This window comes from Lingula anatina, chromosome 6 (assembly GCF_051362555.1).
Source record: "Lingula anatina isolate TDL-2025a chromosome 6, LinAna3.0, whole genome shotgun sequence".
Lineage (NCBI taxonomy): Eukaryota > Metazoa > Brachiopoda > Lingulata > Lingulida > Lingulidae > Lingula > Lingula anatina.
The window spans coordinates 10,376,362-10,632,500 of NC_141772.1; the positions used below are offsets into that span (position 1 = coordinate 10,376,362).

Sequence of the window (256,139 nt, forward strand, 5' to 3'; positions counted from 1 at the left end):
GGTCAGCTAATACAAGGATGATAATAAGCCCAGCTGTAAATGTGATTGAGTAAGGTTAAAGATGTTGATAGTTAACAGTCCTCTAATCCTGTGAAGATGACCGTCACTTATATATACAAACCCTACATATATTTAGCCATTAAACGCATCAAACTGCTAAACACATTAGGCTAAACGCGTGTAACATGCTTAGAAGCTTAACGTGCTCAGCAACTGAACGCTTTGACAGAATGAGACAAAGACAGGCGTTTAGAAATGTGTTAAGCAGCTGAACACTGTTTTAACAGTCTAGCTGAAGCCATTCCATGACCGACGCACATTGGTCCTAAGGAACAAATAGCTGCATTCAGTAAAATTCAGTAAAATGTGCCTCAAGAAATCGGATATTGGTAGACGGCCTGATTATTTGAATACTCCATAGGAGAGCTGCCAGAAATGGTGTAGTTACACCCGCCAGTGATACATGTATGAATAACTTTATACTAGATTGAGAAATGTGATTTAAATTTGAAAATTTATTGCAACTTTCCTTTGAAAGTAGAATTAAAAGCTAGTTTGTTTTAATAGAGTCTGTAATACGAAAAGCCTCCTTACATGGATCATATTGAAAACCCGATTTAATCCTCAGGAGGTTTGCGATTTACCCGCTCTTTTTGTATTATTTTTATGTCAAGTGATTAAACATTTTGTACCTTGTATCTGCAATAGTACAACTGTACACTTGCCATTTGTAATAAAATGCATAAATTTCATTTGGTGTGACAACTTATATGAGCAACAGTGTATGTATGACGAATAATTCACCTCTACCTCCTAGATTCGACGGGTCATCATTGAGTATTTAGTAAGTTCATAGAGGCCCGTTCCCCGTTTTTGTGCACATATGACCCCTAATTATTATCTATCATAATGTACACACACTGGTATGGGAATACGCCTTTTAGAAGCATAGGTCATAAGATAAAAGTATTTGAAGTGATTTGGATGAAAATTTAAACTGTGAACGTAAACAGGGGCGTATCCAAGCAAGTTGAAAATTAAACTATCACAGTTACCGATTGACTTGACAAACAGAATAGAAAAATGGTTTGGTTGAAGTCTTGTGAAAGTTGGTGCTAATTATACAATGTAACCATCGTTATGAGCAAAACAGGATGTCGGTTGGAAATGTAGCGAGCAAGGGGTGTCGATTTCTTGCAATATCATCGGCCGTTATGAGAAAGAGAAAGTGTGTGTGTGTGTGTGTGTGTGTGAGCAGAAGCGGATTCAGAGATATTTTCTGACAGTATTCCATTTTTGATGGTCTTCCAACAGAAAAAATTAGATACCCGTCAATGTAAACATTAAAATCTGACCGTCTTCCAGAAGACCGAGAAGACGGTCTCAATCCGCCCCTGGTGTGTGTGTGTGTGTGTGTGTGTGTGTGTGTGAGTGTGTGAGAGAGAGAGAGAGAGAGAGAGAGAGAGAGTAAATCAGTCTGTCGGTTTACCAATCATTTAGACGGATTTATACAAATACAACATCGATCATTAGGTACATTATGTGGAACTTTTTATGACATCTAATGGAATATTATATATGTACAAAACAGGTTGGTCGTGACTGTACCGTCGTATATTTGAAAACAAAACTACTGGCTCACGTATTGCTATGTAACAGTGGCCCGTTACAAAGTTTCTAGCTACTACATGTAGTCACGTAGTCCCATGCGTAATCAAAAAGAAAAAAAGTGATCCATGTTCTTTGAAAATATTTACTTTTCATAATGTGAACTGATGATTCATTGGATGTTTCACTATGAAATACTAGTAAATGATCATATCAAGTTCTACGTATAATCATACTGGGTGCATAGATAAATAAATAAATAAATAAATAAATAAATAAATAAAGTTTAAGTCCAGCAATTTTGAAAATGATGGACCTTTGAAGGGTTCAACAAATTTTTCATGTTTTGTGGAGGGGATAGGGGTTGACCCATTGTATGAGTACACGACACTTAATGGCAGCTAAAGTAAATTAAGGGTGAACGCGTGGGGTATGCGGATAGATGTTGGTAGCTTAACAATAAAAGGGATGTTTTTGCTCTGATGGCAGGACCAACTAACATATTGGTCTTAGAGAAGAGATATTCAGTGATTTGGATAAAAATTAACAGTAGTAGTAAACAGGGGCGGATCCAAGCAAGTTAATTTTTAAACTAACATAAATAATCTTGACAAACATGGCAAAAATTGTATGGGTGAAGTCTTCCGAAAGCTGATGCCATTTATGCAATAATTGTCATCGTTTTGAGCACAAAAATGTCGGTTGGAAATGTAACGATCCAAGAGTGTCGATTATCGGCATTGTGATTAGCTGTTGCGTGTGTGTGTGTGTGTGTGTGTGTGTGTGTGTGTGAGAGAGAGAGAGAGAGAGAGAGAGAGAGGAAGAGAGAGTCAATCACTGTGTTGGTTTACCAATCGTTTCGAAGGATATATATGAAGACAGCATCGAATATCACGTGCATTTGTGTTGTACTTTTAATAAAATCTTAGCATTTCACATATCACATGAAGCAAGTTCGTTGACCCGTTGGACCTGTACCGTCGTAATCTCCTTCAGGACCACTGATTGATTTTTCACTAGATATTCACAGATATGTTCATTTCTGGTTAAACGGCGGGTCTTTTCTGCACTGTGACAATAGTGCACATAATAAAATCTGCACCCATGGATGATATCCATGTTATTGGAAAATTATTCTTTTTGAAATGTGATGATAAATGAAAAATATGATCACATCAAGTTCTATTTACAATCATGCTGGGTGGCCCTAGGATGATTATACATTGAACTTTCCTTTTTTTAATCTGCCGCTTATATCTTGTCATGACTGATCTCCTATTGGTGAAGAGCGCCACAGATAATCATTGTTCACACGCTTTGGGAGATGGAACAATTTGCCCTCTTGCGACGCAAGATTAAACTAAGCTTATAGATATATTTAGTCTATAAACAACCGTTTCACCCTCTATATCCTGTCATTTGAAACAGATGGATTCGATGTAGATGTATCAGCATCTGAATAAATTTTATAAGTTTCTTCATGCTTCGTAAAAATATCACTAATACTAGGGTGTAGTAATTGGATTAGGAATGTTACAATATCTCAATATGTTTTACACTAGTAAAAATGTGTCGCACCAAACACAATACATGTATGTAAAGTGATGCAGAACATCACATCGAGACTTACAGTGTACCTCCACAAATGAATGGGAAGCGGAGTCTCTATCATGAGGGACGTACTCTCTGTCACGTTACACAGCGGTTGACAGGGGACGATGATTATGATTATTTTTTTGAGGTGTTGATTCAGGCCATTTAAATGCCATTTTATGTTTTTTAAAAATATTGCAATTGTCTCCAGATAAGTTTTACAAGAAGCAACTCATGCGCTCAGAATGCGTTTTTAATCCCATTTTTTGTCACTTTAAGGTGGGGCTGTAGGTTGGAGATTTTAACTGAAAATAAAGGTTTACAGGTGGTAGTCTACATGTAGCTTTTGGAAAAAAACACCAACATGGTTGCTGTCCCATAGTTTGTGAAACTGAGGGTAGAAAATTCATCCACCATGTTGTGGCTGGCACAAATTGTTTGTTCTTATATTTATTAATGCATCTTCATATATGATAATGTAAGTACAAAATGTACTAAAATGTATATCATTTTAAATCGTCTACCTAAATATCTGTGCACTAACATGGTATGACTGTCGTACTTAACGGGTATACCCACTTTACTATAACACCCATCACATATAACCCTTTTCGTTGTACAAGTTATTTTTAACATTTGAATTTTTCTCAGCCGTTTATGTTATCTACACTTAACGATTTCCTGAAAGGCCTAATTAAAATGAAAGTCTATTCCGCAACATAATGCATATTGCAATGAAGAGTTTGTGCTTTTATGTATGATTCCCTCCTGTTATTGGTTATCATTTTTTATGAAACAGATCTTCATGATGAAATAAATAAATATAGACCAATAAACGATGAGAAAAAAACCTTTGGCGGTTTGTGTTGTTTAATTATCATCTTTTTAATGCAATAAGATACGACAACAATGATAGTAGGTAAGAAGTGCTTGTGATGATTATATTGGCACGCATGGACATTGTTCCTAGCCACTTAAAGGTATTACCTTGTCGCCAAAACAAACAAGTTTCTTTATGCATTGTCAGTGAGAAGCGACAACAATGATTATATTCAAGTAGGTCTTGTGCTGATTATGATTATAGGGGCACGCGTACTGTAGACATTGTCCCTAGACACTTAAGGTTTTACCTTGTCGCCAGAACAAACAAATTTTAATGCACATGCAGTCAGTAAGATACGACAACAATAATAATATAATGTGCTGATTAGAGTGACACACACAGGCACTGTTCTTAACCACTTATATGTATTATCCTGTCGCCGCAGCTAACAATAATGATCTTCTTACTGATGTCCTGTTGATGCACCAGCCTACGCCAATTTTATTGCAGTCGCTTGCAAACTTACGGCGACATGTTTTCGAATGCCTGTGACCGGTTGCCAGAATGAATATGAAAAACGACACTAACTTCTGGTTGCCGGTGTAACGTACAGCAATGGAAGTTCACTAGGAACCTTAGTCCGCTTCCATTACTTTGTACAGGACACATTCTTCCCATACACCAACCACAATACCCCAACTAACCCTAACCTGTACTAATCATATGGGAGCCCGGACTTCCGGTGAGTTTCAAAACACGGATAAGTTTTACATCCCGGTTTCTACAGAAATGAGTAGAAATGATGATGAAAAAATACAATCTTTTGCGTTACAATTATACTCTGATTCAAATTTGGTCGAAAGCGGGCAAAATTCATGGTCTCAGATTGTGAGTTGGGCACTCCCGGTGAGTATCAAAACGCGGATTAATCTTAATTTTTTTTACACATTTGAGCAGTGTCGGGAAACTCACATCAAGATCCGCCTAATACATCCGTTTAGCGTTATGGAGATTACCGAGCTTTTGGAGATCATAGAAAAGATTTTTTTTTTTCAACTTCGAAGCTCCGATAAATCAGTATGGAGATTGGAAGTAGGTCAACCGAAAAAACAAACCGCGTTGTAAAAAAAGATGAAAAATGACAAATACAAAAGCTAACAAATGGTTAAAGTTTGAATTTAGTCTTATTTTTTTTCAAATGAGATAGGCTTGTGTTTGCAGATATTAATTTATACCTTAAATTCTATGACATAAGAACTTAAATAATCAAAATAAAAAATGTGAGGGAAAAAAGTAGATTTTCATTTTCTTTTCGGTTAAAATGATCTTTGAAACAATTTCTTATAAATACCATATTCCGAAAATTAAAATGTACATCCAAGCGTTCCAATATTCAAAATAATTGCAATACCAGTGGTATAAAAAGCAAAAACAATGTGTTCCATGCCATTGTAATGGAGAAACCAGTCTATTCAGCTATGAGAATAAAGCTAAAAGCACACCGCAATTTAAATAATTACCTTCGTAACATATCGCATCATTGAATTTTGTTGTGACTGTTTGATTTAGCCTCAAAAGCATAAAAATCTGTCCCAAACCATTGTTCTGGAGAAACAAAATCGATTCAACTTAAGGTCTATGTAGAATGCATACTGCAATTTGAAAATAACCTTCAAAGAAAAAAATTATATTAAACCAGTTTGCATTTTATTTATAATTTGAAAAATAAACCTGGCTCTATCAAATTAAAGGCCAACATCTCAGGGAATACCGTAGAACATGGAAAGAAGGGTTGAAAAGAACACGTGCGTCCATATTACTGGTAATAAGAAGAGAGTGTTAGCGTTGGAGATGGTCTGGCAGCACCCACATCTTGGTAAATCACCAGGCTTACATCCCAGGGGGTCGATGATAGTTTCATTAGTGGTTTGATTGGTCACGACTAGGACAGTCTTGTCAATAGTATCCTGGCAATCATAGACGTCAACTTGCATCGTAGCCTTCTCGTGGTCAGTCATGACGACAGACACTTTGTAACCACATTCTTGACGTATGTCATACTGAATGGTGTCGTCTGCTTTCAAGGGATAAAAGTCGTCTACGGTCTTCATACTGCTGTGTAGGTTTACCTTGACGTCCGAGTATTTGGCTTCAAATCTGAATATTCTGGCGTTGTAGGTGTTTGGTGGTACCACGTGGTATAATATAGTTACATAAAGGTCCGTTCCCTCGATATTGTATACCAGTGATCCTTCAGGCTTTCCATCTTCACTGGCTTGATCAAACTCGAGGACAGTGGCTTCCCCTGGGCCGATTCTCTCTGGTGGAACTGCTTTCATTTTTGATTCTTTAGTATACACTACCGGATTCACCAAGGCTTTTGTGTCCAGGAAATTACGTATGGCCACAATACTAGTGCAAGTAGCGGCCTCCTGACAACATGAAATTTGAAGAAAAAACTCAATGTAACAGAATCGAAGTTAACGAGCACGTGCGAATTCAGGACTCTGCCTATGAAAGGGAGGGGGGTTGTGTGCACAAAGATAAAAAATATTGCATTTCATGATCGCAAAGACAAGAAGAAGAGGGAAATAATTTTGTCACGTGTCCTCCGCTTATGTTTGTTAGATGGGGGGGGGGGGTTGCCTGGTGGAGTGACGGGGAAAGATGGTATGTGTCTGCTGTGCCTTTTTGATCCGCCATTGACAAAAAAATAACTGTATAAAATTGACAGCGATATACATGTTTATTGTATCTCATTTTCAAAAGGGAAGGTAATCTTCACTCCAGCACAACCATCTTAATGTTTCTTTATTTTATGAAATTGTTAAACAATTATTGAAAAGTAAATGAAATTAATGACGATATTGTCGATGGATGATATAAATATCTGGCAATAAATGGTATAAAAATAGACTTTCGTAAATGATTTTTAAATGAGACTACTATATTTTGTGTCCAGGAAATTACGTATGGTCATAATACTAGTGCGAGTATATATATTGAAAGTAAAAGTGTTTTTCCTGTATACACACACAAACACACACACACATACACACACACACACACACACACACACACATATATATATAGAGAGAGAGAGAGACAGAGAGAGAGAGAGAGAGACAGAGAGAGAGACTCAAACAAACACTTACGGGTAAAAGACTACGTATGTCGTTATAAAAATCATACGCTTGCTTTCCATATTCAAAGACCACGCCAAGAACCGTTGCGTCCCTCCTAGCTTGTAAATTGGTGTCGCCTTTTGGCAGAGTGTCTTCCGATTTTTTCTCTATTGTAAAGAGATCGGGAGAATTTATGTCCACCGCATCACCAGATAAAATATCGTCAGCAGTGGCTACGCTGTACTGGATGAAAAGCAAAACAGAAATGACCTTGGATATCATCCTGAAACCCATGCTGGACAAATTTAAACTGACCGCACCTTTCTTTCCGTTTGTCTCGGTAAGTATATGCAGCTTGTCTGGAGAGACTTGATGAAGTGACTCCCAATTGATCCGCTTCCTGCTTTTGTGCAAAATAAGGATTATCACTAAAGATATAATTTTATCTACGTTTTGTGATATCTATACTCTTTGTGGTGATAATCTTCTTGCTACTCATCCTCGGACCCGAATTTTGGTACACTCGATTCTCACACATATGATACGTACGCCTTATCTATGGCAAGCCAAAGGGGAAATAATTGCAGAACATGTTTATCACAGCCCAGAACCAATAAATAGTATTCAGAAATATGATTTCAATGCCAAAAATGAGAAAAATTATCATGAACAATGCTCTCAGTGACATGGGGTCCCTTAATTATTTTTTGTGTTTTATATGCCGCGTGATAATTTATTGGTGCGTTTTCTACGTACCATGTACACTGTAAAAGGTGTCAGTGAACGTATAACCACCTGTGTGGCTGTCAAATTACTACCATGGTAAAAGTAGGGAATCTCACAAACCAAGGTTTCGTTCCCAATGACGGGGTTTCTCGTTGAATGCAATCATGTCAACGGGTTAAAAAGCCTCCTCTAATTTCGAAAGTACGCATTATATCACCAGCTTTTCTGCATTCAGCGTCAGGGGGAATTATGTTTATTTCCCAAACAGTCTCGGACATCGGCCCACACCTGGCCAGCGCTGGCATAGATAGCAGTTATGCCCGGCCAAAACAAAAATGTGCTTATTTCATTAATTACAAAAAACAATCAAGAATGAACAGATATATAATATGTGCCAAGTATCTAAAAATTTATGCGATTTATGATTAACAATGCCTAACATTAGTGGGCTTTGTAAATGAAAAAAAATTAAAAGTAATAAGAAATAAATAAATAAAAGCATCTGCACTGATTACCAGTTAGGGCCACAATTTTATTTAAGGTTTTAGTTTTTACACATGCTGCTTTTTATAATCTAGCTCCACCATATATAACTGATCTAGTCAAACATTATAGCCCTCAAAGATCCCTGAGGTCTGGTGACAAACTTTTACTGAAAGTTCCAAAATCAAGGTTAAAATGGTATGGTGACATATCATTTTGTGTAGCTGCACCAGTAGAGTGGAATAAGTTGCCAATTTTTATTAGACAAATAGAATCACAAGAATCTTTTAAAAAGGAATTAAAAACTCATATCTTTAAGACATTTTATTCATGAATCTTAAATTTTACAATTTTAAAGAAACCTTGGATTTTTTTACTTTTAATTACTGTTTATTACAATTAAGTTAGTTTAGCTCTTATTTATATAAAATATATCTTAACCGTTTTTATCTATAAACTTCTTTGCATTTTATGTTGTACAGTCTGTTGAACATTTTATGGATTTTAGACTTGAAATAAATATATTATTATTATTATTTACGCTCGTGGTGCAGGTTTCCATGAATCAAACCCTGTTCACAAATTCTGTAGAAACTAATACACCCCTAGACCATCATTAATGTGAGTTGTCAGCCCCCCCTTTACTGCACATAATAATTTATGCGACCCTGGCAGAAGGTAAATAATATCCATATTATTGCAATGTGTTTGCTTTTATGTGTTGAACCCGGTTTCACTATGAATGTATGGTCACATCTGCATCTGAATTCATTAAGCTTCGCAAAAAATAACATAAATAAGTGGGTGTGGTAAGTGGATTACGAATAACACAAAATCCCAGTTAATTATTTGGAAAGCAAATTTCCGGATCTGCATAATTAGAAAATGGTGCCTTCGATTCGTGTACATATTATTTCTACAAATATAATCTTTCTATAATATTCCCAAAATGGCAAAAGAAAAAATGTTATCTCACTGGTTTGCTAGAAAAAACGTTTTTTTTTCTCTGAGCCCACGCCTTTATTCCCGTTCACCTCCAGCTAAAAACGACCACTCAGCTTTGCGTTTTATTCTACTTCCGGCACAATCCTTTCTCCTCCGGTACCCTCTATTGCGATCCCTAAACCCGCCTGTCAGTTATATTCTCCCTTCCAAAAGTGTCACCTCTAACGCAATGGGAAAACTGATACAGAAAATCATGTCATAAACCAATGTTCCTCTTTCAAATTCTTAAGGGATTTTTTTCGCAAAAACTTACCAATTGTACAACCAATGAATAAAAACTAACCAAATTTAATAGGGGAGTAAAAATTAGGTTCTCATTGATGCAGAGGGGCAGAATTTCCATAGTAGTAATGGTAATGAGAGGAATTAAGAACTCAAAAACCGGGTTCCCTGGTCGCGATAGCCAGTTGCCTCTTCCTCTGTCTTCTCCTGTTCCCCTCGGCAAAAATGATTCTAATTTCTCAGAGTCAGGATCGTCTTTAAAAATGGCACTAGTTTCTGGCTTCCAGAATCCTTTTTACAAACGGACTTAGTTTCTAATTGCCAGGTTCTCTTTTTCTAGAGCGACATTGGTATTTGAAAATCAGAATAGTTTTTGAAAAATTCAACTAAAATCAATAGTGAAACAGCAAAGTGAGACCTCAGATATCCCCGACGTAATGTAGACGACGTGCCTTAGTTCCTAATTACCTGTCCCCTCCCCCACTGTCTTCTCTTGTTTCCCTCGGCAAAAGCGATTCTAGTTTCTCAGTGTCAGAATCCTTTTAAAAATATTACACTAATTTCTCGTTGCCAGAATCGTTTTTTTAAACGATACTAGTTTCCTTTTGCCAGAAAGGTTATGAAAAACGGTACCTGTTTCGGTTGCCGGGTTCATTTTTGAAAACCAAATTGGAAACTAGACACACACACACCTCAGCGCCCTTTAAACCCATGGTCTCAGATTGTTGGACACTTCCGGTTAGTATCAAACTCCGGCAAATTTGTCCTTTCATTGTCAATTGTAACAGCTCAGTTTGAGCTAAGCGCTTGGCAACTCGAAGCACGATCCGCCCAATTTGTCCATTTGACGCTTTGTGTATGTTTTGGGGATTTTTAGAGATCATAGAAAACAACAAAAAAGTAAAGTTCTTTTCAACTTTGAAGTTTCCATAGATTAATGTGGACATTGGATAAAGTTTAGACCAAAAAAGAAAACCCGTTCGAAGAAAAAAAATCTAGAATAGTGACAAATAAAATAGACACAAACAGTTTAATTTTGCATTTAGTCTTATTTTTCAAAGAAGATAAGCTTGTGTTATCAAATACTGATTTACGTTTTAAATTCTGTAACATTTGATATTGAATGATCAAAATAACAAGTAAGAGGGAGAAACAGATCTAGAAGATTGTCAATCTCACTTTGGTTAAAATAATCTTTGAATCTATTTCTTTTAAATGTACATGTCATATTAAAATTTAAAATTTTCACCCAGGCGATCCAGTATTACGTGGTGTTTATAACACATCGTCAAAATGTGTTCCTACTTTTTGCAATACAAGCAGTCTAAAAAGCATAAACATGTGTTCCATGCCATTGTTATGGAAAAACAAGTCAATTATATTATATATATAGGAATGAAGCTAAAAAACATGCTGCAATTTGAAAATTACCTTCATAACGTATTGCATCGTTGAGATTAGTTTTGACTGTTTGCTAAAACATCTAAAGCGTAAAAAATTTGTTCCATGCCATTGTTCTGGAGAAGCAAATCAATTTAACTGTAGATCTATATGGAAAGCATTGTATATTTTGAAAATAACATTCAAAGAAAAAAATTACATTAAATCGTACTGCGTTTGTAAGCCTGTACCTGTATTTGTAAGTTTGAAAATCAACACGGATCTATCAAATTAAAAGTCAACATTTTGTGGAATACAGTAGAGCATCGCAAGAAGGGTTGTAAAAAACATATATAAAGCTGTTGCTGGAAAGGAAAAGAAGGCTCGAGAGCCAGATTTCGTGTAGGAGATGATCTTGCAGCATTGGCATGTTCGTACATCACGGTTACAGTTTAGGGTGTCCAAGAATTCTGTAGTAGTGGGTTGCTTGGCCACGACTAGGACAGCTTTGTCAATACTATCATGGCAGTCATAGACGTCAACTTGCATCGTAGCCCTCTCGAGGTCAGTCATGACGACAGACACTTTGTAACCGCATTCTGGACGTATGACGTATCGAATGGTGTCGTCTGCTACCAAGGGATATAAAGGGGATATGGACTTCATGCCGTCGTGTAGGGTTTCTTTTATGGCCGAGTACTTGGCTCTATAAGCAAATATTCTGGCGTTGTAGGTGGTTGGGGGTCCCACGTGGAATAATATAGTAACAAAAAAGACTGTTCCCTCGATATTGTACACAAATGATCCTTCAGGTTTTCCGTCTTTTTCGGCTTGATCAAACTCCAGGACAGTGGCTTGCCCTGGGCCTATTCTCCGCGGTAGAATCACTTTCAGCCTCGATGCCTTTGTATATACAACGGGATTCACCAAAGATTTTCTCTCCATGAAGTTACGTATGGTCACAATACAAGTGCGAGTAATGGAATTCTGAAAGTAAAAAAATAATAATAATAAGAAATACTAACAATGATAAAGAATATAAATAAACGGGCATGGGCTAATTTGGGATTTTGCTAAGGAATGGGGGCACAAAGATAAAAACAATGCCTCGCATGATCACACATGGAAGAAGATGGGGGGATTTCTGGTTTTAATTTGTCACGTTCCCTTCTCTTAGGTTTATTGGGGAAGGGGGGTGGAAGGCGGGTAAAGATGGCGGTAGTTATTACAGCTGTGCTGTCATTTTTCCGCCATTGATGGAATAATTGTGAAAGATGCTAAGTAAAATATTATATTACTTTTATGATATATTAAACTGGCTCAAAACGTTTGAAAATGGAAATTGCTTTTTTTTTTTCGTGAATTGCTTTTAAATGTGACTATATGACCAAATGGATTGCTATTGCAGTAGGCCTATATTTTCCTTTCTATGCTGAAATTACAAGATGGTTATTCAAGCCTGCTCTTTTAACCAGTTTAATTCATCCAAAGTGAAGTTGGAATATTTGATAACACGAAGAACTTTATTAATTCACATAAACAAATCGAGAGAGAGAGAGAGAGAGAGAGAGAGAGAGAGACTCAAACAAACACTTACGGGCAAACTATCAAGTATGTTGTTAATAACGTCCAGTCCTGCCGTTACGACAGAAGTGACCTTGCCGATGTCCTCCCATGCATCATTCTTAACAGGTGTTTCGACGTCGTCTTCCAGATCCTCTTCCATTGTAAAGAGGTGTGAAGAATTTTTTTCCACCGCATCATCAGATAAAAATTTGTCATCAGTAGCTTCGCTGTACTGGATGAAAAGCAAAACAGAAATGACCGTGGATATCATCCTGAAACCCATGTTGGACTAATTTAAACTGACCACACCTTGCTTTCAGTTTGTCGCAGTAAGTATACGCAGCTCGTCTGAAGAGACTTGCTGGAATGACTCGAATTGATCCGCTTCCTGCTTTTGTGCAAAAAATAATAATAATAAATTATTATCACCGAAGATAACTTTATCTACGTTTTTTCGTGATATCTTAACTCTCTGAGGTGAGAGTGGCAGCGAGTTGATGATCTCCATGCTAATCATCTGACCCGCTTTTTGGTACACAAATGCATTATCATTTATTTGGCATGCACCACATACAACTACAAGCCTGGTGGACCCATACATGAGTTTTGGCTCTTGTCTCCTTTTCTGACCGATCTTCTTGTCCTTAATACACATCTATAGAGATATTATGTTACTGTACAGCTGGGAACACTACATGTAACACCCTCCTACCTCAAAGAAACAATTTTTAGCCTTGTTGGACTGTGACACAATGTACATTGACATAATATACTGTGGCAATCTGACAGTCACATAGAAAACTCACCAATTTTTGTTAAGGGGCATATGAACCAATAAAAAAATAAAAATACTATAGGAACTCATGCCACCAAAAACATTGTTCATAATAATGGTGATATACGTTTGTCATTCCTAGTAGAAACTTATTAGTGAAACCCTTCTCTAGGAATGTTTGGATTCCCAAGCTTATGATAGTAAAATTTGTAGAACGGCACGCTGGATGTGTGAGTATCACGAGTACCAAAATTAGGGTCAGATGAGTAGCATGGAGATCATGAATTCGGTGCCACTCCGACCACAGATAGTTAAGATATCACAAAAACGTAATAAAATTATCTTCAGTGATACTGTTTGTTTTGCAAAAATGTGGGAGTCGAATCAATTGGGAGTCAATCCATCATGTTTCTCAATAAATGCTGCGTATACTTACTGCGGCAAACCGAAAGTAAGGTGTGGTCAGTTTTAATTTGCCCAGCATGGGTTTCACCATGATGTCATCGGTTATTTTCGTTTTGCTTTTCGCTCAGTGCCCCTCCCTCCAACAAACATAAGCGAAGGGAAAGTGGCAAAAGCAAGAATTCCCTTCCTCTTCTTGCCTATGCAATCATACAAGGCAATATCTTTTTGATAACCCCCCCCCCCCCCCCCGTTCTTTATCATAATCCATGATTTGCCAGAGCTCGTTAACTTAATTTCTTTTACATTTAATTTCTTCAATTTTTATATGTTTAGGAGGCATGTGATCATATGTAATTTCCTAAACACAAAAGCCTTGGTGAATTCAACTGTATACTAGCATCAAAAGTGAAAATGATTCCACCCCAGAGAATCGGCCCAGAGCAAGCCACTGTCCTGGAGTTTGATCAAGCTGAAACGATTCTGGCAACCAAAACCAATTGTCGTTTTTCAAAAACGATTCTGATGCTGAAAAAAAAACAGATCGTTTTTTGCTGTGGTAAACAGGAGTGGAGGGAGGAGGAGGCGACCGGGGGCTAGCGTCTACAACGACCACGTGACCTTTACCGCTGAAGCCGAGCAGGGTGTTACAGTCTCTACTCGCCGTGTGTTGAGACCGGTGTGACGTGACAGTGAGTCCCCTATGAGAGAGAGTGCGGTTCCCATTAATTTGTACAGGTAAGCCTCGCCCTAGATTTTGACCCACTTACGTCGGGCTCATCCTAACCAGTATAACTAAATGGAAGACGAATGCCCTATTGCACAGGCCTTCAGTTTCGTCACACCTTTTTTAGGTGCCAGAATTGTTTTTGAAAGAACGAATGTACTTTCTACCTTGTAGTTGCCAGGTTAGGTTTTGAAAAACGGTGTCTGGTTGACAGGTTCGTTTTTTAATAACGAAACTTAAAACTAAAAACTAGACACTAACTACAGCGCACTTTTATTGCACATAATAAAATATGCGGTACTGGTAGATGGTAGATAATATCCATATTATTGGAATATGTTTGCTTTTATGTGTTGATCCCGATTTCAATATGAAATGTGTGGTCACAATATAGTAAAAATAACATAAATACGTGAGTGTGGTAACACAACGTCCCAGTATATTATTTGGAAAGCTGACTTCTAGTACGTACAATGCATCTACTGAAATTCTAAATCATGCAGCATAATTAGGAATGGTGCCTTCAGCAAGTCCGTTTTCTTATAGACTTCGGTCAAAGTGAAAATGTCTCTTTATAGTGTCGCAAAATGAATAAAAGAGTTTGAATTGGTACTTTTGATCCTGACAGTAAACATACAGCAAAATCCTCGAATATTCTTAAACAAACGCGACCGTAATTAACCAAAGCACATAGCAGGACCTCCAGATTCCAGCCATGCTTTATATACTGCGTCAAACTTCTCGTTTTGGGTAACTGTAAACCAATTTTTCCAATCACCGACTTGACCTAAATTAAAAAGAAAAAATATTGAGAATTTCTATTCAATGCAATACAAATTTTCATTTATCTACTATCATTACTATTTGTCCATATACACAATACAAAGTAGTTAGAAAACTTTTTAATGCATTTCTGTGTTCAATAAATTATTATTATTATTATTATTATTATTATTATTATTATTATAACGCATTGTAGCTGGAAACATGACTCAGAACAATGGCTTTTATAAAAATATTTATAGGAGTCCTAAAAATACGCGAGTGCTTTTCGTTTCAGTGTAATTTCACAAATAATAGACTTTTTCACCGTATATATACATCCAGCTAGCGCATAATGATATTTGATGATATTTAAAGAGCCATTAACTTGAGAAATATATTAACTGAGTTACAAAATTTACTAGTAAGTCGCGAAAAGGGAGAGAATGGAGACAGATAGAGAAAGTCAATGTTACCTTTCCGATACATGATTTTGTTTTCCATCTCCGACATTTGTTTGCATTGTTTCATGGTACCAAAGGAACACCTGTCTGCCATCTCCAGGTACCTGCTCTCAGGGAGTGACACGCCCAGAAAGTGGGCAATGACTTTTATCTCAGAGACCAAATCCTGGGAATAGCATATTACAGATTTATTTTGGCCGACGCAAGAAGCATGTACTAAAATGTTGATGAAACATAACTATCACTAATGGAATTTAGCTGAATTGCTAGCTATTAGCTTTCAAAAGAAAGTGAAAGGAAAAAATCATGTGTTGTGAAATCTATAAAAAAGTGATTATTATAAAAGTAAGTGTTCTGGAAAAACTCCTTTAAGTTAAATATAGCAATAAACGGGGGTTTTATGATTTTCACGTGAATTCGGGGAATTACTTCCCGCGGTAAAATATGGAATACAAGGGTAACTGGCATTTTATTTATTTAGGATTACACCCATCTGTCTTGAGAGGGTCAGCACGTTTGGAAAAATAACCTTTTTCAAATCTTCATACATGAGAGTGAGGACATTTTCGTCCTTCCCTCCTTCTTTGGACCACTCCATCTCGTAGTCGAACCAACTTCCTCGTACTACTGAAAAATATAGTCTCATGGTGTACAGTTACAATCTATACAAACAGACAAAGAGAGGAGGGAGGGGAAGATTACTACTAAGACGATCACAGCTGTTCTCACCGACATACTGCACTGATGCACCTACAAAATGGCAATCCATCATTGTCTGCTAGTATTAAATCGTTATGATATACCACCTTGAGAAAATAAAATGTTTGTTAACCCATGCCAATTAAGAGATTTGTATAAAAAAAGCGCCTTTGCTAAGGTGATAATATGATGGAAAATATAGGGGAAAAGAATCGAAGCAGGCGCCTTTCTAACCTTTTCCCTCCGTGAAAAGCTGTACCCATCCCTCCCAGGACCCGGAATACTGGTAGACAGAGTGAAGCTCCTTGGTATGGAGGTAGTAAGACACAGCGACATCTTTCGGATTTCTCATACAGTGGAGGAATTTACTTTTCTTCTGGATGACGTCACGCGGAAGCTGGTGCCACCAGAGGGCGCAACTGAAATGTGATCGTTTCAATGACGACAGTACGTTATGTCAGTATTCGAACAAATTGCGACATGATGGGTTAAAATGCCACACATTATTTGAACTATAATTACAAATAGATCAGATTAAATGAGACAAGCAGCCACTTTTATGACTGAGCGCAAGTTGAAGTCACAATGTACAAGACAAAATAGAGAGCAACATACAAACACGTCCATGCAAGTACATAAGGCACATATCTAAGAAATAGTGAGGCTCATAATATTTGTATTTTAAATAAAAATTGCTTACTTGAACACCCTTGGTGATGGTAAGTTTGTGAAACTATCTGCGTCATGGAAGTCAAACTGGGTGGTTTCTTTCGGCTTACTGGTATAGTCTGTGGAGTTACCCAGTAACATATGTACGATTTCCCACAGCCAGTGAGTACCTTCAGAAGCAAGCATTACTGATGTGTAGTTACATCTGTTACCGTTTCATACTGGGGATTTTATTATGAATACTTATAGTACTAGAAAATAGTATAGGCAGTAGAGAGAGAGAGAGAAAGAGAGAGAGAGAGAGAGAGAGAGAGAGAGAAATGGGTTTTAAACGGAACGAAATTAAGAGAATATTTGCAGTTGCATGTATGATTATGAGATCAAGAACGAATATCAAATCACTGAACCTTTAAAAATATTTCCCCCGAAACAATAAACTAAATCAAATTTATTCACAATTTTCAAAAACACTGTCTTTGGTTAAGTGTAAGTGAACTGCTAATATTGGATATGGTATGTCCATGGTAACAACACTACCTGATTTTGCATAGCAACAAATCCAGATGTCGTCAGGCCTGCCGACAAACTCATCCCCTCTCTTAATGTTCTCCCGTATTCCCTTCACTGCTGGCAAATAATGCCCATTGTAGGGAATATAGGATAGCGTCTGTCCGTTGTGGTCAGTGATGACCGAAATGCTGTCTTGGTCTTTGCCAGAAGTCCACTTGTTTATAATCTTGTCCAGTGTTCCGTGGCCGTCTTGTGGCGTGCCCATGGCTGTGAACAAGCAACACATGTATAGTTGAAATAATGTACATGTAATAAGGCCCTTAGCCAGTATTTTCAAAGGGGCGGGGGAGTCTTTTTCTGAAAAAAAAAATGGATCTTTCACCATGCAACCTCCGTGTACCTACATAAATTTTACCCAGAGCAAACCTTTTTTCCAACAAAAAGGGCGGTTCGTGCGAACCTCGGACAGCCCCCTCCCAAAAAAAAGGATACAGTGATACAGAAAATCATGTATTAAACCTAATGTTCCTTTTTCAAATTCTTAAGGGAATTATTTTTCACAAAAATTTACTGATTGTACAACCAAAGAATAATTTTACCATTGTAAGAAATCAAACACATTTTAGTATTTTGTACAGTATCTTCTGGATTGGAGGACGCACCTGTCACGTCTGTGCGTGGGGTCAAAGTGTTCAGGAACGTTTCCACATACGGTGCAAAGATAGTATGAGGTCGTTGTGATATGGGACAATGTTAGTGTTGTGCATTACATCAGTTGAAGTATCTGTTGGGTTCAATTCTACTTCAACTATCAGCATTCACGTGACCATGAAATAATATGCCCACTGAAAACTTACAAAGATAAAACTCTGATCATCAATGGAATATGCGTACATGAACGGTACACGCACATGTATCAATTTTTAAAAGTAAAAGTATCGTGCAACTTACTAGTACGTTTCAGTGACCTTCCCTTGGTAATATGATATAACTATACATTTATACAGTACCATTTGACTGCTAGGCGCTTGGTCCACCATAAATTAGCTATTAATATTGATGAATATTCACGTAAATAACATCAGCTGTTCACTGTACGGTTGCCGGCGGCCATTACACCGTCCACTCAGCAGAAGCATCAATAATCATAGGTTATCAGTAGCACTGGTTTTAATTGGGGCAGATCTACTGTGTCTTGACCTGCTGGTTAGGGGCCACTGTGAGTACAGCCCAGGGCTGTGTGCCTTAGCCTAATAGCGTTGACATGACCCAGTTAAGGACCCTTTACACTGGACGGCGTCCTTTCTGCGATCAAAAATGTGGTCAGGACGCTCAACGGTCACCAAAGCGGTTAAATCGTGTTTCAGTGTAAATGCTTCTGCGTCCATTGTGCGTTCTTTGAATCTAGATTTTAACTGTAAATACCCCTTTACACTAGTTGGCATCCTTTCTGCGTCCCTTCCGCAAACAAAAATGTGGTCAGGACGCTCAACCGTCGACAAAGCAATTTTAATTGACGGAGACTTAATTTTAAGTGCCTTAGTCGTCTGCATCCCTTGCTCGTCCTTTGAACGACCGAATCTTGATTTTACCTGTAAAAATGCGAGCTACTGGCATGTGCGTCCACTGATCGACCTGTCTACCTCCACTATGCGTCCCCTGTGCAACCCACGGAGTCCACTGCCATGTTTGAGCGTCCGCTGAGCATCCTGGTTGTGTTCTCTGTACTGTACCTTCATCAACGATCAGTGGCTACCATTCTACGATCTTTTTGCCTCCTGCTAGTCCGATGAGCGTTGTTTGGGCGTCCTTCGATATATTGACTTTATTATATTTTTTCATCAGTATACTAACCTGGCCACCCAATGAAGAACATCTTCAGAAAACAAAACATTTAATTAGGAATAAATTAATTTTTTCAAACTACTGTACATGTGATGCAAGGTCTGAATGCTATACCCATGCAGTTCTTTCTATTGAACACGGTGGTACACATGTACTCTCATAATTATTGAATATGGAATATCACAAATCTACAATATATTTACTAGTAGTTCTGATATTTGATCTCAAATGAAACTTGCAAAAATAAAAAAAAATGATTATTTATAATTCCACTTTAATATAGATTTTCTTCGTCAGATAAAAATCTTTAAAAACTGGATAGAGCACTACATAACAGCCAATAATTCCATAACAACGCGTTGAAAGTCAGTCTAGAATTGCCACTACCTACATTATATTCGTAACCTTATACTAAGTAGGTCAAGGTTGATTATGACCGATGTACGACTAGGTCAGGAATGAGTTCCATAGCTTTATGGGTTCTAAACGGAAAACATATGCCGGCTATAAATCCATTATAATTACCATAGTACAGATACTAAACTGGTCGAACGACAAAAAGCTAAAGAAGGGGTTTAACAAAACGGAATCTTGACCAAGGTACGTAATATTACAAAGTTGTGGTAACAGTTCTTCTCTGTCAGTGTACATGTTTATCTTTATCCCTTGCAAATTAATAACATATTGGATTACCGATGAAGTGCTCAGCTTCGATGTATATGTATAAAAGATCAATTCTGGACCACTCTCAGTAACTTGCCGAATTTTTAGGACTGAGTTTAACGCAATTATTTGTCACAAGGAATATTTGCCAGAATATTCTTTTTAGCAATTTTGTAAGTTAGTTAGTCAGCTTAATCTCCACATATAATGACTTAAACAACACTACATGGTTAAAGACAGCTAGGTGTAATCGACCACATTAAATATATAAATATAGATAGATACTACAATAAAGGGACCTACGGACAATCCTAACGTTTTCAAATAATTTCAATTCCATTAATGATCTTGTATTTTACTTAGAAAGATATCACAATATACTAGTATGCTACAGAATCTGCCTACAAACAACGTTGGATTGCTAAAGGTAGCACACTACGTATTACTTTACCACCTGTTTAAGGGGGTAATTGCTGCACATACCATTCATAAACAAATATTAATCACTTTGGCAGCTTCAGTGCGACTGTACATATATTTGTAGCGTTTGAAGATACACGCGTGCATATGCAGCTTAATTAGATATAACCGTCAAGTTTAATGTATATTATTTCTTAGAATTACTAATAGTTTATGTAGAATTCAACAAAACAACGTAATGCGTGGCGCCAGTTACTAGTATTTCATTTTATGCATAACTTAGAGCGCATTCTCAACGAATTAAGCCAGGCTTTACAAAGCCGGTGACCTAAAAATGGCGGACGTACATGAAAGAAAAACCGCCTAATCTTTTAATAGTCTCTCCGCCTCCCCACACGTCGTCCCTGCGGGGTACAGTAATTAAATCTCGGCTCCGTTCGCCATGCGGAAGCTACCTGAGAAATATTAAGTGCGCATGCTCATCAGTTAAACTCGTGGTGAAGAAAGCATGGCGGCTGAAGGCGATCGAAGGAAAAAAGCTCTTCTGTTCTATTATCTTTGAAAACAGAGACGAAAAAGGAATAATTTGGCCCGTAGAGCAGCAATGAATCGACTATCTACGGAGATAATATCACCAGAGATATTCACGGAAATATTAATGTTCGGAGCCGAGATTTAATTACTGTACCCCGCAGGGACGACGTGTGGGGAGGCGTGTGAGAGGCGGAGAGACTATTAAAAGATTAGGCGGTTTTTCTTTCATGTACGTCCGCCATTTTTAGGTCACCGGCTTTGTAAAGCCTGGCTTAATTCGTTGAGAATGCGCTCTTAAAATGAAACAGTTCATACCAGCCAAAGTTAGCTGTACCTTTTTGGACGCCACTTGCATTTTGTCACCTACATTGGATGTTTTGGTTATAGAACCTTCACTGGTATTCTATTTCATGCACTGCCAAATGTCGAACGCTGTCTTGATGTTTTGTTGTTGTTTGTGGGAAAAGTTTGGTAAAATGTGGGCATTTCGTAACACATCCAACAACAAAATGAATTACATAAGTTGTCTTTTTTTCTATCTTTGTTCTTTTTTTAGCTGTTTTAGCAAGACATACCACGGTAATTGGTTTTCTAGGCACAGTATGATATGAAATTGCTGTCTTAAAGCTATTTTGACAATCGGCACAGTAAGGTATTATTCTTATTATTCTCAGTACGGAGATGGAAACAAGGGAAGAGCCAGAGCAATTGACGACCAGTGAAAGGAGAAAAGAAGAATCTAGGAGCGTGTTTGTGTACAGACTTATTCGACAGATCTTCTTTGTTCTAACTTGGTTTTCGCTGGTAAGACACCATCACATTTTGAGTACAGATAGACTTCATCAGTCATTGAAGATTATTATAGATCTACAGTTATTGAATTTGGCTGGGGTCGGTAGTTCCATATATATATATATATATATATATATATATATATATATATATATATATATATATATATATATATATGTTGTTTTGCGGAACTCAGTAAAGGACCGAGGCGTCCCTATATAGTTGAGTCTTCGGTAGTACAGCAACCCCCTCCCCAAATGCTCAGTAATTTCCAAACATTTTTGTTCAGAAACTTACCTTTTTATTTAATTAAAAAATCAATTTTGCAACATGTATATCTTTTACAGTGCAGAAAAGCCAATCCAATGTCATGTCATTTTTGCAGCATTTTCGAAATGTGCACGGCAATTCCAGATTTGACTGGACTCCCAACAGTTAATTGTTATCACCACGGACTTAAACATGGTTTACTTTTTTAAGGGACTGTATTCAGAGCTGTCCGGTCCTAGCCTGCCCGTCTTGAAGGCCAGGGTGGACAGCAGCTGGGAGGAGATATCACGTGCTCTCATCGGACGCAGCGTCGGGTTTTTCACGGGCTCTCTGGCAGGAGGTGTGATATGTGACAGGTTTCACAAACACGTGGACCTGGTGTTGATGCTAGTGTTACTCTTAGCGTCTGTGTCGACGGCGGCCATACCGTGGTGCCCTCTGATGGAATTGTTGGCCTTCGTCTTCTTCCTGCAAGGGTTCGCCGAGGGTATCATAAACGCTGGTAAAGAAGTGCTGTAATAATAATAATAATAATGATCAAATAATAAGTTCTTTTAAACCGATGTGAACAACAGTAAAACGTGCCATGCGGATTTATCATTTAGATACAATCAATTTTCTGGTTACATATATATATGAAGCGACGCGATATGAAATAAAGGGCCCTCTCACTTACTGTATCCTATGCCTCACTGTTCACGAGCTTCAACGGAGTCTCAGCTAAATTTGTTTTGTTATACCGATTTTCTACCAAGATGTGAAGGAAAGACACTTATTACTGTTCCCCATATTGGGATTTCTGTAAGGTTTATGTAGAAAAAAATTACTGCTGTTACATCTTACATTCATTTTGTTTATTCTAGGAGGTAATACGGCGATTTTCAAGCTATGGGGAGAGAGATCAGCGTCCCCCATGCATTCTCTCCATTTTGGGTACGGTGTGGGTGCCATATTGGCTCCACAACTGATACGACCTTTCCTAATACCAATCACCCGGAATGTCACAAGTGGGTACCTGGAAACGTATGGAAATCTGAGCAACCAATCAGATATTAGAGATCGTGAAATTGAGGGAGATTCCTCGATTCCCTCTGCAGATTCGCCCATTGAAGTCGCACACTTTATTGGTGCGGGCATTGCCCTTGTAATGGCTTTGACGTTTTTATTCTTTTACCTGAGGCCTCCACCTGCAGGATTTAAGCTGAAAAACCCAGTCAAAAACGCCTACCGGTCACTGTGTTCTCCTGCTTCGTGTGGTCAAGGAAGCGCGGTATACGGACTGACCATGTTAATCTTGCTCTTTGTCTTCTTCATGGATGTCGCCGGCGGGGAGCGGGTTTGGGGAAAGTTCGTGTTTTCGTTTGCCACTCAAGGCACGTTGCGCTTCACCATCGACGACGGGACATTTCTGAACTCCCTGTATTGGGCGTTCTTCACGGCGGGGCGGGGTCTAGGAAGTGTGGTGGCACACTGGGTGCCAGTGAGGTATATGATCGTGGCAGAAATAGCTGTCATAAACGTCACAGGAATAGTACTGTCGTCTGCTGGATACCGTATTTCTGAAGTCCTGTGGGCTTGCAACTGCGTGCTAGGACTGTTCCACGCCCCTCTCTTTCCCGGGGGTATGGCCTGGGCCAACTTATACCTTGAGATGACCAGCGTGGCCACGGCTGTTCTGTTGATCGGGTCGGCAACGGGTGGGTTCGTGTACCAGTGGATCACCGGCGCCCTCTTTGATGTCTACGGTCCAGACTCACTTGTGTACGTTGTTCTGGCCTTCGCTGTGTTGTTAGCTGTCAAGTTCCTAGTCATGAATCTCGTTGCAAGAATAAAAGGGACGCGCTTCGGGAATCAGGACTCGGCATCCGAGGAGGGAACTTCGTAATATACGCCCTGTGCTGGTGGTTATTTCCATGTGTGCGTCCAGTTTGTGTAGGGATATGTGAACGCTCTGTTGCCTAACACTTACCCAAAGATAAAACGATTGCATTTTAATACGATTTTAGTCGACAGACACATAATGTTCAGCGCAGAGTACAATGACATGATTATTCTTTCTGTTCCTCCTTTAAATTGTTTTGATAGCTGGTGTTGTTTACAATAAGGGTCTGGTTATCGGCGAATAAACAATAACGTCGAAAAGACGAAAAAAATGAATAAACGGTTATTAAGATGCTAGAATTAAGACTTTTCTGTTTTTCTCAAAGAGTATAAAGAGAGCAAAGGAGATATTAAACACAGTTTAACGTCACATTTAAGAGTTGCTTTATAAGATTATTTTCACCATTTTTACATTAACTGATATATATTCCTTATTCTCTCTATTTGGGGATTGGTACAATCATATTAATGCACAATATAGTAAACAATACAAATTATCAGACGTCCTATCCATCGTTTTACACTTTATGAAGACCTGTATTGCACTTATATGCAGTAGGTAAACACATGTAACATTCATTCTATATTATATGACTGATGGCTGGAAAACCATGATGTTAACAGTAGAAGTGGGTAAAAGATTAATTCCCTGTGTTTGCATGTGTACGTGTGCTAGTACAGTAGACGCACGTCTTTGAGAGCGCGCGCGCGCGTGTGTGTACTGAGTATGTGTGTGGAGGGGGTTGTTTTCATGTTGAGTTGTGGGCGGGTGAAGGCGGGGAAGTGCATGCACTCACATACGAGAGCTTGCGAACACACACGGCGCGCGCACACAAACACATGCCTTGTATAACGCACAACTTCCAATTAAAGTAGTGAATTCAGAAATGCGGAGTTAGGTAAGCCAAAGATATCATGATGTCACATGCCCCCCTTAACTGCATGTACGTAACGTACAAGTACACTGTAGGTCGCCCCATATCTCCTGCCCTAGACCATCGTTAAAGATAGCGAGGGAGAAGGGTAAATAAACGAACCTCGCATATCTCGAGTCACAGTCAGCTGACATTCACTCCCCCTTAAAGACTTGACCATTGAGCTACGTCTTCAATTTTCGCGTACAGAAAGCTCACGGACAACCTAAATCATGCATCTAATGCTAGTCGTCGTTCTCGCACTTGTTGGTGCCGCTGTCTCGCAGGCTCCAATACCTTGCAGTAAGTGGAATTTTCTTGCTTATAATTTTAAATTAGTAATATTCGATAAAGAACTACTCCTTATATTGGCAAGGTCATTGTGAATGTTATACAATATTGTAACTGTATATAATATGTGAAGTATATATAGAAGTGGCGTTCTTTTACTTGTTTTTATGTCAAAGTTTTGTTTTGTCATTTTTTCTCTCTTTTTTTTTCGTCAGAATCTCCAGCACAGTGGTCGGCTACCCGGGTTAGGGTAAGTAGACTATACGACGTTATCTATAAGTATAAGGAAACTTCCACCTCTACTATTGCTTCTTTCAACGCTTTCTTCGAACAGAAAATTTTATATAATGGTAAAATACACATTTTTGCCAGATTTGGCTACAAATTATGATGGATATTGGATATCACCGCCCTAGCTGTGTCAGTAGTCCAGTATATAGGAGATTAGCACAAAGAGAGGGTTCAAACGTGATAACAAAAGGGGGCGTTTCCGAGTCACACGTATTGATAATAATTTGCCCGGTCTGTATAAGTTTATAACTCAAGTCTAGACAAAAATGAAGTAAGACAGCGATCGTCTTGGTAAGACGTGTCTGATATATTTGATTACGATGTAAAGTTGCGCATGCATAACAGAAACAATAGTCCAATTTTACTACACATTAAAAGCTTAAAATGATAATCAGAAAAACTTACGTGAATCTCGTTGCAGAATGCTCAGTTCAGTTATTTTCAAGCATGTTAATGGATCGTTTTACCCATTTTTATCGCAGTACGATTTCAAGGAGAAAATCGTCCGCAAGGAGCGTTACCATCATGATGCCATTTACCAGAGGACGAAGAAAATTGAAGAAATCGAACAGGGAGAAAGCAAGGAGTTCTATGAAATCTACCGATTCTATCCACAGGTAGCTTAACCCCTCTGCACTTCATCTCTCTCTCTCTCCTTTCCTTTTCTTTTATACTCTCTCTCTCTCTTTCTCTCTCTCTCTCTCTCTCACACACACACACACACACACACACACATACACACACACACTCGCACACACCCAGAGCCACAATTACATGTAAACTTACCCAATCAAAGGGCTTTATAAAAACGACGTTGGTTTTACAAGACGACACAATATTAACAGCACAAAGAGCAAAATTGCTTTGAATAGGGCCTATCATAAACCTCAACGCCTTACATAATTTCAGAGAAAACAATACATCATCAACCTGAAGACCAAATACTGCAACACGACAGCCTTGACCCGCCCCTTCCCAGTGTACGAGATCTCGCCCAACGACCGGTTCCTGGGAGAATACGTGATCGGAACTACTGCCGTGCCGGGTGAGGGTGTCACCATACAGCAGTGGGGAGGCATGGGCCGAGAACCAGGAAGTACGTGCTAAATACATTTGTGTGTGTGTGTGCGCGTGCGCGCGCGACTGCATGTTTGTGTGACTGCGTGTGGGACTGTATGTGTGTGTGTGTGCGATTGTGCGTGTGCGCGACTGTATGTGTGTGTTTGCGACTTCATATGTGTGCGCGCGCGTGTGCGACAGCAAAGAATTCACATTTTCATAACATGTCTTACATATTGTTAATAACAGCAGACGAATTTCTAGTTTGACAGTGTATTTTAAAACATTTTCCTAGGTCTCCTTGTAGAACAAACATTGTCTGTGACATGGCCTCTTCTCATTTCAGCCATGTTTAGTGGCGCCTGGACGCTGTCTGACTGTTTGTTAACACGCTGGGGCTACTTCAGTAACACCACTGGACCTATTGAAGAGAGCAGGTACCGTAATCTTAAGGCCCATTTAATAATAACAATAATAGTAATTGCTATAAAAAAGTAATAATAATAACAATGGACCGCTTTACAACCCAAGATTTCGCTCATTTATTAATGCATAAATTCACTTAAATCATTTGAAAATATTCAGAAGCATCATTTCGGTATTCAGTTTTATTATTTTCACTTTTCTGTCTGATGTGCTATCTTTTGTCAAATTTTTATTTTTTTAAAACAGTAACTGGGAGATAAAACCCATCTAAGATTTATTGGTCCTTCCTTGACGCTTATCATTTTTTACCTTTATAAATTTAATTTTCATTTGTACGGCATGTCCGTAATTTATTTGTTTCTCACATTTTTAACCCGTGTCGTTTGCATAGAGCGCTTAGACGAACTTGCCTGCTTGTGAGAAAAAAATAATAATGACTACGTTTTCTGCTTTCAGTTACTACGACATCACTCTGGGAGTAAACCCCGAAGATTTCATCCAACCTTCCAGCTGCATGGGATAAATTATCACACACCGATAGATGGCGACAACAGTCCAATTACATTTATAGACTGAATTCAAGCATTACCATTTGTTGTGTTTACATTTGCACCACATAAAATACTGAACAAATACTTCACCGATATTTTAAGGACAAAGTTGACTGTTTCTAAAAGTACAATTTGGACTGAATAGAAAAAAAAACTTTTGTTAATATCAGTTGCAATCTATTATTGCAATATGCACACCACGTTTACTTTCAGCCACAAGTATCAAAATAAAAGTTATGTAATATACATTGTTTTTCTCTTTGTCTAAATTGTGTATATTGCGATTACTAGTAGTTTTAAATGAATAACGCTTAGATTACCTTTATTCATTTAAAACTACTGTACATGGTGGTCTGGGAAAGTACAGTACAAAGGGGTGGGGGGTAATTCAGTTACTTTTTTAGCAGTTAAATACTTGAATATATTGATAAAATACTGGAGCTCAACAAAATGTGCATTTTATTTTATAATCATATTACAATAATTGCAAACCTAAAGTATATACTTAAATAGTTAACAAACCATCTTAAGTTATAATAATATACTCGCGCATTTTCATATTCCGACTCCACCTCCCGTACCGTAAAGGTCTGCACTTGTCGGTTTATTTGAAATTCTGGCGAAGTTTTAGTTACATGTACTACTACATGTACCTGTCACCTCCACCTGTTAGAGTAAACTATTATGTAAATCAAACTCTACCCAGGAATCAATTCATTTTAAGCTGAATATCAATTGTGTACTGCTAAATTACGTATACTATGAACACAAATTATACACGTATACATGTAAAACGACACCGGTATTTTAATGAGATTGTAAAATTAATCACCACAAACTTGGAATTCAAAACGAAAGTGACAGTCATTTTGGCAATTTTAAAGATATACCAGTATATATATTATTTATACTGTTTATATGGAAAAGTGTTTTCTTAACAAAGAAGCTAGAAGAAGCTAGACGCAAAGACCACAATTTTCGCAAAGATACAGAAAATATTTGGTAGTTATTTGGTTTAAATCTAAGAATATACACATGCTAGTGCAGTCCTCCAATTATATTATATGGTTCAATTACATTAAAATGTAAAACCAGCAATCATAAATATAAGATGGAAGTTACATAAAAAGGAATGTTACACTGATTTGATTTAAACGGTAACATGATTGTAAACTACATGTACATACAAATTTTTCCATGATGTCAATAAAAACAACAAAAACTTTAAATAATTTTGTTTTGTAAATATTTTTCACAAAAATAAAGCAACTTTATGATTTGAATAACAGTGATTTTGCTCAAACAAAACATAAAATAATAATTGTGCTAGTACTACATGTACCTCTATTACCCATTGTGGTTCTGTTAAATCTTAAGAATAATTAAAATATAAATTCAATCATTATAAACTTAACAAAGAAGTTATAAAAATAATCTTAGTAAATGTAACGCCATTTGGCATTTTTAAAAGGTAACAATTGTGCATGACACTAAAATTACCCTGTTTTTAACAAGAAACATAAGTTGACTTTGAAATAAATGTCTTCAGTAAGTAAATTAAGCAGTTGTAGCCTAAGCTTTAAAAATACACAAAAAATGAAAAAATAATGTTAAATACTCTTAGGCTACAGTAATTTGGCAGAATCAACATAAATGCATTGTGGTATTCTTATTTTAACCATTATGTACAGAACTGTTAATAAACACAAAAGTTAAAGCAATCCTTAGATGCCCATCCACCACTTCTCCAAAGGATTTTTCTCCAAAGCTTTCCCAAAAAAGGCACAAAGTTTATGGGTGATGGGTAAGAACCCAAAATTATTTTTTCTCTAAATGATGGCCAACAGAATCAAGCTTCTTAAATTCAAAAATGCAAAATGCCATGAACTGCTTTTCATTTTTTATCAAAAAATTATCTCCACAGTACTAGTACATAAAAAGGGGTGTGTGGAGGGATAAATGTTGTTACCCAATCATACTGGACTTGTTTGTGATGATAACATAATATGTTAAAGACAACAAGACAGTCACCCTATTTATCTGGTCTGTTGTTTCATGAAGGACCTCAACACCTCCACAGCTTCAGGCATGTTCCTTCTTCCAAATCCAATTCTCACAAACTTATCCTCAAACTCAAAGATGCTCCCTGGCACCAGCAGCAGTTCCGCCTCATTCACCAGTCGCTCACACAGCCCTGCTGCACTACCGCCCCCTAGTGCCAACGCCTTGGGCTTCAGCCTGGCAAACATGGTGGTGCACGCTGATGGGCGGTGCCACTCAAAATATTCCTCATACTCGTGAAAGAAATCGCTCAAAACATCAAGATTGCCACGTATCACTCGAACAGTTCTGTCGATTAATTTCTGCTTGTTCCTCAACGCCATAATTGACAAAATCTCACTGGGCGCGGATGAGCAGATGGTGAGATAGTCTTTATATTCCGCCATCTTCTCCATTAGGGCTGCATCTCGCGTGCACAACCAGCCAATCCTCAGGCCAGGCAGTCCGAATGTCTTGGAAAGTCCCGACAACGTCACAGCATTCTCGTACATGGACACTGCAGAAGGTAATGGATCCGATCCATCATTGTCACTCAAGCGGTACATTTCGTCACAGAACAAGATGAGTTGTTTCTCTCTACAGAGGTCTATGATCTCCTGCCACTGGGAGAGACTGGGCACAAATGCTGTTGGGTTGTGGGGAAAGTTGACCACTAAGAAACGCGTCTTGGGCTGGATAAGCTTAGCGAGCTGCTTCAAGTCAAACTGCCAGCCACTGTCTTCTTTGTACTCTGCCTTCCAGTATGAAACCTGAAACAAGACATTTGGTTATAATTCTTATTTTTCTTACATCACTTATTGTAACATCTTTCCAACAATTAAATTAAAAACAAATTCAAAAAAAAGTCTATCAAAATATGATGAAATGATCAAAACATCTCAAAAAAATAAAGCTGTTAATCATTATGACTACGTAAATATGCATTATAAACATGTATAATAGTAAATAAACATTATTTCCAAAAGGCAAGTGTAACATAGTAATGTTGCATAAGATCCAGAAAATTATCACAGAACACCCCAGGATAATTTGGGTCATGTTTTCTTTTGTTTTCTGTTCCCTTCGTGACAGTGATACGTGTTGATTTTTTTTTTTTTTTCCATCTTAGACCCCATTCCCATAGATTTTAGATCGATCTATCCCTGTGGGGAGTCTAACTAAATTTCTGTCAGCTTAGCTGGCTTAAGCGTCTGTCCTGCCTACTAAAAGCTGTAAGGGGGTAATTAACTATGGTAACTGCAATTTAGCGTGAACCCCAGGGAGTTAGGTCGATCTAAAGCTAAATCTCTGGATCGATCTAAATCTCTGGGAATGCACGTTTATATACAATATTCCTGCAGAAAAGGGGAAACTGTCAGTAACACACAGGTTGCTGACAGGTCATGACTGCTGGAAATGCCACAGGACCTGCAGGATTTTTTATATCCCAGCTCCTTTAGACTGACAAGGTTAATTTGAAAATACAATACGTGAAAATAAATCACATGTATACACAGACAAAGGGAAATAAAACACTTCAGACCAGCAGAGAATTTGCAGGACCTTCAGATTTCTTGCAATGCAGGTATTTCAGACTTTTAACATCTCCAAAGTCTTCCCCATGTCTGCACTTGTTCAGTAAATCTGGTGCAAGTATGTATTTTACACTGAACATTCCATTAACATTTCATATACCTCAGTGTGCATATTCAACACTCCATACAAGCTCTGGTAAGCAGGGAATGTGACCACTGCATGGATATCATCCGGCCCATGCTTCTCTATCAGCAGCTGCACTATGGACTTCATGGCCAGGTAGATCCCTTCCTGGGGGGCAATGACCAGCACCTGGGGGTCACTGACCTCTGGGTACATGCTGGCTATCTCCTTACGGAGCAGTGGGTGACCCTGACTGTCTGTGTACCCCAGGGAGAGGTTCTTCCAAAGAGACTGGCACTCCTGGTCTGCCAGTGAGACCAGCTGGAATTGTGGTAATTTTGACTGATCATGTGTAAAACACAATGTTGATGGAGGTTTATCAAAAACTACAATTCAAATTTTATTTTGTAGCTGTTGACCGAGCTCCGTTTCTTAAGGCTGTAAAATTGGCAAATAAAAACAACAAGTAAATACAAGTGATATTGGTAATATATTCAATGTTTACTTTTTTATGGAGCACTTTAATTACTATTTAACCAAACGTCTTTTATTTTAGTACGTACTGTACAGGTAATTGCCAATTTTATACAAGATTACACTGGCGTAAACGATAATAAGAAAAAGCTAATGCGGAGAAGAATACTAAGTCTTGAAAAATAGGTTTTTTAATGCACGTGCATATAATCTGATGGGTGGCAGCCTCAACCTTGGACTTTGAGCGACTGATGTGAGAAAGACTTGACCAGAAACCTGAGGGTCTCTCTCAGCCAAAAACAATAATAAACAGTCTAACGCTTGTACCTCATTCATGCTCATTGACTCCGGGTCCGAACAGCAAAGAAGGTACTTGGTTTTGAATTCATATTTGGCAAAATATCTCTCTAACTTAAACGCAGCCGGCGCGCAGCGACGAATCATCTCTAAATACTACTTGGACTTTAAATTTCTGTAATCAACAAATGGATAATGGCTTGTTGCCGATACAATGTTTGAAGTCTGCTTTGCTACACCGGTTGAAATGTACAACAATGAGGAAATTTACATAATCTATAGGTAAAACCAGTTACAGCGTTAGATCAGTATCGTTAACCAGTTATAGCGTTAGATCAGTATGGTTAAAAGAAAAAGAAAAAATTTATTACAGTAAAAATGAGCTTGTCTTGATAATCATAACACCTGCCGGCAACTTCCTGCTTGACATCGTCATGCACCTTGTGTAGTGGCGTCAGAGGCGGCAATTTTTGTTGTTTGAACTTCTCGAAAGCTTGGTTCTCGGTAAGTTTCCGACTTGTGTGAGTGTTTGTATGTCTAGATCAAGGCGATAAGGCATCGGATATCTTTGACGCATAATAAAATTCGTTTAATTGTCAGTTTTTCGCACAGACGCCACAAAATGGATGATGTGAGAAAGCTTGGTGATGTCATACTGACGTCAATGCTGACCTATTTGCACATTGACGACACGCTATAATTATAGCAAGTACTGGGAAATACGGGCTGAGAGCAACGCCACAGACATTTCTATTTTTAAATCACAATGTGCGTCAGTTTTGGAAAATAATTTACATTTGTGCTTACTGGCGGTGAAAACGTGACTGTGACAGATACTGTGTTTTATAAATAGTGAAATGATCTGGTTGAACGCGTATGTCGGGAGGAAAGGGGGGGGGGGACGCTTTTTTTTCTTTGGAGAAACAATAGCCTATTCCGGTTACATGATTTATTTATTCTAAATGAATTAAAATTATTTTGTAATTGTTATACGCGATCATGGTAGTTTTGTGATGATTCAATCAACAAATGAGTCATTGAAAATATTTTTAAATGTAAATAAGTTTGGTATGCTAGGCCAGTAGGGCAACCTTTATATTTGTGTAGGTGTAAGTACAGTGCGTATGCTAGACAAATTTTAAAAAAGTGGAAAAAAACAGCATTATCAGTCACTTTTTGCCTAACTTTCACTTTAATTGTCTCGGCATTCCTCTTCTTTCTTTTCCTATAGCTGTAAACTAGAGATTTAATTCTTTTCTACTGGTGACTCATGCAGTAGAGTTAGGAATTAATAATGCCTTGGGGCTTGACTGACTTGACACAGGGCTTTGTTGGTTTTCATTCACAGCTGAATGTAGGCTTAACACTGTTGTCTGAAATATGCAATTTACGTTTGCTTTTATAAAAAAAACTAGGTACCAGTATTTAAAGCATTTAAAGTGAAAGGCTAAAAGTAAAGTCTTGGGTTATTTTATTTTCTTTATACTATGAAATTACACTAAATTGCCTAATTAAATTTTTGCTTCTTTAAAAATCTAGGATTAAAGTACCAGATGAATATTTCCTATTGTTTAACAGGACCATATAATATTGCTGTGCAAGTTTATCATTATTTTTGCCCTGTCAGGAAAGATCAATGTGTTAGGTGTGACACTGCACAATGTAACCACATGCAGATACAATTTTGCTTGACAACATCTTGGCAATTTATAATGAAAAATATGGTTTAATCACAGTTTACCAATATGCAAAATTAAAGTCTAAGGCATTTATTTATCAGCCCAAGCATCCTAATCAGCACTTGCTGCATTTCTGGATTTATTGTAAACACCAAAACATATTTTAACCAGGAGTGGGGGCTTGGGGGCTTATAACCAAACTTTCCCTTACCTTTTTTCAGCTGTACTTTTATGCCGAGGCTCCAGCAGTAACTTAACTTTTTATATTCAGTTAGCTCCCACTTAAAATATGTGCCTTTTCACATCAGCATCTGTATTTTGAAATGCAATTAGTTATATGCAATGTAATAAATAGATTAATCTATTTCACTGTCACTTATTTGGCCAAATATCTGTCAATAGACAGAAAAAAAAACACTTGTGATACACTATGTTTTCAACACAAGACAATATATTATACATTTACCTATGTGTTGTTATCCTTTCAGTCTCCAGAGGTCATTAATATGCCTAAAAGTGGCAAGGGCCTCCACTGCACTATCATAGATGGCGCTCCGCACGTCAACCTGTTCCACAGTCAGGAAATGTTTAACATTGGTCCGAACTATAACAAGTGGGTTCAGTCAGAATGGGACTCAGACCTTTCTTCACTCACTTCCTTCGGGTTGCAGGCACAAGATGTGTTCCCAGCAGATGACCCCAAGTGTTACATGTACTACTCACTAGAGGGATTCTTGATGCTCTTCTTCAAGAAAGTCTGCATTCATAGTCTCGATGCTCAGAGAAAAACGGATTATATAAAGTTTCTGAGGCACGTTTGTCGTGTTTATGCACAACAGGTAGGTAGTGATATCCAGACATCCCGTTCCTAGTTGTTTTTAGCAATAATAAAAGATCAACTTGATCTCTTTTGGAACAATAGTGACTTAACAACTGTATTACAGTTTTATGATTATTTAGAAAACAGCATCTTTTAGACTAGATTTGTGCCTTTGTCTGCTCAAGAGTCAATCTTTAATGTCATTATTATGTTTCATTTTAACTGTCATTTTCTTATCTTAAAACGTTCTGTTTTGTTTTTCTGATATTCAGCATAAGTGTTTGGAATTATTATTAATTTAAAAATCGTAATGATTTAATCTTTAAGTAATATAGTGGTATTACTTACCAAACTCTTTACAGATGCAGTGTTACAAATAAATATTGCTCCTTACCCCCCCACCTGACAATGAATTGTATTTTGAAACTTTGAAGGTGACCAAAGTATTATCAGACTCGGAGGGGAAGAAGACCACCCAGGTTGACCTGATGGAGGCTGCCAGTGGAGAGTGTGGAGAGGGGTGGTCAAATCACACGTCAATGAAAACACCTCAGTTACATGAGAAGTCTAGTCCAGTTAGCAGTATACTAAGTCCTAGTATAAAAGAGAGAGTCTCAGGTAGGTTGATATCAAACACCTAGCATAAAAGTCTCAAATATATTTTTATTAAGGGAAAAATTGCATGGTTGCTTTTAAGCAGTTTTGAACAAAAGTGTAAATGATTTTAGGGCAATTTTCTGAGTGTTTGTTTCCTTTTATATAGTTTACCAGTAGATTTCAAGCACCATCTATCAACCAAAACAAAGTCTCCTCATGGCAAAAGATTTCCAATTTGTTAAGACTAAGTGATTGTTGTTTATTTGCAGTCCCAGCAGTCAAAAAATCAAAGTTGAGCCAGAAAGTAGATGAACTACTTGAACGTAGGTCCCGCGAGAGCAGCCCCAATGTGGCAGATCACGGAATGAATGGCATGAGGGCAGCAACTGGTCACCAGGGGTCAGCACTAGAGCAGAGGAACGGGTCACATGAAAGGAGGTTTGTATTGAATCTGTGTACTTTGATATATTTAATATTGGTGTGTGTATGAACAGTTATGCATATTATGTATATTTGGTTTTGCTTTGAAGGAAAAAGCATTGACAACATGCTTATTTTTGCTGATGTTATTTTTGTTATTGGTGTAGGAGTATTGTATTTGGGAAACAAGCTGCAGATGTTTTCATGCAATTTAAAGTGCCATGATCTGATTAATTGATGACTATTTATGATGTTGTGTATCTTCCAAACAAAACAATTAGCAACACAGTTGATACAAAATTTATGCTGATTGATGTAGAAACTGATGCATATTTAATAGTGCATAATGAAAACTTTTACGAATCTACAATAAAATGGTATGGTATTGACAGAAATTATTGCATCAAAAAACACGCAGTGATAGTGTAGATATCAGTTCCAGAGTATGGATTTTTTTTGTTTTTTCCAGCATCAGGGAAAGCCCAACAGGTATAGGCAATTCCAGTCTCCAGTCTGGTGTCCCTTGCATTGCCTCTCCTCCAGTGGTCACGCCAGAACCCATCAAAATAAAGGTGGAGCCACCAGACGATACCATGGAGGAAAACAATCACAGAACTGACCAATCAAACACAAAAGAAATCTCAGGTGACACATTAGGAACCAGTCCCTATTCAACCATGTGGATGCCGAAAATAGGTCAAACGTCTTCTCTAGCACAAGGTCAAGGTCAGCCAGGTCAGGCACAGGGCCTGGCCGACCAAGGGGACAAACTGACCACTGGTGATCACCCAGTGGCCATGCACCTGAGAAGGAAGGGCTACTCGTGCTTAACTTGCAAACAGACTTTTGCCAACGGGAAACAGCATTGGATGCACAAACTGGAAACGGGGCACGGACAAATTTTCTGTGAAATCTGCCACACGCGGTTCTTGATCGAGGAAGACCTGGTCGACCACGTGTGTCACGGTCAGGACGATTCGCTGCAGTTACATTGCCTCAAGTGCAACAAAAAGTTCCCCAATTTTCAAAGCAAGAAGGCACATCAGCGTTACTGTGGTCGTAGTTATCGCTGCAATGACTGCAAGCAGAGGTTTCCCGACCCTGACAAGTTGCTGTCCCACAGGATCGTGTGTACGGGGCCCACAGCGAGCACCGACGGCGATATGGCGAAAATGCCAACTGAAAAATCGCGCACCAGAAAGGCGGCCGTGGCTGCCAAGCGCAAGCTAGAGGAGGCAGACATTGAAGAGGGGAGACCTTTACTAAACTGTGTGTACTGTGGGGCGTGGCTAGAGAACGCTGAGTATGGGAAGCATGTTCAGAGGTGTAAAAAACAGTTCAGAGGGCGGGATAAAGGATTCAAGTGCTCGGACTGTGAACTGCGGTTTAAAACGGCAGAGGAATTAGTCTCTCATCGTGTTATACATACCAATGCCAAATGATCCACACCCCATAATTTCACAGAACTGGTCCTTCTCTTAAATATGAACTCCTTTTTAATAATTAAAATGAAAGAAGCTGTAAACGGGATTAATTTTATTATTTTGAAAGAATGGGACAAGTCGCGGAATATTTGCTGATCTGTCGACAGAGTCAACCGTTTTAGAATTGTACTGCGCCAGCGTCACGTTAGATACGAAAGTTACGTACTCGTGTTTCGATGTCGTTCTGAAGGCGATTCTGCATACGCTTTTAATCTTTGTGTTAGATCGGCTAAAAACACTATAAGATGGCATTTATATTTCTGCAGATTTCAGCCGCCGTGAGCATATAGGCTATTTTGAAATGTGACAGTATTATGACAACCCGGCCTTTGTGACAGTCATTTTTCAACCAGAGAATTATGAAGAGAAGAGTAAAGTCCTTATTACCTGTAATGTCAAAAATCTGAAGCCCTTGGAGGATTATTTTTTTAGAAATTTGGTGCTTTATACATTGAGTCATTAGTACTTTAACTTACGGTATCTGGTTGAACCGCCACGAGATTTCAAGAAAATAGTTTTGAATTAATCATATGTACATGTATTTGCATTTGATAAAATCCTTGTAAAGAATCTGACTAATATTATTGTTTTTGTATTTTTGCATTCTGGGTGCTCCAGAAAAGAGTTGCTCATATGGAGCTCGAAAATATTCCTTTTACATGAGGCATATTGAATAACTAACAAATACTGAAGGGTTGCCAAGTTCATTTATAGACGGCGCTAAAAGTGTGTCTTGTAACTGTGCTAGAGATAACTGTTGTAAACAGTCCTTGTTGTACCTACTAAATTATGCAGCTAAACCGATGTTCCCAGCTTTAATTATATTGTCCTTGTTTAGTTATTCTCGTACCGTAGATGATTGAATAACAATATGCTCATTTACCATGTTTAAGCAACTGTGTTCTTTTTTTCCCGTTGCAGACTCAACAGGTGTTACAGGTATGGTAATACTATGTTTGTAGGCTGGGATACATTGGGAGGACTCGAATAAATGAAAATTGAATCTGCCTACTTGAATATTTTTCATTATTATTTTAACGAACCGGTTACAATTTTGCACAACCTCAACTGGAAAAAAAGGTCGGGGGTGGGGGGGGGGGGGGGGTGGGGGGGGGGGGTAAGGAAAAAAAGTATAAGCCTTTTACATTCTCACAGTTCAACAGAAGTTTCATAGGGTGCGCTCACAACGAAACTGTCGTGCTTTGTAGATCTTTCCGATTCCGCAGGGACTCGCTGAATGCAATCAGATTAACGGGCTTCCTCTTGTTTTTCTGTATTTTTATCAACGCCAGGTGGAGGCGTGTAAGTCTGTTAACCTGACTGCATTCAGCAAGAGTCCTCACGATAGTTTCACTGTGAACGCACTCTTACTTTTCCTTCAGCGCCTGGGTGAGTACCAGTGGCGGTACTGTTAACCTGCGTGAGTGTTGTAGGCCGTCAACGGCTGTGCCCTAGCCCACGGCCCTGAATAAGAGATCATTCCCAGACCCTATCGTACTAACTTTGGATCGAACTATCTCCGAGGGGATTCTCGTTTAATTGCAATTAACTTGGGCGGGTTAGATTTCTGTCACGCCTGCTGAAGCTGATATGGGGTAATTAACTATCGTTTAGCAGCTTTAGTGGGCGTCCCAGACATCTAAGCCACTTGGGCTGAAAGCAATTTAGCGAGGGACCCCGGGGAGATGAACCGATCCTGTTAGATCGATATAAGGATGGAAAACCAGTCTTAGACCTAAAAATAATACAGATAAAAGCCTAACGTTATTCCCGGAACCTACCTTGCAAGTAAGGCTTGACTGTGAATATAAAAATAAACGCATTCAACGCATTAAAAAGGATTAATATTGGTTATCCGCTGAATAAAAGATTATATCGACCGTCAACACATGGAATAAATGCACCTCAACAGGTTATAGTTTACTGTGTAATGAAAGAGCTTAAATCAATTTGAATTAATAACGTGAGAGGTTGGTTTGATATCTTGTGAACGCGTCCCTAAGCGCATTCGATCAACTTGAGAAGTATGAGCCTGGTTTCCCCACCCAAGCCAACACCCTGCGGATCCATGGGTGAATTTACCTACTGGTGTCTTAAGAGACGAACACGTGAACTGGGTTGTGCCCTTAAATACTTCAAGTTTTTTTTCTTGGCGATGATACGAACTCGTGTCTCACCCCTCACCCCAATTTCTTCAAAAAACTAGTACAAACGGTCTCTGAAAAGGAAAGTCTGCATTAACTTAAACCGAAAGTCAGGGCTAACTCCACTAGTACTTGCACGTTCGGTGTTAATATCTATTTTTAAATCACATACGGAGATTACGCTTTTAGTTTCCTCTCACAACGCGCATTCTCAGACCTCACCTGAGACCTCACGGTATTAACTACCGGGACAGCGTTAATAGAAAGCCTGGGGGACTTCACTAAGAGCCGTGTACGCCGTTAACGCACACCTGTGTCCGGAGAGCGTTCGAGTCTCTTCATATTAACGGTACATGATGAACATGTGGGGACATTTTGTCAGCCACGAGTTGCGTCTCTTGTATTTATACTCACGCAAAGCGGGCGTCACTGTCTTAAGGCAAATCTGAACGCAGGGTTTGCTTGAAAAAGCCACCGATTTCAGTCTTTTATTGCATAGAAAATAAATGAATATTGGTGTAAAAATTAACTGCCCTTACTGTTCTGCTGTAAACAACAGTGTAGTTTGTGGTACAGTATATCCGTGTGTGAAGAAATCGATTTTTTTGTTTCATTTTCATTTTAATAGTTGACTGGGATTTCAAAGGCCGTCTATGCAAAATATAAGGCTTACTGGATAATGCAATTAGAAAGTGAGACAAGTGTTTTCGAAGAAAATAAAGTGAAAGTAGCAAATTATTGGTGAGACTTTACAAAAAACCTCCTTTAATGTTCATCTAAAGTTTGGTTCAAATGACACTCAATGAAGACTTGGTTTCTTTTCAGTTATTTCCATATGCAGTTGTAAAGACAACATTGTAAAGAAATAAAATGTTGATCACAGAGAGAGAGAGAGAGAGAGAGAGAGAGAGAGAGAGAGAGAGCACATAAAAGTATGGAATGAGTGGGTATTAGCAGACTTTCAAGTATTTATTTTAAATAACATTAACATAATGCTTTTTTCATATTAAAAGTGCCACTGTCACTATTTCCCCGTGATGTAAGCCTGATTAAACAGGGATGTTCACGTCGAAACGAGCTTTGAAAAGCCCCTTATCAGGTCAAAGTTACCCTTTAAAAGACATCACACTGACATCGCATTCATTAATGATGTCTTGCTGATGAATAGCTGGCGGAGGTTTGCACTTCCGTTCCTATCACTCTCACGCGTCGTAAAACATGCTCGGGGATTACAATTAAAGTTGTCGCTCAAACTCTTGTAGATCTAGGGTTCTAAGGCGGGGATGGGAGAGGGGAGGGGGTGAGGTTGGCACGTGGGTGAAATTTCATCTGATTCTGCATATGTATACCCTAGTGTATATATTCTGATTTAATCCAGGCGCTAAGAGCTTTAAAGCCAACTCAACTGTGCCTTTTGTTTCACCGCAATCAAAAAGAGTTCAACCATAAGATCACTGTAATCTTTTATTGTTACTGTAATTTTATTCTGGCCTCAGTCTGCTTTATATCAAGAGTATTCGGGTACTGTGCTCAAAACAGCTATTAAATCGCCACCTCAAGGTAAAATATTTCACAGTACAGAAAAGCTACATACACATATTAATGAGAAAATATAAAACATAAATGTCCGCCGAGCCGCTTCTGCTGGCTCAGGCGCATTATTTTAACAGTTAATATATGACACCGTCACATGCGTGTAATCAGTCGGGAAAAAAGATATTCATATCAAGTTACTGTGGAGACCCCCTTTTTTGGTGATTATGGCTTGGTTAAAGCTGGACGTGTTTTAACCTTCTCTGAAAATTGCTGAAAGAATCTTAACTAAAAAGACAAGGGGTTGTTCAGAGAAACTCTACTGGAAAAGATAAAACACCGCTTTTCAAGCTTTGGTTATAAGACTGACTCTAATATGAACCCCCATTCAGTCACCTTCATATCCAAAATAATTATCGCGACGTCTGTAAGGTAGTGCACTGAAGAGAATGAGGTTATACGCTAGCGCCAAGACTATAAAAATCATATCCGTATTATGGTGAACATATTTTAATGCAAAATATTCACCTTGATGATGGGATTAAGTTGCGTCTTTTAAAATCCAAATGCTAGTACCCAGTACGATGATGAAATTATAATATGTGCTCGTCTTTTAATGCAAATCATTGCGTTATGACATAAGGATGGGAAGGCCTGTTGTATACCACAAATGAGACTACGTGAGAAGTGGAGAAAATCCAACGAGACGTGAGTGAATCGCCTCGTGCTGGTTGCCTTCGATGTCTGCGTGGCATCTGAAAGTTTGTAAGTATATCACATCAAGTAAAAAGTCTCTCTCGAAAAGAGAATCGATGGTTTTGTTTTGTTCATGCTGCCAAAAGAATTCTAATTGCTTTATGTACTATGTATATGGTCGTTAAATTTATACTTCTCTGTTAATGGCATGCCGTACCATATCATAATTCCGTACCATATCATAGTTCAAATAACTTGCGCGCGCGCGCGCGCGCGTGTGTGTGTGTGTGTGTGTGAGAGAGAGAGAGAGAGAGAGAACTTGTTTCTAATCTGTGTGCATGCGTGAGCGTATGACAGAGAGTGTGTGAGCCTATGTCTCTCTCTCCCTCTCTTTCGGTCTGTATTTTTGTTTGCGTGTGTGAGTGATTGTGTTTGTGAGTGTACGTGTCCGTATTTATGTGTTTGCGATTGGCATGAATTACGTGTGTGTGAGTGTGTGTGTGTGTGTGAGTGTGTGTGTGCGTGGAGGTGGGAGGGGTGCCGGGATTGCCTTGCATGGAGAGAAGACAATCGAGAGAGGCCAGATAGAGCCTTACAATGAGTCTGAAAAAAGAAAACAACTGGTCAAGTGGATAATTTTTGCACTTGTTTTCATATTTACACCCTCTGGTACGGCGATAATGTTAAAACAATACTGTGGATTTGTTATATTTACAAACGTGCATCTTTTAAGACGAACACGAACCCTCTATTTATTGTGCGCGGTAGCAGAATAGAACATGGAACGTTTATACGTATAACTGATAAAGCTAATTCTCTACCAAGTACAATAGCCAAAGAAGACTACTGGAAGAGAGTAAATAAATCCATATTTACAATGTTACAGACAGAGGGGTGTGAACGGAAACTGACTTTTATTACTGACCAGTAAAATAAAAAAGTAATACCCAAGATTCAACGTTAACGTTAATGTGTGAAGAAGGTAAGTGCAGGTAGGCTACGACTTAGCAAAACCTCACTGCTATGGCAATTAATATGGTGAGTCAGCATCGTGCATGGAAACTGCTGAAAAGCCACAGTTCAGCCACAAAATGTCAAATTTTCCCCGAGGGCTGTGTCATTTCTTTAGGAAACTGAAACGTGTAGGTCCCTATGTATTGTGTTTTTTCCTGCTATTGCGTACATACAAGTTGTTTTTGTATAGAAACCTACGATTTTTCGAAATAATTGAGTTTTACATAAAAAGCATAGATGTTATGAAGTAGTTATTCGTATACGGGCACACACCATTTAGGTATAGTTTCATCGTACGAAAATGCATTCTACCTAATAAGATGGATGAGGGACGTTTTATGGTTTGTAGGACCAATATTGTAAGGTATGAGTGTTTGTTTAGATTAAACTGCTTCAAGATGATGATAAAATGTTATGAACCGCTTATGTGTTGGACATCCTTTAACATTCAAATACGATAACCTATTTGAAAAACTGATCTCATTATTGCGTCAACCAATAAGCGACATTGCTCTCCTACACAATCTAGTGCCATCAATTATCATTTAATAATAATACCGGCAGCTCAATGATTCTGGCGCCCATTGAGCTTTTTAGCATGAAGGGCGGGTTATTTTGAGATAAGGTAAGCCTAATATTAAATTATGTATGGAATGGCTGGATAAGTAAGAGAGGGATATAATGCCTGTTGGTGCCGACGACGCTTTATACGGACACGAGAAATATGCAAGATACGCCAGCCATTATTTCAAACCACCATCAAATATAAAATCACGTACAAAACAGATGATGAGCAAATATGCGTATACCTAGCTTTACCTGAAGTCAAGACAAACCCCAGTGGATGGAGCCCCCGTAAGGTGTTGAAGCGGAGTTAGATGAATTCTTTATTGCTTCAGTCTTGAGGATATACCGCGTTAACGTCTAAAAACACACGCACGCGCACGCGCGCGCGCGCGCGCGCACACACACACACACACACACAAACACACCGTTTTTAATCTTTTAGTTCGCTTGGCGAACGTATTTTGGCCCACTCTCACAAATACGTACTAAAAAAAGTCTGCAATATTTGAAATTCATTTGCACTGGTGTGTATTTAATCTTGACTATCAAATATTGCAAACGCCCCGACTTTGAAGTGAGAGAGGGCAAAAAAATGTTCTCCAAGAATAGCACATCGGGTGTAACAGGTAGCTTTAGCAATATCAATGGCTGGCACCTTTAATCAAGTGGATTTTATTTTCAGATTTGACAACATGTTGAGTAAATGTGTAGGCCTACTCATATCATGTTGCATATTTAACATTTTATGAAACTCATTGTTGATAACATAGACATATTTTCCCTCATATTGCAGAAAATAAGATAGGAAATAATTTCCCCAGGGTTGCTGTTTTAGTGTGATGTGTATACAGGGATATCATATTTTAAGTGAACGACTGAAGTGGCAATGTGGCATCTGCATTTAAAGATCATTTGCAAGAATGGCTTGATTTTAAGCTTAAAGAGACAGAGAGCGAGTTTTTAGAGTTAAATACATGTACTACTCATGAAGCAAAGTTCGATCGCTGAACATTACGATACCTTTATCTTAATGACTATTGTGAGCGACAACACCATTATCAGTATTAATTCATTCAAAACAAAATACCCTTACATGTTTTCCTTAATACTTCGAATGTTTATTACTCTCTCTCTCTCTCCGATCTTTTTTTTTCAATGACTACGGCAGTGGATGCAGTTTGAATGCTTATGCTTTTTAACAACTGACGGGGTTTAAGTCACGTAATTCCGGTTATGCACCACACGCTGACTTTTTTTTTGATACAAAAATAGAAATCTTCACCTGCATCCTTGAAGTTTTAATTTCTCTTGCAGTGCGTGGGTCATATCGTACACAAAAAGCGAAGATGAAACGGAAATGTCGTCCAGTGATCTTCACTATAGTTTGGACTCTAATCGGATGTAGTTTCGTCAGCATCATCACTCAAAGCTTCCGACAGTGTAAGACGTGTTATCCTTCAACAAAAAACCTCAATTTGGAGACCAAAGTGGGTAGGTGAGGCTGCCTTAATACGCACGAAAAGAAGTTTACTGTGGTTATTTTCATTGTTAAGATTTCTTTTTTTCACTTTTGTCAGTATATATTCACAGAGCAAACCCTAAATGTCATAAGACCAGCTTAATTCTGTGAACTTGCAAAAAGTCAAGATTTTTCCTTTGACCGAAATACAGCTTAATCGAGATTCATGTAGCTATGCTGTCATAGGCCCCATTCAGAATAAGGGACCAACTAGTCCGAGGGTCAAATATGGCCGACCCACTTGAATACTTCCCCATGTGATATCTATTCAGTGTCTATGAGCTGATAAGACGGCAAGCTTTGTAGTGGGTTGCCATATTTGACCCGCGGACAAGTTAGTCCCCTATTCTAAATGGGGAACTTACGGGATTTAACAAAGATTCTGTTTTCCAGGCACTTTCCAAACACCATCGGCGAGTCCAACAGTCAGAGCAATGTCAAATGAAAAAGTGACTAGCAAGGTTGCATCGACAAGAGTTCCTGAAATTGCAACTGCTGTCTCCAAAGTCTCACATTATTTACAGAACGTGCCGTTCACTTTAGTTACAGGGGCAGACAGCTTCTATTTTGGAGGACTTGCTAATCTGGTTGGGTCCATTCATTTCTGGGAACCCAAGAGGAACATTGTTGTATACGATTTTGGACTAGAGCAAAAGCAAATTTCCAAAATAAAGACCTGGTGTAAAACGAAACTGGTAACTTTCGATTTTAAGAATAAACCAGAACATGTTTCAAATTTACTACTATACGCTTGGAAACCGCTTGTGATTAAAGAAGCCGTGGACAGATTTGGAAAAATATTTTGGCTTGACGCCGGATGTGACGTCAGAGGACCTCTAAACAAAGTTGACGAATACCTCCGCCAAGACGGTCATTTCTTCGTGCAGGGGCAAGACACAGATATGACCGGCTTCGTTCATCACAAGATGTTTGATTACTTCCAACAACCCCGGACCCAATTTAAAGGAAAATATTCATTTGCCGGTGGTATAAGCGGCTGGGTAAAGGACAGCCACGCCTACACGACTGTCTTACCAAGATGGACGTCCTGCGCTTTGGACGTGGCCTGTATCGCACCCAAGGGGTCCAGTATGGGCAATCACAGGTTTGACCAGGCAGCTCTCTCTATATTAATGTATAGTTCTGGGATAAAAGTTACCGCTCACACTGAACTCTTGGCTGCTGAGAGGAGGCAGTTAAAATCAAACCAGCACGATCCTAGCACCTACGTTATATACACGGCAAGAGGGCGCAGTTCCGATTACAAGGCAGATTTGTGTCGCAATACTTCAGTGTTTATTCCTACTACAACTGGCTTATGGAGTACTATATAACACGCTTTGAACACATGCTGGCTGTCTTTTTAAAAGTGCGGATTGGATGGTATATAAGTTTAATAGGTAGACCTCTTGGTCTGATCTTAACTACTTTGGTAAGCGTGCATCTTATTAATAAAACACCCTTTAAAGATTTCAGTTGTTTTAAATAAATTCTTTAACTTAATTTAAACGGACGGGGTTTTTCGGGAGGAAGGATGTCATAACTTTTTTTCTCGGGTGGCTGCAATCTTATGTAGTTCTCGAAAAAAAAGTTTACGCCTCTCCACGCGTCTGGTCGAATAGAGTCGAGATTTAATTACCGTGCTCCTGCAGGGACGAAGCGCGTGAGAGGCGGAGAGACCAATCAGGATTAAGCGGTCTTCATTTCATGTAGGTCCGCCATATTTAAGCTGTGGACCAGTTAGTACTCGAATCATCTATTCTGAATGGAGCCTTACGCACACTATTAACGCGACTGCATGCGTTCGGGCGTTTAAGGGTTATAGTATGTATATCAGCTACATTAAGAAAATCAAGTCAATATACCCAAACCAAAATTTATTAATTTCAAAAACAACAACTTGCAGCCTTCAACAAAGATACTTTCCATATCCCCTAATAACATCTTGGCTATCCCAATTATGTATAAATAGCCAAAAATTCCCGATCAAAACCACCCCCATTATCTTTGGAACCACAATTTTCACATGGCATACAAACAATTAAGGTAAGAACTTTACACACAACATACATGCTGTGCTTCAGGACTGTATATTCAAATACAGAAAAATATTATTTACTTATCAATTATTTAATAATAAACAAAAGAGATAACACAATATATTTGATATTAACCAAGTAAAGACGTCCTAACGGTTATCAAATGCTAATCAAAAAAGTAAGTTATAGTGGATCCCAAAGTATTTACATAAGACAAGTTGCACACCAAGAGCCAAATGAACACAATTACTTGAAATATAGGTGGCAGGTCGGTCGTTTCCAAGGTACAAGAGTGTGCCCCAACCAAAAGTTTATTTACGACTACATATATAACAACAAATCACAGAAAAGCACCATCATTTTTCCACTTGAACAAAAATTTGCCACCTTAAAATTACTATTTTAAAAAATGTCTTTTTTTATGGAATGCTATACCCCCCCTTGCTCACCTTGTGAAAATAACATTAAGTGAATCTTGCCATACCTCCCTATTTAATCTACCTGTTATTAACTAATCCTTGACACTTATTATAATAATCAAATGCCTCTAAAATGCTCCACCACCTTTAGAAAAGAAAAGAAAGAAAAACATTCTGCTTTGGATTTTGATTGTTGTGTGCTAATCATGCTCTTAGCTTTAATCATGGTGACATTTTTATGAAGTGCTCAGATATGTGAAAATTGTTGATTTCTCTTTGGTTAGTTTCAGATACAAAGTAACCATGTATTTTATTACTTGGGTAAATACATAACTAGAACATATGAACATTCACCAAAAATATTAAATTGCATTGCATTTATACATACACCCCCAAAACAACCACCTTCTAGAATATGTGAACCTGAGTACTGCGCATTAAGCTTTTACATTTTCACACATTACCCTAGAATATTGTCCTAAAAAAGTTTTTCACGGGAACTGTATTTAATTAATATAACAATAATCTTGAACAATCACACGCTTAATGTTAACACTAAAGTCATATCTGTGAAATGTAATAAACAGCACCTGTTTTCACTATTTATCTAAATATAAAACTGGTAGTGTTTAAGTATCTGGTGTCATAGCATTAGTCTCTTGTGTTTAACAAATTAGCAAGAGGCAGAACTACTGGATATCTGAATATATATGCACGAAGCAAATAGTCCACCCAGGTCCAATATAAAGGTGCCAAACAGTTGCTTCAAGTATAGAAGTCAGGTCTGTAGCTTCTGCTTTCCAAGGATAGATGTCAGGTCTGTAGCTTTCCCTTTCCAAGAATAGGTGTCAGGTCAGTAATTAAATTTTCTCTCATCTAAGGTGTATTCTGAGCATATACATGTGTCAATAAATAAGTCCAGAACCAGTTTCTCACAGTAACCCAAGCTCCATGATATAGGTGTCAGGTCTGTAGATCTCAATTTCCAAGTATAGATGTCAGGTAAGTCGCCCTCACTTTCTCCCATCTTGGAGAATTCTGAGGATGTAGAGGAAGAGATTGAGGATGTCCAGATACAGGTTGATAGAGGCCAGGATGTACTCCTCAGGAGACAGCTTGTGCATCAACATGTGTGTGTCAAACACGATGAACAGAGAGAAGAGGACAGCCCCTCCAATTGACATCATTCGCTCAAGCATCGGGCTTTGGAAAAAGAACTGAAAAGAAAATAGAATAATTTGTCATTTAAAATGAACATTAAACATTTAAATTTAAATTGCAAGAAAAACATTCTTAATTATCTGTAAATTCCACTTTTTTATTAAAAACTAGAAAATAAATGAAACAATAAATAAATAAATAAATAAATAAATAAGTGAAATTAATAAATGATTCAAATAACACAATCAGAAGATCAAAACTATGAAACAGACATAACTTTTATGCAAAAACACCACACTTTTCAATAACAAATAAAAAAATAATGTGTCTGGTAATTTTAAGCAAAAGAAAGTTCTTTTTTCTCATATTCCAATGGTAACATACCTGCAAAAAGCCAGCCAAGATCAGAATCCAGAGAACAGAGAACAGGCTGTAAAATAAACATCATCCATTATCTTACTATGACAGAAAATAAAGAGATTCTTGTATAGAAGAAATGATGGACACTCTGTAATCAGTAGTGGAAATCATAGTAAATCACACAATCTGGAGACAAATCTGTCATAATCCAAATACACTGATAATAATGTTCACTCCTTCATGTACTTAATGTGGGAAGAAATATATATATATATATTTCAGTAAAGAAAAATTGGTAGTGGAATGATCCAAAATTGTTGCAAAACTGTTTCAGTATCATTTCTAAACAAAGAGCATGCTAGATAATAATCAGCCATGAAGCTCCTCTGTCACAGAAATTTCCATTATTATCATTATTTTAAGATAGATAGGGGCATATAATAATCCTAATCACAGACTAAAAACATATCACTATGATAATAGCTGAAAAACTACGCGGAATACCAATTACAAATACTAGTCTAAGAAAAAATGGTTTGACCTGGGAGTAATTGCAAAAAAATTGAAGTATGGTTTTTTTTTTAGTCTTTGGGTAGCCTATGTGATCATAATAAAAATCTAGGAAAATTCAAGTAGTGGAACAGGTATTTTTTGGGGAACAGAACCAATAAGGCATTTGCCCTATAAAACATTCTAATCAAACTGATAATTTCTACACATGATATAATTTTACTCTATTACATCAATCACACTATTACAGTAATAAATTAAAGTTATAAAGACGACAGCCATCACTTACCCAGCACCCCAGGAACTGAAGTCCTTCTTGCTCTGCTTCTTATCAAACTAATAATTTCTACACATGATATCATTATGCTATATTAAATCAATCATATTATTGCAGTAATAAATCAAAGTTAGAAAAGACAGCAGCAATCACTTACCCAGCACCCCAGGAACTGAAGTCCTTCTTGCTCTGCAGAGTGTAGACAGTGAGAGCAATGACCACGGCACAGGTCAGTCCAAAGGCCTCCAATACCACTCTGACATCATAGAATGTAACTGGAAACAAGGCATTATGGAATACTTAGAGACAAATACAACTTCAGGATTATGAATATTATCATCATGCTTTGGGTATATCAACTGGAAAGCTGGGCTGTGGAACAAATAAATTATATACCATGTCTGTTGTCATATTCTTATTAAATTTTGATGGATTAAGAAATTTGGCCTTGCTTTCAGAAAATAATATAACTAAAGATGTCTTTATAACGAATGCACTCACCAATAACACCAACTGAGTATGCCTCTGCTAAGGTCTGTAAGAGAAAAGATGGTAACAATAAAAAGAACTGAATACCTTTCATTATAACAAGGCAACAATATCAAGCTGTGAGATATATTGCTAATAACAAAATATGACGTGGTGAGGTCTAGGGGGCCTGCTTAGGCCAATGCTATTTTTAGTTCCTAAAAAGTCAGAAACTGTCTGTTGTTGGAAAAATCTCGTTCCTTTACACATATACTGTCACGGACATAAATATATGCAGTTTACATCCACTTATGTCTGTGACAATACTAAAAAAGATATTCACAGAACCATGCAGTAAGAGAACAAACTGAAGCAGTTATCATTGTGGGTACTTACAAAGAGTCCCAGGAGTATATAATTAGCAGGTGTCTCTTGTCTTTTCCACATCAGAGCAAACAGTAAGACAAATGTGCTGATGATGGCCACCAAGACCATCCAGTTACTGAAATGTTTGGAATTCTAAATTATAATGTGAAAGGCAGTGTCATTTACTAGCTACATGTTCTCCTTTAAATCACAGCTTAATCTAAAATAAAAATAATTATCAGTAAAACTTATTATTAGAACTTTTTTCCTCCTGATATCTGATGATAATGAAAAATACAAAATTTTGCTAATAAAAAGACATAGAAAAAGAAGAAGGAAAATCTTTATGGATTGCAGTTTTAAATAAAGCAGATACAACAAAAACATATTTACTTCTCTCTGACAAATCCCTTCACACTGTCTACGCTGATGAAGAGGGCCCCTGTGAGTGTTGTCAAGACCAGTTGTGCGGCCAAAATACCATACACTTTACGTAGGAATCCTGAAAATACAAGATAGTGTGAGTTACTTAGCCTTTAATAATAACAGTAATAATAACATAAAATTTATAAAATAATTTCTTGAAATAAAAAACTAAGTATTTTTGAAATATAACCAATGAGATCAATCTTTATATAGTTGTGTGCTTACTATAATTTACACTTGCCAAAAGAAACTTTGGTATTGTTTTGTCCATTGTTTACTATAAGTACACTATAGCTAATAAGTCCCCGGTCACTTTAATAGCACACGCTGTCTACATCAGACGCGCTAATGCGCACGTCCCCGACAGTGTTAATGATAGGGGGATTACGATGGACAGCGCATGTTGCTCACAGCAGTAGGCACTGTCGCCGAAGTTAAACCGGTAATTAAGTCTTTAACTTGACTAAACATGTTTTGCTTTGTAACTTGCGTCCTTCAGTCTTGCTGTTGCGGAAGCGCCGGCGGGACATATCTCCACCTTGCCGATATTTATCCCGACTCTCGACTTTAAAAGTATTATTGGTTTTGATTTTATCAAAGTCTTATTATATCAGAAAACCTGCATATTTTCATACGTTAAGAGAATTATAGAAACTGTAGAAAAAGCTACTCGTACATCAGGGATAAAAAACAACACCTTGCAGCACTATTACCTATTATTCATCACCAGAAGTTACTGTTTCACTTTTTTCTCCCAAATTACAAAGTCTGATGACAACTGAAAGCCTTTAGCCATACCTCAGGGCAGTGGGAGATAGTCTGGATTTGATTAAATGTAATAAAAGTATATTTTGAAGAATTTTCCTAGCCTTCGGCAATTTCCGCAAAGCTTCGGCAACCTACCTGACGGGAGTTCGTGTCCCTGTCGGTACTTTTGAAGATTTTGAAATTGTCATTATTATAAATATCTATTATCACACACAACCAAAAGACAAATTAGACCACGTTCGTCCTCTTATTAAAACAAAGAATGTAAAAATGTGATGTCGGTCAAAGAAGAGGCCTAGGCTACGTGCTTCATGGTTTATTAGATAGGCCTATTAATCGGATTTTAGTTCATTATTATAGCTTCACCTCGCGAGACCCTTTTTTATATATTTAAAACACAGCACCCCACAGGTTTCGCGATCATGAAGAAAGGGAGTGTAGCAAAGAACCTCATTAATGGTCGTAATAATAGGTGGTTGCATTGTAGGCCTAACCTTGTTCATTTTAGTCGACAGACTAAGCTAGAAGAAAGAAAAGATCATTATCGCCTCTCTTTACTTAGGAACAATAAGGATGGCTAGTGGCAGCATTTATAAGTTCTTTTATTTAGAAACTTTCCGATCCTTTGTCTGGGACTGCGTCCGAGAAACGGCGATAACGACAGAGACGTCCTCGAACATTTTGGACTCAGTGCAAATAAAAAAAAATCCGTTAAGAAGTAGCCTTTAAATGTCCTGGCAAATAATTTTGCGATGGCTCAGAGAGTTCTAGAATGAATGACAAGCAACGACATTAGGGTTAATACTAATAATAGACTAAAAACTATCAGAGTGTAGGCCTGTCTTACTTCATTTCTAAGGCCATCTTGTGATACGAGTCATGCTACACTACAAAAGAGGGGGTAGCAGTGGATGATTTAATACAGGGATACCATCGATAGTATATCAATAGAAAATCGCAATCCCTAAATGTTTTTTAATTCATTAAATATAAACGGTCTTTTCTCGTACAATGGGTCTGGTATAGTTGTATTGGCCTATCAGTTGGAAACACGTGGTTCGTCTACAATTGCAAATGGCGGAGGTGCCGTGGTAGTTATTGTCGTAAAATTAGCTGGATACAGTGCACGTGAGAAAATTATTCATTAAATTAAGTTTTCGAGCGTCAGCTTAATCTGGTAAAATGCGAGACGAAAAAAATGATAGATAGAGCCTTATGACCCACTGTAGAATGATGCCGAATAATACATCAACGACGTAGTTTATCGGCAGATAAACGTGTTTCCATTCTCGGCTGACTGAGGAAAGGTTTGAGAGAGCATTTAAAGAAGAGGCGGTCGAACCAATAGTGAGTAGGAAGTGTGCTGCAATCAAGACGAACAATACCGATCATAGGTGGACAGCTAATAACCCCTAATTAACCCCGGGTTACGCGCTGCTGTGTTGACTCCTTGCTGGGAAGGGGTAGCGGCCTCCTACTGCTGTGTGTAATCAAACATTGTCTTCTAACATGCGGCTACACGACGGTTGCATTGTATTAATAAAGTAATACCTATTCATAAGGAAGGGGGCAGATGGTAATCTTAAGAGAATTAAATCAGTTATCGATCATACGCGTACCAATAGTCGTGTTTTTTTTAGCTATACGGTAGATCAATGTTTGGAACAAGAGGATGGGGATTATTTATGTATATATATTTAAGCAAAAAGTACTTGTGCAAGTCAAGACATAACAATACTTGTAGCCGGGCAAAGTGAGTAAATAAATCACATAAAATATTTTATTCTTATTACTTTTGTTATTCTAACTCATTTTCTTTTTACCTCATTATCATTTTAATGTCATAATTTATTCATCTTTTATTAATCAACACAATATTTTATTTTAACCTCCCATAAGCGTGTGCAGTAAACATGTTTTACCCTCTTTAAATAAAGTTTATTATTATTATTATTATCTTAAACCACCTGTCTAAAATTTAATAGGGGATTTCCATAATATCGTCAAAATTCCCCTACTAGTACTTTCACTTTCTACTGAACGGCTTTACTGAAGTTAATGCATAAACCACGGGAAATATTACATTACAGTTCTAAGTGAAATGCAAACCTTTAATTTTAATACTCACCCATTCGTATATAGACATGAGACTGGGCAACGTTAGAGCCGTACATGAAGTCATCTTCTATACTAGCATGCTTGCCTTGGCCCGACGAATTCAAGGTCGCCATTTTCTCACTTGTTTTTTTCTCCCTTTCTTAGTTTCTACAAAATATTTTTGCTGCGTCCAAAGGTAGCACGTGTATCTCTATTTCATGAGGAATAAACTGATAACAGGTGTTTGTCTTTTTGTCTCTGTGTCTTCAGTTTATCAGCTGTGAATCTCGGTATTCGACGCTCAATATGTTTACGTGCAACTTCTTCCCGGAAGCTAGTTGGAATGGGCAAGTAATATCAATCGATACTAACATGGTTCGAGTCATTATTTACTGTATTTTCATGGATGATAAAAGTCAAGTTTAGATGAACAGTCAAGTTTTTTTGTGTGAAGTCGCTCCAATAATTTGCTTTCATCTTTCTTCGAAAAAACTTTCTAATTGCATTATTCATTAAGCCTTATATTTTGCAAACAGTGTAGACGGTCTTAAGAATCCCAGTTGACTCATATAAAAATGAAAGAAAAAATCGATTTCTTCACTCATGGATATACTGTACCTTAAAATATCCTATTGTTCACAGCAGACCAGTCTTTTATATAAAACCGGACCCCACTTCAAATAATCCTGAATCCGCCCCTCTATTTTCACAAATTCCATGTTGCGTAGTTTTGGGTATTTTGTATAGGTTCAGAGGCCCTAGGTGACCCCCCCCCCCTGCCCCCCACTTTTATACATGACGGGGTTCAATTTACAGTTTTCTCGTGCAAATTGAAGGGATGAGGGGAAGAGTTCGGAAAACCATAACCCCTCCCAGTGTCGACGGCTGTCCTTAGTTCTTTTAAGGAATAATATGGCACGAAAATATATACTAGAACTCACATTTAATCACCATTATTAAGAAAAAAACAAAAAAACATTAAGTACCGCCTATATCTGTGTCTATGCCCCCTACTAGAGAAAACATGAGATGACAAATGAATAGTACGAGATTTGCGCACATGAGCTCACACGAGCATCAAATTTGTAGGCCCTATAGCCTATCTCTATTTATACTGTAGGCCTATCATGTAAACCACCGTTTATCAAACTTGCCAGCGAAATAGCAACGTATTTTCTATTTAGTAACACATGTAGAGTAGGGTGATTTAATATAGCTTCCAAAACTATTTTTGTAAAGATTATTATGATATCATTAAAATGCTAGCTACAGCCAATTTTTATCAGTTTTGACTGTGCAGTAGCCTAGATGTAGTACAAAGTTAAGCACCACAAATTTCTAAATATGCAAGTATACTACTCACAAACCAAAATCAAATAATAAATATATCAATACAATCGCTACTTCCGCCCTCTGTGTCATTTATAGGGAAAATCACCCTTTTCACCTGACAAGGGATGACACGTAGAAAGTGTGCGTTTAATCACATCATGTTAAAATGGCGAGTGGTGTGATTTAGATAAGAACTGACCAGAAACGTGTGCAGCTGATACAGAGGACGATATAAAATACCTCAGTTTAGCTTATTGTTTCAATTGGACTGGACTGTGGCGAAGTGTACATATTCCCAAGGTACTGTTTACGTTTACCTCATAACCTGGAACGCCTCTTGAAATGCTCTTGGTGTAGACAAGCAATTTTCGTTTCTCTTCATTGAATCAACTCAGGTTTATGGACGTTGCGCATGATTTAGATAAATTCTTTGTATGATTTAATTTCAGTATGAAAGAGACTTCTTTTCGTGCCTTTTGTTATATATGATTTACTTTTTGTGTTTTATGTAGCTAAGCGTCATTACTTTCGAATTCTATTGTTTTTAAAATTATGTAGGTATGCCTTTTTTTTTTACTCTGTAAGTTTGTTTGTTAGCACTTTACAGGTTGTAATTTTGATCACATCACTTCCATTTTTTTCTCCTGAAGAGATATCCGAACAAGGATTTTTTTTTTTTTTTGGGGGGGGGTCAATTATTGCAGTTAAGTAATGCATGGGGATTCATCTAAATATATCTGCATGACCACATTTGGATCCGCTTGTTTTTCCCCTCTTGTTTTTTTTTAGCTTTCATTCATTGTCTGTTTCCGAAAGTGTTCATTCGTTTGGTGAATTTTCATTTAGCTGTTAGTACACTCATGTTTTTTTCTCCCCAAGATGAGATACTTAGTTCTACTTGCCTGCGCGTCAGTCGCTCTGGCTTGCAAATGCAACCAGAAATTGGACGACGAATGGGAAGTGTACAAAAAATTCCACAACAAAGTTTACGATACCCGAGATGAAGACTGTTACAGAAGAAATATTTGGGAGGACTCGGTGAAATGGGTGGCCAAACACAACAGAGAATACGACATGGGAGTCCATACTTATTGGGTGGGAATTAACCAATTTTCTGACATGGTAAGTTAGAAACGTAATAATTGTTGGTGCAAGACGCTCTGTTCCACTTACAATTCAATAGGAGTTACTGACATCATGATTTATGATTTTATTTTTCATTATTGAGCTAATTGAAATTTACTTTTTTTCTTAATTTCTCCAAGATTTGAATCATTCTTTTTACTATGTTTATAAAGTTTACGTAAAGATCTATTTTTTTGTAGAGTTATCCTGAAAAATAAATTATTACTTTCCTGATGGACGGAGCAGTGTATCAAGTCCAGTGTATATCGAAACTGATTTGAAAGGCCAAACTAATACGTGGCACTAAAGATAATCTTTTTTGTTTCTATCATTCAGACACAACAGGAAAGAGTCAGCAAGATGAACGGTGCAGTTATGCCAGAGAACGTGACCTACGATGGTATTGAATGGTTTCAGGAGCCCCTGAACGTTCAGCTGCCTTCCACAGTGGACTGGAGACAAAAAGGTGCTGTCACCCCGGTAAAAAACCAGGTAATGGAACGAATATCTTTATATTCCGTATCACATGCTTATATGCACACGATCGTTAGATAAATAATTATAAGTATGTTTTTATTTCTTTTCAAACACGGTAGTTCCATTAATAGTGACAAGTCATTTAAATCGGGTAAGCGTATTTGAACCCAAACGTATTTCGTCACTAGTATAGATTCGGCAAAAAGAGTGGACGCCCTCCACGTGACTGTATCATGATACATTTCGTCTTCATGGCACTGCACAATAATCCAGTGTTTTCAAGCCAGCAAAAGCACTGCGTGAAAAACGAGCGCAGAAAGAATACACTTCTCGACTTTTCTGGCCGTGTGCTCCACACAGGATTTTACTTTAGGGGGGGGGGGGGGGGGGGGGGCACAAAGACCTATTTTGATTCCCTTTGCTCGACAAATTTAAAGCGACAGAGAAGGGTGATTTTACCATACCATGGAGGGCACAGGGATTCATAATTTGGTTGAGTTTCTCTGTTTTGCTCGTTATCCGTATTTTCCCCTGCGCCTGCATGGGCTTGCCAATCTACAGCCACCTTTCGTATAGGAGCACAGCGTATGCATATGTAGGTATGCATATGCTCTATTGACAAAATATTTACGTTTCGTAGCACCCTTTGTTGTTTTTATCTTCAGCGTGCGTGTGGGTCGTGCTGGGCATTCTCCGCCACTGGCACAATGGAGGGACAGTCGGTTCTAAGGAAACATAAAAAAGTCTCTCTCTCAGAACAGCAACTGGTGGACTGCGACAAGCGTGCGTATAATATTACACATTTTATTATATTGTATAAGCCTCGACGTTAATTGTCAAAATTACATATCTTAGCTATTTATGAATTACACTTTCTATAAATTTCTATAAATTATAATCGAGAGCCCCATAATGATTTCTGCTGATTTTTCTATAGATGATGGTGGTTGCAATGGCGGCAATCCGGACAGCGCTATCAAGTATGTGGCTCAGAACGGCGGCATTGACACAGAATCTGCCTACAGTTACACAGCAAAGGTATGGGTTGTTCACACCCTCATATTAAATACAATCGTCAGCCTTGAAAATTCGGCTTAATTTTTTATTTCTATATTTTGATGTGTTATTTGACACAAAATAAAAGTTGTCCTTACTCCTTCTAAAACTGTTTAGTTTGAACCCCAGTTTTTAATATATACGTTGTTAAATAGAATACTATACATAAGCAATGCTAACAAACAGCTGACATAAGATCCACGGTCATATTGCACTAGTAGCTCTGTTTCTAATTTAGAATGGCCATTGCCACTTTAGCAAAAGTGGCGTTGGCTACACGACTTCCGGTGTGGTGCACGTTCCAGCAAGCGAGTCCTCCCTTCAGTCTGCAGTAGCCACCGTGGGCCCAATCTCTGTCTGTATTGATGCATCACACCGCTCTTTCGGAGCATACAAGTGAGTAGAGATGTACGTTAATTTGAATTCAAGGCTATTTTCAGTGGGTCAGTAGATGATAATATATTATCATGAAAGCAAAAAAAATAGCAACAAAGATAAGTTTAACACCAATATTCAAAGAAATGCACAACAGTGGTTTCATATTCTATTTTTTAATTAAATTTTCAATAAGTGAAAATATTATAGACAATAAATCTGAAGCAAATAAAATATGTTTCTTTTTATTGCGTTATATGTTTTGAATTATGATAGGAACAAAATAATGAAGCAAGGCATAGAAAAGTTAGTTACGGTTATATCTTAAACCTGGATTTATCAGAAAGATTCCATCATTTTTTATTTCATTTTTAGGGGTGGAGTTTACAACGAACCAGCCTGCAGCCACCATACGGACCATTGCGTGTTGGCCGTTGGTTATGGAACCATGAGTGGAAAAGCCTACTGGCTGGTGAAAAACAGGTGCGTGTACATTTTGAAAATCTTGATTATAGAAATACAATTCGCGTTAACCTTTATACAGAGAAAAAACCCCTGGAAATTTCAATATTAATTACCGTTACGATTGGAATTCACAGGTCTCCATCTGTATCAAGGGAGTGGTTAAACATTGGAAACTTCAAAAATATGCAATTTGTCAACGGTCTGAATATTTCATTTCAGCTGGGGTACCAACTGGGGAGTCAAAGGATATATCTACATGTCCCGAAACAAGGGCAACCAGTGCGCTATTGCATCGTATGGAACGTATTCCAAATGAGAAGTCTTAAATGAAACGTTAGCAGAGACATGCTAAGTATATGCATCCCTGTATCCCTGAGCCAGATTATAACGTTGGAGGTTCTGTTGATTTATGGACAATGAAGAACATCAACCTGCTGATAATGAGATTATCAAATGTGAAGCACAAAAAGGAATGTCAGCGACAATTCGATAATACACATTGCTAACGTGAAGTTCGATATACGATGAGTTTTTATATAATAAATATTTAATTTTCAAAACCAAATCAAATATATTTAGTTTTATATTGTCGTATGCCTTTTTCGGCAGCGTAAAAATACAAATCAAGTTCCATATTTTGGTGCGTCCAGTTGTAGTTACATCAAGTAAAACGTCCTAAAGGCTGTAAAACCGATTAAAATATTTCAATAATAGGTCCCGCGTATCAAGACGGTTGCATGTAGACTGGAAGTTCAAATGCGTTTAATGTGTGAATGGAGTGTTATTATGCTACAGCTAGACACCTCTTAATTGTTCACCTGCGTGACTGTCCACAAACCTGTGTAAATATTAATTATTCATTCTACAATTTTGAGGCACGAGACATAAACAGAAGCGGCTCGTTGGTCTAGGGGTATGATTCTCGCTTTGGGTGCGAGAGGTCCCGGGTTCAAATCCCGGACGAGCCCAATACCTCTTGTTTGTTTTACTTAGTTACTAAATTATTTGGATAAAGACAACCGCGCTTCCAACCCACCGTGGCACTTGCGAAAGGGACCGCGGCGGCATAGCAAAGTATTTGGGTTAATGATCATTGTTAGCTCTTGATGGTTACTTATGCATTCCGAACATTTAACAACATTTTAAGTTTTTTAGGCCCGATTTTTTTAGCTTGACAAGACCGACAAGACTGTTGAATATCAATTTCATTAAGGCGGTAATTTTTCTTAATTGTAGACTTCATTCAGAAATCTCCATTTCCATCGGGCCAGTAGAATAAACTGTACAGGTACGTTTCAAATATTATAAAGGACAACATAAAACCATCCCACGAGATGATGAGTGTTAAAAAGTTTATTTAAAACAGAGCAAAAAGGTATCTTGTCCATAATATCAATTCTGAATGATGTAAACACGTTTGAAAGACAAAGTAATAAAATAAGATAAGAAATACAATATCTTGATTAAAACAGATCGATACATAGAGAGTTATAAAGTCCAATTAACAATTAAAATTATAATTGTTTAAAAAGAGTGCGTGCCTACACCACTTTTAGTCAGCATTAATGTCTAAAAAGCATGTGACATCAACCGCGTCTTTTATGTTTAGGCACCGACTTAAAAAGTTCCCTCATCAAGTGGTTAGAAAACCGCCTCCCCCGGGGATCCAGCTGGTCCCGAACCTTCAGGAACTCTCGTGTACACTGACGGTTATTGGGATCGTTCAGCTTCTGGCGAAGTTCGGGGAAGAGCCCCGCCATCTTGGCCCAATGTGGCATTCCAGAGAGTCCGATTTGGTCCAGCTGAGAGTAAATCTGTGAATGACATTCAATTATCACGAGAAATAAACACATTCACTCATGAAACCAATTATGTCGTTTACCCTCTAGGTCGAATTCATTCATCAACGGTCAATAATAAGGGGAGACAAAATTGATTAGTTGGCTGAAGAGAGTCAACTCTGTATGCAGGGTCTGTGGAGCATTTTTCTCTATAAAAATACATGTAAAAAAAAAACAACTTATTTTACTAATGAAACACGAATAGATAACGCATAGATTGTTCAACAATAAGTTATCTGATTTGTTTAAGATTCGTATCATATTATACACACCGACTGAACGAATTGTTTGAATCCTTCCAGAGCTTCCACTGGTTCACCAAGCCCGACTACCTCCAGTGCTAAGTAGCGGGAATCTCCTGGGACGCCGCAAGTGTCTGATCTACCGGGACAGAGAAAGCAGTCCGTCTCCTTAACCCAGCGCATTTCCACCAAACCTACAGGCAGGATACCCCTAGTAAAGGAAGCGCCCTCTATCGCCGACACCATTGCCTGCAACACCAAGGACAATATATTACAAATTAACGTTTATTTAATAAAATATATAGGTCTTCTTCGATGACTGTGCAACGTGGATACGTATCATACATATCTTTGGTCGAACGCTACTGTTAAAACTGCACGTAAAGTACCCGGGTGCATATAGCCTTATAAGTGCAATTTTTGTTTGTCTTCGTACATGTACGTTATTTAAACATCTAAGTCTGCTATTTTAATTTTTTTTATATTAAACGTTGGTTGTGAAGAATGGTTTACGCGGTAAAAGCGATAATATGAAGAATGGTATATAATATATATTGATCCATTTCCACAAACTTGAAGTGCCACTGTGTTGGTTGAGAATTCCTCGGTTTCTTTTATGAAGGATGCCATGGTAACCATGGGAGGGAGGGCATGGGCGTCGACACCATGGATTGCGAAAGGCTTTGGGATCACAACGGGTTCTGAGATGGAGAGGTTGGTCGCAAGAAATTCAAACATTTGCTGGAAATAACGAGTTATATTTGCAAAGTTGACTGAATTATTTGACCCTTTCCAAGTTAATAATAATAATAATAATAATAATAATAATTATTATTATTATTATTATTATTATTATTATTTTGTTATTGCTTCGTTGCCACAAGTTTTAATACTTTACCAAAAACAATAATTTCACTGTGTTGCACTTCGTTGACCATCTATATACTAGTATTTTGCTAAATTTTACAAGATTTATAGTGCAGGTTTGCAAAAACGAAAGTGTATTGCAACTGAACAGTTGAATAAATATGTAGCTTCAGATATTGCCACAGGAAGACTAATATTGAATAGAAATTGAGATAATAAACACACCTGTCCTGCTGATATAGGAGTCACACCGAGATTGGGAGTGACCTTGAAATCCAGGTCAAGGTCAGGCTCGGTTCCATTGACGTGGGCAATACTGAAAATATGAAAAGACAACACTGCAATCATAGCACAAACCATAGATAAACTATAGTGTTAGTAATTTATTTTTCCGGCCTTGATATGCACGGTGAAGTATGTATATCAACAAGAGAGTTGAAAACAGTGTGACTTCATCATTGCAACAACTTTTTTATAAGAATTAAAAATACCACTGTTACATATTGTCTAAGAACGTTTGAGTTGGTACCGTCAGATTGGGATAATATTTGATAAAAGTTCACAAGAAATGCGAAATTTTCACGGTGATTTTTATCAAGCACAATGCCGCAATATCATTTCACCATGCACCCCTTCAAAGGGGCACACTCGTTAAAAGGGAATTGAAAATAATCGAAAACTTAAGCAGTATTCAAATATTTTTTGACGAAGCATTCCATGTTAACAGTTATTCTAATACTGATAAATTGCAAAACTCGCAAAACCGCAAGTTTTATTATATGCATATTTTCGCCGAAGAAGAAATGACATCCATACATTTACTAATGCATAGGGTATTATGTATTTATATATACGGTACTCGCTAGTATCTTGTCAAATTTGAGGATATACAGCCTAGCACATACCTCAACCAAACGAGATCCTCTTCGATGTTCCAAGTGGTTGGCACGCTTCCATTGGTGATCGTCTCTTGAACTTCCTCTTCCGTTAGAGAATTATATACTGCCCAACGAGCCTCGACGTAGTAATTCCGGGTTACGAGCTCCTTAACAAACGTTGCATTTAGCATCTGGCTGAGCGGGACAAACGCCGTAAAAACTTTCATCATTTGAATTGGTTCCACCTAAACGTAGGATAGCCAGATGTTTTATGTTAACAAAGTGATAATTGTTTGTGTATAAGTAGCTTAAATGATACTCATTTAGTACTTTTTGATTCCAATATTAATGTAAAATTGTGTAATGATTTTTTTCGTTTACAAATTGGTTTGCTAGGTTAAATTCGTGTTTATTATCATTATTTTTTTTTTTTGAGATTACACAGAGATGCGATTTTTCGTCGTGTACAAATAATCGCCTCTAACCTTAATTTCTACTTCCACAATGACACCCAGTAACCCAAGATGGCATCTCAAGGCACGCAGAACGCTCGGGTTTTTAGAGGCCGAAAACTGCCGGAGTCTACCGTAGGCATCAAACAGTTTTGCCGATTTCAGGTGGCCACCAATGCTAGGTTCATCATAGCTTCCACCCTACGGATAAGGTAACAGAATATGAAAAAAAAATAAATAAAATTACGCTGTTTTGAAATTAAAACAAGACAAACTGATGAGTTTATGATTCCAACTTTAACCTAAAATGTAAACTTATTAGATTTGTGGTGCAGAATTACGATATTTCATATAATTGTTAGAAATATACGACATCACTGCTAATAAAGTCACATTTGGGTGGAGTTAGTTATGCAAATTTTGGTCGCTGCGTGTACCAATTTCTCAATAGCCTCATATAAAGTTGGAGATAAACTCACGTGAGCGGCCGTTCCAAGTCCTCCAGCCATCGTGACCTGTATAGGCCGCGGTCCCGTGACCAAAGTATGACCTACACTCAGGAGAAACGAGTCCAATTCACCCTGGCTGACTCCAGCTGCAACAGTCACAGTGGAGTATGGGGTATTCATGGTCTGAAACAAAACAGTTTGTTTGTATGCACCTTAATTTGTTTGGACGACTACGTTTCACCTTTTAACAAAACGGCTGAATGTATGATGTAAGTGTTGTACATTTACGACAAGATGAAATACATATATTTCACATTTAATTTCCTCAAAACACTCTAGATAAATAACCTGAACGGTCTGAGAAAGGTAATAAAGTTTGAACTACAAGACATTTTACAATGAAAAGTTAACGCACCAATGGGTTAAATACGGCCCTCTGTCCGTTCTCTAGCGTCAGATTAGCCAGGTCCAGAAGAATCTGGCCGTTGTCAGGGAAAAGGTCTGACCAGGACAGTGCAGATGCACCCGCTACACGTATCCTTAAGTTCATTTGCATGGCCGCTTTTATAACCTTCTTTACCTAAATTAAAATGAATTCAGTTCGTATTTTAACAGCACCATCAGCAATCTCGACCAACTGAAATGTGTGTAAGGAAAAATGTACATATACAGACGACTGCCTTTTATAGAAAGATGATATTGGAATAGGCGCTCTCCTTTGCGATAGGTGGATAGATATAATACTAGTAAATAGATAGATAGATAGATAGATAGATAAACACTTTGACATGTTCCTTTTCACCTCTTCGTTAGTAGTAGGTTTGATGACAAACACGTGGTCGCGTCTCACGATCTCCGCCCAGTTGACAAACGGTTCCAGTCGGACTTGTGGCGCCGGTCCGATGGCTTCCTGCAGACATGCGCGCACTTTTTCCATATCCTTCACTGTGTTATCTGGGATAAAGTATACAGAGAAATAAAGGTGTTTTTAAAGGGCTCTCGTTTATAGTATAATTCAAAAACGTACAGAAATTAACTTTTATATTTAGTATAATTCTGTTCGTTATAATTATTATTATAATTATTATTATTATTATTATCATTATGTCAATGACAAAAATGTTATCGAATACATATAATCATTAGGGCAAAATATAAGTTGTATAACTTACACGGTGTTTCAGATTAATTGCCAGCATAGTAGACAAGTTACCATTTTAATGAAGTGGGGGTTTAATTTGCAAGACAGCTGACAATGTTTAAAATATAGTGCCACATATACGGTACATATATCAGATTTGAGGAGAACGGTACCATACTTCTGATCGAAGATGAGGCCACATACGAAATTAGCGCATGCTGACATCTGTAACTACATATGGTGAAGAAAGGCAATTAATCTACTCACCGTTTTCTTGGTGCCGCGATAGCATGTCATACCAGCGTCTTCCAGGGCTATGGCGTGGTCTACACTTTCTCAAACGCCCTGGACCTCTGCGAGCCCCGCCTTTGGACCGTTTGCCATCAGCTACGAGAAGTTATTACCAATATTAGTTAGGTACAGTCGTACTAGCGGATCTTTAAAATAACTGCTAAACGGTGTAATATTTTTTTCAAATAACTGAGACAGTAAGAAAGCAACACTTTCGGCGGCTAACACACAGCTGTTACTGGGGGTACAGGTCATTTGATAATGTAAAGAACTCAGAACTGGCTGTTATATTTCATGTGCACTCGAAATTTGCCTCAGTTTTCGGCCTTACAAGCTCACGGTACCCTTACCGCTGGTAAGGCCTCATAGCAGTATGTACAAAAAACTTGAGACACTTAAGTACCTCGAAATGTCCACGTTCTGACAATCTCTGTGGGTCCTCCGTTGTACCTTGTAGTATGTAAATCCAATTAAAAGTGTTTTCGTGTACCATCAGGCACGAAGTTCATAAAGTTTTGGTCACTTTATTTCAGCTTCCTCCTGCACCGACACAACAGCACGCCATATTGTGGTACACTTGCGGAAAGGACGACCACCTTTTCAAGGTCGACCTCGAAATGGAGTTGACCTGTTTCACGTTTCCAATGTAAACTTTTAGCGCCCTCGGGTGACGAGTTGTGAAAAATGGTGTTTGATCCATGTAGGCAACCTAGCTCCAGTTTATGTTTTACAAGCATTTGGCCATCCATTTGCGCTTCTGACGAATTTGGCCTACCTTTGCCCTAAAACCTACTTGAATAAATATTTGAGAAATTTTATAATTATAGTATTTTATAGCAATAAAAATATATTTAAAAATCACGTATTGTTTTATTTTTTATTTTTAGTAGTATTATATTTTCGCCCTTAATCAAAATACATACATGAATTACATTAAAAGGAAAAAATGTTTTACTTATTTTTTTCTCAATTTATTTATTTTTATTTCTTTTGAGGAAGAGGTTAAGGTGTACAGAGGCCTTGAAGTCGTTTGTGTGATGCAAAAATGAAATAAATGACTGGTAACTGTTTGATGTTCCCAGAGTGAATGATGCCTATTCGTTTTGCGGTTCATTTTTCATTTCCAGTCTTGTATTTTTGACTTGAGCTGCAATTTATTAATTTATTTTTATTTTATCATTTTTGTCCTCTCCCAGGAGTGTTTGGAACACCAGAGCTCGAGCATGTCATCCATAAAATAATTAATAAACAAAACAAAGAAATAAAAATAAAAAAATAAAAAAATTGATAAAAAAAATAAGTAAAAATAATTTCCTTTTAATGTAATTCATGTATGTATTTTGATTAAGGGCGAAAATATAATACTACTAAAAATAAAAAATAAAACAATACGTGATTTTTAAATATATTTTTATTGCTATAAAATACTATAATTATAAAATTTCTCAAATATTTTTTCATGTAGGTTTTAAGGCAAAGGTAGGCCAAATTCGTCAGAAGCGCAAATGGATGGCCAAATGCTTGTAAAACATTATAAACTGGAGCTAGGTTGCCTACATGGATCAAACACCATTTTTCACAACTCGTCACCCGAGGGCGCTAAAAGTTTACATTGGAAACGTGAAACAGGTCAACTTCATTTCGAGGTCGACCTTGAAAAGGTGGTCGTCCTTTCCGCAAGTGTACCACAATATGGCGTGCTGTTGTGTCGGTGCAGGAGGAAGCTGAAATAAAGTGACCAAAACTTTATGAACTTCGTGCCTGAAGGTACACGAAAACACTTTTAATTGGATTTACATACTACAAGGTACAACGGAGGACCCACAGAGATTGTCAGAACGTGGACATTTCGAGGTACTTAAGTGTCTCAAGTTTTTTGTACATACTGCTATGAGGCCTTACCAGCGGTAAGGGTACCGTGAGCTTGTAAGGCCGAAAACTGAGGCAAACTCGAAATAGAAATATGCCAGTGTCAAAAACACCTAAAAGGCCCTTTTAGGTGAAATAAAAGAGCATAAGAACCATGGATGAGCTAATTTTAGCAACAGTTATGCAGTTTATTATTCTTTTGCAGACAACAAATAAAGATTACCGCCCCAATAATTACAATGTACTAGTTTTCCGTAGACGTCAATAATACAATAGTAAGGAATCGTAAAAAAGTATGTTCTTGCAATATGTTGAACATGACTGATATTTACAGAGCACAGAGCACGCACAATGCGCTGTATTCTTGTTAAAGAAAAGTATAATATAGAAAACTTGGACATCACCTATATCCGAGAGAGCAGCCAGCAAAATGCACAGTATCAAAAAGACGTATACGTTACAGCAAACTGCCATCGTCCAGGTTCGACGAGTAAATGACTACATGGGCGTACATGGGCGCTGGGATGGCATCAGTGACTTTATATGCCACTGTTGTGGACCATTTAGACAAGTGCTCTCGTACTTTACCGCTGGCACGCCTGTTATCTTTTGTCTTGAGTCAATAGCTATTCAAGATGACGATTGCGATATCGTTGCAGAGTCGATGACTTTTTAGATTATGAAGCTTGCCCCAAGGGCTGGTTTTCTAAACGAGGGTCCGATTTGAATCGTCATTTGCACTGGATCCTACGAGTTCATGTAGCTAACATATCTCACGAAATTCAGGCTTTGAAATATACTTTTATAAGTGTATGAGTAGTAGCGGACTTACTTACAAAACGCAGACCACTTCTGTGTTCAATTCATGTAACATATATGCGAGTCCTTTATAGAGACTGACGAATACAATTATCGTTGTGCATATGATTTATTTCTAAAACTCATGAATATAATCATACACGTACTTTATCTATTTTAAAAGTGATAAGAATTGTTTCCCATGACAAATTTATTTCGTTTATTGAAAGATGTTGCAGCAATTCCAGTAAAGAGCCAATAAACAATGCCAACTACAGTAAGTTAAATGAAATACTAGATATTTTGACAATTTAAAGGAATTATTCAAGGCAAAAGTCTTTAGGACTCTGTGTGCAAAATAACAATACTGTGCAGTCATCAATGACTTGTGAATAATATATTAAGCATCAGATTTCAGAAATGCGTGTGGTAGGCGTGGCAGTAGGGATTGTGGTAGATGTGCTATACTAAATGTGTTAGATGCGACAATCATTAATAAGGCAGGTAAAATAAAGAATCTGAAACTTCAGTACCCTCTTCATAACACGGGCACCATGAGAAGATTCGACTTCGACGATATAGCCAGAAAATTTCAGTCTATATATATCGTGACAAAAAGAAACGTCTCACAAAATTTGTATAAGGTTAAGGATAATTCCATTGGAATAGAAAATATGCAGAGGCTTCTGTATTTGGGTTGCAAAGGTTTTACAGAGGTGCAACAGGGTGAATTTGTTCCGTTTATATGTTATTATATATTCAGTTTAGTATGGGAGTTCTAAATAGTCTCATTAAAACTTCGCTCTACAACGTTGCAAATCTGACAGAGGTGACCGCAATAAGAATGATCTATTAACAATTGCGGTAGACGTGACTACAGTATGTCGAATGCTACGCTGAATGTGACAAACGGTGCACAATACACGAGCCAATGCTCAAATCAAGTACCAAAATGCCTCGTTAACCAAAAAATCCCGCAAATATATTTCCAGGTAAGATGCGTCGGAGGAAACGGTTAGAAAATCGCCATCCCAAAATGTCCATTTCAGCTCGTACTCGTAAGAATTCGCGTGTACACTGACGATTAGCGAGGTTATTTAGTTTGGATTTAAGCGAAGGAATTGATTCCGCCATCTTAGCCCAATGAGGCATCCCTTCCAGGCCTATCTGGTCAAGCTGAGTGAAGACCTGTGGAGAAAAAAAGTTCACCTTTAAAAAAGCATAAACAACGACCCCTAATTAAATGATATTTCTACTGATGTTTAAATCTTCTTTTCAAGTGTTTTAGCCCCCACTCAAAGTGGAGAAGAGTCATAAGGGCAATCAAAGAAAAGGTCCAGTTATAAATCGCCCTCTTTAAAGTGACATTTTGATAAGGTCAGAATGTACATGTATTTCTATGTTACTTTTTAATTTCAAAGACAGTTTTTTAAAAACGAAACTAATGTCTGTATTTGAGTTTGAAATTAACAGTTTCGCCATCCTCATAAAGCGATCGGAAAGGTTTTTAACGCTTATGGAACGGTAAAAAAAAGAAAGAAAAAGAGAAGAAAAACTTACCGTGTTAGCAAACACTTTGTACCCTTCAAACGCCTCGGTCGGTTGTACCAGTCCCTGTATCTCCATGGTCAGGTAGTGAGAGTCGCTGGGAAATCCACACACATCTGCCTTACCAGGACAGAGAGTACAGTCCGTTCCCTTGATCCAGCGCATTTCTACAATCCCTAGTGGCAAGATGCCATTAGCGTAGGACGCGCCCTCTATTGAAGCGGCAACTACCTAAAACCAAAATATGTGAGTACCATTTAACTCCAGTGCTCTCTTTTTTATATATCTATATACATATTTCATCGAATGTCGTTCTTGTTACAGCATATACAAATTTGATAGCTAGATGGCGCGAAGCTGTGCTAACCATTTTACAAGAATTACAAAATATTATTGTATGCTGCTATCGCTCTCTCTCTCCCTCTCTGTCATTGCTCTTGTTGGTGTGTGTGGGGGAGTTAAAAATATAACACTGTAAAACTCCTATCTTCTTATTAAAAATGCTACAGCAAAAGACGTACAGGGTGAAGGCGACATCGAAGGTATTCCATGAACCCAGTATTGGGTACGCTGAAGAAACTGAAGAAGTCAATATTACAGCATACGCCATTTCCCCTGTATTAAACAGATTAAATCTTTTTTTTTTAATTCTGCCTTGGAGCTCCTCACCTGCAGCGCTGTCACCGTACTTAAGAACTGCGGCGTTTCTGGAATAGTATACTCCATTGCAGAGACAGGCGGTATGTTGGTCGCATTCAATGGGTGAATGGCGTACGGTTTTGGAAGGACGATAGGATCAGCAATAAAGCCTTCCGTTGCGAGGAAAGCAAATATATTCTGGAAAAAAATATTAGGAAAATGATATTTTGATTGAAATTCAGACATAATTTTATTGTGCTGTCTGTAGGAGGGTGTCTGTGCGTGCAAAAGAAAGTTGCGTATACTGATCTGTAACGCGTTTCCCATTTTAATCAATCAATTAGAGAAAAGTAACATGGGACGCAAATGACAATGTGCAATGCTTATAAATTGAAGTAAAAATTAAAACGAACAAAAATACCCTTTAATGATCTAGAAATAAATATAAGAATAACTGGCAAAGACGATGGAAGTAATACAAGAGATTGTGTTCAAAGAAAGACAAAATTTTCTATAAAAAGATAAGCCGCAATAAATGTATGTATAGTTTCGTTTTCTTTCTCTTTTTGGCTTTGAATTTACATTGGGTTTACTACTTACCTGCCCAAATGAAATCGAGGTCACATTCAAGTCATATGTCACATTGAAATCAAGGTCAAGGTCAGGAGCAGTTCCATTCGGATTGATAAAACTGAAAAAAAAAAATAATAAGAGAGTTGACTGTGAAAAAAAAACTCTCTGGTAATTAAATAAGTATAAATTTAATTACATTCAAACTTCTGATCCATTGCGCATATTTTAATATCCTGGTTTACGGAAGAGGTACATGTAACGTATTGCTGAAAACTACAATAATTGTACCTTAAAGCTAGCCTGCTGCTGAATATTCCGTTCACATAAATGTAAAAGCCCTGTAGTACATCGTGTAGATTTAAAATGCTTAGCGTATCAAATAAGGAAAGCCATACAAAGAAGCGAATATAATGCATGAAAATAACGAGCAAAAAAAAAATTAATATTAACAAAAATCAGCCTCAAAATCTACGGGTACCTCAGCCACACAAGGTCCGCCGCACTGGTCCACGAGGTCGGCACTTTCCCACTGGCGTTCGTCTGTTGGACCTCTTCCTCCGTCAAGGAATTGTACGTCGCCCAGCGTGCCTCCACGTAGTAATTACTTGTGACAATTTGGTTAACAAAGGTAGCGTTAAGCATCTGAGCCAAGGGGACAAACGCCGTGAACATCGACACCATTTGAAGTGGTTCTACCTGTTAGTCAGCATAAGATGTAAAACGCTGTTAGAAATCTCAAGAAGAGTTGAAAATATGTCTAAGGATTATCAATTGCCACAATAAAGCAGCAAACGATGAGAGTATCAGATGCAAAGTTATAAGGACAATCCTTGTTGGGCTATATTCCTACTACATCAATTACTGGGGATCCGCGTTTCGCAACCAAAGAAAATTGCAATCACGGCGCATTTCGCAATCAAACAATTTTGAACAGAAAAACGTACCCTTTTCAACTTTAGTTCAACTCTTTACAAACCCTTCGTAACTAAACATTAATTTCACTGCAAAACACGTCGTGTTTATACATTTTGTAAGGAGCAACTCAACACAACTTTGATACAAAAGCAGCATACAGTAAAACAAGACGTTTTGAAAGTAGATTTTCTCGAAAAGTCAGAAGAACAATTTCCACCAAGCCACCGCTAGATGTAGTGTTGTAGTTTCAGCATCCTTCGCTCAATCTACCACTAGAATATAACGAGAGAACCATCTTATAACTTACTACATTGTAAAAATTGGAGCAAGCCTCGCTCTGTATAGCAACTAGTCCTTACCTTCATTTCTACTTCGACAATGACACCCAGCAAACCCAGGTGGGAGCGCATGGCACGTAGGACGGCCGGGTTCGCGGAGGCCGTGAAGTACTTCTGTCTCCCGCGGGCGTCATACACCCTCACGGACTCTAGGTAGCCACCAATACTAGGCTCGGTATAGCTTCCTCCCTTTATTATACAGATGGATAATATTATGAGCACATGAGCGTTCTGTTTTTGTAGCGAGCACAATTTGAAAACAAATTGTAACCCTACACACAGGTCAGTAGTTTAACTTGACATTAGGAAAGGATAGAGATGATTATTTTCAATTTACATCTATTCAATAATTTTCAAGAAAAGGGTAGGGATTAAAACATTACTAACATGAGAGGCGGTTCCAATGGCCCCTGCAATAGTGACGCCTTTAGGTTGTGGTCCACTGGCCATTGCGTGACCTAAATTCAGTAGAAACAAGTCCAGTTCGTCTTGCCTCACTCCACCAGCGACAGTCACTGTTGAATATGGTCTTTCGGCTGTCTGGTAAAACAAATGGGAACATTACATGTATTACCACCATTGATGTAGGGCCTACTTTCTGTCTACCAGTACCATTAACTCTTTTTCAAAATTTAAAAGTGATAAACCATACTTTTATGCTCACAACATTTTTTTTTTGTTTTTGTTTTATATGAATTACCCAACAAAATTAGGGATATTTCGATGATTTGGAAAGTAGGCGGCTTTTCATTAAATAAAAGATCAATAGAAATAAAATGGTGTGATCATCTAGGAGCTCTAAGTAAATGTAACTGACCGGAGGGTTGAAGATCGCCCGCTGTCCACCCTCCAGAGTGAGGAGAGCAAGGTCCAGAAGAATCTGTCCTTCATCCGGGAAGAGTTCCGACCATGAGAGAGCCGACGCACCAGCCACACGGATTTTGCGGTTGAAGCGTATGGCCGCTCTGATAACCTTACGTACCTTTATTGTGAAAAATGGTAATTTTCTTTAGAATTTTTCTTTTTAGCATATTGAAAATTTCAAAAATTAATGAAAAGAAAACAATAATGATGATCACAGATAGAGAGAAAGAGAGAGAGAGTTTTACCTCTGCGTTTGTTGTAGGTTTTATGACAAGCACGTGATCCCGTCTAACAATTGTCGCCCAGTTGATAAACGGTTCCAGTTGGACTTGAGGAGAGGACCCAAGGGCATTCTGCATGCATGTCTGTAATCTCTCTAAATTCGGCAGGCTGGCTAGAATAAAGAAAGTATCTTTCGTGGACACATGTTTAGTTTTCACGCCAGCAGGAGGCTCTTAATAAAAAAATCAAACGTCAACATACAGCCCACCAATACCCGACGCCTCTTGCTTCTGCATCGTTGTATTGATATATCAGAAAAATACTTGATTTTTTGGCCCAAAGCTAAACAGAGTTAAAAGACAGACGGAGGCCCACTGCTAGTTATCCAAGATATAGGTAAGAAGTCACATTGCTGTCCACATTCTGTGACACCTACCCAGTTTAAGTCCTGGCCTGGAGGTGTTATTGTCACGGCGTGAGGACTATACACTCGACCAGAAGGTTCGGCAACATAGTTATGCTTAATAATTATAAAATAACCATATGAGCTAAGGTAAATATTTTTACTAAATATTGATGGATAATGCACCCATCATTCGTTCCTTTTTTATACAAACTGAAGATTTCCCCACTATATTACATAGTTTATAATTTTGAAAAGCAATTTCATGTTCCCAAACTTTTTGGGGTCGAGTGTACACACAAGTATAGGTGATTCATATAAATTTACGCGCTGATAACTCTCTCTGCCTCCAAAATCGTGATGTCTGTATTGGATTGCCTAAGGCAGCGTTTTCAACACCAATAGTGACGACAAGCGTGAACGAGAAATGATTCGTCTTTTGACAATGGGGAGGAAGTGTAAAGGGTAGCTATGTTTGTATTTGTAGTCGAAGTGCTTCAGCACCTTCAATCAGGACCGCAGATCAATTATATCAGGCCCGTAGCCAGAGGGTGTTCCGGGTTGGGGGGGGGGGGGGGGGCTCGAAAGAATTCCCCTTTTTGACGGGAAAAGGTCCCCTCTTGGTAAAATTTTATCTAGGTACATGAAATTTTTATGGTAAAAGGTCCACTTTATCAGGAAAAGAACCCCCCTTTTGAAACTGCGGGCTACGGACATGTATATGCATTTTTCTCCAGCGCGAAAGTCTCATCTTTGGTTTTTAGTTTTATTTTACCGATGAAGATGACAGCAGAGATCAAGCATAGTTACAGCAAACCAAGCAATCAAGATCAGAGCAACTACACACAATGGACAATAGAAGTGTCACCCCCTGAATTGGAATAATCAAAGTAGGTAGATCTTGAGTAGTTATAATGCCTGGTCTACTTATAATGTGACTAATGAGTATACAACCGCATGGAATTGTATTGTTGGTCTTTTTGTGAATTTTGATGTTTATAAAATGATACCAGGAGCATATCATTCCACAGTCATTTATCTCCCCCGAATTATTGGTTCAGTAGGGGTGACACTTCTAACGTCCAGTGTGTCTACAGTAACTGTCTTGATTGCTGTCAGTTGGACTAGGCAGGGACTTGTCAGGTGGCAGGGCCTGAGTATAGTTATGCCAACAATTACCAACCCCGAATAATTACCTGTGAGACTTCAGAACAGGGTTGCAGTGGAGGTTTGTGTCGTAAATTAGGCAGAGACATATACCCGTTAAATTAAGTGAAAATTCAATCTGTGACCCTGGTAAACGGTAGTGCTGCAGAGATGCATGTATGTCAGTATGTATGACGGTATATGTATATGCGGAGACTGTTCACCAATATCGGTGAAAGCTATATATTTTAAAAGATGCTGTTGCTTCATTTGTATTTGTGAAATTTTGCAATAGGCATACTGAGTGCAACAGACGTGATTAACTGGTGCATATTTATAAGTGCACTATACACATGTACATGTAGATATTGACGAAAACATGAAAAATGAGAAAATCTAACAACTGACATTTTAGACAAAATTAAATGCTGTAGAGTGAAGGCAATCGAACTTATAAATGAACTGATGAATGGATAAATAAATGGATTTACCTTAAAGTCCTAGACAAGGAGGAAAAGGGAATTTAGAAAAGACACCACTTTCCTGAGCCCAATTTTCTAACGTTATGTAACTACCTATATGTGCATATGCATGGAAATTTGAAAAGTTTCAAGTGACAAATGGTCTGCATATGAGCTCTACCTAGAATTAAATCGGTTAATTTTGTCAAAGACAAATGTGGCCCACATTCCTGCATTGTATTCCCCAGTAAACACTGCTCACCCTATACTCACCGGGAAAAAACCCAATCCACCAGCACGATATAGCAAACGTAGCTCCTCCAAAGAACATGGCATCAATCTTCAATATGTATCTTCAATGCTAATGGTACCTGTACTGCGGGAAACAGCTATTATATCCTAGGTCATGTGACATGAAGGTGTGAGAGACCCCGAGGGAATCGGACGTTGTCTCTATAAATCATACCGTCAGTAGATGCGTTTGATGGTAAACTTAATCTTGGTATTTAAATTATAATATAATTTAAATCATTTTTATTTATTTATATATTTATTATTATTTTTTTAAGTCCTGTACGCCAAACGCATTTTGAATCCATATGTTAAGGCGTAGCATGTCATTTATCTATAACAGCAGAAGGAGCCAACCTTGAAAGAAGTTTTATTCTCTATTCTAAACTTTGATATACTGAGCGTGGACACGCACCGTATAACGTCATGCGCCCCACCAGTCATGCTACCAGGTACCCGTCACGATTTCGTGGAAAGGGGGTGTGACAGGTTTGCTGATTTATTTTGTTTATCGCACTGCTAAAAAGACAGCTTGTACGGCTGGAGGGGGAATGGTATGTTTTACTGTCTTACGCACAATTCTTCCTTTGAATAGACTTGTGAAGATTCTTTTGTCTATAGCTATTTATATTAGTTTGATCTTACCATCCAATATTTCATCTGCTTGCAGTCAGATTTCATCAGGGAATGAGGTTGTGACAGGTATGACAACCTGTCACCCCTCTGGTGTGAAATCTGACTGCAAGCAGATGAAATATTGGATGGTAAGATCAAACTAATATAAATAGCTATAGACAAAAGAATCTTCACAAGTCTATTATAATAACATAGCTAATGAAACTGTTCCTTTGAATATTTTCAAAATAGCATGACAGACCAATTTTACCATTTCTGTAATCATTGAAATAAATTCTGATCATCTTCGGATGGTTTTGTTTGATTTAAAATGTCCAAATGAGACCTTTTGGTGACATCGGGTCTATAATACATTGTAGCTTTTAAAAACAGACACTGCTTAGCAAAGAAAAAAAATTAATTTAACCACAGTGTATATCCCAGCTAAGCAACTGTTGAAAATGGCAACTGCTCGGAGTAAGCGGTACAGCACCACCCAAGACCACGACAGGCCTCCTTTGTCACATTTTTGTTTACGTTGACTGCATTCGCCAACCAGATCCATACTTTGCCAAAAATCTGTGATGTTATTTACCCCAACGATCGATAATTATATGCGAGATCAAAAGAATTGTTGTTGTTTTTTTTTTTTTTGAGCAATTGCAGGGTTTCAACGCGCCGAGTTTATCCAAAAGCTTCAGAGGAGCTCGGAGAACTCGCAGCTCTGTCTTTGACATGTATCTTGCGGGGCAGAGACTGAAGAGAGGCGAGTCTCCAGCATCTTCTGAAACTTTAGGTAGGAATGGCAGAAACATCAAGCCATTTTGAACAAACCGAACACATTGTTTTCTTCTGTGATTTAATTCCATTCGTTTGCTTAATAAAAGCATCTTTCAATTAAGCAACGTACATCTTTACATAAGAAATAATAATCATTTTATTACACAACGCTGTCGACGAAGTTTAGGTGTGGATTATCATCAAAGAAATCGCACGAACTTTCGGTTCCCTGATATATACATGCTCCATTGAACTTACAGTTGCCGAACAATTACCCAAATCAATTGTAAATATACATATAAGAGGAGTCGATGAATATCGTTCTCAGGAAGTTGTTAGAAAACATATATCCTTGAGGGTCTATTTGGTCGCGGACTTTGAGGAACTCCAATTGACACTGGCGGTTTTCAGGGTCATGTAATCGCTGTCGAAGACCCGGGAAAGTGGTCAGCATCTTAGCCCAGTTAGGAAGACCAGAAAGTCCCACCTGGTTAAGCTGAGAGAGCACCTGCGATTAAATAGTTTAAACGCGTCTTTATTATGCACTACATATACGAAATCAACTGCAATGTTTGGAGGCTTAATTATTTGTGCCTCTTTGCATTTGCTCTTTTGGTACCGAAATAACAAGTTTTATGTATGTAGCTACTCTCTACCACAGGGATTTTATAACTGTTTCAAATTTGTATATCAGATCTTATACAATTAAAACATAACCATTATGAAATAAATCAAAGGAATAAAGCCATCTATCCTGCACTGTTCATTCCTCTTTTAACTCTAAATCAAAGACAATATGAAGGTACGTAGGTACAATATAATAGGTGCGCTTTGAGTACTGACTGGGTTATCTGACATTTTTAACACATGGCGGATGATAACGCAATACATACGGCGGTAGTAAATTGCTTATAGCCTTCAAACGCCTCAGTCGGTTGTACCAGACCCTGTATTTCCATGGTCAGGTAGTGAGAGTCGCTGGGAAATCCACACACATCTTCCTTACCAGGACAGAGAAAACAGTCTGTGCCTTTGATCCAGCGCATTTCTACGATCCCTAGAGGCAGGATGCCATTGGCGTAGGAAGCGCCCTCTATTGAAGCGGCAACTACCTAAAACCAAAAAGTTTGGAAATTTCCTTATGCATGAATCACAGGCATCGACTTAATGGTACATACATGTACATATTGAGTATTTCAGCGCAAAACGACTTGAGAAGTTCCTTGGTAGAGATTTTGTTTACAGCATTTAGGGTCTCCCAAATATACTGTGTTGGATGTGCTGAAACACGACTACCACTCATTGTGTTAGATATGCCAATATGTTAGAAGCAAGTTGTTTTCCACGTTTGACAAAGTGTGTTTTGTATATTTGAGTATGGACGTGGTCTATATCTGACATATTACACATAGCATCACATTTAAAACATGACCATTGCGTACAATACACATGGGCAACATATAAGCATATAATATTCAAAAGTCGTCCAACTCTCAGGTTGTATTTATTTCCAATGTTTTAAAATATAAAAGTGTGCCAAATAAATGTTTCCAATAAAGTTACTTGTCTGGTTTACGCCGTCGAGACCACTTTGAAAATTATAAAAAACTATAACAAATGACAATTATTCAACAAAAGCTGAGCACTATCTTCCAACCGTTAGCTTGGTATACATGTATATGGGCGTAGGCCTGTAGGAAGCCGATGTTCAGCTGGTGTTGAATAGTTGTTTTCTGTAATGCTATTACCAAGCTAATGGACATATTTGCTTATAAATAAGTATCTACCCACTTGGTTCTCCCTGCCTGCCCCTTCCTAGATATGTAAACGTATTAAAACTTAGAAATCGTGTGAGATTCCGTCGTTTGGTTGAACTCAATTCACTCCAGCTTTCCCATACATACACGCACCGCCGCCTCCCACGGTTAGATGGAAACTTACCAACTGCTTTCACAATAATTGCATCAATTTCTAAAACTAAAAGATAATTTATTAACTGTACGAACCTGAAAGGCTGATACCGTACTTGTGAAAGAAGGGTTTTCTCTGATGGTTGTTTCCGTGGCAGTCACGGTTGGAATGGCGCTAGCATTCAGGCCGTGAATGGCGAAAGGCTTTGGGACAACAACTGGATTAGCGATAAATCTTCTAGTCGCGAGGGCAGCAAATATGCGCTGGAAATAAAAATATGGTTTGAAAAAAGTAACTCGACAAATTGAAATGTGCATCTACTTCATTTGTAATTATGCACTTGCAAGCTTTTTTCAAAGGTACCTTTTAAGATTTGACGAATAGGGCACACTATACGACATATTTTCAGAATTAGGTTATTATATCATAATATCTTCAATTGAGCAATTTATCAACTTATAGAATATCTTCGGTCTTAAGACATACAGTTTATGCTAACATCACACTAATACATGGACCTACCGTTAGAATTATTTACTACAAATCGGATAAACTTTTATCGCCTTCCTAAAAGGGCGCTCTCTTACCTTCAGTGCTCGTTTTTTGTCCACTTTTAGGTAAAGGGTGGGGGTGAGAAACGTTTCAAAAAGAAGACGAATTGGCCACTATATAGGCTATACTACAGTGTAGTACGGTTTTACCAGAGTACTTTTGATGTGAAGAAAACATCTACAATTGAAAGATCGTTGTCGGAACAGACATTTCTATCGCTTCATAACTTGCAGCTCACCTGCCCGAATGAAATAGGTGTCACATTCAGGTCAAAGTTTACGTCAAAGTCAAGGTCAAGGTCAGGCTCCGTTCCATTCGGATTGATAAAACTATCAATAATAAAGAACACGTAAGAATGAACAAATATGTTCACTTTACTGTTAAATCTTATTTTTCACAAGTATAAGGAAAAAGTTAAACGGAATACACAATTACTAGTATTAAAGAAAAATGTTCATTCTTAACAGTAAAATCACTAACAGATAAACAAGGTAGTGCATTTTGATGGTTATCATCCAAAGGTATAAAAGTGTTCCTTTAATGTTTACCTCAGCCACACGAGATCTCGTTTACTGTTCCACGTGGTGGGTACCCTTCCAGTGGCCATAGTCTCTTGGACTTCCTCTTCCGTTAAGGAATTGTAAGTCGCCCAGCGTGCCTCCACGTAGAAATTGCGCGTTACAATTTCCTTAACAAAAGTGGCATTGAGCATAAGACTGAGGGGGACGAATACCGTGAAGAGTGACACCATTTGGACTGGTTCCACCTAGCGGACATAAAGAGAATATTTTAAAGTTATTACATGACGAATTAACTGTATACAATGGAGACAAAACATAACAAAACCTTCAACGGTCAGGGGAATCCGAATACAATGAGTATTATAATGATATGTAGGCTTACTCGCTACTAGTACACACACACAAAAAAAAAAAAAAAAAAAAAAAAAAAAAATACCCAACACCTGATTGATCTGTTGAAGTTTTAAAGATACATGCACGTTTTTACCATCATTTCTACTTCGACAATGACCCCAAGGAGACCAAGATGACATCGCATGGCGCGCAGGACATTCCGATTCTCAGAAGCCGTAAATTGTCGAAGTCTCCCGTAAGAATCGAAGACTTGTACGGACTCGAGGTAGCCACCCAGACTTGGTTCGTCATAGCTTCCTCCCTACAAACATCACTGTGAATATAATGTCGTGTATTCGTGCAATACAAACATATATTGCTAAGGTTTGAAAAGTTTACATGCAACAAACCAAGCGAGAAGGAAGAGTGTTTAATTTTTTTACCGCAAACCTAAAATTTTTTAGGTAGAAACTTTCCGGTAGTATACAGAGCAAGCAGAAACCTTACTATTTTGTCATTTATATTCTATATTTAGGCGATGTGCATGCAGACACAGTAAGAGGATTTTGCTTACGTGAGAAGCTGTTCCAATTCCTCCTGCTATAGTGACCTCTATCGGCTGCGGCCCACTGGCGATTGCATGACCTACGCTAAGTAGAAACGAGTCCAGCTCGTCCTGTCGCACTCCAGCCGCAACGGTCACTGTGGGATATGGTCTCTGAACTGTCTGTAAAAAAGACCTATAAGTATGCAGTCGCCTTCAAACAATTGTCCTCTTTTTGGTTTCACACCGGCATCTTATTTCTAAATCGTAAAATACATATATTACAATTATTTAAGTACACAAGTCTATTTAGCGCTTTGACAAATATATGCCTTGTTTAAATAAAAGAAAAACAATATTGTAATCAAATGTTTTAATAATACATGTGCCATTGTTACAAGAACTGCATATTAGTAATGATTTTAATTGGGTAAAAATACTGTATGTAAACTACCAGTATTAAAGTAAATGGATATAAAATATGACGCACCGGAGGGTTGAAGATCGTCCGCTGTCCACCCTCCAGAGTGAGGAGAGTGAGGTTCAGTAGGATCTGTCCTTCATCTGGGAAGAGTGGCGACCAAGAAAGAGCCGACACGCCAGCCACACGGATTTTGCGGTTTAAACTTACGGCGGTATGTATCACTTTTTGCACCTGCAATGAATTTATTTATCGTCTTTTGACACTTCAGTAAATTTATGAATAATCAATTAGGAAAGTAGGCCTAAGTATAGGGAGATTTATGGAAAGAGTATACGTATGTTACGGTTCTGTCCTGTGCCTCAATCCAAATTCGGTCCCTTGGTTCTAAATTGTTTCCAAGAGACTCTGTTCTGGTCCTACACATGTGAATGCCCATGTAGAGAGGAGGCTAGCAAGACTCACTTACTTCGGCATTACTTGTAGGTTTTATGACAAACACGTGGTCCCGTCTAACAATTGTCGCCCAGTTGACAAACGGTTCCAGTTGGACTTTGGGAGAGGACCCAAGGGCATCCTGCATGCATGTCTGTAACCTCTCTAAGTTTGTCAGGGTGGCTAGAATAAAGAAAAGAGCAACAATGTTCAACACGATATGCTTTAATTATTTATTGCTTTTGCGAGTTGCATCATACTGGTTATTTTTTCTTAATGATATTTTAATTTTGATTGATTTCATGCCTCGTTTATTCATTAACATTGATTTACATTTAGACGAAAACCCGTGTCTTTTATGTATTGACCCGTCTCTTTTCATGGACAAAAATATCAAATCAGGAATCATTCTTCTGTTGGTCAAAGGGGCAAGCAATGCACAATCTCCTCCTTTCATCCCCCCTCTCCCCCAAAAATAGCTCATTTAAAATGGGCGTGACTGTACTTGTTGCGAAGGGACAAAGGTGGGTGGTGCTGCAGCAGCTACCAAGTTCTCATCGTTAGTTTTAGTTAATAAAACAGTTTGTCACTGTTTTAGTTACAACTGTATATGCAGGATATATGCTGAGCCAAAATTACAATTCAGAAAAGGCAACTCCGCCAAAGACTTATCGAAATATAATACACCAGTCAAGCCTGGGACACTACACCTGCACGTTAATTTAATGCCACAGCATATATTTCCTAAAGGTATCACTGCTGAGGGTATACAATATAACCCTCAAGCGCACTTACTAATAGATTCAATGCATGTTTAGCGGACAGCTTTGCTTTTGGTATTTACCTAATTTATTTCCTGTGCTATGTACCAGTAAGTATACAGGTCTCTCGATTAAATTGTGTTGCTCAAGATATGTAATAATCAATGTCCCAAAAATTTCAACCTTTTGAACGCAATTATTATTATAACGCTGACAGAAATTATAAATAGGCATAAATAGTGAGCATCACTACACTGCGATGGGCCTTACAAAGATCGAATTGTTTAGATTATGTGGTATGTGGACTCACAGCACTAAGAGTACCATATGCATCCACGCACGTAAATATCGAACGTCACTAACTTGGCAGTACTAGTGCATGACTGTGCATCAATATGAACATTGCTATTTTACCAACTTAATACCGGCCCTCCCAACCCCTCCCACATCTATACGAGAGTGACGTCAGACCTGACTCCCACCACAACCTGTTTAATATGCGGTAAGATAGAAGTGCAGGTGGACATTTGCACTGATTTATTCTATGTATATTCAATGAGCTATTGGCCGGACGTCTCATGCATAATTCCGTAAAGGGGACACTTTGTAAAATAAACAATCTACGCGAGCACTTTCATAAGTTTCTTTACTCTTTCTATCTATCTATCTATCTATCTATCTATCTGAATACGTATTCCGCCATAGCCCGCTGTCTAAATTTACTAGAAGGTGGTGGTTCTCTTGTTTTGTGGCATATTTATGAGCTTATTGCACGTCTATTAAAGCTTTTTAATGGCAAGTTTTGAAACAAGCAATGCGCTAATTAACTGTCTGGTTAACTATACGCAGTTAGATCTAGATCTATATTGCCAGTTGCTAGAGATCTGGCTATTTTTATTTCTTTTTGTCGGAATTGTTATACTGTTGTATGTCTCTTAAAGTTTCACTGATGTATTACGCAGCAAATAACTTTATTGTCACATCACCCAATTAGTTCTATGATAACATATACAGCATATATACATGCCAATTATAAATCTGTAATGCTGTATTACTAACACACATATTTCTACGGAATGTTTATGTTCTCACACCGTATATAAATCCAATCCTTGTCTATATATATACATATGTACAAGGAAAGAAAAGTTAAATAATGTTTGTACAATATTTCTTTTGAAACCCTCTCAAAACGGGATCATAACTTGTTCTATGTTATTTTTAGTGAAAAATTCACACGCATGCCTCAGTTATGTGTTTTATTAATACAATGAAATAAATGTCACAATTAAACATCCTTTCCCGCGCTAAAGAAATAAGTGTATTTAGGTCCGCATGACTCTTTTTTTTTTAAATATTTGCGTCTTTATTCAATACAATCAAAATTTACTGGGCTTATCATAAGAGAAATAACTAAAAGAAATAAATGATCGCTTTATTGATAAGTTACTTGACGAATGAATACCCCAGTGTGTTTTCTTATCTAATTTAAATTGTCGCTTGGCATGACATATACTATTACTGCTCTCTCTCTCTCTCTCTCTCTCTCTCTCTCTCTCTCTCTCTCTTTTATTTATTTATTTATTTTAAAAATTCGAACTATAAACAATGATTCAAACACCTGAGGTCGAACTAATAAGAGTCAAATTATAAAGTCAAAGGAAACAGAAATATTATACTTACGAGGACATTTAAGTCAAAGGAAACAGAAATATTATACTTACGAGGACATAGTGACCACCAAAAGCAGGTCCAGCTGACAAGGAATTGTTGTCCGAAATACATCCCCTTATTATATCAGTTAACCTCAAAAACAACACAAATTAAAAGATATTTTTTTAAGTCAGAAAACAAAGATGGATAAGATGGATCCTCGATGATGCGCGACTCCTGTAATTCACGAGCACTTTTTCTGGCTGCATATCTTTAGGAGGTCACCATTAAGACCGCTCTCTGTTTAACATTTTTGACCACGGAATCCCCGCTACCCAGCCAACTGAACTCTAAACGACCATATTAGGGGATTACAGGTTAAATGTCAACTCTCCACAGAATATACAGCTATTAAACAGGTATTAACGACGGGAAATCAAGAGAGATGAATCACACTACTAAAGTGGCTCCCCGTGGCGATGGTGGTTTCAAATCCACACCTTGGGGCTATTTATTAGGCCTATCTGTTTTATGTATGTTTGATATCGGCCGTTATTTGTTGCTGTGCATGGCACAATGCACCGGTTCAAATGTGCATTTCATATGCCAGTACAATGTATAGACAGTATAGTCTCACAAAAGCGATCACGACCTAAGGACAACATGTAGGCCTAATAAATCACCACTGTCATAATCTGATCATTTCTCTATTAAAGCAAGCTTTTCATTTGTTGTAGGCTTTTTAGCCTATGTTTACTCTTGTTTTATATCTATTTTTATCTTTTAAACTCTTTTTGTGATTCATAGGCTTCAAAAATGGCGTTGTGGGGGGGGGGGATGTCTTTCAATTACGACTCATTTGCTTAGCTATAGGCTTATAGTTGAATAAGTTGCAAACAAAATTATGGGTATTAGTGAATAAAATTAATTCACACCCCACAAGATTAACCCACAACTTCTACTTACCATAGTAAGCCACATTACTAGAAGTGATACAGGCAATTTAGTTTTTCTCGCAGAAATTAGTATAAAATAATTTTTTATTCAAACCGGTTTTTATGATGGCCTTTGTCTGTGGGACGTTTAGAAATGAATAATTTACAAATACATAAAAATTGATTAAAACGTTTGTGACAGCTAGCAAAATAAGATCAATATCAATTTCAGTGAAGTATTTCACACCAAATATATTTTCCAGGAGTCTCCTGGCCGGATGAATCTCCCGCGGTCTCCCGTAGGCCTACGTGTAACCAAATCTCCCAGACACGTACGTAAGTTAAAGCAATATACAAGACAAATTAATTTGCACTAATGTCAGTTTCATAATTTTTTTCTTGGGGGGAGAGAGGAGAGAAGGGTCAATCACCCCCCCCCCCCCCCCCCCCGTGAGCAGAACGGCAGCGACCATTCCACCCCCCCCCCCTCCCCCCACTGAGCAAAATTTTGGATTCTTCAGATTTTAGATTTCCAGAGGTTGGCATCTCTGCTAACGTTGTAACTTTACATCTATGGTCTGGAGAAACAAAATCGTTTCAAGGTTGACAAATGCAGACGCACTGATAAAATAAAATTGTTATACAAGTTGTGGCAAACAAACGACAAACTGGACAAACTAACTGAGCCTGTCTTGTAACCTCTGAAGGTAATCGTCACATCGAGGCCAAGATGCGGGAAGCGACATTCCCTGACCCACGAGTACAGGATGTCGACGACGTGTTTTCTCCAACAGTTATTGTTGTATTTTATGCACAAGCTATAAAAAGAGAAATTAGTCGAGTGTAGAGGTTGCAGGTCGCTGCACAGGAGTGATTATACAAAAACAGCACCCAAATTTGCTCTGATGGTGAAGCCAGCTTTGCATGTTCTTTCATTATCCATTCTGCGTTGTAAAGCTCTCCGACAGTAGGCTACCTTACTAATCTTTTCTCTTGTTATAGATATACGTTCGGAAACAAGCCTGCGTTTTAGGACAAGGTCATTTAGCGACACTTTTTGTTAAACGTTGCACACTAACTTGATTATTAACCTTCACACTGGCTTCCCTTTGATACTGATCTCTTTTGAAGCCAAGCCAAAGGAAGTCGCCGTCGTGTCGTTGCGCTAGCATGTGAAAGTAGCTAGCAACCCAGTGACCGTGATTTGCAGTCTAGACATCGTCTTACTCAGTAACAGGTAGGTAGTTTGTTTGTGGTGTAGTTCAGCACATACTGATTTCATACTCAATATAACATATTATATACATGTACTTGTGTACATCACTACTGTGTTAACTACTGTGGTAGTTAATGAAAACAAAAAGATGTTTTTTATTGCAATTCATCTGTACAGTTTGTTGATAATGATCGTACATTGAAAGTTTTTTTGGGGGGGTTTCATAGTTTCACATGCATTAAATCTAACCCTTAGAAATGTGTACAAACGCACACACACTTACAATTAATTGAATGTAGACAAATAAATGATATGCACTGAAATATTTTTGGGACCATGTTTTTGTTTGAAAGATATTTATGTATGTGTAGACTATGAGTCCCATGATTCAAGTATCAAGATATTTTCATGTCAATGACTTAATTATTTCAACTGCAGCAACTGCATAGCCAATCAAAATGGACATGATGTACGACACATTCGATGACATGGAGGGTGACGGCTATGACGTGATGTACCCTGACGACATGGCTGACATGGAGGCCTGGATGGCGGAGCACGGAGAGGATTACTTTGACACCCAGGCAGAGCAGCTGGCCACCCGCGCCCCTCTGTGGGAGTACCTGCCCAGCTGTGGCTCAGAGACGCTGATGCAGACCCTGGTTTATGTTTATCCTCTGCTGGGACTGTGCTTTCTCTTTAATATGTGCTGTCGCCTACAGCAGACTTCAAGGAATGGTGAAAATGGTGAGTTTTGAAATGGTTTAAAGTTGTATATAATCATAAGGGAGGAATATGCATTGTTGTGAGTAAGCCCTTGTTTAAGACTGATTTTGATTTGTGATTTAAAAACCTCATAGATAAGGTTCGAGTAATTTAACCCTACCTGATCTTGATATTCTGGAACCATAGAAGTAAGGTAACCTTTTTACATGTATTCCCTGGTAGATCATCAACTTTTATATGATGGAAATACACTGTAGGACCAATGGCAGTCAATAATACTTCTGGTATTAAATTAGTATTAAATCCAGACCAAAAACCAAACAGAATTTGAAATTAAAGTTCTTAATTCATTTCAGCAGAGGAGGAGGTCACCATCCCCAGAGAAGTTGCTCACATGACATCAGTCCTGACAGGAATGGTGGCCTGCCATATCTTCTTCCAGAGTCTGTTCCTCTACCTAGTGCTACTGCTGCTGCTCACATATACACTACTGCTGCTGGTGCACAGGGTGTCCCCAGGGTATTGTGGACTGGTGGTGTCCACTGTCACTGTAATGTATATCATATCATGGTATGTGTACTGTTATATGGACTGTGACTGCAGTATATGTATTTAAGGGATGTGTAATGTGACTGAAATGTGGTTGGAATGCATGTATGAAGTTTTGCTGTCCAGCAAAGACTTTCATCAGTTGTGTTATGCACTCAAAGTTACAGTAAATTATAGTTTCTTTAAAGACCTGCTAAACTGAGATATTGCACTGAAATATAAGGGTGTCAATAATACTGAGTTTTGCTGTTGTTTGAAGAATCTATTGTTTTAAACTTTTATATGCAGGAGTATAGATTGCCCAAGCTTTATCAGTAATCTGAATGGCAGAGCTACATTTTGATGAAGTCCTTACAGCATATGAAAACCTTTAGCTTATTGCTGTAGCATTTTGTAAGGCAAGCTCTCAAAGTTACTTGGTTGTTGACATCTTTTGCATAAGATTTTAATATTTAATGAACAATTCTCTTTAAAAACAAAATCATCTTACATGTGTCAGTACAGTTGAATCAATTAACTTAAAGATTGACATTTTGAATTATATTGTAGATCTATGAACTTTTAAACATAATGTTTTTTCTTGATGTTTTAGTGAATTGTTTTTAGTTGAAACTGAGAAGTGGCATAAAATCAGAGGTTTGCAGAATTTGAATGCTTTTTGATATGTTGATTAATGTTTATAAAATGTTATGATAATTACATACTAGCTAATTATGCATTTTGTCTTGTAACTGTTACATTAAATAAATTTTTCTATTTGAAACAATTATTTTATGATAATTTGACCATTTCTTATTTAAATTCCTTTTATTCATCAATTATTATAATTGATAATTGAATTTTATACAGGTGCTCAAATGGTGCTATCCATGAAGATAATCTCGGTGGCCTTTGATGTGGACACTGGTCACCTGGGAGTGCCCAGGGTGTGGGAGTTTGCTGGCTACTGCCTCCATGTGGGAACTGTGATATTTGGACCATGGGTGCCCTATAAACAGTATAATGCTCTGTTCTTGAAACAGGAGGAAGGGAGAGGAGTATGTTTGTTGATTTAGCTATTCTTTAATTTATTTTAATTGAAAAAAAAAATTCTTTATTAATCATGAATGGTGTGCAGTTTTTGTGATGTTAATTTATTGTACCACCAGCGTTAGCGCTGCGGTACACATGGTTTCGGTCCCGTCCGGATCGTTCCGCCGGCTCCGCCGGCTCCGTTGGCTCCGCCGGCTCCGCCGGACGGCTACCGTTACCGCTTCTCCTCCTAGACGGTAAGGGCCCCCGTACCCATCTCATGGATTTAGGTCACCTATAATCTCAATTCGTTCCACGTAAAATTTGGGCTTTGTCGGTATTGGGGTCTGGGTGTGGCACTCATTGCAATGCACCCTTGTCTAAAAATGGCAAAATTAAATGCTAATTATCTACCCTACGGAAGGAGTTATGGGAAAAATTTCTATAGACGGCTTTCCAAAAGTCATATGTGTAGATTTCAAATATACCCTTGGATTTGACCTTTGACCTTTACTCCAAGGTCAAATGGGCCAAAATTTTCAAAAAAATGAAATTTTTTACGAAAAAAAATTTTTTTGCCCTGTTATTCAGACACCACACAGACTTAACCAATAATATTATTGGAAGGTGTTACCCTTCAGGTCATCTTTCATCTCCATGAATTTGGGGTCAATCGGTGCATTTTCACGGGAGTAGCGGCCATAAGATACCGAAACTGAAAACTGTCTCTAATTCGGGAACCGTTAATGCTAGAGACCCATTCTTTTTTGCATTTTGTAGAGCATGTAAAGCCCAACACTGGAGGTGGTCTCGGTTTTTTTGTATTCCATACGGTTTTCGAGTTACGCTGTATCAAAAAGTACATATTGGTGGTAAAAGCAAAATGTGCAGTACGGTAATGGATAATAAATTTTGAACTCTGGAAAAATAAAACATAAGGCTTGGCAAAGCAGACAACTTGTGTTCAAAAATGACATTATTTCATCAAATTTGAACTTCTGAAACTTCAGAGCACCTCCTATTTCAAGAATTTTGACCAAAATGACATTTTCTTTATTTTAATTAATTTTTTCTGTACGAAATTTAAGGCACATTATGGTAACTCCAAAATTATAACATTTAGTCCCTTATATCTCCAAAACTGGCAGAGATAGGACCATAGTTACTATTGAAGTTGAATAGGAAGTCCATATACTGGCAATCTTACTATGACCTTGAAAGTGACCTTTGACCTACTTTTCACCATGAACTGAACTTTGCAAATTTTTCTTCCCTTTTATCTCCAAAACTGGCAGAGATAGGTCCATAGTTACTATTGAAGTTGAATAGGAAGTCATATACTGGCAATCTTACTATGACCTTGAAAGTGACCTTTGACCTACTTTTCACCATGAACTGAACTTTGCAAATTTTTCTTCCCTTTTATCTCCAAAACTGGCAGAGATAGGTCCATAGTTACTATTGAACTTGAATAGGAAGTCATATACTGGCAATCTAAATGTGACCTTAAAATTGACGTTTGACCTACTTTTCACCATAAACTGAACTTTGCAAAACTTGCTTCCCTTTTATCTCCAAAACTGGCAGAGATAGGTCCATAGTTACTATTGAACTTGAATAGGAAGTCATATACTGGCAATCTAAATGTGACCTCAAAATTGACCTTTGACCTACTTTACACCATGAACTGAATTTTGCAAATTTTGCTTTCCTTTTATCTCCAAAACTGGCTGAGATAGGTCCGTAGTTACTATTGAACTTGAATAGGAAGTCATATACTGGCAATCTAAATGTGACCTCAAAATTGACCTTTGACCTACTTTTCACCATAAACTGAACTTTGCAAATTTTGCTTCCCTTTTATCTCCAAAACTGGCAGAGATAGGTCCATAGTTACTATTGAACTTGAATAGGAAGTCATATACTGGCAATCTAAATGTGACCTTGAAATTGACCTTTGACCTACTTTTCACCATGAACTGAATTTTGCAAATTTTGCTTCCCTTTTATCTCCAAAACTGGCTGAGATAGGTCCATAGTTACTATTGAACTTGAATAGGAAGTCATATACTGGCAATCTAAATGTGACCTTGAAATTGACCTTTGACCTACTTTTCACCATGAACTGAACTTTGCAAATTTTGCTTTCCTTTTATCTCCAAAACTGGCAGAGATAGGTCCATAGTTACTATTGAACTTGAAAAGGAAGTCATATACTGGCAATCTAAATGTGACCTTAAAATTGACCTTTGACCTACTTTACACCATAAACTGAATTTTGCTAATTTTGCTTTCCTTTTATTTCCAAAACTGGCTGAGATAGGTCCGTAGTTACAATTGAACTTGAAAAGGAAGTCATATACTGGCAATCTAAATGTGACCTTAAAATTGACCTTTGACCTACTTTACACCATAAACTGAATTTTGCAAATTTTGCTTTCATTTTATCTCCAAAACTGGCTGAGATAGGTCCGTAGTTACTATTGAACTTGAATAGGAAGTCATATACTGGCAATCTAAATGTGACCTTGAAATTGACCTTTGACCTACTTTTTATCATGAACTGAACTCTGCTAATTTCTTTCTCTTTTAACTTCAAACTTGACAGAGATAGGTCCATAGTTACTCTTGAACTTGAATAGGAAGTCATATACTGGCAATTTACTGTGACCTTGAAATTGACCCTTGACCTACCTTACGAAGAACTTAAATTTGATTGTACCATATATATTTTTTGCAATAGTTTAAAAATTCTTGTTGATTGCATTTTTACAGCTTGTCAAGCACAAAACTGGTGGCTGTGTCCCTTATTTTGTGTATGTGGGGGTCTATACGAATGCGCTTGCTCCAGCTGGTGGTACAATATTCGGAGGCGGTATCGCCTCTCTGATCCTCTAGTTTTGAATAAGTTTTAAAATATCATCAGATAACTTTAAGTCATTAACAAATGCTGCAATCATCTTTATATTGATTAAGATTTTTGTATGATTAATTTCATTTTGTATTCCAGATATTCTCTTGGCTGCTGAAGATGTTTTTCAGCTTGATATTATCTTTATTTTGTCTTTTCTGGTCCACGTGTTGTCTTCACTGGTTAATCCTGGAACATTTCCATAAGTAAGTAAATAATGATGTAATTCATTAATTATTGCACTGGCATATGAACTTTGCGTTTCCAGTGCAGACAACTGAATTTTCAGTTTTCTTTTCACTTTTGAATAATGATTTTCTCTGAATTTTTATATTTTGATAGAAATCAATCCTTAACTGCTCTATTTAGAGTTATAACAATTTAAATCTGTATTTGTCAAGTAAAACACAAACCTAAAAAAATCTCCTTAATGCCAATAAACGACTCCAATTTTAATTAAAACATAGCTAGTAAGAAATAGTGTAATTGTTATTGAATCTATTGTATGAATGAGCTTCAGATTTTTGCAACTACCCTTTCAGATGGTTTGTAGCCTACAGAGATGCCCAGTCATATAGATTTAGTCACTATTTTATCAGTTACCTGTCTGAAGTAACTGCCACCATGACTGGTATGACTGGGACTGTCAGTAATGGAGATTCTCAATGGTAAGTGGGGTAGTGTTCATCTGTAATAGTGAAAAATGCTGTTGTAGTTCTTGAAAAAAAACTTTGCTCTTCTAGTTCTTTCAAATGCCTATTAAGCAAATTGTGACGCACATCAAACTGAAATAATGTAGATAATATATATCAGTCATGAGAAATAATTAGAAAATGATAATGACACATATACAATAAACACTTTGAATTATTTGTTGAGATAAACAAAGATTTGGATGGTTTTTGGTGCCAGAAATTTCTTCATTAAATTTTGCTTTTTTTTTTTTCTTTTTTGCTTTTTTGGATTATTTTAACAATTGTAATCTGGTTTTCATATTCAGGGATTTTGCTGTAGCCAGACCTTATCACATTGAGGTACCAAGGTCTTTGGTAGAGGTGGTTACCCACTGGAATCTCCCCATGCATTACTGGCTAAAGACTTGTGAGTAAATGCAGTCTGAACTATCTGATAAATGGCTTTTTTTTTAATGAAATGCATTCATTGTTTGTAGCCTAAAGATGCATATAGCTAGTGCAGCTCTTATAATACCATTTAAATTTTAGTTAGCAAAGGGGAAGGCATTGTTATTATTATTATTTTTTTTACATTGAGTATAAATGGAAAAATTTTAGTGAAATGCATTCACTGTTTTTAGACAAAAGATGCAGAGAAAGAGCAGTTCTTAAAATTCCATTTTATTTTAATCAGCATAAGGGAAATTATTGTTGTGTTATATTATATTAATTGAAAATATTAATTAACATTGTCCAGTGGTATTTAATCACATTACACATCAAGCTACAGTCTTAAGTAATTCTCTTTATGATAACAGTTATTAGTGAGTATAAGCAGACCTGTATTTGTATTGTCTGGTTGTTGATACTGCATGCTGGATAAATTATACTCTTTTTGCATTGCACCATATGTCTGGTTATGATGTGTGTCAATTTCAGATGTCTTTAAGACAGCCAGACCTTTGGGAAACTTCACTGCCATATTGCTCACCTATGCAGCCAGCTCTGTCCTCCATGTAAGTGTAATGGTCACATTCTGCAGCATTGTTATATTCATAATTTTCTTCAATTTTTTATTTTACTTCATTGAGCTGTAAAATATGTACATGAGGTACATTTTACTGGGTCTACAATTTTTACATATTATACATATAGAGAATACATGGACAACTAAATAAGTAAGACGTTGTGATTTAGAGGTAATACTATATCCATATATAAAGCTGAATTTAATGTAGATATTGAATGATGAGACAATGATATATGCAGCACTTAGATGAGTACTACTGTAACAATAAGTATTGCTAATAATAATTTAACAAGTTTATCTCAAGTCTATTCATGAATGAGTATAATTGCATGTTTCTTTGGTTTGTTGTTAAGAGTTTGATTTTAAAATCTAAAGGCAAGGAAAGTTTATTGCAAAATTGTCTTATTTATAATATATTAATTTGTTATTCACAGGGTTTGAATTTCCAGCTAGCTGCTGTTCTCTTCTCATTGGGATTTTATTCCTATGTTGAATATGGTAAGTGTCAATGTGGTTTAAAATAAAGGTTAAATCATTGAACAATTAAAATTATATAAAAAAATATGTGTTCATCCCACAGGTGTCCAAACTATCTACTTAGAGGGCTTAATTATTTTTTTTGTCTTATTTTCTAGTGTTCCGTGGGAAGTTGGCCAGAATATTCAGTGCCTGTATCAAGGCAAAGAAGTGTAAACCTGAGTGTGAGCACATGTATAAAGCAGTAAGTACCAGAGAATCTTGACCTTGATTTGTTTAAAAAGTAGGTGATTGCCCTCTGAGACGTTGTTATATAATCCTGCATTACCATTAGCAATTATTGATATTTTGTTTTCCCTTATTACAAAGGTTTGTATCAACAGTTCCTTTTCCTGTATTCTGTATACACCTTGCTTTAATCATTTTAGTTTATTGAACTTAGCACTGGAGTCTATTATAATGTATTTAGAGGTTGTCTATCCGATATTAATTAATTTTTTTTAGGGGGATGGGATAGTGTGCTTGTCTTAAATCATGATAAAAAATATCAAAAATGAATAAAATTTAGAGGAGGCAAGCTTTTCTTGTATTTTTCTTTCTTCCTATCCCAAAGTTTACACAGACACATTATATCTATGTGTTATAATTTCAGTCTCACCCATATGTGATAAGTACAAACCTGGTATTTGGCTCCCTGGCGCTGGCACATCTCACTTACCTTGGCCTGATGTTTGACAGCAGTGATCAGGAGGAGACGGTATGTATAACATTATGACTTCATGCCATCTTGAATTTGGAGGACATTTTTAGAAAATGTCTTTTAAAAAGTGATGTTATCTTCTAGTTACAAAATGTGATTGTAAGGCCTTCAATAGGTTTCTACCCAATGTTTTCTAACAACCCCAAATCATATCTGTTATTTTTCATTCCAGGGATACACCATGCAGCACACACTGAAGAAATGGTCCAACCTGGGATTTGTCAGTCACTGGGTGGCTTTAGGGACCTTCATCTTTCATCTTCTCATTTGACAACAACAGCTGAAGTATCTTGAGGTCTTCCAGTTGGTGGTCATCCATTTTTACAAGTCAAGAAAGAGTAAACTTTTTCCAGACCCCCTACTCTTACAGAGAGTACAAGGTGAAATGCTAAAAATGGTGACCTTTGCAGCTCACCCCTGGCAATTTGGACTATCATAATTATTATCATTCCAAAATGTACAAAGGGCATTAAACCTCCCCCCCACCCACACACCCAAATATATGGTTTTTTATACTTCTGAAAATGATGATAAAAATGGATGACCATTTAGAGCAAAATATTTTCCATCATTTCACACATATGGTATTACATAGCAAGGCATGTCTAGAGGTGTCATAGGGTCCTAAGTGCCATTCTTTTTCCATTGGTTTCATATCATTTCATATCACTGGCATTTATACTGGCATTGACAGAACAGGTTTCCTATGTCAACGAGACCAGATTACAGGCTGTGATAGTCCAGAAAACTGCTGATCATTTGATCTCAAGAAGATGTGACTAAGACCTACTGCACTGGACATTAAAACATTCTGACTGAAGTCATAACGAACAGCTCATATCAGACTGTTATGGCAGAATTACCAGTGGAAGTCAGTAGGTTCTATTGGCTTTGCATTTTTGGCTTCTTTTGAGAATCTCTTTCAGAAAATCTGTCAAGGTCAGAATATATTAATTCTTAAATTTTATCACTGAAGCTCTTTCTTTCTTGTTGGACAAATGTTGTAATGTTTTTGGCCACCTCAGTTAATATTGCCCACCATGTGTACAAGAGATGACCTTATTTGGGCAAGTGACATCAAACATAAAACTCAACAGACACTTTTATTCTTGTCACTTCAGAGTGGTATACTTAGGATCCAGAGTGATTTAGTCTTATGAGACAGGTCCTAACATGTAATTACACTACAGGTGGTTTTCTACAGGGTTGATCATTAATAATTGACAGTGTAAAGTGGATGTATTCAAAGTATTCATGTGCATCAAATGCTGAAATTGTTAAAATGTGTTTTTAGTCACTAAGTGGCAGCCTTGCATAATACCAGTGTTAGTCACTAGATGGTGCTGTAAGCACAGAAATATGCTGCTGAGCAAAATTCTGCATTTTTACACATTGAGCTGTTATAATATAATCATATTGTGGGGGGTTATAACTTTTAATAATATCTAGTTTAGGTAGTAGATAATGGTCCAAATAAATTTGACAACATTAGATATTGTCATATTAGGTCATGTTTTTTGTCACTTTTTCGCAAAAAAAAGAGATGTAAGCATGCAAATTAAAACCAAAAGTCACTTGATTGCAATCCCCTTTGTAATCCCTCTGTGGTCGGCTCCATTTTTCATTGCACAATCACCCATTTCTGGGACTGCAGAGAGGTTAGGGTGGAGTGGAGTGCAATCAAGTGTCTGTGGTGCAAGAGCTCAAACCTTGATAGTAACATGACTTGAAACTAGATGGCGCTGGTAAACATTGTGTTTAAACCAAAGATTTACATGTGGGTATATATTTATGTGGGATAAACCAAAGGTGAAATGGTTTTTTAATGTGTTGATCTCTTATTGCAGAACTAACACTTGCGTCGAGGTAAATGCTTACTACTCAAATACTATTAGTATGTATGATATTTGAGTGTCAGTTAAATACTTAAAAAGTCTGTGAAATGTCTTCTGGGTTTGAAGCCTAACTAGATAAATAAGTGCAATTACCAATTCTTACATTCTCATCTGGTGCAAAACGTTATCTTACAAGTTGGTGCTAACGAATGTAATATTTTGAAATCTATTGTTCTGATAAAAAATGTGAACTTAGTAAGAAATGAACTGCTGAAGACTATTCAAATGCACTATACTGGGGGTATGAGCTAGTGTTGGAACTTATATTGTCTGTGTATTTTGTGGGTTTTAGTCCACTTTACAAGGGTATGAAATACTTATTTATCCATTAATTTGTACTGTGACGGTTATCCGCGATTTGTTGTCTTACAAGATAAGTTATTACTGTACTTATTGATATTTATTACACTGCCAATTACATCAATAGTTAAACTAATTACTGATATGTGAATATAGTGAGTTCTTTGAAGTTCAAACGTGTAACCCCAATATATACCGGTATACATATAGTTGAATACCTATCTCCAAAACATTGAATCTTAAAGGATTATGACTATTCACTTGTGCCATCTTCAATGACATTTATGCCACTAGTGTCTTCAAGAATCTGCGAGATTCTCTTATTAGCCAATCTGTATGTCACTTGCATTTTGGATTTTCTCACTTTACTACTTACTGTAAGTTAAGCCATCATAACCTGGCAGGAAATGCGGACACAGCGAGAACTTGTCATCTGTACTTTAAAATCCTATGTAATATATATTTCTAAAAAAGTGTGGTAGGTTTTGTTATGAGGTGGACACGGTTTTATGGTGCAAAATTGATATAAACGTTTTTGTGGACAGGTGTTGTTGGGTTGATATGAATAAGGTGTTTTTTTTTTAATATTTTTAGGTAAGGTGGTAAATAAATGATGCATTTATTTCTGCATAATAAATGATTTGTCTTATGCATTATCGTGCATATTATCGTTTGATATCATATTAAAAAGCAAGTCGCAAAAGCAAGTAGTTAGCAAAGTGGATAAAAAAGGCAGTCTATATTTGTCTTGTTGATTCTAGTTCTTGAGCAAGACGTGTTTGACACGGAGGGGCGCATAAAAAAAGTGGTGCCCATAAAATGTACAGATCTGAATAAAAATATTTTTATGGATAATATTATGAAAATGTACCGAATGGAATCCCCCCCCCCCCCCCCCCCCATTTTCAAGTGCTGTTGTTTTTTTAGCATTTGCTGGTGGCTTTGTGGTGCTTAAAATGAGCATGGCCATAAGACCATAAAAAAGTAATACAATGAACTCGTGACCAAGAATGAGTTTATTTGCAGCACACCGATAGACAACTGTCCGCCTGACTCGCGTACCTGTGAACATTTGGTATAATAGTAACTCTTCCGGCAAACGAGAGGCACGCTATTAAAGCATATAATGTAAAAATGCCCCTCTCAGGTTTTCTCCCACATTATTTGTACTTCATAATAAGTGATCAGTGGTAATGAGCATCATTTTATTTTCTCTGCTTTAAAATGAAATGTTACCTCGGTTTACAGGCTAAGCGATCAATAAAGCTAAAGTGTATTGTCGGATTCTGTTCCATTTTTCGGTTAATAACTCGTGTTGCGTGTCCAAACTGAAGTTTGGCCCATAAGCATTCTTACACTAGAAAATGATTAAAAAATCCTTATGTGTAACACACTATCGGAGAATGGGCTCATCCTGTTCATCTAAGCACAACAACCCAAGTTGACCAAATAGCGATAGTCGGGCGTGATCATCGCTAACACAATCGCCGCTAACACAATCCTCGCATTATTGATCCGGGACATCCAAGCGCAATCGAAATATCCGATTAGCTGTTTATCTTTTTGTATAACACATTTTGATTTTTAAAAATCATTAAAAACAAGGTCGCATAAATAAGTAACTGGTTACAGACATGGTTTTAGATGAGTGAGTTCAACTGACTTAACCTTATAATGCCAAGTATGTATTTTCTCCCTGTCTTTGCCGCTAACACTACGTCTCCCAGTGATACGAGTCTGTAAACTGTTCGACCTAACAATAGTCGTGTTGTTCATGTTTAGCATCTTTTTGAACTTCCACTTAAAGTTGTCATTGCAGAGAGCGTACAGTAGCGGGTTAAACATGGAGTTCAGGTATCCCACCCACGTCATAGCAATCAGGACGCCGGGTTCGATACAGTTTTGACAAACAGCCACCACGAGAAACAGGATGAAATACGGCAGAAAGCAGACGGTGAAAGCGCCCATGATGACTCCGAGCTGGCGCGCTGCTTTCAACTCCCGCTGAATAAACGCTGAATGCTTCACTTTGTTCGAGGCGGATTTGAGAATGGGTTTCGGTGAAGCATCCTTGTGAATGGTTTCACCGGAGGAAGTGGACGTCTTTGGGCTATCTATTTTATTACTGGCATTGCGTTGGTGGTGGTGTTGGCTAGACCCACGCACCTGATGAAATGGTCCGCTCCAGGAGGCGGAACGCGTGATAGAGACGTTCTGGTGTACGAAAGGACTTGAGCCGCGCCTTTGCCGTTTTGCCGCCGATATTCCCTGTTTCCCGCTTACCGATGATGAGCAACTGGAAACCGATTCCAGAACCGGCGCGTAATTATCTACATGCACATGTATGGTAGATTTTTCTGGGATTGAACTGTATGTGGAGCAATCTGACTCCTTTTCGGTGAACATTTCTGGAGATGACCTATTCCCGTTAACAAGGCGGCGTAGTGGCTTATGTTCATTGACAAGCGGCGAAGATCGAGTTCGGGTCGTTCCGTAACCGTTTTTACTACCAGACCTTGTCGGCCCGCTGAAGTAGTGAACTGTCCCGTTGCGACTGGTGAATTTTACTGAATAAGTCTCGTGGTTGGCTCCACCACAAGAACTATTAGTGAGATGGCTGGCCTCGTTCACGTCAGAGACAGAGCTTTCTATTTTGCCCCTTTTATTCAACCGTTGCGTGAGGTACTTTGGAACATTGGCTCGGCCAACCTCAAGTTTGTACCTTTGCCTAATAGTGCTATAGATCTGACCGTACATAACGTACATCACGGTTAAGGGTAGATAGTAATTGATAATTGCACTTGTACCTTTGAGCACAGCGTTCGAAGCGAACTCCGTATCACATACGTTGTCGGGTATATGTTTCTTCCCGTCGTTTACGACATAGTGCCACCCGAATATTGGAAAAATCCAAAACATTGACAGACCCCATGCAGTGCATATCATGATGGAGGCCCTCTTTTTTGTTCTTTTACGCAAGTACTTAAGTGGGGTCGTCACTGACCAATAACGGTCAAGACTCAGTATGAAAATGTTAAAGATGGACGCCGTGCTGGCCGTGTAGTCGATGGCCAGCCATGTCTTACACACGTACTCCCCCATGTACCAGTCTTCTGTTAGAATATAGGTGGCGCTGATGGGCATGACGATCGCTCCCACTATCAGGTCTGATACCGCCAGGCTCACTATGAACATGTTGCTCACCTGAAATAAAAGTTGGGCAATTATTGAGGTATGCAACAGGCACTACACTATAATACAGACACATGTTGAATCACGCACACACAGGATTTATTACTTTCTCACTGTAAGAAAGATTTTGCTTCCAATTTTACTTCATCTTTTTTATTACCTTTTCATTACGTTACTTTATTTGAAATGAAAGCTCTGATTGTTTTGTGATATGTCAAATATGTTTGAAAAATGCATCACTTGATAATTGAAATAAATTTTTTTCATGAAGAATTCTTCACTTCAAAAGTTATTTTCTTCCCCGACGCGTTCTTATACTTGCAAGCCTTCAGTGCATATGCACGCCAGTTACTTCAACTTTGAGCTTCATTTTATGAGGAAGTTCATTCAAAGAATATCATTGCAGTCCTCATTCCTTTTGAAGTTCATCTTCAGAAGCGCACTTCCGCAAACTTTGTTCAAGGGTCTTCATGAATTTTACCTTTTAAAGAAAGGCAGGTCTTTGTAAGGGCGGGGGGAACATCATAAGGTTAATTTTGTCTAGGTATTGAATACGTGTTTCCTTGACACAGCAGTCATAATTCATGTGTCACGAATAGAGTGCTATTGGTATTTTTGTCAGATACAGTTACAGTCATTGGCCATTTGAACATAGCTGTTTTTTTTCACTGGTATCTCATAATGTTACCTTATTAGCATAAACTGGGCTCAATTTTAGGTATCTGTCAAAGTTTTTCTGACTCCTTTTGCCATATACCTATGCGCAATTATTTTTCTCAAAATAAATGAGCTACAGTACATCGAGTTATATTTTGTACCGTTTACAATGAGAACATTTCCAGTTGAAGAAAGTCTATGTGATAAAGCCGATCCAGTGTGATTTGGTGTGAGTTTTAAGTACCTATATCCTAATTACCTTCAACATGTTCTCCAAAGCTTGATATGCAGGATATGAGAGACCCCTCTTTTTGAAACCAATACTGTTGTAACACGAGCTCATCAATTCAATATTCAAGCGTTCATCTTAACTATTTGATGTTTTTTTAAACATCACTGGCTTTTGACAAGAACTGCCAGAATCGGATTTCGACCTCTGCTAAAAATAACCCAAGTACTGTCTTAATTGACAAGATTGCGGGAATACCAGTGTTTTCTAGCATTAACAGTACATCTTTCATTCCTGCAAAAACGCAATGACATACCAATTTGCAGTAAAGCACCCCTCTTTAGTGTCATTTTTAATTAAGACTCCCGTTTTAACTCACTGACTTCATGCCTTCTTTGAAGGGCGGGAAATTGTCTTAAATCCTAACTTTTAGACAGCACTTATCTCCAAAGCAGTTGCCCCCTTCTTATGCCATTAATAAGTTCAAAATTTATTTTCTATTTAAACCCCCAACCACCATATAAAATTGGTGTTTGGGCGGAATTCCATTTTATAAGACTGTACAACAGAATATTACGCTGTACTGAGCACCCTTTTGGGAGTGCAATTTGTTGTCGTGTATTGGCGTTATTGCATCAGTTTGTCAACGTGAAACCGTGTAACAGCTGTTCTTTGTTTTACGCTCCATTGTTTCCCTTGGGCCAGATACGAGACATCCTTTTACTTCAAAATGCAGACGATAACCCACGCACTTTCTCGTTCGGTTTCGTGTAACGAAATAAGACAAATCAAGTGGAATTGTCCGCACGATTCACAGAAAAAGGGAAATGGAAAAATAGGACCAATATTTTAGGTTGGAATTAGGTGTGACATTTTGGTGTAACCCCAAGAGCAATATATTGAACCTTTCACGAAAAAATTCGTGCTGGTTAAAGAGGGGCTTTAGGTCCACACTTGTGTGGCTGGACTTAACTTGTGGTCCTCGCACAGGGTAAAAGCCAAACATTTTGCGTCAGGTCACGTGCTCTCAATTTCGGGACCCTCGATCCCCTCTCTCCTCATACCCCCAACCCCTGTCCTGTCAAATTATAATTGAATAATAATATAATGAAATTATTATTTCTATTTTAATACAGTTAATTGCTACAATAATTTTACAAGTTCAAAAGAATTACAGATTCTTATAATCTTATAACTATATAATTTATTGGCATAACGACCTCACAGATCCTTATATACCATATGATTCATTGGCATAAAGAGTCATTTGGAAACATTAATGTTATGACAAATTATTAGGTTCCATATAGTCAAAAGGTATATTGGATTAATAAGTTCCATGGAAAGTTATCGAATTTGTTAGTACCATAACTGTTTGTTTGTACACGAGTGTTTGTACAGAGTGTTTATATCAGATAACAGAACAAATAAACCAAGAAAAAAATAGAAGTTTGGCATTGAAACACTGGCCAATAATTTTGATAATGGAGATAATATTTTCATGGGAAGGCAACGACCGCGGGGATATGTTCACACGGATCATGGAATTGTATGACACAGTCTTTGATAATGTCAACGAGTGGGACCCGATGATGTGACCTTTCACGATGCCAGAGGCCCAGATTTCCCCTGGCGACTGTCAAAACCCTTTGTCTTATGAAGAAAGTTAAACCGTTTGTATTCTTAGGATGTTTATCTTAACTGCACACGTTAAAGGGTTTTATGATATGAGAGCTATAGATTCACATAAGAATTTAATTTTTTGAAACTCAGTACTTGGTAATATTGGATTTTTACAATGCGATATCCCTGGGGTGAGGGGTAAAGATTCGAAAGTACTATTATTATTATTATTATTATATAAAACTGAAACGATATCAGTACTGTCTTTCTTCATTAAATGTTTTTTACCCAAAAAGAAACAAAAGTAGAACATAACCAGATAAGCTTGCTAGTTAAATGTGATGTTGCGTTAGAATGGTTCACTACGCAGCCTGATGGGTTAAGCGCGTAATCAAATAGTCGGTTCATATTCGGCAGACGGAATCAAAACTCAATACGCCTCTCTGCTGACAGTTTCAATCATACATCGAAACTTAACACCGGATAGGCAATAAAGGCCACGCATTTACAGAGGAATACATCCCGGAGGAGAGGAAACACTTAATGAAATGTTGTTTTTTTTTCATGAAAGGAATAATGTGGCTGTTTTCAGAAGTGAGTAGCCTAGTTATACGCCAGAATGCGCTGTTACCCTACATCCAGCTCATATTCTGTGGACTAACCGTTTATGGAGGGCTAAAGTAGCGCATGAAAATTACTGATAGAAATCATGATTTTAATAAAATACACTTATGTCTTAAAGGAAGTTTCAATATATGTTTAAAAGTAGTAAAAATGATGTAAAATAATCGATGACATCATAAACCAGGATCAAAATGGTTGACCTCTGACCTGAAAATCGGACACGATTGTTACCTCATGAATACGACCTTTTTAGAAGATGTTTTTAAAAAAAAATCAGTTATTAATTTTCCTTAAGCTATTCAGTATTTGCATACTTAGATGGCTGATAAGCTTCGAGGTGTATATACCTATCTACGATACATGTTACAGATTTAGATACCCAGATATTCGCGTGCCGTAATATAGAGGCGGTAGGTTCAACACTTACAACAATATTAATAGGGGTGGGCAAATGAAAGCTTTTTTGGGAAATTTAATTTCAGACAAGTGGATTCTATGGCCATTTTGGCTGCTGAATACAAATCTAATAAGTATTTTCATTTAAAATTACATCTGATATTGGTATCAAGTGATTTTTCAAAATGGCCACCAAACGCTCCCTCAAATCACATATTTCTCATGTAAATCTTTAAATATCAGTTCAAAGATGGCTTGTTATATGTCTAACCATATGATTTCATGATCAATGAGCGCAAATAGATACATCATTTCGGTTGGGTCACTTCATTTTGGGTTAAAAAGAGGGTTTTTTGGTCATTTTGAGGTAAAAATCACCCCAAAATCACCATTTCTGTGTACATAAATACAAATGTTTATATGCAACTGTGGCTTTTAAATTAGGAAAAACAATAATACAACAAATATGGTCAATATTGTTCAAGGATCACATGAAACTGAAAAGTTTTGACATATAGAATAGGCCTAATGTTAGTTATATACGGGAATATTTACAGTAGAACACTCAGTAGCAGAGCATTAGGGAAATTGTTACTCTTTATTACCATCCAGATACCGAAAATGAGTTTTTTTCCTGCATCTTATTATTCAATAATGTATGTCATTGTGCTGCTTTGAAACAATGAAAAAACTCTTGAAAATATGAAATATCGGCGTTAATATTTTTTCGTTGCAATGTATAAGCATAAGCAACTCTAAGCTTTAATCATCTATTTAACAGCTTTCTTTTTTGAGATAAGTTAGCAATTCATATGGGGCTTAACTTCATCCCTGAACAAGATTTTATCACGAGAATTGGCCAATGGACCACAAGGGCATGAGCTACAATCCCATGCCAACGTTTTGGTTTAAATGCTTTTGTTATGGAGATATGAGTCCGTAATGACAGATCTTCTAAAAACAAAGTTATTATTTTGCTTTATCAACGATCAAATCTGAACTAAGGCTTTGAAAAAATCGCTGGCAGGGTTTTGGGGTACTAAATGGTGTTATTAAATTGGCTTTGAAGTAGTGATCACGGGTGTTCAGGTAAAACAGAAATTTGAGAAACCGATTTTTCAGTTTTTACCCCCAAACTGCAATTATGCCGTCACCCGTAAGATGACATGTGTACATGTTAATTAATGTAATCACTGAACACTGAAAATTTATTTATCACCGAAAAGAATGTATGTAAGGCAGTAAATAAGGAGTTTTGGGTGAACGGTGACAATATCCTTATTGTCTTCATTTATAACCTAGTCACACTAGAGGCGGAATGAGCTAGAATGTAGTCGGAATGAAAATTTCTTGTTTTTTCCTGGATATTTGAAGTATCTAAAAATTCTAAGCGCATTCTAAATGTTTGGGTCCATTCTTGCGTCCTGTTAAAATGTTTTGCTCATTCTCAAAACTTTCGAAGTACATTCCAAGTGGAAAAATATCGAATGGCATTCAAGTGTATTCTAACTGCACTATGAGCGCATTCTTAAGATTCTTACGAAATTCCAACAGCATTCGAAACATTTTGATCACATTCGAGGGAGAACCGAAATGGCAAGGCGCTTCAAATCTTGTCAGAATGTTCCACATTGTGCCTCCAATGAGCAGTCCTGAATGCAACTCGAATGCATCTTGATTGCAGGCCAGAATTCAGCCAGCAATGAAACCACACTTGTATGGCATTTGAAGTGCATTCTTAATATTCTCACTATATTTAGACAGCATTAACGACATTCCTAATGTGTTCCAACTACATTCGAGCTGCATTTGAGAGCTAATACAATACAACCGAAATGTGCACGAATCATTCCAGGTGGGTTCGAAGCGCATTCTGAGGTATTCTTACTGGAATTAAGGTCAATTTGATATTACCCAACGAATGTGGCGCGAATTTTGAAAATTCTTCATTATGGCTCATTCTGCTTGATTACTTCAGATTCCAAATAAGTGTGACAGGGGGCTTTACAGTGCCTTCTGGTATCAGTGTATTTCTTGTTGATGCTTTCATGGTGGTGGTGAGATACTCTTTAACTACGCAACTGAAACTAAGTACTATTCCAATGTCAAGAGCTTAGAGGTTGTACATGTAAGAGGTTGATGTCACCTGACAAAGTTTTACCTGTTCTGAAGAAAAGGAAATTTATACAGCATAAAATTTGTTGGTACACATCCATGAAGGTGTTTTCAGCATTGTTTTTATACCAAACTGTAATCCATGAATTCAGTATGTACATAATGGCCATTTCTTATATTTATCTTAGGCTCGAAGTGTGTATTTTATGTATATGTTTGTTTTAAATAACATATTTTTACAGATGTCACCCTAACAATATGTCAATGTCTTGAATATGCTCATATTTGAACTCAGCAACCCTCAAAACATATAGAAAGACATATTACACATAATTTTTATGTACTTTACTGTGAAAATATGGCCAAAAAGCCATTTCCTGCATTTTTTCACAAACAAATAGCAGATACCAATATAAATCTTTAGCTTTGGTAAAGAATATTGTCAGATTTGTGTTCAGCAGCAAAAATGGCCATAGAATCCACCTGTTTTGAAAAAATTTTGTCATTTGCCCACCCCTAACAATAACATTAAGTGTGCCAAATGCATCATATTCCTAAAAGCCTAAGTAGATCCCAATTATCTTTTCGCGTTTCCTTTTTTGCCCTAGAATTTCAGTTAGAAACTTTGTGGACATACGTTCAAGCTGGTGACGTTAAAATTAAAGATAACAGACACACAGTGTGTGAGGAAAAAATTGAAGTGAACAGCGTTTAAAGCAAGCGCTTAAAAACGCCACTAAGCTGTATAAAATGGCCCCCCGGAGCAACAAACTTCATTAAGAAGCCACTGTATTGCAAAATGCCGCAACCTCAGTGGAACAAGTGTGACAGGAATGGAAGTCCGCTAGGAACCGCAGTCTGTTCTTCATTACTTTGTATGGGTGATATTCGTCCAATATACCAACTCCCCATACTCCGAATAACCCTAACCTGTACTTATTATACGGAACCCCGGCCTTTCATTCCTAGGACTGCCATACCTGTTACACCTGTTACACCGTAGTCCGTTTACACAACTTTGCACAGGTAACATTCGTCCCATTAACACGTCCTGATACTTTGGTTAACTCTAACCTTTGCTAATGACCCCGTGATATTCCATTCTTAGACAAGCCATTCCTGTCACACCGATTTCTCAATGCCATCTATAAAGTATGTCTCTCTTAGCAGTGGCCTTCGTCGGCTTTACTTGTGAAGGTGAAACAAGGATTTATAGAGAAGAAGAACTGAAAAGAACCAGCCATTTGCTAGCAATGTCCATATGGCACAGGCTGTGATTTCTGCAGCGTTTTTTTATCTATTCAAATGGTTCATGAAATAGGGATTTTTATTGATGACAAAATATTTTGTTTATGTGTGTGAGCGCTCTTGCGTGCGCGTATGCTTGTGTGTGTGTGTGTGTGTGTGTGTGTGTCTGGTATCTCTATCAATTTACATACTGGGCCGTTCAGAGAGCGGTGCACCTTAGATTCAATACACAAAATTGTGTGACAGATATTTCATTTCAGGACTAGGTATCTCGGAAACTTAAACGGTCATAATGTGTCTGAAGGTAGTCAACTATATTTCCAGTCATTATAAGTCCTCTAGTCCGGAGCCCTGATATATCATGATTGAAAAGTCATGTAGTGAGGTCTGCTGTATCTTTCACACATAATCAATGGTACGTGACTAATGTTCAGTATCTCCCACATTTCTCCGTCCCGCGGGGATTTGACTCTGATAATTAATCTTCGCACAATGCTAATTCACGGAAAAATTGTACACTTTAGGAACCCGTGTTTTATTTTTTATAGCGTGCATTCGGAGGGTTATCTAGGGACTGTGAAAAGCTATTACCAAGAGCGAAATAAGGGAAAAAATATCTTTAGCAACTTTGATTTGAAATCTGTGAAAAAAAGCATGTAGATCATACTTGTATTTCACCACAAGGTGTTATAATGAAAAAGGTTGTCCACCGGCCTAACTGAAGACTGCAGTGTCCGTGGGAATCTTTTACATAGGATCGGGGTAACTTTATTTTCTTTACCGAAGATAGAGAAATGAAATTGTCTCAAATATCTAGAACTTTATTATAACGATCCCCTGGCTTAGTTTTAAGACATACATATACTATGCGTTTTTATATATATTTTATAAAATATTTTATATTTTATATTCTAAAACTAACTGTCAACACATTCTAAACAGCATTTGACTCCTACCAAAAGGATGTTGACTTTACTTCCTTTTGGCAGCCCACATGGTCAAAAAACACGTGAGGTTGGCCTTTCCCAATTATTTCATGCGCCATCGTTCCATTTCGCTCAACATCTGTTCTCCCGTAGTATAACGGTAGAAGATACTGTAGTTAGAGAGCACGCCATTCGGTCATTTGACAGATGATATTGGCGCATGTGAGATTCCAGTCACGTTTCTTTTATTGTGGTATTTCCCTTTTCACGGATAGATTTGCTTTAGAGACATTTATATCATATACCATACGTTTCTTTTTTCGTTATTATTATCTATGGAAATCCAAAACATCCTTCTGTGAGTTGAATAATATATCAACGCTATCTGTGTGAACTCCTTCTTTAGCAACAAGCAATAATCTTAGCGTTATAGGAAGGGTTTCCGTTTGTCAAATAGGCTAGGCCTACGTATCATTCCACTGCAATCCGTGGAACACAATTTGGACAAAAACTGCGTTTGACTTACTTTTAAAGATACGCGTGCTTTGAATCTCTGAACTGTCCGAATCCAATCATTTAATTCTCTCATTCTCTCTCTCTTCCTCTTTCCCAGTAATTAAGCTTCAATTTTGCACCGAACAAAGTGAATTTATTTGTACATATCCAGTGCCCTTCCTCTTCCAAACAGATCTTCTCTACATTTAATATCTTGTTTAAGATAATTGTAAATCACTTAGAATCTTAAACATGTTAACCCCGTGAACCATTCCTGACATAGTGCCTCTCAGAAGTTTACCGTTTCTTTCATCAAGATAGAATTGGCATATTGCAGCGAAGTGCATGTTGTTCTTCATCATTATGAAGCCGTTCAAAACATCATTCAAATAGCATACCGTTAAGTATGTGTACGTTTAAATTCCTTTTGGTATAATTCGGCCGAGGACACCCTCTTCCTGAACTTAATTGTGCTCCAATGGAGCGTATCACTTTACAAAGTGAAAATGCCACGCTTACAAATTTTAACACCAGGAGACGAGGATAAGCTTTCAAACCACCCATCACGATAGGTGGGCAGAGCATAAGTTTTGACGGGTACTTTGTTTGAAGTATCTTGGGAGACAGGCACTTTGTATGATTTAATTAGGCGCTAGTAGTACTGAAATGATGTGTTTCGGTAGAGCGCTCTCCCTCTCTCTCTCTCTCTCTCTCTCTCTCTCTCTCTCACACACACACACACACACACACACACACATTCTTCACACAAATATAGCGATTCTGATATACCAAGTTCCAGCAGAAAGCCGACTTGTACTCCAAAGCCAGTCTCTCCAAGAGAGGTGTCAATCATTCTTGTATTATTGATACTTATTTAATTGGGTTTGTAGTTGACAAGCTGTTCTATGCCATACTTCACTGGTCCCAGCCACATTAAGGTATTCTAATTGCATATTTTGTATTATGCTCAGTCTCTGCGGGCGTTAAGACACCGAGCGTCCGTGCAACAGGGTCAAAATCTAGGATAGAGCCTGACTGTAGTAACCAAAAGAGACAGGAACCTGCATCACGGGGACTGGGAATCTATAGCCTGTAAACGTCCTCACCGACTGCACGCCTTTTTTATCTTGGATATATGACTGATAGCAACCTCTTTGCGTCAGATCTTATCAACAAAGTCTGTTTTTCCAAAGATATTTCTTAAACTCGCATAGATAATGCAGAGGTGTCTGAAAAAGTGACCTAAGAATACAATTAGTTATCAATGGCTAGATCAGTAACAGTAACGACGAAGGTGTTATAAAACATCCCTTAGCTGCTAACACTGTCAGTATATGTGTATGGTAACAAAATTTGATTATTTTGGTTGTTTATGAGCAACGCACTAAAACCTTCATGAAAACCCACAGTTCAGCCAACCGAAGTAGGTGTTTTGCAGTTCCACTTGACCCTCCTCAGAGATTCCAGTTTTTTCCAAGAAATTGACCTTCTTTGATAGGAAATTAAGGTTTCTGTAAAATCTAAGGAAATGAGCAGCACAGAGTAAAAGTACAAAATGGTTATGGTTAGCATTCATCATTTCCTTCATTCATTTTCTTTTACTGAGATTGAGCCAGGATATGAATTGTTTCGATTAATGATTTTATTTCGTAAAAGTGAAGAAAGAAAAGTTAGAAATGGTGGTGTCATAAGCAGTTATCATATAAAGTATACTCACACGCATTGCTGTACTGTTTTTCATATTCTTAATGGAATAAAGAGGCAAATGAATACTATAACCCAATAAAATTCTGACCTATGCAAGGTGTTCTGTACTTTTATCAACGTTCATTTACAAGTGGAATGCGGGTCTGTTTGGAAAGTGAATCATATCAAAACACTTATATCTTATGATGACTGTAAACTAGATAATCTAACGAGCTGATAAAAGTATATGCTACCTCTGGTGTTATTCAACGTCAAAAATAACGTTTCTCTTCTAAATGGCAGAAAACAAAATTAATGTTGTGACTGAAAATAACACACGTGTAACTAACTCTCTTTGCGAGAAATGAGATCGCTGCGTTTGATTTGTTTTCTGGATACAGTCAAACCAGCCAACACGGCCACATGCATTTCTACAAGGAACGTTGCTTTTCTGTTGTAAGCATTACGAATACAGTTTAATCTGAAAACATTTCTTTTTTTATTTATTGGTCATGGTGAAGGTTCGAAATGTTGTCAGGAGTGGTACAAAGTTTGGATTAAATGGTTTTAACTATTTAAATATGTAAAAGATATTAAATTTTCTTGTTCCAAAGTGGTCTTTGTATATACAGACCCACAGAACATGTAACAAAGGCACATTCACTTAAGTCCTTTTTGTAGATAAATATAATTTTCTGCAAATTTTAATAGAAATCCCTTAATCGCCAGGGGTACACAATATGCAAAAACGTTAAGACAATCCATAAACCTGTTTTTGGAGTTATAAGTATTTATATTATTTTTCAGTCACTCAAGAGAGTAACAGAGATAGAGATCGGCAACTTCCACTCGTAACTGTATAACTACAGCAATTTAGAACTTGAAAAATCTGTTTATTGATCGCGCTTTTTACAACAATCGTAGATAAGAAATTCCATTGGGACATGGTGAAAACTGTTGAAATTTCCATGAAACTTAATTTTTCCTTCGTAAGGGTCTAACTTACATAGTGCATTTATGTATTTAAAGTATGATCCTTTAAGTATGAACTTAAAACACCTGTTTATTGATCGCACTTTTTTTCAACAATCGTAGATTAGAAATTCCATTGGGACATGGTGAAAACTGTTGAAATTTCCATGAAACTTAATTTTTCCTACGTAAGGGTCTAACTTACATTGTGCATTTATGTCTTTAAAGCATGATCCTCTGAGATTCGTCTGCGAGTCGTAGCCGATCACTAACATATATCACCCGTGTAATAAATACCTGCACAATATAACAAAAGAGCACGCAGAAGCAAATTGCTCCATCGAAAGAATACACAGTTTTTATGACATTAATATATGGCTTGATTTTGTTACGTGCAAATCTTTTTTACACAATAAAACGTAAATCTGAGATAATGTTGTAGTTTCACGTTCTGTGGACAAAACAGATAATCTCCAAATGGCACCTATAATTGCGACTTAGAATGTAAATGGGGTTGCAGCCACCAAGGCGGAGATGGATGAGAAAAGGGAAATTGTCACAAAACTCATTTGAGGTACGCGCGAGTGTTCGGGAAATGGAAGATATATCTGATTCCGTAGTTGCTCACCACAAAATGCAGGACAATGCTTCTTTCTTGACATTAATAGCCTTCTGAGCGTGAAGGGGGGAGGGGGTTATGAGGGTCTTTTCTCCTACACAGAAAAGTATTCTTCAGAAACTCCGGCAGTGATTTCGCGTACATTATCATCAGTAGTCACCTATACAAAAGCACAGCCTACAGTTATCCGCACTTCAGCCATGTCATATATACGTAGGCTGCAAAAAAATGCCAATAGTGTAGGATTTTGACAGGCGTGGCAGTAATTGTGGTCTTAGGAACAAAAGCACACAGTGATTAGTACAGGCAAGGGTTTGTCGGAAGCATCGGGATTAATATATGGAACAAATGTGACATGTACAAAGTAATGGGGAACAGACTACGGTTCCTAGCGGACTACCATTCCTGTCACTATGGTTATTACATGCATATCACTTTTTGGGGCACTAATTAATATATATGCTGCGTTTCTTCTATAGTCACACATACAGGCACAAAAAGTAAAGGTAAGGATATTAATCCAACAATATATTTCATGTAACTGCAAAAGGTAGACCCATGACAAAATGACAAAAACTGCACATCAAAAAAAAAAAAAAAAAAAAAAAAAAAAAGACTCGGATTAAATATTTTCCATAACTAATAACATGACCTAAGACCGTGTGTGTCTGGGTGATTCTCATATTATACAAGACGGAATGCAGGAGCGTAAACATTTTTGAACTCATTTTTATTATTATTATTCTTTTTCAATTTTGACCAACTGTTGTTATTTCACAAAAACGAGAAAGTTACTTACACCATAAAGTGGTTATTTGCAGGCTTAATGTATTTATAGGATACATACTCATCGCACCAAAAAATTTGATTTGCAACTTATAAACTTGGGCTCAAAGCATAATTAGCAAACCTGTGATCAATTTCGTTAAAAAGTGTGAATTTTTTCGGTAGGTAGAGTGCTGTTATCAGATTGTCGACTTTTTAAAGTCGACTTTTGATCTAATGGTCTACAAGCTATTTAGGAACGACCACAATACAAGTAGTTACCATGCATTACTGTCACCACTGAGCGAACAAGACATCAGCAAGACAATCTCAGTTTTCTCTTGGGGCTTCGTTATAAGCAAAAAAAAAAAAAAAAACAACATCGATATTCGACTAAAATGGCTTTGTAAAACCGATCACAAAATGATGACGTAAGACGTCTCCGAGCCTACTGAAGACGTTAAGAGTCAATGGCCATTGCCTCCATAGCTATTGACATTTAAAACATCTCGGATAAATAGCGCGTTTAAAGTAATAACCATATTCAATCATCTCGGTGTGAAACCCGTTCTTATATTTACTGAGATGTAAAACGAGAAGCCTTTGGCGATATAAGCCCGATCACTACCCGTCAAACCACTCCGTTTAGTAGATAAAGGCCTCAACGCCCGCGGACTTTCTACCGATCACCAGTAAGGGTCCCAACAGAGTTAATGGATACCTTTGAATGTTAATTGTTTTAAAAAATGATATCAGGCATGGTGACGGTGAACGGCCGTCGGTGACCTTTTTCTTACTTGTAGATTCTTAGACATTTTGTCAACGAATCATCAGAACTCATTCAAGAGTAAAAAAAAGACTAGATCAATCTAAACACAATCATAAAATCTTTTGTAAATATATTTCGAAAAAGGGTAAACAGAATATCACTTTTCTTAGCTAAATTAAAATGATTCATTTTGTCTTGATTTGGTTAGATTAGTATATGAATTTAACATGAATGTAATAAATATTTGAATCTTAAGGCTGTTCGTGCCACAATTGTTGGGTCATGGCTTCAAGGCATCGAACTCTTGCTTTGGAATTAATTTCTTCATACTTTCCATTCGTGTAATCATTTTAGCACTGAAATGGTTTCGGCTACCACAACACTATGAGAAGATGTGTATCTTCTTCCACGCCTCAGTAAGCACCTGTTCCAGGTTCTGTTGAAGCCATAATCAGTTCCTGTTTACGTGGGATATGATAAAGCAAAACGGAAGCTCCAAGCCTGTGCCTCAATGAAAGCTATAATTATTAGTCACATTTCACTGGGTCAAAAATTCTCTTTTTTAGTATCTTGGAGTAAAACTCAGTGCTAAATTCCAGGAAATAGTTATTAACCTGCGATGGCATATGGTGCACTAGACAAAAGCAAATTTGTATTTGAAAATTACTCAAAAACCACGCGCCCAGTTGGCCGTCGTCGAGAAAGAGCCATTCAGTTAATTAAAGCCTAATATGTGACGCGCCTGGAGCAGAGAGTGAAGTTTTCTTATTCTGTTGAGAAAAGCGTACTGCCTCACAGATTTGCATTCTGCAGGAACCGATTGGAAGCATACTGCAGTGCCACTTCCTCCTCAGGTAATCAACACGACGACTAGGCGGAAGCACTTTGATCTTTTCGCGCCATAAAGACAAAGCAGTCAGTTTTCAAGAAAAGGTGATACCTTACGTCTGTTTGAGGTACAAATTAGATCGATGGAGCTAATAAGAAAACTAATGAGGTCGCCGTGATGGGCTAGCAGTAGTAGTTAATCTTAATTCAAGCGTAGCGTGCGACGCCGGAGATCAGTGCTACAAATTAGCGTGCGCCTACCGCCCGCACACATCTATACAGTGCATACATGTTGCTGTTTTTAAAATTTCTCTTGGCGTGATGTCTTGCAAATTGTTTCTGCGTGAAAATTTCATGTGAAGGCAATGCTGTGTGTTGGTTGACGCCATGGTTAGTTCATGCATTTCTTATCATTTTCAATAAATTCTTCATTTTCGCTAATCACCCGCCAGAAGCGCAAACTAACGAGCGAGACGTATATAACATTGCTTGCCGGCGTCATTCTCAATACAACTCCTCACATCTTCCATTGCTTCTACTGCCCTTGATCTGGCCTGCATTTGTTGGCAAGAGATGGAACTAAGATTAGCTTCCATCCTCAGTTGACCTTTTGTCATCTGTCGGAACCCAAACCCCTCTTTTCTCTTTTGTCACCTGATTAGCTAGTGTTACATCTGTTATACCAAATCTAAAGTGTCCTAATGGGAATTCGCTGTCTAGTATGTTTTTAACGAAGCTGACGCCATAATCTGATAACTAAGGTCAGTTTTTTACCGCAATACAGGAAAAACGGGGCGCTGCTTAATTTTACGTGGCTGCAAATTTCAGTTCGCCTTGTACAGAGACTTCTATCTTGGACAGAAATCAGGGCATTTATATGCCACCTTTCAGTTGAAGGGCATTGTTCTCAATTGCATAAGGTCAAGGCGAATAAACGACAATCACAGATCGAAACGTGCTAAATGGAGAATGATTTTAGCGTCTATTCTTTCGGAAGCACGTGATATAGATACCATTAAGAACCGTTTCCTGGCTAAAACTGTCCTTCCGGTCTCAAGTAATGCAAGGTATACTTCTATTTACTGCACGAGAAAGGACTGCCGTCCGGGAAATCCACATCCTTCAAGTGAAGCAGACAGCTTAATAAATAAAAACCAAAAACTTTGAACGATAGAATTAAGAAGAAATAATACTTATTTCATAAGGACGTAAAATAGTAACACCTTTTCAACGTGGGTGTTCACAGGACAGTTTTACCTTCTCCTATCATAGATTTCATTTGAAGTATAACCTAAAGCGTACATATTACCCAACATAGTCTTGGGAAATCACGTAATTCTATACTTGTCTATCAAGGGCCTGCAGAATCCTGTGTATCTACCAGGTATACTAGTGCACATGTAATCTCACAAAAACACATGTAACACGGATAGGAAATGTCGATCAATGAACTCCCGAGTTACGCGTTAACGCCAACACAACTACATAATGGCATGTTTGTAAAATGTAGTATTTCCCTTCCGTGTCTACCTCCCAGAATTGGATGTGCCACGTTGTCACTCAGTGCCAACCACTTTCTTAACCATTTTCAATTCCAAATACAATGATCGATTTTCAGGCTCGGGATCTGATACGGAACTAATTACTGCTTACCCATAGGGGTTCACTTGGCTAAATATTCTGTCCACGCAAACAGCTATTCAGTGTGAGCAGGCACGTGCCTGGGTTTTTACTCTTAACGAGCAGAAAGAAAATTGTTCACACACACACACACACGCACACACACGTGCGCGCGCTTGCACGCACACGTGTTTGCATTATGATATGTTCTCCCACACTTTCTCTTTTAATTTCACCCTCGTTGTTTTGTGTTTTGATTAGAATTTCTTAAACGTAAGCTTTTTTCGTGAACAGGAAAATGAATATGAAGTCTACCAACTGCACAGTATAGGCCTTTGCTGCAATGTGGGCTCCCCGAAAATTTTATGGCTACATGTACCACCGAGGCTTCTGTTTTCAAAATTCACTGAACAATTTAATAACGAGATACAGAAAATAAACACACCAATTATAACATATTGATTTCCTAACCATATCAATTGAAGGGCCCATGGCCAGATTCTCCTTCCCTAGCTCCGTATCAACCAAAATTGAAAATCCCAGTGATTAATTTCGATGCAGTGTGATTACAATCACTGGTTAAAATTGTTCGGCTGACCAGGAATGATGCGCGCATGCAGTGAATCGGAAATGAAGAGCAGATAGCACTATTTGCTAATCATTGGGTCGCTTATCTTGCGGGAATACGTTTAACATTGCTCAGATATGTATATGTCGTTCAACTGGCCGTGTCATTTAAGTTTATGGCGGGTAAATGAGAGAGAAAGAGAGTGTGTGTGTGTGTGTGTGTGTGTGTGAGCGTGTGTGTGGAAATTACGGTCTGTTAACCCTTTACCCGTATCTGTCTGTATTAAGAGTGGATCAAACACGGGAAACTTTGAGCTACGTGTAACAAAAAGGGTTTATGGATTACATGTTATGAATGTGTGCGTCCCTGCTATGCTGTGAATATGTACACAGCTGTATATAGCAAAAATCATTGATGCCATGTATATAATGGAACTTATTTAGTAGAAAGATGTTTTCAAAGATCCTAAAATGCCTTAAGCACAAATCCCGCAACAAAGAACGGGGCACCGCGGGATTCAGGAAGTTTGATTCAGAGTTTTTAAAGTGATGGGAGCTTTAAGTGCTCATTTCAGTGTTTTAAGAGTGTAATTGTAACTTCTAAACAATACATCTTCATCTTCAAGTAATCCCTTGAGTTTTTTATTTTCTCCTTTTTCACTTTCTTATTTATTTATTTTTCTTTTTAAACTAATACGATGAGCACGACTTTATAATTTGATCTAGAAATACGATAAGTGAAAATCCCTCAAACAATAATTATGTTACAAAAGGAATTCAGGATGATTTCGAAAACAGCTGAACCCTTGTCTTCTACGAGGCGGAAATATTCCCTTTTCTGCAGCCATGGATGCATCACGCTAAAAGCATCTCAATCTTGTGATAGCTGGTCAAACGGATGAAATCTACAGATAGCTAGACTAATATAAGAGGTCAGCAACAAAGCGTAGTCATCTATGCACTCCTGCACGACGACTTTTTTGCGTTCGTGGCAATTGAAAACCATATGGCATGCTCTTGTCTAAGATTCGTTCGCTGCGCTTTGTGATTGTTCGTGATCCTTTGCATGCACTTAACTTGAACCTTTCAACGTGAAAGACATTGAATGGGTCCCATATCAAATTAACACCTGATCTCCCCAGATGGAAATGACAGCCGGTTGACAAGGGTCTTTCAAGGCTCGCCAACAGAAATAATTCTGAAGACATACAAAAGAAACAAGATGAGTTTTCTATAATACAAGCTATTGTCCTCTTCAACAAGGTGTAAAATGTGGAGATTGTCACGATCTGTAAACCTTTTTCGAATTCTATTTTTACCGTCACTAGAGAGTCTCTACCTGTATCACATGATTGAAGCAATCACAAGAAAGTTTGCACTCAAAGAAGGATTCATGGACAAGTATTGATTTGTGAACGGATTTTGAAACTGTATACCTTGGTGAAATAAGGAAAACAAGTCTAAAATTACTTTTTTGTTGTGTTGTGCTTGTTACATAAAGGTCTAACGCTTCTTGAATGCCTCAACGTCATGATTTTGTTCTAGAGTGAACAGTAACGATTGAAATTTGAGGCACACAAGAACTCAATATCACAACTTAATTAAATGTTCATGATTTTGACTTTTTTTCCAATTTTTCATTTTCTTTATATAGATCACCCCGGATGCATGCAGTGTGTTCCAGTGTGTTCCGGCTGGAAAATTAAAATAGCTGCTGTTACTCTATCTCTTACCTAAAAATCACAAATAAGTATAGACGATAGACCGTGTCTCATAAATATCAGTGCTGCGAGTGTCCCACGAGACACAGTTGTGATATAGATTTCCTTCCCGCCAAAACGTAGGAGGGGGGGGGGGTGCGAGGAATACTCTGCATTTGAAATGAATGACAGTTTGTCGAAACGTACGTCAGTTCTAGTCTAAAGACCAGACATTTCAATCTATCTCCGCTAGTGACACGTAAAAAGCTGTTTCAAATCTTGGGTGTGAGGCATTCTCATCTAAGTGGCACAGTCGATCACAAACGACCCACACTCGAGCAGCACAAGCGCTTCTTTCGAAACCATTTGTGAAAAATTTTACCACTAGCGAGACCCTTGGACACTTCAACAAAAGTCAAATTATGAAAAACGGGCAATACTCGATCCAAAACACAAAGCAGATATTCTGGGGTATATTCCCTCACAGGATGACAGTAATTGAAATATCTAATCCGTCGGGAATCTTTTTGATATTCTTCAATGGGCACCAGTAACGAAAATGTGTACTTTTACGTGACATTTCCTGCTACTATGAAGGAAACTAGCACTTTGAATTATCGTCGCAGGAGCGACTCCGAAATTGTGTTACGCCTGCTGTTACCTGAAAAAGAGCAACATTTATCACATGTTGGGAATCGATTAAACGAAACTGTGAAACTGAAATTAGTTGGAACCGAACGACCAAGGTACTGTTTTACAAAAACTCCGTTAGTTAATTCTAGCTCACTAGATCTCCCCTTTAAATGCACAGGTGAATCTACAGAATGCAAGGGTGCATTCAGATCATGATGATCTGTGGACTAACAGGTCCGTGCATCAAATATGGCCGACCCCCTTGAAAGTTTGCCGCATGATCCCCTAATAGATACTGAATAGATTCCATGAGGAGATAATACACGGCAAGCTTCCAAGTGGCTCGGGCACATTTGACCCGCGATTCTGTTAGTCCGCGGATCAGCTTTGGTGGTAAATGCTGCTTACTAGTATTATTACAACAATCGATTGCTTATGGATTCATGAAACCAGAATCAGACCCAGATCGACCCAGTCCTATCAAACAGGGTGGATACCTCAATCTGCATGCGGGAAGGTGCTATCTACCAAGGGTAATATAATGGCATCATTTTTGTGTCAACATTTTCAGGGAATCAGCCAATTAAAGCAGTGTTTGTGACTATCAAGTGAATACAATCCTCCTGTGCCTGTGGCAGAGGGTAGGGGGTAATTAAGGTTTCATTTAGGTTTTCTGAGATTGTGTATCGCCCAATAACACCGATACTCCCGATTTTCTGTCCGAAGGTGTCTTTGATTGAACAAACATCGGAACGTACCATTTCATTTCTCTCTCTCTCTCTCTCTCTCTCTCTCTCTCTCGCCATCTCGTCATCTCGTTTGAATTACCCATCCAGACATTTGAGCCGTCACCACTGTGAAGATATCTCTAGTGTTAATTAAACTAGAAGCTAGCGGGTGTCCCCAGCAGTACGTTTAGATAAGCAGATAGCTTCTGTAAACTTCGTAATTAAGTCAATATTCCTCTGGGGAGTCGTGCGTTAGATGGTATAGGAACTGGAAAGCGTCTAATCTTGTCGTAACACACATGCATTGCATGAGGAGAAAAAGGTTTGGAATCATAGTCAATTACTTGCCGACTGCTGCAATATATAAGTAAGCGCGCAAGCACGTAGGGAGAAACGCCCGAATGGAGCGTGCAAACAGACGTATGGAAAGTACAGTAATTGGCATACATAGTGCTAGTTTTTCTCCTGTTTCAACACACGCCAAAGTTGGCGTAGACTACCACAATGACTAAAAACGTTGGCAATATCAGAAAAAGCACCCGTTTCTGTGTCGAACATTGGGAGCACTGTACCAAAAAGACGCACACATAATGTATACCTTAATTAATTAATTAATCAAAAGTCTTATCTCTAGCGGATTACTTAATAGTCCTAATAGTCGTCATTTGGTAAGTCGACTTTCCGTCTGCCATTTACAGTATTTAGAGCATTGTCTAGCCAGGTCTCTCAATTATCCAATACGTCTCTCGGAGGAATCATTACGGACATTGGGACTGTCACGTACCGGTGACTTCCGTCACTTGTCACATCTGTCAACACGTTCACTCAGGGGGATTAATCAGACTAAAGGTCTAAACTGTCACTCGGCGGACGCGCTGAAAATGAGATGTTAATCTCTGTGGAGTTTGGTCTCGGGGAAGTTTGGTAAAAAGGTTATGCGTGCAAAAGAACACAGGTTTCTTTTAGATGCACCTGTTACGTGAATTCGATTAGTTTTTGTCATGGGACCGATTACATTACATTACTTTCCATCTGCCATTTGCAAGAGAGCTTCTCCATAAATTGGCAATTGCTTGAATCTTCAGAGGGCAAATTACTCGTAAGTAAAGTGAAGTGAAAAAATATACCATTCAACCGATAAAAAACGTTAATCACGACAGGTCACGTGGTCTGGCTTCTGCGGGTGCCATGTAATGCCATGTAATCAGTTTTACACGTTGTACACGGACACAACAGGGGGAAATTTAATGTTTTAAAAACACACATATGACTGCTCGAATTTCGAATTAAATTCGTATAGATTGAAGTAATATAAAAAATAAAAACCGTGGCTATAAAGGGCTCGTTGAACTACGGAATTATACTGAAGCGAAATAAGCGCTGTGAGCAGAAAATCCACATCGTTATACCTGGCGTGGAGTTACGCACCTTGAAGGTATTTTATGCGCTTTTAAAAATGTCATAACTTCTTATTTTCAATGTGTACATAGCCTAAAGAGCTGCTTATCTTGCCTAGTTAAGGCCTTGTCAATGATAAAACCCATAAAAGAGAAGTACCTTGTGTCAATATTTCCTTCTGAAATGCCAGGAAGACTACAGCGTGTGAAATGTCAGGGCAAATTTTAAGAACTTTGTTAGGTAATTAGAAATTATATAAGATCTCGAATCCAGGTGCATGATAGGATCAACGCTGTTTCGTGTTTTGGAGACAAATGTTTTTCTTATTGCTTTTTTTAGATTTGTCGCGAAAGCTCGGTTAGCATATCATGGAACATCTTATTGTTACACTGTACATGTCTGTTTACTACTCCATCATCCGCATTGATTGACTTGAAACGATTTTGCTCATACCTATGATGGCAGCTGTGTCGGTCAATTAACACATTTTTTTTTCAATCTTTTTGGCCTTAACTCAAATACATGCGCTGTGATTGTTTACTAGTATGTATTAGTATTAAAACGAATCTTTTTTAATTAATTCTGGGCCCCTATATATTTTGCATAACCCAAAACAATTATATGATTTTAAATTTGTTATTAGGTGACAAGTGACACGCTCGTTAATTCAAAGAGACGGGTCATTCCACAGGTGCTGCATAATTAACAAGCTTCTGAGTGACTCTTGGGTGACAGGAACTCTTCATCAATATTGGATTGACTAGCAAAGCATATCAATAATTGCAATTAAATGTGTTGGCAGATCTTGCTAGTGCTGGTTTTAACGTTCGTTGCATCATAAATCACAGTTTCGACATACAATGGCTCGAAGGCGGTTTCCTCCGTACACAACAGTTATTTGGTGGCTCAGATGGTGCATATACAATGGTGTTGCGGGAGAGTAGATCCGGTGTCAGCAAAACCGAGAAGGATCCGGTTTTTCTGTTGTCAATAAAGGCTATCCCCCCTGGGCTATACAATGAAAGCAACTGCAAATGTGAAATCTCATCAGTTCTGTTCTCTCGGTCGTGTTCAAAACAATGAATTAATATGTCTCTAGCGTTATGTGACCCTGTTTTCTATAAAGCAGACGTGTCGTCCGAATCCGCCGTTTTGCAATGAATCATTTCTAAAAAAAGTTGACGTATTAGAACCTATTGACATTTATCAGACCCGGAGACACTAGAATAGCAAATGCAGATGTCAATTGCCTGGAGATTAAAAAGGGATTTTCTTTCATTTTTCGTGATCAAGTAAAATGCTAGAAGACGAAACATGAATATTGTTAGACAGCGGAAGTGTACAAGGGCCTTGGCTCTTAGTAGTTGAGATATGCGGCTCGTTTGCCGTTAGCTATATGTCGTTAGGAGAACACTGGTTACATTAATGGTTGAACTATTGTCGTTAGACTTATGGAATCGGAACTTCCAGTACATAGGTAGAAGATTTCGTCGTTTAATTATCTAATTGCTGAAAATCAAATATGACAATTGTCAGCAAAGCGGCACGGCCACTGTCCCCTACCGCGCTCTAACCATTTGGCACCGTTCGTGCATTTCCCCCTGTCATCCATTGAAATGGTTTAAGAACTTGGATTCCTCAGCGTTTATGTCAGTATTTAAGATAATTTCACTTCTCACCAAGAAACGTGAGAGATCTCAAAACTACATAAGAATCCATTGGCTCCATGGCTTCTATTCTGCATGTTTGGGTGGCCAGGTAATACCCTGTTATGCTATGTTCGTGATTGCACTTTTATGACCCACAGTTGGCTTCTGTTGCTTAACTGTCAAGCAATGGAAATAACAGTAACTGACTGAATCAATCATGAACGTTTCTGGGGCTTTGGGCAAAGTCGATTGTGGCGGCTATGATATTAGACAACAATGAGCAAATCTTTTCGCGCCGATTTTTTCGAAGTGCGCCCTTTGATTTTAATAGCATGTCCACCAGCGATTAATCGGTTCTATATGGGAAACCCATGACGGATCTGAGTGTTTGACTGGTTCTTACTGATTATAGTGAAGGTCTCGTTGCGACTTTTAAAGTTGAGGCAGAGGTTTGTCTCTAAAGAAATGTTTCCAATCGGTTCTTCCATGTTGTCTTGGAATTAATTGTAGGTTCTTTGCGTGATGCTAGTATTGATTGTGAACTTTAAAACAGGTTAACGTATTAACTACACAACGCATATGACAGTTTATTCATGAATGATGATGTTTTGCATTTAATAAATTCACACAAACATATTAAATTACTTATTAGCTTTGGTTGATTGCTCATGCTTTTGTGACAATTACGTTGGGTTTGTTTTTGATATGTGTTGACCTTTTCGAATCCATGTCGTCTGATGACGTCAAGACAATGGGTCTTTCCAAATGTCATATGGTAATCTATTTGCTGTGATATGGTGAACGAAAGCGCATCAGATGCGGATGTTGCAGCTGATGCTCGACCTGTTCCATTCACACTAATGATAATTTCATTAATTAAATATATAAAAGTTTCCGATCTATGACTCGCACTTCACCTTTCTTACGCATATCAATTTTTGTGCTATTTTGAGTTTTGCGTTTGCTCTATTTTACCCCCTGAACGTGGCTTCGCTTTGCATTCCCTGTCGTTTCGTTATAAAGGGCCTATTCCTATCAGTTTGACTTGGGATATCGATAGCTTCGAACAAATAACGAGATGATATGAATAAAACAAACCGGATAATGATATTTAATGTGATACGCGCAATCTGTGAACATCTTAATGTAATGATTTCCATGAATACTCAGTGCTTTCATGACGTTAAAAAAGCTTCTAGCAGTCTAGGGTTGGCGGTATTTATATTAAATGGATCAAAATATTTTACTCGTGCCACAAAAAATATGCAGTTCTTTTACTTTAACTATACACAGTGATAAATAATCGGAGACGACTTGCGCAGTTTTATATACGTTTTAGAGCCCTTCCTACAATTTCTCTGCCTTAACAAAGACTCGGTGTACTGACAGTTTACATTCGTTGGCCGTTTACAACTGACATATTGTCCTTTTACGTTAAGTCACGTCTCAGGGTCCCGACCTTACGGCCGGCTAAATGTGCAATAAAAAGTGACTTACTGTTTGAAGTCGCCTTTCCGTTTTTACTGCGTACAGTACTCCTGCATTGCCAATGGCGGTAAAAAGGCAAAGGGTAAACAGGACCATGCCTAAGGTGACGCTCCTAAGCATTAAGCCAAAGTCCGGTGTCAAGTCCACGTAGCAGGTGACATTTGCTGAACAGTTAGCCATGGTGCTGTATGTGGCCGTGCGGAAGGGCAGTAGCCGAAAATTGAAAAGCGACGTTCCAATGTGATCGTGATCGGTGCCGCTTTTAAGGAATGCGCCGTCGGCGGAGCGTCGTTACTGTTTTCCGCTCCCCGTGCGAGTTGTGCGTTAGTGGATCCAAGAATTCAGGTTTCTCTGTCTTCATTTCAAAGGGGAATTAATATCAGTGCGACCGTGTTCAGTCGGTAACTACCCCATTTATCAGTCGTATGTCAACTACACTGGCTTGCTACTAAGCTCTCAAAACAAATATATCACAGTTATCATAACAGCCCTCCTAGAACCTAATCTTACGTGTTAACCACTGTTTGGACTCCTTAACAAGCCTTATCAATAATTCCAAGTAGTCCAAATTAGCCAATCTAATGTTTAATTAGGCCTTCTCAACTCCCGAATGTCCACCGATTTCTTAGAAATCTGAACTGAACTCGTGGTGCACCAGCTGCAAGAGGAGAAATCGTTCGCATGCTTCTTCTCCGCTCTTCAGTGTTGATTTACAGCACGGAGCGCTTGCTGCGCGATGATGAGTAACTCGGGCTCCGAGTTGCGCAGGTGACGATGCTGGCGGTGTAATTATAGCAGTACTTCGAAAACACTGGTATACAATGTAATCACCTGGTCATACGTCCTGCTAATACATCTCAATTTACTTTCTTATTGCCGCACACACCATGTAACGGTTATTTACCAGTTCCAGCATCCATTGATCTTTATTACGAAAACTTAAATCCATGTATCACCAGCGAATTAAATATAAAGCTGAAAAAGATATACTGTTTGACTATTTGTGTACATGTTCTTGACATAAAAAACGTTGTTTTATTGTTTCATTGGCCCCTAACTGCCAAACTTTATTTTCCTTCACTTTAAGTTTCCTTGAAGTCCAAACCAATCAGAGAAGAATGGGCTACATGAACATATCTGACCACGCGATTGGCATTTTTCTACAGATTTTTCAACACACCACATTCTGGGCATATCTCAGCGCTTTCCTTGTGCGAGTGGAATATACAGTACTTACAATTGGTTGTAGTAAATTACAAATTCCTTGAATGCGTATTTGTTGAAAGTGTATTTCTTGAATGCGTATTTTTTATTGCAATTCGAACAATCAGAGCGTTTTCACAAAGGTAACAGCACGCTCCCTGTGAATATCTATTTAATTAATTATCTATCTATCTATCTATCTATCTATCTGCAATCTGGATACAGGCACCAATGTTTGGCCAGCGTACAATGTAGGTAGCAGAACAGAACTAAAATGATAATGAATTAAAGCTAACCAACATTTGAACCATCCCCAAACCACCTTTTGCAAGTGTATCACAGCTTAGTAGCAAACCTTTCATGTTGTGTTTTGACGGCAATCACATGGCCTACACGCGAGTCCAAACTGCAATTTTAAGAGCACTGTTTAGTAGCGATAACATCTTACTTACAGCCAGTGTAAGGCTGTTAGATAGCAATATGGATGCCAGTATTACATCGTAATAGGATGCGTATAATCCTTTCACTTAAATCAAGCTTTGTATCTTGACTTTTATTTTATTGAAGGGAGAGAGGAGTGAAGGGTGAAAGAAATATGATTTTTGCATCGAGAATGGTATTCCACATTTACAAGAAAAACTGAATGCCTCTTGAAAGACCAGTATCAACACATTTGCTTTAACTTTTATAATTTAGTGAGTTTAGCTAGCAATCTGACGCATATATAGTGTTCATCTTTCGGCACTGGTAAAAATTAACACTCCACTAATAACATTATACGGATTAAGGTTTACCTCCGGCAATTACGTAATAAAAAATTTAATGCATTTTCTCTCATTATTTAAGCAATATTTAAATGACATAGGGGTTTCTAAACGACCAAATGACTGAAACCTTCAATTGAACACCAGAGCATACAATGTATACTAAGCAGTGAAGCTTTATTCAGTCCTTCTAGAAAGGGACATGGTAAAGTGTATATACGGTAGAATACTAAAATTTGCCTTTTGGCCAGTTACGGACTACTTCAATTTTCGAGGCAATTTGAATAACAACTACCCTTGGGTAATCTTCATTCGGCTTTAATTTAGGGGCAATAAACGGTCACTGTTTCTGCCACAGCAACTTAAATGGAATTTCTCATGTATATTATCTGGACGGAAAGACCTTGTGCAGTCGCGTAGGTTTTGTAAAAATACAAGTAACACGGAAGTGAACAGTTTACGCTGCTGTTTTTTTAACCCTGGATGACTAGGTCGGTAGGTCAGTGAGGACACCTGCCTCGCTCGTAGCCATCGCCTTCCCTCTCACTAAAGATGAATAAAAGAAATCACTGGCCTGTGGCTTGCAGGAATTTCCCTTTTTTTCCGGTTCTCTTACCCAACATACTCCACCCTCTCGGCATAATATCACTGTAGATAGAAGCTAATTCCTAGAAACAGAAATGATTAACAAGTAAGGGGACTTGAGCGAGAGGAAATGCGACGGAAACGATCGATTAGACCCCAATGGAAACGCCAGTAGATAAGAAGGAGTCGAATCTAATTATCTCGGAGTCATGATTTCTACGAACCGAAACTGCCGTGCGGATTCCGCTCGCTGACTTAATTGATTCTGGCGAAATTCTTTAAAGGCGAGGAAATGCCAATGCTAGGTATATGATGAGGTAATGATGCAGGTGTCATATGAGGTCAAGTCATGTCAGGTCATGCCAGGTCAGGTCAGGTCAGAGGCTGAATGAGGGTCACGTGTGCTACATGTTCTACATTCGAATCAAAACAGATCTTTTGTCAGCCATCATCTACATGTAGATGCATCTTTACACAGATCAACATGGGTAGCCATACACACCGTGGTCCTTAACACAAAATGACAAAGGCTCGATTTCTAAGCGACAAAAGTATAAAATTCCACGAATTCGTTAGGCAATTTGATGTTAGTGCCGTGCATTTCTCTGAACCCATTTGAGACAGATCGATGGCATAACCAGCCTTTCGATCTGAACGTGCTAAACACAGAAAAAACACGTCACGTATCAGTCGACCTACGCCATTTGATAAACCCAAACACGCGACCTGTCGTGCACCTGGTAGACTCGCTCAAAGACTTATTTTATATGATAAGCAATAACATGAGAATTCATCAAATAGTCACTCTTTGTCACTTTAGTCTATCTAGAATAAAACAGCCACATTAGTAAAGCCCCCTTTACACTGAACGGCGTCCATTCTGCGTCCGGTAGTACGACCCTGTTTGAGAGTAAAAAAAAGCACTAAATACGTGCCGAGAACTGGTCGATCATTGAGCACTCATTTTGCAACCAAAACGATGCTTGTGTCTCTTTTTTACGACAAGCAATGCCACTTTTATGGTCGCACAAAGGACGTAGAAAGAACGCCGGTTAGTGTAAAGGGGATTTTATTAGTATTCTTTAAATGACGCCAACGCAAAGGCGGTTTGTATACTTGATAACTTTACTGGTGTATTGTTACAATTGCCAATCTGTCAACTGTCAGATGCATCTGCAGAGTAGAACATAATTCCATTTATTTGAACATACATTGTAGTTTACATGTATTTGAAATATTATCATATGTGAAGAGTGGTTATTCGATACAACCCAGATTTAAAAAAAATTATGGTTAACATAAAAAGCATTCTCTTTGATGACAGCATGACATGTCGTCTTAAAAAAAAAAAAACGCGTCTCAATGCTTGATTATAACACCTAGACGCCAGTCAATACGTTTTCTGCGACATTTAACCTTAAAGACACGGACATGCGGAAAGTTAATTTGATTGTATTTCATCAAGGTATTTTCTCGTGAGGATCGACTCGTCTTTAGATCCAAGCCACACTCCGGCGCAGACATCTAATAATCATGCGAACGCTTCAAGTTGCACAATCAGCGGCTTATCGGAAAGCAATTCGGGTTAAACTGAGAATGACCCGTTTTGACAATTATTCTGCCTACAGCAGGATCATGTTCTAACTATAAACGTGTGTAAGACAGTCGCATCGACCAAGAAGCAAATATAGCACAGCCTCCGCACTAGGCCCTCCCGTATTACATCTATTGCAGACCTTGCACCAGGCCCGCACATATAACATCTGCTACAGACTCCACACTAGGCTCTTCCGTATAACATCTACTACAGCCTCCGAACTAGGCCCTCCTGTATAACATCCGACAGACTCTGCACTAGGCCCTCCCGTATAACATCCAGTACAGAAACCACACTAGGTCCTCCCGTATAACATTTACTACAGACTCTGCACTAGGCCGTCCGGTATAACATCTACTACAGACACCACAATAGGCCCTTCCGTATAACATCTACTACAGACTCCGCACTGGGCCCTCCCGTATAACATCTACTACAGAATCCACACTAGACCCTGCCAATTAACATCTACAACAGACTCCGCACTGGGCCCGTATAACATCTACTTTAAGCCCTGAGCTAGGTCTAAATAAAATATCCAGCACTTAATCAATCCATCCCTGATGTAAACGGAGTTCTTGAGTAGAATTTGATAACTGTGGAAAGTAAAGAACGCCATTGATATCTTTATAATTACAGAAGATTCACTTTAAATGCATAATTCATTAATTTCGTCCCTAATGATGTTCCTCGTGACATTTTTTCAATTTTTCAAAGTGTTTTCGTTTCTAAAAAGGTTATAACGACTTAATGGAATTGAAATAATGCTAAAATGCTTTCTGACTATCATTTCAATAGGATAATTGTCATTGATTTTTTTTTTCAGTTACATAAGCCTCCTTCCACTTAATGTTTGGATAAGTATTACGCAACTGAAACCATATTTTGGAAGTGACGGTAATTAAGACAGCATTTTTTCGAAGCAATGCAACATTTAAGGATAATAACCTTGCGCGCGTTATACGTCACAGGTCTTGCGTAACTACCCACGTGCTACATTGGGGGGCAGCAAGCGGCCATTTTGTACACGAGCAAAGCATAGATGGGTGAAAACGATACGTTGTTTTTAACCAAAAACGATGTCCCCAGGGCGAAACTGCCAACACCAAAAGTAAAGGAGCATACCAACGTTGTTTTGAAACGATGTGGTTAGCCTGTCAGTGGCGAGTTGGGGAGAAAAGAGCAGCACTGATAACAAGGTACTGTATACACGTGAACCGGCAAAGTTACTGATAATTTCATGTTGCAAAAGCATAATTAAATCAGTAAGTTATTTTCCAAAGGATATTATTTGAATAGCAGATACATAAATCAAACTAACAACAATAAAAATTTTTGATGACATTGAAAACCAAAACCTGCGGTGCACGATAGGTTGAGGAGGACACTGCCACAGCAAGTAATGCATGAATTTTGTTACACAACAACATATGCTTGTGTCATTGTTAACTCTGTGGTATCATTACTCAATTTACTGCTCAAATTAATACCTGATACTATTTCTCAGGCTACCAAGTACAAATCAACTTATTCTGTGGCAATTGACCTCCATGTTCCATCTTGTGTGCAGGTTGTTTATTTTTGTTATCATTATTATTATTATTTTTTCAAACACATTTTGATAAAGTGGCTATGCTTTAACAAGAGAAATTTATGCTGAAGTTTAAAAGATTAAATTATCAGTAGTATGTACAATTAAAGCTATTAATTTGATTATGCATATTTGATTTTCAATTATCTTGATTATGATATGAGGTTTCTGCATTTTTCTCTTGCCCTCAAATCAATATCTAACAAGTAAATTGATAGTGCTTTATTACAAATTTGCTTGATACTTTCAGATGTAAAAACTGTGTAGCAGTTGGTAAAGCTGTAGAGATTGATTTGAGCATAGATCAGGGGAAATGGTATTAGAGAAACTAGGAGGACAAGACATAGATAATGTACTAGTAGATCCATCATCACAGCAAGGATAGATGGTGTGATCTTGTCCCTGAAGCTATGCCACAAGTTTTCAAACTGGTTGAGTCCTTACTAAGACAAGCTGCTGCGGTGTGAATCGTTGTACATTCAGGTTATACATGGCAGATTTATGACAAAAGAGACCTTCACAATATACTTCAAAGAAGTTATTCTTGCATCTATGCCTCAAAAGTACACAGTTACAGTGACTAGAACATTGTCTGCAAATAGTGAGGCAGTGAAGGCTGCAAGGTGCCATTGTTTTTCAGTATTAAGAATAACAGTATCTGTTTTTTATTTGTTTATTTTTATTTTTCATTTTTAATGGGAGGGAGACTCACTTTGTTCTTTCAATCCCCATTCAGTTAAGGGTTGGTTGGTGGCAATATATGGTAAATCTGTCATGCCTGTATGTAGAATTTCTCTGGCTCAAATTTCTACATTTATTGGGTGCATTATGAAGTTTCCTGACTGATTAATGAGGTTACTTGCAGAAATATCTTGCTTACACACATTTTGTGATATTTTTACTACTTTATACATATGATTATTCACATCTCATCAGTGGTGTGTGAAAGGTACTTGGTATTTGCATTTTAGAACTGTAGATCTGTGTACCAGCAGGGTTATATTTCATATATCTGCGAATGTTTCTAAAAATAAGCTTCATGTTTGATAATTAATTGGTTTGAAATAAATAAATAAATAACCCAAAGAAAATCAATTCATTTTATATTTCACATAATTTGTTTTTATTATTCTTCTAAGCATTTAATCATAACATCTCCCATCATTATACTGTTATTGTGTAATAACATTGAAAGTTTTTATTAACAGGTTGATGCTAACGTATTACAAATGAACATAACTTCATAAGCATTAAAGCATATTTCCTTACTCAAATGTATCAAACGTACCACTGGCATAATAGCGGTAAAGATACAGGTAAAGATGACAGCATTGATAACTGAGTTTACAGCGCTTTTAGTGCAGCTTGGCTAGTGTCAGATTGTTATCTGATAAAGTTTGCTACTAGTACCTGGGAGAAAAGGTCTGGCACTTGGCAATCAAGTTGATAAAATCACAAAACGCCTGTAGAAAATAGAGCATACCTGTCCAACATCGATTTGTTCAGATTCTTGACTAAGGGGTGCGTTACTGGTGTCAAGGGCCAAGACTTGAACTTTGGGGTTTGGCATGTCACTGGACATTCCTCTCGATTTCTGCCCAAATCTAAAAAAGCCTCAGTTGCTTAACTTTCGCCAAATTTCCAATATCTACAGGTTGTGTTGTTTAATGCTTGGGGTCTCTTCTTTGGTGGCGGTTAATTGGGGACACCTATGCGGCCTGTCAACGCACCAAGATTCACTTTTGCCGTTGCCACATTTTCAATTGCCGTAAATATCAAATTCATGAATAGAATGAATGTTTGGAAGTACCTGTCACCTTCGCCACAGTAACCATATGGGCTGTGCTGCCCCCCCCCCCCCCCCCCCCCACCACAGGCGACACCTTGCGGAGCAAGCGTGCGTAATCCAGGGTGCAACTGAAAATAACCTTGTCGCGCGACCTTATTGCTATCAACTCGCTGTAGATGGTGGGCAGTGAGTACAATAGATGGTGTGTCGATATCCATCAAATATATGTAGTACGCATTTGTGACCAATCATCCCAGCATACCTGTATGTGCGATATAAAGGTTATATATCCTTGGATCACTTTTCAAATCCTCCTGTCATAAATGCAATGAGTGGCCCTCACTTGGCCGTACTACTTCACCAAATGGAGACCTACTTTTAAAATTCATAACAAAGCTTTGGGCTCAGTTTGATCGCTTGACTTGGCTAGCCAACTACAGGGTAGGTCACGTCGACTTTCTAATTACCCACGATGAAAGTGGTTGGCGCACCTAAGGAGGCTTCAGTTGCCAATATAGGTGAAAAGTCTGTGTAAAATACAACATTTCATGTACTTAGTTTAAGAGAGATTGAAAATTTAAGGCAAGCGGCCTTAAGTATTTCGTAAAACACAACTAATTTGCCGAAGAACCTTATTATCTAAACTAAGATCGGTATTGCAGGAATGTTAGCCCGCTGCAATCGCAGTCCGGAATATGTCTACTGTCTACTGCAACTTATATGATCATACCCGTACCAGTCAAAAAACTAGAGCTGCTTCAGTTCCGCATGACGAGATGTGCTAACGAAAAAGGTGTGTGCTTTGTAAGTGATGTACATGACTACATGCGACCACATAGCAGAAGATCTATTTCTGCTAATTATTCTGAATGCGACTAAAGCCTAGGTCCCAACCGGACACAAGAAACCAAAAAACCGTGCGTCCAAAACGTAGTTCGGACCTAGGCTTAAGACTGGCCAAAGTCAATTGGAATTCGCAAGACAGGCCCACAGTCCATTTAATGATTAGTTGAAGGCGTGTCAACATTATATCTGGGGCGAATTCAGAGATATTTCCTGAAAGTCTTCCAAATTATCTTTGTTGATACCGGTACATCCTACATTTTTTACCGTCTTCCGACAGAAAAAAATTAATTACCCGTCAATTTAAACTTGGGAATCTAACCGTCTTACGGAAGACCCAGAAGACGGCCTAAAAATACGCCCCTGTATATGTACATATATATCATTTCATAATGTACCGAAATGTATCATATTACTCTGTCACATCACTAGTACGAAAACCCCTTAAAAACACAACACATCTTATAAGAACCATAACAACATTGTCTACATGTCATGGTCCAGTAAATGGGCTACTTCGTGTTCCATTTCCCTACTTTCTGGGCCACACAGATAGGCTGACAGATCACTTTCATAAACAAAATTGCAACGCAAAACGCAAGACAGCAATCAGCGCAGCCATAAACTTAATAACGTGGACAATTGGAAAGCATCAACGGTCGGATTCCTGCGTAAAATACCCGGCCTTGACACTGAAAATGCAGAACGCCTCCTCAGTTGATGAAGAGTTATAAAAAGGAGGTGAGCAATGGGACATTAGCCGACTAAAGTGATTTTTACAATCACAAAGTCTGATTGCTGCTAGAAGCGGGCTGGCGAGTTACAATATTTGTTGGGGTGGCTGACTAAGATGTTTGATGTAGAACATAGTACAAATAAAAGCCAAATTACACCAATGAACAAATAAAGTGGAATAACAAAGACAAAGAGGTAGATACTTTACGTATATGATAACACAAATTAAAGTTATATGCAAAATAACTTAGCACACGAATTCAGTATGAAATGTACATAGGGCCCTGTTCATTTGGGTTAGTGTTTGTTTACTTGTTGACAGAGGAGAAAAGTGAAAACAAGTTGGCGATTTTCAACGTCATTTAATATATGAAAATTTAAAACAGATGCTTGAAGGGAACATAACCATTTGTATGAGGTCCAAAATCCATTGTAAATAATTCATAGAATTATAATGAATTCTATTTTGCTACCAAAACGGCGGTTATCGCAATCACCCTGGAATCTGTGCTAGTCATCAGACCAAGTGGCCTCCAAATGGCTGCCCTCTGAAAAAATCTCTTTAGAGGATATAACAAAAAAAAATTGAATGTCTGAACGGATTCATAAACCATTGTTTAGTATGGGAAAATTGTCGTTTACCTCAGGTAAATTCATTTTGGCCAAAATGAACCGTTGTTATCCCTTTAAAGATTCGCGAAGATACACGTACTTATACACTGTAAGGGATAAAAAAAGAAAAGTACATGAAACCAAAGTAAGCCAATCTGACGTCGGGAAAATAGACGAGCATTGGGTGATGAACAAGGAAGCCGTAGATAATGCCCTTCTATCTACCGTACATCAAATTCATATTTCTCCTGCCTTAGGTGGAATCATCTCCTGAAGTTGTTTTTTTTCTTTCTATTCCACTGGCGCAGAGAGTACGAGTGATATGAGGACATATCCGTTATGCATCCGAACACTCGCACCCAATTAATTAAGATTAGGATTGATTTTCTCAGACCTGTATTGACGATCTGAATGGCAACGATCCGCACATCTATTTTTGTCACTGATACCAGATTCGATTGCTTATTATGTTTTTTCCTTTTTGGGCCATCTCTGAAAAGAATAATAAACAATCTTCGTACAAATATGTGTACTGGGTTCCTTATTCAGTGTTACTTCCAAATGCCTTAATCAAGAATCCAAGTTCCATTACATACATTTTTGACGGTATATTTATTTTACTACTATAGTTTGTTGTTCGCTGAATTTCTCTCAGATAGAAACCGTTAAGACATTTTTCTTTGTCTATTTATTCTACTGAAATATTAAATCGATATAAAAAATCATCTTATATGTGATAAAATAGGAGTGACTATCTAATAAGGTTTATGTGATTTGAGTAAAAAACCACCAATGAATACTTTCATTTTTTTACTTCACTTCCACGTTTAGTAGTTTCCTGTCTCGTTTCTTCCTATTATCTTAGTTAAAAGCACTCTATATATGCATCAAGGGTTTTGATTTTGCAGCGTCCGAGTGTGTGCCATTGTCATAACAACTAGCGGCACGTAAGGCATATGCTAAAGGGTCCTAATTGAAAACGAAATGCCAAATGCCAAATATGTTTTATCTGTCTTAATCGGAAATCAATTAACGGGACAGAAAACGCATTCTATGGAAGACGTTGAATCTCAGAAAGCTAATTGTCCACCTGTCGAATCCAATAGCACTATAGAAAATCACGTTTTCATATCCAAGGGCAGGTTGAAGTCCACGTGGTACTGGCCACGTGAGGGGTGTCGCCATATTTGAGGAGGCTGACCCGACGGGATGTCTAAGGCACCGTTAATTGCAGATAATCTCTGGCCCCATTCAGAATAGATGATCCGAGTGCGAACTGATCTGCCGATCCGCCGATCCGTCGCTGATTCCTGGTGGCCTCCCCGCCTCCATACGCGCCATTAATCGGATTAAATCTCGGCTGCGAATTTAAATTGCTAGGCCCCTGCAGCGACGGCGCGTGTGGAGGCGGGGAGACCATCGAGAGTCAGCGGCATCTCTTTAAAAGTGTGGTCGGCAATATTTACCCGGCGGATCAGTAAGTAGACGGATCATCTATTCAGAATGGGGCCTCTGTGTATAAGGGGCTGATATTGTGCAGACATATATTTCCACATGACACACGGGATTTCTAGGAGATAAGTCTAATTGACGGGGAAAAGCCGATTGCCCTTATAATTCATCTCATTTCAGAGAATAATAAGTTATTATGATTCATGAAATAGCTCATGAAACATACGCTTGTATGTTTTGAAAATTCTATGCGACGGCACTGTCAGGTTGCCCTCTACATTTATCAGAGCCACAGAGAGGGTCTTTTCCCGGGTATTCACAAATATTTCAGTGGCTAATTCCATGCAAGTTTCTAAACTGTCCAGCTTGAATTTTGCACGGAATTTCAGAAACGACTTTATCAGTCAGCTGGCTACGGTTAGAGGGTAGTGCGATGCGTTGACTTGTGGCCTTGCCCTTGCTCAGCAGTGCCCCCAGCCCCAAAAAACGCCTATGTACATGTCAGGGGCGGATCCAGAGCTATATACTGACAGTCTTCCAAATTATCTTAGTTGATTCATCCTCCAATTTTGACCGTCTTCCAACATTAAAAATTGGATACCCGTCAATGTAAACTTGAAAATCTGACCGTCTTCTGGAAGACCCAGAAGACGGCCTAAATCCGCCCCTGCATGTGTATTTGCGAAAACAGGTATAATATGTCCCGAAGTAAGAGAGAGTATATTATCATGATTAAGAGTACATCAGCGTACAGCAGTACAAGACTATACTGCGGTTTGAACTGTCTGGGTTGGCATCAAGAGGCCCTTACCAAGTGTGACGCAAGGTTGAACAATTATTGAAACGTATGGATATTAGTTGCATTTATTCTCTTGGTGCTGACTGGTTAGCGAAAAGATAACGTTGGGAACAATTTATCCGAGCAGTGCGTTAGGCACCAGAGTGTCCCCCATAATGACCATCATGATCTGTATGGGTATGACCCGTCCTAGATTTTGACCCACTTACGTAACGCTAACCCTAATGCCCCATTCAGAATAGGGGACTAACTAGTCCGAGGGTCAAATATGGCGACCCACTACAAAGCTTGCCGTCTAATCCGCTAATAGACACTGAATAGATTCCCCGTGGGGAAGTATTCAAGTGAGTCGGCCCTATTTGGCCCTCGGACTAGTTGGTCCCCTATTCTGAATGGGGCCTAACATGTATGAATTTCATGGAGGGCGGACTCTCTGCACATGACCCTCAGTTCCTTTACAATTTGTTTGATTGTTGATTTGTCACATGACTCCCCGTTTAATTCAAGGGCGGGCACTTAACCAGTTGAGCCACGCGGTCGGCATTCACCTGTTTCTCAAATACCTCTCCGAACAGTTAAGACAAAGAGGCATTTCACAAAGAACTGACAGTGGCCCAAGGGGTTTAATGGAATTCCTAATTCAAATTTATTCGAACGGATGGTTCTGACACCACGGATTGATGTTGTTGTTTCCTGGAATGCCTAGACAGCCTGGCTAGGGCAGATGGACGTCTTTAATAGTGCATTAATCGACCTGGTTTCAGACGCCTACTTAACGCGCGTGTAGTGTCAGGGTCAACAGAGCACACGCCGGCCGTGGGATAATGATTCTTTAAATGGCCTTGACCTGCCGCCGTTATTGCGGCTTCCGTTAGGAAGAAAATGTCCCATCCACCCAACAACAGGGGAAATGGTGGAAATTTCTCCTGAATGCATGCAGCTTAATTACAAAACGGCTCCACTGTTCTCATTGTGTAGATTTATATATGGGATCAAAAGAACGACTTTGAACTGCGACATATCATTGAAATACCTATACTAAATAACCGTAATTATGGTAAAATTTAGACACAGTTAGGTTAAGATTTAATTGAAATAATAAAAAAAATCGCCAAATGACATAAAACGGCGATGGGGTTTATACATGTCAGTAATTTGAAAGCGTTACAGAATGAAGTTTAGCTATCCGAATAAGTTTCCGTAATGCTTTTTCCATATTAACATTCCATATTAACACCATGCCTATCACCCGGTAGGCAACTACAGCAGTTAACAGCAATTAAGACAGATATTTACCTTGTGTCCAGCAAGTGACGCAAAATAACGCCAAATATGCGTTTAATAGATACGAACTTTCACTTTCTTAAAAAAAAAAAATTAGGTGAAAACCAAGCGTGTGTGTTATCATCTTATGTCTTCATTTTCTTCGAAATTTTTTTTATGTAAAATGTTTCGAGTGAATTAATGTTGGGCACCTTCATAATGCACTTGCATTGGACAGGCAAAGGTGTCCAGTGGGCAAAAGTGACAATACCTCACAGTTTACAAAACATTTGAGTTTTTTTCAACATGTGTGTTTTTTCTCTTCCCTCCAGCACACAGGTAAACGTGACATTCAAACAGTACCCACTACATGTGCGTGTTTATCAACACCGTGGCAAAGGTCACCCGGCAACTTCTAATCTGCAGCTGCTGAGCTGAGACGGATACTTGGAATACGACCACGTTATAGGTGATGACATGTAGAAGGACGTTTACTTCATTATACCTGCAACATGTCAGCACCGGGATAATAAGGCCTATTTTTTATGCCACACTGGTGGACAGTGTGGTTCTTATCTATACACATAATTTCGTTAACTTGGATTAATTAACAGTTATATCAATTGTCAACCACATTAACTCTATTGATTATACAAAATCTTGTATCGATTCGAAATGTTGTCCTGGTAATGTGTTTACAAGTTGTGATTTGCGTATGCTCATGACGTATATGACTGCATAGTATATACACTGCAGATTAATACTTACCCGACAAAAAAAAAAATGGTAGGCATATCTACATGCAGTTTTTATTATTATTTTCCCTTTGTCCTTTGGACCTTTATCAAACCACCGATTACTATCGATATGACATCTTATTTTAGTTTAAACCCTTAATCATAAAACCAGATTACACAATAGATGTTGTAAAAACTGCCTCGCCTGACATTTGTAACCAAACGTTCTGATCTGATGTGAAAAATACTTGGATCGTTGCTCACTGTAAATACCTAGAATAACCTCCTACACGTACAGCAAATGCGTAATCAGCTCGATCCAGAAGTCATCAGGAAATACTGAAATCGTTAAACGGGAGATACCAGTAGTGAATGTACGTAGAGTTTGTTTTCCGATGCGTCTTTGCCTGATAAGTTACTACCTTCGGGTAAGGAACCCAAAGGTGCGGATTTAAAATCTACCTGAGGTGTTTGGTCTGATTGGAAAAAATAAAATCAAAGAAAAGAAGTTTTTTTTTTTTGAAGGAGGGGGTATCATCAAAAGATAGACTGTTGGTCTGCCATTGTTTTGCTTCTAAAACATGGCTTCGCAGTCTCGTTGTTCCGGACGTATGGATTTTCTGAAATGAAGTTACAGCGGTGATTGAGCCACCTAAAGTCGCTTCTTCGTGTCCTTCTGGAGAATAAATACAGAAAAGTCGTCTAGATAGGATTCCAAGAATCTGAGCGCTTCACAAACAGTAACTGACGTACAAACAATATGAAAATAGAATTATTGCACCAGGTAGGTCATTGGCATCAAGGTACCGATTCCATAGGTCTTCATTGTGGATATCGATACTCCATAGCAAGTACGTTATTTCTGGTTTAGTTTCTATTTGAATTCATGGCTTAAATGTGCACAAATAAAGTTCTTTTTGTGATGTTATAAAAATAAGTTGATTAGAAATTCATCAGACGAGAAACAGGAAATAAAATAAAATAATACACATGATACGTTGCCATTTCCCTGGAAATATGTTCCTGATCAAATCTGTACTTTTATTGGACATTATTTGTCCTCAGACAGGCACATATAGAAATTCTGCTGTTCTTTTTGACGTCATTTGGCATCTTTTCCACCATGCAGCCCAACAATATCCAACCCGCTTGAATAGAGTCGACCTTTTTTGACCGACATATGAATGAATACCAAAATCGACAAATAATATCCTGTAAGGAAGCGTCTGAAGCTTTTCAATCTGTATGTGCATAGCTATCTGTTCTCTCAAGGTCGAGTATTGAACTCTTAAAGAACATTGTTCGTACCTGACAAATCACGTAATTACATGGGTAAATAACAGATAATAAGCAACATTACGTTGTGCAGACATGGAAAGAACATTCTTCTTCAAAATACTAAAGTCGGTGTATCAGTAATGACAGTCCAAGGAATGGAAATAAGGTGTCCCATATGATTAGTACAGGTTAGGGTTAATTGGAGTATTGCAGTTAGTATATGGTGAGAATTCCTCCTGTACAAAGTAATGGAGAAAGGACTACAGTACCTAGCAATCTATCTTTCTTGTCACACCGGGACATTACATGTTTGCTCTCGTTTAGTTTTTTCAAATTTGCTATATGAAGAAATTTTTTAAAACTTTATTTCAGAATAAGATCAAATCAAACCAGTCTTTTAAACTGTAATATGCTGTATATTGCAAACTGCTGGCACTCGCCGTGTATGACCCGAGTGACGCGTATTGTCCTCGAGAGGCCAGAACCATCAGCTCCGCAAGTGTGTCTATTCCGAGGAACACGTCTAGTTGGCGGCAAGTCAGATGGCAAACCATTGACCATCTTGTCGGCTCGATCGAAAACTACAAGCTTGGCAGTCGTGTCGTGAAAGTGATGGAGGGAGTGAGTGAGTGAAGGGGGGGGCTGGTGCTCAGTTTGTGGCAATTCAGGCACGTTCGATAACTATACTGCAGAGCATTTACTCTGGTTCTTTGATTAACTGAGTCTGTAGGTAACATCGGGACATTATGAAATTTGTTTCAGTGAATAATGGATAAAATGCTTTTATATGTACGAAAGCCTTTTTTTCTGAGAAAACGCGTCCATCTATGTGATTGATATTTATCCACAGACGTGTGTTGAAAAACGAACTGTGACGGCAAAGCAATTCAAGGAACTGTTCGTTCCTAATTCTACTTTTAAATTAGACGCTCAAGAATAAAAGATATAAAAAAATATTTATATAATGAAATATCTAAAAAAAAATGTCGTGACAAGTTGACAATGCATGATGAATAACGCAATGAAATATGATCAATTATCTTATAAGTACGAAGTATGTAAGTATGCCGAATAAAGTCATGATTGCGGTAAATTAAAATTTCCATATGTGATTAGCAAGTGAATTGTCACAATGCGTTAAGAAACCATGTGCATTGCACTATTCAGTAGTAAGCTACGGTTAAATACGGACACGTTTATGACTTTGCGAGCTATACACTTTTACAGGTACCCACATATAGCTAAGCTGTGGGAGTTTTGCTCGTTTTCACGCGTTCACTTCCTACTTTGTTTGGTGGATGCCCGATGCGAGAACTGCTGCATTTAACAAATCATTACATAATAACCAGACCATTAAGTTATCAGTTTCTCAAGTTGTACCAAAACAGACTGTATCACTTAAGTATACCACTCCATGTGGAAAGGGATTCGTGCAAAATATAGATCGATCTTGCTGAAATCCGCAGTCTTTAAGATTATTGAAAAAGCTTTTAGAGCAGCTGGAATACGTCCATGAAACCCATGTTTCACAGATATCACGGATATTATTTAAGGGGCGGTATTTAGTGGACATAAGAGATTTGCCAACATATTTGACACTTCTGTTTTCCACGAAGGTAGATTCAGTTGTTTATCAATGACATTTCAGAAAAAAAAAGAGATTTACCTGAAAATAATGGGAACTCAGTTTTTGAAAAAAGGCACAGCTATAGAACATTTGACAACGTATTTCCACATTTTCCCATTCCTGGAATACCGACTTTTGTTTATCAATGACACAGTTAATTGGGGTTGTCGGCAACGCTAATTGCATAAATCGCTGTTGGCTATTCAACGGGGACACTGAGATAAAATAGAGGACTGAACGGCTATGTGCGAAAAGTACAAACAGAGATTCAAGCTATCAGTAACTGCTGAATAACAGTAAAGATCCCACCGTCTTAAAATAATAAAGACGACATTGACGAAATAATGACCGGAAAATTCAGTAAACGACGTTTGTACATGTAGGTACGTATATAAGTATTGAGGATAAATCGAGGTGTTTCACACTTTTGAATTTATTATTGTAGTTTTTATGCTTTTGTTAGAAATAACATATTTTCTGTATGTTTGTGATGATCGCTATGTCGTAATGTAAACATACTGTAATTATAAAATTCTAGAACTACGATCTACTTTTTTCGAATGTCCCCAATTTGGAACCTGTCCATGTGACAACCGCCAGGAGAAAAAAAATCCCAAGCGTATTATTCTTAGTTATACTAAGTAGACAGTAAATGGCCAAATGGCCACTTTGTATTTTACTGCAAATTACCTTTATCTCTAAACTACCTTTTTTCTAAAAGTAGGGGGCAATTCAATGACCATTTGGCTGAAAACAATGGATGATATTTGTTCCGTGCAAGTGTCCCGCATGGGCACCATACATAGGGTATGTCTCAAGGGTCGTCAAGTCCACTGTACGGAAGAGGTAATTTGCCGATGATTGAACTTTAAGGCCTTGCAATGACGCAGTGGGGTATGGGAGGTGACCAATGGCGTTGTTTTAGAAGCTCAATCATTGTCACGCTTATTGGATTTAGTACAGTAACCTGATGCAAAATAACATATGCACTTTTAACTGCTTGGCACATTTCCGAAACTGCTTGCCTTGGAACCATTCCTCTGGAATGTCATTATTGCATTCACTTAGCACCGGGTGTGACATTTCAGTTCTTACCCAATGAAGAATCTTAAAGGAAGCACGGAAGGTCTCTTGTACCGAGTGCGTTTACCTCCACGTGGTGTACTTACTCATACTGAGCAAATGAGTTCATTGAGTACACGAAACACCGTTCTTTCTCTATCAACCATTTATTTGTTTGATTTTTTCTTTTTGTATGTTTGTATGATTGTTTATTCTATGACTTATTTTTCTGTACGATTTGCATCTAATGTGCTGTCATCTCTTTTACCTCTGAAATTAGATCTACATCAATTTTATGGTAAAAGGGTGTGCGGAAAATTCCAATCGCAAATTGTAAAAAAATTATTAGAACACTGCATGATTTGATGGATAAAGTGAAGCATTTCTGACCACCACTCTCAGCCAATCCAAGAAGTATTGTCTTTTTCTTTATCTTGTCACGTTACATACTACAGGGATGAGATTCTCCGACTATTGGCGGATTTCCGACTCTTTGGGAGCCAAACACGTCACTGGGCTAGGCAGCCCCGTATACCCTAAGCCACATTTTCCGACTTCTTCACTAAATTACAGTCTATTCCCCTATACTGACTCGTTATTCACTGTTCTTCCGAATTCTTGCCTTGATAAACAATATGCTCACAGCAAAAATGATTGACTAAGTACAGATATATTAATTCTTCTGTAATATTACCGTAAAATTGTAATTAGGATGTTCAATTTCATTTTGCAACGATAAATTAGTCCTGGTGGCAACGTCGCAGTTGCAATTGCTGGGGTTATTTTCCTCATGGAGGTCGGGTAAAAGTATTTGAAATTCTTTATAAAATGATCCATCTTAATCAAAATCATTCAGTGTGTAAATAATTGCAAGTGTAGCGAAATGTCGAACAAGAGGGTTTGGTATTTAGTGAATAATTTTAATAATGTCATGCTACACAGGAATTACAGTCAACTACTCCGCCGGCGGGACATTAGCGCTTGCGACATTTTGGCACACGGTTACTCATAAGAACTTGATTTGATGAAAACATTACCAGACAGACAAAACTCATACCCAGCAATATAGTCTTAATGGTTTTCTATAGTTTTCCTCGGCAAATGTCTCCCAAGAGGACAAGAAATTTGAGAGTCGATTTCAAGTAGGAAGTTATTTCCATGTGTTTTCGCCAAAAAGTGTAGGCAGAGGTCGACATAAAAGTACTAGCGAAAGGAAGAAGATAATATATATATATATATATAATCATGCTTTTTTCTTTTCACCTTTTTCTAAATGTAAACCCCCTTAAAAAAAAACCCCAATGTGTTATAGTTGACAAATAACAGCATCTACTATCCACGTCATGTAACACGCACCACACAAAATAAACGCACTCATGCATTTTTGTAAAAATGGACGGTTAGGGTGCCATTAATCCCAAATGGAAGGTAAGAATATAGTTTTTGTTAGTAGTCATCTGGTGTAAATTCCTTTTGTGTAGAGTGAAAAATGTCCACATGGCACGAGACACGTGTATCTGTTTATTGGTTGATTTCACGACAAAATTAAATGACGCGGATATTAGCTGCAAATTGTAATTTGTCAATTTGCCAAATGTAACGTGATGGGATTTGTTTGAAGAGGGTTCACATTTAGAAAAATGTGAACTAGTGCTCAAAGAGATGGCCTGTTGAGGAACTATTTAATATTTCATTGACAAAGTCAGGTTGGGGTTTATTATAGATCACGCGAAAGATGATTTAACTAAGATGGGTAAACGAATGATGCACAAGGAGAGAAAGGGTTACATACTTGTTAATGTGAGCAAATAAGCGTTTGAAATTCCAACTTGCCGTCGTAACTGTGCAACAGCGTTCTAGGAGGGCATGAGGAAAGTAAAGTAAAACATCGGTTCATTTCTCTCTGAGATCACATTAGTTCATTTTTCATTATTATTTCAAAAAAGTAAATGGAGTAGCCAAAGCTAAAAAGCAGCTCAGTCTTTCCATATTTTATACAAGAATCCGATTGTATCCCAATAGAGAAATTAAATGGAAAATAGAACAGGAAATGGGCACAGTTTTTCCTCACAGTATATCTAAAAAAAAATTCAAAAAAGTACGTTAACAAAATAATACTGTAATTTTATATTAAAATATACGAACAGATCCTCATGAAGGCTTTGTTATTTTAGATTTGGGGATAGAAAATATGAGATTTACTATAGCAAATATCTATATGCGCTAATTGAATGAGGGTGGTCCATATGCTTCCTCAAATGCAATTTCTAGATTAAATTGAAAATATACCTAATAGAAATTAAGTTAACGGAGGGAAATTCAATTTGGTTTTTAACAACGATAACGGCAAGCGAGGTGGGAATCATACATGAATCAACTAAGACCATTTTCAAATCAGGTGAAAATTTAACTTCTCGGGTGACACCAAAAGATACAGTCTGGTCTGGGCCCCGCAACTCGAAAGCATCGCGCATTGCGACCTAGCGCAAGCGTCTCGATTTCATAACTCGCCCATACTCGCCCTATATAATACACTGTAGCCTCTATGTGATATCGGTATTCGCAATGCGCGATGCTTTCGAGTTACGGGGCCCAGACCAGACTGGTACTCGCAAGTGCAACAGCCACTACTGAAAGTTTAAGGAAAGTTTATGAAAGCGCTGGCTCAAAGCTGGCATTTGTGAATTACTTGGGCAAAAAAAAAAAAAAAAAAAAAAAAAAAAAAAAAATGTCCAAAATAACTTGTTTATTGTCTGTTGATTATTATCGCCTCATGTCAGTTCAGTAATGAAATTACTCAAGTATTACGTAAGAGTAGAATACGTTCATTAACATTATTACTGGAAAAGCAAAGCAGCAATGGTTTGAATAGATGTATGACTGCATGGTGCACGTGTAATTGAAAAAAATAATTTATAAAGGATACGAATGATGCATGGAATCATGTTAAGTGATTTAATTCAAACTTTTCACAAACACCTTTCGCTAAAAATACCGTGCAACTGGCCAAATTGCAATTTTAGTATTATGTGTAAGAATAGCTGTTAAGTAAGATAAGCTAATAAAGAAGAAACAAAACCGTCATATTTCATTACAATAAATTTGTAAAATGGAAAACTACTTTTCCGCCCAGTACAATGAACTTTTGGAAGCAGAAAAAAAGTATTAGGAGTGCTAGAATAAAAAGACGTTGGCATAATAATTTTTCTCTGTTGTAACAGAACAACATTCCAAAACCTTTTAAAAAGAAACCCTCGAAGAAGCGATTATACAGTCAGTAAATTTGAAGGAATAAGACAAATTGAATACGGTATTGTCTTTAGCCATAAAAGTTTCTTTCATTGAAGGAAATCGGGTTGAATTAGATAAAACAGAAACAGTTATATCTTTATATTAGGTGATATTGTTGTTGCCAAAAGGATCACGTAACTATGGATCTTTATATTAAGCGTTGAATATCCATGGTTGTTTGCTAATTAGTTTATTTCTGTCTGATTTGTCTGCCATGGGCCCGATTATCGTCGTGAAATAATGTTTATATCCAGACAATTTAGTCAGCCATCACGTACAGGCAAATAGCACTCTTTCGTTTCCTTTCATTATGCTATAATGATAGCCCTTATTAAAACGTAAATAGACTCGTCTGGTCTACCTTAAGCCCTTCAGTTCCTTTGTATGTTCTCATCAGTAAGACCAAGTAAGAGCACTGTGGTCTTTACATAAGACAAGTCCCAGGGGATTTTTTTTTTAATTTTTTTTTTTTTTTTGTAGAGTAAACTTTTCTTAAATTTAAGACAATGTCCGTTTTTGAAAAGGAGCGTTTCGCTTTTTCCTGGGTGATAAATGGCGATTTTTTTCTGTGTTTACTTAACTGCATGCTGTAATGAGCTTTCATTACGTTTGCTAATAATGTCTCACAGAGTCGTAAAGCTCAAAACTGATGCCTTGCTTCTTTAAAGACCTATGTGATTACAGAGCTCTTTGTTGTCGGTGCTCGTTTTTTAAAAGATTATATTTTGTTCTTTGTCGATTACATTCGCACACTGATTTAAAACTCATTATGTTATAACATTATTTTATAACATAAAAATCCCAAAGTTTACACAGACAGTTCAAAATCAACGTTAAATCAACGTTATTCTTTACCTCTTGTACATCATATAGATGGGTGGCGTGCGCGAAACCGGATATTGATTCCATATATCCTCTTTTACTTTACAGGAACACCTTTAGAGCACCCTGATGTCGCCAGAGGCTAATCACTCTCACCTCTGTTCTTACGATAACATTAACGCAACAGGTGACCACTTTTGAAAAAAAAACATGAAATCCTTCAGAATTGTTTTTCAATATATCCAACCGCTTCGCTATCGTTAGGAGCTTTCTTACATGTATGTGTACTTGTTCTTGATACCCCTTCCTCACCCCCCTACAACAACAGAAAAAGCTCAAAATGTTCAGATATCATAAACAATCCATCACAAAAGTTGCCCAGTTTAGGTAAAATAGCCCATTTACATTTATAGCTCTAATGTCTGAGTCTGAAATCTCGAAGGGGGCTGATCGGTAATGTTGATTTAACAAAGCTTGAGCACGTAAGTCCAAATAAGTCATAATGTGACTTATAACATGTAACGAGAAGGTATAATGGGTTTCGTAATTGTGACTTTTCCTCGAGGAATAATGTCACTGTAAAGCGTATGGTCCACTAATGAATTCAAATGTCAACAAGATTGATGGCGCGTCCTGTTGAGCCTCTGGTACCTGTCCCCGAGGCCGCTTTTAACGAACTAAGTGTCTTGTCTCAGTTTTGCTGGCACGCAATGGGCTTTAACACAAGTAGGCAGCGTTTAATCAGGGACAATTTAGGCGCGTTATTGAACTTATCGAGTGGGAGCTTTACCGAATGACAGCCACACATCATCTAGATGTCGAGTGCTCTTTATCAGGGGCACAGGGAGAAATTTTTTCACTAGATATTCGCTAACGTTTCTCCAGCTTATTTTCTTCACATTTCAGAAATGACTTTATTAACCCGGCTGACTTATTGAAGAGAAAACGAGTACGTGTAGATGTGAACGTGTGAGACACACAGGAATTCACAGTTTCTACCATGTATAACAATGTACTTGAGATAAATATTGTCTTCGTTGTCGGAATATCGATCGTTTTATAATTGGCTTCAAGGTCAAATCAAGGTCAACTCAAATCAACATTGTGTCAATAGGTAAAGAATAATTATATTGGTATTCAGTCTGGAAGTCGTCTACCTTGTTAGTTTTCCTTATGTAACTGAGTTGGGGAATATCAGTTTACAGTTTTCGCCTAACGAAGGATGAGACTAAGGATAATATCTAGTAAGTCGATCAGAGTTTATTTGATAATGCAAAACATTTTCCAAGAATGGAAATGCTGGAGATAGCATTACAAAAGATCCATGTCATCCTGTGTCTGTATTCTAGTTTAGTTAACTTTGGCTGACACATACATGTACTGTTAGAGAGGGCAAGAAGGAGGTGGGGAGCTGTTGTGCGAAAAACCCTCGTCTAACTCCCTTGGACATATCTTTCGACACTTTTTCAGACACACAGGCATCATAGTTTCTTAAAAACATCATTATGATATGTATCCAGAAAAAATGTAATAAATCTATACTCAGTATAAAAATGAGACGGATATAAAACGCTGAACCGCATACTTTTGGATGTCTTTGGTTGATTTGAGGCGTTAATTTTCATTTATTTTCATTATTTTTTGCATTTCCATTATAGGTTGAGTAAGATTATAAATAAAAGTAATTAAAATTGAAATAATATCATGTTGACTTATTGTTCTTAAGCAATTTGCTCACTTTACTTTGCTATAACGTTTCACAGTTTAGATAAAGACAAGCTATAATTAAAATTGTTCATGGCGAGTTACAAAATGGCAGTTCTGTGGCGATGCTCACGGTATAGTCGAAGAATGAATTTCCCGGCTGCGGTGTTTCTCCTACGCTTCACCTCGTCATAGTATTGTGCGGGTATGGTGCCCTTTTCGAATGCCATGAACTTTTCATTCATCTCGGGTGGAAGAACGAGAGGGTACGATAAAGCGGCAAAAGCGATATCCGCCCCAGATATCTCCGGGGTATCACAAATGTTCTTCCTTCCGTCGGCCAACAAGCGTTCGACTTTGTCCCAGACCTCATTCACAATTGTTTGGTTTTTGCGAAAGAAGTCCGCAGATTTTATGTTGACAAACCTAGTGAAGATGAATTCGACACTGGGCCATAAGAGACCTACGCAGGCGGCCTGCCATTTCGGTACTCCCTTCTGAAACACCTCTCGTAAACGATGCTTACCCAGGGAATCGCCGTAGAGATAACAGTAAACAATACAAAACGCAGCGTGGCCATAGCCAAATGCTTCAGAAAAACGAGCATCCATTTCAACAGCCTCTTCACACGGGAAAATCCAGTCTTTTTCAAACTTTTTCAGATTTCTCTCTTTTAAAAAACGCATGATGTCTGTCGATTGTGGAAGAACTGTATTCTGCGATGTTATCATAACGGGCGTACTGCTGTTCTTGCCCGTGTGCCACAAGGTAATATTATGAAATATGGGGATGTACCCCTTCTCTTCTACAGGTACTCCAGACAGCTGGCATGCCCAGTTCACTTTCTCACAGAAATGAGAGTACGGCAATGTAATCAGAATGGGCTTGCTTCTGTCACCTGCGTACATGGTGTTGAAACACTTCGAAAGAAGTCGCCCAGCGGTGGGAAAAGCTCTGTAGAACGCATTCACAGCAATTGCGGCGACCCTCCATCCAATGCTCGCAACTAACACAACGGGGATCAGCGCAACCCCGCACACCCGTGAGACCGAGTTGGCCATTAAGATAGCTGAAAAGAAACGGACATAAATGGCATCATTTTGATAATGTTGACCCCGGCCCTATTTATTTTCAAGATAAAGCGTTTGAAATTATTTATTATGCGGATTACAAGTAATACATTACGCTGTTATCTTAAAACACGAACGATGTACATGTACAACGTTTGACTCCGTTTGATATTTAAGCAACCAATACAACCAAATTCAAAAACGGGGCTTTCCGAACGCTCGAATGAATAAATAAGACCTTGCATAAAAAAAATAAAAAAAAATAATCAAAAAAGTAAAAAAATAAATAATAAAAAATAATAATAATCAAAACAATTTTCTACACGAACATAAGCCTACTGTATATATTATTGCCGTAGTTTCTTCGTGGTTTACTTATTAACAAGAGTTGGTTAGATAAGAAGTCGGAGGCAGTTGAAGTGTCCTTTTTTCGACCTATCCTCCCCCTAACGCCACGCCACCATAGTGTAAATAAATTATAATATACACACACTCTTTGTGGTTGAACCCAAAGCAAATGAAACAGCAAACCGATTATAAAAGACAATTTAAGTAGTAAAAAGCGGATTGTTAGTTCGGCAATCTCATAAAAAAAGAGTTGTCTTTCCTTTTTTTGTTGGTGAGTGTCACTGAATTATAAAAAAACGCCCATAATAATAAGAAAAAAACAGTGATTTTATTTTTCAGTCATCCCCTAAATTGTTGTTTATTTTTAATACACTCTTGCCCAAAATGGTTGGTACACGGAAAGTTTGGGATGCATATCACCCTGTTTCTTTCATTATTATTGATATTATCAAATTAATACTGCTTATATTGTTAAATATGTGAAGCTGGAGGATTGGTAAAGTCAAGGAGACACAAACAAAGCAAATGTGAAAAAAAGAGTTAATTTATTTAGGTTTTTTTTTTCTCATGCCCCCCAAAAGAGTGCTTTTTTACATAACAGTACCAAGTGAAAAATTAAACATAAATTTATACTGTGATTGACAATTAATATGAAATTAGGGGAAATCGTCAAGAAACATCTTCAGAGTTCATTATTAATCTAAATAGCGGGTATGCCCACCCCGAGCTTGGATAATGGCCTCCAGACGGCGTGGCGTACTGTGAACTAGAGTTACAGCGCTTTGGAGAGGGATTCTGGTCCATCCATCTTGAAATGTCATCTCGCAGTTCATTTAGATTTGTAGGGGGAGGGTTTCTCCTCTGAATAGCACAACCAAGTTCGTCCCAAATGTGCTCAATTGGGTTTGTATCTGGGCTTCTTGCTGGCTGTGGCATCAGCTGAATGTTGTTTTGTCGGATATAGACTGCAATTAAGCAGGCTGTGTGGGGAGTTGGGTTGTCATGTTGCAATCTAAAATTGTCTCTGTATATCCCTCTTCCGAACGGCTCCAGGTTCTGCTGGAGAATGTCTCTGTATCTGGCAGCGTTAAGGTTTTCGTCCAGAGGAAGCAATGGGCAAATACCGTTGCTGGAAATGGCACCCCAAACATGTACAGAACCACCTCCTCCAGCTATGAGAGTGCGTAGGCACCCTGGGGAGAGGCTATTAACTGAAAATATTCAGGAAACAATAGCTGGAGGAGGTGGTTCTGTACATGTTTGGGGTGCCATTTGCAGCAACGGTATTTGCCCATTGCCTCCTTTGGATGAAAACCTTAACGCTGCCAGATACAGAGACATTCTCCAGTAGAACCTGGAGCCGTTCGGAAGAGGGATATACAGAGACAATTTTAGATTGCAACATGACAACCCAACTCCCCACAAAGCCCGCTTAATTGCAGACTATATGCGACAAAACAACATTCAGCTGATGCCACAGCCAGCAAGAAGCCGAGATGCAAACCCAATTGAGCACATGTGGGACGAACTTGGTCGTGCTATTCAGAGGAGAAACCCTTCCCCTGCAAATCTAGATGAACTGCGAGATGCCCTTGAAGATGAATGGACCAGAATTCCTTTCCAAAAAGGTGTAACTCTAGTTCACATTATGTCACGCCGTCTGGCGGCCATTATCCAAGCTCGGGGTGGGCATACCCGCTATTTAGATTAATAATGAACTCTGAAGATGTTTCTTGTCAATTTCCCCTAATTTCATATTAATTGTAAATCACAGTATAAATTTATGTTTAATTTTTCACTTGGTACTGTTATGTAAAAAAAGTACTCTTTTGGGGGCATAAGAAAAAAAACCTAAATAAATTAACACTTTTTTCACATGTGCATTGTTTGTTTCTCCTTGACTTTACCAATCCTCCAGCTTCACATATTTAACAATATAAACAGTATTGATTTGATAATATCAATAAAAATGAAAGAAAAAGGGCGATGTGCATCCCAAACTTTCCGTGTACCAACCATTTTGGGCAAGAGTGTATATCCAAGTGTCTTGTCTGTCTAGAGCATCTCCGTCAGGAATATTGAACATAGAAAACTAAGAAATACCCATGGTAAGTCAATGACAATTAATTTATCTAGACTTGTTGTAAAGAGTCACTGGCGGTGCAAACGTAATTATAGCTTCCCGAGAGTTCCAAACGATCTCGTAGTATTTCACCCTCAAATGAAACGGAGTTCTTGTTCTCCAGAAAGAAGCTGGCTGAAGGCTCTATAGATAGTCACTGTTAAATGCTTGTAAGACTTACAACTTACAACTGTAAAAAGGGTTTATGAATAATAATTTAGTTAACATGCTGATTAAGAGAATTGTCGTCACATTTTGGGGGAATTTAGTTTTTGCTACATTTGCTACAGTGTGTTGAACGCCTATTAAATGGAGAGCCACCTCGCGAGATTATATATATTTACCATAAGTAATGGACTAAAAATGAATAATTACTGTACCCTTCACGCTGAATGACGTCCATGCATGAAATGCGTCTGACCGCGTATGTGCATATACTGTACTGTAGTGCATTGATCTAATCTAGCCTTCGATGATATTTGAGTGTATATGGCAGCTTCTCTCAAGAAATATTTTTTAGAAAAAAAAAACAATTTCTTGAAAATTCAAACTCTTACTCATTCATGTCAGGGTGTCAGGGGGATCCTGACCCCCCTTTCGATTTCAGACAAAAATCACACCAATGGTCCACTCTTGAAATTAAAATTTTGACAAGCTGAAAGATAGTTCAAAACCAAATGGCACCGTTCGCCCTCTAAAATACCAAAAAAATTTGGACCCTTTACTGGGCTCCGAACCCCACGCCAAGGGTGGAGGGAGGGTCGGCTTCGCATCTGCAGACCACCCCTTGAAATAATCCTGGATCCGCCCCTGCATTTGATTTTGTATCAAACGAATCTCTCCCCTTGGCCATTGAAGACGTTAGATAATGTACTAGTATACACTGTGCATCTTACCTACCAGCGTTGTCTCAACACGTAAGAATCTACACAACATAGCACTTGATCCAGACAAATCTTAATTTATCATACCGGTACCTCGAAATATGCAACTGAATTTGCTCAATCTTCATTAGTTCTAAAGCTGAACATGTACGTGGTTACCTACCTTTGAAAGTCTTATTAGACTCACGCAATCCCTTACAGGTAAGAGGGAGTATTACATCAATATGTACACTGAATTATCGGTCTCCTAACCCAAATTGATATAGTGGTACTATTAATTCAACATAGACATTTACACAAAGCTAAAAAGTGTATCAAAGAGGCGTGTAACAGGGATCATAGTCTTATTAGGCCTACTCTTCACAGGCGCATATTCTGATCCCGCTGACATTCTCTTGTATTAGTTATATAGGATCTCGGACTACATGGGGGCGGATCCAGGATTATTTGAAGGGGGGTCCGCGGATGTGAAGCCTACTCTCACCTCCCAGACCCCTGTCGTGGGGTTCGGGGCCTACAGAAGGGCTCCGCAAAATTGTTGATATTTTAGAGTGAGAACGGTTTAGGACTATGATTCAGCTAGTCAAAATTCTAATTTTAAGAGGGGATCATTGGTGTGATTTTTTTTTCAGAAGTCGACCCGCCGTGGCCCCCCTCGCAAAAACCCTCCACTGGCCCTTCACCTTATTTCCCCACCACTGTCTAATACCACTGGTCAAAAATCTGACCCCCACGGGTCACTGAGGCACTGGCCCATATATTACAGTATTGAGTAAAAGACATTTATTAAACCATGCTGCACTGCTAAATTACAACTTATTTTAATCCGTAAAGCACTGTTCATAGAAAATCGCAGGGGAAGTCTAAACGCATTATAACAAAAAGTTTTTTTTTTGTTTTGTTTACATTACTGCGACGTAGTAACCCCAATATTTGATGAATAACTTCCCTTTAAAAGGCGAGCTTTTTTACAGTCGCTGCAAGCACACACCTCAACAAAAAACGGCGTGCCCTTTGACACCCTTTCTCGAAGCTGTGTATCTAGTAGAAGTACGTGCATTTCTCGTTTACCTGAAAAGGTAAGCCATGAACCTACCAGTGCCTACTAGACTGATTTATTTTGAGGGGTACAATGGCTGAAAATGTTTGCCGTGTAAGACAAGACAAAATAACACTATATGATTATTCTTCATCACAGCCCTTCCAGCGGATTAAAGCATCTCATATATAAATATATATCCAGAAACGTTAAAGCTGAGTCAGTTTAATGGGTTTTTCGGTGAAATGCGACTCCTTTCTCTAAGCAGACGGACAATGTCACACAAGGCACCATTGCTGTCATGCCAAAATGACATGACCCCACTCCGAACTGAAACATTCAGTTAAGGTAGGCATATTTAATTAAATTGTTAATTTAAGTCATACTCAAAAGACCACGTACGTTTTAACTCCCAGACAGAACTGCTGTAGTTGCGCACTACCTTGCACATTCAGATTGCAATTGTTGTGCTCTTTTTAAATGATGACTTTAAAAAAGACTTAAAGAGATAACAACTTTGGTAAAAAAAACTATTTTCCTTGGGTAAACGACGATTTTCTCATACTTACCAAAGGTTAATGAATGCATTCCAGTATTCAAAGTTAGTACATGTTCTTCCTATAAGTTTGGGTTTTTTTAACATGTAAAATTTCCTAAGAGATTATTACGTAGGTACAGCCATCTGTGAAGGCATTTGTGGTCTGATGGCAAGCACAGATTCCAGAAGAATCACGTTAATCGTTGTTTAGGTGGTAAAATGGAATTCATTATATTTCTTGGGTTGTTTACAATGTATTTATTGTGAAATATGAATGTCAGCTGTTTTCTCTTTAAGCGGAAGTACTTTTATAGAAAGAAATGGTGAACAGCGGTGATAAAATAAACATTTTGTCAGCCTAATGACCAATTAGCACGAAATTTCTTGCATTAGCCCTCCTGTTACCAATCTCTGATATTTACCATACACTAACGAACAGCACATATCAAGAAACGTCCCAAGTATGAAAAGGCGCGCTAAGAGACTGATGTGCTCCTTTTTTTTACATCGAATTCCTTACAAAGACTTGGCGGCTGTAGGATAAAATGATTAATAATTGACTGTTTTTTTTTGGTAAATAACTTCAGCATCACCGCGATAAACCAGGTCAATACTACAGTACATACCGGTCTTCATGTGACTATAAGTACTACTGGGTCTGTTTGCTGTGCCATATTTGTTATTCTTTTTTATTGTCATTTCTAGGTCACGCCGAGGAGACGCTCAGTAACATAGACGCATACCTTTGACACAGTAAAGTAGATCTGGCAAATTAAAGAGAGAGAGAGAGATATGGAAACAAGTCCAGAACATCTGTCGCTGATAATTGCCCCTCCAGTGGCGGGAGGGGTCGTACTGGCTGTCGTGGTTGTCGTTATTGTTTTTTGCAGGCGGCGGTGTAGAAAGCAGGATATAGACAGGAGGTAAGATTGGGGGTTTATTTGGGCTACTTCCTTATTTCATGAATCATATACAGAGTTATGTAGAACATGTATATCAAAAGCGGATGTAGGGGTATTGCACTTCTATATATATTTCGTGAATCATATACATTCTTTACATATCAGAGTTATGTAGTATAGGAAAGGCGGATGGGGGGGAGGGGGGTGCACAATGGACTACCCGATCCCTAGCTTCTGTAGCTGTTATCTTCCTTCTACCTCCTACCAAATTCTGTAAACGGTAAAACAAGCGAGACAAGGCTGAAACCAAGGGGTTTTTCTCCTGGTGTCGCACAGAGCAGCTTTGTGTGTGTACTGGTATATTTATGAAGTTCGATCCGAACCATGTGCCCTTAAAAACCAGTTTAAAACCTTTAAGTACATTGATATATTAATTACGCATGGCTACCCACGTTGTCACGAGATAATTGGTATTGTATTTTTGTCCATGATAAACGAAAGTCAAACGTTGAACCGAAACGCGCGTTTATAGTGACATACTTGAATGAGTAAAATTTGAGGAATTTGCATCGTGCACTAAGGTCGAGCAAAAACAATCAAAATCTTTAATAAGAGAAGGTATTACGCTAATGATTAATCCATTTATGCATTTAATTTAGCCAAAACAAAGAAAAGGGGTTATCAGGGTCAGAGGTCTATCGCGTGACGCAATAGAAAATTTATAATATGTGTCAAAATGGTAAAATTAATCTTGAAATAAAGTGGTGTTAAATGTGGCAATTAGAAACGTTACTAAAATTTTCCTAGCACACGTCAGTTTTAAGGTATTGATGCTGTTTGTTTCAGTGTGAAAAAACAAGGCAACGAAATCACAGGTGGTGTGAGATATGAGAAGGTAAAATTCTTTCCGTTGTTACATGTAAGAACGTAGCTTGATAAATTATTATTTAATTGTTATCAGTTACTTTATCTTCTACATTTGCCACATACACGCGTATACTAGTAGGATGAAACCCGTTGAAACCATCTCACTTGAACTTTGGCTTGATATGTTTGCCTGCTTAACAAATGAAATTTTTTTCAAGGAATGCACTCATAAATATGTTTACTAATTAATGCACACATTATCAAGACGTTTAAGTGAAAACTCTCTGACTTCAGAAAACGGGCATCGAAAACGTGGCAATGGATTACAATTCAACAGCTCAATTAACGGCAAGCGAGAGAAATGACGGAAGGAAGAATGAAATTCTTAAAGGCAAGGCTTCGCAAAACCATACTCCATCTACCGGTGAGTACCTCCACTTCGCTGACAGCGGTTCATCCCTGAAGCAGCATATGTATGGCAATGTCAGTGTGACGTCCTCATCGGGCGTCATAGACACATATCAGGTGGGACCTGCACTGACGCCACACGATTCCAATTATTCTCAATTCATGACGTCATCATGCCACAGTTATGTGAACACAAAACAGCAGGGGGAAGGCACAAACAGTGAGACGCGTGGTTCAAGCGAGAGTGCAGATTATACGTATGCCTGGCCTACTTTTTCTATTAAGAAGGGTAAAGATGTGCCTTTAACGAACTATGGGACCTATGAAGATGTTGGAACCAGTGGGTCAAATCTTTCTCGCAAGAAGTGATAGCTTGTTGCTTATGCAAAGTGATCTCAGGTCATTCAACGTGTTGTTATTTTCAGATATCACCTTTTTTATTTACATTAAATTAATGTGCTTTATTATAGTGCGTAATGCCTTGATATATAAAACACAAACAGCCCATGTGACTTATCATTCTGATTACGATAATTAAAATGAATGTGGTTGTGTCTTATATCTTACTTTGCGTGCAATTCAACTAATAACTGTTAGACTGACCCCCCTCCTCCCCCAAAAAATTATAATAAATAAATTATTAGAAAGAAAAAGAAAGAAAATACGCAGTTCATTATTTAAAAAAATGTCGCTGCATTGCTTCATCCAGGATTCACGTCATCATCTGACGGAAACAAATGAGAACTGTGATCCCAAGCAAAAGTTGTCCATAGCTTCGTGTAACATATGGGTTATTATTTTTTTTACTCTTTTTGAGCATAAAGGTATAAAAATACAGTAACATTTTCACAGAATGTTGTTCAGTGCATCCACAAAAGGGACAATTTGCATATTCCATGTATCCCTTTGAAGGATTATTTTTCTCGTTACCGTCGCTTTAACATGAAAAAGTCCATATCAACTGCTTCGTGTAATTCAATCTGGATCTATCAAAAACATTCAGTGATTTGGATTCTCTATGTCGTAGCTTTTTTCACTCCTGCTTGATGTGTCCAAATGTAATGATGTATACAAGTTGCATAAACTAAATATACTGCTTGAGTCCTATGAAATTAAATATGATTAGGGTATAATTACATGTAGATCAGTGCTGGTTCGTTTTTCTATGATCCAGTCAAATACTTACGGCGAAAAAAAACCTTTCTAGTGTCAGATTAGAGAAACGATGTTATGCGCATGTTGCAAATGGGGTGCACTTTTTGCTTGAGTAAATTTTATATCATAACTGAATGTATAAAATCATTACAGGGCATTTAGAAAACTGATGTCCCAACCGTTGAATCATTTGTAAAACGGTTTACTGAATATAAGCATAATATAGAAAATATCCAGACAAAGAAAATGAGATTTGAACTATAATATCTTGCTGTTCTAGACCACTTATATTACAGCCAATATTTTATCATTTTTGTTGAATATTTTGTATCTAGACATAAGTTATATATTTATACAGTATTTGTAAACACATATAGTATTCTCAAACAGCGCAAATTGTTTTTGAATACCGGTACCCGTTGTTTTAAGGGCATTCTCAATGAAATAAACTCAATTATATCGTCATCGTTTGTGAAATTGTTTTATTTCAGCGCAAAGTTTCTCTTTTATTTTTTGCTGATACGGGTATTTTACGTCTGTCGTGTATACATTTGTACATGTACCAGTTCATGTATACGTTTGTGCCAGATGCAATACTGTGAGGCAAAATCATTTTGGATAATACATGTATGCTCAGTTAAGAAATTCTTTTCGTTTTTTTTTTTTTTTTTTGTTTTTTTTTTTTTTTTTTGTTTTCGCCGGACTTCTATCTCTACCAAGTTGTTTCCTGAAACTCTTTAGGAAAACGGTATCTAATGTGACAATATTACTTGCTACAAGCTTCCCGCAATATATAAGCCTATATAGCCTATATTAAAAATCTTTTCTGTTTTTTTTACGCCCGATTGTTATCATTACAAAGTTGTTTTATGAAACTATTAATGAGAACAGAAAATAATATTAATGTATCACTTGCTACAAACTTCCAGCAATGTATAGCTCTTGAAAAACGTAGTTCACGGTAACTGTTTTGGCTATTTTTTAAACTCCGTTAAAAAAATAAAAACTGAAGGCCCGTGTAACAGAAAGCCCTCTCTCCCGTTAACCCAAGTATATGTGTTTTCATGGGGGTTATCGTGAGCCAGGGGGCTTACACTGCGTTCCAATAACCTTATCGTGCTAGGTTCAATCTATCTTAGCGGAGATTCTCGCAAAGGCGCAGTCAATGTAATCAGCGTAATTGTTTGGCCTGCCCACTCGCAAAATAACATGAACAACATCATAGGTTGTAAAGTTTCCCGTTCTTTACCCAAGTACTTTAAGGCCGCATTTAGGACTTACTAGTCCGAGGGTCAAATATGGCCGACCCACTTGAATACTTCCCCACGGGGAATCAAATCAGTGACTATTAATGCATTAGACGACAAGCTTTTAGTGGGTTGCCATGTTTGACCCGCGGACTAGTTGGTCCACTGTTCTGAATGCGGCATAAGTTACGAGGGGGCGTGCCAGACATTAAAGTACACTTAGAATGCAATTTATCGAGAATCCCCGAGGAATAAGATCGATCCAGCTAGTACGATAGGGTTATGGGAACGGTCCCTAACTCGCACCTGTACAGATAAATGGGAACTGGACCCTGTAACATAGGGCACCTGCTTACATTTAAATCCACATAATCAAAAGAGGTGATTCACTCTTTATCATAACTAGGTCAATTCTATAAGTAAACGTAAATAAAAACGCTTCAGTATATTGACCCTCTTTGTGAATCAGTTTAGGGTAACGATTTGCTAGTAAAGTCCCCAGGGTCGCTCCTCAGAGTCCCAGGGGTGGTCTGAATAGACGGAAAATCTCCTTGCCCGAAGTTCTCTCCTGGCGCTGAGATCCTGTCACAATAGGACGGCGGCGGTACTCCAGTTGGACGCGGCAAACTGTCAACGGCGTCTACTTTAAGAGACGATGGCCTTACCGCAGTGAAAGAGCAGAGACGCTCTATGTCTCTAGAGTATGGCGGTGGAGGCTGGTCGCTGTTGTGTTCCTCGCTGTATAGAAGTCTGGTTCTGGAGTTGTGGACGGATGAGCTGATGATGCAGATACTGTCGTAAGGCGGTGGATCTGTGTACACTCCTACGGTATATCGGCCAATATAGAAATAAAAGCAGAGTAAAATATCAAAGACAATTGCGTGCGGTACATTACTTTATATATGCATGTACGCTCACATGTACCCTGGTATGTGGATTATAAGAAGCATTTAGATTTATAGATTAAATGCAAATGTATATTAAGAAATAAATTAGAAATATGAATTGAACAATGAATAAATCGTAAACTGATTTATTAAATTTTTTTTTTCATCAGGTATTGACTTGTAAATGCAAGAGTAGCAATATTAAAGATATGAATACATATTTGATAAAAAGGAAATACAATAGAACTGTTTATGAAAACAGAGTTATATGAATTCATCAATGCATATTCAAACCATGTTGTATACGAAAGTATCTCACCGGCAGGTCCCCCCTGTATTTGAGCGCCCTCTACCGCCGCTCTAGCCCTGGCTCTAGCCCGGCGACGCTTGATATAGCATCCCGCGACCACTATCGCTACCTCAATGACGATGACGCTGCTCACGATGATGGCAGACGACTGGCCGAATGTAAGTCCAGCTGGGAGGAGAAAACAAGATACACCGGTTAATGATTGATTGGATTATTTATAAGATATATTACAACTGTGAAAACAAATTTCACGAAATGTTTTGGTTGATTTGCTTTCTTTTGCGCCAGTAATTGAGTACGTTATGAGTGAGCACTCCAGTAATGCGTACATGTTAAGCCCAACAATATATTTAGAAAAAGAAAAGTAAGAAGACGGGGGAATGTGACGAGAAAAAAGTCACCTTCGTGTTAATCAAATTAGTCACGCAAGGGAAAACTTTTATTACTTTGTACTACATCACAAGATATTAAATGAAAGCTTATGTTTATTAGTGACGTAAACGTCGGGATTTTACCTTTAGGGAGATGGTAGACAATTCGTTATAATCTGTTGCACTTTGACATGCAATAACCTTCTGTCTCGAACTTTAATAAGATTAAAAGTCCACAGCATGCTAAATATTCATGAAGATTGACTGTTTACGTCACAGTGCATCGCATATTGTAGATGAATAACTTTTTCAACATTTGATCATTAATATGGCACTGACAGTATATACATGTAGCTGCTACCTAAGGCTCTATTCCCATAGATTTTAGATCGATCTATCCCCGCGGGGAGTCTCACTAGATTACTTTCAGATAATCCGACTTAAATGTCCGTCCCGGCTACTACAAGCTGTTAGGAGGTAATTAACTTTCGTGTCCGCCCGGCTGACAGCTATTTAGCGTGAACCCCCAGGGAGTTAGGTCGATCTAAAGTAGGTCGATCTAATCTATGGAAATGGGGTGTAAGATGTTGGTGAACGAGGAGAAGCTACTAGGGCCCAAAATGCGTGAAATTAATATTATACATTTGTACCATCAGTAAATAATTTTTATTTTTGATAACGAACTTTTCTTAGACCTTATTGTTATTTTTTACTGTACCTCAAATGATGAAGCCCCGATATCAAAAGGTAAAACTTAGATGCTAAAACGCTGCTGACCTACCTTTTTCTGATATGACAGTGAATTTGAAGTCGTAGTCGATGCTCTGTCCCCTATGGAGCCTGATTTGCATGGAGTTATGACCAGATAGGATGTCGCTGAGGGCCAGGGTATTGCAGTGTATTGCCCTCTGTAATTAGAGGAAAAATTATGACGACTGCTTCAAATGCGGATAAAAGCTAAAACTAAACTTGTGTAGGATTTTAACTCATGGCGACCGTTTTGGATAAAAAAAGTGGGCTTCAGGACAAAAAGGCAGGCTTTACCCATGTAAACTACATGTTTTCCTTAGACATAAACGCGTGGCGCCAAGATACGTCATATTTGAAGGAAGAGGCAACATTCCACCTATTGTCTGTCACAGAATCCATCAGCTGAATATTTTCTAATATTCTCATAATTTGATAGCCAGATAAATGACTAAATAAATAAAAGTGATTTTCCTCCGTTTAAGATTTAGTATTAACTCTAAACATGTTACCCAATAAAACTCACGTGAGTTTTGACAAAGCAAAATAGCGCACGTTTGCGTAGCATTCTTCTGCGTGCATATGACAAATTTGTTGTTATGGTTGTTGTTGTTGTTGTTGTTCTTCAACCTTTCTAAATATCACCAACTTCCACGTGGTCGGTAATATCATAACACGGTGAATCACCTTCAAGTACTGATAACGTTCTGTTATCATTGAGCATATTTACATGTACCGGTCCAATAGGATGCATCGTGATTAAACAACATATAATATAAACCTGGTATATATTGATAATATTTCACTACACACAGCAGTTTTGACAAATAATAATAATAATAATAATAATAATAATAATAATAATAATAATAATAATAATAATAATAACGACGACGACAACAATTATGATGATATGGTGATGATTAACATAACATATCACTGACGTTCATTTTTCTAGTAAATATAAAATTTTCACAGTTCGTTTAATTACATCACTTATGATACAATATAGGGATGACTGATATTTCTTACTTACCAACAATTTCCCCTTCCCGTCACCGTCATAAAAATTAAGCTGAGTCCTGGAACTAGTAGAACACGGCATGTATATGGCACTAAAGCTGGCCCTGAGTATCATGGACGGATCTGACGCCGTAAACGTCAGCGTGCACGTGCTGGGGATGTCCGGCGCGTACCTAATCGTGCGTATCCATGCTGTTACTACCGCCATGGTATCGTTGTGGATTTTGAACGTCTGTCTGCATTGGTTGAATGTCCCGTCCATATAATAGAATCCTGAAGGGAAATGTGGGGTGTATTGAAAGTTTATCATATCATATCACATAACGTGATTTTTAGATGTTGCTCTTAAAAGCAGCTCGTATGCTGTGCACAAATATTTACGTTACTTACACGTGTTAGAGGTAAAATTCTCTGATGCCTATTTCAGAGCAAAATGGGAGATAATTACCAGCAAAATATCAAGCCCTTTATGCACACGCACGCACGCACGCACAAACGCATACGAAATATACAAAACAAGAAATAAACATTTTTTTGTATCATCAGTTATAATAATTCCATATACATTTTCTCTTTTTGTCTAAATAATGCACATGCAATCCAGAGTCTACTCACGATGCTTTTTCTCCTTCACGGCAGCTATCACTGTTGGGACAACCAACATGTACATCCACAGAAGCAAGTGCCTCGCCATTTCATTCTACGTTACAGGGACGTGGCACGCAGATCATTCGTGGCTGATGCAGTAGTTGATACCTGTAGCATTAGAAAGAGTACATGTATATTTCCGCCAAGATAATTTTGATACTATGAGAATCGTCGTCGACCTTGTTTTAACCGTGTCATGTAATATAGGAATACTGATAAGTAAAATTACGTTAAGTACAAATAAATTAATTCAAACCTGTCCACACTCCCGATTGCATCAGGAGTCTCCCTATCCGCGATTATGGGACATACATGTACATGTACAACCCCAGTCAGACTAAAAATCCTTTTTCTTTCCTTAAAACACGTAACGATAAAAATATGTAGCTATATCCCCACTTTTAAATGCTCGGCAAAGTGCAACTGTTGGTTTCATTCACGGAAAAGTGTCTCCACGTCGGACCTAACTGCTTTATCAGATTCATTAATTGAGGGTAATAATTGTAGATAACAATGAGGAGGAAATTCCAAATACGAAACTCTGTCGGGTCTTTGTGTGAGTACCATCCTGAACAATGTGTGTTGTCGTTACAGGGAGAAAGCTTGTTTCCAATTTGGAACCGAGATAACGATCATTCAAAACCGCTGGGTTAGCTTCCTGGGTATTAACTGTTTGCAATAGTTGCTTTCACAAGCAGACTACCTCAGTTAACAATTAAATGGACAGCGACACTTTGCCACTCTACACTAGGGCCACAGATTGATATTTCACTACATATTCACAGATAATGTCTCTGGCTAAATATCGTCAATCTTCTACGCCAGAGGCCTGTTACAAAATTATTGTATACTTTAATATGGTATACTATTAAATCAGTAACATATAAAATATACCAGTAACATATATCAGTAACATAAAGTTGATTGTCACCCGAGAGGTGAGCTGAGCCAACTCCGATGAAAGCGACACAAAGGATATCACTTGTTTTAACCATTGGTTCAAAAGGGCTGTTATTATGACTAAGTTGTCAATTAACTGATGAAATTCTTTACTAGGTATATTATCAGTATTGAATATCAAGCATTGAAATATTTTTTATTAAATTTGAAATTTAATAAATTACTTACTGGTGGATTTAATATTATTTCATGTAGTCAAAGTGTATGATATAAGCAAACCGGCAATACAACCCCTAAAAATAGAAAAACAAGCCTTATTTTTTCAATATTAAAAGAAACGCAGAAACACTGTGTGTGTGTTTGTTTGTTTGTGTGTGTACATCAGGATGGGCGCAAGAGGGAATCTCCCTCTCTGGCAATCGTCAATGTTGACAGGTATAAATAAATACATGGACCTAGAAATAGAAGTTGTCATAAGGGGCCCAGTCATCACCATTTAAGATAAGATCTATTGGAAAACAATGCGTGGCGACTTCCTCTTAAGAGAGCACGTGCTACTGTTTGGGATTTTGAGGGTTTTTATGCTACTAGTATTCCACGAAGAAACATTTGTCATTTAACATCAGGCACTTTGTTTATCTGTTGAGATCCAAATTGCAATTGTGGTTTCTATTATATCTGAACTGTGACGCATGAGCTTGAATGACAAGACTCATTAAGTCAAGTTAACGATTAAACTAATTGTTATTACGAACAAAGTAAAAGAAAAGAGTTTTTTTTTTTTTGCTCGCGTTCAGGACTTTTCTTATCATTTAAAATGTTTTGTGGAACTAATTTTCTGGATTAAGATGAATAAAACATTAAGTAAAATATGGGAAAAAGGAACACAACAACATTATTACCTCACTTTATCTTCATATTTTATGCAGAAACTGTTGTGATAATTTTAAAAGTTGTAAAAGTTCACACATTTTTCGAATTTTTGCTGTGACTGTGCCGGTGGCACGTCTCGAATTACGGATAGAGAGTCTTAACCACCTGATGGGAGTGCAGTGGACCCTAAGTGCAGTTTGAGCCACGACGCGAGAGAGTGTGGACCCATCTCGTCAACTCATACCTAATAAGGCCACACTTTTTTATTTTTATGGATGACATCCTCTGGGGACCCCAAAATCGGTGCGAGCGGGCGAAAAAAAAAAAAACAGTCCAAAAAAAAAAAAAAAAACTGCTTAAGAAAAGTTATGTTTTCAGTACACAGCTGGAAACACTAATTTACCACAGAAACATGTATCAAACTAACAACATGTCTTTATCCATGCTTTCAAAATATTAAAGCATTGTGAATAGGGCCTACTTCGTAGAAAGGTAAAAAGTCATGAATATATATGCTGCATATTACCAAATCCATTTAAGGTTATTTCATGCATTCTGTTGGTATAGCAGTCAATAATCAAATATCAAATAAACAGCGTGTCTTTATTTGTACTCTCAGAAAATTAAAGCATTGTAAACACTTCACAGAATTGTTAAAAAAATGAAGCAAAGATAGGCCTATGCTTCCTACTACCAAATCTAAAAGAGGTAATTTCGGTCGATGCCATTTTGTCTACTTCGACTCACACGTAGCAGCCAACTATCGGGTGGCCTGTCCGACCTTCAGTCCACCAAATACCACGACGCTCTTGTCGACCCTTTTTTCGCTACAAAAAAACCTGGTATGTGCTGCTTTGGACAGAATGTCACTGAAATTTTCTGGGCGATGATCGCTGGCCGCGGCCAGCCTTTCGTATAATTGTAAAAGGGTGATATCTCCATGTCCAATATCAATGGCAAACCAATCCAAAACGACGGCCCCCGTTCTCTTTATGACTTTAATTGTCGTGTATTTTGAAATTAATGCTAGAGATGAATTTGACGGCAAAGCGGCCATATTTCCACGTGGTGATAATACGCATGCTCAGAAAGCTCATTTTCCGCACTCGGAACTACTTGGATGTCTCCGCAGTTGACAATGACAGTATGGAGCTTGCGGAATTAGCCGAGGATTGCCGATTGCATTTTCCGGCAAATTCAATAACGACGTTTGCGACAACCGACTTCCTTTGGGGGGGGGGGGGGATTTTTTTTTTTTTTTTTTTTTTTTTTTTTTTTTTTTTGGATGTCATCCATAAAATTAAAAAAGTGTGGCCTAACAATAATATAAAGTTACACAGCGAGGTTCAAACTGTGAAAGACGGCAGCGGACAGCGGGTGCACGCAAAGAGAACACACGCTTCCTTAGCCACGCGTTTTCACTTCATCGGCGACAAGAATGAGATTCGCATCTCCACTTCATTATCATGATCCTCCTCGTTATTACCACGCTTAAACGTAAAGTTTAGTCAAACGATGGCGACAATTGAAATCAGTGATGTTTACTTACCTGAAGTTTATCCTAATTACTGCATTCACACTACACAGTAGTAAAAGCCGAATCCTTTCCGCCTTTCGGGACACTGCGAGCGGTTAAAATATTCTAGCAGCTGACTGTACACGGTTACAAGTACAGGCAATAAACTACATATTGGCACTTCAACACTCCACTAACAATATATATATCTGGTCACTTTCATCGAAACAGTCCCAGTTATCTAATTTTAAGTGATACCATGGTCATGGGACATTGTTCACAATAACGAATGAATAGTATACACATTAGATAACAGAGACCGCTCAAATATCCATTGTTTTACGTCAGTGGACTCTTATATACAGGTATCTTCTCCACATGTACTGGCGGTATCTCCATTTAAAGGGATTTTCGCACGTGAAAGGGACATTGTAGTCGTCATGTTATTGAGGAAAAGATAAGATGTCGACTGTGAGTAAACGTATTTACTTTGGACTGTTCTCAAGGCTATACATTTGCATGAACGACAAGGCAAGCTGATAAAGCTTCACTTCCCGGCTTATCGCGCACCGCTCACCGTGCAATTTATATCATGTGAAGGCTGTGACCCTCTCATGTCACGTACGCGTCGTGAAATGCATGTATATGTACTATATTCAGGGGCGGATCCAGGATTATTTGAAGGGGGCGGGGCGGAACGACAGGCCTGGGATGCAAAGTCGACCATCGCCCCATAGACATGGGGTCCTGGGCCTGCTTAAGGGCCCCGAAAATTTTTTGGTGTTTTGGAGGACAAACGGTGCCCTTTGGTACGGTTTAGAACTATGATTCAGCTAGCCAAAATTCTAATATCAAGAGGGGAATATTGGTATAATATATTTTTCCGAAACCGAAGGGGGGGGGGGGGGGGGGTAATCCCCCTCTAAATCCGCCACTGATATTTACTTTTTTATAATTTTATATTCTTTTAGTCAATTTATGCTTCAACATTTCGGTCAATTAAAAAATCCAGATTCTTTTTTTCTGGAAGGGCTGGGGGGGGGGGGGGGGGTCAAGTCTTCACCCAGTGGTGTATAGCAATCTTTTTTAAACTCAACGGTTTGGTGGCCTCTATCCGTTTAACCAGTTTTATTTGTGGAAACTTCGTAGTTAAGCTTGCTACATTCAGGTACGTCTTATACAATTATTTTATTAAATACCTATAACGCAGAAATGACATTTTCTTTGAAGAAATCAGCTTTATTATAAACAATATGTTTTAATCACAGTACAAATAAGTAGAGGAATGACGCTGAATTGTTGGCGTAGTGGAGATTAACATTTTACTAAATCAGACATCAAACAATGTTTCGATTATGTCATCGGAATATCGTTTCTTTAAACAAACATACACAACATACATAGAAAACAAATAAAACAGAAATGGCATGTTACACAAATACACGTACGAGTAGCTATGGGCGTTTTCAAGGCTACTTTGAAAATAACATCTACAGTACGTATTTCTTCAGCAGAATTTTTAATAAATGAGACAATCGTAATGCTGTAATAAAAGTGATGGCAGGAATTAAAAATACGTCATGTCTATCATTTTGTGAGCAACAAGAAGGCAATATAAAAGTGAGATCAAATACGTAAATAGTGTCTCTGTTGGCACTGATAATTACAAATTTTCTCTATAAGTTTTTTTTCTAAATGCCATACAACATACGGCATTTACAGGAGGTGAACTATCTCTTGTTTAGTCGTTAAGTTATAAATACTATCAGAAAATTGGTAACTCGAGAGGATTATATGTTACAAACTATTTACATAAGAAAAAAATCATTCACATCGATACGATGGTGCCTAATTTGATTAGCAAAACATCATCACATGTATGTATGTATTCTGTTTCAGCACCTTTGAGATTACTAAATATCAATACATATTTTAATCAAATGCCCCAGCCGAAGCGGTTGGCTACAATAAACATTCTGCTCACTAGTGTAGCTACACATATTTACAATACTTTGGCACCGGTGAATTGGAATGTTCTTTAAGAGTTAAAAAAATAAAAATCATGTCAAACTTTCAAAAATTCGACCGCACTGTTGATTCACAGATTGGTATCTGCGGCAGCATTAATTGTCACAGATGAGATGAGATCAAAGCAAAAAAAAACGCATCACGACAAGTCAGAGATGTCAGTACAATTAAAAAAGCACAAAAATAATATTTTTCTGTCGCATATCTGTAGCAATGCAGTCGATTATGTACACGCAGGTTGGCACTGAATGTGGCGGGCTCCGTCTCCCTTCACTGGGGTTGTCTAATTCCTCAGCAAATTTGGCAATCTGAAACGGAGATAAAAATGTGTGAATTACCGCCTTATCTTTTATGGCATGGTATAGTGCAAGAATAGTAGGCATGGCATGGCATGGTAAAGTACAGTATGACCGGTATTTAATAAGGATCGGAGAGCTTGACTAAATGCATAGCATGATGCCGTTTCGATAATGAAACGCGAACAGAGATTTTGTTGAGAACAAATGAAATTATGACAGTATTAACTGACAAAACCATCTAAACCATGACGGCCGAATTCGCCAAAAGGCAACTAAAACAGAAGACCTAAACTTACTTATCCCGCTTGCTAAGCATGTCCAAATTTTCCTTCTTCACTTCTTCAATGACGTCCATCTTCCCCTCTAGAAGGTCCTTCGCCTTGCTTCGGTTCAGCCAGGGAGAGGATTTCTTCAGCGGGTTCCCCAGCGGATTCATGTCTCTTTGGCGGCCCGTGCCGGACTTTTTCCTAAATGTCATATATTTCTGGTCGGACATGTCCAGAGGGTCGTCGCAGATGTTGTCGTGCATGGACAGGAAGAGCGGGATGTACAGGATATAGTCAAGGAACGAGATCTGAAAGGCATGACGGGAAGGTTTTTCACTTCCTGTATTTGAATTGCTGTCTATTCGCACACGCCACTGGGAAGAATATATTTAAAGACAGATGGTTTTCATTAAGTAATAAAATGTCTAAAACTGATGTTACTATTTAATGATTTGGAGTGCACGAAATATCCTCCTCTGTTCTTTCAAATTCGAAAAATATTATACTCGTATATCTACTGCGTACATTTCTTTATTCGAAACCAAACATTTCAAAAAAATCTTTTATTTGTTGTTGTTCTAGGTTTCATAAATATGTATATAAATTTAAAGAATAATTGCCTCAAAAAGCAAAATTCTTGAACAGGTCAATGAATAAGTTTTGGGTGCGCTATGGATACATGTACCTGTAGCTTTCTATCGGCACTATCGACCCCCAGAAAAAAAATTACTTTTTTTTTTCATTAATTTTTTGAAAGTTTCCTTTCAAACTTACAACCCCATTTATTACCTCCCCAAATATATTCGGACAAAGCCTGTCCATGATGTACTCCTGCTGTTCCCAGCTCAGCCCTCCCGCTATCAACTCAATACGCAGCGACTCCGCCGTGATGAAGTTCGGGTCGCGATCTGATGTGACGTTAGTATAAAACATGGCGCGGTACAGGTCCATCTTTCGCTCAATGTCAGCCAGGTTGCAGATCTCCAGCAGGTGGCGGCTTACATCACTAAAATGGAAAGTGGGCCATTGTTTTCAATGCATAATCGAGCGTATTAGCGCAGTATCTTAACTAGTATCAGTACATAAAGTCTAATAAATTTCCGATATCGCTACGTTCAAAATCACGCGATGTGATCCATATACGTATGAGTATGTGGTAGCCCGCAAAAAACGGACAGCACAACAAAATTTAACTAAAATAAGAGAAGAGTTTCATTAGCTCTGTATGTATCAATTTAAATTATTGTTTTTCTTTTTAACTAAAATAGGCAGTTATTCCAGCACGTTCTACAAACTCTAAGTACATGTATCTTTAAATAATACACCAGAAAAACGATATACATTTCTTTCACCATCATACATCAATGCATTGTAAACAAAACACAAATGTCAAAATTTTTCAACAATCACAATGATACTCACTCCATCTTTGTGACTCTCTCGCATAACGCGGTGACCACAGCGAACATCCTGAAAGTGACCTGTGTGTTTTCGTCTATCCTCAGCACTCGTAGACAGTACTCCAGCTGCTTGGGCTCTATGGCCTGCAGAGTGGGGATGCCATCCAAGCCTAGGCGGGCTTCCTGGTGAAGGAATACAGAGAGATTGTTAGTTCAAAACTTTATATAGAGTACCTAAATTCATATGCTAACACAGATCAAGGAGTTATAACTCCTTGCACAGATGTAAAATATAGTCACAAGGACATGTAATCGCGTATAACACAATTATTCATACAGAATGCATGTCAACAAGAAATATTTCGAACAAGGTATTTAATACATTCATATTCGTTAAAGTTTCTTAAGAAATAATAACAGTAACGTCATATTCAACTTTAAGAAAATTTTTATCATATATATTTCCCTTACTTTATTCATCATCCATTTACTATTTGCACTAATAAGAAAATTTTCAAACCATCTTCAGTGCACTTACATTATTATTTATCACAGCGTCGTAGTCCTGATCTTCCACACAGAAAGATTTTGCATACATTTCAATTTTGTTTGTTTCCACGAGGCGATAATGGTGAAGATAATCTATTCCGGAATCTGGAAAGAAATAAAAAAGTAATGATTAATATACCCAAAAGATGTCGCCAGCTACGGTATGTACTAATCGTAAACATAAACTGTCTTGTGTGCTTATCTCAAAACTGATTTTAAAAAAATAATGAATTTATCTTTCTGATTTGTATTCCGTTGATTTAAGCTCACCTTGCTGATCAATTCCTACCCAACCTGTAAATAAGTTTTTAATATCTTACCTTTTTCGTCTAAATCTTTGGCGTAGTCTTGGTCAGTGATCTTGGACCAGTTGATGACATTTTTGATGTGGTCCAAAATTTTCTGCCCTCCCTTGCGCATCAGCACATTGGTTCGCCGAGTTCCCCGTACTGAAATATGGGAACATTTTACGAAATAATATGGTGGTACATGAACCGTAGTAAAACGTCTCATACTTAGGAGATGCATTTCAATTTGAATCTCTTTAACTACTTTATTTCGATCCCAACTCATATGCTAAATTTTTAGAAATTGTACCAGTAGTTTGCAGTACGTAATGTGTACGTTTCGTCTATTCGTTTCATTTTATTTATTTTTTAAATCAAACTGTAAGAAAGCAGCTTAACATACGGGTATCAGTGTCTAAATCGCTGTCGTCTGCCAATTCGTCTGTGTCCACGTCACTTCCGTAAGCGTCTACAGGCTTGATACCAATGGTTTTGCCTTTTTCTGTGATCTTTATATGGTCGCCGAATTTTTCCTAAAGGACAAAATATATGGGAATTTAATTAAAGTAAAAGAGCGTAATTAGCCGATTTAGATTATTTTGACACAGCCATGAACTCAAATTTAATTATTTTGCAATATGCAAAATTACACAAAAAAAAAATGGAAAAAACTTTTCCATAAAAAAAACAAACAAACAAAAAACTAAAAACCTGATTAGCAGCTGCAAATAAAACAATTATATAAAAACTAATAAATAGTATGTTAAAGGAGGCACTAAAAAATTATTAAAATTATTGGATGTTAGCACATAAAAATACTGGTAATAAAATACTTCGACAATCACAGTTATCAAAGCAAGAATGTCATACCTTGAGCAGTCTTGTGATCTCTTTCTTGGACAGGGTGGGGTCAATACCGAGTTTCCGAAGATCATCGTCGGTCAGTTTGCTGATGTCTATCTTCTTCTTGCCTTCTTTTAACTTCACGTTGCCATGTTCATCCACCTCGAAATAGTCACCATCAGATTCTTCGTCTGGAAATAAATAAACACTCAATTTACTGCAGAGGCCTCGGAAATCTTGAAACCATTTTCGTTGTTATTATGCTTGGGTTATTACACCAAGTGTGTTACGCGTTTTAAAAAGTTTAATTTACACTTTTCATTACTTTCTTAACATCAATTGTGCCATAAACCTTTTTTTTCAAAACTGTCATCTAAAAGACACTTTAATATATTTTGAGGTAAAAAGGAAACTCATGTAAAAAACCCAAGTGTAAATGGCCTATCAAGCACTGTGCCTTACCGGTCTCCGGCGCTCCTGGCTCCCCCCTGCGGTAGTATTTACCATCTTTGCCTAACACTTTCTTCACTTTCTTTGTGCCTATCAGATTTCCTTCGGCGTCTGTATATTAAGAAAATGAAACCTTAAACGTTTTTAACAAAACCTTACACTATGCGACTTCTTTCTAAATCTTATAAAAAGTAGACTCTACATATTCCATTCCTGGCTGCAAGTTAACACTAAAAAGGGTGTCTAAAACCTGTCACTGTAGTTTTATTATATAAAATGAGCACATGTGACCCAATGTCTATACATTCATATGACACTATTTCAAATGAATCCGTTTACTTTTATTTGAATATTGTTAAATACCTACCGTATTCATATTCTATGTCATATTCTTCATCGTTACCACCCTGGCAAAATAAAATAAACGTATTTTAAAAAATTTAAGAACAAGAACAAACTAAAATTTAGAACTGAATACCGACATACTGGTTTCGTATCTTTCGACTGATGTTTTTCTTTGTTTTTCTAAATTTTATATTCATAAAAAATGCAGAACAAATAATACTTGCGTACACAAATATGTTTTGTTTATATACTAGTAATAGTAGTGGTATAGTATTTTTTGTCTTCTTTATCCTTATTCAAAACATTATGAAACTAAGATATTTCTAAATGACTTCACATATTTGGTTTCCTCAATTATTTTATTATCACATAAAGATTTACACATTTCATGCTCATTTAATTAAAGGGAACTTTTCCGACTAGGGCCTGCTCAATTATTCATAGAATTTAACTCTACATGCGATTAATATAATCTGTTCATCACGGTGGGGGGGGGGGGGGTGGTCTCTATTCGTGATTTTTCTCCCTTTTCTATTGTTAACAGTCTTAATGTAACTCGTGGTATTCGACTGGAGTAACGTTTATCATTTCACTTGATTATCTATATCATTTCTGGGTGAAAATTCCAATTGGTTGTAATTCTTCCAGAGAGGATACACAATTTATAACAACAAATATTTTATGCGAGCAGATCAAATTTTTATCTAGTGTAGTGGACGATGCAAAGATGATTTAATTCACACAAGACAGCATACTGTAGCTATATAAGGCTAAATACTGTAGGTGTTGAACAACTCTGTGACGCTCCTCCTCCCTTCACTCACCTTTCCACCTTTCTTTCTCACGATTCTCTTGATGATATTGCCGTCCTTGTCTCTTATCTAAAGTTTGATTTATACAGTACAATTCAGTGAAGAAATATCGAAATTACATTTCCTTGTTACTAGTGTTTAGTCGTGAGAATTATGGCTTACCAGAGATACTTGGGAGCAAGCGGCAGAAAAGGGTTCCCAAAGGTTAGTTGTGAGACTGTTTGATGGAAAAAAGGTGTCACCCAAGGAAAGTGAGCATGAACACGGTTTAGAAGGTGAAAACTCAGGTTAAATTAGTCACTGAGGAATGCAGATGAAAAGACTAAAGAACATACACCCATGCAAGGATTAGCGATAGTAAATTTTATAGGAGAGATTAGAAAAATAACGCAGATCATTCATTCCACTCTAGAATCATAGATTAATTTGTGATGATAGGTATATAAGGTTTATATTATTTACAATCACATTGTATTATTTTAGGCATAGTTACCGGTATGTGCACGACACAGAAAGAGAACTACAGTAGGCGGCCTACATTGTACTATACATAGGCCTATATATCTTAGTACTGGTATTAGCAAGTTAGTCTTAATATTCAAAAAGTAACATACATAAAACATTTTACAACAGTACAACAGCAATAAATAAATTTTGATTTTTAATCGTGATATATTATGCAATGCTTACGTTTTTGACAACACTTAGTTTATGTTTTATTGTTTTTGTTTAATACTGACAAGTTCTTTTATATTGGAAGCTTACTGGTAAGTATACAAATTAAATTACTATTTAACATACATAATGGCTCTTGCTTGCTACATTTTTGAATTGGTATTTTCTACAATGAACAGTGTCGTCTGCTTCACACGTGGCTTTCTCAACTTACAATTTCTACGGACACCTCACTCCCCGAGTCATCGTCTGCTCCGTGCGCGCCTTTCTTTTTCTTCCGCAGTTTCCCGTCGCTGCCGATGACATAGTCACCTAAAATAAAATATGAAACGTATGAAATAAAGACGAAAGATTAAAATATCAGCAATAAACACCTAAAATTCTGTGTGGAGTTTTATAATATATTATCCAAATGTGACTTTTCACAACTTAACATATGTCGTTTTATTTCAAGTACCTGTAAAGCAGTATGTGAATGAGAAACATAAAATAAAAAAGGAAGTAAACATGCAATCGACCTATTTTGTAAATCGAAGATAAAATTTATGGAATGGGATGCTTTACCTTCATCACTTTCATCATCAGCCTCGTTTCCATCTTTGTACTTCCGGCCCTTTTTACCTTTTCCTTTTCCACCCCAACTAAAACGTCAACATGAATTGATTATATAACCACCCAGCACAGTCAGTGTGATGTGTGTTTATTTAGGTTAATTTTGCTCTACATCTTACAACTGTTGATTAAAATGTTTATTAAACGGGCTAACGCCCAAGTGATAAGGAATGAGTCACGTGCTCCAATGTCGCATTGTATTATACAAAACTGTAACTGAGCCCCATTCATTCCCCACACCGATACACTGATTGGTCACTACCCCTGGTATTTTGAACTCTAGACCACTGCACATAATCCCTTTATAAAAGCATGGTTAAACGCGTTGAATGAAAATAACGTTGTAAACTACGGCCGAAAAATAAAAGGCGTGGAGTTTACGAGCAAATGATATAATAAAAGGCGTCGAGGCCCAACTTATTTTACGTCCGAAAAATACAGGCAAATGAAAAATAAAAGGTGTCAATATCCAACTTATTTTACGGCCGAAAAATAAAAGGTGTGGAGTTTACGAGCAAATGAAAATAAAAGGCGTGGAGTTTACGAGCAAATGAAAATAAAAGGCGTCGATAACCAACTTATTTTACAAGCAGTGGTTTTATCTTAAATCCCCCTCCTCCAACCCAAATAGCATAAAACAATTCTTTCTCTTGTCTGTTTTATGACAATTGCCAAAATATTTCCTAGTGATATAAAATCTAACAGCCATAACTAATACAGCCTTCAAACAACATCTGGAAGAAAAAAATGTAAAACAAAAATAAGATCTGGTCCCACGTACTCATCATGACCCATGCCAGGCTCCCGCCCGTCAAGAGGTTGTCCATCAGGTCCGAGCCCACGCCCCGCACCTTTGCCGTAATCCACCATACTCTGGTACTTCTCCTTCTCTAGTCGCTCCTTAGCCCGCTTTTTGTTCCTAAAAACAATGTCACATAAATTTGATTTGCATTCTCATTACCATAAACAAAAATACATAAAATTATTTATTTTATACGGTATAAAAAAATTATATATATGGATGGCAAATGTATTGCTAAACTTACAACATAAGTTACAGAGGTCTTCGCAGAAATAGTAGCGTAAATATTTTTTCTTTTGATAACTGGATCATAAACAAATTATGTTAAATAACATTAATCAATAACATATCAAATAACATATTCTGATATAAAATTCAATTTTGTTATATTACCTTTCGGCTTTGGCAACCATCTCCTCATATTTATCTCCATACTTTTCTCTTCTCCTTTGCTCTCTCTCCTTCTGTCGCTTAGCACGTTCTGCAAGATAGACCTTCTTCTCCTCCTCGGTCATGTTCGCCAGTTTCCGTTGAACTTCCTCTTCGTCGGTGGAAGCATCGCTGAACGCCGTAGAATCCGGCGAGATGACTTCACGGTGTCCTCCGGGTCCTCTCTTATTTCTCCCCTCCTTGTCCCCCTTCTCCCCCTTGCCGCCTTTGCCTCCTTTGCCGCCTTTCCCTTTGCGTTGCGACTCCGGCTTAAGTTTCTTGACTCGAATTCTTCCTCCCTTCCCGTCTGACATCGACTCAAAAGTGTATGCATCGCTGGAATCCTCATCACTGTCTGTCTCTGGAACACCAAATACAGTAAACTGTAACAAATGTGCTATTGCTTTTAATTAGATGAATGCGTACAAGTTAGAAATTCGCGTTAACCCGTTTCTCTGCAGGTCAAGCCGATGTGAACATAAAGTTAAAATGTAATATAGTCAAATTATTGTATGCTTTTACTGGAACTCAAAGTGAAGTGAATAGAAACCGACTGTTAGTTCACGACGACTTGCTTCTTTGCTAGGCATGGTCGGCCCATGTTGATATGTACCTTGTATCACACCAGGAAAAAATGAATATACCTTATTATATACACACGCCTGTGATATAAATTCTGCAGGGAAATATACGCATGTCATGAAAAAAGGGAGATAGTCTGACAACGGAGAGGCATCAAAACAAAAAAAAAACATATATTTTATGTATCATATATGTTTTAAATTGCATGATATTTGGATGACCGTCAGTACTTTTATTCATTGATCGTTCCAAGAATTTGTTCTTTATCTTTCTTCTCTTTTACGCGTACTTCTAAACGGAAGGATTATTAGATACCACACAAGTGGTGCAACCTGACTGTAAATCTTGGTGACAATGCCATTGTGCAGTGATACGACTGTGCTAACAACGACGAAATATCTCTGCTCAACCTTGTACAGGTGTGCCGTAACCCGAGGGTTTATACCGTGAGAGGTTAGAACATATTTTAACCCGTCGTCAAAATCAAAACCCTCTCGACTCAGATGATATATAAATTACACACTGAGGCTCCATGAAGTAGCATGAAGGGTTATAACATTATGTTTTTAACCCGTCGAGGAGGTACCTAAAGAGTGGAACAGAAGGGTGTTGACTTGTTTTTCTTTCGAGAAGAAAGGCCAGGGCGGCCCAAATTATGGGAATCGTTCTTAAGTATATAACCTCTGTACCCCTCGCATATGCCTCGGTTGCGGCGACCTATTACAGCAAAGACGAATGTTTGGATCATGTTGTTCCACGATAGCAAAGTGAGGGCGCAGATATTTCAGTGTTTGTTTTTCATATTTGTTCTGGCTTGTATCATAAACAAGTCTCTATCGACACCGAGCATATTGTAAACAACGCAGAGGTGACGCGGCATTATCAAAACGCAGTCAAACGTTTTCATGGACTTTTCAATAAAACTGAAACAAGAGACGACATAGGGGGTCCGCAGTGAGCAAGAATCAAGGGGACGAAAGGAACGAGGTACAGTGTCGCGCAGCACTGGGGTTATTTGGTAACATGATCGCAATCGACACGGTTGTTTTGTCCCTAAACAACAGACTTAAAAAGTCGGAATGCCCTCTATAGAAGTAGCCAGTAGAGACAATGCAACAAATCAAGAAAGTGTTGAACCGAGTAAAGAGAGCTGGCATAACTTCTTGACGACCGATGTGTTGTGACATAAGTTAAGGGTCACTCATCCCTTAATGTTGCGCCGTTCTGCGCCTTTTCTTTGTGTTTGTTTCAAAGTTATTCTGCTTCGTAGAGTTCGATTCTTGTGATTCGGCACGAACCCATTCTCCGCCGGTGACACCACGCTTTCAGAATGAATTGCTACAGACTGTTAGAGTAAATTGATCAAAATGCCAAGCGTTCTCTTCTTGTTAAGCGATCTATAAATGAATACATGTTCGAAGTATTTCTTTGGTGAAAATAGCGAGCACTTCATAATAAGTTTTCCATAAATGATCTTGTTGTTTTTAGACACCACACCTGTGAGTGTGGCAAAGATGAATCACCAAAATCAAAGTTGATGAACCACCCCAACATCTGTTCACAAAAGAGTTGAAACGGACACCAATTTGTAACTGCAGACACCTGGTATTTTTGGTTTCATGAATTGCTGTGAGGGTTTTAGTACAATGTACTAGGCAATGGTTTTGAGGACAACAATCAATTTTTAGATTCAGTTATCTAATAAAATCGGTCCCTCTGTCTTTCGTGAGTGGCAATTGCAATTAAGACGAAAGCATGTTCTAAACTGAACTGAGCACGTTTACTTATTTACTCAAATATAGCTCCAAAATGACCTGGTGCCCGAATATATCGAAATAACCTAGCACCTGTACTGCCCTTCATTCCACATGGCCCTGTCATTATAATTAATTCACAAAGCAATTTAAATCTATTAAAACAGAAACCTATTAGGATAAAAGCCCTTTTATAGCTTAATTTAATGAAATTGGCCACTTCCAGCACATCTAGCGAATGACCACGGTTTCCAAGCACCTGCAGAACTATGCGTCAACGCGTCCAGTGTTTCTGCGAGCTAGCCGGTGGTCACTAAGTAAGCCCATTGGAGGCAAACAAAGCAAACCAGCCAGCGATACAGCCGGTAATAGTGAAACCCAAACAAACAGTTCTTTGTCCTGCCAGCTTAATGGTCAAGGTTCTGTTGCAAACTTAAAGACGTAAACAACTTTGTAAGCATACGTAACCCATGAGATTTAGCAGGAGTTTCTCGTGATGAAAAAGTAATGAGACGTTCGATTTAATCATGAATGTCAAAGACAAGAGTCTTTAATCGTCTCTCCTTTGGGCCAGTGATAGTGTTCGATGCCACGCCTTGGTGGTTGCAAAGCTTTTTGTTAGTCACGGCAGTTGCCGTTTATTTTTTTAAAAAACTAAAATGCATGAATGGTTTTCTGAAGAAACATACTATTGTTTTTTTCTTTTTAAAGATAATCAGAATAATGAAAAAAAAAAGTGTGAACTTACCGCTGGGACTAGTGTAAGCCTCCGACTCGGCATGCCCTATAACATTGCCCTGAGCGTCACGTATCCTCTTCTTGCGTTTCCTGGTGTGTGTTCCTCCCTCCGTCACGTCACTAAAGTAACTGTATTCACTATCACTTCCATGTTCTCGGCGCTTTTTCTCTTTCTTCTTCTTCGTCTTAGCCGCTTTCTTCTTCCCTTTCCTCGCCAAATGAGCCATGTACTCGCTTTCACTGCTGTGGTACGATTCAGAGTCACCTCGCGTTCCGTCAGCGTTACGTTTCCTACGCTTGACGTGCCGCGTGCCGCCCTCGCTGATGACGCTATAATAACTATGAGCACTTCCAGCGCCGTGCTTTCTGTCTCGACGTCTCCTGCGTCTCCGCTCCTTACCGTCTTCATCCTGACTGCTGTGATAGGACTCGCTGTCAGCGTACGTTCCATCAGCGAGTTTCTTCTTCCTGCGCACGTGCCGCGTTCCTCCGGCGCTGACCACGCTACGGTAGCTGTACTCGCTGTTGCTGTCGTCGTTACGTTTTCCTTCCTTCATGGCCTTATACTTTCTGAGCTTTTCCCGCTCCACGGGATCCAGAGCACTGTACATTTCCTCTTCCGTGATGTCCTCGTAGGTTTTGCGTCCCATGCTCGTACTCTTCCCCGTGGTGCGGTCTTTCATTGAGCCCACCCCGCTGTCAATGTCGGAGTCTCCTCCTGCGGCGCCACCTCCCTTACCACCGCCGACTTTCCTGTAAATTAAACGAATATTTAAAAAAAAAGAAAACACAAGCTCATTTATTAATTTTTTTCGTTAATTTATGTATTATCAATTTTAATCAAAATTAAAGATTAAAATTTCAAACTTATTATGATTCATTCGCTCGAAAGAATTCGCATAAATGATGCACTGCTCAATCGCAAACGTCAGAAATATCTGAGCTCTTTTACGGTTAACAGTGCGCAACCGATATAAATAAATAAAAAGAGAGAGACTTTTTAAACAAAACCTTACTTTTTAAACTTCTTTCCAGTGATTGGATCTTCAACAATTTCATATATTTCGCCGTCTTTACCAATGATCCTAGTTCCAGGCTTGGCAGCTAAAAATATTTTTACCTTTTTCATATATCGCATTTATATTCTTTTAAATAATTCCATTCCTTTATTTTCATAATATTTAAATTACTTTGAATTTCTTTATCGCCATTTTCTATTCAATGTATCTAAATCTTCATTTCTATTCAACGTATGTTTATCTTCATTTCATACATTTATTTAAATTTCATTAAAAAATGTAATACCGCAAATTTCTACACCGGCCTTATTCTATCAATCACTAAATATTGCGTCTATTTTAATTATTTAACTTCGTCTCTTTTTAATTTTCATATACGAAAAAATATCACATCTTGAAATTATGCAAAGATCTTCATCTGTTTGTTTCTTTCTAATTATTCTATCCTACTTATTCCATTAATTTATTTACATTTTATACAAAAAGACTGAATTACCTTGAATTTCTTCATCGTCTTCGGAGGCGGCATACACCGTGGACGCCTTCTCCCAGTCCTCGATCGTCTCGCCTTTAGCCAGGGGAATGAATTTCTTCAGAAAATTCACGTCACCCCCGCTCTCCTGGAACTGCCTGTACTCCTCTTCCGTCATCAAGATGGTCTTCTCCACCAGCTTCCCGCTTTTAGTGCGGATGTAAGTTTTTACCACTTTCATTGGCTTCGGTTCTGGCTTTTGCCAGGACTCGATCTTCTCGCCTTCACCAACGGACATGTATTTTCCTAGAACACTGGCGGGGTCGCCCCCTCTCCTGGTGATTTCCTGGAGTTTTTCGTAATCCTCTTTAGAAACCATGATCGTTTTCTCAATAAGCCTACCGCTTTTTGTTCTAACGTATGTTTTAATGGTCTTCATCTCAGCCTCTCCCCACCCGTCAATTTTCTCCCCTGGTTTCGTTGTCACGTACTTCTTAAGAATATCTCTGGCGTCTGAGCCTCCTTGTTTGATTCTGTCATAATCCTCCTTTGAGACATATACCAAGCGTTCAACAAGTTTCCCACTTTTGGTTCGTATAAAAGTTTTAATAGCCTTCACTTCGTCTTTGTCCCACTTTTCCAGCCCGCCTGCTTCCTCTTTGGTCAGGTACTTTTTGAGAATGTCGGCCGCCGCCTTTCCGCCACCGCCAGCCTTGAACGCCTGGTAGTCCTCCTCCGACATGAAGATCACTCGTTCTATTAACCGGCCACTTTTTGTGCGGATGTAAGTTTTGATTGCTCTCACGGCTGAAAAAATAAAACATTGTCAAATTAAAATATGTCACTTTGGCACTTTTCTGTTAAATTCTCGATTTCAAGGTGAGTTAACTTTTGATATTAAGATTGCTGTTTTTTATCAGATCAATGTAAGTCGAGTGCTGAATATTATAACAGAAATAAAAAAAAAGCTTCATAACTTCATAATGCAATGAACCAATTATGTTGACGAGCACTAATCTTTTGTATCAATAATAAATAATTTACTTTTCAAAAAAAAAAAAAAAAACATACTTTTCTCTTCTATTGCCTCAAGCCTCTGCCTACGAAGTAGTTCTTCGAATTGCTGAAAAAAATCACATGTATTTAATATAGATGTAAGCGCATTCTGTCTCTCTTTTACTCATTAATTTTATTAGAGGAAGGACATAGTTATAGATGGGTATGTGCATATACAACAGCAGGGGATAATCGGATTTGTTTTTACTATTGTGGAATTTGCTATAGTAATTAAAAAAATTGCTGAGAAGAGTGAACTATTTCCTTAAAGTAACGCAGCAAGTGCACTTTTTAAACTCATGCACGCATGACAGCATCTGTAATCAAGTGAAGCGTGTTTTAAATGATTTATGCTCCCCCCTCAGTGAAAATAAACATGCACGTGCCCCGTGGGCTACACATTACAGTGTTCACTTAGACCCTAAGGCGGTACTGACAAAAATTGAATCGGCGAAATTAAAAAAAGGCGAACTATAATAAATTATGTTGTTGCGACGCATTAATAAAGGACGTAATCATCTGTATGTAAATCATTTTTCTAGTCTCTTTTCTTAACATGAAACAAGCGTGTACGACCTAGTCGATCGTCAGCAGACACTTCATGTAATGTGAAAGCTGGATGCATTTGATAAGTAATTAAACCCAAATAACGAAATATATCGTCATGAAACAGTTATTTCATTTGGGCAAATCAGACTCACCCTGGCTTCAATTTCGTCCAGCATACTTTTCAAGTACCAGTAACTGTGTCTGTAGCCGCCGCCGACACGAATATACTTGTGCTGAAATGATAAGGCAACATGGTTAAAAGAGCGTAGAGAAACACATTTTAAAATGTTTGTGAAAGAATATGAACATTTTATATCTTGCCGAAAAACTTTTTCGCAAGTACGGTATATTAGTCTGCTCGTTCATATTTTGATTAACGATTATAAGCGCTCAAATGAGACATTATTTTTTAGAACAGCTGTTTTGGACATATTATTTTCATCCTTGAAAATTAGGCAATCATACTTATTGCAGTTTATTATTAGTTGTTACGCAATTCGTTTTTTATTTGTTTTTGAGCATTAAGGTTGCGCTTATTTCCTAGCTGCGACTCTGTTATTTGGCCTTTAGGCAGTCAAGCCTCGTTGTACACGGAGTAATATTACACCACATGTCAATATGCAGATGTCATTATACCCTCTCAGAAATAAGAGATGTAACTCCTTGACATTTACCCTTCTTTTTTATGACACAACATGATCAAGATTTCTGCTCAAACAAATCACTCAAAATTGTCGATAGATGTATAAAGGCCCGATGTTGGGCGTCGTGCGTGTAGAGTATATAGTCGAATGGAATTAGAGTGCGGATGGGTTCGGGTTGTACAAGTTTACTGAACGTGATGGTACTGTTAAAAAGCTTGATATAAATTATTAGGCTCGACGGTACCGAATTTTAAGTAGACATTTACTACAGAGTTGGAAGACATCTTTTACAATTAGATGTATATCAGCAACATTTTACCTATGATCTTGTATACTCAGCCAAACGACACAACAGACTACAGTACTGTACTTGCTTTCTCAAAGTGTTACACAACAGAACATTGCGTTACAAAATCCCCCTCCCTACCCAACCCCTCTTGTTAAAACGTTAGAAATATTGGCGCTCTCCCTGGGGTCGATTCCTTTCTACGTTTATGTCTTATGTATATATCTAATAACTGAACAATTATGGGCATGCATACGACTTATTATGAAAACAAGTCATGAATCTGCTCCCCCCCTCCCGATCGGTTTTTATCTCTTAAGAACCACCACACGCACATCGGCTCTTCAATCCCCGGCACATCATTCACGCTATCGTCTATCCTCTAGGTTTACACGCACTAGAATTGATCAGTGTGCTTAAAGATTTATGAAAATAACAAATATTTCAATCACAAGGCGGTCGTCCCCTGCGTCATCATTCCCCTGGTGACTGCGGTGCATTACGCCATAGCACTCCCAAAGTAAAGATAGCTAGGGCGATCGTTTAGACGCGTGTCATCTTATACGGCTTCCATCCTTAAGCAAATACACTGAACGTGAGCCTTTTCACGCACGCGGAATTATTAATATGCTAGATAACAGCTTGCTCGTTTAGGCCGAAACCGTTTTCTTTCAGCGCAAATTGACATAATTGGACTTGATGATCTGAATGTCGCGGGGGTAAAGAGCTGAAATGGCGCCAAGATTCGGTTTATTTGCTCTCAAATCATGGGTACAAAAGAAATTACAAAAAATATGTTAAGCTACTGAAAGAAACTGTGATGGCAGTGCGATGGGGCTAGAAAAAGATGAGTTGTTAAGTGCAGTATTTAAAACCCGTTTCAGTGGAAATAAGTAGGCCTTACTAAATCCTAGCTATCAGAGCAAACTGTATTATTAAGTTTAGTTCACAACGAAGAGCTAATCTAATCCCTTCGCTGTCCCACTACCGCCGCTATGGTGCCGGTCCTCAGACTGCTGAGTGGGGCCGGCCCAAGTTGACCTTATCAAGCACCTTAGGAAAAAGTTTTGCACCTTTGATACTTACTCCAACACATTTGCTGTGTGGCACCTTTAACATACACTTCAAGCACTCTTCAGATGACGTCTGAAATCAAAATAATCACAAATGATTAATAATAAAGCAGCAAGCAAACGAAAACAAACCTATCTTGAACGCGAGATAACTTTTTCTTCTAGCTATGTTACTTGCGGATAAGAGAGAATATATATCATCATTCAAACACATACTTATCAGGGGCTTGTGAAAACTATTCTAGCATTATATTATTTGCCAATATAAAGCTACCAGGTATTGTTATTCAATTTTTCAATGGATTAAGAAAGAACACCAAGTTAAACTTGGTATTTGGGCTCGCATGATATGCCCTAGCAACGGACGATACAAATAAATTTCAACATCAACTTGGAGAGGGGTTCAGCTAGACGGTAATGCAGAAGTGCCCCTCACAGTGGCAATATACTACGTAATCTCCCGGCAACGTAGGCATTTGGTGTTTACCCTTTTTACAAGCCATGGCACCTAGTTTACTGGTTTAATGTAACCACTGAGTATTTCTTATTCAACTGTGAGATGATGTTCCCTGTTGTTTTACAGGCAGTCAGTTTGTCATTACTTCAATATTGAGACTTTTTGCAGGCGTACATGTATGCTTACATTTATCCATATTATATTATAGAAGTACATAACATTTTAAGTCCTTTAAACGTCCTCTCCTTCTCTCTCTCTCTATCTCTCTCTCTCCCTCTCTCTCTCTCTCTCTGACACACAATAACAAACAAACAAACAAACACACATACACACGTAACGCACACAAGGCACGCGCGCACAAACACACGCACGAACAACGAGCGAGCACATACACACACGCGTGCGCACGCACACGTATACAGACGATCACCGTGTCTACCTACCCTGTACAATTCCGCTGCACTTTGACTCCTATAGTGATTAGTATACCTGGATATAACATCTTCGTTATTCCTCTGTAAAACATAATACAACAGATTTTGAAATAATTATATCACTTCTTGTTTACATGTATGTGCCAAGAAAGGGTATTCTAAACACCATATTTTATTTAATGTCATACCAGTGTATGCTTTTATAATGTATTAACAGGTGCCAAGTAATTGATTATGGATACGAAAGAAAACTGACCATAGAGTTATATTTTATACGTTGTCATCAGAGGCATCCAGAATGAAGTTGTATTATTTGACGTGATGTTCATTTAATCTGCATTCTACGGTTCTATATAAACATTGGTTGCCAGGACTGTGTCCTTAACAAATGTGGTATATGCCTGCTGTATTATGATTAACGTGTATTATGGCTTACTCTAGACTGTTAAAGTATGGACCAACCCTACTTTCTTTGCGATATCACAAAAAAAGATGCTATATGATACGTATCGGCAACAAAAATATTTAAAGTCAATATTCTATTACTCCCAGTTCATAGCGGGTCATGCGTCGGGCTTTAAGATTTCAATACAATAATCAAAGTCACGAAAACAATGACGAGACTGGTGGAAGTATATTTCAATTTAACCTCGGTTGCCCGGATGAGGTCACGGAAAATATGTAACGTGACACTGCAGCATCTTATAAAACACTCCGAAATATGAAGCTGTCTTCATCAGTAAATGTTTTACGCCAGGGCCCCAAGCTGCCATAGAACGCTAATCAAGTTCGTCATACCGGAAAACAATAGCCGCACTGTTGCCGATTTGTTCCGCCCCGGCAATCCCATTCTCATTTTTCTATGACCTCTGTATGGAGGTCGCAGATGGAGGAGGTATGTAAAACACCTTTAACAAAAACAATCCACCTGCCACACTGAACAGGTAAAAACAGGTTGCTAAGTCCGCTGCCACTAGTTTGTTTACATGTTAGTAGAATTTGCTGTTTATCTTGTTGCGCTAAAAAAACTCATTATTATTTTTTCGGCATTCCCTTTTTTATAAGCATTCCCTCTTGACAATATTCTTTTGAAATAAAGATTGTAAAATATTTGAGGTCCTCGTCGTCTTTGATTCATCAGTATTTTTTTCGTCAGATTTAAAGATTACTTTTGTGTATATATTTACATAAACCTAGATGCTATTTTCCTCTATCTACGTGTACATCTATGAACTTATACATGCAGAATCATAGATAGTGCTCACATACCCTCGGTAGCTAGAAAAGTAATAAAGGCACATTTACTTGCTTCACAACTTAAACTGCTTATTTCTTAACTCTAGTGTAACCAGCACCCTATCCAATGACAACAAAACTTATTCCCAGTTGCTTCATTTGATACTTTTTTCATGCATGTCAAGTTTTAATCATCCTATATGAGATTATATGAATCGGGGCGTGACTGAACTGCAGCGTATTCATGGGTTCGTGTCCCGCCCGTGTCCTCCCCCCCCCCCCCCCCCCCGCACCCACACGCTCGTTCTCTTCTTACCGTTTTTAGAGAAGGGAGTTTCTGACTCCACGCAGATGCTGGGCGGCCAGGCCTCACGGGAGCTCGCAGGATACAATAATCTAGAAAAAAAAATACAGAGAGAAATTTAGTAAAAAACTTAAATTAAAAGTGCATATTGATATGTCGTCGTAATTTAATTTTTGCTATAAATTTGCACATGATTACATTGTCAACCGAGAATGTTCTTATCAGAAAAGGTTGTCAATAAGATGCAAGAGCCTACCGTTAGTTCACTGTACTGCATTTTAAACTGATGGCATAAGAGCGCAGTCTATATTTATGTTTTCCTTTCATCATAGAGTACATGTTATGTAATAGGGAGGACTTTTCTCTTCAAAATATTTTGTAACTTCAGGTCGTACAGATGAGAGGCACAATCAGGCAGGCACAACTGCTATTTTCAAAAAAAGATATAGAAGAAAAAATTTTTTTTTCAATCTTAGAATTGATTTTAAAAAAACTGCCCGGCGTCTCTCCGGTCTTGAGCAAATGACGGTTTTGAACGCCACGTTTCTCCAATGTCCAATTTCTATTTCAAACTGAACCAATAGCCTCAAGAGAATAACCTTTCCGGTTATTTTGAATCCTTCTCCCAACACCTCGCGATATTGTTTGTGTTGAACTGAACACACTGATCACGAAGGTCCGTTTTATTTATTATCGTGTCATATGTCGGGGCGATGTTGACAAAACAAAGAACACATATAGATAATGGATAAAATGTGGACTTGTGATTCAACGTCGTGAACACAGAGCGCGGTTATATAGACATAATGATCGTTAAATTGCCTCGGTGCGAAGATAATGAAACTGTATATATGCACATTTTATATAAATTAGCCTGTTTCGTGTTTAAACACTAGCACTGAAAATCTATTGAAAGCCACACTGGATTTGATACCGAAAAAGCGTATCAGTCAGAAATAATTCAGATAAACAGAAGTCTGCGTCTAAACTAAATTACTATTGACTGGTCATATCCTCCGTGCACTACCCGCCAATTACTGGACAAACACTTTACGCCGATATTGCAATTCTGTAAGTTTCCTGCGAGGATTGCACCATTTGTTTACTTCAGTAAAAAAGTTTTTATGGGATTTGTTGATGGATAAGATTTCATATAAACAAGAAAAATACGAAAGAAGTCGATTACAATGTGACACATCCCTGTTGTTATTAAGTTTACCTGTTTATATAACTTATTTATATACGTGTATTTCCAAAAATGAGGGCAAAGAAAATTATTTTTGAACAAAAAAGGAAGGGAAAAAACATGTTTGTGAGATGAAACGACAGTCAGCTTTTGTGGACAACTTTGACGTGATTTAGGGGACGTGATTTAGGGGACTTGTCACACATCGATGACCGTATGATGTTAAACCGCATCGCACTTCTCCATTGTTACGGATGATAGCAATGCTAACAATGTACTCAATAAAGCGCAATCAACGGAATATTGTATCAATTCATCATAACTTGTCTTTGTTTCAACTTCATAATTGCAAATATAAGTTATAATTAAATCAACTTCTCGTTGCTTCCTCGAGTTTGTTATCATCCTTGTTAACGAGCAGATTGATTAAGAAAACGCGACACGGCTCCACGCCGGATTGTGCATGTATCGATCCCACTTCCCCTCTCGCAAAGAGACTTATGACTTTGCTATTGTGACAAATAACAACACCATTGAGTTTCATAGCAGTGATTTTCTGCCTATTTTACTTCACCCGAACCTCTTCGCGTTGACTTACGAAGTAATTATCGACTTCACGTCTTGGCGAGCACGCATCTCGCCCTTAACACATGGGGTCTTGTTGATAACGTTAGCTCTTTGCTTTTTTCTCCGCTTAGACTTAAATTGAAATGCGTGATATTAAATAACCAGTGTTGGGAAAAGACGCCTTATTGTTGGTTTAGTGGCTAATTTGAATTTGGGTCCTCCACAGTAGAAACTACCTAACAACTAATGTCGTACTAAAAAGAGGGGTGTAATTCTATCCGTAAATTTAAAAAGGCACGCTTTTTTCTCCTAGTCTAACGAATCCATTTAGTGTACTTATTTACACGGGAAATGTACCTAAAATGTAACCGTTAAAACACTCGTTTCCATGGCAAATGATATATCAAGTTTCAATTTGATTTATTTTCAGGGCGTAAGCGGTTTGTCACGTACGTTGAAATAAAATGTATCTTTTAAAAAAATGAATAATCACAGGCATAAAGAATATGAAATTGTGTCTCTGTATGTGTGTGTCTGTGTGTGTGTGTGAATTCAACAGCAGGTACGGGATCATTTGTTTCCGATTTGCCGTCTAAAGTCCATGCAAAATTTATTGAGTGTGGAAACAGAAATAGGTTAAGTTGAACTCCTCTTTGATCCGCTGCATTATCGCTTTCTTAACCGCTGACTTAATGTCTCGATTTGGGGTGAAGCTTTTGATCGGTCTAGTTACCTTTTTATTGCTAATCCATACATTTACCTCAAGGAGCCACCGAAACCAGCGGATTTTTTTTATTATCCAAAACATCCTGCGTCTGGTGATGCACACGCGACAACGGACAGTAAATGATTCCATAAATTGGTTGTCGACGATATTTTTTTTTTTCGATTTGCTTCGTCTGATTTGTTTTTAAAAAGGTCATTTTGGGTGGCAAGAGCTAAAAATAATACTTGACAAACCACCATCACCTGTGTTTCTCTATTACAGCCATCACGTCTACGGCGTTCGAAGGGCGGGTTTAGAGTGAAGCGGAGGCTGCCTTGCTTGCACGTACAACAAGCACTTAATCAATTGGAGTGCACTTTGTTAATTTGAACATAGTCCGCAGAGACGCAGGGGAGAAACAGGATAAGAATAGAACGCCTTCTGTTGGTTTAGATGCAGTTTAAATCTGATTGATCGAAGTTTGGCCGCGTCCACAGAGTACAGACTGTCAGTGTCACTGATTCCCAGAATAATGACTAATGCTTCTTACACAGATTTGGAAATTGATAAAACTGACATACTGTCAAGTGCCATCTGAGAAAATTTAACTTGTATTCTGTACTTGAGTAATTTGGTAAGAATATTAACGTAAGTTTTTTTGTAACGTGATGCCAGTCATCCATGACGCTGCTCCCATACAGAAAGCTACCTAGTTACGCTACAACAATATGGCCGTCCGATGTGTGTTAAATGCTGATAACCAAATATTTAAATGGTCGTTCTTCCTAAGTTATCCAGCACGAGTAAAATATGTCAATTACAATTCCGCTGAAATTTATTCGTAATTTTAAATCACTGCGGTGCAAGTGTGTGCCATTTCTGAACGAAGAAAAAAAAAACTAAATTATTACAGTCTACTGCTCATCATAAACTCTTGTGTAACTGCAGCCGACTTAAAGCATTAATAGTCTGCTAAATTTATTTGCGGTGACAGCTGTACATGCAGACGTTTTGCATGAGACATAATAGGTGTTCTTAATAGTAGTAAGCCATGAAGATATAGTTTTTTATCTCCTGGGTTAAAAAACAACGAAAAACAAACACAAGATTTAACATGCTGTATACGGGTTGAGGGGGGGCACGCAGAAAAAGAGACTTACCGTAGCTACCGTGTCCAAACGCCGTCGCAGCTGGTCGCCTTGAGAAACACGATGAACTCTCCGAGCTCGAGGGTCGAGACTCGTAGATCCTGGGGGATGGACTCGGGGTGTGGTACCTGGGACTCCTGGCGTTCATCCCGTGTCCCTGCCCCGACGGTCGCGGTGTGTTAGGAACACTGTGAGAGCGCGGACTCCGTCCGATGGGTGGCAAGTTCGATAAAAAATCCGCCATCGTTTTGGCTCCAAGAGTCCTCAATACAATGCGAGGCTGTTCATTGATGGCACGGTTATCCCATGCTGTCTCTGCTGGCTGTATACCCCAGAGAGTGTGTTGATTACTGTGCCACTGGCTCGCTACAAGTCAACCTATGGATAACGCAGTGTACACAGGGACCTTACTGCGCGCTATACAATCACGACTCAAAAGCGATTGATTAGCTTAGACCCGCTCGCTTTGTTGTGCCATTATTTTTCTGCGATCAAACATGAGGCTAGATCAACGGGAAGGCGACGGTTACCAAGCCCCGGCATCGGCTTCATTGGACTCAAAGAAACCCTCCATTTTCAAAGTTTCAAAACACTAACTAAACAAACTTGCCCCCTAATGCTATTACCGCACGTTCAAATCCCCGAATTAAAGACTTGTAAGCTAAGAAAACAAGCAGTAATCGAATTGCGACTTCTTTGTGTCCTTGTCAATTGAGACACGCATAAAGAAAAAAAGTCCTTTGTAATCTCGGCGCATTACCTGCAGTCAAATCTCTTATGAAGTGTTGCAGGTTAACGTCAAACCTAGCGTTTGTTGCTAAGATAGTATCAGATTATACCACTTTTAAAAAGACAAATTCGACTTTCTTTAACGACCAGTAAGATTCTATGGAAATTAGCCAAGTTTAATTTGATAAACTTTTGTAACCCAAGGAGGCTAATGGAAAACGCAGGCAGTTTAATATGTTAAGTTTTTTTTTTTTAATCATATTTAGGATACTAATGGCACTGGTGAAAATAAATGTGACATTAAAAGCAAAATAAATATTTGCCTATCGGGTTCTTTACTGTTGATTTTGAGTTATGTTATTCCAGACCGCAGTCAAACAAAAATAATATTTACTCTACAAAATAAATAAAAAAGGACCAGTGCAAGATTCATAAGTTTTTCTATTTGCCAAAAATGTACTTCACGCTTTTAATTAATGGCCTTCAATTAAAACTTTTGGTTTATTAATAATCGCAGCGACTGCCGTGGCTGAGCTGTGTATATTTTTATTTGTGTGTCCTCAAGAGGAATAAAATGCTGAAGGACTGACATTTCAACAAATGATCATATCTTTAAGAATACATTTGACAAATTTCTCAACAAAAATATTTTTCTTTGCATGCCTTTTTCATACTTTTACCGGCAATACTATAATATACATGAAAAACAAAGAAAACGTGATGAAATTGTAAATGTACTAAAAATTTAAGATAACATGATATGCTCATTATTTCAATTGTTTTTTGTTTTTTTTTTTTTTTTCATTCGTCCTCGTACATTTAATAAATTATCACTTACACAAAAGACCGGCTCAATTTCGGGACCATTTAACGCCCCGTTTTTAATTTCTACAAATTCAGCTCTTCTATGATCCGTTGAATATATTCTCAGCATGCTTTCCAAGGGATACAATGACCTATTCTAATTTTTTTAGGTATTTTCTATGCATATATCTCTTTGGCATATAAGAAATAATATAATATGGACGAACACCTGTTTACATGCAGAATGTGGTTGGTGCGACAATAGAGCACATCCAACACAACTGAGGTGATTGATACCCCTCAGCACTGTACGCGTTACATGTTACACGTAGTATTACACCTTTATCTGTTTCCTTCCTTTTTCAACTGTTATGGCTTCTCTGGGTTTCCTTTCTTTTCTCCTTTTTGTCAAGGATTTGACATTTGCGTGCAAAACGAAACGATTTGCCATTTGCAAATATTGTTTTCGACAAATACTTCAATCTTCTTGAATGAGACCTTCGCAAAGGAATGTAATAAACTGAAGTTCACCTTTTTTTTTAAACTGACACTGTCAAGGCCTATTTCGTTGATGCTTTTTGTTTCTTACTGTGTCATACGGACGGATACTGTGGCGATCTGGCAAACTGAACTGATAACATGCGTTCGGCTGCTGACAACTATTTTCTTTTTACCGGTGCATTTTCAGGTACAACCCTATGAAATAAAAAGAAAGGAAGGGGTAGGCTTACATGTATGCAAACTTTGCTACAATAATAAAGGACGATCTGCATATCACTACATTATAGAGACTTGTTTCTTCCACGTTCATGGATCTCTCAAAGTGCCAGGTTAATTCAGATATAGACAAAATACTTTAAAAAGTTAAAGTCTTTCATTTCAGCCGAAAGCACTTGCACACCGTCCCACCAGTCAAAGATCGTCCTGTTTATTCCAGAAGGAGTCTCTAGAACTGTGAAAATTTTGGTTCAATTAGTTGTTCATTTACATAACAATGGATGTAGCCAGGTGATAGCAATCGAAGTAGTTATCACGTATAGAAATGATTTCAATGTGCCATATAGCATTAAAAGGCCTTGCTTTATGCCTACTCATAGTGGTGAGGTACTTCTAATATGAGTGTATATATGAGTTTATATAGGAGAGTTTATATATATATATATATATATATATATATATATATATATATATATATATATATATATATATATATGAAATATTATTGTATGTATAATAAAATTCGAATTTATATGACTAAAAATCATATATTACCGCTGGTAAAAGTGTTATTTTCTTAGCTGTCTTACAGGTTTTCAACGTCGCTTTTAAAAAATATTATCGTCAATCTTCCTTTCATAACAGTATTGCATCTTAATTGGTCCCATTCATCCAGTTGGCTGAGATCGTATTCGGGTATGACTGAAATTAAATAAATGATTACTAGAAGCATTATAATATCAGTCTGTTCACTCCGTCACCAAGGCCATCGTCGTCTCTTGCACCGTTTACGTGATCGATTGTCGTTTCCTGTAAAATTTTACTCAGCTGTACGCGGTTTATTACAATCACTCAAGACAAATTATATCACCGTGCTGAGCGCTCGTTGAAGCACGATTTATCAAAATGCATTTCCTGATTTCTACTGATGAGACAGTGATGAGTCCCCGATAGAAAATTTGCTAATATAATTAGCTTCATCATACAAAGTGCAGATGGTCTCATTCTCTACATGTAAGCTGTATTATCTGTTGCGATGGATGGAAGAGGGAGGAGGGGGGAGGGGGAGGGGAGGGGGAGGTGGAGGTAGCGTTAGCTCGCGGAGTAAAATGAGTAAGGACACTGGGCAAAAGGTCACCGTCCGAAATAAAAACAATCTGTCAAAAAAAATAATGAATAATAATAAAAAAATAATAAAAAAATAAAAAACACACACAGACATAGAAAGATGAAGAAAACTGGACAAAAAAAATATAAAGAAGAAAATAAAAAAAGAAGTGAAATAAGGTTTGCTTTAAACAAAATAATGCAGAACAAAATGATTAATTGGACATATCATCTTGTGGTATTGCGGTTTACAGGGAGATCCGCTAAGAAGCAGCAGCATTGCGCAACCTCGCTGTGGTAATTGCCTCCATCACCTATCGCCTGCAGAGAAATGTGAAGACGTAATGTCTCTATTACTGTTATTTCCTCATTATCTGAGATTGGCAGGGAATAAGGGAAATTACAAAGTTACGCCATTTCCTCTTTACATAGTTAATACTGACAGACACAGCATCAACCGAGAATAAAGAAGATGACTATTCGCACTTCACAGTGCATGCGTACATCACTTTGTTTTTGTTAAGTACCATTAGCATAATAAATATACATTTTAATTGATTTTTTAAAGTTACTTTTTTATATTCACTCACTAATGTGAGTCGTATTGTACTTACATATACAAATATAATAAATATTGTAAACCACCCGCTTACTTTTGCACTTCCTCCTTTTATCAATTTGAGTGAGTACACATTGAGCAGTGAAGGAATAAAAAACATCCGACACACCTGCAAGTAATGTGTAGAGAAATGAGAGGACGTACTATCTCTCTCTCTCTCTCTCTCTCTCTCTCTCTCTTTTAACGTACGTTGTGGTCAAGTTCAACACATACGCGCGCACACGCACACACATACACACACACACACACACACAAACACAGAGAGAGAGAGAGAGAGGCACACGCAGCTGAAGAGGCCCAAAGCTTTAGAATACACACACACACAAACACACAAACACAGAGAGAGAGAGAGAGAGGCACACGCAGCTGAAGAGGCCCAAAGCTTTAGAATATATATATATATATATATATATATATATATATATATATATATATATATATATATAATTTTTGACCATACGGATTTCTTATATAACCATCTTGTCTTATATAACCATCTTGTCATCACTGTCTAGTTCTCCCCGCTTCATGCACGTATAATTACATTGGTCATTATCCCTTGTAAGATGCTAACAGAAATTTATTTCTATTTTTAATTTTTATTTATTTATTATTTTTTTGTGATCGGTAAAGAAACATGTGTAAAACAGTTTTTTTTTTTTTTGGCTTTTCTGGTTTTCACATTAAGATATAATGTAAAGTCAATTTTTTTAGAAATTACCTTTAGTAGAGAAAGTCACAGGTTTTATCAGCCTGATGCAAACATTTTTGCTCTAATTGTTCATGCAGTTAGGGCGCTTTGAGGGATGTCACCTGTGCACCACATGGAACAGTTCTATTGTAGAACTAACGCGACTGAGAGATGACACTTAGTTTATATTAAAATCACGCGAAGCATTGCAAAAGAAGGCAAATCGCTCATGACAGGCTGTTTGATGAATGGGGGATATATAGCAGGTTAGGTTTCACAGTAGTGATTAGTGTTTCTGTATCTGGTTTTCATACTGACCCATGATATCAAACCCACAGTATGGTGACTATGATTCAACAACAAGTCTTCTGGCTCTGGAATCAAATTGCAGCAGCGAGCACGTGTAAGTGACTGCGGAATTAATGGTTCATATTACGCTTATACGAACATCACTATACAAGAATGGTAGAGATATTTCCAATTCCTTTATCACGCTCTTCATCACAGAAACCTCCACTGAGCATGGGGTTCTCTAGCCTGAAAAATGCGATTATATTCTAATTTAAGTGAATGCAGTTATTGACTGAGATATTCGGGTATTACAATAACGCTTCACTGGAAGTGCATATATGTGTCACTTATGTGAGGAAGAAGTCTTATGACACCTTTTTACCCTATTTATTGCCTGCATCTTTACCTCCGCCAAGGAGGTTATGTTTTCACCCCTGTTTGTCTGTCTGTTTGTTTGTTTGTTTGTTTGTTTGTCACCAACATAACTCAAAAAGTTATGGACCATTTTTGATAAAATTATCAGGAACTGTCAGAAGTGTGCCAAGGAAGAGATGATTAGTTTTTGGTGGTGATCCGGATCAATAATCAATCAATAATCAATAATAATAAAAAAATTGCTGCCTTGGCGGAGGTCTGCGCTCTCGGAGTGCTTTTCTAGTTCTCAATTGTTTTTACCCTAGCTTACTTATAATTTTTCACATATTTGTGCACCCTAGCTTATTGTTTACTAGAACGAGTTGCGTAACGGTAGTTAATATGGGCCTTCATATAATTGTCACTTGGGTGTTTGTTTTATTTACTGAACTTCGCCATGGCACTAAGAATTAATGCTACAATGTACATTTGTAGTTCCGATAGGTCATGTCAAAAATACTATAACAATGTGTCATGTATGCCTTACAAGTGCTTGAATATCCATTTTTACAAAGCCATGTACACGAAAAAAAAGGCCATATTAACCAACTCTGTGGTCTTCTGGGACCACGGGGCACCAATTGTTCCGGACATTTCAATTTGGAAAAACTATCAGCATGCACAAGTGGGGATATTCTCAAATATAATGCAGTGCAACAACATAAAGAACATTTATATTAAATACAGTTGCGAAACATTGACGGCGGTAGTTTCATAACATTTTCGAAAACAACACGGTGGGCATTGGTTTTTCCTTGAACCACTGTATGCAGCTGTTTCTCGTTTTATGTACTGGGAATAGGCTTCCCTTTGACGCCATAAGGCAGTTTATGATCACACAGATGAAGCACAAACACGCAGCAAGGAATATCCATTAAAATATGTTTTTTACAGTTTTCCAAGAACTTAACAATATAGATATGCCGATAGGAAATGTAGATTTGAGGTGAGATATAGTTCGGTGCGGATGGTAAGAATACAAGTAGTGATATAATTAGCGTATAATGAAGCCTATGAAGGTATTCATATTGCAAAAATACGGCAATCTTTAAAGATCCCGCTGTTTCAAACGCGGAAGAGTTATTATAGTAATGAAACTCAGAATGTGATATTCTAATGGACCTTTTAGGAAAAGCTATTATTTCGTTACAAATCAACCGGTATCCCGTGGGTAAGACATGTAAAGCAAAGTTCCAATGGGAAATTGCTCATTATATAGTTTATGGTTGATAATGCACTGGCATAACAATTTAGTGGCATATGGCATATTTTAACCGGCAGGCCTCTACGGGGAGGAATATACTGAGACACAGATGGCATAGTGTTGAGCAAAGCGTTGTCTGTTTTACAATTTTAAGTGAATTCTGCGTACTGGTATCTTGAGATATTGCTTATGATCTGGCTACGATCCATATTTCGTGATTTAAGCGTAATGAGACTTTTAAGACTTATTGCACACCTTTGTATTAGAGTGCATTCCAAGAGATTTAGATCGATCCAGAGATTTAGATTTAGATCGACATAACTCCCAGGGGGTTCACGCTAAATTGCAGTCAGCCGAGCTCGCACCATAGTTAATTACCCCCTTACAGTTTTTAGTAGGCGGGACAGACGCTTAAGCCGGCTAAGCTGACAGTAATCTAGTGAGACACCCCACAAGGATAGATCGCTCTAAAATCTGTGGGAATGGGGTCTTAAGTCTCTGTACAGAAGGAACCTTCTCAACCCTGTTCGTACTGCATCGTTGCTGCTGGGTCATCGAACACCTAGCCCCCATTTACACGCTGTATGCTGTGTCTGTTCAAACCCTTAATTTATTGATGGTATCAAATGGCATTTTCTTTTCCCTAAAAACCTCCTGGGTCCACGTCTCACACGTCTCACACTCATACAGCTGTGTGTTAGGATCGACTAGATTAGTTTATCAATATGGGGTTGATACGTTTTATGACTTTAAAGTAGGTTTTTGGAGAACGGAAACTACGTTTTGTGACTTCAAAAGCAAATGTAGTTCTTTTCGGGAAAACAAAAGTGCGCTAAGTGCTTTTTGTTAATGGTTCTCCGTGGCATTTTTTAGGAACTCCGTGCTTGTGACGGCGATTAGAAGATAATACTATTCTTTGACTCTTGGATAAAAATAGTACCCAGCCGTCATTCTGTTTATTATCTACCGGCTAAGAATGGTCACAAGGATATGAAAAGCTGAGCTTGTTATTATGGTTTTGTACGTCTTCGTCGTTCTCATCATCCTGTATTGGTGTCTGTGCGTGGCAAATAGATCGCTGTACGTCACACCATTTATTGTATTCTTCTTACAAATCGTATCCGGCTAAACTTGATACTTGTTTGGCGAAAGGATTGATTTGGTGCTGTTTGCAAGAAAGAGATCGCAATATTAATAGTAAGAACTTGCAAAACACTCAAAACAGGGCCGTAGTGGTAGTGGGCAAAATCCTTGAAGACACCTACGTGTATTGAGGCTCATAAGACACCACTGCAGTTTATTTGTCAGATTTATGGTACTCCTCTACGCGATGACAGACATAGAAGTAAGACTCTTCTAATGAAATGAGAAAAAGGAAAATGCATTAATTCAAAAAGATTCCCCCAATATGTTTTTCAATAATGAAAGTCTCCTCCTTTCCCCCTTTCCCATAGCCTACAGCAGTTGAAACTGCATAACCCTATACATGGACAAACGTAGACCATATACGATGTGTATGCGTATGTCTATATTATCTCAGTAAAGGTCTGAGTGGTCAGTACATCTAGCTTAGGAAAAAGCAATGCATATTCACAATCGATTCACAATGAAATTTGCACTCTTCCAGAGAGATCGGTCAATTCTGACAAATTATCTTTGTGATCATGTTTGGCACACTAGTTGATGAGTTAAGAAAATAATTGAAAATGTCATTAACCTTTAGTAGGTATACGACAGGTTGTGGACCGGGTTTTTCTCGCGTTTTCATTGCATGTAAAGGGTTAATCAAGTCATTAAGTACGTTGTAGTTTTCCTCTTCAGGTTGAATTAAAGATAATTAGTTACTTATTCCCTTAATGTATAGGCTAATCAGCTAGCCCTCCAATTTGTACATGTACTCGGAATTTAATTTTTTCCAAGTAATGAATATTATTCCTTTTGGATTTCAAAACGCATATTGTCTGTGTAATGAGTGCGGTGATATCGATATAACTGTGCGGTATACACAGAGTACGAGATATGCCCATGAGAATAACTAACATTTCGCTTCCATTTCACCAGAAATATATGTGTCAGTATTCATAATGTAAGCTGTACGTTTGGATGGGTTCATACGTCCTTAGTTTGGGTCGTTTTTCATCTTAGTAACCTCAAAGTATTCACATCCAGGCCCAATCACGTTAAAAGATCAACTCTATGGAACAGTACATCATAGAAATCTTTACTCGAATTGGCCCAAGTTGAACCAATATGGCAATTATGCTACATGCGCCTTAAATGTTAAACTTGCATTGCTTGTTAACCTTTGAAACTAATTTGGCACACCCAGCAATTTTGTGTTTAATTGTGCATGCTAAACATGCGATATGTCTTTTATCATTTAAACATCTCCAAGCCGCAGAAAACGATTTACTCATCAAACAATCCTAAAATGTAAAATCTATTAACACTATATAAGACCTAATAATGAATTTTACGGTTGGTCAGTGTGAACGTCTGCACGTTTTAATATTTAAATAAATTGCATTATTTAAATTAAGTCACAGATTTGTTTATTTATTTACTTTTGCTCAACGTAAAATAATTTTAAAAAAAATTAATATATCCCATCCTTTTGAATCTCTATTAAGCTGTTTCTTTGTTGGCAAATCTAATCTCTTTCATAAACAGTTCTTTACTGTTAGATATCCTTTAATGCCAATTAATCACGAACCTAATCTGGTATAACAATGACCAGATTACCTTTAAATTTCTCGACTCTTAATTGGCTACCCGACATACAGGAACGATACGTCGTCCTTTTATTTATCGGTTGCCGTTTCAATCATGCGATAAACAAATCATTAGCTATATATCATTTGCCATTGCCAATTATCGAACTGACTATCGGAGTGGTCTGATCTCTAAGTAGGTATAAGCAGCATGATGTATTTGACTTTGCATTCTTTTAGAATAAACATTGTATTATGTGTAGGAGCATATATCCCCCTTCGTTAATGAAGATTTATGACGTAAAGGACTTGTTTTTCGTCTTTGCAAAACAAACCCAAAGGATTCTTGGGTTACGTATCGATATCTGATAGCATAAGCATGATATACCAGTAAGCAAAACATCGAAAGTGGTTTGTGGAGAAAATCAATACAAAAAGGCTAACAATGGCAACAAATGCCTTCGAATTTTTGATATGTTCATTTAATAAGTTCAAATGCTTAGAAATTCTAGGGTTACGTATATGATAAAGCTTAAGCATAATATTCCAGTACGCAAAACATTGAAAGTGGTTTGTAGAGAAAAAGAACACGAAAAGGCTCAAAACGGCGTTAATTTTCATTTATAAAGTTCAGAACTTCAGAAACGAATGTGCTTGTAAGCCACGTTGGTAATGAATGTCAAATGCGAAGGTGTAAGAAATCCGTGTTGGCAAAATAAAATTGAAATTGAAAACAACAGTAAAAAGCTCTACTCGTCTATCTCCACTTACCCATTTTTTCCTTACTCACTGCTAAATCTAACAAGATGAACAGACCGACTTCAAGTTATGTGACTTGTTTGCTTGTTTTTCTGCATTGTGTAATAAAGGGGGAATGATTAGTTTGCTGCACCATTTATTGCATTTCCTGGCAAGGCGCTGTTCATACATGCACGACGTGGTTCCCCGCAGTGCAGGCAATATGCGTGTCATCCGTAACGCAATTAATAATTGCTAACAGATTTACCAAAACAACAGGTGAAACAAGCACTGTATATGCGGTTTAGTCAGTTTGTCAGATTTACTTAACAACACCGTGGATTTGAGCAACCCCAGCAAACTCTGTTATTTGAACATGTCTCAGACGGTCCGATTAAGACAAAGGCAATGTTCTACTGTAGCATGAGGAAATGGGGGTTTATCTACAATAAATACCCTACGAAAATTCACATTTAGGGCTGGTGACGTTTTGTTTTTGTCAAGCATAGGTTTCACAATACATGCCAGACAATAGCAATAATGGTTCTTGGTGTGATATACGTGTGTCGCGTGTCATTCTTCTACTGAAGCATTGCATGTATTTCGTGTGCTTGGCAATTAAGTAAATCCATCGACGTCAAATACCCCGCAGTAAACATGTGCAGAAAAGGAAAGTCATTATATTTCGCAACAGTTTGAGCGATTTGGTTTCATAATGTACAATTATCAGACGGTTGCAAAATGTTTTAATGAGCCCACCTGTCTTTTTTTCTACAGAATGAATTGCATGTTGGGTACGTCTGTCCTTTGAGGCAGTGTGTCTAACATCTTCCATAGATCCGATACCTGACGTCTGACAGAGTGACAGACAAACAGACAGACTGACGCCCGAAAGCACCATGTGCAGAATAACCCAGTAACTTTAAACATTCCTGTAATTGTGTGTGTTTGTGTGTGTGTGTGGGGGGGGTACCTACAAACCCCCTTGAAAACTCCACATTGTACGTTTAAGTGCTGTTATTATGTTTTATTAGTGGTGTTACACTACCTTGCATGTGCTCATTGCATCTCATTCTGATTCTTTGAAATATTTCACCTTCTCTTATTCCTTATTGGTGTAATTCGTGTTGTTCTCTCCAAGTGCTTGCATAAATGCATTTTATTTAGTTTTTTTTTTAATATTTTTAAAATGCTGGTAACCGGCAGCCTTTACCTAAATTCCCTCTTTCTTCATTCCCATTATTTTATTTTAAAACTAAACATTAGTCAGGGAAGTAATGAAAATTAACTCAACAGTGTTTGTGTGCACATGTACACGTATATATATATCATATAAAAGGAGTATTAACAATAAAAAACAGCTTCAGTTTACGCCAAGGACTATATATTTGTGTGCGATATTGCACGAAAAGTTACTTATCACATTCGTTATTTTGTTTGAAATGTGCGTGTGGTCACCTTGGGCGTCTTCAACATGAGACCATGCGTCCGCGGCGTTGCCAGGATAAAGTGTTCGGTCGTTTTGACACTTTCTGTAGCGTTTCGTATCCATTAGATCCACTGCTACAGTGAATTCTGCTAGGATTTGTTTCTCGGTCATATACTTCCAGTCGTTCATTTAAAGTTTTCTAATCTTTCAAGCACCGGTGCCATTGCAGAGGCCCGTGGGATTTCACATGAAGTGGACTGCATCTTTATGAAGCATACCCCGATCAATCTTTAAGGCAATCTCTAAGGGACCGTTCCCAGTCCCTGTCGTGCTGTGGATCGACTTATATCCGAGGGGATTCTCGTTAAATTGCAATCAACTTAAGCGGCTTAGATGTCTGTCACGCCTACTGAAGCTGCTAGGGGGTTATTAATTATCGTTCAGCAGTTTCAGTAGGCATGTCAGGCATCTAAGCCGCTTAAGCTGAAAGCAATTTAGCGAGAAACCCTTTGGAGATGGATCGATCCTGTTAGATCGATCTAGGCATAGGAACCCAGTCTAAGGCTAAGATCACTTGTGATAGATATTGCTCTTTCATTTGGTTACTGATATCTAAAGACCTTGGGACAAAATTAGCTCTTCAAGCACGAAAGGCAGTTTCTTAATTGTGCACACAGGGAACAGGATGCAAGTGTTACATTGCTTTATGATTTATTTCTATTCTGTAAAATACGTGTTTTTTAAATAGTGCCTGTGAAAAAAAACGACAAGCTACTCACAATGCGACTAAAAGCTCAAGCTACTTTTCTGAAGGACGCTTGTGTTTCTTTTTCCGATACGATAATCGCAACTGCGAATAGTTTAACAGTCTACAAGTGGTTTTATCTCACGGTTACAGTACGTTGAATCACACCTCTTGATTATCGATTGATACAAAATACCTGACAAATGGCTGTCTGGCAAAGACGTCTAGATTCTATAGTTTAGACAAAGATAATACCAATTGTTATGTTCAGCTTTTTGACTGCTGATGATATCTGAAGGCAGCCATTAGATTTTATTTCCAAGACAGCTGTCGTAAACAGGTGAATAAAAAAGGAGGGAGTTTTTTCGTTTCGATTACATCTCACTTGCTCGTGTGGTAATTTTATTCAAAACCACGCCACGTTCCTTGTTTAACTAATTGGATATATTTTGCTATCATACTTTAACATACAATAAAATGTAATTTTTAAAATATATTTGGCGTTGATGAATGTACACATACCGAATAGGGCATGCTCCCCATGCAGTTGACTTCGCAAATATTAAGGCTTACCGGTACAATCTTAGGGATCATTCCCCATGAAACTGCCGTCCTAGGTTGCGCGATCCAAATCAGAGGGGTCTCTCGCTGAATGCAATCAGATTAACATATTCATACTTCTTCTCTTGTTTCCGATGTAATCGCATTAGTACCAGATTTTCTGTATTTTACTCAAGGCAAAGAGGTGTGCCATTCAGTTAATCTTGTTGCATTCAGAGGAGTTGGGTCGATCTTCCTAGTTTGAGAGTTTCATTGTAAACGCACCCTAACATAGCCTGGGTTTCATTCCTAAGTGTACAGCATTTGCCTAGGTATACCATAACAACTGGATGCATCTGTCATGCATAAAGTGCTTTTTGAATTTGAAAATAGTTTTTTGTGCTCATTTTACCTTTAAAAACAATTGTATTGGGCTTTTTATTTTGCTCTTGTTTGTTTTTTAAAATCATTTATTTGGATCAGTTTTATCTATGAATTATTCAATTATATGCAGCAATTATGGGTGAATGTATAGTATTTCGCAGATTTACCTATCGATGGCTGCCGTAGACATAACGTCAAATTAACTTGAAACAGAAAATGTCTTTGGAAATATTGTATTACGTCATTAAAAAACCACAGACCGACAAGTCGAAGTTATAAATCATGAGTAGATGTACCTATAAATGGTCCTTCAGCGATAACCCAAGAGCTAGACAAAAGCCGGCAAAACCTTATTAAGGTGGATAAAGGATTCAAGAAGATTAATGACGCAAAATATTACACTCACACAGCCAAATACCACTCTTGTTGGAAAATTTGGTCTATTTTCCAAATAATGTTAATTTAAAAGAACCTTCTACATGTAAGACAAAATAATAAATTTATAATGAGACGTATATCCATTATCAAATTAGAGTAATCTAACGAAAGATAAAAAGGATAAGGAAGCGAATGACGCGGAACATCACTGCTGCAAGACTGAATACCAATCTCAGTGAAAGGTAAAATGCAGCCTTCTTCCAAACCTTGTTTTCTCTTGAGAACCCTCTAAAATGTGTCACTTAAAATAAAGAAAAATAAATGAATAAACAGACGTCTATGCATGTATACCTTTACTAATAGCGCTTCTGGCAAAAGAAATTAACTTCGCTCTTTGTTGACAAACGGCTCCGGTGTCACGAGAGAGGGCCCTTGCCAACAGGAACTGATTCTAGCTGATTTTAACAAGCAATGCTACTGTGCTTGGGTTTGTTTTAATTAAGTCCCAAAGCAGCACTACTTCCCGCCATTTTTTAAAAAACACATTTTCCTTTCTTTTATCTGAGATAAGTGAACCAGGACACGGTAGAAAATGAAATTTCTGCTTTGATCGCACCACATGAAGGCTTTTTGTGGTGATCAAGAAGCCATCCAATCTCTGAACCGTTATTTCTGTCCAAGCCATCACAACCGCAGCTTTTCATACTGACGAGGCATTTAGAATATTGGACACAAATTAGATTTATGGGCCGTAAAATGATTTAACATTTTATGCTATTTTTTTTTTTAATTTTTTTCGCATTGATGATGGGGTAAATAATCTCCTTTCCTATACAGAGAAAAAAAAGCATGCAGTAAATTGTCATATGCCATTACAAATTGACTAGGATTCAAAGTTTGCAACGATTGAATTTCGGATTCAGTTACTCCTGATATAGGTGTCTGGAAATTATTTCTCTTATAATGTCAAATGACACGAAATGACTCCCACATATTTTTCATTTCGCCTTGCTAAAGCCCAGGTGTCTTAGCCTTTTTGTTACAGCAGCGTGCAAGAGACCAATCTGCGTGATGGTAAAATGCGCTGTGATCTCTAAAGTAATGGTAGCGATTCTACTCTGCCTCTGTCACGACATAGGGTGCGCCCACAATAGATAATCGCTTTACGTAGATCGATCCAATCAGATAAAAACGTCAACAGGCTTCCTCCTGGCGTTGGGTAGAATACATGCAGAAAAGCTGGTGATTATACCAGTGAGCGTGTTAATCTGTTAATCTGACTGCATACATGCACAGCAAGAGTCCCGCGGAGATTGTGCGAACTACCTAGCCCGATAGTTTCATTGTGAACATTGTGATTATGCCAGTAGGCGTGTTAATCTGTTGATCTTATTGCATACGTGTACAGCAGAGTCTCACGGAGTTTGTTCGAACTGTCTAGCCCGATAGTTTCATTGTGAACGTACAACAAAGTTAATTGGTTCCAGCGTGCAGGGAAGCACAGGTTGGGAGAAACGTCGTTTTAGATCCTTTCTGGCTCTATCAATAACAGTAATAGAAACTAATTACTTCGAGCAATGACCTGTTTGCTATTATTCCCCTCTTATGCTGCTTTAAGACTAAGATATTAAAAGAGAAATCGTTATCTAAAGATGCCATTTCCCCTATATTTTTCATTTGTTTATGTATCTACATTATTATGATTGTTGTGTTGTTTGTGCTGTTCTTCTTCTTCTTCATCTGCATTTTATTATTATTATTATTATTATTATTATTATTATTATTATTATTATTATTATTATTCAAGTTAATACATCTTTCAGACGCAATGTCTCAAATGTTAATACGGATTCAATTAAATATTTAAGTCAAAGCCAATTCTGGAATTTTACCAGGGACTCAGAGACGCAATTAAATAAGCAGTGTCCTGATGTGACATGCCAACACAGTGCTCCGTACCAGGGGTTCACGAATGGAAGAAAGATTGCTTCTGATGAAACAACAAAACTAAAACACGAAAGCAAGATCGCAAATTGCCTTTGTCAGTGCATATATATATATAGATCTGCCAAATCTGTAAATATCCAGATCTCGTTCATGCCTAATTATAGTTTATTGTGATCTTTATTGCCATCATCCAGAGAGGCAATGATGAAGTTTCGTTCATAGAGATTTTACCGTCAACATTTTGTTATGTAATTTCGTTCGCCTCAATACCCTGATCTGATTTGCTAACATTCAAGCTGTGAAGTAACAACGTTTGTGTTGTGAAAAATCGGCCCTCACGTGGTCTCTCATTGTCACAAGGTTGACATTGCACGATAGATTCTATATAATTATGATTCGCCCAGGTGGCAAACACTTGAGTTATCTTTGGTTATTGTCTTTACAATCACCTCCCCTTTTTGGACTTATGGGCACCCCGATGCTCATAATTTGTTGTTTTTCTCAAAATCAATTTCGATTCTCTTCTCAGCGTGGAATACACTCCTCTTCATCGAGGTTTTCTGATTGGCGCCGCTGGATCTCGGTTCACAAAGTCCTGCTTTGATTTTAAGTCCAATTTCCAGGGGATTTTTTTTCAACCACAGAATCCCATACGACCACTCGTCAGTTTTGATAACATCGAAGGTATTCACATAATATGTTCTCTATGATTAGGTGTAATTGTCCCAAAAGTGCTTGACTGAAATAGATAATTTCATTGTGATGTGGTTTGGGTGGAATAAATGTCAGGCCGAATTATATCGTTTAAAGTTCATGCTTTATTTGTCCCCCATGTAGCCGCAGCTTACTGTTATTCCAGTTTTTGTTAGGGTGCACGCAAAACAGCGCGAACAATTACTCAGTAATAACGTCTGTTTCCCCGCACTGGAGTTGACGAATTATATTTTATTTCTGCTGAATATGACCACAGTATTAAGAGAGAGAGAGAGAGAGAGAGAAAGAGAGAGAGAGAGAGGGAGAGAGAGAGAGAGAAAGAGAAAGTATTCATTGCCTCATTCTCTACATGTACACGTATGTGTTATTGTGCGTGTGCCTGTATGTGTGTGTGTGTGTGTGTGTGTTTGTGTGTGTGTGTGTGTGTGTGTGAGAGAGAGAGAGAGAGAGAGAGAGAGAATACAGTATATAGTCTCATTATCTTACACGTATAGTGCACATATTCGGGTGGGGTGAAAAAAGTTTTGATCAGTGATTCTATAGCATCGACAAATAAATCACGCTTTCAGACTTTAATGTATGACATAAAACACAAGCTTTATTCTTACCGACTTCTCTGGGTATTAAGTTTCCAAATATTACAATGGAGTAACATATATTCAAGCATACATAAATCATTAATGCAAAACCGCGATAGCTTTACATTTTGATATTCTAAGCACAATTCCTTGTAAATGCATTCACTTTTTGTTCTTCTGAGAAAATCTAAATAAAAAGCTACACGTAGGCACGTTAACCTCGAGTTACCTCTGCAACAAAAAGCTGTCTTGGAAAATGCCAGAAATTTAATGTGGCTTTCTAAGCACCGTTGCTTTATCGCGACAAGCAATGCACAACTGTATCGTGTAACTAGGTTTTATTCTCGCCTAATTCAACAGTTCGATTATACGAAACAACGCTGGTATAAATGCTAGCTTTCAAACCCTCGGAGATTATCCTTTGAATACCATTTTAACTACTGAATGTTAAATACTAATATATCAAACATAAGTATAAGTGACAGACGCCCATAAAATATACAAGATATGGTATAACACCACGTTTATGATATGCATATACCACAAAGAAAGATTCGATATCTGTTGCAAATACAATACAATATAAATGGACTTCTGTTCAATACGGCAGTACTACGTTTCATTTAGTTGTAGTGCTTCTAAAGGCACATTTGACAAGTTTTCTGACATGGATCCCCTCTTTATGACAAATGAGCTTGGAATTGCCATTTGGGAGTTGGAAAAAAAGATTTCTGTTGCCATCAACATGCTCCGTTCTCACTAAATACCACTTTGGTGAGTTCGAAACTCTCAGTGCTTAGGCATTTGGTTTTTTTTTTTTTCATGCCTTTTTTTCTTCTTGTCTTAAACTTTAAAAAACACAGTAATAGAGATTGCTAAAACTAACATCATGTAGAAATGGGATTTTCATTAGGGGTTCATTGGTTGAGAAAGAAGTAGCTTATACATCTAACCCTAGATCAGGGACTGCCTTCAGTCTGTATGAAGTAAAACCTACCTCAGAAAACATTCATAAAAGACTGTTTCTTAATTTGCTACTTAAAGTTCAGTTTAACAATACGTAGGTGCTGGTTATTTATAACAAACAGACCAACTTCGGCCAAAAAAGAGGCCCACAAATGGACACTTTTGTCAAACCTTTAAATTCATTTTTTTGTATTCGACAACTTTGAAGTTAACTAACTTATGCACTGCAAGTTAGCCTCAGACTTTTCGAATACAATTCTTGAGGCCCAGTCTCCTACATTTGGTTTCAAGACATCTCCTTTCAATCTTGTTTTATTCCTAAGAGATCAATATTCATTTGGAAAACACGGCGACCTGCAGACAATTAACAGGTCAAAATCAACCAAGAGAAATGACAGATGATAGATGAATTGTTCTTATGATTTCTACTACTTTTGCCCTTTCATAACAATAGCACTAAATATCACATATCTCACAAGAAAAAAAAACCAACACCATCGTGTAAAATGTTCATGTACAATATAATGTTCGCTAGATAACATGCCAAGTGTAATGAGGCTTATACGTTTACATCGAGGGTAACAATTCATCACGACTTGTTAAGTGAAACCTCACATTTTTGCCCATGCTTGCAAGTATACCGTGTATTAAACATCGTCTTACGAGTGATTTCTACCTTAATCAGAAGGCCAGAATTGCCCAAAAATTTGGAACGATTCCAATGGCTTTTAAACATCGTTTTACATGTATTTTTCTATCGTCGCAGTTCTCCCACTACCTACGAACACGAAAGCGACAACAAATGTATCAGGAATTCTATCAAGCAAGCATGTGCACGTATTGATGCAAACTTCCTCAAATGGGAGATAATACATTAACGTTACAAAACTCCTGACAGGTGTTTGTGCTGTGCAAGATCACTAAGTAATTGTGATGATACAAGTGTACCTTGAATGCCTACACCTCCACATCAGCGTGTTTCACGTCACCTGTGGTGGATTTAGACACGGTTTCGTCAGTTAGGGAGAAGCTCTCTTCTATAACTCTTCCGTCGGTGCACCTGGGTGCCCTCTTCCGCCTGGGAGAGCACTTAAATAATCTTTTACAGATCAATGATACCGAGTCTCGGATGGCGGTTTGAAAGTCGCTTGAAACTATGATAAACATGACGAAGTTTAGGACGAATCGGAGCTGCCCTAGGTGAGAGAAAAGCTTCTGTAGCGAATACTCGTAAGGGCTGGGCTGAAACCCCATGTCTCCATAGACCATCTGCAGAGAATAGAACCACAGCTTTATACAGTGGTCTGGCAATGTGGTGACAACATGCAGAAGGACAAGACACATGGCGACGATAGTCATGTCAGAACTGTGGACGCTGTTAGCCATTTGAGTCCCCAGGGAGGCGCCGTCTGCAGGCGTGTTTCTGACGTAATGCGTGCGAACCTGCCCGCATCCGTTACTGACAGAATTGGCATTTTGCCTGAAACTTGGGCATAGATCAGAGACTTTCTTTTTCACTATTAAGGCAATTAGGATCACGAGAGTTAGGTCGGGCATCAGTATGGTCACCACAGTTTGTATTTTATCAATAAAAGCAAGTTCTGGGTCATAGGGGACTAATAGCATGCACATACCCTGTATCACGCCTGACATCCAGGTGACATGCATGAACATCACAATGGCCAGAACGGTTAATCCGGTAATTACAAACTTGCTACGGATGACCGTGCACATTTCTTTCGCCTTGCTCGGCCTGCACGTGCTAATGTACACATCAGTCAAGAAGGCCACGTTGAACCATATGGATAGGAAATGAAAGATATAATTGCATGATAGAAATAGCTGACAGAAGCCTTCTTCCAGATAAAAGCTTATATGAATTCGCGGAAGCCACATGATGAGAAGTGTCATCATGAAGCCGGTGTCGGCCGCTGTCACTGCCGCTAAATAATGCGACGACGAGAATCGCCGCAGCGTTGTATTGCGACTGAATATCACGGACGATATTAGGTTGACGCAGCACCCTATAGCGGCAAGACAAGGAACATAGTAATCCTCCAGTCCTTTGAGGACAGGAGCCGGAAGTATAGTGTCATGGGTTGGTACTGACTTGTTGTCAGAGCCAGAGAAATGATACTTTAGAAGTGTGTCGTTATCATCCATCTTACTGTTTCTGTATCATTTGGTTGACAGTATTTGTTATCTGTAGCCAGGAGAGAGATTTCGAACCGGCCTGGGGAGCACACTGATAGTTTGTTGTTGTCTAAGTATGCTGCTCCTGATCAGAAAGGCCCCTGTCTGTTGTTGATCTCTTGGTAGCAGCATTGCTCCTCGTGCTTTTGTAAATACATGCACATATCGTTCCTTCCTTGCCAACTCTATACAACTTATGCGTTACCACTTATATATGGTCACGAATGGACGTGTTAGGTAATTAGAATGTTCTAAGGAAATTGCATGGTCTAATATTGAAACACGCAATAAAAACACTTTCCATTCGTTGGGCAAATGCACAAAGACACTGCACCATGCAATTCGTCAATTCCTAAGGTTTCTAAATTGTTTTTCCTCTGTTTATAGGCTTGCGCTCAATTGATAATTGTCCAATAGTTTGCCCATACTAAGTCCGCCCACGAGACGCAGTAGACCACTGTTTGCCATAATAAGAAAAGGTATCTTAATTCGCGTCGGTCTGGTAGCCACCCGCTAGCGGTTTGGCTAAAAATGCTTATTTCTGGGGTAGCCACCGGCAAAGAGCTTCAAGTCATACTAACACCATCCTTTTAAGACGGACGTTTTTTTTAAAAAAAAATTTTCTCTTCTCGTTCAATATGTACGGCTGGCTTGATTTCCTTTTTCCTATAAAGTCGGTTTTTAAAATACCAATGTCTGAAAAAGAATGAATCTAGATTGTATTTCGTCACAGTCAATATTATAGAAAAGAAATGCTGCGGTTACGCGTCCTTTAAAACGACTAGTAACGAACAAATGAACAGTTAATACCCAGAAGAGAGAAACTTTAACGACGCGTGTTGCATCTTCCAATGTGCTCATATGCCTATAGCTGTTGTATCCACTATCAACAAAAACACAGTTTAATAATCGCTTATAGCGAAAAGAACATTGGCATTTTTCACAATATAAGCCACGCTTTAAAGTTGAAAGACAGCGACACCTGAGCTTATGTCTTCATAACGACGGTTCGCCGTGCTCTTTTCCACAACTGCCTCCAAACACCAGTCTAAATATTTTGATCTGATCAGATATAAAATGTATGATTACCGCTTAGGTCACTGCGAGTTTCCAAACACAGTACAGCATCAAACAAAAGCTCCTTTCAGACAAAGTAACTAATACCTCAAATCCTAACCTTTTTTCCCTCTGCGATTTGCAACATGACATTCAAATCCCCTTCTCCTAGTCCCGTTAACGTGCTCGCGATTCTACTGCCAGGAAGAGATATCCGTCATGCCGCGTGACCTCCTCTTATCAGCTATTCCTTTCGTCAGAGTAACGTGGGAATCTCCCTTCACAACATCCAAAAATGTTTAATTCCTTATACGCCCTTCCCTCCCGGGGATACAGTTAGGGGCGCAGTCAGTGCGCGGAGCTACTGCAATTGTAAATCCACACCCAATCCACACCAGTGTCAGACTTGGCTCGTGTCTGCATTATAATGGTGAAGATAACACCGACTGACGTACCACACAGGAGGTATCTTGACACGCGTGCAGACGCAGCCTTAGACCTCCGAAAAGTCCAAATGGCGTCGGCAGATGATCAAACCATTGTTGCTTTAATCAATAACGTAGCTTAAACAAAACTCCTGTTACTTAATAAGGTGCATTGAAGCTATGCGTAGACCTTTTTAAACCGATTAGTTAACCGTGTGGTCTGTATTTTAATCCAGGCAGGTTTCTCTTGGGTCTGAATATATTGATGACGTTCTCACTTTCTCCGAGTCTTTGTCTCACGACTTTAAAGATACACGCAATCGTAAAAACATTATTAACTTTCTACAAAGGCATCATCCAGTTAAAATGTCAGCATAGGAAATATACACTTTGTATTAAAGCTATTGCACTGCGTAAATTCGGAGACCTTCGCATTGCCAATTTGGAAATTATATGCCATGTTTTTATTTAGCAAAACCTAATTTGTATTGGTTGACTAGCGTTAGAAAAGCTATTTGTTTTCGTTGTAGGTATGAAGAAAAGTAATATTTGCAAATTATCGTTTTCTTTTACAATCCAGCGCGGTAATTATGGACTCTCTGTGTGCAATTATCCACAATTTTCCTCATCCTCAAATTACATGTTTTCGCTCTCGTACTTAATTACACTTAGGCAATGTGAAGGTGAAACAGTAGATACAATATGTAATCTAAGGTCGTGTGTATCAAACACTTCTATAGCACATGTAGTTCCTGTAATTATTATTAACTTACTGAACTTCTACCAATGTCCTGCTTGCCTGGGTGCCCGCCCGCTTGACTATACCGCACTACACAAAAGCCTATAGGCATTTTGGACACTGGTGAATCATTCACAATGCATTAGGGGAGACCGGGGCTAGTTGGACCCCGGGGTAAGTTGCCCCCCCCCCCCCCCCATCAACTCTTTTTAATAAAGTTACTTTAAGATGCTAAATTATTTCATTTGGACTCACTGCCGACGCTTTCTTAGCACTGTTGGACACGTTCACTTTACAAAATGAAGTCAATTCTTTTACCCCATAGTTACTTTGTCATAAATTGATAGGGGGCCAACTTACCCCGGGGGCCAACTAGTCCCGGTCTCCCCTGAAGATACGATATCTGTGCTATTGTATTATTGAAGTTTTATCAATAGTAGTCTGTCAATAAACAATATCAATAGTAGTCTGTCAATAAACAATATTGACACTGTCACCAAACAAAATGCAACTGGTCTAGGACGTCACCTCTCGTTATTACATTACGACCTAGAGGCGTTTATTCCCTCATATATAACGTCATAGAAACGTGGCGGGCGTTTGTAGCAACTGCCTCTGTTTGTCGAGTCTGTGTCATGTATTTGAGACGTACTTTATTCTGTTTCACCAAAAATGCATGTATTTATGCCAAAAATTAATGCACAAAATGAAGAAACGCTGGATTCACATTATCCGCAGGGTGGAAGCCGTCAGAGACGTAAACCAAAGGTGACTAGGAGCATTTATCTTTGCTTTCTGTTGTTATCATTAGGCATTAGGCCTACAGAAGGTAGACCTATCACACTATCTAGTTTGGGTTTATTGATTTCTTGTTTAACTTGGTATATGAATGTTAGACACGAAATGTCTCATTTGACAGAATAACTTCCCGGGAAATCATGTGATTACTTTCACCATGATTAAAAGTAGGCCTTTGCCTTATTGCCCTTTTTATCGTTCGCGTTCAATCGAATTAGGTTTTTTTTAAATGCAAATGCTTCTTATAACACAGAATGTAGTTCGCATATAAACAATTAAGAAAAGAAAGCCCTGTGTTGAACAAAAATATCAGAGATGCTCAACAAAATTCCGTCTGACTGTCCACATTACATGCGCAAGACGGAACTTGACTGTAAATGTCAGAATAATGTTAACCCTTCCATTTGAAGTCAAATTACACTTTGACGGTTGCTACAATACTGTAGATGTGTGTGTGTGTGTGTGTGTGTGTGTGTGTGTGTGTGTGAGGAGGGGGGGTAACCACTAACATAGTGATGAGGGAGGATTCGCCTTGTTTCTTGACTGATTTGGGTGAAAGATACCAGGGACCTCCCGCATCCCCACCCCTACTTCAAGGCACGCCTATGTATGGTAGTGAATGTGAGGCGATTTTTACCAGATATTGGCTGGGCATAGGAAACCCCATCACAGGGAACCTTTCGCACCCCAGCTACCAGATCGGGGGATAATCACTGGGGCCTCCGTAAGCAAAAAAAAACCACTAGATGACAAAACCACTAATCTGGAAGAAAAGCCGAGAGCGGAAAAAAGCACACCGATTTGACCAGAGTAAGCGATAACTTCCGCAGAGGCTAACGTTTTTTTTTTTTTTTTTTGGACAAAGAAATAACGTATCGACATCATGCATCAAAGATAAAACACTTAAAGTGTCTTTATTAACGATTAACCCATTTACCATCATTGCACGAAAAGCAACGAAAAACTTCATTTGCCGAAAGTGAAATGTGCTATTTGTTGTGCTCCTTTTACGTTTCAATAAGAATTCAATTGAGATCGACATAATCATAGTCGCAACAAAATGATAATAAAAGTAACAAAACGATAAGTTTTGCCTTACTGTGTTCTTACTGTATTTGGACATTTTGACCCCATCGTTTTAGGCGTACTGCGACAGTGAGGTCCTAGGGGTGGACTATAGCTTCTCTTTTACTCACCTACACATGTATGCAAATATTTTCGTTTTAAAATTTGTTTCTGTAAGTGGTTTAGATAGTAAATCATTTGGTTGATTTTTTTTATCAATTTATTTAAGGACCCATGCATTCACAAATATCCCATTTTCTATTTTTCCATTTACATATCTATTCATTTACGTAATTCAAGTTAAATTATCTCTTTTCTATTTCTGCTTTAGATATCGAGCAGTCTTCCATTGCCCCGATGATGGAAGAAGCGGACACTTTGAAGGACATGTCTCTCATTCACCAGGACCACGAGATGCTACTGCAAAGTCTGAAAACAATGCTGGATCGACTGTCACTCTCTTGGGATTCCTATCCAGCTAACACCAGATACATTCTTCAGTGCGGTAGACATCAGATGGTGACATTGCTGCAGAGGAGAAACTCTGGGTTTTCCTAATCGAGCATAGCAGTAGCACGCTGAATATAAACATGTACAAAACAGTAGATAAGCACTGAAACGCCTTGTTATCAGAAAAAATGTGAAAAAAAAAGTAAAAAAGAGTGTGAAAATGATAATATAGCTGAATTTTTGTCTTTTCGAGTACACGTATGAGTTTATTCAGGGATGCTTGACAGAATAAGAATTGTAAAAAAAAATGTGTAAATGTGTGAAAAAGATCCTGAAAAAACTCCTTTAAAATTATTCATTTTTATTTTCTTCTACGATTTCATTATACAACATGTAATTATTTGCCCATCTAAGTAAGACAGACCTGCCTTTGTTCCTCCCCTCTCGCCTGTTTCCCTGTAAGGACCAGCTCAGGTATATGTTGTCTCGTCCAGTAACAACGCTTATGACATAAAATAAGAAAATAAATAGAAAAAAAGAAAATGAGATAAAGAAAAAAGAAAAACAAACACACCCTTAGTAAGCTTACTGTTGAGATGGATCGCACCAAGCAGGGTCTACTATGCTCGACTGGATCCCTATTTCAATCTGTTTTTTACTTTATATAGAAAAGTGAAAAATGCTGCCTGAGATGGAATGTCATCAAGCCATACAAAAGAAAAAAATTGACTAACAAATGCACAGCAGCGGGAACGACGTCGATACAACACGACTACATAAGATATGACCAATAGTTACTGTATATAACGAGCACGTATAAAATTCCGAATATAACAAGTTTCTGTTGCAGCGTCACACCAGAAAACCGACATTTTATTGTTCCGTCTTGTTTTCATTTTACTCAACTCCTTGACGTGTGAAAAGTGCCATTATTAAGGTGTATGTCTTATTGAAATGTTTCTGTGCAATGGCGTTGTTTTCAAAGATGTTGTATTTGGACGCCAGACAATTGTATTCCCTCTACGTGTTCAATGCTCTCCTTTTCTGTAGCAAACAAGGCTCGTGGTGCACTGGTAAAAACAACCGCCCGTCTTTCTCGATCATGCCCTTTTTCCATTTCAACATTACTAACATCGGTCTGGTCATTGATTCAATGCCGTTCATAACTAACAGTTTCTGCAGGGACATTATGACGTCCTTGCTTTCGTACAACCGGGAAACAGTTTCTGAAAACACAGCGATCATGAAGTTTAGTGCTATGATCGCTACAAATGCAACATAGCCGATATGCATGTACATCACAACGAGTACAAAGGGCGGTTTCACGCCTTTTGTGACATGCACCATGTTCAGTATCATTTTGGATAGAGTGTAGATACTGGACGACCCATCTTTGAAATCTGCACTGCATTCACTTCGAAAGAAAGAATAAAACCCAGGCATAAACCAAAACATGCACACCGATCCAAGTAGACCTACGTAGAGGAAGTCGAAAAGAAGATGTCGGCCAAGTTGAACGTAGTGTCCTAGCTTTGGGAACAGTTGAAGTACGTAATGGATGTCCATCATATTCATAGCGCCGGCCGTTGCTAAAAACATAAGGATGAATGCCTTTACATCGTCTGACTTGTCATTTTGTATTGACAGAAGAAAAGACAAAACGATAAAAACATCCCTGAAGAAATTTACGACTCTGAAAAAACGAACGCTCACGATGGTGTTTTGCCTGTTGCAAAGTGCGAAGAAATACATGGCGTACTGCTTGTGATTTAAAACTCTCGTTTTGCAGATGGTTAGTAAAATTGTCCCTATTACATATAGAATGTTGATGCAAGAAAAAGTTAGACAAATGTAGATGCTTATTTGTCCTATCTGCCATTGCATTTTGACAAACATGTCGTTGTGCAGGTCCTTCTTGCAATCCAAAACAGTATCATTATTTATAAAGGTCGCCCAAGTCACGTCCTCGTCTTGAAATATATCATTAAACCAAATGTATATGACGGCAAACCAGACCAGCATGGCATAGATCACGGTAATTGTGTCCGTTACAAGCAACAAGATCCACAAGCTTGAGACGCTGTTGCTGATCATCGTTGATATGACCGGCGATGCCATGAAAGAATACAGAGCTGGATCCTTCAGCACGTTCTTATCGAATGCTGCTATGGCCTTTCTCGGTGCTATCATGTAGCGGCTCCAAGATTCGTTGGAATTTGTCACGTGGTACTCTGTGAGGTCGTACCACGTGATTAAGTCAAAACCACGTGTAACTTGTGGAAATCTGTAAATCCCCTCTGTATCTAGTATGATCAAAGCCATTGTTAGCGAAGGTAGAATGGTAGCCAATTCCAGTGGACGAAGTCCAGTTTCGTCCACTTGGTGGAGAAGGACCTTCATGGTGTTGCGTGACAACGTGTCGTTTAGGTAGCCATACATACGTCTGTGCACGGCATCTTGACCAGGCCATTTATGGTTTGCCCAGACCAGTGCGTGTATAATGTTGGATCCTTTGTCATCAACAGTAAGAATATTGACGTCGTATTTCAGCAGCACGCCAAAGCAGTGAACGGCTCCGTAAACAACCGTCAGAGATATGGGGGCAGAGAAAGCGGGAGTTTCAAGCCGATGGAGAGCAGGCTGCTTGAAACTGGCTTTTCTTTGATTTTCATACACGAACGGAGTGTTCACTAGGCGTTTGATGTCCAGAGGAGACAGTTTTCCCAAGCACGCTTCTAGTTCTGCAGCGTTGTCTGTGATCAATATGTCGTACAGGTACCATACAGTCTCCAATGCTGGGTACCCAGGTTTTGATGTAACATTAACCTTTTTAACGATACTACTTTTTAACTGACTTTTTGCGGGTCTAATGGAGATATGCTCTTCAAGACCGAGTTCTGGTTTTTCCGCATCAAGTGAATAAGAATCGAGACTGCAGATCTCAGTTGCATCATCCAGGCTCATAATGTTGTTTGGCGAACCGATGGCAGTGGCATTTGAATGTTGTCTGTGTTGCTAAATCCAGTTCTTTATGTTCGTATTCATGGATAAATTATTGGAATGACTTATTTTGCTCTTGCTTAAAGTATATTCCCACGACTCATGGGTTCCTTTTTATGTTTTATAATCCTGGAAAAATAAAGGACATTTGACTTGTAAGGGAAGCTGCAGCGCGAATAGTAAATATTTTTCATCTTGTAAACGATTTATATTTTGACACTTACACCATGCGTCATTGTCACATATCTTTTTCAAAGAACAGCGTCAAGTACGTAGTTTGTTAATATTTGACATGCTTAACGATCGATACCTAACATGACGTTTACGTAGTCGAGTGACAACGTGACCGCAAAAAAATATCGGAAAGCTCCTACAAATTTAAGCGACTTTCTGGTGGATTGTATTTACACACCAATTTATTGAGATTATACAGAATTGCCAAACAAAAGGATCATTGTACGGTTTAATTGTGCCATTAATCAATCTGAAAGGAAGCTGGCTTAACCAAATACCATCGACAAATTAAAGTCACGTTACAAGCATACACTGTTACGTGATAATTTAAGAAAACCTTTTACTTTTGCATTTTCAAATATTTTTTATTCTGTGATATTAAAGCATTCACTGATTTACAAAGTTGTGTATGGTCACCGTTATCGAACTTCTTATATAGTTAATATGCAAATAAATTACATTCTGAATGACCCATTTGTGCACGTGTGAAAGTGATTCCACATTGTGGTTGGTGCCTCATCCTCGTTATCGGTATTCACCTTCCGTTTTGCTTCAGATCACTACAAAGCCATCATGTAAGACATTACTTACGAGGCCGCAGAAGTCACAGTGGGCAGAAGAAACATCCTTCTTGGATTTCACTCGAAATACGCTGGCTGGGGGAGTCGAAAGCAATACGAAAAGAACGTCGAACATAGGACGGCGGGAAGAATGGTGGAGACAAATGACGACATCGACCTAAATTTTCAAAGCCCAGAGATGAGCAAGACGAGTCACAAGAAGGCAAAGGTTTAAAATGCTTGTTTAGAAGTATGCAGACCTCACTTGCGATGATTGGTACGACTACATCACCGATTCATTCTACTCTGTAAAAAACGCTGTAAAAAACGAGGATGAAGACTGCAGGTAGCCCGGGGCAGCGGGGCCGGTGACGGGTTAAAATAATCGGCGGGTGGCTGGCAAAAAAAAAAAAAAAAAAAAAAAAAAAAGAACCTGGCGGTCAAGACCAGGACAGGACAACCCAGTATAAGACAAGGCAGGCTGGAGGCGCCGCCTTTTGCTGTTGATAAATCGGGAACGTTTCCATCATTATTTGGTAAATCCTGACACTTGAATTTTTGTGAATTTGCATGCAAAATGTAAACAAATTAAGAAAATGCGTATCTGTGACAACATGATGTGTGTTTTTGCATTTTTCTATTTTTATCGATTAGATCTAGTAAAGTCTTCCTGAATAATAAACTCAGTATTGACAAACTTTCACCAAACAAAGTGCAACTAGTCTATGACGTCACTTCTCGTTTTACGCTTCGTCATTGAGACGTTTAGTCTCCGTTACGTCATAGAAGCGTGGCGGGCGTTTGTAGCAACTGTCTTTGTTTGTCGAGATGACAACTAATTTGAGACATATATTACTCTGTTCCACCCAAAATGCCTGTATTTTTGCCGAAAATTAATGCACAGAATGAAGAAACGCTGGATTCGCATCATCCGCAGGGAGCAAGCCGTCAAAGGCGTAAACCAAAGGTGACTTAGCTAGAGCATTTAATAATGCATTCTATTTTTGTATAATAGTAGGTAGACCGGTCACGATATCCAGTTTGGGTTTATTGAATTCTTGTATAACTCGGTATATAAACTTTAGACACAAAATGCCTGATTTGGAATGATAGCTTCCCGATAAATCATGTGATTACTTTCAACACGATTAAAGGTAGGACCATGACCTGCTTTTTTATCGTTCACGATCATTAAAATAGGGTCATTTTTAATGTATATGCTTGTGCTTATTTATACAGTATGGATATATAAACAACTAAGAAAAGATGTCCGTGTTTTGAACAAAAATACCAGAGACGATAAACAAAATTCCATATGATCTACCACATTATATGCGCAAGACAGAACTAGGCTTTGGATGTCAAAATAATGTTTACTTTTCCATTTGAAATCAAAATGCTCTTTGACAGTTGACTGTATAGTAGGCGCATTTATATATGTGTGTGTGCGTGCGTGAGTGTGTGTTTGGAAGGGGAGGGGGTCACCACTAACAAGGTGATGAGGGAGAATTCACCTTTTTTTCTTGAACCTATAACTGATTTGGTTGAAATATGTCAGGGACCTCCCCCACCTCCTTCCCTTCTATGTCTGTGTATTGTAGTGACTATGAGGTAATTTTTCCCAGGGTTTGGCCTCGCATAGAAAACCCCATCATGGCGAACCTTCCGCGCCCCAGTTACCTGAACTGGGGATTATCACAGGGGCATCCGTAAGCAAAAAGCCCCAAGATGACAAAACCACTCATCTGGAGGAAAAGCCGAGAGAGGAAAAAAAGCACACCGATTTGGCCAAAGTAAGTGATAACTTCCGCAGAGGCTAACGTGTTTTCTGACAACGAAATAACGTATCGACTTTATGTACCAAAGATAAAAACACTTTAAGTATCTTTAATAAAGATTTACCCCTTTGTCATCATTGCAAAAACTTAAGTAAAATGTGCTATTTATTGTGCTCCTTAAATGTTACAATAAGAATTTAATTGATAGCGACGCCAGTATAGTCATTATCAAATGGGAATAAAAGGAACAAAACGATTTGTTTCACTTCACTGTGTTCTAGACATTTGGCCCCCATCTTTTCCCCAACCTGTGGTTCCGACCAACAAGAATTAAGCTGAAGCATGTGCAACTCGAAATTGAAGGGCACGATATGCAGACGCCGACACCGAAACCTCTGTCCATACCACGGAAAGCTGCTGTGAGTAGAAGAACTAGTAGGCAAAGCATTTCATAAAGTCCGCGACAATAGGGTCCTCGGGGTGGGCTATAGCTTTAATTTTACTCACCTAAACATGTATGCAAACATTTTCGTTTCAAAGTTTGTTTGTGTTAGTAAGTGGTGTAGATAGTTTATCACTTTGGTTGAGCTTTCCGTTAATTCAATTACGTATTCAGCCATTCACAAATATATCCATTTTTTTCATCTAGATAGAGTTCCTATGTACATACTTCAAGTAAAAATATATTTTATTTTATTTCTTCCTCAGCTATCGAAGCAGCCTTCCCTTCCTCCGATGCTGGAAGAAGAGGAGGCTTTGGAGGACGTGTCTCTCATTCAAGAGGACCACGAGATGCTGCTGCAGGGACTGAAAACAGTGCTGGATTGTCACTCACTGGGGATTCCTATCCAGGTAACACCAAATACACTCTCCACTGCGGTAGACACCCGAAGATGAAAATGCTGCAGAGGTTTTCCCCTTGATCATAGCAGTAATATGCTGCATGCACGTACAAAAATCAGACAAACCTGGATACGACTTTTTAATTAGACTATAAAAATAACAAATTGAGAGTGGAAAGGATGATTCTTCTCAGGAACATTTACCTTTTCAAGCACATGCTTTATTCAGGGACGATATGACAGAACTAAAAACTGGGAGTGGAAAAGAGATAAAAGGCAGGGTTCCATTCATCATTCATTTTATTGTTTGTTTTACTTTATTTTATTTTTGATGATTTCATTTTACAACACACACAAGCACACACGCACACACACACACACACATATATATATATCCCTCTTATTAAGATGAAACAAGAAAATAAATGGAAAAAAATGAAAAAATAAGATTAAGAGGAAAAACAATCAACGGTAAACTGTTCTTGTTGAGATAAGTCACAGCAAGCAATCGGCTGCGTTAATCTGAATCTCGATGTTTATCTTTGTTCTACCAGATCAGGAAGAGGGACTTCGTCCCCGGCCGTGTGGCCAGGCCGGTCTTCCACTGTGAACGGTGTATGGAGCACTGGCTGAGACAGGGGAACCTGCCCCAGGACTGTACGCGGAAAGCCTCGCACGTTGCTGGGCCAGAGTTTATCTTAACAAACCGCACGACACGCTTGATTCGGGTAAGTTCGCCTCTTAATGTTGTTCCTCTAGTCAGCAAATGTCCCTTACTTTGTCCTAAAATGTGACATATTATGATTACGTTGCCGTATCTTTTTCAGGTTAGTTCATCGCCCGGTGTATTGACTATTGTAATGGCTAGAGCCTATTTATCGGCGACAAATTTCCATAACGAAACACATGTATGGCGAGTTAACATACAGGCTGACTTTATGTCGTAATTATACACTTACAAGGCTATATTCATCCTTACTTCTAGAGTTTACACTTAAGACGAGAGCAAGTGCACGCAGCGAAGGTGACTGTCTCTCAGACCAGTGAACTGCTTCAGAATGCGACGGACGCAGACAAGATACTCAGATATCAAAGGAAACAAAAACGTCCCCAGCACCCCGTCGGCCTTTACCAAGAGTACAGTGGTAGGTACAGTCCCATAACACCTCTGGTACAATGTTTTAATAAAAAAAACATCAGAAGTACTAGCAGCACCAAAACACGCAACAACAATAGGGTTCTCATACTTCGAAGCATTCGAAGCAGGAATTACAAACCACGTCATTACGGACGCTTTGACCTCGCTATTACAGCTTACGAAAATGTGAGGAATAATTGTCAAAAATATCATGCTTTTAGTGAGTCCATGTGCATCAAACACTCTTATTTGTTTAGTTAGCAATGCAGGAATGCAAATTATGCAGACTGTTTGCACTTCGTCGTTTGCAAAACATGAATAAATCAATAATAATAATAATAATAATAATAATAATAATGGTAATTCGCCATTATACAATTCAAAGAAAAAGTATGGTACAATAGTTTACAAATATTTGCAATGGCATAAATTTAAGATCCTTAATTACCTTGTAGGCCTATCTAATATCAATTATTGACACAGCCTAGTGCATTCTACATGTATGTGCATTCTTAAAAGTTGTTCACATTTTACTAATTTACATGCCTGTTTCGTAAACCGTTATGTTCAATTTTAATGTGCACAGAAAAGCAAAATAAAATCCCGCAGACAGTTTGCCTAAGATGGCTAAATATATACATTACACGGTGTATTTTAAAGGAAGTGGACACAGACTTCACAGACGAAGTCAGGGAAGCTTTGAAAAACATCGACTCAGCAGTCGGTATGCATTGGAAGACGATTCGGACATTGGGTTGAATCTGGCGGACGAAATCTCTTGGATGGAATCATTGGAACGCATCGAAAAACAGCCACCAGGGGTGGGCGAAAAAGACGATTTCGGAAAAAAGGGTCCACCTGGCAGGGGCAGAAAGTTTGACAAGCGGCCGGTCACTGGTACAGAGCCAAGCAGTCGGTCAAGAAATGTCGCCGTTAACATTCCGCAAATGGTGCCCGATGAGAGTGATCTGGAAACAGGTGGGTGGAATTAAAGTGAGGTATTGTTGGTTTTGTTACACGTTGCGTTGCCTCATTACTGTGTCTAAATGAACGCAGTTACTAGCCCAACTAACTATCACGGATTCGGGTTCTGAATGACATAGTGCAAATGATTCACAGTGATAATTTGAATATATTTTGTCGTGATTTCGAATTTGGGCTAAATTTATTTTATGAACATCATGTGGTTGCAATGCAAAGCAATTGTAATACATGTACGTCTTATCCCCTGTTCAGTAAGGACTTATGAATCTGAAGTAACAGTATCCGTTGTTAGAAATGGTACATGTAGAAATCTTTTTTATTTAATTACCTGCAGGTCAAGTAACAGAAAAGATAAGGCCTGCCCGACCGGACAGCCAACGTCAACGCCATTCCAGAAAAGGAAGAATTGTAGATCAACAGTTAGCTGCGTATGGCGATGATGGCGAAGATGATGATGTTGATGCCAATGTTGATTTTGCCATGGCAACTGACAGGTCCTGGATGGAAGATATGGCCATTAAGGCGCAGGCAGAGGTGGATTATGACCAGTGGAAGAAGACGGAGAGTCCCGTGCGGGAGGTCAGCGGGACGGGGGTTGACGAGGTGGGGAGGACGCGGGAATCGAGACCCTTGACTGAGTCCGAGGAGATGCTGTACCCTGGTAAACGCGAGGGTAAGTGGCCGTCTTGGTTTACAAATGTGATTACAAACATATGATAACTCCAAGGTTTTTTATTCAAGTTAGAACAACTAATGGAAAGTCTCTTAATTGAATGTGGTCAATGGTTGGGTGGTGGGGGTGTCGTGGTTCCACTAGACATCCGGCCATTTTATATTCAGGAAGGTAAATATTAATAATCATCAAATTGTTTTGTATAATTAGTTCTAAGACATAAATTTCAAACACGCAGGTGGTTTGGATATCGCGCCCTGTGATAAGCGAGATGGCCGTTGCCAGTGCGAAAGCCAGTATAATTTGAAATTTCATTTATGCACAGATTCATTCTTATTTTTACATTTAACATTATTATTATTATTATTATTATTTCTAATATTTTGTTTAGGACCATAGGTAATAGGCAAAGAAATAATTGTCAATTCCTCCATTCGTCATGTTCTAACTACTGTGTTTTAACATGTATTTAAAAATACATTGAATCCTATACCAATGTCCCTTCTTAGTTCCGACCACGGGCGACACCAGGTACAGAACACACCCCAAGACGTATGACGAGGCCATAACAGGGGCTACAACATGTGCGTTCGAAGATCGAGACGTCCGACTAGTGCCTCCCAACACCCCTGCCACGTCCGCCGGCAAGGGGGCGTACCGAGATGGAAAGGACGAAAGACCACAGGCAACCGAGCAACCAAGGGACGCTGGGACTAGTATAACAGTTATGTGTGAGTGACATCTGTTTATGGTTTTGTCAACTGAAAAAAAATTTTTTTTTCTCACAAGTATAGTTTTGAAGAGTCTTGTGATGTTTTCAAGCACAATGTACATGCGAGGTACGTGTGTAAGCTCATTTGCGTTATTCATAACAGACAATCTTTGAAAGGATGCCAGTTTCTCTTTTATTGCACGAGACGTCTCAACACAAATATAAAATGTATTCTGCTTACAGAATCAAAAGTAGCTTGAAAGCACAAAAGAGAGAAAGGCTTTGAGACAACATGAATTATAATATTGATAACAAGTGGCTACTAAAGTACAAAAACATATAAAATCCCAGATACAACAAGTTTCTGTGGTACAGTGCCGCCGGAAAGTAACCTTACCAAAAGGCCGCATGGACTCCCAACCCTGCCCCGAATGGTCGAAGAATAGAGGCCGCATGATAATTACAGGGTAGGAGAATCGGCAAGTAATCCTTATCGGACACCCAAATCAGTCGGTTTAACGAACACGCTCTGCTCCTTAATTGCCTCACTTGAGTTTTCTATTATAGCTGATGCATAGAGATTGCTATCGACACGAGCAAACAATACCGTGTTATGTTGTATCAACTGAAACAGAAGCGTCACACCAGAAAACCGGTGATTTATTTTACAGTCCTCCTTTCATCTTATTATACTCTTTGGCGTGTGGAATATGTCATATCATCGAGTTGTTTTAGCGAGGTTTAACTATTAGGTGGTGTTGTTTTCATTGATATGGTATTTGGACATAAGACAATTGTAGTCCGTCTACATGTTCAATGCTCTCCTTTTCTGTAGCAAACAAGGTTCGTGGTGCACTGGTAAAAATAGCCGCCCGTCTTTCTCAATCATGCCTTTTTTCCATTTCAACATTACTAACATCGGTTTGGCTATAGATTCAATGTCGTTCATAACTAACAGTTTCTGCAGGGACTTTAAGACGTCCTTGCTTTCGTACAACCGGGACACAGTTTCCGAAAACACAGCGATCATAAAGTTGACGGCTATGATCGCCACTAAGGCTACAAAGCCGATATGCATGTACATCACAACGAGTACAAAGGGCGGTTTCACGTCCTCCGTGACATGCACCATGTTCAATATCATTTTGGATAGCGTGTAGATACTGGACAATACGTCTTTGAAATCTGCACTGCATTCACTTCGAAAGAAAGAATAAAACCCAGGCAGGAAACAAAACATGCACACCGCTGTAAGAAAGCCTACATAGAGGAAGTCGAAAAGAAGATGTCGGCCAAGTTGAACGTAGTCTCCTAGTTTAGGAAACAGTTGGAGTATATAAATTACGTGCATCATATTCATAGCGCCGGCTGTTGCTAAAAGCCCAAGGATAGATGCCTTTACATCGTCCGACCTGTCATTTTGTATTGACAGAAGAAATGATAAAACAATAAAAATATCCCTGAAGAAATATACGACTGTGAAAAAACGAGCGCTCACGATGGTGTTTTGCCTGTTGGAAAGTGCGAAGAAATAAATTGCGTACTGTTTGTGATTTAAAACTCTCGTTTTGAAGACAGTTAGTAAAATTGTGCCGATGTTATACACAATGTTAAAACAAGAAAAAGTTAGACAAATGTAGACGCTTATTTGTCCTATCTGCCATTGCGTTTTGACAAAAATGTCGTTATGCAGGTCCTTCTTGCAATCCAAAACAGTATCATTATTTATAAAGGTCGCCCAAGTCCCGTCCTCGTCTTGAAATATATCATTAAACCAAATGTATATGAGGGCAAACCAGACCAGCATGGCATAGATCACGGTAATTGCATCCGTGACAAGCAACAAGATCCACAAGCTTGAAACGCTGTTGCTGATCAGCGTCGATATGACCGGCGATGCCATGAAAGAATGCAGCGCCGGATCCTTCAGCACGTTCTTATCGAATGCTGCTATGGCCTTTCTTGGCGCTATCATGTAGCGGCTCCAAGATTCTTTGGAATTTGTCACGTGGTACTCTGTGAGGTCGTACCACGTGATTAAGTCAAACCCGCGTGTAACTTGTGGGAATCTGTAAATCCCCTCTGTATCGAGTATGGTCAAAGCCATTGTTAGCGAAGGTAGAATTGTAGCCAATTCCAGTGGACGAAGTCCAGTTTCGTCCACTTGATGAAGAAGGACTTTCATACTGTCGCGAGACAACGTGTCATTTAGGTAGCCATACATACGTCTGTGCACGTCATCTTGACCAGGCCATTTATGGTTTGCCCAGACCAGTGCGTGTATAATGTTGGATCCTTTGTCATCAACAGTAAGAATATTGACGTCGTATTTCAGCAGCACGCCAAAGCAGTGAACGGCTCCGTAAACAACCGTCAGAGATATGGGGGCGGAGAAAGCGGGAGTTTCAAGCCGATGGAGAGCAGGCTGCTTGAAGCTGGTATTTCTGTTAATGTCATATACGAACGGTGTGTTCACTAGGCGTTTGATGTCCGGTGCCGGCAGATTACCCAACCACGCTTCTAGTTCTGCAGCGTTGTCCGTGATCAATATGTCGTACAGGTCCCATCTGGTCTCCAGTGCTGGGTGCCCAGGTTTTGTTATAACATTCACCTCTTGTGTATTACTGCTCGTACACTGATTTCTTGCGGATCTAATGAAAATATGATCTTGGACACCGACATCAGGATTTCCATGGCCAGGATCTAATGAATACGAACTGAGACTTAAGATGTCAGTGTCATCATTCAGATTCATAATGTTATAACGACTTGAGGTAACAATAAATTTCAGAAGCAGTTGGAATGTTATGCCGTTTTATCCTGATCTGCACATTGAATCAAACGACCAATGGCAGTGGCATCTGAATGCTGTCTATGTCGCTCATTCCATGTCCACTTTATGCTCAATTACAGTTGTGAAAACATTGTTGAGTGATTGATCGTGGTCTTGTTTAAGTATATTCCCGTGGTTCTTGGATACCTTTTTGTGTTTTATAAGCCTGCCAAAATAAAGGGTTATTTGATTTGCAAAGGAAGCTGCGGCGCTGGTAGTAAATATTTCTCATCTGGTAAACGATCGATGGTTTGAAAAGGACACTTATAGCTTACGTCAATGTCATTATTTGAAACAGTGGATATGAAAAATAATGACATTGACAAACCCTAAAAAAGTGAAACACACTTCCACCCTCTGTGAATGAAACAGCTAAACATGTGACAGCTTACCGATATTTTTTGCGGTAACACCATTTCCACACATACGTCATGCTTGGTCTCAAACACCAATATATTTGGTGTCATTCATAGAGGGTGGAAGTGTGTTTCGCTTCCGATGGATTGTATTTACATTTAGACCTGTTCAGTTTGTACGGAATTTCCAAACAAAAGGACCATTGTTCGGTTTTTCCATTTGCCATTAATCAAATTGAAAGGAAACTGGTTTCACCGGGTACCATATACCAATCGAATATTCACAGTCAGGCTACCTATACATACACTGTGAAGCGATAATTTAAGATTTTTTTTTAGTCTTCCCGAATACCTTTGACACTGTGATATTAAAGCATTCAGTGGTTAACAAAGCGACGTATAGTCACAAGCGCCTTGAACGAACTTCTAATATAGTTCATATGCCCATAAACAACGGATACGTCTCTTACGTACGACCATCAGGGCCTATTAAGGCGTTGCACAAGATCAATGTACTGAGTTGATATCGTGTTTTAAGTTTTTAGAGTAAACTGTCTAATTTTATGGTTATTAATGAAATATGACAATACTTGCACAAATATACTAGGGTTAAGTCGCTTTTGCATGTTTTTTTTTAATTGCAATGCTTTCAACTTCATATGCTTTTACGCAGACGATGCCGAGGATGACTCGGATGAAGACTATGACGACCCGGATGCAGACGTGTTTGTATGGAGGGCGATGGGGTCCAGCTCGGACATGCAGCACATGCAAGGTAACTTATTTCTTATCTGTGGTGTCGAAGCAGGGTACCTCATATTGAATAACTCTGTCGCACTCACGCTCGCGAGCACACATACACACACACTCACGCAAAGTCATGCATACACACGCATGCACACACAAACACACACACACACACATTTAATCTGGAGGTAAGACTGGACTGTACGGGTTGGTCTTTACACCCTGGAGTACCTACGTGAGTTGATATATTGCTTACTGCCCAGTTTCTACAGTATATCCGCTACCATCTATAAAGGTTTAGTTATGAATTTTCCATCTGGTCATTAGTACATATGCACCCATGAACAGACACATTTTGTTCATTGTCATGGTACGCGTATGTGTGCAAGTGGTTTCACACCGTGGTTGGTATCTCATCCCCGTTATTCACCATCTGTTTTGCTTCAGATCACTACGAAGCTATCATGCAAGACATTGCCTACGAGGCCGCAGAAGTCACAGCGGGCAGAAGAGACGTCCCTCCCCGACTTCACTCAAAATACGCTGGCTGGGAGAGGCGAATGCAATACGATCAGAACGCCGAACAACAACGTCCATCGGACGGCAGGAAGAAACGAAGGTCCAAAGGACGAAAACGACCGAAAAATGCAAAGCCGAGTGGTGCGCTGGACGGGTCACAAGAAGGCGAAGGTTTGCTTGTAGAGAAGTATGCAGACCCCACCTGCGATGATTCGTACGACTGGAGCAACGATTCATTTTACTCCTTTACCAGCGACGACCTGGGGGAACCCGGTTCCAGCAGGACAAAAGCGTCCGGCCCGATGGAATATTACGATTCTGGAGAAGACGAATATGAAGACCGACAGCAGTCTGGGGCAGCGGGGAGGGTCACTGCGGAGAAAGAGAAACATCGGGTGGCTGGCAAAAAGAACCGCGACCGCGATGAATCTATCAAACAAAAACAGTCTCATCGTACCCAAGACCAAACTTACATGCATAGAGACAAGGGTGCGATTAAGTCGAGGCAGGATTCTGGTGGCTTTGAAAGCAAAATAATAGTCCAGGACACATCTGGGGGATACGAACAACAAGGTGCTGACGGTGTCCAAGGTGTCGGTTCAAAGCGTCCATCTCACTTGGCGTCGCCTGTCCGACAGGCCAAGCAGCACGTGAGTCGTATAACGGCAGACCTAAGCGACAGGTCTGTAGTGTCCCCAAGGAACACGAAGAGCAGATTACAGATCCTTAATCCGGCGGTCAAGAACAGGACAGGCCAACCCAGTACAAGGCAAGGCAAGCTGGAGGCGCCGCGTTTTGCTGTTGATCAATCGGGTATGTTTCAATGTAGACACGCGCATGAGTGAATAACACCAATATCCGATAAATTTTAAGCTAAGCCTGACCTCTGTACTTTTGGTGATTTACCATGCAAAAATGTAATTAAATAACTGATCCCAACAATGTGGTATAAATTTCAATTGTGGTAGCATGTATTACATGGATTTGTTTTTACCGCTGCCACATTTGTTTTGAACACACTCTATTAAAACTCAATGTCTTTAACCATCAGGTTACTCCTTAGATGACCAGTCCTCACAACTGGACACCGTGACCGGTCCGGCTCAGGTGGAGATCGATATTGATGTGCAGAGTGTCCAAGAGACCCACTACCGTCCGGCTAAGGCATTGAAACGGCAAGAAAGTGTAGCAGTCAGGCAGGAGAAAATCACACACAAGTAAGCCGCCAGACATTCATCCGCGGCCTGTACGATGTTTGATTCACCGTGTAATATATATGTATAAAATAAAGGAAAACTTTAAGTTTTAATTTGTTTACTAATTGAATACATGCACCGTTACTTTGCATGGTCAGAAGTTTAAATTTACGTACTAAATACATATATAAAAATTTACAAATATACATGACTTACTATTCGAGGCAACTACTGGCTTACATTTAATATAACGTAGTAACAGGAAGGTCCGAAGGTTTTATAATGTAATTTAATTAAGGTATTGACGGTGGTGTTTGCAATCTTTCTAAGAAAATCACATGAATACTGCAAGATATATGATTAAAATGTAATTCACTTGTGCTTTCAGTAGTCGCAAAGCGGACTTAGAAGCAGGCGGGTCATTGAAAAAAGACGCAAAAGCAGGTAAGTTTTCATTATGGTAGATGTAAAGAAATTTTATTAATATAATTTTGTTAATATCAGAAATGATGTTACAATGTTTCCTTTTGATCTACGACTATTTTCACGTGTCCACAGGGTTTACGTGTATAACCTCATCTTAGGTGTTCAGGGACGTAGGCCGATTTGGGGGGGGGGGGGGGGATAGGCAATGGAGCAACCCCTTCAGATTTCTTAAAGAGACCTTTAAACTGTAAAGCTATTCCTTTTTTCCCCAGTCCATCAGAGGGCTTTTTAAGGAAGTGCCCAGTTGACCACTACAAGCGGTACAAATAACCTGCTTTTAAATAAATAAAAAACATACAAACAAACACATAAATTTTAGAATAAAAGTATTCGTTAGCCTCCAACAGTCCACATAACATAATGTAACCTGAGGAGGTATCGAAATAAAGATTTGCTAAATCAGTAGAGAAGCGTCGTCATCAGGATACAGCGAGACAAGCTTAACTCGTTGACCCCTGTTTTGCCATTCAACATGCGAATACTAGATTGCATAAACAGCACTTTATGAAGTAATTTCCTCCGGGGAAATAAGCAATTTATTAGACGTGTGGCGAGAATTGACCATCCGCCCAATGTCATTACTTGATTATTTTGTTTGAACTCGTGTCCTGTACATGTACGTAGGTGAGAAGATTGCCAGCATTGTCTTTTACTGAATGAAAAAGAGGATTAATACAATCATATTCTTAGGCCCTCTTCAAGTACATACATATTTGACCCTTACATATCTTCTTGCTTAAGAGTTTCGTAAAAGAGAGAAGCATATACTATTTTGTCTTTCGTTGTCTGCATCATGAATATTTTAGCAGCTTGGATAACATGAATGGAATCGAAACCAAACTTTGCTCGATCTCGAGGGAACATGACACGATCCCCATTATATGACATTTATATTTACTTTATATCGAGTGTCAAAAGTTCGATATTTTTCTAAATACGCGGATAATGCTTTCGTTGGGATTAATTTAGCATCATATATATGTAGTAATCGCAGAACCAGAAGACCCCTCATTTAGTTTCTGATTAGATGACCCCCCCCCACCCCTTCAAAATAAATAAATAAATAAATAAACAAATGGACAAATAAAGTCAAGCAAAAAGAGACTAAATCAAGGAACTAGAGCCCCACATATGGTTGGTAAAAGCTATCTTCTGTTTTTTCTGTCTCAAGGGCGCTGGGCATTTTGTGTATCCTTCCTGCACTCGTTCCCCCTCTTTAGCAAACTCCTTGAACCCCCTCTATTCCGCTACAAATATGAAATATACGAATTGTAATTTAGCATGTTGCATAGTATGATTGCACCGCATTGTATTTGAATCGCATCATATTTTTCTGTTGAACAATGAAGTCTTTGCAATTTTCTGCAGTATTATTTGATGTAAATAGCCATCCACATATAGTAAAAAAAAAAGCCAGAAAATATCAAAGCTTGAAACATGATTGATTTATTGATCGATTTGGTAATTATACTAGAGCTTTCATCTACAAAGTTGCAAAGCCTTGGCTTTAATCTTCCAATTAGCTAGCGTGACATTTACCCAGATGAATTATTTATTGGCAATTACTATATGATAATCTCCAGACTGGGGTGTCAATTACAACGTGAATTCGTTTCTCTTGACCAGCCTCAAGCCGGTTATCATCTGCTTTGGAAAACAAAAGAAGAAAAGAAATTGTATATAAATCTATCGTTGGGTGTAAGGAGCCCTTTGCCCCGGTACCTCTTCAACCGTGTTTATATACATGCAGAGCCCGTATAAGGTGTGAGGAGGAAGGGAATCTATTAATATTTAGTATTTATTAGTATTTGAGTAACATAGGCCAAACCGGTCCAACTGCGCTTGGTTTTCAATATGAAGGCGAAAATAAGATATTATCACATGTGTTACATGTAAATTTTATTAGATACCATTGTTGATAATTAAACAAAAAAAATAGAATATGATACGACACGCCACCATCTACTTCAACTGATCTAATGACCGTGACCCATTATTTATTTATCACTTTTATTATTATTTTTTTTATTATTATAATTATTATTTTATTTATTTATTTTATTTTTTTTTTTTTTGGAGGGGGAGTCAAAAGTCTTTTGTCAAGTTTCTGCATACTGTATATCGTTATAATGTATCATTTCTTTTTCTAAAATATGTCAGTGAATCCATAAAATAATACTTTAAACTAGTGGTCTAACACCGATATGTCATTAAGTAGGCGCTGTTAATCTGCAGCAGTATCTAATCCAGTGGGTCTATCGTCAGAGAGGCTATCTGAGCTGTCATTCAATTGTCACTATGGTACATGGACTGTCCGAGCCTTTATCCACAGGGCACATTATTACACATGCGCACTCGCGTTCACACTCGCGCATTTCATTTTCATTGACGATTAAACCAAAGCCATCCCTCTCTCATCATGATAGGACTTACATTGGTGGCTGGACATTTTCAAGCCATGGACGCAGTGGCACTAAATGGACACTTCTACCTCCCAATCTTCCTTGTATTTACTGCACTCAGCGACCACAAATTGGACGGCATAAGATTTGTTGTACCTCAAAGCGGTGGCGATTCCTATTCAGCTGGGCTATTTCTAACCAAAGAAATTGGAGTGCCATCAAATATGCTGGCCAGCGTTCGCTTCACCAAATTTGACCTTGAGCTCTCCGACGGATGCGACAAAGATTACATGGTGATTACTTCGCGCAAAACACCGTTTTCTAACAGCATAGCTAGAACTATATATACTCTCTGGGGATCTGTATGTGGCACGCATTCGTATCTCGAACCCAGTATTCTTAATGTTCAACTTTACTTGAACGCTTCAGTTGAACTTATATTCAGTAGCGACCTAGATGTACATGCAGCAGGGTTGGAGGCTGACATAGACGTGGTGTTCGATAATGAAGATCGCGAATTGGCGTGTGCGCACGTGGTGACGTCACCATATGAAGGGTGGATCCGAGTCCACCGTGCTTATTCTACGGCGGGATGCAAGTTTTATCTGACCGCTCCTGCAGAATATGTCCTGCAAGTCCGACTTGATAAAGGACATGGTGTCCTCTGCGGTTCATTTATATTTTATGACGTGACGGAATTTAATGAAGTGAGGTTACATTCCCATGCCATGAATAGTTCTAGGCAATTTTTATCCCTTCTTGGAAATTACGACCAAATGAGCATTGAATGGGTACCATGCGCCGCCGCACTACAAGACGACGTACGTGTCGAATACAAAGCCATTCCCCGTAAAATGGTGGAACCATTTTCATGCGACCAAGAGTACAACCTTTTTGAGGGGAGCTGTTATCGGTTAAGGAATCATGATCGGCCAGTCACGTGGTCTGAAGCTGAGACCGAGTGTGCGAGAGATTCAGGCCATCTTGTCAGCATACAGACACGGCGAGAAGCTCGCTTCCTGGGCCGATTACTTAATAGATTTGAAATTTTGTATCATCAGGATGTATGTTCTAATTTCTACTGCACCAGTGCAATCTACATAGGGCTTAAATATACAAACCAGGTAAGCTTTTTTCATATTTAACGTTTTGAACAGTGAAGACAGTATAACCTTACAAGCACAATGCCTTTTAAAGTATTGCAACGTTCTTACTAGCAGATTTTGATACTAAAAATCCTCTATCAGCATACTTCATAGTAAAGCACAAGCAATAAAACGCTTGATAATAAAGAACATAAAATTTAGATAATACAGTTATGGAATATATTCAATGAAGTGGGTTATAAATTGTTTCGTTCAAATATTAGTGTTTTTGAAGCCAATATATATGACATCAATGTAAGCACAAGATCGATTATTAACGACTGCATGCTTCGTGAAACGGGCCCCAGAATCGTTAGATAACCAAAAGCAACCCCTTGAACTCTGTGTTACCCGCGGGCAGCGCCCTGGGACAACCTTATCTGTGCAATAAAGCGCATTCATATTGGTGTGCGTGTGTTTCGGTTGATGTGTGAGCGTGTATGTGTGCGCGTGTGTTTATGTATGCGTCCGTGTGTGCGTGCGTAGGCTTGCGTGAGTCTGCGCTCGCTCCCTCGCGCACACGTGTGTGTATGTGCGTCTCCCTCTTTGGGATAGTTGCATCTCCACCTCTCTTCTCAATATTTCTTTCTTTCAAATTTAATTCCAGGTATATAACTGGACGGACGGAGGAGCTTTCGTTTACAGTGAATGGTATGGCCCAAAGATTTATGGATTCAACTCCTATAAGATTCCTTTTTTACTGGAATCAATTGTTTCGGAGGAAGTACTGCAACCGGCTCAGGGCGCCGAACGTGATTGCACTATTATGATGGCGTTTCTATCATGCCCAAATTTGTCTCACGACAAAACACGCTGGGGTAACTGGGTTAAAGTCCCTTGTCACCAGCCAATATGCTGTATGACCGCCATCTGTGAGAAGCCTGCAGCCCCGGTCACAAAAACAGATTCAAGTACAGGCATTTCCAAATCTTTTCTGGCAAAAGGCATAACATCATACCGGTATACACACAATGAAACGTTCTGTCCAGAAAGTTGGGTGTACATAGCAGGGCGCTGTTTGTTTCTTTACACCTTGGCCCAGATTGAAGCCTTTTTGAGGGTTGGCAGCAGAACTACGTATGTCTCACATTACCATCCACGATATTGGCGCTTACCGGCCGGCAGCAACCTCACCTATAGCGCCGCTGTAGAGGCATGCAGGTCTCTGAACGGAGATTTAGCCGTCTTTAACGAAACTTTAGACAAGAACCAAGATATTCTTCAGTATATCAGCATTTGGGGCAAAGAACTCTCTTGGATATCGCCAAGTACACGGAAATTATACGGTTCCAGATTGCTCTCAGGTATCTCAGCAGTGTGGGTGAGATCCCAAGAGAACCAATGCAGAAGGCTTATATATGTTAACCATTCATTCATAAACGATGAGGACGGTTTATGCCAGCATCCCGACCACAGTGAGTCACTCTTGGCTCTTTGTGAGACAGATCCGAAACAGAGCGTTGTCAACTGCTCACAACACCAATACAGGTGTCAAGATGGCAGTTGTATATCTACTGTTAATGTGTGTGATGGAACCTCAGACTGTGCCAAAGGGGAAGATGAGAAGAACTGTACTTGTGGACAACACACCTACCAGTGTTCCGATGGTACGTGTATCCCAATTAGTAAAGTATGTAACCATGTCAACGACTGTCCCAATGGTACAGACGACGAGAATTTTTGTGTCTATCCACCTTGTAATACTGACCAGTACAGATGTGAAAATGGGCAGTGCATTAGTGGGGAAGAAATGTGCAACTTTTTCAAAGACTGTTTGGATGGCTCCGACGAAATTCCCAAAGTTTCGTGCACATGCGAGAAAAATACAAAGTGTTACTCAGGCAAGTGTCTAGCTCCTCAAAAGATAGATGACCGCTATCCGGACTGTTATGGAGTGACACAGGAGGACGAGCCACTTTCAGTGATACCAACCATTAAGCGCAAGTCCTCAAATTGTCAAGATGGTACTTGGCAGACCATTATAGTTCTGCCGTATTGTGTGAAGACGAATAAAATGAGATGCACGAAGGAACACGTCCGGTGTGTTGATCGGCAGCTGGCATGCGTTCACGATAAACTGAAACACGAACGATTTGAGACTTGCAGGGGATTTGAACATTTGCAAAACTGCGCCAGATTTCAGTGTCCACACATGTACAAGTGCCCTGGCTCGTTTTGTGTCCCACTTCGACAGGTGTGCGACGGGGAGAAGGACTGTCCACGGGGAGAGGACGAGGCTGTTTGCGACAATCACACGTGCCCCAATGGTTTCAGGTGCAAAGGAGAGACCCAGTGTCTGCACCAGAGCGAGGTATGCAACGGTGTGGTCAACTGCAAATTTTCTGATGACGACGAAAGGTTCTGTGAAATAAAGACATGCCCCATGAACTGCGTCTGTAACGGGCATTACGTTGACTGTACTGGAGGTAATGCGTCCGAGATACCAAGCATATCAACATATACCAGAAGTCTTGCTTTTGGGGACAACAGACTCCATTTAGCAAACGAAACGTTCCAAGGATATTTCATGCTCTTAAAACTAAATATCAGTTCGAACGGAATAGACTTTATTCCTAACCGGACATTTATTCATTTAAATAACTTGTTAGAGTTAGACCTACGGCATAACAAATTTTCATCCCTGCAGGCAAATACCTTCAATGGCTTGACAAATTTGAATGTCCTTTTGCTAAGTGGAAACCCATTAACTGAAATTTCCCCCGGGGCATTCGATGGCGTTTCTAAGCTACGTGCACTAGATCTTAGTAACCTTCAAATCAAGGCCGTCCATGCAAACACGTTTCAAGGTTTAGTCTCTTTAAAGTATTAGAACGTAAGTTATAACAAAATTGCCGTTTTAAAAGATGGCGCTTTCCAAGGCTTGTCCTATTTGGATACAGTTGATATGTCTGGAAATGAAGGCATCTTTGTCGAAACTGGCGTTTTCCTTTCTTTTTCTGCTAACTCATTAAAGACGGACAGGTTTGGTATCTGTTGTCTCGCTGTTGGCAAGGTAAATGAATGTTTACCTAAACCTGACGAATTTTCCTCGTGCTCCGAACTGCTTTACGATAAGTTCTTACAGGTCTCTGTCTGGGTCGTAGGAATTCTAAGTTTGGTTGGGAATGTTTTCGTTTTTGTAAGCAGACTCAGAAAACAAAAAATGACCCCTCCGATATTTTTTATAGTTAATCTGGCAGTTTCTGATTGCCTAATGGGTGTGTATTTGATCATCATCGGTTCGATGGACACCCTGTACCGTGGGGAATACTTTGTTTACGCTGAGGTCTGGACAGACAGTGTGTTATGCAAGACCGCAGGATTCCTTTCCATGCTTTCAACATTGATGTCTATGCTGATATTGGTTCTGATTACAACTGATAGAATGATAGCCATTGTTTTCTGTATGTCGTGCCGCAAACTAGGGATGAAAAGAGCGTCCGTTTTAGTGACAGTTGGGTGGGCTTTTTGCTTTATTACAAGCGTCATTCCTTGTTTCGAAAGTGGATATTTTGACAAATTCTACGGTCATAATTCTGTGTGTATACCATTTACGATAAGCAGAGTATACTTTGGTGGTCGTGAGTATGCCTACGCCATGTTTTTGTTTACCGCTCTTATCGCTTTTGTGTACGTTACAGGGGCATATATATGCATTATTAAAAGCGTCTTTGAAACCCATCAGAAATCTGGACGTGAGGGTTCTGATGAAGTTACTCTTCTGAAAAAAGTATCTGTCATTTTACTAACGGATTTTGTATGCTGGGGACCAGTGACCTTGCTAGGGTTTCTAAGTATGGCTAACGTGCCAATTCCACCGCAGGTGTCAAGCTGGGTAGCCGTATTCGTGATGCCGTTCAACTCTGCGATCAACCCTTATTTGTACACTCTTGCCAACGTTAAATTTTGCGGTAAGAAAGAACAACAATCACTGACACCTAAAACTTCTCTAAATAGATCTAATAATCAAAACCAAAGCAACAAAAGCGTAAATGCCTGAACTGACGTGCTTTGTCAGCAAGGTTCTTACAGTGCAGCGTTCAACTGTAACGAACTAAGGTTTCAGTAAGGGAAAAACGCAGGGAGTAAAGGATAGGATCTGGTGATCCATTTGTTTTTATTTTTTAATGTTCAGTATATATTACGTTTTCCAACACAAACATTTAGTTGAGGCTTTATGTAGTCCAAGCATTTTACCGACTGTTTAAGGTATCATTTTTAAAATCATGAATGTGAAAAAATTATTTATGGATTTTTGGATGTTTTCATATTATAAAGTCAGTCTTCTTGATCTGTAATGGTTCATTTGTAATATTTTATTTTCTATAGGTTTCCGATTTGCGCCTTTTGAGTAGTTTGCTTTATTATGGATTTTTTATGTTGTATGGAATCGTTTGTAAGTTGGCCTTTTTATCCTGCCAGTGGCCTTTTTATCCTGCCAATATAATCAGAACGTGGTTCACAAGAACACGTGGAAAGAAAAGACATGATGAGGATGCGTATGCAGTGAGAGAATACGTAGCCTGGGAACAACATCGACCTCTATTTTATTGTTTCTGATGGTTTATATATACGTATTAATTTATATAAATGTTATTGTGGATGAAGAAACATGGAACAGATGGAAGTGTTAACCATGCACCCAAAACATATGCCATGTGCCAGGGAGGGCTGTCAGTTTAGACATAGTGTTGTCCCTGCTTTGAGTCGGATACCTATAGGTTTGCCTATTGTATTCAACATTTATTTCCTGCATCATAGACTACAGGTATGTATATGTATGATCGGTATATACATTATATTTGTATGTTACATAAATTATCTGGAATAAATGATATCATCTACCATCCCTTTTCATTATAATTGATCAATTGGTAAAATGGCCGCTAATTAGTTGACCGAAAAATAAGGAATGACGCCCAGATAGCCATTAGTGCAATGAAGACCAAAAGCTGCAAACGCTGTTGAGTACAGGTCATTCGCGAAAGTCTAAAGGTTTTTATCTCTACAAGCAGTCAAACGAGATGACCCTTGGTTGGAATTTTTTACGTGAACCTCTAAAAACAACCCTGTCTTATAATAATATAACAACCCTCTTCTCACTTGCTTTTCCACTCCCACAATATGAAATTACGATGAGCGCATTTTACAATCCTATTGGTCTTGCCAATAAAATGGACGAGGACCGTAGTTGACCCTCCTTCCCCGCTGGAGATTGTTGACCAATAATTTGTTTTGGGGTTTGTCTAATACAAACATCTATGATTAATTGTACACAGAAGATGTCTTGATATTTTTGTAGTTGTGGCGTGCGGTGTACTAAAAAGCCAAATTCATTCTGTCAGATACAAATAACAAGGCCGTCCTTCAGCTCCCTGGCCAGTCAAGGGGTACTTCAGTGGCCACACGTACTGTCCCTCTCAAGAACAGGTACTCTCTTTCTGAGGCGCCCGTTGAGGCGGATATCCCAACAAAGAAAACGACGAGCACCTTGAATGCTTCCGGCAGCGCCCGTGGAACGGGAAGGACCCAGAGCGTCATGAAAACTGCTTCCAAAATGAGCTCAGAGAGCCAAACGGGAAGGACCGCCAGCGGGTTGAAAAGCGTCTCGAATGTTAGCACCACTCAAGGTACGTCGGCAGTAAATCTTCATGAAAGCCTTTTCAGTTCCGTTTTTACAATCTCTCCTTACAATATAGCTTCGTCTATGAAGCAAGACCGATCCAAGGTGTTCAGAAGCATTTGTAACAACAAACAAATGCCAGGTATGACTGGAGCTATTTAGACTGGCTAACATGAAACTGATAATGACAATGTCGATTAACCTTTAAGAAAATATAAGACAAACTGTACTAAGGGTACTTTTGCGGTAAATAAGACAGCAAACATTTTCGCGTAATCTGCTTTTGTAACTTTTATTCTAACATATTTTAAACTTCCGCCAGTTCTCACTGCGTTAAGTCCAGGTTCTGTGTTTTTCTAACTATTCATTATTGATTCAACTTGGAGTTCCCAAATATTTCATGGACCCTATTTACCTTCAGCTTGGAAACCCCCATCTAGGGGCGTGGACATGGTACCTCCACGTGGCATTGGAGGGGCGGCCACACTGAAGCAGACCACTGGGAGCGTCCAGCCGTCAGGTGCTCCAACCACACCTTTAAAACAAAGAAACTTACTGCCCGATGTGGTCAGCACAGTGGCCATTAAACCGCCGAAGGTGATCCCGCCGAAGGTGATCCCTTCTGTGACAACTTCTAGCAAAAGAGAGGCACAGTCACGTGTAAGTCCATGTTTCGATATGGGTTTCTTAAGGGTGCCTATATTTATTAATTTGATAAATTATAAAAAATTAAACATAGTCCTCATAGTCTCATTTGTGTCTGATGTCACCCTTGGGCAAGCTGTTGAATATGCTATATAGTTTTCTTTTTTAATGGCCCGGTAACGTTTATTAATGAGTATATGCTAGATATTAATTTTGAACAGTTCGAAAAAGCGATGGCAATGTTTTTTAAATGGATTAAAACTAACAATAATACTACAATTAGTATAAGAAACTCCATTGCGCGCTTAATTATGCAGGAGTCATCACCGGAAACGGAAGTGAGTAGTTGTAGCAGCGCCTTGTCTTCTGTCACTTACTGTTCAACCATCGAGAGCGATACTTCCCGACATTTCCTCCCAAACCTTGACAGCCTTGGCGGCGAGATGTCCATATTGGCCTTCACTCCTGCGTACGGGTTCTCGTTCTTTCCGCTTCTGGGCCCCCAAAAGATTTACAACGACAGTTTGCTATGCAACAGCAAACAGCTGTCAAAGCTATGCAGAGACAGGTCATCGGTGAAGAGGTCCAAGGTGAAAGGCCGAAAGGGGGCGGCAATCGATGCAGAAAAACAAGCAAAAAGCAACCGAACCAGCGAAACGTTACATCTTTCTAAGAAAATGCAGAGAAGAGCGTCAAATCCGAATCCTATCACCAGATTTCTAAAGAAGCGCGAGCCCAAAGTTCGCTCTGCGCCGAAGCCGCGTGACGTCAGCACAATGAAGCCCCAGCTGTCGGCGCTGTACGAGGAAATGAGTGAACAGCGCGTTGTTCACTCGAGTGAACCGCGCTTACTGACGAAAACATCCTCTCACGAAATCGAGTCGAAAAATTTGGATGCTTCCAAGTTACCTGCTGTCGAGATTCCGGCCACATCCGAAAAATACGTGTCTGAGAGCTCAGATATTAAAAACAGTGGAACCAAACGAGAAGAAGAAACTAACAGCCTCGAACCGTGCACCTCCGCCAACCAAGAATCCAGGCTAAGCGTTGTGTTAGATAGATGGGAAAATCCACAGGCGAATCAGAGAGAGGATATATAGATTACACTCGCACTGATGCCAACAGAATTGTCTTTTAGACGCCTTATACTGTTCTCTTAATGCTACAAGGGTGACTTCGTACCTGGCCGTGCACCTACATATGTTCGAAACAGGCGGAGGGTGCTTCCCCTTTATTGTGCCGGATACTTGACAGTTTCTATTCTTTGGCCGCCTGGAAGCTTACAATTTAAGTTTGCGTGAGCAAGTGAAGAACCGCTATTGGCTTTCCGATGCTAATTTTTGGTTATTATTATTATTACTTTTCCGTATATAAGCATTGTTTTAGGAGGTAATCTTTAGTAGCAATTTTTCTTAATGAACGGTGCACATTGTTCAGCCTCTATTTAACATAAAACGCATGTTTTCGCGTAAAAGAAAAAGAAACTGTCTTCTTGTTTTGTTTAATTTTATTTTCACCACTGGAGAGACGCGAGTCTACAAAGCGCTTGTAGTACCGGGTATATTAGTACATGAAATGCATCAGTTGAAATACTATAGATATTCTATATCGAGAATAAAATTCTGTGAATACTTTATACTTAGCGTACTAATTACAAAATGACGGACCATGTGAGACTGGCAAGTACAGCCTACCGCCATGATCCATTACACCCCTCTTCCAGCTGAGGCAAACCAAAACTGGTTTGAACAGATCCTCGACATCGTTCATCACAAACAGTCTCTGCAGTGACATTATGGTATGTTTCTTTTGATACAAATTGGAAACAGTTTCTGAAAACAACGCAATCAGAAAGTTTATCATCAGTATTCCTACGACACTAACATAGACCACGTGGATTGCCATGATTGCGTAGACAATAGGAGAGTTTACGTCCTCCGTGACATTGACCATGTTAAGAATCATTGCGAATGTTGTGTAATAGGCGTATATTAAATTTGTGTAATCACCATAGCATTGGCTTCGGAAGTATGCGTACATAACGATTAAGAAGGAAAAACTCACTACTACAGCCAAGAGAGTGAATTGCAACATGTCGTACAGAAGATGGCGCACAATTTGAACAAAATGTCCAAATTTTGGAAACAACTGTAGAACGTATAATACGTTCCAGGCGTTTAAAAAAGAACCTATGGCCATCGCTACCAAAGCAAAGGAGTCTATAATGCCAGTCCTTATACTTTGGATCATTAACAAGAACATTGTAGCCACGCATACATTCATAACAAAGTTAACCATTTCGTAAAAGCGAACGCTGACTATCGTGTTTTTCTTGTTGCGTATCTCTCTTTCATGGACAATTAAATGCTTGTACCTCTTAACGTGAACTTTGTATGAGGTCATCAGTTTCCCAATAACACCAAGTATGATATTAAGCAACGACGGGGCAAATACACAATAAACGGATATATCCCCCACGTTATAAGCCCATTTGACGAAATCGTCAACCGTCACGTCCTCCCAGCATGGATCCGCCGACGTATTGGCACTGGACAGCGCAGATGTCGTTACGTTAGTGCCAGAACCAGATGTTCTGTAATATCTCCGGAACCAAAGAGCAATGACAGCCAGCCAAAACATCACAGCGTACACTATGCGCCAGGCGCCCATGAGGAGCAAGAACGGCCACAGACTGGACACGCTGTTGTCCACCATGGCGGCTATCACAGGAGTTTCCATAAAAGACAGTAGCGCGGGTTCTTTCAGCACTTCTGTGTCGAACGCCGCTATGGCTTTTCTTGGCGCCACCAGATAGCGGTTCGCTGGTTTGCTGGAATTCGCCACGTGATACTCCGTGAGGTCATACCACGTGACTTGATCGAACCCACGCGTAATTTTGGGGAATTTGAAAACCCCTTCTGTATCCAGTATCACCAGGATCATGCTCAGTGAAGGCAGGAGTGTAGCTAGTTCAAGTGGGCGAAGACCAGCGTCATCCTCCTGGTGAAGTAGAGTGGCCATATTGTCACGTGATAATACGTCATTGAGGTTGCCATAGAGACGTGTGTACACGCTGTCGTGGCCGGGCAGCATGTAATCTGCCCAGATTAACGCGTGAATAATGTTAGTCCCTTTATCGTCCGTGGCGAGAATATTGACCCCATGTTTTAATAGCGCTGTGAAGCATTTCTCAGATCTATAAAGAGCAGCAATTGTCAGTGGGAGGCAGAATGTGTGGTTTTCAAAATGATGGTGGGTTTTTCGCTTGCCATGATTTCTGGGAACGTAACCGCCGTCGTCTTCAAAGACAAACCTCGTGTTCATGAGATATTTTCTCACATCCACGGGCTGGCTGACAAACAGATTCTCCAGTTCCGAAACATTGTCTTTGGTCAGAATATCAAACCAGGTGTCTTCTGGCGTGGCTTTTTTGTCGGAGAGGCCGCCAGTGGATGTTATGTGCATGTCACCTACTGCGCTGTATACATCCACGGGGAAATAATTCACCACGCCCAGTGGCTCGACGGGAACGACATCAACGCAATAGGAATCCAGACTACTCAGCTCCACATCTTGTGCTCGGTCTCTATTGTTTGGATGCACCGCATTGTTTCTGTGCATTGAGGCATTCGTATGGTTTGCCATGTTTTAAGGAAAAGAGAATATCGTTTAAGAGCAGTTGCAGTCAATTCAAGTGCAAGGCTTCATGTGGTTGCCTGGTCTTTGCGATGTGTTTCCCTCCCTTTTATGAGAACATCTCACAAGAGGCATGAAACGATCAGCCCAACTGCTTCAGTGAATGAGAAGACCGTCAGAATAACTCAATATCAGCACCTTTTCTCCTCCAGGCTCCACTAGTCTTCAAGCTCCCTTTCAAGAAAATGGACAGATGTCCTGATCTGAGAGAATAAAAGCGATGGAAAAAATCGGAATGGTCCGACCGGCTCCCACGATATTATTTTCGACCCCCACGGCAAAACTAATACAGCGTGTCCGGCTCTGTGTAATCTTAATCGGGGCCGACTCACTTGTGGTCCATGTCAAGATGTATGTGTATCAGAATCAATTAATCTTCATTTATTTTTACAAATTCTCGTCGATCAAAGTTTGATCGTGCCACACACGACGCACTTGGAAACGGAACCAGAACTCAAACAATCGGTTTTTTAGAAACTTGTACATGTAGAAGTTTGGAAGAAGCCCTGAAAGCATTTTGGTTATCCAAACAAGTATACAAACTTGCCGTTATTTTGGACAATGATAGATGTACAATTTATTAATTTTCTTCAGGTTTTTAAAGGGGTATGTCACACATTGGTCGTTAACAGCCACATGTACAAGTGGAGGCCCTTAAAAGTTGCACAAGTACATCAATAATAACACGTCACGATACGTAAGATCTTTCCACCGGAAAATATCTGTGGACCAATGTTTCTTTACAGCAATCGTGCATTTACAATCATGAAAGGAGTAGGACCTATTGATCTTTTCTGTATTTTAACTAATTGGTTTTCAAACGCACTTTTCCGCACCTATTCCATGCTTTCCTATGTTCCTATAAAAGAGGAAATGTACTGTTTTCACACACACAAATAAGAATAAGAGAAAACAGAAAAGAGGACGTTGGTGTTAGTGTTTTCAAATGCAAACTGCCGTCTCTTAGACACTGAAATTGATTAAATTATCCATATAAGAGGGGCCAGGTCAGATCAGGGCGTGGAGGCTGACACGTGTCCCTGCATACCGCACGAGCGTATGGCTGTAATTATATTTGATACCAGATTTTTAAAGAAATATTTACCGTGTAAAATATCGCAATTTGGGGATAGGAGAATAGTGACATTCCATGGTCTGTCGAATACGGGTACATAAGTGTGCCTTTGGTAAGCTTCAGCGTCTGCTTTATTTAACGCATTGAAAGCATATTGCGAAAAAGGAGCTCACGTGCTGGACGACAGTGGTTTTATGTCTTAATGAAAAACATCTCTTTAAAATCCATATCAATATTTGAAAACGTCACATCATGAAAAAAGTAACAGAAATTGCAAATATGTTGGCCAAATATTAGAGAAACAAATTATTCAAAATTACAGATAAGCCCTTTGAAGAATGTATTTACGTTAAGTAGCTACATATTGAATTGATTGTCTCTTTGAATTTCAAAGAAAATTAAGTTATGAAACGGCAACGATATATCCTTCAAGTGGCGCAATCCAATGAAGAGAGTATTGAGGTAGGTGCGAAACTGCTCATTGCGCAAGTCAATATCGAACCTTTGAGTTAACGTTTATGCACTGAATAAACTTTCTAACTGGAGTGGCTGTTGGTGTTCATCTTCATCGTCAACCTTCTTAAACTGCGCCCCCAGTTTCTGGAACAAAACTTGACACCGATTTCTGAACGGTCTGTTCGTTATGAAGAAGATGGCGCAGTTCACGCTGGCGTGAGTGTGTGCCAGGACGTTGACTGTCATGTGCAGGTGAAATGGCATCTGGTCTTCAAAATCCAGCGTGACGACGACGCCATAAGGAATCCAACAAACGGCAAACACTAAGTAGACGACGATCAGTGACCGCACTAACTTAATGCTTTTTAAAAAGTTACTGGTCCCGTGAATATCCGTGCTCGCGTGCGTGCGAGCGTGTTGTGCGACATTTCGCTTGGCTGTCCTTATCTTTGAAAATATTTTGTAATAACATACGCCTATGACGACCAAGGTGAGGCCAAGAAGAGCGTTTACTACCAAGATGTTGTAAGCTAAATTTGCAGTTCGGTCCCAGGTGCAAACGCATTTTTTCTTGTCGAAAGTGTATCCGCCCCAAAAGAAATTAGGCATCCCGCAAATGGCCGCCATTAGCCATATTCCTAACATGATTGCTTTTGTAGACCAACTTGTATACACGGTTCTGTAAAAATGATTCTTACACGTATAGATATATCTGAAAGAGAAAAAAAAACATGACAGTTCATTGTATAATTCATGCTAACAGTGGTGTCTCCTCTCTTCGTTTAATTGAGATCAGTAGAACAATACAAAGTTTCGAAATGATGGTCATTGAACGGCGTGTTTGTTTGACTCGTAAACTCAGGGTGAAATAGCATCCAAAATTGGATTTTTCTCCACAACTACACGTATTTTGTTATTTTTCAAAGCAGATATTTCGGCGATTATATTACCATGGCCTGGAAGTAATCCCTCCCTCCCCCTCCCCCACCCCCGCCGCCCCCACCTGGGTCTGTAGAGTACACAGTGATGTACTGGGTAGATACCCCCACCCCCACCCTCCACCCTCCGTCACCAATACCCACAACGTACGGCTGAATTTGAATTGAAGCTCGGTTAATTCTTGTGACATATTCTTTGCCTTTTATATGTGTGGAGAGTTTGCAGACTAAAAAACCTATCCATTTCAGGATAAAAAACAGTTTCTGCCGAATGCGGGTGACATAGAACCACCAATATATTCAAGATTAAGGTGCTTTCAAAGAGGGGAGGGGTCTTTTGTCTGTTAAAGTGGATCTTCTATTATCATACTATGTACCTAGTTCAAATGTTAACCCATTTCTTGACAAAAAAGTGCGGTTCGTTCGAACCCCCGAACCCCCTGATGGGGTTCTGGTTTTTGATAAGGAAAGTGCGCTGGTTGTAGAACTGTATTCAAGGGACGTATACGAGTGGCGAAATTACTTTAAAACCCATCGTTTACAATATGTGCAAACACAATCAGCCACAGCGCCATTGTGCTTGCGAATACCCAACTGCAGTATTAATCAGAATGCAACTGAGAATAAGAAATATGAATAGAAAATAAAAAAATTAATACAGCTGCAGGGCTATCTTAAGTGTAACGGTGAAAATATTTATGTCTGATTTTGTAAAACGTAACTGGAGCACATTACTGTTTCATATAAGACTACAAACGATGATAGAAGATATATGGCACTACATGTACCTGTTCACGGCGATGCAGGCTATGGTGAAAAAGGACGCAAAGCACAAAGGCAAGCACGCTGCGGCAACAGTTGTACACAACCATCTGTGGACCGTGAAGAACTCCTCTCCATGCGTGGCAGCTGAAAGACAATACGAAACACATACGTAAAGTCCGTCTGTGAAAATAAGAAAACTGCGGTTCTGAAACCATTCCCATTGGCATGTCTCAATGCTGTGCAACTAGTTACAAGATAGGAATCTGACTACACTCTACCAGGGTAGAGTATGGGTTTTCACTCGATATTCGGGGATATGTCTCTGGCTTAAGATGACAATTTTTTCTGCACATTATAGTAATTATAAGTCATTCATTCAAAATAACTCAAATGTGATCGTTTCATCCAACTGAAACAATTTAAACTGTCTTTTTGGTTTTATTTTGAAAATGTTATATTATGTTGCATGTAGGAAAGAAATTGTAAGTGGGCTAAGCATGAATCCCCACCCTCTTGCTTTCTGCGTTTATGGCCGCTTTGATTGAAAAAACTGCGAGGGTGTGTATGGGGGGGGGGGCTGGAGGGGGGGGTTCGTGAAGGGGGGCTGAGGAGGATCAGAGGCTCTTTTGCGTATGTAACAGAGCAAGTGCGTTTCATCTCCTCTCCTGCAATCGTTGGTTGTTTTGAATTGAATGATATATAGTTTATTCCTGTGTTGCCATAGCTAGGTACATGTAAAATGGGCAAATAGATAATTGTTGGCATTTTGATCATTACACCTCATGTTTTTTCTGCATTGGTCTTGAATGATTATCATTTGGAACTGACGTTTGACGCTCCCTTTTTCCTTCAATCGACAAACAAAGGTCGTTTTTATGGATCATTTGATCAGTACCTGTTTCATGTCTGATGAAATATCACGGTGATGTAGTGTATCAACGTACGTGAAGTAGGGGCCTATGCCATTTTATCAAGTGGTGCGTCATTATTGCGCGGTAATTGGCGCTTTGACAATAATGTAAGGCTTTTTATTTTCAAGATGCACTTCATGCATATACTTAAGACACTTAAAATACAGCAAAAGTGAACTTTTGCATGAGGTATGTTATATACCTATTTCTCTAACGGGCGTCTTTTCTTTTGCTGATTAACAGCAAGTTACAGCATGTATATGTAAAACTTTACCATTATCAAGCACCATTATCGGCGATTTTATCGGCTTTTATGTGTGTAGTTGTAAACATAGTCGGGTATTTAATCCTCTCTAAGATTATGTTAAGAAAACTGCCTCAACATGGTAAAGATCATTATATCAACCTACTTACGTGCAACCTGATCCATGTTTAAAATATAGTCATGGCGCAAATATGATCTACTTTCCATCTTTACAATGAACCCATTCTTCTATGTGTTGTGACTGGTAGACGAAAAATTAATATATAATTATTTCTATGATGTCTGCTAACTATCAGCATTGATAATTATAAATACCCATACGGTCATGAAATTTAGGCGCTTATAGAAGTTCAGGAGAGAATTAATTATGACATGTTGTATGCATAGTCAAAACATTCACGCAATGACAGACACTTTCAAACGGGAATGAAGTGAATACGTGTTCTTAAATTTTGAAATAAAGGAGTTTTACAACAATCTTCCGCTTTTAATAGACTGTCCAAAGAACATCTGATATCATTAACATACAAAAGCATATATAGGAAACGAAACCATTTCATTAATAATCGCATCGCTAACGTATTCAATGACTCAATTATAACCATGCGGACAGGAAACACATAAAAACGCAGGAAATGGAGTCTCAATGAAAATTAGCAAAAGAATCAATGCAAACCTTTTAGTTTGCCAAACCCCTGAATAGAAGTGGAGAGTAAGAAGTGACGAACCAATAGACTTCGACAGTCATTACTTCACAAAATTGCAGCGGGCTCATTTCTTTATTTTCGTAATGCGACAATTAAAATCCCAATTAGTCTCTGAGGGCCCATTATGCCTATGCAATAATCCCATGGGGAAAAAGACTACATGTCTATCCTTCTTTGACAAAAAACCAACTGAACAAAAAAATATCCATTAGAGCCTCCTTGATTTTACAAATATGAGCAAAAATCAAAATGGCAAAAACCTTTGGACATTGCTGGCTTTATTTTCTGCCTCTACTTCGCTCAAGCTACCCTCTGATAGGGGCTCTGTAGTTTTACACAAAACTGAATGAGTTTTTTTTAATTGTGTTACAAAATACAGAGACCCCTATAGGACGGCAGGCACAAGCTACCGGTGTAGAAATCCCACCCTCCTGGATTTTGTTATTATTATTATTATTTTATTTATTTTTTTTTTTTTTTGTATCTCGACAGTTGACCATTAGGAGAGTGTGTGCTGACCCGGATTGTATATGGAACATACATTTTCTAATCATCTTTTTTTTTATTGCATATCTGAAAAAAGTACATATCTCAACAAAAAATACAAAATTGATAAATAAATAAAAATCACTCTCACTCACTCTCACTCACTCACTCACAAAGAGACACTCAGTCATTTGCAATATATATATATATATATATATATATATATATATATATATATATATAGGTACTGTATCATTTACAATATGTGTCAACAACGATATGATATGTTCTAATCATCTTGATCAAAAAAATCAATAGCTCACTAACTTTGCTGATACGGTGTTTTGGGTCGGGATTCGGCGTTACATTTTCATATGCATGCACCCCATTTTGATGGTCATTTTTCCTAATGCAAAATTCATCATCTACTAGTTCGCTAATACACGTTTTTTGCAGCGGCAGGAAACAACTTATAACTACATTTGTACCTTTCTTAATTCATCTTTCTGTATTCTTTTGTAATTATTGATGTTCAATGTTAAGAAGTTTTTTTACAATTGCAAACTTTAAACTATCTCAAACCTATTGGGTTCTCTAAAAATGATGATAACGGGAATTAATCATGTTGGCTAATGACACCTTACATTGCACTGTGATTTGTTTGCCTTTTGAATGACGGCACTGCGCAGTTGGTTGACATTCACGTAGAAATGCTCCGTAGACCGCAGTAGCGGGATGGCATTATACATAATGTAAAACTATACCACTGCTTTTTACCATGAGATAACAAAGTTCGTTATTTAGTTGAAAAATTAAAAGGTTGTGTGCAGAACGTAGATTCAAAGCGCATAAGGCAAATACATTGCACTGGTAAAGGCACTGTTACACCTAACGTATATACAGCACTAACGCACGAAATAAATTGCGCAGTCCTTACGTTGTACGCGCTTCGAGTACGCAGACAAACTTTGGTGTACGAATACCCGAAGGCAAATATATTTTTGAGGGTGTTCAAAAACAATTCCGTATGCTGCTTTTATCTCCATTCTATTACGCTGGAAACAGGGTGATTTCTTACACTGTGTGCGTATAATCAACGTATAATCGACATACACTATTCATACGTTACCCTTTACGTTAGGTGTGCCAGAGCCTTAATATTGGAATGAATGCCAAAGGTTCGTGCACGAGGCTCGTCTTCAGTGTCATTTATTGAAAGCTTCGTGTTTTGATAATGTCACTTTTATTTTTCTCGACGTGATGAACACCGCTCTATCTGTCTTTGACGTTACAACTTTAGAAGCTCTATATATACAGTGTATAAATATTCAGTTTAAAACTCAACATGTATTTTCGAGGAATTTTACGGACTAGGTGCCTTATCCCGATATTCCAGTGATGTTAAATTAAGTCATTACTTTCAAGTGACTGATGCTCATGTCAGTTAATGCATACCCGTTAGCTGGTATTATCACTTTAATTAAAGCCGACTACGGAAAGGGGGCACTTGGAAACGAATGAGTTTCAAGATTGGGTTGGAAGTGTAACAAAGCGTTCGGCATTGGAATAGGTTATAATGTATACCCAAGAGGAATAACCTGTAGATGGAGGGTTACATGCATTAAGGATTTAGAATATTTCTTAGAAGCCATACCATTAAATAGCGAGGTTTATACTAAAAGTAATTGATTTTCACAAATGTGACTGTACTGTTATCAGTGAACACATTGCTGTATTTAATGTTAAGAAAATGAAATGACTTTCTCTATCAAGGACATAAATCTTTTTAAAGTGTTGTTCAAGTTCTAAGACAGCAGTCAGCACGCTGTCAAGATGTATCGATAATTAATAACGTGTTCAGCATCTCTTGGCGTCTAATTCATTTCCCAGAGTGGCTTGTTAATATGCCCTAAGCAATTTTGCTTCCGTTTTAAGCCACAAATGAGGGTAGTCCACGCGTCTATCAGAGATGGCAACAAACCAAGCTACTATGGGAGGAAAACTCTACCCGTCCTTTACCTAACAATGACTCAATCATGATTTAGGGCATATCGTGAAAATAACGGCACCTTGCTCTCTCTCTCTCATACGGAGAGCAATAGTACATGTACCACAGTCATCAGAATCTATTCAATTCTAGATCTACTCATTGAAACAGGTGTGAAAAGGTGTGTATGCATCGATTTTGATGGTGCATCTTAAATAAAGTAAAATGATTCCCACTGCGTTTCTTGCAAACAGACTTTTCAATAGATACCATTGAAAACACATAGATTTCTATGTTTCCCATATGTCGATTTTATGATATTTCTATTTTATATTGTCTAATTTTATTTTTTAAAATTATATTATATTATATTATATTATATTATATTATATTATATTATATTATATTATATTATATTATACACTACACCAGTTGCACAAGATATTGTGTTGGTCTAATACAGCAATAAACAAATGGCTCACTGGCACTTTTTAACAACTTTTTTAATCAGGGTATGGTTTCTAAGAAGGAAATGCTCAGGTGCTTATATAGGCGACTGAAGCACAGCGTTTAAAATTCTGGTGGTGCTCATTGTAAGAAATCGCCCTTTTGTGATAATTACGGTTATAAGAAAACGTCTCTTCTTTCAAACATGTAACTACGGCCATTTTTAGTAAACACACTTTAATAAAGAACATATTTTCAACTTTGGTACCAGAACTCACCTACGATCATGAACGGATTCATCAGTCCAGAAACGCAGAGGTCCGAAATCGCCAAATTCATCAGAAACTCGCTGCCGATTTTGTTGCACTTCTTCCTGATATCATAAGCAAGGACGCCAATGATAACGCTGTTGCTTACGACTCCCACGACCACCAGAATTGCCACATAGCCGACGTACAATGCTCCAGAGACGGGGTGAGTCTCGATTAAAGGCGGTGTGAAGTTGGTCAACGATGGTTGAGAGTCTCCCAGATTCAAAGACGTTGAGTTTAGACCCAGGTGCGCCATCGTCTATCTCACTTGTTGACAGTGGCGCTACAAACTACAAATGCGGCCGCAAGCGTGTTGTGGCAGATGCTAGCTAAAAAACATTCACACGCATGATGGTGGTGACTGTGACGTGTTATATGGCCTCTACGTTGATGCCATCGCGTCTTTTTCTTAAGCAAGATGTTTAACGAACAGACACATACCGTACTACCTAAATATAGGCTTAGTAGCTACGTGAGAGTCGTCAAAAAACGCACGACACTCCTGTGGCCTCTCGACCTTCTAGGAATAGCTGAGAACCTGATACACAGCTAATACGTTAATGAATTATACCACAAGCAAAGTGCACTTTCTTGTCACGCTTTCATAAACTGTTTTGTTTATTTCCGCTATAATTGACTTTTATGGTTGGTCTCATAACCTCTCAGAACAGCAATGGTCGCATTTTCAATCGCGTTGTGACAGGGTAAATAAGGACGTGCATTTCCAGCAGGCCGTATAAACACTTCGTCACTTCAAGGTAACTGCCGATGTAAAGAAAATGAGCGTCCGTGAAACAGAGTCCCCGCCCCTCCTTATGTTTCGTACAGGTTAAGGTTATTCTGACGAAAGTGGGTCAAAATCTTGAACTGGATTTACCTTTGGATTATTCAAATCAACGGATACCGTATCACTCGTATCTTAGGGGACTCTAGATGACAACGGATGTCACGTGGTATTACATTCCCTATGATTAGAAATAGTAATCAACCGTACTGCTGATGGAATGCTTACCAAATAGCGTCGTCTTCACTTAACTGGAAACGTGGCCATTAGATCTATAGATAACCGTAGGTGGGTTGCTGTTGCTTTTCATAATTTCCATATGCATTAGTAGGCTTAACGCACTATGCAATCTAACATGTATTTTGACGTGAGTGGTTAGCTTGAAAAATTGACCACCTCGTGACACGGTGCACGGAACGCTGCACGTGACGTATGTCTATAACCACATGACACCAAAGTGTGATATGGAACGTGCATACCCGCGCATGCACTGTAAGTGGGTTGCTTCTAAAAGTTATTTAATATGTTCAATTCCTTAACTTTACTCAGTTTCTTCTTAATACAACCAAAGCAACTGACCTTTAAGAATAAAAAAATGCGTTCTTGTCATAAGACATATCTTTGTGTATCGCTATGGAGATTTTGTAAAGAATAGTATACCCCGGTACAGTGTACATGCATTTGACTCTGGTGACTGTAACAAACACCTTGTATATGACAACATTTAAAGGGGGCGGGTCTAGTAGGAACACAGGGTGAGCTGACCAGTCGTCTTTTTTATATAAAAGTGCTTGGCTCAGCTGACTAGCCCCGGTCCATCCTATCCATTGGCAACGTTTATTTAACGTATACCTTTCTTTATTCAATTTAAAGACTCCATTTATCTTAGTGCACGCCTAATGGTGTTTCTGGGCCCGTATTATAAGTGACCTCAATAATATTGAAGAACGCACGCAAAAGCGCAGAGCAGAGTATCGATACTAGCAGAAGTGATGATGATGATTAGGGTTGGATCCTTCAAAGAATTTAAGTCGGAAGACTAAAATATTTAGCTAGCCTACTTAAATTTGGTCCCATATCAAGTAGTCCTCAAAAATAAAATGCCATTGAACGCTCTTACTTTCTGTTAAGTAGGACCCAAATCCTAGCTGTAAAGTAGGCTATATGGCATCATGTAAGACGATTTCTACTGATTTATCTTTGGTCAAAACAGTAATGTTTCCAGTGTATGTGATAGAAAACAACTTACAAACGCAAGTTATTTGGCGACACCGGCCCTTGTCTCCAACGGAGGAATGAATATTCCATGGCCAGTAATGGAAGAGAAAATGTCGCACCTTTTTGGGGCTACAAATCTTTCGGCTACAGTTGTTCGGAACGTCCCTTTGGTTAACCAATATTTTGGTCACTGCCTCTTTGCAATCCCACAAATTAAAATATGTGAACTATTTATTAGAAAAGTATATATTAATGCATTTTTCTTTTCAGGCCTAAGCATAAGGTAAATGTTGTTACTCAACATTATTCAGTGTTAACTACTAAATTATACCCTCTACCAGGGCCACAGATCACTAGATATTAACAGATATCTGTATATATGTGACTAATGTTTGTATTGTGACCCTGTGCTCACATCTCAACTATGATTACATGGCTGCTAATTATTTGAATAACTTCCTTTTACTAATACTTTCGAGCGTTTTAGTCGTATACCTGTAGATCGCAGACTCAAATGTTTTTGTGGCGTTGAACTTCTTATGGACAGAGAAGCCATAAATGACGGCAATTCCAGATATCCATTTTGTTTACCATGAGGTTTCGCGAAGCCTATCACGGTCTCAGAACCATCCAACCTTCCAGTAAAACGGTAACAGAAACAAAATCTAATTTCCTTCTACTAATTGTGACTGGAATTCCCTCTTTTGTGATTAGGAAACCAGCTAGGCTTCATTCCATGATCAATTACGGATATTGCCTATTGTTTTTTCTCTCTCTTTCTCTCAAGCTCTCTGAAAAAGCTAGTCGCGTGTTTCACCAACTGGCAAATTCAGTGTTGCTAATGATTATGAAGATGTTTGTATTGGGTAATGAAATTAAGCTACAATGACATTTGCAGGTACTCTGTCTTATTCTGCCTTAATGAAAGAATGAATAGGACAAATGATAAAATTTTCAGCATTTTTTTTTTTTTTTTTTTTGTGCGTATTACATTTCAGAAGAAATGATCTTCTTCTATCATAAATCCACATAGCCCTGGTCTTTCAATTCATACACAACACTGCAGCTATAAGCTAGTTTTCACTCCTAGATTCTGGAAACTTTGCATTAACTGTTCAAAAATAGGTCAACCCTGTTATCCCAATGGCACTGTCACATTACATCCATGACATTATATCTGTTACATGATAATCCATCAATTTATCTGTCACGTAACAATTATTTAATCTCACAGAAAACAATTAGGCTTTGGCCACACGTATCTTCCCCCTTGTTTAATTGCTGGAACTTCATTTTCACTTTTTACTCATACTACTTAGCCGCATCCATCGGCACTTCACATTGGAAGGCACATATGTCAAATCTGAATTAAAAAAAAAGAGTGCCACCTTGGTCTTCGTTTTGTATTCGCGGCATTTATCAATTATCTTGAACGTTCCTGCCAGTGTATTTTAAGGCATCTCCCACATACATGCTGCGGATGACCGCAACACACGCCGTCTGTGGTTCTATCGAAATGCTCATCAGACTACCAGTAAATTGCTCCTAATTTATCTCACCGTTAATGGCACGAATACGTCTTTACAATACTTTTGACAGATTGTGGACCCTAGTGTAAATATCATCATAGAAATCACAAACAGGTCCATTGCCTTGTCTATTCAATGGTTAGTCACTCCTCAAAAAAGAAAGAAAAGACCAGAAGAAAAGAAAAGCAATATGGAAGGTGTTAGGCCGTGATCATGTATCAATACAATTAAAACAATTGGGTTGAAAGGGTGCGACAACCAGACAAAAATAAATCGCTTTTTGCTTTCAATCATTAGCCATAAACACTCTAAATGATGGATACACGTACAAAATGGATGCTGGGGGACGTCGACTGTAAGCTGGATCTTCCTTTGAGTTGATGGAAGGCTAGGATCCAACAAAACCCTGCCTACAGGCCTAGCAAGAGGCGAAACCCGTGCGGCACAGTATACATAAAATTCAGTACAAGGATTTGACGACATGCCCACAAACCTTCACAAGCAATGCGCACGAATGCAAACAATTCTGAAACAATTCACTATAGGACGTGATCGAGAGAAAGCACATTCATGAGATACAGAGATAAACCCCGCTTAATCATATCTTAATACTGAACAAAGCGTTCAATTGATTGCCATTTCTCACAAAAGAATTCATTATCATCCTATAATGTCTGCGGATAATTACCGTACCGATAAGCCCCACCTTTTTCATCATCTGACTGAATGCGAAACGAGTGTGAAATTGTTCAGATACGTGGAAAAGCACTTTTTTGTTGCCATCTAACGTACAATTGACGACATATCACGAATGCTGCCTTCAGAGTTAGTTGTTCATTATAAAATGTATAATTATAAAACAAATATATCATAGGATTCTAACTCTGAACGGTGCTCATTTCCCATAACTATATGTTTGACCTACGTCCCTAGTGCAAAATACAAAGATAAGAGGGCACGAAGCGTTGCTTCTTCAGAAAAAAATGTCGGATTTTTTGAAGGAGTTCATCATTCTAAGGTTAAATAGCTTATCACTAACTCTCGGGTACACGAAATCAACGTTGGTTAGCCGTCGCAGCCACTGCGAAGTCCTCTAGATTTAGCTTAGATTTATCATTACTTTTGGAATGGAATTTGGCCACAAGTCCCATGAGGGGATTCTGTAAACTGACTCCTAAGGATCTTGCAGTCGGCTTCATAATCGGCATTAGTATTATTGTTATTATTTATTTATTTATTTTTTTTTGGGGGGGGGGGCTGTGGATCCAAGAAGATATTGGCATTGCTATTATGAATTGGCACGATATTTTACCAGTCAAAACATGGTCTTTAAGCCCGTACATCACAGTTGCTCTGACCAAAGAATAACATTCCAAAGTACAGCAGTCCACATACTGTCATTTAAGGCCGTTGGCCCGGTTTTAAAATTACTGATGTTTAAGATCCAAATTTACTGATCATTTCAGTGGACTACCAGACATATACACAACTGGGCCATGGTAGATACCCGGTCTACTTTCAACTGAAGTTCTCTTAGAGAACCGGTGACATCTGAGTCTTCTATCATACAGGTTCCGGCCCCCATTGATTTGCATAGGTAATTCTTGTCCTGGAGTTTGATCAGCTTACGTCACGATAACCCAAACCTGTATCAATCTAATGGAGGGCGGACACGCTTACACTGAACATCAATTCACTTGCATGAGCTCCTGAACTTTCGAACGTCTTCAAAGCAGGGCCCACAAATATGATTTTAGTCAAAGTAATAAAGTTCGAAATAATAGCATCATATACGTGTTCTATATCTAATTATTAAACAATATCATAAATCATAGAAAATCGGTCAGTTTATTTAACTTTTGGTTACAAAAAAAAAAAAATCAACACATTGGCACTGTTCTACAACAACAGAATCACAGACAAATACAAGTCACTTACTCAAGGACTGATTACCGTGTAATTAACAAACAAATACTGAAAATCAAGTACACTTGTACACGAGTAGGATATAGGAAATAACTACAGCTACTTACAATGTACATATTAACTAGTATTTCGCAGTGATGTAAAAATCATATGGGTGCCCTTTTCGTTATACTGGTCCCGTCAATCTCTTAATATTTCATACAAAATTCAATAAATTTCCTCTATATTTCCACTTAACATGAGGAGATCTTGGATATCTTTTCTTATCTCTATTACTGCAAAGTCTCCATAACAACAATAATTAAGTACACAAGGCGATGGCAGACGCAGCGCCCCCCCCCCCCCCCCTTCAAACCATTCCCATTTCCGTAACAAAATGGCGAATTCGACACGATACTTTTTTTACAAAGG

The 256,139-nt window shown here is 38.4% G+C and overlaps 25 protein-coding genes, 1 non-coding gene and 1 pseudogene across 36 annotated transcripts in view; 11 read left to right on the forward strand and 16 right to left on the reverse strand.

The window, feature by feature from the left end:
- Positions 1 to 4,784: 4,784 nt before the first annotated feature.
- LOC106179277 (uncharacterized) lies at positions 4,785 to 7,668 on the reverse strand. Its single transcript, XM_013562825.2, has 2 exons — positions 7,180 to 7,668; positions 4,785 to 6,456 (listed from the first exon to the last, which is right to left on the reverse strand). The coding sequence occupies exons 1-2, from the start codon at positions 7,441 to 7,443 to the stop codon at positions 5,785 to 5,787; spliced, it is 936 nt and encodes a 311-aa protein (XP_013418279.2). The 5' UTR covers positions 7,444 to 7,668; the 3' UTR covers positions 4,785 to 5,784.
- A 2,991-nt stretch (positions 7,669 to 10,659) lies between these two features.
- On the reverse strand, positions 10,660 to 12,901 carry LOC106179278 (uncharacterized). The gene is made up of 2 exons (XM_013562826.2): positions 12,563 to 12,901; positions 10,660 to 11,952 (listed from the first exon to the last, which is right to left on the reverse strand). The coding sequence occupies exons 1-2, from the start codon at positions 12,812 to 12,814 to the stop codon at positions 11,257 to 11,259; spliced, it is 948 nt and encodes a 315-aa protein (XP_013418280.1). The 5' UTR covers positions 12,815 to 12,901; the 3' UTR covers positions 10,660 to 11,256.
- A 1,360-nt stretch (positions 12,902 to 14,261) lies between these two features.
- LOC106179267 (sodium-dependent glucose transporter 1A-like) lies at positions 14,262 to 24,244 on the forward strand. 2 transcript variants are annotated; one of them, XM_087016073.1, is made up of 4 exons: positions 14,262 to 14,446; positions 21,676 to 21,805; positions 22,274 to 22,565; positions 22,927 to 24,244. In XM_087016073.1, exons 1-4 carry the CDS (start codon positions 14,412 to 14,414, stop codon positions 23,946 to 23,948), a joined length of 1,479 nt encoding a protein of 492 aa, XP_086872199.1. In that variant the 5' UTR covers positions 14,262 to 14,411; the 3' UTR covers positions 23,949 to 24,244. The 2 variants fall into 2 exon arrangements, with proteins under 2 accessions (XP_086872199.1, XP_013418265.2); XM_013562811.2 differs by lacking the exon at positions 14,262 to 14,446 and adding an exon at positions 19,825 to 19,984.
- On the reverse strand, positions 14,693 to 19,295 carry LOC106179274 (sulfotransferase 6B1). Of its 2 annotated transcripts, none has more exons than XM_087016074.1 (7): positions 19,132 to 19,295; positions 17,567 to 17,806; positions 17,061 to 17,199; positions 16,595 to 16,779; positions 16,191 to 16,288; positions 15,674 to 15,827; positions 14,693 to 15,222 (listed from the first exon to the last, which is right to left on the reverse strand). In XM_087016074.1, the coding sequence occupies exons 1-7, from the start codon at positions 19,154 to 19,156 to the stop codon at positions 15,113 to 15,115; spliced, it is 951 nt and encodes a 316-aa protein (XP_086872200.1). In that variant the 5' UTR covers positions 19,157 to 19,295; the 3' UTR covers positions 14,693 to 15,112. The 2 variants fall into 2 exon arrangements, with proteins under 2 accessions (XP_086872200.1, XP_013418271.2); XM_013562817.2 differs by lacking the exon at positions 19,132 to 19,295 and adding an exon at positions 18,491 to 19,122.
- A 748-nt stretch (positions 24,245 to 24,992) lies between the features above and the next one.
- Positions 24,993 to 27,722, forward strand: LOC106179296 (uncharacterized). The gene is made up of 6 exons (XM_013562850.2): positions 24,993 to 25,161; positions 25,365 to 25,399; positions 25,923 to 26,057; positions 26,350 to 26,536; positions 26,846 to 26,936; positions 27,382 to 27,722. The coding sequence occupies exons 1-6, from the start codon at positions 25,092 to 25,094 to the stop codon at positions 27,446 to 27,448; spliced, it is 585 nt and encodes a 194-aa protein (XP_013418304.1). The 5' UTR covers positions 24,993 to 25,091; the 3' UTR covers positions 27,449 to 27,722.
- Positions 27,723 to 27,918: 196 nt separating this feature from the next.
- Positions 27,919 to 34,226, reverse strand: LOC106179298 (uncharacterized). Of its 4 annotated transcripts, none has more exons than XM_087015414.1 (3): positions 34,092 to 34,226; positions 31,212 to 31,496; positions 27,919 to 30,286 (listed from the first exon to the last, which is right to left on the reverse strand). In XM_087015414.1, the coding sequence occupies exons 2-3, from the start codon at positions 31,389 to 31,391 to the stop codon at positions 29,513 to 29,515; spliced, it is 954 nt and encodes a 317-aa protein (XP_086871540.1). In that variant the 5' UTR covers positions 31,392 to 31,496; positions 34,092 to 34,226; the 3' UTR covers positions 27,919 to 29,512. The 4 variants fall into 4 exon arrangements, with proteins under 4 accessions (XP_086871540.1, XP_013418306.1, XP_086871537.1 ...); XM_013562852.2 differs by lacking the exon at positions 34,092 to 34,226 and adding an exon at positions 32,318 to 32,464; XM_087015411.1 differs by lacking the exon at positions 34,092 to 34,226 and adding an exon at positions 31,977 to 32,293.
- Positions 34,132 to 37,953, forward strand: LOC106179297 (uncharacterized). Its single transcript, XM_013562851.2, has 4 exons — positions 34,132 to 34,464; positions 34,880 to 35,063; positions 35,312 to 35,480; positions 35,932 to 37,953. Exons 1-4 carry the CDS (start codon positions 34,132 to 34,134, stop codon positions 36,902 to 36,904), a joined length of 1,659 nt encoding a protein of 552 aa, XP_013418305.2. The 3' UTR covers positions 36,905 to 37,953.
- Positions 37,954 to 41,108: 3,155 nt separating this feature from the next.
- Positions 41,109 to 45,937, forward strand: LOC106179275 (uncharacterized). Of its 2 annotated transcripts, none has more exons than XM_013562820.2 (3): positions 41,109 to 41,388; positions 44,215 to 44,391; positions 44,813 to 45,937. In XM_013562820.2, the coding sequence occupies exons 1-3, from the start codon at positions 41,364 to 41,366 to the stop codon at positions 45,751 to 45,753; spliced, it is 1,143 nt and encodes a 380-aa protein (XP_013418274.1). In that variant the 5' UTR covers positions 41,109 to 41,363; the 3' UTR covers positions 45,754 to 45,937. The 2 variants fall into 2 exon arrangements, with proteins under 2 accessions (XP_013418274.1, XP_013418275.1); XM_013562821.2 differs by lacking the exon at positions 41,109 to 41,388 and adding an exon at positions 42,561 to 42,697.
- Positions 45,938 to 46,281: 344 nt separating this feature from the next.
- On the reverse strand, positions 46,282 to 53,664 carry LOC106179291 (protein lifeguard 4). Its single transcript, XM_013562844.3, has 7 exons — positions 53,342 to 53,664; positions 50,413 to 50,521; positions 50,050 to 50,155; positions 49,687 to 49,720; positions 49,343 to 49,460; positions 48,423 to 48,468; positions 46,282 to 48,094 (listed from the first exon to the last, which is right to left on the reverse strand). Exons 1-7 carry the CDS (start codon positions 53,442 to 53,444, stop codon positions 47,891 to 47,893), a joined length of 720 nt encoding a protein of 239 aa, XP_013418298.1. The 5' UTR covers positions 53,445 to 53,664; the 3' UTR covers positions 46,282 to 47,890.
- Positions 53,665 to 54,792: 1,128 nt separating this feature from the next.
- On the forward strand, positions 54,793 to 58,704 carry LOC106179292 (cathepsin L-like peptidase). The gene is made up of 8 exons (XM_013562847.2): positions 54,793 to 54,942; positions 55,522 to 55,764; positions 56,104 to 56,259; positions 56,910 to 57,027; positions 57,182 to 57,282; positions 57,539 to 57,696; positions 58,051 to 58,158; positions 58,360 to 58,704. The coding sequence occupies exons 2-8, from the start codon at positions 55,522 to 55,524 to the stop codon at positions 58,454 to 58,456; spliced, it is 981 nt and encodes a 326-aa protein (XP_013418301.1). The 5' UTR covers positions 54,793 to 54,942; the 3' UTR covers positions 58,457 to 58,704.
- A 332-nt stretch (positions 58,705 to 59,036) lies between these two features.
- Trnap-ugg (transfer RNA proline (anticodon UGG)) lies at positions 59,037 to 59,108 on the forward strand. The gene has a single exon. It is a non-coding gene; the product is annotated as a tRNA-Pro (tRNA).
- Positions 59,109 to 59,478: 370 nt separating this feature from the next.
- LOC106179293 (L-gulonolactone oxidase-like) lies at positions 59,479 to 66,765 on the reverse strand. Its single transcript, XM_013562848.2, has 11 exons — positions 66,575 to 66,765; positions 64,278 to 64,397; positions 63,672 to 63,823; positions 63,285 to 63,449; positions 62,900 to 63,052; positions 62,454 to 62,621; positions 61,996 to 62,213; positions 61,316 to 61,406; positions 60,797 to 60,964; positions 60,254 to 60,472; positions 59,479 to 59,954 (listed from the first exon to the last, which is right to left on the reverse strand). Exons 1-11 carry the CDS (start codon positions 66,642 to 66,644, stop codon positions 59,727 to 59,729), a joined length of 1,752 nt encoding a protein of 583 aa, XP_013418302.2. The 5' UTR covers positions 66,645 to 66,765; the 3' UTR covers positions 59,479 to 59,726.
- A 314-nt stretch (positions 66,766 to 67,079) lies between these two features.
- On the reverse strand, positions 67,080 to 74,510 carry LOC106179294 (uncharacterized). Its single transcript, XM_013562849.3, has 10 exons — positions 74,351 to 74,510; positions 72,091 to 72,239; positions 71,799 to 71,963; positions 71,369 to 71,521; positions 71,003 to 71,170; positions 70,207 to 70,424; positions 69,756 to 69,846; positions 69,186 to 69,353; positions 68,529 to 68,747; positions 67,080 to 68,156 (listed from the first exon to the last, which is right to left on the reverse strand). Exons 1-10 carry the CDS (start codon positions 74,406 to 74,408, stop codon positions 67,929 to 67,931), a joined length of 1,617 nt encoding a protein of 538 aa, XP_013418303.2. The 5' UTR covers positions 74,409 to 74,510; the 3' UTR covers positions 67,080 to 67,928.
- Positions 74,511 to 75,754: 1,244 nt separating this feature from the next.
- Positions 75,755 to 83,022, reverse strand: LOC106168156 (uncharacterized). Its single transcript, XM_013547115.2, has 10 exons — positions 82,966 to 83,022; positions 80,515 to 80,663; positions 80,115 to 80,279; positions 79,655 to 79,807; positions 79,235 to 79,402; positions 78,775 to 78,992; positions 78,465 to 78,555; positions 77,770 to 77,937; positions 76,657 to 76,875; positions 75,755 to 76,271 (listed from the first exon to the last, which is right to left on the reverse strand). The coding sequence occupies exons 2-10, from the start codon at positions 80,626 to 80,628 to the stop codon at positions 76,044 to 76,046; spliced, it is 1,524 nt and encodes a 507-aa protein (XP_013402569.2). The 5' UTR covers positions 80,629 to 80,663; positions 82,966 to 83,022; the 3' UTR covers positions 75,755 to 76,043.
- A 1,866-nt stretch (positions 83,023 to 84,888) lies between these two features.
- LOC106179299 (protein-serine O-palmitoleoyltransferase porcupine) lies at positions 84,889 to 96,029 on the forward strand. Its single transcript, XM_087015255.1, has 13 exons — positions 84,889 to 85,066; positions 85,484 to 85,792; positions 86,131 to 86,341; positions 86,913 to 86,956; positions 87,170 to 87,357; positions 90,342 to 90,448; positions 90,785 to 90,910; positions 91,243 to 91,343; positions 91,856 to 91,932; positions 92,381 to 92,444; positions 92,582 to 92,667; positions 93,076 to 93,180; positions 93,356 to 96,029. The coding sequence occupies exons 2-13, from the start codon at positions 85,504 to 85,506 to the stop codon at positions 93,452 to 93,454; spliced, it is 1,497 nt and encodes a 498-aa protein (XP_086871381.1). The 5' UTR covers positions 84,889 to 85,066; positions 85,484 to 85,503; the 3' UTR covers positions 93,455 to 96,029.
- Positions 96,030 to 96,376: 347 nt separating this feature from the next.
- LOC106179273 (histamine H1 receptor) lies at positions 96,377 to 123,018 on the reverse strand. The gene is made up of 2 exons (XM_013562816.2): positions 122,315 to 123,018; positions 96,377 to 98,582 (listed from the first exon to the last, which is right to left on the reverse strand). Exons 1-2 carry the CDS (start codon positions 122,483 to 122,485, stop codon positions 97,005 to 97,007), a joined length of 1,749 nt encoding a protein of 582 aa, XP_013418270.2. The 5' UTR covers positions 122,486 to 123,018; the 3' UTR covers positions 96,377 to 97,004.
- Positions 123,019 to 145,597: 22,579 nt separating this feature from the next.
- Positions 145,598 to 150,853, reverse strand: LOC106179276 (uncharacterized). Its single transcript, XM_087016396.1, has 2 exons — positions 150,647 to 150,853; positions 145,598 to 147,128 (listed from the first exon to the last, which is right to left on the reverse strand). The coding sequence occupies exon 2, from the start codon at positions 147,118 to 147,120 to the stop codon at positions 146,161 to 146,163; it is 960 nt and encodes a 319-aa protein (XP_086872522.1). The 5' UTR covers positions 147,121 to 147,128; positions 150,647 to 150,853; the 3' UTR covers positions 145,598 to 146,160.
- Positions 150,854 to 152,719: 1,866 nt separating this feature from the next.
- LOC106179303 (uncharacterized) lies at positions 152,720 to 155,857 on the forward strand. Its single transcript, XM_013562861.2, has 3 exons — positions 152,720 to 152,983; positions 153,809 to 153,857; positions 154,124 to 155,857. The coding sequence occupies exons 1-3, from the start codon at positions 152,853 to 152,855 to the stop codon at positions 154,604 to 154,606; spliced, it is 663 nt and encodes a 220-aa protein (XP_013418315.2). The 5' UTR covers positions 152,720 to 152,852; the 3' UTR covers positions 154,607 to 155,857.
- On the reverse strand, positions 155,858 to 164,307 carry LOC106179304 (uncharacterized). 4 transcript variants are annotated; one of them, XM_087015563.1, is made up of 7 exons: positions 163,948 to 164,307; positions 161,754 to 161,818; positions 160,593 to 160,733; positions 159,991 to 160,250; positions 158,989 to 159,115; positions 157,846 to 158,004; positions 155,858 to 157,462 (listed from the first exon to the last, which is right to left on the reverse strand). In XM_087015563.1, exons 3-7 carry the CDS (start codon positions 160,669 to 160,671, stop codon positions 157,110 to 157,112), a joined length of 978 nt encoding a protein of 325 aa, XP_086871689.1. In that variant the 5' UTR covers positions 160,672 to 160,733; positions 161,754 to 161,818; positions 163,948 to 164,307; the 3' UTR covers positions 155,858 to 157,109. The 4 variants fall into 4 exon arrangements, with proteins under 4 accessions (XP_086871689.1, XP_086871690.1, XP_086871688.1 ...); XM_087015564.1 differs by lacking the exon at positions 161,754 to 161,818; XM_087015562.1 differs by lacking the exons at positions 161,754 to 161,818; positions 163,948 to 164,307 and adding an exon at positions 160,882 to 161,086.
- Positions 164,308 to 165,132: 825 nt separating this feature from the next.
- Positions 165,133 to 188,690, reverse strand: LOC106179302 (uncharacterized). Of its 2 annotated transcripts, XM_013562859.2 has the most exons (24): positions 187,935 to 188,687; positions 184,328 to 184,407; positions 182,785 to 182,856; positions 181,898 to 181,957; positions 180,034 to 180,114; positions 179,348 to 179,399; positions 178,301 to 179,083; positions 177,802 to 177,889; positions 176,796 to 177,538; positions 173,676 to 174,072; positions 173,262 to 173,399; positions 172,433 to 172,509; positions 172,083 to 172,180; positions 171,206 to 171,262; positions 170,404 to 170,443; positions 170,049 to 170,147; positions 169,614 to 169,777; positions 169,147 to 169,276; positions 168,777 to 168,905; positions 168,446 to 168,561; positions 167,930 to 168,090; positions 167,297 to 167,513; positions 166,538 to 166,815; positions 165,133 to 166,250 (listed from the first exon to the last, which is right to left on the reverse strand). In XM_013562859.2, the coding sequence occupies exons 1-24, from the start codon at positions 188,164 to 188,166 to the stop codon at positions 166,226 to 166,228; spliced, it is 4,317 nt and encodes a 1,438-aa protein (XP_013418313.1). In that variant the 5' UTR covers positions 188,167 to 188,687; the 3' UTR covers positions 165,133 to 166,225. The 2 variants fall into 2 exon arrangements, with proteins under 2 accessions (XP_013418313.1, XP_013418314.1); XM_013562860.2 differs by lacking the exon at positions 171,206 to 171,262 and having other exon boundaries at positions 187,935 to 188,690.
- A 15,972-nt stretch (positions 188,691 to 204,662) lies between these two features.
- On the reverse strand, positions 204,663 to 209,728 carry LOC106179269 (uncharacterized). The gene is made up of 2 exons (XM_087016258.1): positions 208,999 to 209,728; positions 204,663 to 208,517 (listed from the first exon to the last, which is right to left on the reverse strand). Exon 2 carries the CDS (start codon positions 207,789 to 207,791, stop codon positions 206,586 to 206,588), a length of 1,206 nt encoding a protein of 401 aa, XP_086872384.1. The 5' UTR covers positions 207,792 to 208,517; positions 208,999 to 209,728; the 3' UTR covers positions 204,663 to 206,585.
- A 1,756-nt stretch (positions 209,729 to 211,484) lies between these two features.
- Positions 211,485 to 215,403, reverse strand: LOC147761121 (uncharacterized). Its single transcript, XM_087014520.1, has 2 exons — positions 212,779 to 215,403; positions 211,485 to 212,482 (listed from the first exon to the last, which is right to left on the reverse strand). The coding sequence occupies exon 1, from the start codon at positions 215,316 to 215,318 to the stop codon at positions 213,375 to 213,377; it is 1,944 nt and encodes a 647-aa protein (XP_086870646.1). The 5' UTR covers positions 215,319 to 215,403; the 3' UTR covers positions 211,485 to 212,482; positions 212,779 to 213,374.
- A 744-nt stretch (positions 215,404 to 216,147) lies between these two features.
- Positions 216,148 to 219,600, forward strand: LOC147761122 (uncharacterized). Its single transcript, XM_087015170.1, has 6 exons — positions 216,148 to 217,115; positions 217,774 to 217,941; positions 218,208 to 218,345; positions 218,635 to 218,778; positions 219,323 to 219,425; positions 219,596 to 219,600. The coding sequence occupies exons 1-6, from the start codon at positions 217,020 to 217,022 to the stop codon at positions 219,598 to 219,600; spliced, it is 654 nt and encodes a 217-aa protein (XP_086871296.1). The 5' UTR covers positions 216,148 to 217,019.
- A 6,543-nt stretch (positions 219,601 to 226,143) lies between these two features.
- LOC147761123 (uncharacterized) lies at positions 226,144 to 239,863 on the forward strand. The gene is made up of 7 exons (XM_087016163.1): positions 226,144 to 226,239; positions 226,659 to 227,543; positions 227,782 to 227,947; positions 228,315 to 228,370; positions 237,305 to 237,589; positions 238,004 to 238,242; positions 238,545 to 239,863. The coding sequence occupies exons 1-7, from the start codon at positions 226,206 to 226,208 to the stop codon at positions 239,325 to 239,327; spliced, it is 2,448 nt and encodes an 815-aa protein (XP_086872289.1). The 5' UTR covers positions 226,144 to 226,205; the 3' UTR covers positions 239,328 to 239,863.
- LOC147761124 (uncharacterized) lies at positions 230,832 to 235,959 on the forward strand (annotated as a pseudogene).
- Positions 239,864 to 243,323: 3,460 nt separating the features above from the next.
- Positions 243,324 to 250,775, reverse strand: LOC106179920 (melatonin-related receptor-like). Its single transcript, XM_013563727.2, has 3 exons — positions 250,239 to 250,775; positions 245,181 to 245,301; positions 243,324 to 244,166 (listed from the first exon to the last, which is right to left on the reverse strand). Exons 1-3 carry the CDS (start codon positions 250,525 to 250,527, stop codon positions 243,515 to 243,517), a joined length of 1,062 nt encoding a protein of 353 aa, XP_013419181.2. The 5' UTR covers positions 250,528 to 250,775; the 3' UTR covers positions 243,324 to 243,514.
- Positions 250,776 to 255,631: 4,856 nt separating this feature from the next.
- Positions 255,632 to 256,139, reverse strand: part of LOC106179927 (sorting nexin-5) — a 16,606-nt gene continuing 16,098 nt past the window's right edge. The window contains exon 14 of the mRNA XM_013563738.2: positions 255,632 to 256,139. This exon is cut by the window's right edge and continues 1,137 nt beyond it. The gene's annotated coding sequence lies outside the window, so the exon portion shown is untranslated.

Coding starts and splice junctions, on each gene's coding strand:
- LOC106179277 (XM_013562825.2), bottom strand. CDS start 7,443: ATGGGTTTCAGGATGATATCCAAGGTCATTTCTGTTTTGCTTTTCATC. Junction 6,457..7,179: donor ACATACGTAGTCTTTTACCC/GTAAGTGTTTGT, acceptor TCATGTTGTCAG/GAGGCCGCTACTTGCACTAG.
- LOC106179278 (XM_013562826.2), bottom strand. CDS start 12,814: ATGGGTTTCAGGATGATATCCACGGTCATTTCTGTTTTGCTTTTCATC. Junction 11,953..12,562: donor ACATACTTGATAGTTTGCCC/GTAAGTGTTTGT, acceptor TTTTACTTTCAG/AATTCCATTACTCGCACTTG.
- LOC106179267 (XM_087016073.1), top strand. CDS start 14,412: ATGAGAGAGAGTGCGGTTCCCATTAATTTGTACAG. Junction 21,806..22,273: donor TTCTAACTTGGTTTTCGCTG/GTAAGACACCAT, acceptor TACTTTTTTAAG/GGACTGTATTCAGAGCTGTC. Junction 22,566..22,926: donor CGAGGGTATCATAAACGCTG/GTAAAGAAGTGC, acceptor TGTTTATTCTAG/GAGGTAATACGGCGATTTTC.
- LOC106179274 (XM_087016074.1), bottom strand. CDS start 19,156: ATGCCAGTAGCTCGCATTTTTACAG. Junction 17,807..19,131: donor AGTAGCTCGCATTTTTACAG/GTAAAATCAAGA, acceptor GCTTGTTCACAG/CCATGGGCACGCCACAAGAC. Junction 16,780..17,060: donor CCATCACCAAGGGTGTTCAA/GTAAGCAATTTT, acceptor ATCACATTTCAG/TTGCGCCCTCTGGTGGCACC.
- LOC106179296 (XM_013562850.2), top strand. CDS start 25,092: ATGCATCTAATGCTAGTCGTCGTTCTCGCACTTGTTGGTGCCGCTGTC. Junction 26,058..26,349: donor TCTACCGATTCTATCCACAG/GTAGCTTAACCC, acceptor ACATAATTTCAG/AGAAAACAATACATCATCAA. Junction 26,537..26,845: donor CATGGGCCGAGAACCAGGAA/GTACGTGCTAAA, acceptor TTCTCATTTCAG/CCATGTTTAGTGGCGCCTGG.
- LOC106179298 (XM_087015411.1), bottom strand. CDS start 32,093: ATGATTCGTCGCTGCGCGCCGGCTGCGTTTAAGTTAGAGAGATATTTT. Junction 31,497..31,976: donor AGTCAATGAGCATGAATGAG/GTACAAGCGTTA, acceptor CCACAATTCCAG/CTGGTCTCACTGGCAGACCA. Junction 30,287..31,211: donor TGTTGAATATGCACACTGAG/GTATATGAAATG, acceptor GTCTTGTTTCAG/GTTTCATACTGGAAGGCAGA.
- LOC106179297 (XM_013562851.2), top strand. CDS start 34,132: ATGCCTAAAAGTGGCAAGGGCCTCCACTGCACTATCATAGATGGCGCT. Junction 34,465..34,879: donor GTCGTGTTTATGCACAACAG/GTAGGTAGTGAT, acceptor GAAACTTTGAAG/GTGACCAAAGTATTATCAGA. Junction 35,481..35,931: donor AACGGGTCACATGAAAGGAG/GTTTGTATTGAA, acceptor TGTTTTTTCCAG/CATCAGGGAAAGCCCAACAG.
- LOC106179275 (XM_013562820.2), top strand. CDS start 41,364: ATGTCTGCGTGGCATCTGAAAGTTT. Junction 41,389..44,214: donor TGCGTGGCATCTGAAAGTTT/GTAAGTATATCA, acceptor TTTCTCTTGCAG/TGCGTGGGTCATATCGTACA. Junction 44,392..44,812: donor CAATTTGGAGACCAAAGTGG/GTAGGTGAGGCT, acceptor TCTGTTTTCCAG/GCACTTTCCAAACACCATCG.
- LOC106179291 (XM_013562844.3), bottom strand. CDS start 53,444: ATGGCGACCTTGAATTCGTCGGGCCAAGGCAAGCATGCTAGTATAGAA. Junction 50,522..53,341: donor TCATGTCTATATACGAATGG/GTGAGTATTAAA, acceptor TTGTATTTTCAG/GATTCCTACGTAAAGTGTAT. Junction 48,095..48,422: donor TCTTGGCTGGCTTTTTGCAG/GTATGTTACCAT, acceptor TTTTCTTTTCAG/TTCTTTTTCCAAAGCCCGAT.
- LOC106179292 (XM_013562847.2), top strand. CDS start 55,522: ATGAGATACTTAGTTCTACTTGCCTGCGCGTCAGTCGCTCTGGCTTGC. Junction 55,765..56,103: donor TTAACCAATTTTCTGACATG/GTAAGTTAGAAA, acceptor TCTATCATTCAG/ACACAACAGGAAAGAGTCAG. Junction 58,159..58,359: donor TACTGGCTGGTGAAAAACAG/GTGCGTGTACAT, acceptor ATTTCATTTCAG/CTGGGGTACCAACTGGGGAG.
- LOC106179293 (XM_013562848.2), bottom strand. CDS start 66,644: ATGGCAGTTTGCTGTAACGTATACGTCTTTTTGATACTGTGCATTTTG. Junction 60,473..60,796: donor CCAACACAGTGGCACTTCAA/GTTTGTGGAAAT, acceptor TTGGTGTTGCAG/GCAATGGTGTCGGCGATAGA. Junction 59,955..60,253: donor TCAAACAATTCGTTCAGTCG/GTGTGTATAATA, acceptor TGTCATTCACAG/ATTTACTCTCAGCTGGACCA.
- LOC106179294 (XM_013562849.3), bottom strand. CDS start 74,408: ATGTTCTTTGGAGGAGCTACGTTTGCTATATCGTGCTGGTGGATTGGG. Junction 71,522..71,798: donor GGGCGATCTTCAACCCTCCG/GTCAGTTACATT, acceptor TTGTTTTACCAG/ACAGCCGAAAGACCATATTC. Junction 69,847..70,206: donor GCGGACCTTGTGTGGCTGAG/GTACCCGTAGAT, acceptor TTTTTTTTTCAG/TTTTATCAATCCGAATGGAA.
- LOC106168156 (XM_013547115.2), bottom strand. CDS start 80,628: ATGCAGGATGCCCTTGGGTCCTCTCCCAAAGTCCAACTGGAACCGTTT. Junction 79,403..79,654: donor GAATTGGAACAGCTTCTCAC/GTAAGCAAAATC, acceptor TGATGTTTGTAG/GGAGGAAGCTATGACGAACC. Junction 76,876..77,769: donor GTACGGTATCAGCCTTTCAG/GTTCGTACAGTT, acceptor TTTTGGTTTTAG/GTAGTTGCCGCTTCAATAGA.
- LOC106179299 (XM_087015255.1), top strand. CDS start 85,504: ATGGACATGATGTACGACACATTCGATGACATGGAGGGTGACGGCTAT. Junction 85,793..86,130: donor TTCAAGGAATGGTGAAAATG/GTGAGTTTTGAA, acceptor TCATTTCAGCAG/AGGAGGAGGTCACCATCCCC. Junction 93,181..93,355: donor GCAGTGATCAGGAGGAGACG/GTATGTATAACA, acceptor TTTTCATTCCAG/GGATACACCATGCAGCACAC.
- LOC106179273 (XM_013562816.2), bottom strand. CDS start 122,485: ATGGCTAACTGTTCAGCAAATGTCACCTGCTACGTGGACTTGACACCG. Junction 98,583..122,314: donor CGGAAAGGCGACTTCAAACA/GTAAGTCACTTT, acceptor CTTTTATTTCAG/GTGAGCAACATGTTCATAGT.
- LOC106179276 (XM_087016396.1), bottom strand. CDS start 147,120: ATGGCCAACTCGGTCTCACGGGTGTGCGGGGTTGCGCTGATCCCCGTT.
- LOC106179303 (XM_013562861.2), top strand. CDS start 152,853: ATGGAAACAAGTCCAGAACATCTGTCGCTGATAATTGCCCCTCCAGTG. Junction 152,984..153,808: donor AAGCAGGATATAGACAGGAG/GTAAGATTGGGG, acceptor TGTTTGTTTCAG/TGTGAAAAAACAAGGCAACG. Junction 153,858..154,123: donor GTGGTGTGAGATATGAGAAG/GTAAAATTCTTT, acceptor CTCTGACTTCAG/AAAACGGGCATCGAAAACGT.
- LOC106179304 (XM_087015564.1), bottom strand. CDS start 160,671: ATGGCGAGGCACTTGCTTCTGTGGATGTACATGTTGGTTGTCCCAACA. Junction 159,116..159,990: donor ACGGGAAGGGGAAATTGTTG/GTAAGTAAGAAA, acceptor CTCTAATTACAG/AGGGCAATACACTGCAATAC. Junction 158,005..158,988: donor CACTGTCATATCAGAAAAAG/GTAGGTCAGCAG, acceptor TTCTCCTCCCAG/CTGGACTTACATTCGGCCAG.
- LOC106179302 (XM_013562859.2), bottom strand. CDS start 188,166: ATGGCGGATTTTTTATCGAACTTGCCACCCATCGGACGGAGTCCGCGC. Junction 180,115..181,897: donor CACACAGCAAATGTGTTGGA/GTAAGTATCAAA, acceptor TTATCATTTCAG/CACAAGTATATTCGTGTCGG. Junction 167,514..167,929: donor GAGAGAGTCACAAAGATGGA/GTGAGTATCATT, acceptor TTTCCATTTTAG/TGATGTAAGCCGCCACCTGC.
- LOC106179269 (XM_087016258.1), bottom strand. CDS start 207,791: ATGGATGATAACGACACACTTCTAAAGTATCATTTCTCTGGCTCTGAC.
- LOC147761121 (XM_087014520.1), bottom strand. CDS start 215,318: ATGAGCCTGGATGATGCAACTGAGATCTGCAGTCTCGATTCTTATTCA.
- LOC147761122 (XM_087015170.1), top strand. CDS start 217,020: ATGCCTGTATTTTTGCCGAAAATTAATGCACAGAATGAAGAAACGCTG. Junction 217,942..218,207: donor AGCACACCGATTTGGCCAAA/GTAAGTGATAAC, acceptor ACTGTGTTCTAG/ACATTTGGCCCCCATCTTTT. Junction 218,346..218,634: donor CCATACCACGGAAAGCTGCT/GTGAGTAGAAGA, acceptor TTTCTTCCTCAG/CTATCGAAGCAGCCTTCCCT.
- LOC147761123 (XM_087016163.1), top strand. CDS start 226,206: ATGGGGTCCAGCTCGGACATGCAGCACATGCAAG. Junction 226,240..226,658: donor GGACATGCAGCACATGCAAG/GTAACTTATTTC, acceptor GTTTTGCTTCAG/ATCACTACGAAGCTATCATG. Junction 238,243..238,544: donor AAAGAGAGGCACAGTCACGT/GTAAGTCCATGT, acceptor TTAATTATGCAG/GAGTCATCACCGGAAACGGA.
- LOC106179920 (XM_013563727.2), bottom strand. CDS start 250,527: ATGGCGCACCTGGGTCTAAACTCAACGTCTTTGAATCTGGGAGACTCT. Junction 245,302..250,238: donor GAATCCGTTCATGATCGTAG/GTGAGTTCTGGT, acceptor ATTGTCTTTCAG/CTGCCACGCATGGAGAGGAG. Junction 244,167..245,180: donor GCCTGCATCGCCGTGAACAG/GTACATGTAGTG, acceptor TTTCTCTTTCAG/ATATATCTATACGTGTAAGA.